Source organism: Amblyomma maculatum, chromosome 11 (genome assembly GCF_055883805.1).
Source record: "Amblyomma maculatum isolate TAMU_Amacu chromosome 11, ASM5588380v1, whole genome shotgun sequence".
NCBI lineage: Eukaryota > Metazoa > Arthropoda > Arachnida > Ixodida > Ixodidae > Amblyomma > Amblyomma maculatum.
In genome coordinates this window covers 84,357,707-84,646,064 of record NC_139354.1, presented here as the reverse complement: position 1 = coordinate 84,646,064, position 288,358 = coordinate 84,357,707, and the positions used below count along the sequence as shown (strand labels likewise).

The following is a 288,358-nucleotide window of genomic DNA, read 5'->3' as shown; positions in this document are numbered from 1 at the left end:
TGCGCTATCTCCGTCCGTAGGGGGGGGGGGGGTAGCCCAGCAATTCTTCTGCTTCGGCGGTGTAGGAGAGGTTCCGTGGTGATCTTTAGCCCGCAAACTCCAATGCATGGGCGCCATATGCATGTGGCTAGTAACGGCTACGGAAATGATATAGGCGTTTTGGGGAGAAAAGCTTGGGAAGCAATAAAATATTTAAGCAATTATGCATTCAATAAAGGACCAAGAAGAGACGAAAACGAAAGCAAAACACATGAGGTTGTCTTGACTTAACCAACTGGGCAGCTAGAAAATAGTTTTTGTAAAGGCACATTTACAGATGTATACTCATGCTATTTTTAGGTTTATGCTTGCAGTGAGGTAAACGATTCAAGTATTTTTCAGTCTTGTCGACACTTAGCATTTCCGGCTTCTGTAGCAGTATTTACAGAACAGAAGCCGGCGCAATCCTACGCAGGAAAGTGGAACTACCGAATAGCGCTAGTAAGGCGCACTTTGTTACGTAAAGGCCAGCAGTATTCGCAGCACTTTTTAGTTTAGCTTGTGCGAGACTGCGCTTTGCTTGGAAAATAAGAAATAGCAGTGCCAATTTGCGTAGGTAATGAAATGCTGAAGTAGGCGTGCTTGCACTGGTTATTCTTGTTATACGTGGAGAGAAGGACAGAGATGCGGGGAGAATGCATAAAATGAGCAGGGCGCATGCTGTAGAGCTTCACCATCACCACATCTGCAGGAGTGAAAGAAGGTACCCAGGGCGAAGGCGAGCTCACTTTAAGGCGTGGAGATGAGCACAGTTTGTTTCACGATGTGGCAACTTGCACGAAGCAGAGATCTAGGGAGCACCACGCGCGCACGCCGGTAGTCCGCGAAGACTGATGGTGGGTTTCGCTAGGAGAGCTCAGAGAGTGCGAGCGACACGTGACTGATCAGCCGTCACCACCGAGATGTTGACATTCTAGAGTTGAAGGCTGAATGCGGAGTAACTCAAGCTTGTACACAGCGCTGCAAACCCTGGTCGACTGAAAGTCTCTAGAATGACCACAGAAAAATCCCTAGATTTTGAAGAAATTCCTACCGTTTAAAATCTTAATGAGAAAGTAGCCTAATAGCATTAAACAATTTGATCGTGGAATGAGACAAAACGTTGTTGATTGCTAGACATGCAATAAGTCCAATTTATAGCTGTTTGACACGTTGTGATTGCTCACTGAGTGTGTGAACATTGTATGTTAGCTTGCTGAGGTAAACTGGTCACTAACCGTAGTAAGGAAAAATGATGTTTCGGGAGGGCTACGGCTCCATTGTTCACAGTGAGCAAAGGTATGACAAAACAACGGACACTTACAGTAAAATTTTACAGAAAGCGACTTTGCCAAAAACACCTAATTTCTTTGTATCTAAAAGGTACTTTCTGAGATTCGCGTGACGCATGACCCAGTAATGATGAGCTATGGAATCCGTGCAGTAGCAATTAGGCACCAAAAAGCTATTGCGTAGTGCATTAATTAGAGTAGAAAAATAAAATATATCGGTAGCAATATTTTTACAGATTTATTTAGATATACTGTCGGTCCCTATCGGAATTTTTACAGAAATGACAAAAACATAGCAAGCTTATACCAAAGTTTAGAACCTACAGTAATTTCCGCCAGGGGGCGCCGAGGAGTGAAGACGCTGCCACGTCGAGCTCTGCTGTTAATGGCCTTTTTCGGCGGCTTTTGGGTGCACCCAGCAACATCTCACTTCGGACCGATTTTCGGAAGTCCCGAGGGTCAAGTGGAACCAACTCTCTAAAAGGTGGGACCACCAATTTGGTCTTTACGATACTTTGAAGTTCGGAGCAACAACGCCGCCAAGTTAAGCCTAGCGTCCGAGCCTAGCGTCCGGCCTAGCCGCCCTCGAGGGAAGACCCTCGGAGCGTGGACGGCATGGACTGGCAGAGCGAGAAAAATCAGAGCTACCAGCCTAACTCTGACACTAGTAAGGACGGAAATATGGAGGCGGTTGAGGCCTTAGAAGAAAATTCATGGTTCCGCCGACAAGGAGGCAGATATGTGAAGGAATGCGACGCAGCGTCCCAAGCGAAGAAGGAGGCACCCGTGAAGGGGAGCGAAGGGACCGAGGCCGCCAAATCGCGGCAAAAAGCGATAGGAAGGTCACTCGCCGAGAGATCCGTAGGCACGGTCAGATCGAAAATACCGAAGGAGATGTTCCGCGTAGTGCTGCGACCGCACGGCGGCGCCGATCAGCTGACAAGGAAAGCGGGACCGAAGTTGCGCCAGGTCCTGGTTACGGCTGCAGGCCTCAACCTGAACGGGGAAGACAGATTCATCGCGAACCCGAAGAATCAGTCCCTACTAATTATGACCCCGGAGCTCGGCAGGGCAAAGCGGTACGAGCAAATTACGACCATAAAAATCGGGCCAGTTGAGATAGACGCAACTGCTCACGCGGCCACGCCGGAGGGCGGCAAGGGCGTCATATACGACGTTCCGCTGGACGTCACGGAGGAGGAAATTCGGCAGGGACTCAGAGATAACCCTGGCTACATTGGAGCGAGGAGGCTCGGGAAAAAGTCTAAAACCGTGCTCATCATTTTCGAAGACCAAGAAGTCCCGCGAGAGGTGTGGTTCAACGGATTGCTATACCGGTGCAACCTCTACAAAAAGAAATTCGATGTGTGCTACGCATGCGGCAACCTAGGACATCGGTCGGACGTCTGCCCGGACCCCACCAGCCCTCGATGCCGAGGGTGCAGAATGCTTAATCCACCGGAGGGGCACGAACAAAATTGCGAGCCACAATTCCTACTGTGCGGCGGCTGCCACCCCCTGGGGCACAACCGCTGCAGAAGCATGTACCGGACCCCGCACATTCTCAAAGTCCGACAAGCAGAGAAAAAAGCCACCCAGGCTCAAAACAAGCAGCAAGAGCCAACGAAAACCCGGGGCAGATCGAGAGGAAGAGGCGACGCCGCGGGCACAACGGGCCGTGCGAGAGACTCCAGCGCATCCGTCACCAGAGATGAGCCCAGATCCAAGAGCAAGAACAGGTGGCCGCCACAACCACCGCCACCCAAGGAAGACAAGAACCACTGGCCGAAGCCCGGGGAGACGCCGGCCGGACAAGCAAAGACGAATGAAGAAGTTAACGCAGGCGGTAAATCAGTCAGCTTCGCTAGTGGGGTCTCCAAAGCAAAAAACTTGGAACTTTCGGAATTACAACAGACTCAAGCCGAGCATAGCAAAGAAATCAGAATCATTAAAGAAGACATCAAAGAGATTAAAGAAACCCTCAAATCCCTAGTCGAGGTAATTAAAGAGTTAAAAGAGGCAAAAGCTACACCTGCACCGGCACCTCCGATGCTCAGGCCGCCCGTCATACGGGGCCCCGGTGGGGCAAGCGAGAGCAATTGTGGCAGGGACAGTGACGACTCAGATGAAATGAATATCGATCAGGCTAGACCTGCGAAACGTAAATCAGACGACACTAGTGTAATTGGACAAGCCAGAAAGCACGTGGCTTTTAGAAAATTAGTCAAGGATGAAATCATAGACTTCGAATTGAACCTGAATAAGAAACTTGAGGCGAGATTTGGAGTGCTAGAAAAGATGCTTCAAGCCCTTTGCAACGCATCGGGTATACAATATCAAAATCATAATGGATCCCAAAACGTCTAAAATTTGGCAATGGAATTGCCGGTCGTTGTCAATGAAGCGATGGCTCTTGCAACAGTACGTAGCTAGCCAGAACACACAGCCTTTGGCAATGGCTCTGCAGGAAACGCGAGGTGTATGGAAGCTTTCGGGGTACAAAAGCTACGATAGCGGGAAGGGAAGTAAAACACAGGTCGTGACGTACGTCAAAAACAACGTCGCCGTCGTCCAGCACGAAGTAGGTAACAGGGAGACCGAAACGGTCTTTGTGGAAATCCTGACCGGTAAAAAGAACAGAGGCAGCATATTTCTACTCAATGTGTACAGCTCCCCGAAGTGCACGAAGGCGAGGTTTGGCCCGATATTTAAGAGAGCGATTAGCCTGGCAGGTAAGAACCCACTAATAATAGCCGGCGATTTTAATGCCAGACATCGAGAATGGGGTTACACGACCAGCAGCCCGAAGGGTTAAACGCTGTTGGAAGATATCACTGAGTCAAACCTCTACATCGCTAACGACATTAGATGCCCGACGAGGGTGGGCAACAGTGTGTCAGCGGACACAAACCCAGACTTGACTCTCTGCCATAGAACTGGCATAGTCAAGTGGACGAACAAGCATCAGGATCTAGGTAGCGACTACTACGTGCTAGAGGGAGAACTAAGTAGGAAAGTGAGCGTTAAGCGCGCTGTGTGTCGGACAGAAACCCAAGTGGATTGGGATAAATTCAGACAGATCAGAGAACGGGAAGAAATTGGAGATATAGAGTGCATTCAAAATTGGGCCGCCCAATTAATTACCCATGTCAACGAGGCCACCGAAGAAATTAAAGGCGAAGCTCTGCCTGAGGCGATGGATAGCAGGCTATTCGGCATGTTCAAAAAGAAAGAAGAGCTAACGAAGAAGCTCAAAAAGCAAAAGTGGAACCGCAATCTCAGGAGAGAGATAGCCAGACACAACGTCGAAATAGAAAAATACGCCTGGAAACTCGAGTCGCAACGTTGGGATAACAAATGCGACGAGATGGAGGGCACCATGAATGGGGCCAAGACGTGGCAACTGCTCAGGTTCCTGATAGACCCGACTAAGTCCAAAACGGTCGCCAATATAGAACAGGTCAAGGCGAGGTATAACTTTAAGGGTACGGACAAACAGCTCACTGACAAGCTCAAGTCCATGTACGTAGCTCCCCCCGCCACAGCGCATTACAGAGATTACAACGGACCGGCGAACAGCGAGCTTGACGCGTCCATAACAGTGGCAAAAGTCAAAGCGGAGCTGCACGGCCTAAAAAGACGCTCGGCCCCCGGGCCGGACCTCGTTAATAACAAGATGCTCGCAAATCTGGACGACGAATCGATCAATGCCCTAACCAAATATTTAAATCAGGTGTGGGAGAGTGGTCAAGTACCCCAAGAGTGGAAGAGGGCTAAGATCACCCTAATCCACAAGCAGGGAAAACCACCGGGCTTGGAGAATCTCCGCCCAATATCACTAACATCCTGCGTAGGCAAACTACTTGAGAAAGTTATTCAGAGGAGGCTAACCAAATACACCGAAGAGAATGATGCGTGGCCGGCTGAATTGGTCGTATTCAGGCCCGGCCTTTGTACGCAAGATACCATGCTCAGACTACATAACGATGTTGTCAGAGACTTCAGGAAAAAAAAATACGAAAGCTATTCTAGGCTTAGACCTTAAGAAAGCTTTTGACAACGTCAGTCACGACGCCATTCTCGACGGGCTCGCTGAGCTTAGAGTAGGCGAAAGAACCTACAACTATATTAGATCATTCCTGCGAGACAGGACGGCGATCATCAGCTTTCAGGGCTTATGTTCGGAGGAGTTCCCGCTGGGTAACAGAGGCACTCCGCAGGGGGCTGTGCTCTCACCTTTCCTTTTTAACATCGTAATGAGGAAGCTCCCCAGTAAGCTTGGCCATCTCGATGACTTAAAACTAAGCATCTACGCGGACGATGTGACCGTCTGGATGTGCGAAGGGAACGACTCGTACATCACATCCAGGCTCCAAGAGGCAGCAAATATAATCAGCTATCACGCAGAGGACGTAGGTCTATGCTGTTCGCCAGAAAAATCGGAGCTCCTGGTAATGACCAGCAGTAGTGGGAAGATAACTCCAGATATCAAAATTAAAGTCAACGGAAACGAAGTCCGGAAAGTAGATGAAATTAGAATATTAGGTATGATTATCAACCGCAGGGGTAGTAACAAAAGCCTGATGAAGAAATTAAAAGATCAGGTGGAGCTCGTAGTCAGAGTATTTAAGAAGACGTCCAACAGAAGGAGTGGTCTCACGGAGGCTAGTAGACTCAGACTCGTACAAGCTTTTGTCACGAGCAGAATGTGCTACGCGACTCCATTCCTAAATATCAACAAGACCGAAGAACACAAATTAAACACCATAATTAGGAGATGCACGAAGTGCGCTCTAGGACTCCCCATAACTACTTCTAACGACATTCTAGAGAAAATGGGGTTGCATAATGAGTGGAAAGAGCTGGCTGCGGCGGTCAGGCTGTCCCAGAGAGAGCGACTCGCAGGAACGGCGGCGGGTAGGCAAATCCTCGATTGGGTAAACCTACTAGCGCCCAGGGAAGGCGAAAGTGTCAGAGAAAGCATAGATCGAGAAATCAGAAAGCATCTATACGTCTCGCCCATACCGAAGATTATGCACCCCGTACACGACGAGGGGAGGAGAAAAAGCAGAGCTAAACACCTCGCTAACAAATTGGACAAACTCCCGCCGGGATCGGTCGCCTACACCGATGCAGCGATCGGGAAAGAAGGCGACGTAACCTCGGTCGCCCTATTGGACACTGGGATCGCCATAGGAATAGAAAGAAATCGAGATCTACCGCCGGTAGAGGCGGAGGAGATTGCAATAGCCATTGCCATTGCACGACCAGGCGTGAAACACGTCATCAGCGATAGCAAAGCGGCGGTTAGAAATTTTAGCAAGGGTAGAGTCAGCAATCGTGCTGCAAAACTTCTGAACGAGTCGTCTCTCGCCGAAAGCGTGACCATAATCTGGACCCCAGCACACGCCGGTCTCGCCGGCAACGAGGCTGCCCACATGCTCGCCCGCTCCTCGCTACCTCGGGGTGCTGCGGACGCCTCCACAACATCTAAAACCAAAGAATGTATAGGTACCTTTAGGGATGTAACCGACAACTTGAAGAAAGACCGGAGGATATATCCGCCACCGGTTAGATCCCTGAGTAAAAAGGAATCGTACGACTGGAGAAGACTCCAAGCTCGAAATTTCTTTTCGCCCCTGTGGAGGAGTTGGACGGGTGCCAGAGGGCGGAAGAGGGACGGTGCAGAAACCGAAATTTGTAAATTTTGCGGCCAGGTGGCAACATTAGATCATATAATATGGAGATGCGTTCGTGCCCCAGGCGCAACGCGATGAAAACTAGCGATGAACGGGAGACCACGCTAAGAAGCTCCGACGAAAAAACACAGCGATTCGCCGTCCGCCTGGCGGCCGAGGCTGAAGACCTCTTCTCCTAGACGAGGCCGGGTGTCCTCTGGCCGCGGTGTGACAGACTGCCTCCCCGGACGCCTGCGTGCGGACTCGTAGGTAGCTGCTGCACCATATTCGGCGGAAATAAATGTTCTTCCTCCTCCTCCTCAGAACCTACATCGGTGCAACATAATTTGATTTACTTAATCGCATTGATGATAACGGGTTACAAATAGCAGCAGATTACTGCTGTGCTGTGCTGTGCGATGTCAGCGCACGTTAAAGATCCCCAGGTGGTCGAAATTACTCCGTAGCCCTCCACTACGGCCCCCATTTCTCTCTATCCACTTTCACTCCCACCTTCATCCCTTTCCTTACGGCGCGGTTCAGGTGTCCACATAGCAAGTGTGACAGATACTGCGCCTTTCCCTTCCCTATGAGCCAACCAACCAACCAACCAACCAACCAACCAACCAACCAACCAACCAACCAACCAACCAACCAACCAACCAACCAACCAACCAACCAACCAACCAACCAACCAACCAACCAACCAACCAACCAACCAACCAACCAACCAACCAACCAACCAACCAACCAACCAACCAACCAACCAACCAACCAACCAACCAACCAACCAACCAACCAACCAACCAACCAACCAACCAACCAACCAACCAACCAACCAACCAACCAACCAACCAACCAACCAACCAACCAACCAACCAACCAACCAACCAACCAACCAACCAACCAACCAACCAACCAACCAACCAACCAACCAACCAACCAACCAACCAACCAACCAACCAACCAACCAACCAACCAACCAACCAACCAACCAACCAACCAACCAACCAACCAACCAACCAACCAACCAACCAACCAACCAACCAACCAACCAACCAACCAACCAACCAACCAACCAACCAACCAACCAACCAACCAACCAACCAACCAACCAACCAACCAACCAACCAACCAACCAACCAACCAACCAACCAACCAACCAACCAACCAACCAACCAACCAACCAACCAACCAACCAACCAACCAACCAACCAACCAACCAACCAACCAACCAACCAACCAACCAACCAACCAACCAACCAACCAACCAACCAACCAACCAACCAACCAACCAACCAACCAACCAACCAACCAACCAACCAACCAACCAACCAACCAACCAACCAACCAACCAACCAACCAACCAACCAACCAACCAACCAACCAACCAACCAACCAACCAACCAACCAACCAACCAACCAACCAACCAACCAACCAACCAACCAACCAACCAACCAACCAACCAACCAACCAACCAACCAACCAACCAACCAACCAACCAACCAACCAACCAACCAACCAACCAACCAACCAACCAACCAACCAACCAACCAACCAACCAACCAACCAACCAACCAACCAACCAACCAACCAACCAACCAACCAACCAACCAACCAACCAACCAACCAACCAACCAACCAACCAACCAACCAACCAACCAACCAACCAACCAACCAACCAACCAACCAACCAACCAACCAACCAACCAACCAACCAACCAACCAACCAACCAACCAACCAACCAACCAACCAACCAACCAACCAACCAACCAACCAACCAACCAACCAACCAACCAACCAACCAACCAACCAACCAACCAACCAACCAACCAACCAACCAACCAACCAACCAACCAACCAACCAACCAACCAACCAACCAACCAACCAACCAACCAACCAACCAACCAACCAACCAACCAACCAACCAACCAACCAACCAACCAACCAACCAACCAACCAACAACAGCTCAATTTTTACATATCACGAGCTGCCGAAAGATTTTCCAGCGGGTTGTCTGATTGTTTTCGAAAAAAGAATTTGTAGATCTGTAACATTTTTTTTCAGTAGCTATAAAGAGTAAGATACCTGCTTTCAGCTACGTCAAGCAATGTCTTTTATATCAGCAGGTTTATAAGACGCGCATTAGCAATAGGTATCCAAACAATCATCTCTGCAAGGTAAACATTTTTAAGCTAGCTTCATTAGCATTAAACCTATGGGCGATAGAAAAAAGTACTTTTCCGCTCCCCTCTTAACTCTTGGGGGTAACGAGAATTCAAACGCCATGAAGGATCACAGACACGGCATACAGCGACGAGCGGTAGACATGGCGTAGTATTGCTTACGCAATATTTGAATGGCGCCCAGCCACGCCCAGTGCAAGTTTTGGGAGAATCCAATAAATGGGCGCGCCTAGCAGCCCCGCTGACGTCAGTAGGGAGGACAGTACGCGGCGATGTATCGCCCAGGTTGGCTGCGAGCGATCTAAAAATTAACAGGTGCGTAATTATGAACACGTTTGTATTAACAAGTAAACATTAAGGTTCGTGACTATTAACAGAAAGAACCAGCACTACATAAAGCTAAAATCTAGTTTAGAGCTTTTGTGCACTAGCAAATTAATAGCCGTAGGTTTCTACTATGTCTACCCTAAACACCACAATCAATTCTATACGGACTCATCCAACAATAAACGTGAGTTCGAATGGCCGATTGAGCATATTCAGCGAGCAATGTCGGCTGTATGATAGGAATTGAGTACCAGGCTAAAATGTAAATAATTGTCCTCATAATTTTGACAGACTTTGATACCCCGCCAGTCAGTGTAGCACCCTGAGAAAGCGTCCACATGGTGACTCTCCATCCGCATTCAATAATTTCCCGAACTACGATCCATGTTTGCGGCACAAATTGTCAGGGATAATCTGCCTATTTTGGGGGATGAGTGAGTGAGTGAACTTTATTAATTGCTCGGAGATCTTTTTCTTCGCCTCTTCAACCGAGGCTGACGAACGGTTGGCGCCCCCAGTCCAGGGCACCACTGGCTTTCGCCAGTTTGCGAGCTCTTGTGACCAGGTAGAGCTGAGCCTCCGGGTCAGAGCTGGCCAGCAAAGCCTCCCACTGTCTTTCATTTGGGTTTTCAATTTTTTGCAGTTGATATGAGCTGCATTCCCATGTTATGTGGTACAGAGTAGGGGTCTTCCCGCACCACGGGCACTCGTCTCTGAATGTTGTGGGATGCATCATGTGTAATATGTGTAAATTAATGAAGGTGCCCGTCTGTAGCCGCCTCAGATCTATGGCCTCCTCGTAGCTGAGCTTTTTATGCGGCTGCGGATATACTTTCCTCAAGCCTCTGTAGTGTTGTAGTATTGTGGTGTAGTCGGGGTCAAGCGGAATCAGGTCCTCTGTCCCGAGACTGTTGGGCGCACGGTAGGTTGCATGTCCTCGTGCTACCCTGTTTGCGTACAAATTCCCCGTGATCCCTGCATGTCCCGGAATCCACACTAGTGTTTGAGTGTATTGTTTTGTTGGCTCGCTTGTGGAAGAAAGGATTTGGTGCGCTACCTTAGATAATTTACCCCGTTGAAAATTTCTGCATGCGGATTGAGAGTCTGACAGTATCGTCAGACTCTCTCCCGTTTCTCTTCCTTGCCTAATGGCCAGTGCGATAGCCACTTCCTCTGCCTCCGTGACTGTACAGTTTTGGATCGAGGCGCTAACTACCTACCGGCCTTCGCAGTCTGTGACCGTGGCTATCGCCCTCTTTGCGTTGGTTTCGTATAAGGAACCTTGATGTGTCTTGTTGGCCGAATGTTTTTTCATAATACTCTGCCCTTGCCTGCCTTCTTCCAGGGTGTAGGCGGGGGTCCATGTTTCTTGGTATGGGCCGAACTCGGTACCAATTTCTGACTTCCCGCGATACCTCTCTTGTCTTGTTATAAGCCTGTAGGTGTGTGCTATATCCCAGTCTTTCCAACACCCGTCTTCCCGTCCTCGTTTGTAGAAGTCTGTTTAGCTGTGACTTGATTTGGGCTTCTGCTAATTCTTGTATTGTATTGTGCAGACCCAGAGCTGCTAGTTTGTGGTTCGATGTGTTCTTGGGGAGCTTGAGTGCGGTCTTGATAGCCATTTTGATGATGGCGTCCTCTCTGTCTTCCTCTCCTTTGGTCATATTGAAGTAGGGTAGAGCATACGCTACTCTGCTAATAACGAGGCTCCGGACCAGTTTGAGTGTGTCGGGCTCCTTCATCCCTATCTTTTTGCTAGTCACCCGTGCTAGCATTCGGGCGACCTGCTGGGTCGAGGTCTTAAGCAGATTAAGTGTGTGTTGACACCTTTGATTCGATTGGAGCCACATTCCCAGGATCCTCACGGTTGTCTTTTCGGGTACTGTCTCCCCTTGCAGCCGGATCTCGAGCTTGTGGCCTTGATCTGTGGGAGCAGAGCGGTTGCCCTTCCCTCGCCAGAATCTTATCAGTTCTGATTTTCTTGATGAGCACTCCAAGCCCCTCTGCTTTAGATATTCTTCGATGACAGATGCTGCTTCTTGCAATTTCGCTTCCTTCTCCCCGAGTGATCCTCTGGTCGTCCAGATGGTGACGTCATCAGCATACATAGCGTGCTGTATGCCCTCCACCTTCTCGAGGCGCCTGGCCAGGCCAATCATTGCCACGTTGAACAGCGTGGGCGAAATGACTGCTCCTTGAGGTGTCCCTTTGTTGGGCGGGGAGAAGGTCTCTGTTTCTATATTGCCAATCTTGATTTCGGTCGTCCGGTTACTCAGAAAGTTCCTAATGTACTCGTAGACTCTGGTTCCACAATTCGTGTCTGCCAGACCATCTAAGATCGCCTTGTGACTAACATCAAATGCACCTTTAATGTCCACTGCCAAAACTACGTGTTCTGCCGAGCGTGGGATACCTGTCAAGACCTCTTCTTTGATCTGCAGGAGAACGTCCTGGGCTGATAGCTTTTCTCTGAAGCCACACATGGTGTCCGGCATCTGAGCACTATCCTCTAAGTAATTTTTCAGTCTATTATTGACAACCCTCTCGAAAATCTTTCCCAGGCACGAAGTTAAAGAAATGGGCCGCAAATTCTCTATTGCCAATTTTTTCCCGGGTTTCTGGATCATGATGACCACCGAGTGTTTCCACTGCGCTGGCACCGTTCCTGCTTCCCAATGCTTGTTCATAAAATGCGCCAGTGCCTTGATATTGCTGTTGCTTATGTTCCGAATTATGCCATTAGTGATCTTGTCGTCACCAGCCGCTGTGTTTCGAGTGGCACTTGCTATTGCCGTCCGGACTTCTTCCTCTGTGATCGGCTCGTCCAATCTCGGATTTGGGTCTCCTTTGTAATCTTCTGCGTATGGATATGGATCCTCTAGGTCTACTCCGTAGCATTTGTCGTGGACGGCCTTGATCACATCTTCCTTCGTGCCTGGGAATGTGTGTAGCAACCGCTCCAGCGACTTCTGCCCCTCTCGCTTGGTTTTGGTGGGGTCCATGATGGCTTTTAGAATTCGCCATGTCTTGGAAGTGCTGAGTGTCCCCTGCAGAGAGTCGCAGAATTTGCCCCAGTTGGCTCTCGTCAGTTGTTCAGCGTACTCCGCCGCCTTCTTTGTGATCTCCACGATTTTCATCCTACGCTTTCGATTGTGCCCGTGTTTCTTCCATCTTCTTAACAGTCCCCTCCTCGCTTCCCACAGGTGGAGTAGATGGGAGTCTATTTCTGGTGTCTCATTTGTGCGTGTCAGTTCTTGCGTAAATCTCTGCTTGTTTTTCCGCAGCGCCCCGCACCAGCTATCAAGATTCTCAATCTCGCATTAGTCCTCCTCCTGCGCTTCTCTGAACTTGTGCCAGTTGGTAATCCTGGCTGCGCCAACCTGACGCCTGATTTTGTAGGTGTGGATGGTCGTGCTCACTATATAGTGACACTGCCCAGATCGTTAAGCGTGTTTATCCACTCAACATCGCCACAGTTCTTGACCATCGTAAGGTCCGGGGTAGTGTCCTTGCTCACACTGTTGCCCGTTCTCGTGGGCACTCCCAGGTCCGTTACCAGTGTTAATTCATGTCTGTCTATTAGCTCTCTAATAATGCGGCCTCTCTTGTCCTGTCGCGTGTATCGCCAGGCCAGGTCTTTTGCATTAAAGTCGCCTAATATAATTAGCTGATTTCATCCTACCAAGTTTATTGTTTCTCCGAGAAGCCTGTCGAAGTCGATCTTTCGTTGGGAGGGGGAGGCTGTATACATTTAGGATAAAAGTGCCCTGTTTTTTGTCACTCTTTTGGACCACCTCCACAAGGATATGGGGTGTTTCAATCCCTTTAAATTGGTCATCCCGAATTGTTGTAATCGTCTTCTCCACCATTGTCGCCACCTTCCAGCTCTCGTCATCGGCAGCAAAGACCTCGTACCCGCTAATTGAAGGGGAACTGCCAACCTCCTGTAGGGCTATCACAGCCGGTAGTTCCGCTTGTGAGGCCAGCAGCTCTGACAGCATCCCTTTCTTGCGTCTGATGCTTCTGCAATTCCACTGCCAAATCTCTAGGCGGTTTTGCTTCGCCTTTTGGTGTCCAGTCATGATCGGTCAGATTGCAAGCTGGCCAGTCCGGGCCTGTGATATGGCTTCTCAGCCCTTTCTCTTACTGTGGTGGCTGTTGTTTGCTTCCTAATCAGTTTGGTCATCTCGATTTGCATCGCCTGAAACTTTTGCTCTATATAGCCTGTGACTTGTTCCATGGCTTTCTTTGTGATTTGCTCAATGAGGTGTGGGAGCAGCTGTGCTAGCTTTTCCTCTATTATTCTTCCTACGTCTTCGGCACTCAAAGGGGGTGTCTGATTTACCGATGGTGTGGATTTTTCGAACTTGTTTTGTGTAATGTTAATTTGGTTCTGCATCTGATCTAATCGTTGCTTAACCATTGCGTTCTCCTTTCTTATTCCTTTTAGCGCGGCTAGAATTTCTGTTCTTTCCTCATCTAGCTGTTTTTGGGAGGCAATGCTGGCCAGCTCACCTGATCAAGGTCTTTTTTCTTCTCTTCTTTCTTCTTCTCCCAGGCGCCTGGCTTGTTTTTCTTCGCTGGCTTCTTGAGTTCCGCGTTGGCCTCCGACCTGGACTGGGACCTGGACCGCTCACGCGATGTTTTCTCCTCCCCGTCCGAACTGAACCACCTCTGATGCTTCTTCATGATGCCACTCGTTTCTGGGCGGCTCTGACGTGACTTTGGATGCCCCTTTGTCTTCTTTGTGATCTCCTTGAGCTTGCTTCGGCAGCCGGTGGCTCCAGTCTCATGTGCTCCTCCACAGAGAGCGCATTGGGGTTCGCACTCGTGACTTTCCTCCGGATCTTGCTTGTTGCATCTTCTGCATGCCCTGATAGACGGGTTCGGGCATACGTCTGTTCGGTGTCCTGGCTTTCGGCAGGTGTAGCAAAATTGCTTCGTTGGCTTGTACGGATCGCATGGGATCTCTCCCCCATAGTAGTACACCCACTTCGGTACGATTGGCCCCTCAAAGACAATGAGGGCTGACTTGGACTTGCCCATTGCTCTGGCCGCGATAATTTTCACGCCCTGGGTCCTGACGAACAGGTTCTCCATTAATTCCTTCTCCGTTGCCCCGGGGTTGATGCCGTGGGCCACCCCTTTGAGGTACTCTTCCGGTGTAATCATAAAAGCGTTGACCGGATGGTCTTTTCCCTCGAAATTCAAGCTTCGGATGCTCATCATGCGCTCCGCCATCTGTATGTCTGGGGTGCTGGTGACGATGATGTTGGATCCCGGTCGGAAGCGGACCAACAAGTCTTTCAGACGAAAATTCTGTGGATCTCCGCAGGCTTGCGCTATAGCCTTGGCTGCTTGGGGTGTTGTCAAGTTCTTCACCACCAGACCCTGATGGGGTCTGAAGATCACCTTAGCGTCATTCATCGGCAGTGGTTTCGCGCGCCTGAGTCGCCACTCCGCCTTTAAAACGGTTCGAATTTCGCCCTCCCTCCTCCGCGCCGAACTGGCGTCCTCTCGGAACAGGCGCGTCAGCTACGTCGTGACGTTGGCTGGAATCTTGCACGGTGGCGCTGCCTCCGCGGCCTCCCTAAAGTCCCTTGATAATTTGAAAGTAGCGACACTCTCCTCCGCGCCGCGCTTTCCTCCTCGATTCTCCTCGCGCGGCGGCGGCGAGCGCTGCGCACGACACGCTTTTTCTCCTTGACGCCCGCCGGCCGGCCGCAGCAGTGAGTGAAGCGCGAGCTTTTGGGCCAGGTCTGCGCTCCAGGAGTGCACAAAATTTTTGAAAAATTGCGAGAAAAGCATTGAGAATGCCGAAAGTAAAGTTCATGAATTGATTGGTTTCTTCTTAGAACTGTTTGAATGGGGAATACTGATAAACAAAGTTTTCAGGCGAGTTCTGGGCTACAGACACTTTTTAAGTCTCATGATATGGTTTTACTTTGTGCACTTAATCTAGTACTGCCTCTGACTTTGTGTTTTTTTAGAGCGTGAAAACTGTCACCGCGGTAAAACTTCGGAAAACGATCCAGGCTGGTGCTTTGAACTTCAAGATCAGAGAAGGTTAAAGCAGGACTTGTCGATTTCGCTACTGCCAAGCTATCTTTAAGCATAGTATATGTCACGTGATCAACCATGAGCTTGGATTATTGGTTATTTGTACATGTACATCGATCAATTACTGGGCCAAATTAATTGATATTTAGTAAATTGCAATTAAAATCTAAATTTTAGCTGCAACATCGAACCGTACACCGTCGGAAAGCTTAGGCCAAGTGTAATGGCACTGTGCTAGTTAGCGATCCGCGATAATCTGCGTTCACTAGTTAATTTTGTATAAAACCAAATTTTGAGCTGTTCCTTGCTGCTTCGAGGCAAGGAACAGGTTTGCCACGGCAGTCTTGATATGATGCTGATGGAGGAATTAAATAATTTTATGAGTACGCGGCCCCCCACTGACTTCGCGTGTGGTTAAAAGACAGCAGGGTACACTGGGAGAAGTGGTGGGCCCTATTTCCGATACACTGAAGTTCTGGGGCAAGCATGCTGTGGTCTCATGCGCTATGTAAAAGAGCTTGATTTCATTGAACGCAACAATCAAATAAAAAATTACAAGGTGCACATAGGTCTTCAACGTGCGGAAATGAGAAAGCATATAACTGCCAATTCATTAACTATCGCTATCCTATATATCACTATATCTACTAATGCCAGAGACCTATCGTAACTGTCACTATCCGCAACGAACACTATCACCTTACTATCCGGGCCTATTACTGTAATTTACTATTATTTAATCCGTAACAGTCACCATCATTACCTATCACTATTCATAACCATCACTATTTAATCTGATGCAGTCCCATGACCAATTGATATACTTCAATTTTCATTGACTTACGTTGTCAGTCATATCTCTATCATCTCATAATATATGACGAGACAACTATACATTGGCTTTTAATTCTTATACTTTCTTGTTTTCTCATAAATGGAGGTGGGAAAAGAGCAAGCCACAGAAATAACTGACTACTATCAGCGCGAGGTTCATGTCTCTGTCGAGGAGGCTTCCTTTACTTCAGGACAGGTCGGTGAGAGAAAGTTGATGGAACTGCGTTTGGCCTGTTTTTTTTTTCGAGTTCGTGTAATATTGGCTGCTCAAACTGGTCTTCAGTGAAATGTAGCTAGAACATAGAGCGATGAGTTAATTACTCAGGCTAGGTGAAAAAAAGTCTTCTTGCATACAATTGAAATGAGTAATATTTACAGTGTTAAGAATTGTTGCTCGCAAAATGTTCCCCTATTTTTGCATCATAGCTATAATCATTATTGATTGTTTAAGTTTCGTAAATACATAAAATTGATGCAATGATTCCGGCTGATTTGACATCGATAAGATAACTTTTCTCGCAATAAATGAATACGCGGAATCGCGGTTTTAGAGCTCCAGCTTTCAAAGCGAAGGTAACCTGCCAACGCATAGTAGTCATGGTCAAAGTGAAGCGTGTGTGATCATATCAACACCTCCTGCACATTGGCCGTATCCCTGATAATACGAACGCATATTTTTTAACCCACGCGTGCATCGAAGCATGGCAAGACACATTCAAGAATTGAAAAAAAAAATGCCGTACGACCTAACTAGTGCAGATTACCCTCAATACCTCGGGTTTACTTCGCAATACCTCGGGTTTACCTGCCAGAGTTTTTTAAGGCCAGCATTCATTGCTCCCGAGTAACCGACGCACACTACTAGTACAAGCTGGAAAGGCTAGCTCCTCTACAAGCCCGAATTTTGATTTTTAGTGAAGGAAGCCAGGGATCCTAGCATAATCGCGACAAATGCAATCGAGAGACTGTAATTTTCCAGTTATCTCTGACAGCAAAAAGCAGATTATAGCGCCCTGTTTCTGACTGTACAGAAGTCGAAGCGTGTTAAATGATGGAGCCTTGTAGCCTCGCAGAATATTCAGCATGCTGCAGAGGACAACCTTATTTTTATAGAATGAACATGCTGCCGCCGCAAAAATATTGAGGAGCAAGCAGGAATGAAAAACGCAGCCTCAGGTGACGCGTTATTACGGGGAGTGAGAAAGCCGCCATACATCGCGTACAACTTCGTTCTTTCTAGGTATAAACTTCTTTCGACTAATCTTGTGAATCCATTGAGCAAGCCGTCAAGCTTGCCTAGAGGTATCATGAATACCGCATAACCATCTTCAGGCCGCTTGCTGCAGCTGTACGCGCAACAGCATGGCATAGAGCTTGCACGCTGCAATAAAAGCACAGCGCGCAATATTCGCTCGCCGAGACTAGGAGAAAAATGGCGCGAAGGAAAAAGAAAACGCAAGGAAAATGCCGGACGCGCGTCGGTTTCCAGGGGCGACGGCAGGGAGACCAATCGTCGCTCAGGAAATCGGGCGGAGAGCCGGCCTTCAGCGAAGGGGCGCGCAAGGGGCGAGGAGGAGGCGAGGAGGTAGCGCGGCGGCGGCAAAGTTCAATCGTTGGCGTAACTTTCAAAGTATCAAGGGGTTTTAGGCTTCCCCGGCTGCTCTCCGCGCCGCTCGCCATCTTAGATTCATGTACCGCCGCAGCGGCCATCTTGGCTGGTGGCGCCGTCGTCGCCGTCTCGCCCACTTGTGTGTTTGCTGTCGTATTCTCGGTAATCTTGGCCTGACGCTCCCGTTTTTTCGCTTTTTTCTGCCATGGTCTCGAAACTACGCTTGTCCACTCGCCTTGAAAGGCGTTTTCCGTGGTATTCGTATCGGTGGTCTCGATGGTGTTGGCAGCCGGCGTTCCGCCTGTTTCCCCGTCGGGTGGAGGCAAGTTCGGGCACGGTGTGGTGTCCATCGATAGATCTTGGCCTTGGGTGCCGTCTATTCTCGAGCGAAATGTTGGCCCGGGTGGACTTCCTTTGTCTAGATCCTCGCCCCCGCGGTGGCTGCCGCCAGCCGCAGGGCGCTCTCGGTCCCACTCGCTCCTCCGCTGCCGCGCTAAGCCTAACGCCGGCGTAGTCGATGGAAGTGCTGCGATAAACGAAAAATCGGTGGTCCGCTCACCAAAAAGTTGGTACTGTCAGACTCCTGTCATCTTCCGATCTTCGATTGATAATTTGAAGGTGGTCCGATGAAAGTTGGCACCGCAATAGACTATTTTGTCGGGAGCCGACCAATTCGCTTTTGAATAGGCATAAAATAGGAGGACGCTTACGCCTCAAATGTAGACTCTAAGTGCCTTTACCTGCGTCCTTTCATTTCGTGAATTGTTTAAAATTGTTAAAAATATTATTTGGTTCACAGGAAAGGAAAGGCGCAGCATTTGTCACACTTGTTTCTGCAACTACCTGAACCACGCGGTACTGGAAGGGAGGAAGGCGAATGAAAGTGGAAATAAAGAGGAGCGTAGTGGCGGGCTACGGAGCAGTGTCGACCACTTGGGGTAATTTAGACCCCCAACCCATACACATACGCACGCATGCGCGCGCGCGCACACACACACACACACACACACACACACACACACACACACACACACACACACACACACACACACACACACACACACACACACACACACACACACACACACACACACACACACACACACACGCACGCACGCACACGCACACGCTCGCACGCACACGCACACGCTCGCACATACACACACACACACACACAAACACGCACACACGCACACGCACACGCTCGCACATACACACACACGCACGCACACACATGCACAACACACACACACACACACACACACACACACACACACACACACACACACACACACACACACACACACACACACACACACACACACACACACACACACACACACACACACACACACACACACACACACACACACACACACACACACACACACACACACGCGCGCGCGCGCGCGTGCGCGTGGGGATGGAACAAGTCGTAAACGTCGGCCAGAGAAGAGGTTGGGTGCTGGTCGTGCCGCGTTGAAATGCCTCGAAATTTTCCATCGGTCTCTGACCGATTATTTCGAATCAACAGCCGCCGTGTCAGCGGTCGCACATAGTGTAGGTGAAAGTGTAATACAATAAATACGTGTAAGGTTATATACGATGTGACGAAAAATACAGGACAAGCTTAATTGTTTTCAGGCTGGACACTACATCTCCACAGTTTTACAAAAGAGACCGATAGATATGATAAAACATCGCCTGCAGTTTTTATCCGAGCAAATCCCATGCATGCCTAAACTGGTGCCAAGAATATGCGATTGGAAACAGGAGCTCTAAATGTGGCGAGTTCATCAAGATGACCTTAGCAGCCATAAACAGAAACTTGCCGAGCAGCTTCATGCAGTCGCTCATGGGGAGTCTGAGCAATATACTTAGAGTATATTGCTCAGACTCTTTTAAGTACCTTTTTTAAGCGGGGAAGTAATGTTTCCCCTTAGAGTCCGTTACACATCCACAAAAGGGACCCTTATTTTCTTATGCGCCCATAAAACCAACACCCCCCCTCCGCGACACCCATTATTGATTCTCTCTCTAAAGGGGGCAAACAGCGGTGGCCCTCAGAAAGGAATTCGATGTGCTTTACGGGCAAACTAATAATACTTCCGTGCGTCGACCACATTATATTGTATGTATGCTAGTTCATAAACTGCGAGATTTGTGTTACGAGATGACTTTTATTGCATGAGTACGGTGCTGACGCGAAATATGCTGCTTCTCAAAGAACTTTAACCTTGAACCCAATGTCCCTTCAGCGTGTGCTACGGACTTACATTCCATTTTCTAGTTTTTAATTACACCCCCCCCCCCCAAGTAATTCCACTGGTTGCAAGCAAGTACTTAAACCTCCTCTTTCTTTTTTTTTCAGGTGGAGCCACAGTATATCTCCGTTGCCGATGACTAGCCGCACGTGGTTGGAGAAATTATTTTATACGTTTATTGTAATAAAATAGCGATATATCTGCCCAAATCACTCTTACAGCCGACCTGTCTCAGTAGTCACGCAGAAAGCCTAATTACGACATAAGAAAGCCTTTAACGTGTGCTTTCGAAGTGCAAATTATATACCGTAAAAGCAGGCTGTCTGCTCAGATTGCAAGAGGTGGTAGTTTCGTGGCGAGCGAACTGTGCAATCTCCGGGATTGTTCTCGTGTCAGTTTAACTGGAGATTGCTTTAGGTTGAGCTAAGTGTGGAAAGCCGCAAGGAAGATTTATTACCATGTTAGGGCGAATAGTCTGGCCTTTCGTGAATTGTAATATTCGTACCTGTTGCAGTGGAAATGGAAGGGTGTTATAAAAGTGAAGGGGCAGGTAACGCTGCCTCCTGTTGACAAAGGATTTCCTGGAGGCATGTAGCTAAGTAGAGGCTGCGTGCCTCTCGTGGGCTTTGAAAAGCCTATCGCCGACCAGCGGCACATCCGAGTCTTTGGTGATCACGAGGAGTGCCATCAGAGCTCGATGGCACAATTTCAAGATGAGATATTGAGCAGGCCCATGTTCAGAGAGATGTCCATCACCTCCGTCTAATGGTGGTCACAGCTCAAAGAAGAGGTGAGATGTAAAGAGAGCATTTTTATAGCATGGTACCAGTGCGCTGTTTTCCCTTCGGCTCAGGAGATCACCGCTTTTCACGACCCGTATCCTTACTGCTGCTCACCTTGCTATCTCCCAGTCTCCATTCATAATACGACCACAGTATAAACTGTGGTACACACAGGAATGTAATGAAGCAAAAAAAAAAACAATAAAATAAGGCCCGGGGTGTCTTTCGCAGTTACCCAAAGCACGAAAACCTAGTAAACTTTAAGAAAGCAAGAGCAAAAGCAAGACATATTCGTCGCAGTGCGGAAAAAACATCTCGGAGAAACTATGTTTCATCTATAAACAGTTTCATCACATCTAAAAAGGTATGAGAACAGGTTCGCAGACTGGATGGTACCTACTTCCCCTACACAGTCCCTCTTCTAACACCTCCAGGTGCGCAAAATAGCTTTGAGGAGCAGGATGATATACTACACTACACAGAATCATTCCTAAGATATAAAATCACAGCTGAAAACAAACACTTGAATAGCGGTGGCAGCAATGAACTGATTAACAGTTTAATCACAATACAAGAAATTTATGACATAGAGCTCTACCTATTGGAAAAACGACTGCCCCAGGCCCCGACGAGATACATTACGAAATGCTGTCTCACCTCTCTGAGCCATCTATAGAAGCGCTTCTAAAGGTTTCAACAGGATATGGGTAATATGACGTACCGGAGGCGTGGAAAAACGCTCATGTACCATTGAAGCCTGGCAAGCCGCCAACTTCGGCCAGCAGTTATAGGCCAGTATCATTAACTAGCTGTCTGGCTAAATTATGTGAGAGTATTCCTAATATTAGATTAATGTTTATCCTAGAATCCCAAGAGCTTCTTGACATTCACCAGTGTGGTTTTAAAAAGGCATGTTGTACAGCTGACCATCTTGTTTGTCTGGAAAATACCGTCAGAGAAGCATTCGTACACAGACAGCACCGTCTAGCGGTCTCCTTCGACCTCGAAAAGGCGTACGACACAACTTGGAGGTTCGGAATATTGCGTCACCTTGCAGACTTAGCATCCGTGGGAGGATGCTAAACATGTTGAGTGACTTCCTCTCTAACCGCTCATTTAATGTTCGTCTAGGCACAACTCGCGTACTACAGGGATGTGTTTTAAGTACTACATTGTTTGTTGCAAAAATGAATAGTGTTAGTAAAGCAATCCCAAAGTCTGTTATGTATTCACTTTACATTGATCACTTGCAAATTACCTTTACATCATTCAGCATATCATCCTGTGAAAGGCAAATACAGAAAACATTGAATAAGTTACCTACATGGGCAGACAGGATTGAATTTAAATTCTCCCCTAAAAAATAGTGGCTGTTCTTTTTTCACTTGAGAGGCCTACAGACGGATCCAACTTTATACCTAAATGAAAGTGAAATGCCAGTGGAACAAGAGCACAAAGGTTTTAGTATACCATTTGACAGAAAGCTTACATTCTTTCCACGCATAAACCAGGTAAAGAAAAAGGCCTCTCAAGCCTTTAAAATTCTAAAGATACCCTTAAGAAAACGCTGGGGCTCTGATAGGACTTGCCTTTTGTTTATATACAGCTTTGTAGTGCGCTCCTGTTTAGATTATGGATTTTATTTTTTATTTATTTATTTATTCAATACTGATGGCCTTTACGGCCCAAGCAGGAGGGGCATACAAATAGCATCAGTATACATAATGAAGATAGCAAATAATTTCAAAACACTTGTTCTTTGGGCAAAAGAATATGAGAAAAACAAGGACTAAACGAAAGGCAAACCGAGTTCTTCATTAGGGAAAGTCATGAGCATAAACAGATGTAAGCCAATTAATCAAATATCCAAAATTGAAATGTCAAACATGCAGCAAGGGGGAAAACCCGATCAGTTGGGGCAATTAAAAAGCACACAAGAAAAACATTTGAGATCAGCAATTCAAGGTTTCAATTGAATTATTGTTGGTTAGAAGAGGCAGATTTAAGTTGTTCCAATCTGTTGTGTGAGGAAAAAAGAAATACTTAAAAACATTAGTTCTGGTGCTGTATGGCGTAGAAAGTCGTCTTGTCGATGTCGTGTTCGGCGTGCTGTAAGTGGTGTTATGTACGGATCAGGAGTTAGAGCAAGAAAGTTATTTTTAAGAAAGAACATGAACTTTAAGTGCTGACCTATTCTTCTTAGTTCCAGTGTCGGTATTCCATGTTGTTTTGTTAGTGCTGTCGGAGAATCAGTTGTACGGTACTTAGAAAAAATAAACCTGACTGCTTTAAGCTGGATTTTTTCGAGAGCGTCAATGTTAGTTTTGGTATAAGGGTCCCATACTACGCATGCATATTCAAGCTTCGGCCTTATTAATGATGTATATGCTAAATGTTTAGTTTCGGCGGGGGCGTGCTTCAATTTATGACGGAGAAGGCAAAGTTTCCGAAAGGCCGTGTGACATATGTTAGTTATGTGAGTGTTCCAGTTTAGGCTATTTGTTAGTGTGATGCCGAGATATTTATACTCCCTCACTTCGGGTAATGGTTCTGTCCTGAGGGCGTAGGGAAAAGAAAGGTTATTAAGTTTCTTGGTTATTTTCATATACACTGTTTTGTTAGCGTTCAATTGCATATCCTAACAGTGACATCAGGAAAAAAATATTTTGAAGATTATTATTAAGAATTATCTGGTCATCCTCGCTTGATACTTCCCTGAATAGCACACAATCGTCCGCAAACAATCGTATTTGAACAGGTTCGGTAATTACGCTCACAATGTCATTATTTATTGTTACTGAGCGATATACGCTGGTCGTGCTGACGAAAAAGTGCGACAGACTCCCAGAAGAAGAAGACGCAGACGAGTGCTGTGCTGTGCGAGTGCTGTGCTGTGACCATCCTGAGTGTTCAGTTCAGTTCAGTTCAGTTTTATTCCTTAAAGGCCCCCATCAGGGGGTGTTACATAAGGGGTGGGATTACATTTGTAGTGAGGAAAACAAACAGCGATGGTAATTTAACATTGAAGGTGATCTGTTACGCGTTCTTGAAAAGCAGATGTTGAAGCGATGGCGACGATGTCATGGGGTAGGCCGTTCCAGTCCGTGGCTGCTCGAAGAAACAACGAAGCTGAAAACGTAGCAGTGCGTGATAGTGGGCGGGCAACTTGAAGGGGTGTGGACAACTGCCGTACTGTGAATATTTCCCGTAACATCTCTTGGTGGAGGTGAATCTTTCGACCCTGTCCCAAGCTGGATCTGCGCAGCGGCCTACGCATCGTTACCACCACTATGACTACTGACGCCGCTACATCTACTGGCGCCGCACTTGCTGTCATTATGGCCCACACCCGTGACCCCGGAACCTTCTGTGGGACCGACGACGTTGATGTCGACGACTGGCTGGCCCTATACGAACGAGTCAGCAAGCACAACAGGTGGGATCCCACACTTATGCTCACTAATATCATCTTTTACTTGACTGGGACAGCGCGGGTGTGGTTTGAGACCCATGAAGAGGACCTCACATCTTGGTATATTTGTAAGCAGAAGCTCTACGACCTCTTCAGAAAGCCCATTGGCCGTCACCTTGCCGCCAAAAAGGCGCTGGCTTCTCGCGCGCAAACGACTACAGAGTCTTACATCACTTGTATACAGGACGTCCTATCCTTGTGCCGCAAAGTCCGCCACGCCATGCCTGAGGAGGATAAAGTCGGCCACATAGTAAAAGGCATTGCCGACGATGTTTTCAACCTCCTTTTATGCAGGGATTGTACCACCGTGGACTCTGTACTACAAGTGTGCCGACGTTTCGAACAAGCGAAACAGAGGCGCATATCTCATCGTTTCGACCGGCTACCGAACACGGCTGCCAGCTCTTCCTGTGTCGATCTTCCGCCTCCTCGACAGCGAACTAATGACACTACTTTGACCCGCATCGTCCGCCAAAAGCTTGAGGCAATGACTCTTGCAGCTTCACTCTCGCATACCCCCGACAACACCTTGGCTACAATATCACTCATTCAGGCTGTTGTTCGCCAAGAGGTTGCCAATATGGGTCTCCCTGCTACCTGCCGCACCGACACCGTGGATTCAGGACCTGCCCCTCCAGTGGTTGCAGCTGCCTCATTCACCACCAGGTTCTCGCTCCGATATCGGTACCGCAATCCGAATGAGTGGCGTACCCATGACAATCGCCCCATCTGCTTTACTTGTTCCCGCGTTGGCCACATTTCCCGTCACTGCCATAGCCGTTGGTACACGCCATCTCGTCAATTCACCTACGTCGACCGCCGCGGAGACTATGCCACTCGCTATACCTCACCTCGCCCCGACCAGACCACTGTTGACCCCGATGTCCGTGCTCGTGCTGCCACCGTTCGCCATCCCCGCAGACCAGACGCTCGCGTTCTCCTTTTCCTCGTCGCAGTTTGTCATCGTCCTATTCCAGCCACATACCGGAAACTAGCCGATGCAGCTCCCGGAGGTGACGCTGCATTTGTGACCCGAACGAAAAAACTTCTGCTGATCCCTGCCCTACAAAATAATCGCATCGACGTCCTTGTGGATGGTGTTCCCGTTTCTGCTTTCATTGATACCAGCGCCCAACTGTCCGTTCTCAGATCCTCATTTCGCCGTCGCCTCAAAAAAGTCCTTACTCCAGCCGTCTCGCCCACAGTTCGCGTCGCCAATAGAAGCACTGCTGCCGTGGTTGGCATGTGCACATCGCGGGTTAGCATTGGTGGTCGTCATGCTCCAGTGTTGTTCACCGTCCTCCAAGAATGGCCGACGACGTTATCCTTGGCATTGACTTTTTAACAGCCCACTCTGCCCTCATTGACTGCTCTACCGGCCTACTTCGCTTGGACCTTCCGCTCTGCTCTGAAGACTCCTCCTGCTCACCCCGCCTTCGATCAGCACAGTTCTGCCGCCTTCCTCCTGAAGCTGCCGTCTACATCCCTATGTCGCCATTCTCACCCGTCCCAGACAGCGACTATCTCGCGTGTCCCATTACTGATGTCATCTTGCAGCGGCACGTCACCCTTCCTCATCTGATTGTGCATATCTCCCAGAACCGTACCACTCTCTCGGTCCTTAACTTCAGCTTATCAACTCAAGTTCTGCCCGAGGGAATTTCATTAGCAGAGTTGTCGCCGATGACCGATTGTGCCATTTCAGCTCTGAGTACCGATAATCCAAATGCCGTCCCTGCAACCCCTCCCTCGTCCTCTGCATCGCACCCTGATCTTGTTAAAAGCGTGATTGCAGCTGTTCTCCAGCCTGAATTCGCCGCACTGTTACAACAGCTTTTGCTCACCTACAGTGACCTTTTTGACTTCGGTACCCTCCCATTGGGTCAAACCACAGTTGTCAGTCACCGCACTGACACCGGTGACGCCAGTCCTATTCACAGGCGGCCCTATCGTGTTTCGCTTGCCGAGCGACACGTCGTCCAAATAGAGGTCAACAAAATGTTGGGGAACGACATAATTGAGCCTTCCAGTATCCCCTGAGCATCCCCTGTTGTGCTGGTCAAAAAGAAAGATAACAGTTGGAGATTCTGTGTTGACTATCGTCATCTAAATAAGATAACCAGAAAAGATGTGTATCCTCTTCCGCGTATTGACGACGCGCTTGATACTCCATCGACCTTCATTCCTGCTACTGGCAGATCTCTGTCGACGAAAGAGACCCTGAAAAAAAAACAGCGTTCATCACCCCTGACGGCCTTTATCAATTCAAAGTCATGCCTTTTGGCCTCTGCAATGCCCCAGCAACCTTCGAACGCATGATGGACTCTTTGCTCCGAGGCTTCAAGTGGACCACATGTCTGTGTTATCTTGACGATGTAATAGTTTTCTCGTCTACATTTGAAAGCTATCTACGTCACCTTTCTACAATCCTAGCACTTTTTCGCCGAGCGGGACTGCAACTAAACCCCAAAAAGTGCAACTTTGGTCACCGACAAATCAAAGTCCTTGGTCACTTAGTTAATGCTGCTGGCGTTTAGCCTGACCCCGACAAGATTCGTGCTGTCAGATTTTCCCACTCCACGTTCATCCAGCGATGTTCGAAGCTTTATTGGCCTATGCTCTTATTTCCGACGATTCGTCCCGAATTTCGCAGCGCTAGCTCGTCCTCTCACCAATCTCCTAAGGAAAGACGTTTCATTCTCCTGGGGGCCTGAACAAGTTGCAGCTTTTTCGGAACTTATTGCTGCTCTCACAACTCCACCCGTTTTGGCCCATTTCAACCCATCTGCCAATACTGAACTCCGCACCGACGCAAGTGGCCATGGCATTGGAGCTGTACTTGCCCGGCGACAACACGGCCGCACAAGGGTGATTGCGTATGCCAGCCGCCTCTTATCTACGTTCGAACAAAATTACTCTACCACAGAGCGAGAGTGCCTGGCACTTGTTTGGGCTATTACAAAAATTCCGCCCTTGTTTGTTTGGCCGGAATTTTACTGTTATAACAGACCATCATGCCTTGTGTTGGCTTTCCTCCCTCAAAGATCCTACAGGCCGTTTGGGGCGCTCGGCGCTTCGATTACAAGAGTATACATTTTCCGTCGTGTACAAGTCCGGCCGGCTTCACCAAGATACAGCCTGCTTGTCCCGTCATCCTGTCGACTCCCCTAGTTCTACCGACTCTGACGATGACGCATGTGTCTTGTCTGTGTCGGCCTTTTCTATCATTGCTGACGAACAACACTTAGATCCTTTGCTTCATTCCATTATCTTCCGTCTGACCTGCGACCGACCTGATCCATCTCTTGCCTTATATGTACTCCACGAGAACACCCTATACCGACGCAATATGCGACCAGACGGCGCAGACCTTTTGCTCGTCGTTCCTCAACATCTGCGTCCCATCATCCTTGACCAGTTTCATGAGGCACCTACGGCTGGTCACCTGGGTGTCTCTCGCACATACAACAGTCTGCGCCGACGCTTCTACTGGCCGGGGCTCTACCGCTCCGTCCAGCAATACATTGCCGCATGTGCATTGTGTCAGCGTCGAAAGAAGCCTACAATTTTGCCTTCAGGTCATTTGCAGCCGATCCCCATACCCACTGACCCGTTTTCCCGTGTAGGTGTTGACCTTCTTAGGCCCTTTCCAGTTTCCGCATCAGGGAACAAATGGATCGCCGTCGCCACCAATTATGCTACGCTGTATTCCATTACCACTGCCATCCCGACCAGCTGCGCTACAGACGTCGCTGACTTCCTCCTAGAAAACGTGATTCAACATCATGATGCCCCTCGTGAACTACTAACTGACCGTGGCCGCTGCTTTCTGTCGCGAGTGGTTGACGAAATTCTCCATTCGTGCTCCGTCCGCCACAAATTCACCACAGCATATCACCCCCAGACCAACGGCCTCACGGAACGCCTAAAGTGTACCCTCACAGACATGCTGTCCATGTATGTGTCTGAGGACCACCGGGATTGGGGCGTTCATCTACCCTTTGTGACATCCGCCTACAATTCATCTGTCCATTCTACCGCTGGATACTCCCCATTTTATCTGTTATTTGGCCTACACCCGTTACTGCCCTTCGACACCTCACTACCCGCGGCAGACGCCACCAGTACTTACGCCAGTGATGCCGTAGCCCGCGTTCATGATGCCCGCCGGATAGCTCATGCCAGGCTCTCTGTATCCCAAGACTCTCAAAAGTTCCGGTACGACAGTCGCCACCTTGATGTCCACTACACTCCTGGGTCACTCGTCTTGCTGTGGCTCCCATGCCGTCGCGTGGGCTTGTGTGAAAAACGTTTGCCCCATTACACAGGCCCTTACCGAGTTTTGCGCCCCGTGACATACGTCACCTATGAAGTTGAATCTGTGCCTCCGATATCCTCGTCCAGAGCGCCATCCTCTGAAATAGTGCATGTGTCCCGCCTGAAGCCCTATTATGCACGTTTTGTTTCACATACGTAGAACGCACCGTGATTGTGCCTTTCCCGAGGGGGGGGGGGGGTAGCGTTACTGAGCGGTATTCGCTGGTCGTGCTGACGAAACAGAAGTGCGACAGACTCCTAGAAGAAGAAGACGCAGACGAGTGCTGGGCTGTGCGAGTGCTGTGCTGTGATCATCCTCAGTGGTGTGGACAACTGCCGTACTGTGAATATTTCCCGTAACAATATATAATAAAAACAAAAATGGTCCTAGCACACTGCCCTGCATTGTCGATGACTCCGCTAGACCATCATATTTAAAAAGACTGAACCCAGTACATTATTTAGGTCTTCAACTGTCAGCCGGGGCATAAAAAACGTCCCCCGTAAGTAGTCTATATGTAGAAATTGATGAACCGCTCCTTGAAGATAGGATGCTACCTGCGCGTAAGTATTAAAAATAAGTTCCCTCCCGAAACACCCCTGTTACAGTGTCGTTACAACAGTACCATCCAGAACACTATTCAGCAACAAACCTCATGCTATTAGACCAATTATCCTTCGCTTTGAAGAAATATGCAGAGTTTTGAACTTACTGAATGCTCTTCTTAATGTTGCGCAGACACCTAACCCACTTCCGCCATTGTACAGCTTTCCCGATGTATGCAACTTCATGCTAACACGCTTTCATAAAAAGCAAACCCCACGTGAATACACATTACAGGAGTTTTTCACAGTAGATGAAACATGCAAGCAATATACAGCATTTATATTGATGGTTCTAAAACAAAAAAGGCTGTTGAAAGTGCAGTAGTTCACGACAAATGGGAACAAACAGTGCGACTACCTTAATGTTCATCAATGTTCACTGCGGAATGTTATGCAGTCTCTGTAGCGGTTGAAAAGATTATGAATGAAAACATAAAAAACAGTGTTATTTACTCTGACTCTATAAGTATAATTACAGCACTGCACCACAAAAATGCAACGGAGCCATTAATTGGAGATATCATCCACAATGTCGTAAAAGCCAATAAAATAGGACAGATTATAAAAATGTGCTGTGTCCCCAGCCACGTGGGTATCAGGGGATATGAAAAAGCGGACGAATGTGTATCACACGGACATAACACTGAAATCACGTCAACACACCTCGTAAAGATTGCACAAAGTTTATAATGACTAAACTAAGAGCTAAATGGCAGGTTTCAAGGGATGATGAAACAAATAACAAGCTACACTTAGTAAAGCTTATAGTTCAAGAATGGAAGTCATCGAGTAATAAAGAGCGCTTTTTTGAACTGATCTTGTGTCGCCTCCGCATTGGACATACATATCTCCCACACAACTTTATACTCCTCGGACAAGAAAAACCTACATGTGAGACATGCAACGAACTGACAGTAAACCACATTTTAATATCATGCACGAAATATGAGGAAATCAGGAGGAAACATTTTATGTGTTTCTATAATAAACACATTCTATTTCATCCAAGTCTTGTGCTAGGAGAGAATGCCACTGTCGAAATTTCTTCTATTTTTTATTTTTTAAAAGAAGTAAAGCCAATAAACAGAGTTATTTTTAACAAAAACGGCATCACCCTGAGTTTGGCGTATGATGGCCTTAGTTGCCAATGTACCAGAAAACCCAACCCAACATAACACACAACACTTTCAGCGTGGAGCACGGGGGAGGTTTGCAACCGCTAACTCGGGACACTGGGCATGAACTGCGCCGTTGCCTTCCCCATAAGGTAGCACGTCGAGAAGCAACGTTGCTGCGCCGTTTAAAGCTCAAGGATGCTTTCACGAACAAATATGGTTTCCAGATTAGAACAGCCGATCACCCTGCCTGTGAAAATTGCGGCTGTGAAGAGACAGTTGAACATAACCTGTACAAATTCTGTGCATTTGTGAATGAAAGACATGTTTGCTTGTGCGCTGGACCACCTCGATCTCTGCCCTTTAACTGCGGATAAGATCACTAGTCCATGTCCACTGTGTGCCTTCAAGGCATACAGGGCATTGTTTAGTTACCTGACAGCCACCGCCTTGAATAGCTAATTGTGACTGTACACCACGCCCCTTTGCTATTTCTCTCTTCAAATCCCTTATTCCTTTTCTGCATTGTAGGGTAGCCAGGCGGATACCTTTCTGGTAAACATCCCTTCATTCTATCCTGCTCGCATAGAAGGTGATTCTGATCCGCACGGGAGTTGTACATGAAGCAGGTGCTAGGTACAGACGGCATACCTAGCATGCCTACGATGCGCTGCTACTGCTGCTCGTCTATGTAGGGCTTTTTGCCAGCAGCAAAGCGCTTCATTGCCCTGGAGGGACGCCTAGCTGATTTTTTTACAACACCCAAACCTGTTAAAGTTCTATTTTATGAATGCTGTGCTCTACTACGAATATTTTGCTTACTTGTAGCATACCAACGAAAATGTTTTCGTACAATGAAGCTCAATCGAGTGGACTATTTCAATCACCCTGAAATTAAGATTTGAAGGAAGTTTGTTGAAAAGTATTGACCTAAGCATCTCAGTACCATGACTTGCCACCTCCTTATAAGCTGGTTGTATATGAAGTTTACATTTTCTCTCATAAAGGCCAGTTGTATATCCGCACCATCAGCACCATTCTATCTGCTAGATTAGTCGTTTGTTGGCCCGATTCATTAGGCGCTTGTTTCTTTCTCACAGTTTAGTTTCTTGAGTATATTTTATTGGCCAAGAAAATTCGGTAAAACACATTTCTCTATGCAACCTGTTATGAGAACCCGAAAATGTTTGAAAGAAGTCTCCAGTCAGTTTACACGTGGGTGTTTTCGCTCCATGCACAGTATTTGTTAAAAAAAAAAAGACTATCTTCCCCGCACACACCTGCAACTATTCCACTACATAGAGAATAAATAAGATTTGATGCCGAATCAGGCTTAATTGTAAAAGAACGATTGCTTTCTTTTATTTTTGAACTCCACAGTTATTCCTTCTTGCCTTATTTAGCGCAAGCATTGTATTGCAGGGAACAACGATGCAATCGCGAAATTGGGCGAGTGAAGAAAAGAGGAGGAAAGAGACAGACTTCTTTTTTGGCAATTCTGAAAACAAAAGAAACCAGGAATTCTAAAATTATGCTACTCATGCACTTGGCATGCCGTAGAATCAAATGTTGTTCTGCTAAGCCGACGTTCTTGGACTGGCTGCTGCACGAAGCTCTTTTGTGTTCATAATAAATTCAGTGTGACAATGCCCAACATGGGATATATTTCGCGTTTCAAGTTCTTGTGAAATGTGGAAGCCGGCCCGTTGCCGTGTCGCGGGATACTATAGCCGCTCTGCGATCATTTTTGCCACTACAGTAATTCGAATATTCGTGGCTTGTTTAGCAAATAGCTGGCGTACTCATTTGCCGAATGATTGTTTCAAGATAATCATAGAGCATTTGCAGTACCGTATGTGTGCGATATTCCATCAGGGATTAATGCGCCATGGTCATTGCAGTCGTGCTTTTGGTTATACACGTATGGGATGGTCTACTCGCTTGCAAAGCCTAAGACGTAAGTTACGCGACCTATACTTATGTGAAATAGGTATATGAAAGAAATAGCGTCTTTAAATACAGTGGTTGACGGTTTGCGCCGTAAATTCCCGCCTGGGCGGCGGCCGTGTGCACCTAAACCCCGAAAACCCCACCTGCAGAGCGCATCCCCTCAGCAAGTCGACGCCGCTGGTTCTGGAACCGTGCCATCCACGTCATCTTACTTTGTAATTTTTCAATGGACCTAGTAAGCATCAAACAGAGCGCCCATATTTCGGCACGAGTGAGTGCGATTACTGGACTGGAACAGAAGTGCGCGGTGCGTCGTTAACAACAGCGGACGCTTGAGAAAAGAATGTGCGAACGAGTGCGATGAAGAAAAGTGAAACTGTAACCCAGTTCTCTTCTTTCAGCATAACCTTATTATTATTCATACTGTGATTGTACGTAAAGTGTTTTCTCTCCATTTTTACACTACTTAGAGCGACAACGAAGCAGGAGGCATCGATACAATTTGCCATATGTGAGAACCTCCATGTGCGTCCCGACGTTTACCGCTTTAATTTAGATCACCAATGCTAAATCATTTAGGCGAATGCATATGCTGCGACGCTTCGTATCGTATATAGCTTGAACGGCCTAGTTTATTTCTTCTATGGAAGCGCGCTCGCCATAGTCGATCTGGGTCACATGCGAGTATTAATAGGGTGACGCTTATCGCTCATTAATTTCATTGCAATGCATGCGCGTCTTGCGCTAATCGTCTGTTTAGAGCCACTGTTATTAAGACTAATACACTCGGTTGCAAACAAATTCGCTAAAACATTTTGAATTCTCTTTACGTAGAGCAGCAGAATCATCACGGGAGCATCCACGGAAGAACCTAGACCATCACCGAATAGAACAAAAAAAAAAAAGCAACCATTGCCGATGCACGATATATAACAGGTCATTTTGATTATTTCTTATCTCCCGCTCGCGCGAAGATAGCGTCACCGCCGACCTGGCGGAGCGGCGACTGATGGCGAACTCGATATTTGAGTAGCGTGGTTTTTTGAGCTTGTTGGTACATGATTCCAATACACTATAGCGCAGCAAAAGACGAGGACACAAGAGCGAGAGACGAGAGTTAGCGAGAGTTAGCGCTCGTGGTGTTCGTCTCTCGCTCTTGTGTCCTCGTCTTTTGCTGCCCTATAGTGTATTGGAATCGATATTTGACGCCATCAACCGATCGTCGGTCTCATCCAAATTGATGACAGTACAAATGTGGATAGATTACAGAGCTAGCTTAAGTCAATGGAGATCTAGTGTGAAAGAAGACATTGTCATCCCAAGCAACATCAATAGCTAGGTGGGATTAAAGCAAACACGACGGCAACCAGCCCCGCGGAACTATGATTTACTGGATACAATATTTCCGAAGCATTTAAAATTGAAGATAACTTAAAAACATTGATTTAACAGCACAGTTAACGAATCCAAATAATTAAATGAGCCGGCTAGCCACCAAAGCACTTTATTGTGGCTGCCCACAGAATAATTCCAGCCACATGCTTATTTATATGTAATATTGACCAGTAGCCGAAATAGACGAGAGAATGCTGACTGAAGTGCACTCCAATGCATCTGGAGTTGGCAGGACATGGTAACAGAGCTGACAGTATTGTCCAGTATATGCCATATATTGACCAACGTCAGTGGAGTGAAGGCTAACGCTTTTAGATACAGCCATCCCAAGTAGCACAACAGCATCCCACCAATACCGGCACAGCATTGAAAACAACTGGCACAAATGTCGTACCTGTATTGGCATTCGGCCCAAATGGAAGCCGAGCCAATATGTAACCGAGCTAATAACTGATGTAGGACCTAAATTTAGCTATTGAAAAAACCGGAATACCTACGATGCTGGTTTTCCTGTATTGAGCAGTCAGTCAATTAGAATATATATATAAATATTGGTTTTCCAGTTTCAAACCAATATTTATATATATTCTTATTGACTGGCTGTTCTATATTGGCAACGCAACCGTATTTCTCGGATATCGTAATATTTGCTATGGGATGTTCTTCACTGGCTTCTAAATATTTTTTCCTCTCAAATTCATTGGCACTGCAATATTTGTAAGCCAGGGCTACATACTGGCATGCATAATGTTAGTATCTGAATTGATATGTTGGTTTCGTGTTTTTCTGCCAATTAGTTGCTTGTAGTCATTCACATGCATAGAGATGTTTGTGCAACTCATTGGAAACAATCCATTGAAGCAAAACCACAAATATGTGTTGTGAGTGGGATTGCTTTATTTAGTAATAAAAGAGAGCGCATGTTTTCCAGAGGTTTGTTGGAACTCACGGGAAAGCCCAATGGCAGCATTTGTATTTAGGTGGCTAGTTTCCGAAAGACGGCGCCGGTGTTGTCCAAGTGCAGGGCAACAGGCTAATTGATGGGCAGTTCCAGATGCCATGTGAGAAACTCAACCGGGTGTCTCGTTCAGCCTTTCCTGCGGTCGATTGCTCTGGAAATCCATCTGATGATTAACATCTGTATTTCAGCGATATCTATGTCCGTCCTTGCAATAGATATACAATCTGCGGAAACAGAGAAAATCGAAACAAATATACTATTAGCGCTGCTCCCCACGCGCAGTTATCGTGTGTCACAACTTTGTCAGGGAGATCTCAGCAGCACCTGTCACAACATTGCAGGACGGGCAATATATGCTTAGTCATTTTCTTTTGCAGCGAAGTTTCTAAGTTTATAGTCACGAGATTTTTTTGCGTTGTGGCATTATAAGCCAGCACTGCATGGAAACAATGATCGAGATTTGGGAAGCTCGTAGTAAAGTAAGCATCAAGGAAAGCTCATTTCCTGCAAAAACAAAAAAGGGTTCTTGTATAGTGGGTGGAACAGCGCGAAAAGACGAAACAAAAGAAGAGACGCACAACAGACGAGCGCTGACTCGCAACTAATTTTTTATTAAGAAGAAAGCGGATTCTTAAGCAAGAAATATATTTCACATGATGTTACAAAAAACGAAACCCTTGACCAGGCAAAATTTAAGATATATCTTCTTCCTTCAACAGCCACGTGGAAAACCCTATCAAGCAAGACCAAACGTACAAGCCCCCCCCCCCCCCCCCCCTTCCCCCTCCTCCCCAATGGCCCGTTTTACAAATTATAAATTATCACCAAAAATTATCCAGAAAAAAACTTCTTTTTCGATAAGCACTAATGAAGGCTGGCTGACACACTGCGACTGCTTCTTGCTGATGTAATATGCCTCAGTAATTTCTCTCGTAGTTTTGTCCCTATGGCGAAACAAAACCTTTGTTTTTGAAACCAAGGGGCGATAACTTTTGTTATTCTGTTTTCCTTCTTTCCCACAAGCCCTACAATGATCTTTCAAGTGAGAATATCGTGTGTCCGACAGCGAATTGAGGTGTTCACGCAGACGAATATTTATGCACCGACTCGTTTGACCTATGCATACCTTATTGCATGACAGTGGAATTTCGTAGACGACAGCGCAGGCGCAATCTACTAATCTCGACCTATGCGAAACCTGGCATTCAAACGGGTTACTCTTCTTTATCTTTTCCTGGCAGTTCCCGATAGCGCAGCAGAGCCCGCCCAACTTATGCGGCGCCGAAAAAACAACATTAACTTCGAATCACCCAGCTACATTTTTTAGGTTATGTGCAATCATATGCATGTAGGGAATCACTGCTAGTTTTTTCTCTTCTGTGCGCTGTCCCTTATGCTAACCGGAAAATCCTTCCTAACCATCCGCGAAAGCTTTTCACATGTTGCTGAAATAACCCAATGGGAATCCTGCAGTTTTTAGCCTACGAACCTGTAGCAATACACACTCATGAATGCAATTATGACATGAGCTCAGCAAGCTTGAGCGAATGCAACTACTAGTAATTCCATTTTTTACAATTTTTGAGAGTCCGGAAGAATAGCTTGACACCTGCTTTTGGGACCTCTGGGAGTACATGAAACATAAGTGGTCACGTTTGAAAAACAGTTTTATGCTCAGAAACTGGAGGGTATCGTTCGACGGTACTTCAAAAGTAAAAGACAACCCACTATGCAATTGTACCAACTCGCCCAACTGTCCATCCTACTTCAATGGCTCTTGTACTACACACGAAAGTCATGCGCTTGCAAATTTAGGAAGCATGTGGCAGGTTACATTCCTCTTTTATTTCCGCTAATGCGAAAAGCGGAGTGCTTCCGACTGGAGGCCAAGCCATATCGAACGTCGCGTAACCGCAGACGATTAGCGGGAACAAAATTCAGGACATGTAGGCGTAACTTCTTTCAGACGCATGGCAAAGTTCGTGTGCAGCAACGGAAGTTACGGCCAAAAACACGTGAAGAGGTCCACGGAGGAATAATTATTGATTAAGGTCATGGTTTTCCATGACCTTACCATGAGATAGACTGAGACAGCTTGACTTCTAAGAGGCTTTGGATACCTGTTATGCGTTAAAGAAAAGAAAAAGTAGTAATGAATGGTACTAAGCGCTGGCCAATAAAAAAAGCAAGACTGTTCTAAGCTGAAGTGCAGTATGACTAGCTTACATAAAGCATCACCTGCTACCGCTCCACACAGCTTCCAAGTGCCTAAATGCTTGTTTCGTTCTTCTCCGTGCTTCATTACGACATCGATGCTGATGATACTCAAGGTATTGTGCTGCAGTCGCAGAAGGGATGGACGACATAACAGAAAATGGTGCTGACCCTTAAATCAGAATTTAAGATCAAATGGACATTGCAAGCAAAAGGAAATGAAACCTTCATGCAGAAACGAATCAGACTAAATATTTCTAATCATAAGATATATGGGAGCTAACAGCATTCTATGCGTACAACAAATACTGATTCATCAAGAGTGCGAAGCAGTAACATATCACCGTTTATTTATGCGCTTCGTGTCTGATCAGAACAGTAGGAGTTATTGTCTTTTGCAAAGCAGACGTGAAAACAAAGGTCGTACAAAACAGCATTGAGGCTGAGAAATTCTCGACACACTACAGCATTTTATTCCAGAAAATCATAATGATCGGCCAACAACAACTGCGCATTTTTACAACAAATAATTAATACAACAAACAGTACATTTTTGTAGAGCGAATGGAGCCCTAATTTTGGGAAATACTCCTAACTTAAGTAGGCTGAGGCAAAGCAAAAAGCAACTCTTTCGACCATCGTTAGCTACGAACTGTACGGTACTGGCGTTAAAAAGAGAAACGACTCCATGTTAACTTAGGTATCACTTGCTTTTGTATGCGGCCCCTCAGGCATGATGTACAAGAGCGTGGATCCCAAACAAAGGAAATATATATGATCGTCTACCCTGGGAAAATTTCAGCTGTTTCAGCTTAAGAGCATATCTACGCATACATACAAAAAAGATAGGCTCAGAATCTAAAAAAAACCTGTTCCAATCACGCAAGCAGAACTAAACAATTAGAAACAAGAGTTTCATCTGCTGAAATAATACGCGGACTTTTGGGTAACCTTGGTGACTAAGCAGCGATAAATTGCTATTTTTGTTTTGCATTCTGCAGCTCGCAAAACTTTAGGCTACAAATGTGCGTACAAAATACAAATTTTAAAATAGAACCAAGAAATATACTCACTCATTTGGCTGCTAGTGCTGATAAGCGTATTGATGGAATGTAATAATTTGGTTGCGCTGAGTTGGGCCGAAAAGGCACATCCGTGTTCCACCGTCCATTTTTTCAGTCGGCCGCGGTGTGCACGAGTGCTGGCGCAGGGCACAGAGAGAGCGCGCAGCGTGGGGATCGTTCGTAGAGGTTTAGAGGGTTGAAAGGAGCAAAGAATGCAGCAAGGGTCAGCAAATCATCGAACGAGGCAAGCGCGTTCCGTGAACATGGACAAAGCAGGGGGTAGTAGAGCCAGTACTGCTGTCAGGTGTCTTCATTGCTTCAACATACAACTCGAGGTTATACTTTGTCTCACAAGATATTTGCAGCACTACGAAATGCAGAGACACCCGGTCCAAACAGGATCAAGCGCACTACAATAAGCAATTGTGCTCTAAAGCACCTCTCGCCCCCCAAATCGGCGGGGGTGACAGTAGGAGCACAATTCTTTATTATATTGCCCATGGGCGAGAGGAACTTAGGAGCACCATTTCAAGAGCTCCTCTTTCACAATTCTGCAGATATCTTGTGAGACGAAGCATAGGTGAGGGGGGCGGGGAGAAAAGAAGGAGTTGGCCATCGCGTGTTGGAGGCGAGTGTATTGTTTGCATCCAGTCCTTTCTAAGAATTCGTGACAAGATTTTCGTGTTGCTTTCAAGTGCTTGCGTCTTGGCAGATATCTTCTGCTGGAGATGACTAGCACAGAACGCCCGGAACCGGGCAAGCTTTTTGGTAACTGTGCTTGTGAATAGAAAAAATCGTTATGTTGCGGCTGTAGAGCGCATTCAGTTAACTTAGAAAAATTTCCGCTCAGATATAACTTCCGCGAACTTGTGAAGATTAAGTTTAAAGGACTGGGAAAAAACATTTCAGCTCAGATATAACGTCTGCTAACTTGTGAGGCTTAAATATATAGGAGCGGGCTAGGGAACTGCGTAGTGTATTTTGTCTTTTCATTACACATACATCTATCTGCTAACGAGCAACGAGAATAAAATTTTCTCACATAATTCTCGCGAATGGGCTCATTGTTATCGACGCTCTTGGCTAAGGCGGTGAGCAATAAATATAAAATGCCTATGAATAAAAACACATTTGCTGTATTTTGATAAGGTGTCTTGCCCAGGTATATGGATATAGCTAGCAATATTCGTAATCTGCATTTCATGTAAGCTAAAGAAAAAAGATAGCGCGCAGCGAAATGTGCCCAGAGAAAACCGGGGCGTCGCTTCTCTATGAAATGCAGCTGAAATACTACACTGGTAAATTTCATCAGAGTTAAGTCTAGTGTGAGCTTGTTCGATACGGAACTGACTGCGCTAATCACAAAAACGTATTTTCTTTTTACATAAAGCAGGGAGATAGCGATATTTTCTCCCCTTCATGGATCACTGCCTTGTCGTGGCGGAGGGGCTTGCGAAACTCGATGAAGTCGTGAGCTCTGCTGTGTAGGGCCACCCAAGATAGACAGGTCACGGCAGAGAGTTCTGACAAAATGTGATCAACTGGAGAAGGCAATGGCAACCCACTCCAGTTATTCCTGCCAAGAAAACCCTATGGCCAGTCACGATACCATTAATGATATGGCGCTGGAAGATGAGCCCCCCAGGTTGGAAGGCATCCCACATGTTACTGGGGATGAACAAAGGGCGATTCCTAGTAGCTCCAGGACGAATGAAGCGGCTGGGCTAAAGCCAAAAGGACGCTCAGTTGTGGATGTGTCGGGAAGTGACCGGAAAGTCCGATGTTGCAAGGAGATGTATCACATAGCAACATGGAATGTAAGATCTATGACTCAAGGTAAACTGGATGTCGTCAAACGAGAAGTGGACAGATTGAACATTGATATCTTGGGTATCAGTGAGCTCAAGTGGACCGGAATGGGAGAATTTAACTCCGGCGACCATTATGTCTTTTATTGTGGGCACGAATCCAAGAGAAGGAATGGGGTCGCTCTCATAGTAAACAGAAGAATGGGCAAAGCAGTGCTAGGGTACAGCCCCAAAACGACCCAATGATTTCACTTCGGATCCAAGGTCACCCTTTCAACATAACAGTTATCCAAGTCTATGCAGCGACCACTACTGCTGAAGAAGCTGACGTTGAGAGAGTTTATGCGGACTTACAATGCCTTTTAGACCGCACCCCATCATCAGACGTCGTTTTTCTGACAGGAGACTGGAATGCTAAGGTCGGGAGTGAAGAAATATCAGGAATTATAGGCAAGTTCGGTCTTGGCGAGCCAAATGAAGCTGCGCAGAGGCTAGCAGAGTTTTGTAAAGAAAACAACCTGACCATAGCGAATACTCATTTTCAACAGCACAAGAGGCGCCTGTACACATGGACTTCACCGGACGGTCTGTACAGGAATCAGATCGATTGTATTCTTTGCCGGCAGAGATGGAGAAGCGCTATACAAGTAATAAAAACAAAGCCTGGGGCCGATTGTGGCACCGATCATCAGCTTCTTGTTGCCAAAATTAAGCTTCGATTGAGGAAAACGCAGAAAACTAGAAGGCCTTTCAGGTATGATCTGAATCAAATTCCATTAGAATATGCTGTGGAAGTGAGGAATCGATTTCAAGAATTAGATCTAGAAGACAGAGAGCCCGAAGAGATGTGAACTGATGTTCGTGATATAGTACAGGTTGCTACTAAGGTAGTTCCAAGGCAAAAGAAATGCAAGAAAGCAAACTGGTTTTCTGAAGAGGCTTTGCAAATAGCTGAGGAAAGGAGGATGGCAAAAGTTATGGGGGAAAGAGAAAGATACAAGGTACTCAATGCGGATTTTCAGTAAATAGCAAGGCGAGATAAGAATGCCTCCCTGAACATACAGTGCCAAGCAGTTGAGGACAACAGCCAATTAAGGAACACAAGAGCTCATTATAAGACGATCAAAGATATCAAAGGGAGCTTCTGTGCTAAGCTGGGCGTGATAAAGGACAAATTAGGCAAGGACCTCACTGAGGCCTCAGAGATAAAGAAGAGGTGGCAGGAATACACAGAAGAACTGTACAAGAAGGACCCGAATGTGCAAACCCAACATAAGACGGTTGTGATTACTGATCTCGAGCCAGGCATCCCGAAGAGTGAAGTTGAATGGGCTTTAGCCAGCCTTGCTAAGAACAAAGCTAGAGGAATTGATGTCATTCCAGCTGAGTTGCTTCAAAACCTCAACCATGACGCTGTTAACATTCTGCATACATTATGTCAGAAGATTTGGACAACCCTGCAGTGGCCACAGGATTGGAGGAGGTCAGTTTACATCCCCATTCCAAAGAAAGGCAGTGCCAAAGATTGTTCCAACTACCGCACGATCGCGCTTATCTTGCATGCTAGCAAGGTGATGTTGAAAATCCTCCAAGGTAGGCTGCAGCAGTATGTGGATCGGGAGCTTCCGGACGTGCAAGCTGGGTTTCGCAAGGGCAGAGGAACTAGAGACCAAATTGCCAATCTTCGCTGGATCATGGAAAAAGCGAGAGAGTTCCAGAAACCCATCTACTTCTGCTTTATTGATTATGCGAAAGCGTTTGACTGCGTAGATCACAGCAGATTGTGGCAAGCTCTCCAAGAGATGGGAGTTCCACTTCACCTCTCTGTCTCCTCAGGAACCTGTATGAAGGACAAGAGCCCACAGTCAGAACTGGGCATGGTCTTACTGATTGGTTTCCAATCGAGAAAGGAGTGAGGCAAGGCTGCATACTGTCGCCCTGCCTATTTAACCTATATACAGAGTGCATCATGAGGAAGGCCGGTCTGGACGAGTCTTCAGCTGGAGTGAAGATTGCTGGAAAACGTATCAAGAACCTTGAAGTTATGGGATGTTAGGAAGATAGTGAGAGACCGGAAAGCGTGGCGTGACATGGTCCATAGGGTCACGAAGAGTCGGACACGACTGAACGACTGAACTGAACTGAGCGATATTTTCTACCTAATATGTTGTCACAAATTTTCGATTGTGTGCAATGATGCTTGTCTCAATCTTTATTAATGCCGGTTTCCTATTGTCATCCTTCCTTCTGTTTTAAACTATGTTCATTGTGTTATTGTTTCTGTGTGTAGTCCAGCGTCATTCCTGTAAAGTGCGTCGTCAAATGAATGCTGCTGTGGTATGTCGGCATGGAAAAATATGCATATCGATCAGTAAAACAGTTTGGCGTAGCTCATCTACACAGTTTTTAGATTTTTAACAATATATAATCACAAGTAAATCAAAGCTGTTTCGTAAGTACGCTATGCGGACAGGCGGACGGAAAAAAAAACTAATTGCTGTTATACGCTCCCTATTTAAATACGATGCAGTAACAAAATATTTAGCCTCTTATATTCTTACTTTGTCAACTTGGAGACGGTCACATTTCTAGGCAGCTCCAATTTGTAGATTATTTCTAGAGCGCGTGTGTTACTAGAAGTTCAGCTTTATATAAAAAAATAAATATTCAATTTCAGTTCTCATATTCATGAGTAAACGTCACGATGGCCGCCTAAGCAGCTTCAGCTACGGCGAGGTGTTTCATAACACTCCATGTGACATTGGCATACTAGGTATGTCTCTACCTTTTGCTTTTGAATGCCGAACTGGAGGAGACGTTCGGAATAAAAGCTAACCATGTCAAGGATGTTTTTCATGGACTGTCTGTCTCACGTGCGTATTCGCATGAATATAATGGTAAAAATTGGGGTGTATCTCGAAAACCGCACGTTCACTGAGAATGCAGTCGAATGGAGTAGCCTAGGGACGCGACTGCCTCTAGGTTTTTAATATAACAATTTCCGGTAGCTAATATAGCCTGAATGTTCATGAACCTCTATCAGATAAGGGATAAGGTAGACAAGAATTATTTCTGCAATTTGTGTACACCTCGTTCAATGTGCTCCTTATTGCGCACCTAAAAGCTGTAAATACAAATTTTAAACACCGAGGATTGTAGAGGAATGTCTCATCCTTAAAAGCCATATCTTAACCCAGCGAAACAGTGTTCTCAAGAAGTGCATGCCAAAATACATGAGAGGCTATGAGTGGGGGAAAATGTTGACCAATGCTCGCTAGCAGTCTAGCTAAATAACCAGGTAATGATGATCAATATTTGGCAAAATGTAGTACCTCATTTTTTCAGCAGGATCCTAATGAGCGAACAATACTTGTCGGCATATATAAACGTATATCAGATGTTGGCAGTCATACCTAAATGAGTGAACAATATTTGCAAACGTACATGAATGCATGTCAAATGTTCGCATTCTAATCTAAACGAGCGGCCAATATTTGCCAATGCACACGAACGTATATGAATTGTTGGAAGATTGATCGCACTGATGGACACTGTTGCCAAGCTCACACCAGCATATGCGAAATATTGGCGAGCAACATGCAAGCAGGACAATGCTTATCCCTTGTTTCCAGACAGTACCAATGTCAGCAAGCAATGACATACCTGGCCTGTTGTAACCAGCCTATAGTATGGCATGATCAATATCAGAAACACAGTGGCAACAATGTGCCGCCCTTGGGCTGTATTTTGCCAGCACATTTCCAATGTCGGGCCGGTTAACTGTGCAACCTGTGATTCTTATGAAATAGCAATGCCAATACCGGTGATAAGGTATGCCAATGTATATCTGACATTAGCGCGCCATCGTAACAAAGCTGAGAGTATTGTCCAACATATAGGCAACCTGCAGTGGCCAGGCGGCGCTAGTGGAGTGCAGCGTTCAGCGCCGCCAATGGCGGCGCCGACTAATCAGAAGCGGCCGGCGCGGCCGGGTTGCGTTCGCCGTTGTACGGCGGGAAGCATCTCGGCACTCATTTTCTGCGGTTTTAAGGCAATCGAATGCCTTCAGAGCTACTTCCGAAAAACAATACTGACAAAATGACACCGCCTATTCGAGAATGGTTATGTTTAGAATGTGAATGATGTCGACGGCATCGCGAAGTGTGCGCCGCTCGCGACGGAACACCCGCGCGCACAACTTAGAATTTCGTGTGAGTAGACGGAGCTTTTTTGTAATGAAATTTCTTGCCTTAAGGCATCAGTCGGATATGTGATAATGAATTAAGAAATGAATAAATGATTGAAAACCTTGAAAGTGCAGAGAGAACCTGAGAAGAGATTGATCGCCGTTTCTTTTTTTTGTTCTTGCTGTCTGATTACAGCAGCATAAGAATTTTCTCGCGGTTGCTCTTTACAATTTAATACCATGACGAACACGTTTGCTCATGGTGCACCTTTAGACAGTGCCGCGGAGGTTACAGGAGGCATGGTGCTGTACCCGCTACGGATGTCGTGGCGATTGCAAGCACTGTGTGGTTGTAGCGTGCGTCATCAACGAAAACTGGCATTTGGTCACGGAGGCCCCGGCCTCCGTACCATAGGCCTGCGTGTCGGGGGAGAGAAGTAGGGGGCCTCCTACTTCAGTGAAAAAAGAAAGTTCTTAACAACAACAATAACTGGCATGCAATTTATACCTCCGTACCACAAGCTTGGGGAAAGCCGGCGCGAAATGCAGGTACTCAATGGCAAAGCTTCCGTAAATGAGGTCGTTAGAGTTAGGATTATTTACTTTTGCTACTAATGGTGGAATTGTCTATCGTCTGGGACAAGAAACTCTTCAGCAGCTTGAGCAGTCTGTGCAAGAAATGTTGGCGCTTTGCGCGGAACGATAGAATGAAGTTCCATGCTCCGCGTACACAGTATCACGGGCCTCCACACTCCACCACTTCGACTTTTTCAGCACCTTAAGAACTATTTTACAGATAAATGTGCTTATCCAAATCTGTAATTGGAAGTTTTGAAAATATTTTGGTTTTGAGGTTCCTAATAGACACCGCATTAGAAATCCGGTTCACAGACCCACGAGCATTTTTTTTTTAAACTCGCCTCCGATAAAACGCGGCTGGAATTAAATGCTGCGACTGCGCGACTTTGTTGCTTTTCTGGAAGTTATGTCCTTTAAAATGACAATGCCATTCGATCCTGCACAGTATATACTAGTACACGGCAGATTTTACAGCGCGGAGCGCGCACTGAGGAGAGTGCCCCAACCAGCGTGCGACTCCCCAGTCAGCGAGTCAGAAGCTTATAGCGTTTCTTCCGCTCAACGGGCAATCGTCTTATTTTAGCTCCTTGGCGTCCGTACGCCATTGGCCCCATAACAAAAGAATTTCAGTTACATTACTCTCTCACAGCCACTATCCCCTTCTCTCATCATTCTCTCCAGGTTCTCCCAGCAAGCGGTACGCTTGGGTTTTCTTCGTGATTGTGGCAGTCTTTCTCGTCGCCCCTGCGCTTATTTTTATTCTTGTTCACATCTGTAGTAGTCGAAATCTCGCACGAGACCCCTGAAGTCACTAAATGAGTAAATCACACTCTTTGGGATAACAAAACGCGAACGCAGAGGGAACACAGCAGCCGCAACATACACGGCGCCAGCTTCTGCGCCGCCTCAGTATTAGCTCCCGTCGGCCGCCAGGTGTCGCCACATGTCTCAGTAAACTCCATTGCAGGTTGCCTATGGCATATATTGGCCGACATTAGTGGACTGATGGTTAGCATTGTTCGTTATAATCATCCTTATAAAATGGCAACGCCAACACTGGTGATACGGCGGATATGCAGGCCCATCATAGCCAGCCTAGTATAATGGCAACACCGATATTGTGAGAACATCGGATATGATGGGTCAATGTTATCATTAAAAACAGGCACTGTAAACATTGTTTACTAATGTAATCCCCAGGGCCAGTGCTACCGTGTAAATTAATGTCACAACCAATATCAGCGGTAGGATGGCAGCACTGGACCTACATAGGGCTTATCTTCGCCGGTTTACTGATAATATTTGCCCCCGCTCTTGTGCTGCTTGGGGTGGTGCAACATGTGTATTATACACATGCTCTTGCTCACCATCAAACTCGTAAGTCAATCACAATGTCGATCTTTTATGGGGTCCTCATATATGGAATCACTGCATTTCATCATTCCTCCATAACGTGGCGCTAGAAAGTAAACACAATTAAATACATCGCCAGAACGAAACGAAACACATCGTCCGCTCGGTAGTTTACAATTTAGATATTCCACAGGATAGTAAATTTTCTATTTTGATAATCCCCTCATTTGATGCTCTGTTTCTTCAATGTAGTATGTGTACCCCTTTTGGTATAGTTACTTTTTGACTAGAAATGTCCCAGTGCGTTCGTTTTGCTTTCAGCCTGCATATAGGGTTCCTCACTGCAGCACTCATTACGACCCTTTTGAAGGAAACTGCTATGCACCCTCAGTCTTCAACACACTGCTGCCTGACATTGTATTTTCCTTTTCTACCATTGTCATCATTAAAGAACTATTAAACAGCTAACATGTAATTTGTAACTTGTGCTAGTAAATATTTGTTATGTTCAACGCAATTTTTCATCTGCATTGTCACACTGATTTAAGTCCTTTTTTGTTATGTAGCTACACGTAGTCCCTCTACCCCTTTTGTGTCGGGTACAGCCCGACTATCTTTTCTTGAATTGGACCGACCTGTTTATTATTAATATTATTATTATTATTATTTTGAAAGGCCCCCCGGGATAGATGTCGCTGCTGCTCCTCTATCAATGTACGATTTCCCAATGTTTGCGGCAGCGACTTTTGTTTCAGCTCCAGTTCATACGCCAATGTTGGCCTGAAGAATAAAAGGGAAGTACTCTATAACCATTTGTGTCGAAACGAAAATATTGACGGCGCTGTAGCCACTTTGGAAAAACTAAATTTTGCATGCTAAAGGTACCACCTGCAAACCATATCTACAGGCCAGCTGCGATGCTGAGTCCAGCTTCATTGTGTGTATGCTTGCCCAGCTGATGAACTATTTGAACGGAAGAATTTGCTATTTATTTTTCTAGTTTTCGTTCGTTTTATTTACACGGCATGCCTTTGTTTTCAAGCACATTTCATGTGCACAGCGCAGGTTTCATTCCGTGTGTCACTCAGCCTCATAAGCCAGACATCTGCAAACATCGACTTTTTATATATTGCTTCATCGGCCGAATTCGCAAGGCTTTTTTTTTCAATGTTGTTAAAGATCCCGTTTCTCAGAAAATTCGGCATCGAAACCTCTCGATGCAAGATTAAAATTCAGGAAGCAGCGGAAATGTTCAGATGAAGGTTAAATTTCTCATAATAGTTCTTAATGGTATTCACAAGAAAGTAATTTAACGGGAGCGAAAGTTGAATTAGTTTTTAAAGGGTGGAAGCAGACCCCAGGACTTGCGAGTTCCATGAAAGACGCTGTTTTTTATCATCACGGATCATCATTATTCCATGATGATGATCCGTGATAATAAAATACATTCCCATGATTCATCAGCATGGTTTTATGATGAATCGGCCTACTCAGTAAACGTAGGCCTACATAATGCACGATTGCTTGGAATGGGTCCCGACAAATCAGTAGTGTTCACATATTAAGAGCAAAGGATAATTAGGCGCCTCCATGTTTAAAGCATCCACCCATGAAATTTGCCAAGACGATGGACTAGATCGACGATAATAGATTTTATAGCATATACAGTCATAAATAGGTAAAACATGATCAGCTGAGTGCTGAAAGCCTTCGCTAACCTCTGCACTTAGCTAAGCTTGATCTCTTCGGCACAAGCCGAAAAATACTTACAGATGCGACTTCAACAAGTACCGAATATTGGCTAATAAACGTATGCATCATCAGGATCTCTTCGGCACAAGCCGAAAAATACTTACAGATGCGACTTCAACAAGTACCGAATATTGGCTAATAGACGTATGCATCATCAGTATACTGATGATGCATACGTTTATTAGCCAATATTCGGTACTATTTGAAGTCGCATATGTAAGTATTTTTCGGCTTGTGCCGAAGAGATCAAGCTTAGCTAAGTGCAGAGGTATGTTCTGCACTGATAGTAACGTCATTTTTAAATTAGATGTTGTAACTCATGTTCACAACATCGCTCTTTTCTTTGCACTGGAAACCCATAAAAAAATGAGCTCTAGAAAAATATCCATAACGGCACTAAATAAAACAATTCTTGCTAAATTATGGTAACCAATATATTGTCTTGCCTATACTTACATAAACGCGAATGGCAGCGAATGTCAAACAATTTGCCCGCCGCCTCTATTCGTTGTTATTTCTGATAGAGCGTTGACCTTGGGCTATTCATAGGCTATTTCGAACGAATTGTTTAAGTAAAGACAAGGTTTTATAAGTAGGCAGATGCTTGCTGAAGGTTGCTTTCAAGAAGACCGAAAAATGTGATTGCAAGCGATGATTCGAGTTTAACGATTTGAGTCATGGTAAGTGCCTGGCAGGAATAAAATAAACATGGCTGTGACGTGTATTTCAGTCAAATGAGTTGGTTTGCGATCGCGTAAGGGTCCTGCGTCACACGAAATCTAGTCAGCGTCTTAGTTGTCGTCTTTGGACTTTGCTGGAAGATCCTAATTGGTCAGCACGGTCATGGCGTCGCAGCCATGGGATCTCACGCAGAAATTTCAGACACCTAAAACGCTCACATCAAACTTGACGACACGCGTAGCGTGTTAGCGAATATCACATGGCAATAAAGGCAGCCAAATGTATCAAATGCTTTAACCATTTTGTAGTTCCGAGTTTCTCCAACAGATATGGTTAAAATTCGCAAAAAGGATTGCTTTAAACCCATTCGGGAATCTTTCTCTCCGCTGCTTAATGTACACCTGCGTGCTAGACAGGAAAATCAGAACGGTAGGATTGAAAACTAACAAGCAGAAAACTAAGGTAACGTTCAACAGCCTCGGGAAGGAACAGCGGTTTACATTAGATAGCGAAGCACTGGAAGTAGTAGGCGAATCTGTTTATTTAGGGAATGTGGTAACCGCAGATCCAGACCATAAAAGATAAATAAAAGGGGAATAAGATTGTGATGGAGCGCATATGCAAGTACTCACAGATTATGACTAGCAGCATACCAGTATCGCGAAAGAGGAAAGTATTCAGGAGTTGCATCGTACCTGCGTTATCTATGGGGCTGAAGACTAACGAAGATGGTTTTACTTAAGTTGAGGACAACGCAAAAGGCTATGAAACGAAGAATGTTAGAGGTAATGTTAAAATATAGGAAGAATGCAGAGTGGGCCAGAGAACTAACTCAAGTTACTGACATTCTAGTGGGAATCCACAAGACATTGGCATGAGCAGGACATGTAGTGCAGCAGAGGCAATTCGAGATGGTCGCCCAGGGAATCTGGATTCTAATGGAAGGAAAGCGCTGCATGTGGGTTATGTGAGTAGATGAGGTTAAGTAGTAACCAGCGATTGCAACCAGCGCCGGCGACGTCGTCTGAGCTGACAAACGCCAGAAAAGTGAGTTCGCGCGCGAACGGATGTAAGGAAAGGCAGTCTTTACGCGAAGTTATAGAGCGGAAGGTAGGTGAAGTCGCCGAATATCAACCGCAAGGGCACGAGATGTCTTTTGCGAAGTTATCCGGCGCGTGTCGATATACAAGATGACGACGTTCCTTTACGCGAAGCCTGTGCTAAGCGCGTTCAGGCGGATCGAGCATGACGACTGGCCTTATTTATACGACACCGGCACTCCAGGCGCACGTAGGGGCACGCCGTTTGCTCTCAGATGGTGAGTGCGGCGAAGGTGATGTTTACACGGGGCGCCCCCATGGCTGTGCCAGCGTACAAAAGTTCTTGGAGCAGCTCGCATTCGAGCTCGACTGAACAACTAATGAGTGGGAGGGTGAGGAGATACTATTGCACTCTGACCTCTCCCGCCGCCGTCTGGGATTTCCTGGGCTCGAGCACGCCGGTTCGGCCCTGGATGGAAAAAAAAGGAGGAGGAAATGAGGAGGTAAGGCAGGGAGGTTAACCCGTAAAAGAACCGGTTTTCAACCCTGCACTGGGGGGGGGGGGGGTGGAGGGGAGGGAGGGGTGAGCGCATATAAACGTTGTAAGACAGGGATGGGTGAAGTTAGTACAGTCACATCACAGACATGTCACATCACATCACGTCACAGATATATCACGTAACGTAACAGCAAAACCATAGCCTTTCGATTATGCCTGTGCTTTTCATAAAGCGGAGCGGTGCCTGGGAGGCATTTACCGCAGACGATCGCCGTGGCCATGGACTTAAAATCTTAAATTCACTCAATGGGCGCCCATCTAGACGCTCCAGCGCATGGCATAGACACTGTCTTTCCTCACTGTACAAGGGGAACTCACAAAGAATGTGGCCTATAGTCTCGACGCACCCACGGTTTGTACATGCAGGGCTGTTTGCCATTCCTATCACAAAATTCTGTACATCGCCATGACGGCTCCATTATTAGAAAACTCCCTTAAATGTGACAGCTGTCGTTTTCAATTTCTGGTGAAAGCTTTTGGGAATAGAGCCACCCATTGCCGAGCAGGTCGATTACGGGCTGGGCATCTGTTGCAAATTTTATGAATTGTGAACCAGTTCTGCTTAACGCATGCAAGGGCGATACAAATTAAATTTAATAAATAATTATAAAAACATATCTTTGTAGCAATCCACAAGGGCCATCAGAACTTAGCCGACTCCCGCTAAAACCATTTGTTTTCGTTGAAGCCAAGATCAAGCCATTTGACATTTGAAGTAAATTTGAGGGAGTATTTTTTCTGTATAAACAAAGAAGAGCTGCAGTTCTTAGCACTAAGCAGCAAGACAAGGCGGTAATGATTTCCTAAAATTGTTTTGCTACTTAGAATTTCAGAAGAAGGACAATGTTTCTGAGGATAAATTGGCTGCCGGTTTATTTCACCAGTTGCGTTTTTACGTGTCCTCCTGTTCTCGTTTATTCACATATGAATATTTTTCTGCTTTCAACTAACAAATCACGCCAGCTAAAAAGCCTGCTGAGGGCAGCTTTTGGTGGGGCTAATTTTGTTAAGTACTTGCTTTGTGGAGATTCCGGCGCTTTAGCACTTTTACCTTGCCGGAGAGCGATCCTGTTCGCTATTATCAATGCATTCCTCAAATCTCTCATGACATCGTGGTTCAGGCGGCTGCCCTGTTGTAACAACTATTTACATTATTGTTATTATTCGATTGTAACGACATCCATTCCTACCATGAAAACGAGTCGGTCAAGCATGTGTGGAAAAGCCTGATTCTACGGCTACAAATGTTTATATCTTTAGTGGCAAACATTCTGCTTTCCCAGCTGCCTGAGAGGTGAAACAAAAATGTTTTCTGAATTAAACGCATCTGTATCATGAAGAAAGCGGTTTACTCTGCCTCATTGATTGACGATATTTCCCCTGGGAGCTGGAACTCCATACTTTGGTATGAACAATGAATTGACACTGGCTGAGCAGTCCGAGTACGGGGCGAAACACATTCTTGCTTTCTTGTGACACACTGATTTCCTACTATTGCGAAGCACCGGACCAATGTGGTTAATTTTTTAGCCTTGCTTGAGAGAGAAGAGTTACCACATTCTACAAGCTGCGCCGCGTATGTACTCTGGTTTTATTCAAGTAGCTTAGTGTTCGTTGGAGTCATTTTCACCTGCCAGCCCCCCCCCCCCCCCCCCCCGATCGAGCTTTAGCAACCCTAGGTGAACTGACCACAATACTCTTCTATGGTACGGGACCAGAATGTCCAAGGCACATGGCACAGAACACAAGCACAGAGAGAGATATGCGCAAGCTTATTTGCAAGCACACGATTAAGAACATCTTCGTGCTCATCGCTGGCCTTCTCTGTAACAATATCGTCTGAATGGGTTATCCCCATTCGTTGGAGGTGCTAAGTTGAGCGGAATACGCAGCATTACTTTCGTGGTGGGATCGACTTTAACAACTGTAAATTAGGCCACCAAGAAAGGAAACGGTTCTGCGCAGATCAGTCTTAGAATAGAGAAAGCTTAGGGTTGATAGCCTATGCCTTTTTTGTTGATTATTTGAAACGTTGAAAAGGAGAATTTGTTTTTTAATACAAGTCGGAGACTGAGGGAATGCTCCTGCGCTGATCATCTCTGTGAATTATCAATCTAGTTTGTATATTGTTACATTGTGGTCTTTTCCTGGTATTTCATGAGTGATAACGTTTTTAAAGACAGGAGGTTTTAGAGCTCACAGCAGTTGCCTTATGGATTTGCTCTGTCAACAAAATTCAAGGAAGAGAAATGCTCGCATCGCCCATTGTAGATAGGTGATATATCTGGCCGGAATAATTATGTTCTCTTCACAGAGTAGTCTTCTTCCACACACCTGTTGCGCATCTGGAGAAACTTCATAAGCTTTTTCGTGCACACTTTATTTCGTTATCTGCCAGCTGGTATACGAGGGAACAAGCTTACGCGGAGGTAAGAGAAAATTTTTTACAATTTAGTCGATAGCTACATCTTCACATCAAAAGTCGTCCTGCGCCCGTTTCGTAGTACGGGATATTATTTTCCTTCACTTTCCACTTTGCCAACTTGACCACCACTGGATAAGCAATTTAACTAAAGTTTGCTCGCATTCACATTGTTAGCGAAACATTTCGTTTGGGATGTGAGAGGGTCGGGCTGCCTAACTATCTAAGTGTACACAATATAACGTAAGGACATCGATAGGGGTTTGAAGCGTTGAGGACAAACAAGTCGACTGAAATTCTCGACATTGCACTGGAAGGCCTTTCATACTTTCGTTACATAGTTGGCTTAAGGCGTTTTACCAAAATGAGGAGGCCGAGCGGGTACTTTCCAGTGTGTCTATTGGGATTGGTTTATAAAACGTCCAGGAACATCTGATATTTCCTGAGATCCTTCTTATCAGGTTTAAAACAGTTTATTTTTATTTATTTGTTTGCACATACTGCAGTCTCGATGAAGCAATGGTACGAGTGGGCAAAAAAAGTGTATAAAAATAGAAACATATAAAATCAGATGAAATAAAACATAAACTAGGAAGCAATGGCCGTCAAACATTCTTCAATGGATAGGCTGCGGACGTTTTCACACGCAGCGAATTCCAGAGTTCAATGGTCAGAGGAAAGAAGCTGTGTTTGAATGTCCCAGTGCGGGAAAGAAAAGGGGTGAGATTTAGGCTATGGGAACTTCTAGTTATGGAAGGCTTCAGTTTACTTCAGATCAGTCGTTTAGTCGTGTCCGACTCTTCGTGACCCTATGGACCATGTCACGCCACGCTTTCCGGTCTCTCACTATCTTCCTAACAGCATATAACTTCATCTGCAGCGCCAGAAGGATGCCATCTAACCATCGCGTTCGCTGCCTACCCCTTTTCCGGCGACCCTCAACCTTTCCCAACATCAAATCTTTCCCCAGAGACTCCTCTCTTCTCATCAAATGACCAAAGTAGCTGAGCTTTAACACTAGAATTTGACCCTCCACTGAGGAGTCGGGGTTTATGACCGACAATATCGACTGATTTGATTTTCTGGCAGTCCAAGAAATTCTCAAGAGTCCCCGCCAGCACCACAATTCAAACGTGTCCATTCTTCGGCGGTCAGCCTTATTCACAGTCCAACTATCGCATGCATACATCACAATATGGAAGGCTTGCTAATGTTCTAATAATTATTTAGTGATGGAAGACGCTGAGAATGAACCACTATGTGAGAAAACTTCATTGTATTTGTCGTCGAGATGACAAGGCTGCGAGACCTAGATCTGTATAATGGATAGAAGGGGAAATATCTCGGCCGTAGTTATAAAAGATTAAGTGTACTGATTTGTTTTGAACTGATTCTAATTGTCTGATATCGAATTTCATATAAGGGTTCGATAAGATAAAGCCGTAATCAAAAATGGGACGGATGGGGTGGAAGGGAAATCAGTTCAGTTCAGTCGTTAAGTCGTGCCCGACTCTTCGTGACCCTATGGATCATGTCACGCCACGCTTTCCGGTCTGTCACCATGTTCCTAACATCACATAACTTCATCTGCAGCGCATCGAGGATGTCATCTAATTATCGCGTTCGCTGCCTACCCCTTCTCCGGCGACTCTCAACCCTTCCCAACATCAAATCTTGCTCCAGCGACTCCTCACTTCTCATCAGATGATCAAAGTAGCTGAGCTTTAAATTTAGAATTTTACCCACCAATGAGCAGTCAGGGTTTATGGTCGACAATATCGACTGATTTGATCTTCTGGCAGTCCAAGGAACTCTCAAGAGTCTCCGCCAGCACCACAATTCAAACGCGTCAATTCTTCGGCGGTCAGCCTTCTTCACAGTCCAACTCTCGCATCCATACATCACAACTGGAAAGACCATATCACGAGTTATACGGATCTTGGTTGGCAGACTAAGGTCTCTGCTCTTTACTAGGCGGTCAAGGTTAACCATGGCTCTCTTTCCCAGAAGCAGACGTCTCCTAGTTTCATGGCTGCAGTCTGCTTCCGGGGTAATCTTGGAGCGCAAGAAGAGAAAATCTGTCACAGCTTCCACTTCTTCTCCCTTGATGCTCCAGGACTTGATAGGGCAAGACGCCAAAATCTTTGTCTTTTTAATGTTCAGTTTAAGCCCAAACTTCTCACTCTCTTCTTGTACGCGCAACAGAAGTCTCTTGAGTACCACTTCACTTTCTGCCATTAAAGTGGTATCAGCATATCTAAGGTTGTTAATACGTTTTCCAGCAATCTTCACTCCAGCTGAAGACTCGTCCAGATCGGCCTTCCTCATGATGCACGTCTGCATATAGGTTAAATAGGCTGGGCGACTGTATGCAGCCTTGCCTGACTCCTTTCTCAATAGGAAACCAATCAGTAAGACCATGCCCAGTTCTGACTGTGGCCTCTTGCCCTTCATACAGTTTCCTGAGGAGACAGATGAGGTGAATTGGAATTCCCATTTCCTGGAGAGCTTGCCACAATCTGCAGTGATCTACGCAGTCAAACGCTTTCGCATAATCAATAAAACAGAAGTAGATAGGTTTCTGGAACTCTAGCTTTTTCCATGATCCAGCGAAGGTTGGCAATTTGGTCTCTAGTTCCTCTGCCCTTGCGAAACCCAGCTTGTACTCCCGGAAGCTCCCGATCCACATACTGCTGCAGCCTACCTTGGAGGATTTTCAACATCACCTTGCTAGCATGCGAAATAAGCGCGATCGTGCGGTAGATGGGAAAGGAAATAATTACGGGAGATGCAATTACTAATTCTTGATACTGATATGGGGATCAAGTGAGGTCGGCTTTTGTTGTAGTGCTGATAGCCTGTTGATGGTAGCCCTAACTTCTTTCAACCACGGTAAATGAAATTTATCAAGTAGGAATGGTGATAAGTACGTTGAAAAATATATTTGCGTCTTGACAGCATACCAGGCTTCATTCATTCGCTCCTTTTTCAGCTCAAATTTCACGACTGGGTGGCAATGCGGTAGGTGACAAACGAAAATACTAAAGTTGCGCTGAAATAAATTCTTTATTGCTGTGAAATGCGCCCAAAATAGAATTAAGCAACACGGTAGTGTTGTTAGCGAAAGTGTTGGTCACGGGTCATCGCACTATAAATGTCCGCAGCACTCGGCGATACCCAATTTAAAAATGGCAGGTAAGCATATACCAGCGAAAGAGCCCAGGACATTGTGCGAGCAGTCTAGCCAGGCTTCAGTCATTCGACATAAATCTTGACACGTTTTCCGCTATAATGAAATTGATGATGCCGCGCATGGGCGGTACTGATCATTGACAAACACAGAACAAAATATATTGAGCGTATTACAAGAAAAGTGAGAACGCCGCTTTCCGTCTGTTCTTGGAAGCAAAAAACAAACATTACACTAGATGATGGCATTTCTCATTGAAAAGCATCGCCTCGATGCTTCGTAAATTAACAGGAAAGGCTAAGCAAAAGGAAGTTTAAACATCAAGGGTTTTAAGCGCGCCTAGTAAAGCTTAAGGCAGACAACATATAAATTTTCCGGTTGTGCGCGGCGTCGCTGCGAAGCAGTTGCACTGTCGGGAATGTGTTTGTAGTCTATTTGACGGACGCGGCAAAGGATTGTGCATGAGCTACAGTATCGAATTAAGGCCTTTTCATTTTGTCCGCGACGGCGAGTGGGCGTCCAAAATTACTCTGCCATCTTGTAAACCGCCTAGCGCCGTCGTAAGTTGTAAGATCAGGCATTGGTGCATTGTTGAATTGGTGTTTAATGAATAGCAGGGAAGTTGTAGAGCTGACTCTGGACGCTGAACTTAGGTGGCGGCGTCGAGGTTTTCCTCATCTGTCATGTGCGCTACCATTGAGCCGAGCATTGTCGGGGGTTCTTTGCCGTACACACGTTGGAACGGAGTCCACTTGGTTGCTTCCTGAAATGCGATGTTAAAAATCAAGCTCAAGTGGGGCAGGATGACTCCCCAGGTTTTGGGGTCGGCGTCGCGCATTGCATGAATAGCATGACAGGAATAGTTGTGTTCGGTCGTTCTGTAAGGCCGTTGCTGTGTAGATGGTAGGCTCTCGTCCCACGATGGCTTTCCGCGCTCTAGATCAGGGTGGCTTGTGTGTATTCCACCCTAAATTATTCTCACCAGTTCGTCATGAGCACTGTGTTGCGTGCATAGGGGGAATATCTTAAGGCGAACGACGAGAAATGACGCCTGAGCACAACTGGAGCTGAAGCGGCTTTCCTTCTGTGTAATCTGCTAGGTCTTTAAACTCAGAGTCCGAGCGCTGCTGCTGTGCGAAATTGCTATGTTTTGCCAATCCCAAGAAGGCGTCGTCTTCATCGCCTGCTCTCGGTGGCGCGTCAACCGGCCCTCGTGACGTGCAGTCTGCGTCAGAATTTCCGAGGCAAGACTTAGACACCACTGTTATATTCGATTAGGGGCGGGTTTTATTGAGCAAGACGACTGGAGGAATCGTTTAAATTGGCGAGCCAGCAGGGTGAATGGTGATCGCTTACTACCATAAACGGTCAACCGATAGGTACAGACGGATCATTAAAGTGGTCCCGACAATCCCTACACACTCCTCCGTCATTGAGGAACTGGTTATCGCTTTTGAGAGTGACCTACTAACCTGCGCGGTAGATTTCTCCTGTTTCCGCTTACAACTGGTTAGTGCAAAACATGGCCCTCCCCCCCCCCCCCCCTCCTCCCATTCCCGCAGTGGCGTCATCGGGAGTAGTCTGGTGCCCCCCCCCCCTCATCGCACGCTCGGATGGGATGTCGGCAAATGCTAATGAAGCTAAGTTAAAACGTTTTGAGTTGCGGATATAGGAATAATAGGATAGGTATCGATTGTGCTTGTTTTCTAGATTTAATAATGCCTTTTCGTGTACCTTTTCAGTACTGTTTTTTTATAAATGTGATAAAAGCGAAAAGTAGGAGTGATGACATCTATAAGTGCTTTTCATTGCTTTGCAGAACCTCGAAAAGCAAAATGTCGAACCTGGTTACATTCGTGGTTGTGACCACTGTCTTCGAGTTGCTGCTCTCTGTTGATCGCGGATATTGTGCGCCATATGGTGAGAACATTTTAGTCTCCCTCGTGTTTTACGTTCAGATTCATTGACAAATGTTCTCCGTAAGATGGGAGTGGTATGACACAGGGTCGGAAAAGAGGTGTATCGCATACAACTACACTACTCTAGTGCTGCACCATGCCTGCGTACTGAAAGAAATCCTCGGCAGACCTCCTAGCTTTCAAGGACAATATAATACATTCATTCATTAAAGCCAAAAATGGGTCCGCTCTTCCACTCTCCCAAATATGTAAATGCTCAGAAGTGCCATAATGTCCCCTGTATAGCGCTGGGGAGCGAAAATAGTGCATGGAACACATCCGGTAAGGGGATGGTTAGTTTTGGCCCAAACACGATGTTTATATAGAGAGGAACACGAAACCATGGGACAAAGTGGGTAATTATGGGGCACTCTTGAGCACTCGCTTCTCTAAGTGTGAGTCATTTGAAGAGGCTGACATTTGATAGAGCCTTCTGAAAGCTAGAAATCCGAGTGTTAAAGAAGGCGCCTGTTCGTCACTTACGTCTTACAGTTGCATTTCTTTCCAAACAAAAAGTGCTCGTGCGCAAAAATGAAAAGTAATTACCACGTCAGATACCAATGAGCTTACACAAATGCTGCTGTTTATAATTCAAATGTGTGGAAAATAAGAGCACGGAACAGTAAGCTTTTATAACGAAATTGCGCACGGAAGGCTCGAATACGTCCCTGCTCCAGGAACTAATCATAGAAATAAGGGATATAATTACAGTGTCTTTTTATAAGTTTTGATTTGAAGAAATTATTGTTTCTAGCGAAATCGTTCCAATTGGATTGAAGTCTTACTGAGAACAATTATATCGAGAAGGAAAATGGCGCCGCCTTTAAGTTGTTTTCTTCCATAATGTTTTAATGACAGCATTTAGGAAACCAACAATAACTTATTTTTGCGTGTCGGAAATGAACACAAGTTATTATGAGTAGACGTGGGGTAGGATCAAGAGGATACTTTGAATAATGAGCATAAACAAGGGTAGGGAGAAAAAAATTAGAGGATCTCTTAGATATCTCTTCAGAGGAGAATGGCGAAAGCCTGCCTTTTCTATCCTCTAATTCGCCTCCCATTGTTAGCCTCTTTCTATATTCGTTGCAGTGCTAAATATAATTATAATTGGTATACGGAAAAGAAGAGGCGCAGTATCTATCACACTTTCTCCGGCAAGTGTGAGTTTGGACGGTACACCATCGCTCCTGTCGCGTGGCGTTCCTTGGCGCGCGTTCAAGTGTGGCATTGCAGATGGCAGGGACGCATCGCGCCTCGGCCAATCAGAACGCCGCAGAAGCGGGACACACTATCTCCACGACAGCATGAGCCAATAAAGGCTTTCGCCTTAGTACGCAGTCCACAAGCAGTTTCCACGAGACTTGTTTCCGTATACCGCCTTTTTCACCGTTTATTACTTTCTGCTGTTGGCGTTGATACAAACAAAAGCAAGAAATAAAAGAAAACTAATAATAACGCAGACCTAGTTTTTAAGGGCATTCAGGCAAACTTGGAAACGATTCTTGCCTGACAGTGTTACAGCCTGTCACGTGAAAAGCACTTGTGAACCGTAGAAATATGTTTGATAAAGTAAAATATTGGTTCCTTTTTTTTTTCTTCTCCACTATTCCAGAGACGACGAAAAACTACGAGGTTTGTTTTATGGATGTATGCAAAGAAAGAGGTAAATACTGAAATACTTTGTTATTGTTTTGACGCCATCACTTGAATGTTTACTTTATCTTTTCCTTTCTTCTACCCTTACTACAAAATAACTCAAAAATATTTGTAGTGCCGCCATGACCTTAGGATTTTTTTTTCGCTTTCGTATACGGAGGGTAGGAAAGTATTAAGACAACGCAGTTACGTCACGTTTTTCGAAGCCGGATGCTGCAGAAACCGCTCGCTCACATCGTCACGCATCGGCGGCGTCTTCACGGTTTTAGCACATCAGTACATCTGCAGATAAGACGAGAGCTAGCCGGTCGCAGGATTCCAGAACCTCTCCTACTCCTAACGACATGTTGAATGATCGAAACGAGCAAAAGGGAGGACAAATGTGCACTGTTGTTGGTCTCACAACCATTGCGCCATCCGTGATACGCTAAGATTGTATAAAATTGGGAATTTCAAATCTATCCGACTCCCTCTGTCAACAACACCGTCGATATATGTGATGCAGACGATGCGTGAGACGACCTCTGGTGGAACAATCCAAGTAGTTTCTGTGAAGGCACGAGTTTTCGACCATAGTTTTTGCTGTGCAGCTTGGATTGCGATGCTCTCTCCTAAGCTGTCTTTCCTCCGTGCATTGGGCTGCGGCGAGTAAGAAAATATTATGGCCTTGTTTTCAGTCTTTGTAGTCTTGAATCGACTGCCATTCTGGTTACTTATTTCCAGTCGAGCATTTCATGTCTACAATTTGCTACCTGAAGTAGTGCGGTTTATGTTTGCACCATGAGGTAAAAAAATGCGTCTAAGAAAACGCCTTAAAGAAAAGCTTGAAGTACTCGCTTGTTTGGAAGCGAGACATTATGAAAAACTAATGGAAGCGGTGACACAAAAAATCCAGAAACACTTAGGCGCTAAAGAATGCGTGTTTATTTGCTATTCCCCGCTTGAATCTCAATTAATTTGTAAAAACAGAGAATGCCTCTTCCAATGCAATATATGATTTCTATGAAGTGTAAATTATCTAAAAATCTATACAGTAGACTTAAAGAAAGAATCATCGCTAAAACTTTAACCAGGGCTGAAGAAAACATATACGACGATTGACAAGCGCTTGTCAATCGTTGTGTGTATTTTTTTCCGTCCTCCTCCAAATGTTTGCGCTAATTTCTTTTTTAATATGCAAAAACAACTAGCCTGACAACATGCACTCCTTAGCTAGATATAAAATCTACTTGTAAACTTTGCAATGTTGACTAAAATAATAGCACAATTTCAAAACAGAAAAAGCAGGCAGTGTGGGCATTGATTTGTAAACAAGATACCAAATGAAACGCAATGCAAACGGTAGAAAACTATAAGAAGGAGAAGAGCGTTTATGTCCTTGGAATCTCTACAAAGCCGGAGCGGTTTCGGAGAGAAAAATGTTGGCAAAGATTAAAATTAAGGTCTAGGTTAATGTGGTTTAACACCCCAAAATGACTCCTGCCTTGGTAAGAGACACCCTAAAGGTGTGCTCCAGAACTTTCGGCCACCTGGGGTTCTTTAACGTGCACTGACACCACACAGCACACGGGCGCCTCATGTTTGTGGCGAAAGCAACACTCCAACAGCCAAAGCGAAACCTCGTATGGCCGCGGCTACATCGTGAAGAGGCGTATCTATACGGTGCCCTAAAAAAAAAATCAGCCTGCCATGACATTCGAATTCACGTTACCCATAAGCTACGGGCTGGCTGCCATCACGGGTCGCTCCTTACATATGGGAGGGTGATATCAGAATTAGCCTGCCAGAACCGTTTGTATTCTCGTTACCCCTACGACACGCATGCAGGCACGTCCATACGGTTTGGTTGAAGCATCACTTTATATCTGGGCTGGTAGCTTACGCTCGCGCGTCATACCCTTAAAGGATGAGCTTAAGAGTCCCCAATAATGTAGCACCTTACACTGATAGGGCATGATAGGAGAACAATGTAGCAGGGAAAAGACGCCGTAGCTTTCGCAATTCAACGAGAGTTAACAAGAGCTAAACCACAACTATTTTGTTTCTTTTCATAATATTCTGTACCCATTCCAGCTGCTTTACTCAAGGCCAGCATCAATGAAAGTGTGGAGCCATGTGATGATTTTTACAGCTTCGTGTGCGACGGATGGATTGCTAACCATACCATCCCACCGGATGCGGAATCGTACGGACAATTTGAAGACACCAACGAACGCGTGCTATATGAATTAAAAGGTAATTTGTTCGTAAATTTAGGAGGTACTTCCGTAGTAATTTCTACTCAAGCAGTACTCAAAAGCTTACAAGCTTTGGCTTGTTCTGTCGAATTAACAATACATGGGAGAAACATAGAGCCAAGAATGCTCGGACAGAGTAAAAGAGACACACAGACCTAACTTCCAACATGTACTTCTTTCAGAAACGAAGGGTGGTTGTTGTAAAATGGCATCACACTTTCTCTATCAGAACGCGCACTGACAAAGAACATAGATTGGCATATACGCGTGCTTCTTCGGTAAGAGCGCGACCGAAGGAGAATTGTCCTTTAAAATTCAACTCCATTGCTGTTTCATTAATTTATGTTTTAACTTATTTTTGTGGAGCCTTAAAAACAACATTTTTTGTTTCGAGCGGAGTACACACTTCTAAACGTGGCAGTGAGCTGAAAGTACTTTCCCACGCATGTTCTTGACGTCCCTCGGATGCGCCCGAAGCATATCATCCATGCTATTGGCCCGCTTGTCTTATATCATGCTTCCGACAGTAAATAGGTATTGGACGCACGAAATGTGCGATGCAAATAACAAAATTTTCCCCATGCTTCTTTGTGTAGCCGACAAATTTTTTACTTCTGAGGAATGTTTGGCCCACATGTGACTCAACTTACAAGAACTAGAAAAAGCCTCTCTGGCCCAAAATCACTGCGCAGACGTTTTCGGATAATAGCGCTGCCTATGAATGTATAGGTTGCCGGTAACATTACCTTCCTTTCCCGGATAAGTCTTGACTGCCGGTTACCTTTTTTAGCATGCTTTGCAAGCCTTACAGTCGCTACAAAATGCAAAGGGAACCCGCGATTCCTGCCGCTTGCATTGCTGTGAGAAACTTTCATGAATGAGGTAAGGCTTGCACGTCTTGGGAGAATTAGGAAATGAAAGGCGAGATATTAACCATTTCACTAGTTCAGAGTTCGCTGAATAAAGATGCGATACCGGTTGCCACGAGGTTTTAACATGCGGTGGGTCCAATCATAATGTAATATGATGCTTCGTAGCACCAGTTTAAGGAAGTTCGAATGTTACATCTAGATATTTGAAGTGGTCACAAAACACCGTGAGGATATTAAACGGGTCAACTACGAAGGATAATAAGAAATAATAACTGGTTCGCAGGAAGGGAAAGAAGCAGTATCTGTCACACGTGTTTCTGTGGACAACTGAACCGCTACGTAAGGGAAGGGAGCAAGCTGTGAAAGTGGAAAGAAAGAAAATAGGAGTCATAGTGGAGGGCTACAGAGTAATTTCGACCACCTGGGGATCTTTAACGTGCGCTTACATATCGCTCAGCGCCCCGCCGGGTTGGTGCAGTGGTAAGACACCCGACTATTTTGCCGGAGTACCCGGGTTCGAACCCGACCTCGGCGGCTGCATTTCGATGGAGGCGAAACGAAGAGGCGTCCGTGTGCTGTGCGATGTCAGCGCACGTTAAAGATCCCCAGGTGGTCGAAATTACTCCGTAGCCCCCCCACTACGGCTCCTCTGTTTCCCTTTCCACTATCACTCCCACCTTCCTCCCTTCCATTACGGCACGGTTGAGGTGTACACAGAAAACAAGTGAGACAGTTACCGCGCCTATCCCTTCCTATAAAGTAAAGAAAAGCAATATCGCTCAGCACACGGACGCCTCTTCGCTTCGCTTCCATCGAAACGCAGCCGCCGCGGTCGAGTTCGAACTCGGGTACTCCGGCAGAGTATTCGGACGTCTTACCAGTCCACCACCGCGGCTGGGACGGGTCAACTACGAAAGAATTGGCATTTCTGCTAAGTGTAATGACAAAGTCTTCAATGTACTTAAATATCTTTAAATGTTGGTAACAGTTAGTGCATCAACAGACGACCAGTCGAACAGGATTTAAAACAAGTTATTAAGAATGGGAGCTATGCGCGGCCCAATACCCATGCCTTGTTTTTGAATGTATGGTTTTTCATCCCATATTACGAAAGTGAACATGAGGTAAACTCCTTGTAGACCTAAAATAAATTAACTCATACATCTAGAAGCATTTTTAAAGGCCCGTATTGATGGATATATTGTTCAACAATCCTTGCCTCAGCGTTCACTTTTCGAAGAAGGCAAAAAAAGCAAATGAAGAAAAGAAGCCAACAGTCGGCGAGGCCAAGGAAAGCATTGGGGATTGTAATTTATGGCTTTTTTAAATTTTTACTTCGATAATTACATAAATTAGTAATGTAATCTGTTCAGAGGAAAGATTATTAAACTCAAAATAGAAGAAAAAAAAAACTTGCCGATGGTGGGAACCGAACCCAGTTGAAACAGCACCGGATGCGATATTCGGAGGTCGTGGGTTCGGTTCCCACCATCGGCATGTTGTTTTTCTTCTTCTTTGCATTTAGTAATATTTCCCCTGAACAGATTAGATTATAATTTATGTGATTATCGAAGTAACAAATTAAAAAAAAGTCAAATTACAATCCTCAATGCTTTTTTTGGCCTCGCCGACTGTTGGCGTCTTTTCTTCATGTATTATAACGAGCACCTTACCCTCATTTCCCCGTCATTTATCTGCTTGTAGCCTACGGGGGTCTCGGTTCTGGCAGTCTTGAAGCCATAGGTAGCAGAAGAGGGTTCTAGCGCAGCTTTCGCCCTCGCTCTTGATCACGTTCTACGTGACGCTGACGGTAACACAGGACGTTCCACGTCCGCCGCTATGGCTGAGTGTGGCGCTGGTGAATACTCTCAAGGTTCGTATACAGACAACAATAATACCCGAGAAAGTAGCAGGGGGGACAGCGGCCGATGTAGCTCAGTTGGAAGAGCACCGGACGCGATATTCGGAGGTCGTGGGTTCGGTTCCCACCATCGGCACGTTGTTTTTTCTTCTACTTTGCGTTTAATAATCTTTCCCCTGAACAGATTACATAACTAATTTATGTGATTATCGAAGTAAAAATAAAAAAACAAAACAAATTACTATCCCCAATGCTTTCCTTGGCCTCGCCGAATGTTGGCTTCTTTTCTTAATTTATTATAACGAGCACTCTGATCTCCCCTTCATTTATCTGCAAAAAAAAGCAAGGCACTCGTATTATGTGCGATATGCGAGCCCTCCACAATGACGTCTCTCATAGTCTGAGTCACTATTTCGCGCTAAATCACATAAATTTACCTAACCGAAACCAAACCAATCTTCAACAAAGGATAACAAAGTGTCATGCGCAATAGAAAAGGGGCAAACTTTACGTCAACAAAAATGCAAATACACCATTTTCCGCCTGCACCCAACACAACTTCAAGCTTGCTCACAGTCACCAATCAGGAAGGGACCATGAACAGAAAGCAGTTACAGGGTTTATTGTGGCCACTTAAAGGACCACAGATGTTTTCCATGCGCGATTTTCAAGTAAAATAGCTCGGAACGCTACATCAGTTTTATTGGCTATCGCACTGAAGAAAACTGAAGGAAGCTTTTTTTTACAATAACTAATTCATTTGGGAACAGACCTAGTTGAGAAGGTTTGCTTTGCTTCCTCAGTCCAGATTCTATATTAGACGTTTTTACTTTTGCGTGTGAGGTAAAAGCGAAGCAGAATGCTTCAGACATTTCTGCGAAAGAGGAAAGCATTCTTATCGGTCTTTGGGAAGCAGGCACAAAGAATGCTGCTCAGAATAAGGCTTAACTCGATTTACAAGAAAGCTAGGAGGCTGCAGCTTACATCGCAGTGAGATGTCGACTCCCACGGGTGTGCAAGATTTCTTTTTTTTTAATGATCTATGACGATCAAATATCAAAAATAACAGGTGGAGCTCATAAACTATGTAAATAGTCTGAACTAAGGTATGTTCGCAAATAGATTATCAAAGCGAAGCGAGATCTAGTTCTCGCCCAAGCTGCGTAGACGGCACAACCTCCGGCAGTGGCCCACGGGAAGATTCCTTTAACCTTGCGCCAGCCACATCTAATGCAGCCCTCAGCAACTACATTGTGGTTTGCTGGGTACCGGAGGCAAAATTGTGGTAAATATGTTGTTATTGTTGTAATAGAGCACTTTTCGCGTCATTTTCTTCAAATATTTTTTTTTTCGCCAACATTCATACGAAATGTTTTAGTAAATATTTTCCAGGCTGTCAAAATTCTATCGCTGTATCCGATATTTCGTCGAAAAGCGTATCGTTATATGTGGTTTATTTTTACATAGGGGCAATGAAAAAATTGATAAATATAAATAATTTGATTGTTATAACCATTATATCGTTATACCTGGTATGTTATAAGTGGATTCCACTATATATATATATATATATATATATATATATATATATATATATATATATATATATATATATATGCGTGTGTGTGTGTTTGTGTGTGTGTGGCTATCATTCCTCCGTTATTATTATAAAGCGCGGTTAGCTGTGCTTTTTGTTTCGATGTGAAAGAAATCAAGCCTGAAAATAAGCAAGGTGTAGCATGCAGCCAGAGAGCCGCCCTCCGTAGTGGTCGCCCTCGGCCCAGTATCCGCATCGTTGTGATAATCTTGTAGAATCCGAATCTATAATCATTTTCAACTTATTTACTTTCCTGATCTGACTCGGTCTAGCCTTGGTTTGACTCTCTGCTCAACAACACACCGCGAAAATGCCTGAAGAGACAGGGCTGATGATGGTGTAGTACATGGTCGCTGGGCCGTAAGGCGGTACTTAAGATAAAAGTGCCGTTGAGCGGCGCTCTAAACGCGACACATTTATGCATTGGTCTTGAAACGTGATTTAGAGCGCAGTGTGTACGTTAATGGAGTGGGCCAGCTCATACGCTTTCCCTACTCATGAGGAGACACACACCAGTTCCCATCTTCTCATTAGCGGCCATTTCGCAGGCTGATGACGCTAACCGATGTCGCTAAGCTCGGTGTGTGATAACCGCAGAAAGTTGAATAGCAGGGGTTTGATTCGCCACATGGTGTAACCGCAAATTCACGTAATCGCGGTTAAGCAAACGCTGGTTAACGCTGCCTGTTCACAAATCATGAGGTAACGAAGCAGCGTGGAGGAAGTTGGTTCATCACGCCAGCTACTCCACCAGTTTCCAGAGCAGGAAGGTTTATTGAATAAATTTAAAAGTGCATTTTAAAGCTATCTACAGCATCGATCAAGCAGAAACTTTGAGTTTTTACAGTCTGACACATTGCGAATGTGGCTCAATAACAGCTCCTAAACTGGTGTCATGCCCATTTAAATGTGCAGCTTAAGGATACCCGAGATTCTTCAATTACGCACTCTCAAGAAAATGGTGAAGAACAAAATAGTGCGAAAAGTGCAACGTATGATCCATCCTTTTTTGCAGATCTCATTGAGAACATAACAAATGTAACTGAGCCTTACAGTCTTACGGAGAAGGCAGCAATTGTATACCAGACATGCATGGAAGACAGTAAGTATGATATTCATTTTTTGGGCGCACACGAGTGCATAAAAGATGAATGATGGATGAAAAAGGAAACCACATGAACTGACGCTGACATGCATCTACATTTTTTATTCACAAAAAAAATTTTTTCTATAGAAAAATATACTTGCGACTTAGCACTCGTCTGAGTTTTTCCTTGTTCATCTGCTATTCGTCCTTTTTGCCGCTGTTTTCCACCCACATAAAGTTATAAAAGGCACTTTGGACCACTAAAGTGCGAGGAGCCGAAAGCCATTATAGCGCGATGGGTCATAACCCTCCGCTAGGGCACCTCAATCTCTCTCTCTACTTTCGCTCCTACCATCCTCCTTTCCTTTACGGCATGGCACGTGTTTCGGCTGCGTTTCGACGGAGGCGAAACGAAGAGGCGTCCGTGTGCTGTGCGATGTCAGGGCACGTTAAAGATCTCCATGTGGTCAAAATTACTCCGTAGCCCTCAACTACGGCTCCTCTTTCTCTCTTTCCACTTTCACTCCCACCGTCCTCCCTTCCCTTACGGCGCGGTTTAGGTGTCCACAAAAAAACAAGTGAGCCAGTTACCGCCCCTTTCCCTTCCTATCAATCAATCAGTCCACGGAGAATTGTGTCAGATACTGTGCCTTTTCTATCCTGTAAACCAATTTCAAATGCCGTTGATGGCACCGCCGTGGTGCAGTGGTAAGATGCCTGACTACTACCCGGAGTTCCCGGTTTTGAACCCGACCATGTCGGCTGCGTTTCGATAGAGGTGAAACAAAGTGGCGTCCGTGTGCTGTGCGATGTCAGAGCAGGTTAAAGATCCCCAAGTCGTCGAAATTACTCTGTAGCCCTCCACTACGGCTCTCTTTTATCTCTTTCCACTTCACACCTACCTTATAATAATAATTAATAATTGGTTCATAGGAAGGCAAAGGCGCAGTATCTGTCACACTTGCTCTGTGGACACCTGAACCGCGCCGTAAGGGAAGGGAGGAAGGTGGGAGTGAAAGTGGAAAGAGAGAAAGAGGAGCTGTAGTGGAGGGCTACGGAGTAATTTCGACCACCTGGGGATCCTTAACGTGCGCTGACATCGCACAGCACACGGACGCCTCTTCGTTTCGCCTCCATCGAAACGCAGCCGCCGAGGTCGGTTTCTAACCCGGGAACTCCGGCACAGCAGTCGGGCGTCTTACCACTGCACCACCCCAGTGGGGCCCATTCCTACCTTCGTCCCTCCCGTTAAGGCGCGATTCAGGTGTCCGCAGTGCAAGTGTGACAGATACTGCAGCTTTCCCTTCCTGCGAACCAATTATTATAATTATTATTGACTTAGTGGAAGAAACCACCTCCCGTAGTTTTCGTACTTTTCTGCTATCTAGCTAAATATGCTTTTTTTATTGATAAGAAATGCTTGATAAGAAATCACACATGCTATTGTTTTCCTCTTTTTTGCGTTTATATCACACGTTCCCAAATTATGTTCCGTTCATATTGACGCCATCCAGTATTTCTGCGTGTGCTATATTTGTATTACATAACAGTTCCAGTTTTCACCCGCTGTTGTTTGGTTGGTTGGTTGGTTCACAGGAAGGGAAAGGCACAGTATCTGTCACACTTGCTCTGTGAACACCTGAACCGCGCGTAAGGGAAGGTGGGAGTGAAAGTAGAAAGAGAGAAAGGGGAGCCGTAGTGGTGGACTACGGAGTAATTTCGACCACCTGGGGATCTTTAACGTGCGCTGACATCGCACAGCACACGAACGCCACTTCGTTTCGCCTCCATCGTAACGCAGCCACCGAGGTCGGGTTCGAACCTCGGAACTCCGGCACAGTAGTCGCAGTTGTTTGCTGTTGTTTGTATGTAATCATTTTTGTTTTGCATGCTTGTAACAGCAGGTCTCCTCTGCAGCCATTGGCTTTGGGATCTTCTTCTTGTATTTACAAAAATCTTTTTATTCAGTCATTGCTCGTTGCATAAATTCTGATTCTGGTTCTGGTTACCTTATATCGGGTCTTGGTTTACCGCTGAAAGCCGATTCTATATTTTGTTTTTGTTTTTTTTTCAGATTTTACAGAATTTCAGAAGGTCGCACTGTGGGGAGATATGCTTGCGGAAGAAGGATTTAAGAGATGGCCTATCGCTGATTCAAAAAATGTTTTATACAAGACTTATCGGGAGCTTCTTGTGAATACTTCGTTGTGGCCTATATACTACATTGCTGTTGAGAAAGATCTGGTCGACAAATCAAAATATATTATTGAGGTATGCATTTAGAGCTAGCAGGGCCAGATTCTAAACTTGTTCAATGACTCACTCAGCATTTCGAAGAAAGCAGAAACTTTCTTCACCGCGAAAGTGTATTCATGAATTTAGTCCGAGTTATGTGAGATCGCATCACTGGCGGCACGCTACTCGTAACAGGGTGGTACGTAAAGCACTCTTGCAGCTTCAGTTTTAAAGACAAACGCCTTCACACCGTCTGCGCTCGTTTATTCATGTGTTAGACCGAAATTTTGCCCCCGCCGCAGTGGCGCAGTGGTTATACGGCACTCGACTACTGTTACCAAAGATGCGGCATCGAATCCCGGTCTCGGCGGCCGCTTTTCGGGGGAGGTGAAAAGCAAGGCGCCCGTGTGCTGTGTGATGTCAGTGCACTGTAAACAACCACAGGTGGTTGAAATTTCTGGAGTCCTCCACCCCGGCATCTCCTATAGCCTGAGTCAATTTGGGACTCAGGTTAAAAGTGCAAGTAATCAAGTCATCAAGTTAAAGTGCAAGTCATCTCAAGTTGTCAACTTAAAAGTGCAACAGCCTCGTTCTGTGCATTGAAGATTGTTGACGTCACGAAGCTCCATCTTAGCTGCTCCTTCGTTTAACCTAGGTAAATACGTCATGTACCGTCTTTGCCAAACGTAACCAGGCTGCGTGTTCCTATTTTCAGTCAAGTAGCAGATAATTGGCACTACTTCTGAAGCTGTAAACCTGTGATTAATATAGGCGAGCTCCAGTGTTTACTTCTTAGCAAGTTGTGATCATCTGGTAATCCATGATGGCTTTAGAACACAAGCGAGAGGCAAAATATGCAGCCTGGTTACTTTTGGCAAGGACTTTACATAAACCATCTGGTTGAAGACAGAGACTGCAGCCTTACCATTTAACAAAAAGTTGTATTAGAACATGGCTGAGATCCTTACCAAGCGCAGAAGCGAGCAAGCCAAGAAGGAAGTGGCAGCAGCGATTGCGGCTACGGCTGATAGCTAAGGCTCGTGAAACTCGATTCAAGGACAATTGAACCTTTGCATTTTTATTGTAAAAGCAATACTACTCTAGGTTTCGAGTCCAGCGTGGCACGGTGGATAGCCACGTACGTCTTACCCACGTGACACTGTGACGCAACACCCCACGTGACACTATAGTGTGAGAGCTGGGCTACCAACTCAAGCGGTGGGCGTAGCGCGGCGGTATCCACGTCTTACCCACGTGAGGCTGTGACGTCACACCCCACGTGACACAAAAGCGAAAGATGGGCTCCCAACTCAAGCGGTCAGCGTGGCGCGGTTGGAGCCGCGGTTCAGTTGGCAGGACCGGCCAGCTTGGGTCTCTCGTTTCACGTGGGACGGTTATGTCAGAACCAGCCTGCTAGGACCTTGGCATTCACGTTGCCCCTATAGGTCACTAAGGCACGTTGATATGGATTGGTTAAAGTGGGGCTTTCTATGTGGGCTGAGGAAGAAGTAAAAGAGAAGAACAACGCTCGGTAACCCGCAGCTAATGCTTTCGCTCAGTATTTAGTTCAGCAGCTTTGAACTCTTGTAATTTTATTTTTATTTGTGGTTCCACAATATGGCCTTCTTCAGCGCTTTTTTGTTATCGTCGTTATTAAGCATAAATTATACCTTTTTCTACCTTGGAATAGTAACAATATTGTCACGACTCAAGTCACAGGGAGCCGTGAAGCTACACGTAGCCGAGGACCCGAGAATAAGGTCGGCTTGCAGTTCCGATCACAGAGTCCAGCACCAGTGCGCCACTCGTGCCCACAACCGCTTCGTCGTCGTCGGCACCAAGCACGGCTGTCGCGCGGCGCTAGGCACGTGGCATTATTCCCCCCCGTGAAAGAAAACATCGTCCCGATGACAAGGTGAGAGGAGAAAAAAAATTAGTCGTGAGATGAACTGTACAATAACGCAAGGTTTCACTTGCAGAAAGCGCTCAGTAACGCGAAAAGTACGGCTTTAAGCGTACCACATGCACAATTTCAGGCCGCTGGCGTCGAACACTAACGGTCCCAGTTCCATCTGGAATGACTTCGTAATTAACGCTGTTTAAGCGGCGCAGGACTTTATAGGGTCCGAAGTAGCGATGGAGTAGTTTCTCGCTAAAACCTTTGTGGCGCACGGGGGTCCACACCCAAACTTGGTCCCCTGGTTCATAGTGGACTTCCCTGTGCCGAAGGTTATAGTGTCGAGCGTCGGTGGCATGCTGCTCTTTGATGTGCAAGCGGGCCAGCTGACGGGCTTGCTCGGCCTGTTCTGCGAAATGGGCGGCATCGGGTTCGACCGCTTCTTCCCCGCACGGGATCATCGCGTCCAACATCGTGCGGGCCTCCCTGTCATATACGAGACGGAATGGCGTAAACTTCGTGGTTTCCTGCGGCGCCGTATTGTAGGCGAAGGTGACATACGGCAGGATCTCGTCCAACATTTTATGTTCTACGACGATGTACATTGAGACCATGTCCGCCAAAGTTTTGTTTAGTCGTTCCGTTATTCCATTTGTCTGAGGGTGATACGCTGTTGTTGTGCGATGCTCGGTATGGCGGAGAGCTGGTGTCCCGCAGTAGCCGAGCTGTAAACGCCTTTCCGCGGTCAGTAATGATGGTCGACGTTGCACCGTATCTGAGCACATTGTCGTTCATAAAGAATCGAGCAACTTCGCCGGCAGTACCTCGGGCAAGGGCCTTCGTTTTAAGCGTGTTAAGTAGTCTGTGGCGACTACGATCCAATTGTGCCCGTTCGAGGATAAAGGAAATGGGCCTAAAAGGTCCATGCCCACTTGCTCGAAGGGTGTGAGGGGTGGTTCAATAGATTGTAACATGCCGGATGGCTTGAGCGTGGGTTTTTTTCGCCGCTGGCATTGACGACAAGTCTGTACGTAACGTCTAACGCTCGGAGAAAGATGTGGCCAGTAATAGTTCTGCCGGACTCGGTTTAGGGTGCGTGTAAAGCCAAGATGCCCTGGAGTTGGTTCGTCGGCAGGCCAGGAGGATTTCGTGCCTTAGATCAGCCGGTATAACTAGCAGGTATGTTTTTGCACTCGACGTAGAATTCTTCTTATAAAGCACCCCATTGCGGAGGCAATACGACGACAACCCCCGAGCAAGATACCGGGGTACTGTAGGATGCCCGCCTTCAAGATGGCCAATAATCAGTCACAGCTCGTCGTCGGCACGCTGTTTGGAAACGAGATTGGACGTAGTGACTGCTCCGAGGAAGCTATTGTCGTAGGTGGCATCTGACGAAGGAGGGCCGACGGGCGCGCGGGACATAAAATATGGTGAGGCTTCCCCCCAAAAAAACATAAAATGGCTATTAGCATCGGTGTGCTTCCGGTCAGACTTATAAATAACATCAAATCGAACTCCTGCAGGCGCAATGCCCAACGTGCTAAGCGGCCACACGGATCCTTTAATTTTTTCAGCCAGCACAATGAGTGATGGTCAGTGATGACACGAAACGGTCGGCCATAAAGGTGCGGGCGGAACTTGGCAGCGGCCCATACTACCTCTAAACATTCTTTTTCAATGGTGGAATAGTTACGCTCAGCACGGGAAAGTGCACGGCTGGCGTAGGCAATTACTTTCTCGACCCCGTCTTGGTGCTGAACTAGAACGGCACAAAGGCCGACGTTGCTCGGATCCGTGTGTAACTCTGTGTCGGCATTATCGTAGAAATGTGCCAGGATCGAGGGTGACTGGAGCCGGCGTCGTAACTCGTCAAAAGCCATCTGCTGCTTGGTGCCCCAGGAAAATGATGCGTCATCTCGAGTCAGGAGAGTCAGAGGGCTGGCCATCTGTGCAAAGTTTTTGATAAAGCGAGGATAATAGGAGCACAGCACCAAAAACCGTCGCACTGCTTTTTTGTGGGCGGGGACGAGAAAGGCAGCAACGGCAGCAAGTTTCTCAGGGTCAGCTTGGATGCCATCATCACTCACGATGTGCCCAAGAAACTTCAATTCGGTGAACCCGAAGTGGCACTTTTGAGGCTTGAGAGAAAGGTTGGCAGACCGGAGAGCTTCGAGAACAGTTCTCAGGCGGTGCAGGTGTTCCGTGAACGTCGGTGAAAAAATTATCACATCATCGAAATAAACAAAACATGTCTGCCACTTAAGACCTGTGAGCAAAGTGTCCATCATCCGCTGGAAGGTTGGCAGGAGCACAGAAGAGCCCGAATGGGAGGACGCGGAATTCATAGAGCCGATCTGGTGTTACGAAGGCAGTTTTTTCACGCTCCTTCTCATAAACTTCAATTTGCCAATAACCATTCCTGAGATCAATGCAGGAGAAGTACTTGGCTCGGCGAAGTCGGTCGAGAAAGTCGTCAATCCGTGGCAGTGGATAGACGTCCTTCTTTGTCATACTGTTAAGTTTCCGATAGTCAACGACGAAACGAAGAGTTCCGTCTTTCTTTTTAACGAGGACTACAGGCGACGACCATGGGCTGCTTGAAGGTTGAATGACGCCATCGGCGAGCATCTCCTTGACTTGCTGTTGGATAGCGTCTCTCTCCCGAGGAGACACACGATAGGGCTGCTGATGGATGGGTCGAGTGCCTTCATGCGTGATAATCTGGTCTTTAATGACCGATGTTTGCTGCACTTTAGATGAAGACGTGACACACACACGAAACTCCAGCAATAGATTTTGGAGTTGCCTCATTTCAACGGAGGAAAGGCTAGAATGGATGTCGACAGCATGTACGGCATCATCCCGTTCAGTGCTAGGCGCAGCTTCCTCTGAAGCAAAACATTCGGTGACTTCGTGCAGATGGTCGACGTAAGCAATGACAGTGCCACGGAACAGATGTCGATGTTCATTGGGGAAGTTGGTGACAAGCACCTCCGTCTCTCTTCCACGAAGGAAACAAAGACCTCTTGCCACAGAAACTGCCAAGGCGAGTGAGAGGGAGACATTAGGCTCAACAACCCGGAGGCCGTGATGTGGCTCGTCACAGGTAACTCTGGCGAGGATGCTGGCGCGTGGTGGCAGTGTGAGTCCATCATCGGCGACTCGCAGCGTGGAGTGGGACCCATGGTACTCATGCTTTTCAGTGGCCAGTTTTGCGGAAAACGTCACCAAGTGGTTCGGTAGATCTATAGTGGCACCGTGCTCACGAAGGAAGTCGATGCCCAGAATAACATCACGAGAGCATTCGCGTAGAAGAAGAAAAGTCTCAACAAATGTGCAGCCTCGCACCGTAACCCAGGCTGTACACATACCCAGTGGTGCAACCACATGTCCGCCTGCCGTCCGTATGCCTGGTCCGTTCCATGGCGTCATCACCTTTTTCAGTGTCCTCGTAAGCCGCCCGCTAAGGATAGAATAATCGGCTCCCGTATCAACTAAAGCGCTGACCTCCTTCGTGTCGACGATTACAGGGATGTCCAGGGAGACCCGGAAAAGACCAGGGCCTGTCGACATCGGTTCGGATTGAAGTGAGCGGTGTGGCGGCGGAAGCTGGACGGCAGTTGGGTGGTCGGCGTCGGGACAAATCAATGTCGACGGCAGGTCGCAGTGAAGCAAGCGGTGCGGCGGTGAAAGCTGGGCGGCAGTTGTGTGGCCTGTGTAGGGGCGATTTAAGCGACACGGTGGTGATAACTGGTCCGCGATGCGTATGAAGTCGGGGCGATCTGGTCTGTGCGGCGAAAACTGGACAGGAATTCGGCGTTCGACGTCGGGGCGAATCGAGCGGTGCGGCGGTGGAAGCTTTGCGGCGAATCGGTGTGCGGCGGCCACGCCCCCAAAGGTCGCCGCAGCCAGTTTTCCCGATGAGGGCTCGAGGAACCATCGCGTCCAGCGGTTTACCGCGGCCCAGAGGGCGAAGAGCGACGAGGCGAAGGAGAGCGCGACTCGCGACGAGGAGAATGTGGCAGACTACGCTGGCGAGTGACGTACTCGGCGATGTCCTGAGACCGCTGACCAGGCCGTCGACGAGGGCTGTCGGGGGAAAATCCTCTAAGGCCCATCTGACGATAAGGGCACTGCCGGTAGAGGTGACCTGCCTCGCCACAGTGGTAGCAGAGACGGCGGGTATCTGGAGCGCGCCAGAGATCGGTCTTCCGGGGTGCCTGGCGCCGATCTGCCCAAAGGAGTAGCGGTTCCGCAGCGTGCACAGCGACCTGAGGTGGCGTGTAAGGAGAAGGGGTAGGTAGCAGGGCTGGGCGGCGTGTGACATCAGCATAAATCATCCGCTGGGTGAGGCCGGGGGGTGGTGGTGGAACGACTGTACTTGTCGGTGGTGTGAGTGCGTTCTGAACCTCCTCAAGGATGATGCTGGCCAGGGAAGCCGCGCCAGGAGTAAATGATCCATAAAGTGGCTGGAGCTCCTCGCGAACCACGGTGCGATTGAGGTTGCGAAGGGAGCTCATATCTGCCCCGGGATTGTAGTCGGTTCGGTCAGACGGCGGTAGTGTGGAGATAAAATTCAGCGGCTGAGCGTACTGGCTGCATCGCTGCTGTAGCAATTTCTCCATGATCGCAGCTTCAGCCAGAAACACCGCGACGGTAGTGGGCGGGTTCCACACGAGGCCGGAAAAAAGCTGGTCTTTGACGCCGTGCATCAGGTGCCGCACCTTCTTCTCCTTACTCATGGACGGGCCGGCGCGATGGCAAAGGCGCATGACGTCTTCAACGTACATTGCGACCCCTTCGTTCTGACGCTGAACTCGAGAGGTCAGGGCACGCTCGGCGTTCTCTCGGCGGTCACTGTTGGCGTACGTACCGAGGAGCTGGCTTCGGAAGGCCGACCACGTAGAGAATGTGGCATCGTGGTTCTCGAACCATGTCCGAGCAGCGTCTTCAAGGCTTAAGTAGACGTTCCGCATTTTCGCAGCGTCGTCCCAGCCGTTAAACGTCGCGACCCTTCCGTAGTGAGCTAGCCAGTCCTCGGCGTCTTGAAACTGCTCACCGTGAAATGGTTTAGGGGTACGTGGGGTCTGAAGGATGAGATAGGACGAAGGAGTGGAAGGGACAGTTATGGTACGGGCGGGCGGTGTCGTTGCCACAGCTAGAGTCTCTTCGTCAAGAAGGAAGGACTCGGGGGGCGAGCCTCGGAGCCGTCGGCTGGTACGATGAACAGGAGTTGTTACGAGAGGCGGCCGCGTAGGGTCGTCCGCAGGAGAAGGGATCATCGATGGCACCTCCACCAGTGTCACGACTCAAGTCACAGGGAGCCGTGAAGGTACACGTAGCCGAGGACCCGAGAATAAGGTCGGCTTGTAGTTCCGATCACAGAGTCCAGCACCAGTTCGCCGCTCGTGCCAACAACCGCTTCGTCGTCGTCGGCACCAAGCACGGCTGTCGCGCGGCGCTAGGCACGTGGTAATATTGTAACTTTGGTAACAATAGCATCGTTACTTATAGAGACCAAAAATGTCCGGCTCACCTCACCAATGGTAAGGTTATGAAAAGAATGAAGGACAAGTTAACCCGAGAGATTTATGAAGCATATGCAATCTGTGACTTGCGAGACCAATGTGTCAGCATGCCATCAGTGGTTTTGTTGAAGAAAGAAGAATTTTTGCGCAAACCGACAAGATGTTACGACAAGAAAGAAGTTGGCTGCAGACCTGAAGGAGGAGGAGGAGGAGGAGACGTGAAGTGAAGGAAGAAGATGTGCGGTTTCCAGTTAATATTGTTGGCAGTGCAGCGTTGTCCTTGTGTGCGTGTGTGTGCCTCTTGCGCTTTATGTTGTTATCTGCTCTGCTGCCTTCTTCCAAGAGAAGAAATAGCATCGTTATGTCCTTGTAAGCTGTTCTTTATAGTATATACAACTTATTTCGCTTATCAACATTTGATGTTTTGAATTATTTCCATGCGGAAAAAATGGCTATTGTAAATGCAAACTTTAAATTTATAAATATATCCGTGAAAATGTATTGTTAAAAGGACACATACACGGTCAGGCTGCGTCTTCTTCAGTTTTTGTCTTTATTCCTTATCTTTGTAATGATGTGCGTATGAGTTCTTTCGCGTTATTATTGCGACGGGGTCCAAACTGCCTAAAAGCGTTGCCCACATGCACTGTAGCACTGGTAGAGGAGAAGAATCTGCCTGAGGCTTGGCACAGCAATAGGGCCTCGTCTATTTCTTCCTCGAGACAGCTTTATTTTCTTTCCGCTAAAACCCGCGGGCTGCTGGAAAAGTTCATTGTCTCGAAGTACATTTTAGCGCTTATTAGGGTCCATGCGAACGCACTCGACAGAAAAAAAACAGTGACTGTCCCTTAGTCCTTTTTCATTGATCATCTGTGCTCATATTCGAAAAAAAAAGTTAATTTTACCTAATCTCCTCTGATATTCCAATCGAATGTGCAGATGGGTTTCCAACCGAAAAGCCATTGCTGTCTTCAGCTGTTCGCTTTTTTGCGCTGCATGCCTTGAGGAAATTTTGAGGCGGAAGGTTTTCTGGGCTTGTGGTAAAAATCTCGCGTTCGCGAGATGTGTTCGCGAGATTCCACGAGATCGGCCCGCGAAACGCGGCAATCGGACGTCGCCATAATTTTTACGGTCAGGACGTCGCATTAGATTTTTATGTCATGTTTTCCCCGTTCGGCTAGTTAAACATAAATCCTTTAAAGTGCCCCTTAGGGTAACGTGTATGTAGGTTCAGTCTCGCGTGTCAAGTAAAGGTGACCTGACATTCAGACGCCGCCGAGTACGAAAGAAAAGAAAAAGAAATTAAATTATTACAAGTACACGAACACGCAAGGAAGGGGTAGAACAAAAGAAACAGGAAATGTTTTCGCCATTAAGCTGCTAAGAGAGGCTAAGTGCGACCTTGCAATATTTGCCTAAAATCTTCTTTGCAGTCTTTATGAGCTTGGGGCGCTTCGGATAATATTTACACTTCCTTCTGGTGTGAGTTAAACTCTATTTCCTCGAAGGTAGAGAGCAGCGATGAGTGGCACTGTTGCAGTGTCGACGGCAACAGAGTGGCAATAAAGCTTTAGCTACCACGATTATTGGGCCGTACAAAAGGATGCCCAAGAGCACATTGCAATCACTTCCTCTAAACATAGCGTGCGCAGTTCTGGGGCAACCCTACGTTGTGCTGAGGTTTGAATCCAAGCCTTGTTTTCTGAGCCGTAATTTCGAAATGTTTCCATATCGTGGCCGCATTCATTCCTTGCTTGAGCTTATATATTAGGATTTGTTTCTGAGCGAGTTGGTGGAACATGATTTCAAGAAACCACAGCCAACAAAAAACGCCTCGCAGAACGCCTTTTGTTCGTGCGTTCCTTTCTGTGCGGCGTTTTTCGTTCGATGTGGCTTCTTATAAGCATAATAAAAACCATAACATCTAAGCTCGGACATGATACCTCCAAGCGCTATAGTTTTCATACTTATAACAGGGCACCGACCGCAGCCGGTTTGAGATTCGGACGATCCGAGGCACCCACTGGCCGTAACCACATACACATTGGGCCCCCAAAGCGTACACCCGACCTCCGCAGGGAAGCTAGCGATACGCTGCAATGAAACAAGCCTCATAGTTCCCAAATGAGACTTTGATTCATGCTGGGTCGTGTGTCGTGCCGTGTACACAGTATGTCTCTCCGTTCTGGGGGCGCGCGAGAAGCAAGTGTCCGCTACGCGCACAAAGCAAGTACAAAAATGTTCTCAGCTTGCACGGAAATGGGAACGACTGTGATTTCTTTTGAGGCGAACGCAAGACCGCTTTATGAGAAAGTGAGCAGTTAACACAAGGCATAGATGTCGGGGAACGCTGAACGCTTTGGTGCACCAGCGTTTAGGAAGCTATCCTTGAGTTGGCGAGCTAAAGTGTGCATTGGTCTGCACGGGCAGTTGGCTAGTGGGCTACAACAATGGCGTACGCACCTTGCAATGTGCAATGTTTGAGAAGGGTCTCTCTCTCAGCTCATTTCGGACAGTAACGTGATAAGGCTCGTAGAAGCCAGTTCATGATTTCTGTCAAATTGTAACAATGCGAGACGGGAAAGAGGAATATGAGAACACAGTGTGACGCCTCTCAGGGGTAATAGCAGGATGCCCGAATCTTCAATACGATCTGCCATATATCTGTTGGTTATTTTCATGTGGCCAGTATGAAGAGACGCACATGAAGTGCCGTGTAGGAGAAGGTAAAAAATAAATATTTAAAAGGTAATAATATGATAGGGGATAAATCTGCCATCTTGTTTCTATAAGTATGAGATCATTGAAGGCACGAAGAAGAATAATTAGGACATTGCTTGGGGGAGAAGTATCCAGATGACGGAACAGGACATATTTTCAGACAAAGCGCAGCAGAGGAAACGATGGCCGACAAATGTCCACCAAAAGGGGTCATTTGTGAAACACTGGAATAGCATTGCTTTTCACATCCACTCCGCGCTCTCGTCGTCTACCGCGTTATCGTTCAGCCTACGAATTTGTTCCCGTAGCCATGCTTAGTATAACCGTTATGGTGTCGCGTGTGCACGGCCGTTCAAATTAATTTTGAAACATATTTTGTTCTGATATAGCTTTTATGACATTACCGGATCTGACTGATTTTAAAAATAATGTTTTTAAAAGTACTAAGCATACAGCAGAGTGTGGTAATATTTTTCCTGACTGGAACAATCTAATCCAGTAGTGACTGCTTTAAATGATTGGAGGGTAGAAACAGTACCCGAAAAAATTCGAAGAGAAAAATAGCTGCACTTTAGTTATGCAGAAAAAAGGAGGGCAACCAATGCCAGAAAAAGGTCATGAATTTTGCAAGACGATGGTATTCGACAATGATGTGCTTTTGGTAGCATTGGGCAGGGCATTCAATTAATGTTTGTGCTGCTGTGGCTCATATTTTTCAGCTGGATCAAATGCCATTCGTAGTTTTGGGAAGGGAGCAACTGGTTAATCACAACGCTTCGCGTTATTCTCGGGAGGTGGCTGAAAGATACACTTACCTCATTGCGACCGCTATACTTACCTTGAACCCCGTCGCCACAATAACGGAATCTATGGCTGCCGCTAAGCAGATCTTCTCGTTTGAGTCAGAGCTGGCCAAGGTAAGTATTCTACAAAATTTCAGAGAACATGTTTTGGGGTCACTATGGAGGGAAGATAAAATTCATGATATTGCAAAAAACGGCGAACTGCAGCTGGTGCTAACAAATTCAATTAATTTTATTTTGTAATAAGGAAGTAATTACTCATTGCATCCACCCAAGGTGCCGGGTTCTATTCCCGGATCAGGACGAATTTTTCTTTAACTACGATGTTTCTGAGAAAGCTGTATAGCTTTCCTTTGTAGCCGTATGGCTGCGCTTGGGTGGATGCAATGAGTAACTACTTCCTTATTACAAATCTATTCCACCTTGGGGGATTCCCCTAAATATTTGACCAATATTTTTTTGGTTTGGATATCATGTTTTGTTGCGCTTTCCACCTACAGAGAAGAATAGAATGTGCCCGCAACGCATGATAAATCAGTACCTGAGGGTAATGCTTGCTTTAAAGTCGTTTATATTATTGCATTAGTCCTGGCCTGATAGAATAAATCTTTATAAAAGGACTGCATAAGTGGGTTGTATGGGCCACATGGCTTCTGTAGCGTCGGCGAAAAATGCTGTAGGCTTCAATTCAGTCGTTAAGCAGAAAAAAAGCAGCGAAAAGAACCGTTGTCATTTTCATGCTATGTGTGACAATGCTTCATATAGGCGACCTTAGGAATCGCATATAGAATGCAGTGTCGTAGTTAAAAATAGGTATAGTGGACCTTGAAATACGCTAAGTATGAAGGAGTCCAGCCGAAATTAGCACCTCATTCCCTTACAGCTGCCTGCTCAATCTTCTTGGTACTTCAGTTTGAAGAGATATTTTGGTAATAACGCCGAAAAGCACTCGGAAAATAAGCTTTTCCTACTGAGCAGATTCCCAAATTTAAAAAGTAATGACGAAACGAAGAAATTTAGAGAAACGGTTGGAGGAAATTAATTTTCAGACAGAATCAACATAATAATATAATTTTTTAAAATTATAATACCGTTTCAACGTTAGCATTTCTAGTCTGAATAAAATATCGCGCACCTAGTTAGTACGTTTTATGATGAGCGGTTGCTGATAGTTTGACGTTTATATATTGCCTGAAAATGAACTGTAGTTATAGCGGGAGATGAATTTGGGCTTTCATATTTCGTCACATTTGAGATTGAATAACAACTCACAGCTGATAATTATTGCAGCTTTATTTGTTTTTATGTGAAATAAAAATTGTAATAGTTCCTGTATTTTTCAGTTGACAGCACCATCTTATCGAACAAAGAATATTAGGGATCGTTACAATAAGACTACGTTTGCCAACCTAGAAAAGGAATTACCCGACGTAAGTGTGCTTAAAATGTCTGCACTTTTGCAACACGCCTTTTTTTTTCCACCACTACCTACTGGGATATATGCGGAATAAGATAGCCTACCTGTTCACATAACAATACCTAGTTCCGCAATATTGGCTGAATTGCGTTAAAGATGAATTGTCAACGCAGTGCTGCGCTACGCATGTACTTTTCTACCGTGATTGCGAGAAACTTGGAACTTTGAAGCTTTCCGTCCTCTATATGCACTTTAGTTGCAAGCTGCACGCCAAACACATTACACTGAAAGTGTTGAGAGGAGACCTATTGCTCATCTAAGCTTCAGCAGTCATGCAACAATGCATAATTAGAGTGCGGATGAGGTATATGGGAAAGTACTATCACTGCTGCTTAGCGAGCAGAGTACACCACAAAAATTAATAAAATTCCCATAAGAAAAAGGTTTTCGGCAAGGAGACCCGATCTTGATATTCATTGCTTGCTTAGAGGACTGCTTTGGGATATGAAATGAGAGAAGTTATGAGCAACGGCTGATGAATATCTCAGTAATGCGCGATTAGCTGATGACGTATTGCCCTGATAACACAAGGGACGAATTGCAAAGAATAATTGATTACCTATACAGGAAAAGAATGAACGTAGGTCTAAAACGTTTATGTAGAAGACTAATCTAATGTTCAACAGCCTAGGAAAGAAAAGCAAATTGCAATAATGGAAGAAGCACTAGAAATCGTAGGCGAACGTGTCTGCTTAGGACAGGTAGCAATATAAGATCGTGAACATGAAAGAAAAAAACTAGGACAATAAGATTGGTATGGAGCACATTTGGCAAATACTCGCAGATTATGACTGGTAGCTTATTGGTATCGCTAAAGAGGAAAGTATATGATAGTTGCATCGTACCTGTACTCACCTACAGAGCTGAAACATGAATGCTAATGAAAATGGTTCTACTTGATCACGGGCCGCTCGGAGATCTATGCAACGAAGCATGGTAGGCGAAACGTCCAAGGATAGAAAGCGTGCCGAATAGGTAAGGGAAGAGACGCAAGTTAATGGCATTTTGACGAACCTCAAGAAGAAGAAATGGTTCCCTTACAGCCGTGAGGTTTTACTGCGCATTATTGGTGATTTGCGTATATATAAGACTATGCTTAGGCATATAGGCATGTACTAGATCGAGGAAATCGATGAGGCAGAAGTTTTCAGCCAGCGTACAGAGCTGCGGTTTCACCTTACAATGCGGTCCCACAGAAATATTTTCATAATTTTTTCGGCGAATCAGGCCCATGAGTGCTTTGGCCGCTGCATCTATACGAACCTCGATTGGTCAGCCAAAATATACAACAGCGATATCAAAGAATCATATACCGAAAAATGTTTAGTTTATCCTGCTCACATTTGAGCTTTTCAGTGCTGAGTTGAATTAGAAGCGCTACACCATGACACTTGAGTCGGTTCATTTGTACAAAGTACTAGTGAAGTTGGAATGTAGCTGTTTCCCTTTACTGTAGCGCAATTTCACTGACATAATATGCATGGTAACGTGTTGCTGTGGTTAGCAAGATACTTTGTTGGGCGAGTTGGTTAACATCCAGTGTTAATTTAAACAGCGCGAACAGGAAGACACAGGACAAGATAAAATGCTTCATCATCTATTGTTAACTTAAACAGCTCGAACAGGAAGACACAGGACAAGATAAAATACTTCCTTTTATCGTGTCCTGTGTCTTCCTGTTCGCGCTGTTTAACGTAACAATTGCTGTGATTAGATATGCACCGTGCCACATATCAAACTCTCACAAACGAAAAGAAGTGAATTTAAAATAGCACTTATACAAACACGCAATTACAGCACCCTGAAGCTGAGGTAGCACAGGTGGCTTGAATAAAGAGTGATGTAGAAGTTTATGTATCAATCCTATTTCAGTAAGAACACTATTTTGTAGAAACTTGTTGTAGACCGAAGTTAAATAGAGAGTGAACATGATTAAAAATGTACTAGCAATCATATAGGCTGTATTCTTGTAGCGGAGGCCACATAATTCAAATTTGCTCCTCGCATCAAAATTTCTCATAGAGGGGGAAATGGTGGCATCAGTAATATGTCGGAAAAAGGCGTTGGGCTACTTTTTGTCACGCCTTTAGAAGCTCAACAAGATTTGAATTTTTAAAACTTAAACGAAATTTGCAAATCTAGGGTCGTCCAACTTGGTTGCGAATTTTCACCACCGTTTTCCAAGATTCGGTAGCAAAAAACATTATGTAGATTTTTCCCGCTTGTAGAAACAATGGGGAGATGCGGTAATTTAATCAGTTAGCAAAGTTTTTTAACTCAGGGGTTTATTGTGCTGAGACACTGTTCAAAAAGCTCGATACGCTGTTACCGGTCACAGAAGTGAACTGTGGGACGACCAGTATTTTTTTCAGCTGATAGGATGGACAAATTTTGTACGTTTAAGACAGCTTCTATTTGCAATTGGAAGCGTAAGGAAGAGAAAGTCTACCCGTCACTAGACCTTCCGCACCGCTGAATACGCAAGCCTTATCTGTGCTCTCTGGAGAAAGCTTAGAAACCTGTCGTGTTACTGCTCGTATTTGGGTTCTTTTTTTTTCTCTGCAAGCCTATGCTGAATACTTGATTGTCAAGCATGAAAACGCTGGATATAAGCATAAAAATGGAAGAGAATTCGTTGACTTAATTATAGGCCTTGTCTACGGAGTACATCAGCTTGCGGAAAAGGTAAATAATTGGATCACTGAGAGCTCAATATCTCTATACCTTGAGAGTATACTCTCAAAGCATAGAGGTATTGAGCTCAATAATCTGCGTCTTTGTGAGGATTATGGGCCGAAGTTTAACAGCGCAGAAGCTTGTATTCACACAGGGATCAGCAGATGAACAACGTCGTTAAAGAGCGGGAGACTTACCAGTACTGCCCCATGTGCGCAAGCATTTCTCGGCATGTTGCTTAATGGAGGTCCTGTGTGATTATACTGCAGTGTACGCAAATACCATCGCCGGCGGTTACGAAAGTTCATATGCGAAACATCGAAAAATAAGCGTGCATCACCCTATAGGCACTGTGCAGGAGTAACTCGCGGTGCGACGCGCGCGCCCCTCGCGCCGGGAAGAACAGTTTGGTAGGGAAACGTGTGCCCGGCCGTGCAGCGGAGACGCGGCAGATCTGCTGTGCGTGGGGCGCATTCGCCGTTCGTTCTTTCGATTCGCAGCATTCTATGGTCACAAATGAATTGCTAGGTTGGCGACCTTGTATTGTTGCTGTTGCACACATTCTCACTGGCCTGATAAAATATTTTTCGCGTCACCGAATAAGCTTTACGAAGCGAAGCGACGCTAAGGCGAATCGCTGCCTTCCAACGAGCAGTGAGCTGGCAATCATGCCCGGGTATTGCCGCCCACGAAGCATTTTTCCCGAAAGAGGACAGACTATACCTTCACCTGCATTAGCATCCTTTCTCAACCCGCAAAAAAACAACGACATATTTAAAGAAATTGGGCAGCTCATAGGCATCAGCGCTACTAAGACCGCCGCGCGCGCTTGTGGGCGGCGCTCGTGGATGCAGTTGTTCATTGCATAATTTTTATTTATGCTGTCCTGTGGTCTATATTTCCCTGTCTACGATAGCTTGCATAAGCACCAGTACAATGCAGAGAGTAATCAACAGGAATGGAGTGTTTAAATGGCGCATTTACTATGTCTTGCGCATTAGTTTCGCGAATTTGCCTTGACTTTTTTTTTGCTTGCTTGCTTTCATTATTTTTTCCTCCTCTCAGCTCGCTCCTTTTCTTCTTTCCACACCCTTTCCTTCCACGCTTATGCCGCTACTTTCCTTCCCCACTTGGGTGGCTTCCTTTGTCCGTCCCCCAGCCTGATATTTTATTTTTCCTCGCCATCCTTCGCTGCACACTTCGCCCTCCTCTGTAGATGTGATTCAGGAGGTGCCATTCCATACGCTTTATTCATTTAGTTGTGTTAATGACATTTCGATGTCTACTGAGTTGTTGAACCTCGAATGATAAGCTATTTCTCATGCGATACTGCTCAATCGAGACTATAATAAAAAATAAGTAAAAGAAATGTTTTTTTTTTTTACTTATTCGTGGACACTCTGAAAAGATCTTGCATTCATTTCATGCCATACTGCTCCAAACAAGTTGTCGAGCGGCTGGCTGCCACCTGTTACCTTCCCCTGTCAAAACTTAATTTTGTGGCAGAGGACTTGAAAGTACCGTTGTAGAGGCATTAAGGATCGTTAAAAAAAAAAAAAAAAACGAAAGAAAACTAGCATTCAGGTCGGGATGAGGCAGGATGTTCTTTCAACGAAAAAGAAAATTAAGCATGGTACAACTCTGACATGTGACAGAGAGGAAGACATGAATGTGTATTAGAAACTGTAGATCGTTTGTGCGGTGCTGTAAGGCAGTTTCCATTCTCATAGCTGTGTAGCTGTATCAGCGACCGCGTGCCATCTGCCATCCTTTCCTTTATCGTCGAGAAAAGTGGCAACCGCCTCACCAGAAAACAGGTTAAGCTCTTCAAAATCCGTCTGCGTAATATCAGTGCCTGCGGCATCTTCAGGCCCCGGTAATCGCGTTCTCGAGGTTTCAGGCTTGTCCCTTTTTTAGGCTTTTTTCTCTTCTTCGACTACAGCTTCATTCATTCCTGTTCTCCATACTCGTTCCACCCTTCTCGGCCGCTCGGTTTCCCGCAGCTTTCTTTTTTTTTTTCTCTCTTTCTCACCCACCCCAGCTTGAGGCGTTCGAGCTGGCCTTTGTGAAGCTGTACCACACTTGGGAGGAGGGGCGTTCGCCACAAATATTTTTTGTATTTTTCTACATTTTTACCGTTTTTTACGCCCCCACCCTCCCACCCCTTTGTTTTTTTGCTCGGCCTTTTCCAACTGCGCGCGCTTCTCCTGTCGTCTTCCGTTTCGCGTGTTTCCAGCCTAGAAATAAACGCCCAGCGGGCGGCCAGGGCTCGTCTCTGTCTCTGCGTCTTGTGCCGTGTGGCTCTCGCGTCGTTTCTGCTTCGCTACGTCGCTCGAGCTGGCTAAAACTGCTACCATTTCGATGCGCAGGTCGCCTTTTCAAGCGCGCGCCCTGCCTAGGCGGCCGCGCGTCTCCCTATCAAACTGTTCCGGCGCTCACTCGTGGCGCTGCCTGTTCGCCGCGAGTGCTGCCCCCTGGGTTTCTGCACGGTGCCTATAAGGCTGAATTTAGCCGATCTGAATGCCTAGAAGGTAACGCCGGTAGCTGGAACCAATGCGCATATACTCGCATTTCAGCGACAAAGGCACAGAGTTTGGCTTTCGAGTGCATCTTCTAGTGGCGCTGGTTGCCATCGTAAGAGCCAAATTTCAAGTTAAAAAAAAAAGAAAATGTTATAACCGGGACAGGCCTACGTATCATATAAGACGATCAGCGCGAGCAGCATAGTGACGGAAGCTTGGCTTTTGAACTTATGCCAACAAGATTATATGGAAGCTTGGTGATAAGAAGAAACTGCCAAAGCAAGCGCAGCGCGTACCCGACTGCACCAAAATCGTAACCGGAAGCTACGGGGGTGTTGTTTCAGGGATTTTAATTGCCTATTTATTTATTTACGTGAGGTTCAAAAGCATTAAAGAGAGGAGTGGGGTTAAAACAAAAGAGGGGGCAAAGACAAGACAGCAAAATAACAAATTCTAAATGGTCATTGTACAATAAACATTGTCAAGCCCACATCAAGATATCAATGTGAAATGTGGATTTAATAGATGGTTTGAAGGTCTAGCGCTGGCAGTAAATCGGGCACAGCAGGATCGGATACCAGCCGCAGGGCACTGCTTCAGCGCGAGAGAGAGATGGGCGCCCGAGCCCAGCGATGGTGATGGCGATGCCGCAGCGTTTTCAGTTCTTTGTCTTCTTTACATTTTCCCCGCGTGAAGAAGTCGCCATCCTGGCGACTCGTGGAGAAGAGACGACCAGAGGGTTGTAATATGGCTTGAGGCGGCTAACGTGGACAACCTCGCGGCCGCGACGGCGGTGGTCGGAAGAAGGGGTGACTGGCTCGATGACGTAGTTCACAGGGGATGTGCGTTCCAAGACGCGATAAGGTCCATGGTATTTGGTGTCTAGTTTGTTGGTGGCAGGAACGCATAGCCAAACGAAGCTGTCGGCCAGGAACGTGGGAGCAGGGGTATCGGTATCATGCTGATCTTTGCGATAGCCTTGAGTGTTGCAGGTAAACGTGCGAGCTAGCTGACGGCATTCTTCGGCCTTCTGTGCAATATCTGACAAAGCACTGTACTCAGAGGCATCTGGATGGTATGGCAAAATTGTGTCCAGAGTACAAGATGGTTCACGGCCATATAAGAGAAAGAAGGGCGAAAACCCAGTTGTTGCTTGGGTGGCAGTGTTGTACGCGAACGTTACGAATGGCAGTACCTGGTCCCAGTTGGAGCTTCCCGATTCAGATGTAACATACATTGTGAGCATGTCCCCAAGCGTACGGTTGAAGCGCTCCGTGAGGCCGTTTGTTTGTGGGTGGTACGTAGTTGTAGCCCGATGTATCGATTTACAAGACGACAGGAGCTCTTGAACTACTTCGGAAGAAAGACACGACCTCTATCACTGAGTAGCTCGCGAGGGGCGCCGTGTCGAAGAATGAAGTGGTGCAGAAGAAAATGGGCTACCTCTCGGGCTGTCGCCGCGGGAAGTGCAGCAGTCTCGGCGAAACGGGTTAGATGATCGACGGCGACGATCACCCATCGATTACCAGCGGCACTGCATGGTAGCGGACCATAAAGGTCGATTCCCACGCGTTCAAACGGGCGAGCTGGACACGGTAAAGGCTGGAGAGGGCCAGCGGGGTGGCGAAAAGTCTTGCGTTGTTGACAGGCGGTACAAGAGCGAATGTAGCGCCGTACGAAATTGTACATTCCCCGCCAGTAGTACCTCTGACGAATTCGATCATAGGTTTTCAGCACGCCGGCATGAGCGCTTTGCGGGTCATTGTGATGGTGGGCACAAACCTCGGAGCGTAGGTGGCGCGGAATGACAAGAAGCCACGTTCTGCCGTCTGAGTTGTAGTTCCTTCGGTAGAGAAGGCCGTCCCGAATGGTGAAATGGGAGGCCTGTCGGCGGAGTGCCCGAGGATGCGTAGCCGCGGAAGTAGTGCCAAGGATATCTAGCAGGTTAGAGACCCAAGGATCTTGTCGTTGCTCGAAAGGCATATCCTCAATGGTGAGTGCTGACAAGGATGCTTGAGGAGGGGCGATGAGTTAGGCGAGTGCACCGGTGACCGAGAAAGAGCGTCGGCGTCAGAGTGCTTGCGGCCAGAGCGGTACACAACACGGATGTCGTATTCCTGAAGCCTGAGAGCCCAGCGCCCGAGTCGGCCAGACGGATTCTTGAGAGACGCGAGCCAGCAGAGAGCGTGATGATCTGTAACTACCTCGAAGGAGTGGCCGTATAAGTAAGGGCTGAACTTCGTTATAGCCCACACGATTGCTAAGCACTCCTTTTCGGTAACGGAGTAGTTGGACTCGGCTTTGGTAAGAGCACGGCTTGCGTAGGCGACAACGTATTCGGAGAAGCCAGGCTTGCGCTGGGCGAGGACGGCGCCGAGGCCGACACCACTGGCATCGGTGTGAAGTTCTGTAGGTGGAGTAGAGTCGTAATGGCGAAGGATTGGCGGTGACGTCAGAACATTGCGCTGTGTCGTGAATGCATCATCGCAGGCTGGCGACCAAGAGGATAGGTTAGGGGTGCCTTTCAAGAGCTGTGTAAGGGGGGCTATGATGGTTGCGAAATTGCGAATAAAACGACGAAAGTACGAGCAGAGGCCCACGAAGCTTCGCAGTTGTTTCAAAGTGGTCGGTTTCGGAAAGTCAGCAACGGCGCGGAGCTTCTCAGGATCAGGCAGAATTCCATCTTTGCACACAACATGTCCGAGTATTGTGAGCTGGCGGGCACCGAAGCGGCACTTTTTGAGGTTCAGTTGAAGACCGGCGCGGGTTAGGCAGGTGAAGACCTGGCGAAGTCGAGTCAGGTGGGTCGGGAAGTCGGTTGAAAAGGCGACGATATCATCGAGGTAGCATAAACAGATGTTCCATTTTAGACCGCGCAGTACAGTGTCCATCATTCTTTCAAATGTGGCTGGGGCGTTACAGAGTCCGAATGGCATAACATTAAATTCGTATAGTCCGTCTGGAGTAATAAAGGCGGTCTTAGCGCGATGCTCCTCTGCCATGGGCACCTGTCAATATCCAGAGCGCAAATCGAGTGAGGAAAAGAATTCTGCGCCTTGCAAGCAGTCTAGGGCATCGTCGATTCGCGGGAGGGGATACACATCACGACGAGTAATTTTGTTGAGGCGGCGATAATCAACACAAAATCTTATGGAGCCATCCTTCTTTTTAACTAGGACCACAGGAGAAGACCATGGGCTACAGGATTCTCTAATTACTCCGCGTTGCAGCATGTCATCGACTTGTTGGGCAATAACACGGCGCTCAGTCGGGGACACACGATATGGCCGCTGATGGAGAGGTGGATGAGCGCCAGTGTCGATGAGGTGGGAAACGGTCGTCGTGCGACCCAATTAAGACTGCGGGATGTCGAAGGAGGAGCGGAATTGGCGTAGAAGATCAAGAAGTTGCTCGCGGTGGCGCGGCTCTAGAGCGCTGTCTACAGAATGGTCAAAAAGGTCCCGTTGTAGCGGATCGGAAGCCACACGAGTTGGGGTCAAGGCGTCAACTTGGCAAACAGGGAACGACTCATCATCAAAGACGAACAGAAGGTCCACGGGCTCGATGTGGCCAAGGCACTCCCCTTCGATCAACATAGCGGGAGACGCAAGAGGATTGGCTACCAGGAGTGTGCTAGCGCCGTTGTTCATGTCAAGGACGGCAAACGGCAGCGGTAAGTGGCGGCGGCGGCAGACAACGTTAGAGGGCACAAAGAGGACTGTCGCGGCGGTAGTAAAAGAGGCGGTGAGGGGAACCAGAAAAGCGCTAACGGGTGGGATGGTTGTGTCATGAGCTACGAGGAGTTTGGCCGCAAAACGAGGACGCGGCTCGTGGAGCAGGGCATCAGACGGTGCATCACTCGATTCAATGAGCTCTACTTGAGGACTGGTGCAGTCAATGATAGCATGATGCTTGGACAGGAAATCCCAGCCGAGAATGACGTCATGAGAACATGTGGGGAGGACGACGAATTCGATGATGTACAAGGCTGCAGCAATGACGACGCGAGCAGTGCAGACAGCTGTCGGCTGTATACTGTGAGCGGATGCGGTACGAAGCGATAGTCCCTCGAGGGGCGTAGTCACTTTTCGCAGGGAGCGGCAGAGTTTGTGGCTGATAACTGATACAGCGGCACCGGTGTCGACGAGCGCAAGAGTATAAACACCTTCAACGATGACAGCAGTAACATTCGCGGGATTAAGACGAGGACTTTGAAATTCTGTCGAATACGCAGTTCGTGCCTCGCGAACTGCGGCGGTTAGTTTTCCGGCTGGGTAGCGGGTCGTCGTCGCATTGGCGAAATGGAGCGGCGACGTGGTGATGGCGAACGACGAGGCAGGAAGTCCGGAGGATCGGGGGATGCTGTTGGAGGACCCGATGGAACGGGGAACTGGGGGGCCAAATAAGGTGGCGCAGGCCGTGCAGCAAAGGCCATATTTATTCGGCGCAGGCAGTAGCGTGTAGTGTGTCCAGGGATGACGCAGTGATAGCAAATAGGCCTGTTGTCTGCAGTGCGCCATGGAGATGGTGTCTGACGCAAGGGGGGAGCAAAAGCTGTTGGTGCGGACCGCATGGGGGGCGAAGCATAGGCATATGCTGGCTCAGGCGGTGGACTTGAAGTGACTTCGGCATACGTGCGACGCAATACTTGAGGAGGAGCCGGTGCGAATGCTGGAGCGTAGCTCAGTGGCGCAACACCGGACGATGACATTGTGGGCGTGGGGTGCGATATTGAGGGTGCGACCGGAGCTGATTGAGGAACAGGATTAGGGACGACTTCAGACACATGCTGCTGGATTGCACGGCGAAGCTCCGGAACAAGGCCAGTTGGTGTCGACTCCTTAATATATGGCTGCAGAGAAAGCTGCCGCGCGACCTCCTGCCGTACAAAAGCCTTGATGTCTACAGAGAGGCTAGATGACTCCCTCTCCGCGGCAAGTTCAGCAAGTGATGCTTGAGACTGGCGAATCAAAACACGCTCCTTGCGGAGTTCGTCGTAGCTTTGACAGAGGTCGTATATTTCTTTGACCGTAGTGGGGCCTTTGGCGACGAGCATGTTGAAAGCACCGTCATTAACTCCTGTGAGGACATGACGTATTTTAACGGCCTCGGTCATGGTCGGGTCAACGCGGCGACACAAATCAACAATGTCCTCAATGTAACTGGTGAACGATTCACCGGGCAGCTGTAGTCGCGATCGAAGACGCTGTTCCGCGCGGAGTTTTCGGACGGGGGGGCGGCCAAAGACATCAGAAAATTTGGTCTTGAAATGCGCCCAGGTGGTAAAGTCGGACTCGTGGTTCCGAAACCACAGATTAGCGACGTCGCTCAAGTAAAAGATGACATTATTAAGCTTACGATTGTCGTCCCAGTTATTGTGGCGGCTGACCCGTTCGTAAGTGGACAGCCAATCGTCGACGTCGTCATCGCTGCTTCCACTGAAGGTAGCGGGGTCCCGTTGGCGAAGGGAACCTGTGCAGGTGACTGGCGGATGTAGGTGCGATGAAGTAGGCTCCGTCATTGGGGTAGTCAACGTTCTGCTTCGAAGTTCTAGGGCGAGATGGGTACAGGGAACCTCAGCTTGACCTCCACCAAGTGAAATGTGGATTTAATAGATGGTTTGAAGGTCTAGCGATGGCAGTAAATCGGGCACAGCAGGATCGGATACCAGCCGCAGGGCACAGCTTCAGCGCGAGAGAGAGATGGGCGCCCGAGCCCAGCGATGGTGATGGCGATGCCGCAGCGTTTTCAGTTCTTTGTCTTCTTTACAAATGTGCAAAATCAGCAACATGACAGCAAATCAATACATTGCTGAGAAAAAGAAAACACCAACCGCGGGAAAAACGATAGCAGAGATAGATTGTTCAAGATTGGAGCAAAACAGTTTGGTGACCGCGCCACGAAAAGAACTGATATTCGCAAATAGAATAGTGGCACGAGGAAGATGATTCCACTGTTAAGCAATCTCGAAAGCAGGGCTAGAACGTTTGGTTTGGTTTGGTTTGTGGTGTTTAACGCACCAAAGCAACTCAGGCTATGAGAGATGACGTAGTGGAGGACTCCGCAAATTTATACCACCTGCTAGAACGTGTTAGAAAGAGCGCTGCTGCACAAACGCGATCGAGGAAAAGAAGAGACATAGAGCTCACATGCTAGTCTGCGCTCTTTCATGTTCAAGCAGTTTCGCTGATTGTTTATTGCTCTCTTTTGGGTGAGACCTACAACGTTTGCATTGCTTAGAATGCAAGGATTTGGAAGCCTAGCTTTTATAGCATAGAGGAATATTCAAGGTGGCTTAATCAAAAATGTATTAGCGTGATATAGCGTGTAGTTTCCAGCATGCCGAATAAATATATACTTATGTGAATTGGCTACAACTGGAAATAATCAATAAGAATCGTATTGGCTTCTAAGTGGGCCGAGGTTATATTAGGCGTGGTATAATTTCTCTTCTTCAAGCTGGTAGAGATATACCAAGGATGACTTAAAGGCAAATGCTGGTAAAGTGGTTCAAAAATGGGAGCAGCACAGAAGTGCGGCAGTTCTATGCAAAAATTACTGATCGTATGATTCTTACGAAGAGGCACTAGGATATACTTAAGAGATTACTTCTTCATAGAACATAAAAAAAAAGCTCTTATCGGTCATCAAGCTCCATGGCGCCACGTCGTGTGCACATAAATGTCCCTAGGTGCTCACATATCCGCTATACCCCGTTTTCCTGTAAGAAAAAAAAAATTGAATGATTTTTGATAAGGGCTCCCGTAATTCTTGGTATATGCTAATAGAGTGTAGACAATGCGCACGCGCAGAAACCTGAGTTGAAAGGGTTTGGGTTGGGGTAATCATTCTGAGCATTCACAGACCTGCCCTGCTATTAGCCTATTCCCCTAACCCACTGTATTCTAAAGCTCTCTATCTGCAGCGATCATTCGACCGCAGAAGAGGAGACCTGCATGTATTGGTGCAAGGCCCATAGATGTCTCTGCTCTGACCTGCTGCACTTTACCCTATTTGCGCTCAAAGAACGCCCTTCGAAAGTCTTAGCTCTGGTGGCATTTACTGCCCCCAGGATTTCGTTGCTATTTTATAGAACGCGTATAACACAGAAGGCGTTTTATATGTGATCAAGCTTGGTCAATCACACTTAATCATCACCGCTCTATAAATTCCGATAGGCTTTCTGGTGGCTTAAATCTCAGATGAATACCAGGCTGAATGTCGGCGCGTGGCGCGCGCAGATTTGGGTTTACCATGAATACCTGTTCGTACTTTACTGAGACATGTGTTTTACGAGAACGACCATTCGAAGCCTTCAAGGAGACACTGGAGGATTAAATGTGATCTAGGTTTATATCTGAGAAAAGAGTAGAACAGAAAAACGGAAAGGGGGGCAAACAAGCAGGCGCGCCTAAAACTTGTCAAGGTCCTGTGCGCATGGTCAAGTAAGGGATAGTTTTATTGATAACAGGAGTAGTTTGGTGCCTTAGGTCTTCCTGTTAAAGTAACATGGGCCACGCAGACGTTGTAATAGAGGAAACCAGAATAATGTAGACCGCCTTGGGTTCTTTAACCTGCATGGAAACCAAAAAAATACACTCGCGCTTTGCATTTTCAGGGCATCGAAGTCCAACCTCTACGCCGGGATAGTTCCGTGATCTCGGCTCCAGCCGTCTATATTTAGTTAGCTGGCCGCTATGTAAAGCAGGCTTTGTTGAATTCACTCTTTCCACGTTTTCTGTACAGTACGCTAATCTATACGCTCTGTCATTACGAATAATCCAGACCCAAAAGTGGCTGCACTACAGTTACTAGGCCGTAGATTATGCGCGAAATCATGGCGGTAGTGTTCAAACTCACGAAGAAGCAAAATGTCTCATATTTCATTTTCGATAATATATTTTTTGAGGAAGAAGTGGGAGTAAAAGGCCGCATTATGCACCTTCACAAAGTTTTTTATATCCTCTGAATATTCGAGAGGGTAATGCAGGTGGCAAAAGTGGCAAGCATTACAGTAGTAGTACCAGGAAGCTAACAAATACATAAATATCAGGCACATCGTTTAAAACTTCGCCTTCAAAGACGGCTGCACGTTGTTTAAGTTATAGAGCAGCTGATGTAACATACACGAACTTCTGTTTCACTCTAGTTTCCGAAGCGTTGTTAAGATGAGCTGATGATCTGCAAGACCAAACACTCTCATCCTCCCAATGACTGGGACTAAGATAGTACACGTAACTAAATATAGCATCCGGCGTCAGGACTTCCACAGATGAACGTCCCTTGCTCGTAGTGAAAGTAGTTTACATGTATTTGTACTCTACTCTTGCTAGTTGTATATGCCCTTTTCGAAAATTCTTCTAGTTTGTAAAGCACGTATAATAAATAATTAAATATAAATAAATAAATAAATAAATAAATAAATAAATAAATAAATAAATAAATAAATAAATAAATAAATAAATAAATAAATAAATAAATAAATAAATAAATAAATAAATAAATAAAGTGTTCTTAAGTGATACTTTGACAAAATGTTTTTGTTTCGCTTTAGCTCCCTATCTTGGATAGCCTCAACCGTGAGTTCTCTGTAGCAAACATAACTATCGCCAAGAGCGAAGAACTTGTTATGTTTGCAATGGAATATTTTAAAGCCACGGTACAATTTCTGAACAATCAAAGCCTGTAAGTGACTTCTTTATTTTACAATTATAAGTGTTCTTCAATAATTGCTTTCTTCACAGAGGTGTGTATTGACTTTCCAGGGCAGCCATCTACAACTTTGTCGCATGGCGACGAGCGTGCGATTTAGGGCTGCTTACGTCAAGACGATTTGGCAGAGCCTATCAAGAACTATTGGCGATTGCACTCGGTGTGCAGAGGCCAAAGCCAAGATGGCGGTATTGTCTCGGAAAAGTGTCTGGACGGATGCCATTTGTGGTCGGTAAATTGTACGTCCAGAAGAACTTCGACATTGAAGCTAAGAAGGACGTAAGAATTACTGTTATTCGATATGTTTCTTTGAAAATTGCTTAAAGCGACAGGATAAGAAAAAAATCAAGGCAATTTCTACTTACAAATGAAAGACCTTTGCTTTTAATTTTCTTTTTCCAGTTTGATGTAGCTTCGACTTGTGCCTGTCGCTATGCTACTTATATTTCATCAATCTGTCAATGTAGAGAGCCAGAAAACAGAGTGTGCCATCGGCTTTTAAATGAGCTAAAGCATGGCTTTATGTGATAAAGCAGTGCTTTTAGCCTTTACTTGCCTACATTTTACATGACATGCGGACCTAAATTCATAGGGGAGAACACCCCTATACAACCCCAATGAAATGCACTTTCAGAAATGCAAATGCTAAACACGTAGGGCAATCAGCTTGAGACAGTCTTTGATTAGAAATCTTTTGTGATGCACTAACTCTCTTTTCAGGTGGAAGTGATGGTGACAAACATCACAAATACCTTCACACAATCACTTTGTTTTGATACATGGATGGACAACACAACAAGGGATGCGGCGCTGTTAAAGGTAAAAGATTGAGTCATTCATGCACACAGTCGTGAGCGATGTGTTTTTTCTCCTTTAGCGTGGTTCATCAGTCTCTCGCTTTTAAAGACATCGCTCAGGATGAGTTGGCCTAAATCAGTGTTTGTCGTTGTCTTCTATAGTTTACAGTTGCAAGAACACCTAATGTGGCCAGGAAAGGGCCTACGGAGTCCTCGAACCTGCTGAAATAGGCTCATCGACCTTTACCCTTCATTTATTCGCACATACAAAAGGTCGACCTCGTCCTCCGTGTGTTGCTGAGACAGCACGTTTAGCAGTTTCTCAGACACCTATATCTTCAATCCCTTCTTTGCACAAAACTGGCGAACTGAAAACTTAACTACTGCGTTAAAAAATCATTTCAACGCTTTATAAGTTGCATTGCTTCTATCCTTTCTTCAAAGCATTCAGCACTTGAACTGCGACATAGTCAAAGGTTGAGCTGGTGGTTCTGCACACATGACAAAAAGGCAGCTTAACAGGCAACAATGCACAGAGAGACACACACACACTTGGATAAAGACAACGCTATGTGCCTTTGTTTCTGTCTATGTGCCTCTCACCTAGACATTTTTCATCACGTATTCAACACTTTAACCAGTGGAGAATCTGGGCTTTTTTTGGTGCGTCGTGGCTATGTTTGTGGAAACAAAACAGCCTTAGCCGGCATAGTTCATCCTGCCCCCATCACTGTTTAGCAGTAGTCTTCAGAACCGATTTGCGTCTCGACCTTTTGACCATAGTTTTAACACAAATGAGCAATTTACTTTTAAGGCGGAGTCACACTGCAGAAACAGTTGGTCAACTCTGTCCGTCAACAGTGTGTTCGCGCAGTTTTGGCGGCTCTGTCACATCGCGCCAACATGAATTATTGGGAAACATGCCGTTCTCGACCGTCAACAGCTGCCGCGAACTTGTTCTCCGACAGTTGGTTGACACTGTATCACACCGTGGAAACTTGCTGCTCGTCGAGGCGCTGATCTCAGGAGCCGCCGATTTTGCTACTATTTCGCCTAAATTCATGCGCTATACACGAGCCTGTGAAAAATTCAATAGACAAAGAGGCTGCCCCAATTATTCTGAGCTTGCTTTAATGATGAACGAGGGCACTGTTAGATGTGGGACCCTCGGTTCGGCTCTCACTCTGGTCGATCTCCTCAGGTCCCGCCCCGAGAAATGAGCAGTTTGGAGGAATGGGCAGATGCTTACGGCAGAGAAGACATTACATGAGGTTTATTTATACACTTACAGGAGTACAGGAAAGTCACATGAGAGGCACCTGTGAGGCCTCGGACGTGAGAACGCGAATCCGACAGACCACCACCTTGGCTAGCAACACAAAACGAGTGGAATTCCTCGTCCGGACGTCGAGTCGGCATTCTGACCGCACAATTATACAGCTCGCCCACGCGAGCTTCGCTGATCCAATCACGTCACACGTCTTATTAATAATTAACCACTCGATTACAAATACACTTCTTCATTTCACATACGCACGTTATCACACAGTTTTCAAATGTCCGCTCTCCGTGCTGACGCACCACTCACTCCTTCGCACATTTCTTCATGTGCCCGCTCTCATTGTCGACGCACCACGCACTGCTTCTCGGTGTCCCGCGATCGCACTGTCTTGCATGAAAACATGGACGCTGTATTCGCTGCGCACTAGGCCCATTCCAAAAAGGAAACACCACAACCAAAACAAGGTAAACACGGATGGCACAGCGGCAGCCACCGCGGCACCGAATCGTCGGAGAAAAACTGCAGATGGGGGTTGTCAGTTTACATGTTCCCAGGCACACACACGGGACGCTCACGTATGGTTCAAGGCTCACACAGCCGCCGCCAAGGCGGGAATTCCCGGCGCAATAAGTCAGCCGACGACTTTAAAGCTGGCAGGCAGCAGCGCATATCATCGCCACCCGCGGGAGGCGCCGTTGCCAAAGCTCCGTGTCCTTACCAACGGGTGAATGCGCTGCCTGCAAGATGCCACAACGTGAGAAATAGTTTGCATGGAAACTTTCAGCAAAAAAGAAAAACCGTATCTGCAAGTAGGAAATTCGCAGGAATGAGTCAATCAGCTCAAATATGAGTACTTTGGTTGGTCTGTTGTCGCCCTGTAATTCGCCCGGCGAGCGAACAGGCCGAACAGCGTTGACGGACACTGTTTTCTGCTTGTTTTGGTTGCCGAACACTGTCACACTGAGGTAACACTGCAGCAACCAGTTTTGCTTCCCGACTGTTCGTGCGGTGTGACATGCTGTTGGGGAACAAGTTGGTTCGGAAACTTGTTGACGGCTTGTTTGGCAAACTTGTTCGGTTGAACACTGTCACACCGAGGCAACACTGCAGCAACCTGTACGGCTTCCCTGCTGTTTGTGCGGTGTGACATGCTGTTGGGCAACAAGTTGGTTCGGAAACTTGTTGGCGGCTTGTTTGGCGAACTTGTTCGGTTGATGTCGCTGTTGTGTTTCCGCAGTGCGACTCCGCCTTTAGTGTCCATATTGCGAAACATCCGCTGCTGGCTTAGGAATCCATATTCTATGTTCCAAAGGGCTGTGACACTGCTTATGATACATCACATGACTAGCCTTCTGAAAGCTGAAAATAGAACTGCTTCAATTTAAATGTCATAACAAATATTCAATCTACCCCGCCGGGGTGGTGCAGTGGTAAGACGCCCGACTACTGTGCCAGAGTAACCGGGTTCGAACCTGGCCTCGGCGGCAGCCTTTCGATGGAGCCGAAACGGAGTGGTGTCCGTGTGCTGTACGATGTCAGTGCACGTTAAAGAACCCCAGGTGGTCGAAATTTCCGGCGTCCTCCACTACGCCATCTCTCATAGCCTTAGTCGCTTTGGGACGTTAAACACCACAAACCACAACACCACGAACCACAAATATTCAGTTTTAAACGAATTACAACCTTTCATGTTCCTAGTTTGCGTATATGACGCTGAAGGCACCGATAATGTTATCCTATCTTCTGAAATGGGAGTAAAAAGCAGTGATGTCACCATATACTTCAGTGCCACAGGTTACATGTAACTATACTTCACAATCACTATGGGCAGGTACGTTCGATGAATTAAGAAACTCTTCCATTATCTTAAATGCGTCATCCCTCTTATCCCTGGGACATTTCGTATCACGAGAAAACAACTCGCCCAGAGGTACAGCATTTTGCGGAAAACGCTTCAATATATTCATAACCTGGATGTCTTTCCAATGATTTTCCATGCAGTTGCAAAAGATGGAGAACAAGATAGGGTTTCCTGATTGGATATATGAAGAGGAATACATTGAATCACGCTTCAGATTCGTAAGTGTTTTATCTATTGGTTATCATCACTCTTACTTCTAAAAGCTAAGTTATATCAACCTATTTTGTCGCTCTTTTTGTTCACTGAAGCTGGAAGCGATCAGTCCTAGCGAACCGTTCGCTTCAATAATGAAGAAGTACTCGATCAATTCAGCAATACTGAAAATGCTGAACCTTCGTAGTGCTCCCAGCAAAAACACCACGTAAGTACAATATAGGTTTGTGTTGCCACAGTTAACATCAAGTGACCGACTAGTACGCGCTGCATGCATGCTATTCCGTTTCTATTTTCCCGGGAGCTATTCTCTGCATTCAGACAATGAATCCCTAAATGAGTTCTTGGGTTCAAATTAAAATAAATTACCCGACCAAAAGCGAGGCCGTGCTGTGCTAGCTCATTGTTTGTGGGCACGGAAGTCCCAAAGGAGAAATAGGAAAGGAACTAAATACTCCCTTTGTCCAACATCTCTTAGATGTCTTTGATGATGAAGGAAAATTTGAACATGCTTGTGGCGAGCGTTCGTGCCACGCCAAAGCAGAGGGTCTCACATCAGAAGCATCGAGTTGACCAGATATTAGTTTCGTTGTTCCATCCATCCTTACGAACATTAATGATAATTGGCTAGGCATGTTTGTAGCTTGAGAAGGACAAACTCTATTTAAAGGCGCGTAGGCCGTGCTGCAGAGTGCATGATAAAGAAAAGGGACACGATAATTTCACAATTATTGCTCAATGTCACGTTTTCTGTAGTAGCTTTGTGTGAGCTCAGTGCATTATTGTAGGCTCTTTTAGCTAGAGATCCCTAGGGTTTTTCTTCAAGGTAAAAGCCGCTGGCACCTGCGACCATATAGAGCAAATCTTGATATAGCCCTAGATAATGAATGAAAATGTTTGATGTTCCACATCGAAAACCGAGACTGACAAATTATTTAAAGACTCATATTTACGGCAAAAAGGCCATGGAATTATATGAAGGAAATGAATTTGGTCGTACTGAAATTAAAAGGCGAGCTGGGTATCGAAAGCTGCTCGCTAGATTCCTGAGTCCCACACGCCACACGTAGGCAAGAAAGACACGCTCGTGCGCCTTAGTTAATTTAGGGATTGCTTTTATATACAATCTGTTTGTGGCCTTTGGTAAAACGTGGTGGTTCTCGAATGTATCTGATATTAATAAGACATTCATTAAAAAAATTATAGATAAGCCAGTAGCAGAGTATATCTCGCGTAGAGGTCCGGCCAGTACGTGAAAAAAAATGTGCAAAGAGAACCGCTGAGAAAAGCCAACCACGCTGCTGCCTCAAGCCCTTAAAGGCGGAGCCTAATACATCCCCAATTTTGCTTTGTTTCTTCCGTGCCAATATCTTAATAATAAGGGAGTGCATTCTGCAGGTGTTCAGTTCCCGGAGCGGAGTGCAGAAAGCCCACGCCCAATACCCCTTCCTCCTCCCCCTCCCCCCTTTAAATTTTTTTTGCGTTGTTTCCAACTATGTCTTCAGCAAAGCGCCTTGATCAATTATGACATACCGCTGTCACACGGGCACTTCGGATCGCGACCGGTAACGAACGTGACTGAATATTCAAGCGCGGTCGAGATGGACAGTGCTACACGCAACCACGCGACTCTAAGCGACCGGCTAGATCACTTTATAATATATATATATTAAATTCCATGCTCCTGTGTGTGGTCATGTGGGTCTAGTAGCCCCATACCCTCACCGCCTGGTATCGACAATCCTGGTGTCCTTACTGTCCAGTCTGCTATTACTACGGAATCCGCGGTCACATCTCCCGCGTCTGCGCCGGCGCCAGAAAGACGAACAGCGTGGATATGCTCTAGTAGAGAATGCCCGTCTGCACCAGCCTGAAATTTCTACGATCCCATACTCCGATTCCTTCTGTCATTCTCTTTCGCCACAAGATTCTCAGGATGATTCCCGACCCTCTCGTTCTACCCGATGCCGCTCCCCATCGCCTTTACGCCGCCTGTCGCCACTTCAACCGCTCTCCCAATCGCTCCTTCATAGAGCGGAAAACTAACAGAATCAATTTTTGGAGGGAAAGCTGCTTCACAAACGAAGTCTAGAATTCCTCCCGGACACCCGTCTAATATGCTTAAAGTACTGATCGAAGGAGTATACGTTGAAGCTCTCATCGATACGGGTGCCGCTTATTCCGTCATTAATAGCAACTTGTGTTATCGTCACCGCAAAGTAATAACTCCCTACATCGGTCCCCCTCTCCGTGGAGCCAACGGTACCACCATCACACCCTTAGGGCAATGCACAACGCGCGTTCTCATCGATGACCAGCGGCATCATATTGAGTTTGTGGTGATTCCGCCATGCGTTCATAAACTAATTTTAGGCTGGGACATTTTATCGTCCGTTACTGCCCTCATCTCCAGCCGTGACCGCGTCATTCACATTGCGGATGCAGAGTTCGAACCAGAATCTGCCTCCTCTCCCCTACGTGGGCTCGCTGCCCTTGACTACGTTTTGAGCCCTGTCCGTGAGCACCTCGTCGTTGTTAGCCTGGATTATGCACTTGATGGGGATGCCTTTAGTGATGCCAACACTACGGTGGACCTCTGATGATATAGCGCTTGCCTCCTGCCTCATCTGTTTCAACCACGGTTGCGCGGTTGTAGCGGCGATGAACACTCATACCCAGCCTTTATTTTTACCGAAAGGAGGAACTGTTGGCTTTCGTTTAGAAGAAGATCATGTTCCCCTCGCCATGCTTCCCTGTGCTTCTCCACCATCTGATGCTCTACCTGAGCGACCTTCCTCAGTACTCGCGGCTATCATCAGCCCTGATCTAAATTCTGAAGAGTCAGCGGCATTGCTCGCAGTCCTTTTGAAACACAAAGGCTCTTTTGATGTGTGTACGTCAAACTTAGGTCAAACATTTGTCACCTCCCATCGCACAGACTGAGGAATCAACCATTGTTCGTCGCCGCCCATATCGCGTTTCCTCATCAGAACGCAAAATCATTGGGGACCAAGTTGCCAATATGCTTCCATGAAACATCATCCGGCTATCAAGCAGCCCCTGGTCCTTTCCTGTTGTTCTCGTGAAGAAAAAAAGATGGTTTTGTGCGTTTCTGCGTGGGATACCGGGCCCTTAATAAGATAACCTGCAAAGATGTTTACCCGCTATCACGCATCGATGACGCACTGGACTGCCTTCAGGGAGGACAGTATTCTTCAAGTCTCGACTTGCGCTCGGGAGGTTGGCAAATTCCCATGTATGAATCCGACAATGACAAGACTGCATTTGGTGCTCCCGATGGTCTTTATGAATTCAATATGATGTCTTTCGGTTTATGGAATGCTCTAGCCACTTTCGAGCGCATGGTCGACACAGTGATTCCTGGAATGAAATGGAAGACCTGCTTGTGTTATCGAGACGATATTGTTACTGAGTGGTATTCGCTGGCCGTGCTGACGAAAAAGAAGTGCGACAGACTCCCAGAAGAAGACGCAGACGAATGCTTTGCTGTGCGAGTGCTGTGCTGTGATCATCTTCAGTGGTGTGGACAACTGCCGTACTGTGAATATTTCCCGTAACATCTCTTGGTGGAGGTGAATCTTTCGATCCCCGTCCCAAGCTGGATCTCCGCAGTGGCCGACGCATCATTACCACCACTATGGCTACTGACGCCGCTACATCTACTGCCGCCGCACCTACTGTCATCATGGCACATCCCCTGGGGGCCTTCACATTCATGGCACATGACATATTCACATGGCACACTTATTCTCCTGGGGGCCTGAACAAGTTGCAGCTTTCTCGGAACTTATTGCTGCTCTCACAAGTCCACCCGTCTTGGCCCATTTCAACCCATCTGCCAATACTGAACTCCGCACCGACGCAAGTGGCCATGGCATTGGAGCTATACTTGCCCAGCGACAACACGGCCACACAAGGGTGATTGCGTATGCCAGCGCCTCTTATCTACATCCGAACAAAATTACTCTATCACAGAGCGAGAGTGCCTGGCACTCGTTTGGGCTGTTATAAAATTCCGCCCTTATTTGTTTGGCCGGCATCTTACTGTTATAACAGACCATCATGCCTTGTGTTGGCTTTCCTCCCTCAAAGATCCTACAGGCCGTTTGGGGCGCTGGGCGCTTCGATTACAAGAGTATACATTTTCCGTCGTGTACAAGTCCGGCCGGCTTCACCAAGAAGCAGACTGCTTGTCCCGTCATCCCGTCGACTACCTTAGTCCTACCGACTCTGACGATGACGCATGTGTCTTGTCTGTGTCGGCATTTTCTAACATATTCCAACGGATAACACTTAGATCCTTTGCTCCATTCCATTATCCTACGTCTGACCTGCGACCGACCTGATCCATCTCTTGCCTTATATGTCCTCCACGAGAACACCCTATACTGACGCGATATGCGACCAGACGGCGCAGACCTTTTGCTCGTCGTTCCTCAGCATCTGCGTTCCACCATTCTTGACCAGTTTCATGATGCTCCAACGGCTGGCCACCTGGGTGTCTCTCGCACATACGACAGCCTGCGCTGACGCTTCCAGTTCTACCGCTCCGTCCAGCAATACATTGCCGCATGTGAATTGTATCAGCGTCGAAAGAAGCCCACAATTTTGCCTTCAGGCCATTTGCAGCCAATCCCCATACCCACTGGCCCATTCTTCCTTGTAGGTGTTGACCTTCTTGGGTCATTTCCAGTTTCTGCCTCAGGGAAGAAATGGATCGCCGTCGCCATCGATTATGCTACGCGGTATGCTATTACCAGAGCCATCCAGACTAGCTGCGCCACAGACGTCGCTGTCTTCCTCCTAGAAAACGTGATTCTACATCATGGTGCCCTTCGTGAACTACTAACTGACCGTGGCCGCTGCTTTCTGTCGCGAGTGGTTAACGAAATTCTCCGTTTGTGCTCCGTCCGTCACAAGGCCGCCACTTCACAATCGTGGCCGACCATCAAGCGCTCTGTTGGTTGTCGTCGTTAAAGAACTTACCAGGTCGGCTTAGCCGCTGTGTGCTACGTTTACAAGAGTATACCTTCACCATCACGTCAAATCCGGCAGAACACATCTCGATGCTGACGCCCTCTCTCGTTGCCTTCAGTCTTCTACTCCAACCAACTCACATGCGGCCACTACACTCTGCCCCTCACGTCAGCCTTCTGGTGGTCGTCTAGATGTTGAACCTATCGAGGTCTTTCCGCTGGACCTGAGCAGTAACTTTCCGGCATTGCAGCAGACTGATGCTTACTGTGGCACAATTATCGCTCGCCTCCGCGGTCAATCACCAGCAGCCAACTCCGCCTTTTACGGAACCTAGAGGGAACGCTTTACTACTGCTCTGTATACTACACGACTGGCCACCGCTGGGTTCCCGTTGTTCCTCGCTCTCTCCATCATCGAGTGTTGGAGGCTTTCCTTGACGATGTCACTGTCGGTACTTTAGGAAACCACAAGGCGTACGACCGTATAAATAGCCGCTACTCTTGGTCTGGGCTTTCTATCAGCGTCACCAAATACATATAATGTGCGCCTTGCCAACATTGTAAGCGGCCAACATCTCTTCCTGCCGGCCTCTTGCAACCTCTTCCTTGCCCATCCGTGCCTTTTGATTCTGTCGCCATAGACTTATTCGGCCCCCTGCCTCTCAAGGCCGCCGGTCATCGATGAGTTGTAACCGCCATCGACCATCTGGCGCGCTACACTGAAACAGCCCCTCTTTGCTCTGGTGCCGCTTATGAAGTTGCGGAGCTTTCCCTGCGAGCGATCGCCTTGCGTCATGGCGCTCCCCGTGTCTTGATTAGCGACCGTTGGAAGACAATTCTTTCCCAAGTCCTGGCGGAAGAACTCCACGCTGACAACACCGTCCACAAGACATATTCTAGTTATCATCCTGAGACCAGTGGCCTCATCGAACGCTTTCACCGCACCTTGTCCGACATGATATCTATGTATGTCAGCCCGGACAATAAGAACTGGGACACAATTTTGCCTTTCGTTACTTATGCACATAATTCCGCCATTTATCGCACCACTGACTATAGCCCATTATTGTTAGTTTATGTCCTTCAACCAACAACTCTATTCGACACCACCTTCTTCTTTGATTCTGCCTCCCCATCTGCCACGTTTGACGACCATTTTTCTACACGTATGGCCTATTACCGGCAAATTGCTCGTCGCAACACTGAAGCCGCCCAACAAGAACAAAAGCGCCGCTACGACCAGCGCCACAACACAACCTCCTTCTCCACCGGTGATTAAGTGCTATTCTGAACCCCGATGGGCACGCCTGGATTGTGCGAGAAGTTCCTCCATCGTTATATCGGTCTATACACCGTGCTCCTGCAAACTCCCGCGAACTACCGCGTCGTCCCATCGCATATCGTCGCCGATCGGCGTCGGCGCTCAGAAGTTGTTCATGTTTCGCGCATGAAGCCGTGCACATGCCGACCCGCTTCCATCTAAACAGTGACCAGGGTGGCCGCTTCCTTGCTGGGGAGGTTTGTGTGAGCGCGGCGCCAGAACTTACACCTCTTTCACCTGTACATACTCAACATCGTCGTCATTCAGTGGTGTTCGCAAGATCACGCGCAGCGTTCCAGATTGTGGCTGGAATAAAGACGTTTGTTCGAGCGGTGGCAATATATATATATACATATATATACATATATATATATATATATATATATATATATATATATATATATATATATATATATATATATATATATATATATATATATATATATATATATATATATATATATAATCAGAATAACAGTGAGTTTGATGGCTTAAATATCAAGGAGGATGTTGTATTTGTGTGAGGAAGAGGAAGTTTGGGTTCCTTTGAATATATTAAAGTGGGCAGTGTGCAGCTGTGTTGTGCTTTCTATCTGCGTGTTGTCCTCGTTGCTCCACTGCCCGAATATATAAACACAGGCTTGATTAAAGCGTCTTGGGAAATTTTTAATTATGAACAAAAAAAAAGCACGGTAATGACTACAGTTGCATAATTCACGTTAATGTACGTACAAACTGCAGTGATGGCCTAAGCCCTGCGACAGCCGGCGGTAGCTCTGCCAGGTCAGTGCATATTCTCGTGACTCGTTTCTGTGCTCTGACTGTGCAGCATCAGCCAATTTTGAGGCGAAACCATTTCTAGGGTCAGGGAACAAAATCTCGTGCGCAAGAGATGTGAGCGAGATCCGTGCGCGAGATCTGTCCCAATCCGCAAGATTTCGCGAGATTAGATCGTCTCTAGTGTTTATGCCATCTGCAATCCCATACTTGAACACGCGCCAAGGAACGCCACGCGACCGGACCGATGGTTTCCCGTACAAATTAACACTTGCCGGAGTAAGTTCGACCGATTCTGCGCCTTGCGTTCCTGCAAACCAATATAATTATATGTTGCACTGCAATGAACGGCGATAGGAGGCAAACAATTAGAGGCAGATTATAGGAGAGGAAGGGCACGCTTTCGCTATTCCTTTTTAAGAGACATATAAGGGACCATCAAATCTTTTTACTTTTGTGCACTTTTTTTGATTTTGCACTTATTTCTATTGTTGTACCGCTCGCTAGGGACGCTGAGTCGCCTCGCGCAAGCAGTCAAGGCACCAGGCGACTAGCACAACTGGGAACGTGGAAGCCTGTTCGAACCCACCTGTTTGTTTACCACTGCCAAAACAAGCATGTGGTTTTGAGAATTGGAATGTATCTGTACAGTTCAAATCCAAAATTTAAATACAAATTTGACATTTTAATATTGTATAGTTTTTGTGTGAGTGATGTCCCTTTTAGTCGGTATATTTCATTAATGTCTGTGAACGAGGATGGCAAAGACAGCTCGACCGCGGTAGAGGCGGTACTGCAGGATTGTGAGCGGTCGCGATTGAATTCGCTGTGTAGCAAAGCTGGAACCTCATCGAACTCAATTTGGATTGACTTGATCGCAATCGAATGTTCCCGTGTGACAGGGGTATAATGCAAACAAAAATGAGTAGCTTTGAATACTTCGCAGTTTCTTCGGTACAGGAAGGAAATAATTGCCAGCACTGGCTAGAAGCTGAGGCAATGACCATCAGTTGCCCATTATGCGCAGTCTATCATTTTTGGCAATACAGGATTTTGTTTACCGTTAAGAGACTAGCACTTTACGAACTATCAGAGATACTTGGATGCAGTCTGCGTAGATGAGTCCTACTGCCGTTGAAAAGTCTTATAACAGTGCCCCAAAACAAAACGGAGCACGGGCCTGTAGAAAACGTGCTCTCCTCCGTCTGGGTTGCTGATAAGAAGAAAACAAAGAGTGTTCAGATGAACGTCCGGGGGACCCCACGCACCTTAGACATACACACGTGCATTCACTTACAGCGCGCACTGCGAAACAAAATATTTGCCTTCGTTTGCTCGGTTTATTTTTGGGACACTGGCACGCTGTAGAGCTCGATGATTAGACAAATATTAAAGTAAAAGCAACTATTCAGCTTTGTATGCTGGCAATTGAAAGGATAATACTTTACGTCAATAGTAGAGGCTGTCAGCATCCCATGAAAGCCCCCTTTCTAAATTTTCAATCCTGTAAATGCGGCTGGAAATATGTAACTTCAGAATACAGACCAGAAGGTTTTCTGAGTTGATTTTTACACAATAAGCATTATACAATGACGTTGTTTGTATGACTGCTCAGTGAAAAATAGAGACGTTCTTTAATTATTTGATGCTGTAGGAGACGTTATCATGTGTCTGACAAAAATACTACGCGGAGCAACGCATAATGGTCTATCATTATATCTTCAATAAATTTAATGTCCACCTTGCTGTGAAACATACCTGGAAATGCGGCATATAATTATCTCTCCTAATTTCTGAAATCTAAATCTATAAACAGGAAGAAATCTCCCAGTATAATGATGCTTCGAAAGCAGGGACACGTAAGTTTCGTTTTTGGAGCTTAGATTACTCCGCTGATGTTACTATTGGCTCGTGCTGATTTGCTCTTGGCAAAATTTTGTGCTCGATTTGCGAACGTTTCGAGATAAGCATGAATGACAAAATGAATAATAATAGAAGGTTTACGAAAGTAAGTCTGGCAACCATGATCCCGCGCTGGCAGCCATATTTTGATCGCTCCATCCGTTCGCTTCGTGTCCGTCCGTCAGCGCCCGCCTATCTGTCCACGCTTTTCACGTTTTAACCTAGTGTGTTGTGCTTGGAACTATCTTCTGTCCCTGGCGATTTCTGTAAGCGACGCCTAGAAGCGTATTTTGACAGCCGAGGAGTGGCGGGGCCCACCGGTTGCGCTGCCGAGCGCAGTTGCCAATTGCTCGACGAGTTGTGCATGGGCCCTTCTTCAATCCGTGTAGCGTCATCTCTATTCAGGTACAATATCCAGAGTTTTGTAATGTGGATTTTTTTTGTCTGTGTGCCTTTCCTGTTTACCTGAACGCCTATGAGAGATTATCGCGATTTTGTTTGCTTGGTTTGCGCATCACCATCTCTCATCCCACGGGTAAATACTTTGTTATTGAAATGAGGAAGGATGCATCTCATTTTATGATGAAAGAATCTTGGTGTAATTTGACGTAAGTTGGAATTGCGCTTATTACTTACCTGCCTATGCCGTCGACGCAGTAGTTAGCGCGGGTCTCGGAAAAAATCGGGGGGAGTAAAAAAAAATGTGCCCTGGTAATTGGTGCTTCCAGTGATTGAAGACTTATTGGTTTGCGATAGGCGATGACGAGTTAATAAAATATTTGTAATTAAATGATCAAATAAAGAAATAAAGAAACAAAAAAAGGAAAATTTGGAAATTGAGGGTTTAAAGGTGTCAAAATTCTCAGAAGAAAAAATGAGTGCTTGGTGATGCTAATGAAGAAAATTTAAAATGTGTAATTGAGTAATTGAAATAATGGCACAATGTGTTCAACAGTGTCAAATTGCTCAGAATGGAAAGCCGATTGTTGCTAAGGCATGAGTATTGGTGTATAAAAATATACAACATCAAATAAAATAAAAATAAAGGAAGAAATGAGGAAATATTGTTACGGTGCGCAATATCGAGATGACGACTACGCACTGGTGTGGTGTTGTGAAGAAGACGACGCTCAGGCTAAGCTGGGTTCGTTCTGGTGGTGTGTGCTTCGGACAGTTAACTGGCGTTTACCGCTGCGTACGTTTCCCTTAACATTTGGTGGAGGTGCTGGGTGCTGCTAGCATGCAAGGATAGCTAGAGGGTCTTGAAAAATGGTCTTGGCAGCATCTTGGCACTCTGCCAAGCTTGCTTTGCAGAGTGCCAAGTTTGCTTTAACAATATAAAATAAATCAGAGAGCTAAAAAATAAAACGTGAAGAAAACATTGTGCGTGTGTGTGAGAAAGAGATGCTATCGCGTCATAACCTTAACGGCGGAGCTTAAGTGTCCCCTTAATTTTTTATAACAATATGATATAATACAAATATGCCTTTATTAACACAGCCAGTTGAACCAAGCACAAACACTTCGCAGTAATGTGTGTTGGCTTTTCAAATTCTCTTCGTTTCAGCCGATTTACTTTTCCTCTGAGTTCCTCGAAGCTTCTCATCTCACCGTTTTCATATGAGGTTAAGGTTTCAAATATCCTCTATCTGACAGAGGGAATAAACTAGAACTCGGAATATTTAATAATCAACTGAATTTTAGGTAGCTGTCAATCAGCGAACCGTCGCGTAACTCGACAACACGCATTAAAGTGAAGCGCACGCTTCTTCATTTTATCGGCTACGCTGGCAGGTATAAAGGCGCAGAATGCAAACCTGAGCTTCGCTTTCTGGATGCGGACCGATAGAAACGAGCTGGACTTGAGCATATTAACAAAATACTGTGGGATGTCATCATTTCCTGCTTTACTAGACGCCGCGGGTTTGGCAACCGTTTTTACAGCGTGAAACACGCACCTCGGGCGCACTAGACAACCATATTGCTCTCTGCACCAAGCACTACCATTTCGTAAGACTGTGAAAAGTGGTTTTGGCAGTTATGCCCTCGTCTTAAATCAAATACACAATGGTATATGCAACCTACGTACAAAAGGTTTCAAAGAACGTATTAGCACTATAGCGTTCATTATACGCGCATTGTTCCTTCTTCCGTGACCTCCATCGCAGCATAACCTTATCTTTCAAGTTCACAAGGCTCCATAGGACACAAAAAAGCCTTGCTATTTTAGGAGATAGCACCTTCTGTGAGATAGCTCCCACTCAGAGAGGGTGCAGTACTGCTTTACTTGACGCAAGAGACACTTGTAAAGCCAATTAGGATTGGAAACGAGCTGTTGCATACATGCGTATACCTTGTTTCCGTGCGCGTCTACGACGGTGCGCTGGCTGCAGAAGGGCACGCAGCAACATGCTGGCATCATTCCGAATAGAGCTTGGAGCTAACAGCGACTGCTGTGATGTTAAAAAAATGAAACAATCGCTTGTGAGCATTCCAATGCACCTTTCGGTGCATGCACGGGTTCTACGAAGGCGCACGTTGACAGCGTACTCGATGGGAGACGCGGGCGGACTGAACAAAACATGGCCGCCGCGCAAAGTTTCTGTTTCTTTCACTAGATAGCACTGACTTTTGTAAAGCCTCTATTGCACGTTTGAAAACGAGTGCTTCGATGTTTATTCTATCAAACCGAGACCTACAGGTTATAGTCTGTATATACCATGTGTGGAGGATCACTCTCATGCAAACGCACCTTTATCCATTTGAAATCTGCAGGTGGCTAAACCCGACAATAGTAAATGCGTTCTACAGCCCTGCAGACAACCAAATGGGTGAATATTTTTTCTCTTTTCTCTTTTTTCATACAACAACAAAGATTGTGTTGGAAAGATCTATATCTATGCCAATAAAAATTAAAATAAAGAATATTAGGATATAGTTAATTGATATGGCGACGAGAAGCGAATCATTCTTTTAGGGTCTACAGGTTAAGTATTACCGTATACAAGGTAATGGCTATTTATCATAGCATTTTGTAAAGTAGAAAACATTTACCCTACAGTAGTTTGGCAGCAAGTAGTAAATATTGATACAATAAAACCGCGGAAAATATCCTTGTAAAGCATAGCCACAATTTTACAAGATGTAGATATAAATAATATTTTGGCCGGCAACAGCAGCTTCTCAAATAAAGGACGCACAAGACGCATCTAAGGACAACAAAGCAATAACACTTCATATCCTGTTTTCTAGAATTTCCAGCTGGAATACTTCGAGACGTCTTCTATAGGCGGGGGCTACCAGCGTAAGTGCAACGATGTCTTTCAAACAATAAGTGGACATATATGCTCTGTTATATCTGTTTTTACAGTCTGAGATATATGGAGCAAACGTTTACTTGGTTATTCATTGGTGAACGTTTATAGCAATTTATGAAACACAGTGCATTACTTGGTGGAGCACCACTACGTGGCTATAGTCTGATAAAGCTTGATTTAAAGTAGGAACAAGGAGTTGAGGTAGAAACGTTGCAAAATAAGAGGCATAAATTGCTGTGCATCAAGGCACATAAAATATATTTCGGTCGTTGTTAAAAAAATTATTTTGTTACAAGCAGTGAATATTGCTTGGTTTGTGGGGTTTTAACCTCCCAAAGCGGCTCTGACTATGAGAGACGCCGTAGTGGAGGACTCCGGAAATTTCAACCACCTGGGATTCTTTAACGTGCACTGACATCGCACAGCACACGGGCGTCTTGCTTTTCGTTTTCATCGAACAGCGGCCGCTGAGGCCTGGATTTGATCCCGCGTCCTTGGGAACAGTAGTCGAGCGCCGTAACCACTGCGCCACCCCGGTGGGGCCGGTGAATATTGATATGGCTAGATATTATAAGCGAAAACGTATCAGAAGTGCTTTATCTATGAATTATAAACAAAAGGCCTGCTGAATATACTCAAAGGCGGCATCAAAGACTGCCTCAAGAGTTTTGAAAGTCCTCTTCACAAACATATAACATTCCTCAGCCGACCAAAGAGCCTTTTCATAGCTTCAAACTTCATCTAGTGATCATGTTTCCAGTGTTCAGAATCGGCCCATTCGGGGGATGAAACAGTAAAAGGCGAGATATTCAGATGAAGCGGATGCCAGTCCTTCGCTAACGGAAATGACAAAAAACTAAGCTCCTTCGCAAATATGTTTAATTACTCTTCTCTTTCTTTTGGTCAGTTCCGTGAACTATGGAAGCATCGGCTCTGTAATTGGACACGAAATGATTCACGGTTTCGACGACGAAGGTAGGAACCCTTCTTGATTACAGATGTTTATGTATGTGCGTAGTTACTGCCACTGATACGAATGCAGGACACGACACTTCATTTTCTGTGAAATGTTTAAGCACTGCGCTTAAAGAAGATCATCGGATATTTGTTTCCTTAACTTGCAGCCGATCCCCAAAATATGATTTGCAATGTTTAGTATGGAACTTGAGTTTTCATGAATAATGGTTTCAGGCTGCATCAATTTTAGGAATATAAAATCAGTAAATATCCCATCTGTAATAACCTTACATTCGCAATGCCATGCCCTGCATTGAAATATTAAGCACAAGAAGCTTATTGAATGAAGAGCAAATACGGATAGTCTAAAGTAAGGTTATTATCCATATGTTATGGCCAATATCAATCTTTGCTTGCCAGTACACTCCGTGTTCTTCCTATATTTTGAATACTCCTTTCTGCGAGTTTGCTTGCCGCAAAGTAGAATAAAACGACATGGTTAACTTTGCAAAAAAAGGAGACGTTGGGATAGGTGCCAGTTGTAAAAACTTACAGTGACGTCATTAAAAATACACTTCGACATAAGATACGTAAAACCTATATTAAGAGTCCCCACACGTCAATCGATATTTACGTTACTGGTTAGAATTACCCGACATTTTGTGTGATTTCATGAAGGCTTGCGCGATGGTGCATTGAGGACTTTTTAGCGCGATAACATTAGGAGCCCTTCCTTCTCAAAATGACGTTGCAGTCTTCGTACCAGTCCTCCGGCGTCATCATCGTCATCAGCCTGACTGTACCCACTGCAGGGAGAAAGCCTCTCCAATATTTCTCCAATTAACCCGGTTCTGTGCTAGCTGCATCCACTTGACCCCTGCGAACGTCTTAACCTCATTCGTCCACCTATCTTTCTGCCGCCCACTGCTACGCTTTCCTTCCTTGGAATCCAGTTTGTTACCCTAAGCGACCATCGGTTATCCTCTCTTCGCACTACATGTCCTGCCCATGCCCATTTCTTCTTCTTAATTTCCACTAGAATGTCGGTAACCTGAGTTATTTCTCTGACCCACTCTGCACGCTTCCTATCTCTTAATGTTACCCCTACCATTTTTCGTTCCATAGCCCTTTGCGTTGTGCTCGACTTAAGAAGACCTCTCTTGGTTAGCCTCCACGTTTCAGCCCCATAGGTGCGTACAGGTAAGATGCAACTGTTGTATACTTTCCTCTTGAGCGATACCGGTAAGCTGCAAGTCATATCTGCAGAGCTTGCCAAATGCGCTCCATTCCAATCTTATTCTTCTTGCTATCTTATTCTTATTCTTGTGTCTAAGTAGACATATTCGGCTACTACTTCCAGTGCTTTGCTACCTAACGTAAACTGCTTCTTCCCGAGGCTGTTGAACATTACCTTAGTCTTCTGCATATTGATTTTTAAGCCTACCTTTTAACGTTTTCTGTCTAGGTCGTCAATCATTCTTTGTAGTTCATCTCCTGAGTTACTAAGCAAGGCAGTGTCCTCAGAAAACCGGAGAATACTGAGGTATTCTCCATCTACCCTTATCCCTAACTGCTCCCATTCGAAGTTTCTGAATACTTCCTCTTATCAAGTTATGAATAGTACTGGGGAGATCGTGTCTCCTTGCCTAATAACATTCTTTATGGGAATTTTATTACTTTTTTTATGCAGAAATATGGTTGTTGTGCAGCCACTATATATATCTTCCAGCACTTTCACGTAGGGCTCGTCTATCCCCTGATTTCTCAATGTCTGCATCAGCGCCGAGGTTTCTACTGAGTCAAATGCTTTTCGTCATCAATGAATGCTATGTATTAGGGCTGGTTATATTGCGAAAAATTTTCTATCACCTGGTTGATGGTATGGATATGATCAATAGTTGAGTACCGTTACCGAAACCCTGCTTGATCCTGCTGCGTATGTTGGTCTAAATTCGAAGTCTAAATTCGAAAAGCTTCAAGTAAAGCTAAAGAATTGAGGAGGGTAGAAATCAGGATAAAATTATTAGGAAGCTTTCTTTTTTGAGGCAATTAAAAGCGGAAGTATTTAATTTGCTTAAATTTGTCGCTACTGAGTTTGCAACACAAGCCCTCTGCATGCCAGGCTAGCAAGCACCACATACGACTCGAAGGTGGTTTTCGTTTCATGGCTTCGGTACCAGGCGAGTTAGAAGGGCACTTGGCGACCAAGCTGGGGTGCTCATGACTTACAAGATGCTGTTGGAGATGTATTTTAAGAACAACAAATCGAGAAATATTGTGAATTTTGAGAAATATATTTCAAAACATCCGACAGTGGTAAAGGTGATGTGAATGACACTATCACGCTTACTCTTATAAGTGGTGCGGAACGTTGGTGCGGTTAACTGTGGAAGAAACTGACGAAGCACGGTGTTATTTTATGCGCGTTGAGTGAGCACAGACGCCACTAAAAAGAAGTATGTATGATACATTTAAAATGTGTAGCAGCTTAAAGCAAATATTCCCTTCGTTTTAACCTCAATATGCGCGCATAAAGCAACATCTGAAATATTGGTTTGTGGAGAATAGTATAGAAATATTGTTTGAACTTTATCAAGAAAGTTACCTGACTTAGTTTCTTTGCTTAGAACTGCTAAAATTGAGAATAGCCAATAGGCTCTTGGATATTATTCAGCTTGCAAAGAAATAATCATAGATGTCTTCATTACTATACGCATGGCGAGATTTTCTTTTGTTTTGTTAAAGGAAGCCAGTATGATGAAGAGGGCCGCCTAATGAATTGGTGGACCACTCGGACGCGAGAAATGTTTGAAGATAGAGCGAAGTGCTTCGTTGACCAGTACAGCTCCGAATTCAGCTACCTTGCCAACAGAACGGTAAGATTGAAACATTAGACTGTTCAACTCCGTATCCTCTGTTTTTCTTGCTAGTGGGCAGCATAAACGAAGGAACGCTATCTTCACTTCATGAAGGCATTTTGTCTTGATTCCTCTTTATAAACTTGTGCTATTTTGTGTGGCTCCCTTCGCCAGGTGGTAATTCCATTAGCGTGCATTTTTAATTTCTTTAGTCACATGTGAACGTGGGACGCGTAAATTCATAGATTTACGTTTTTAGGGCTCCACAGAGGTGTCTCAACTAACACAAAAAGCAAAGTTCATTAAAACTAAATGCTTCCCTAAACTAAAAAAAAACAAGTTTGGCACTCATCGAAATTAAAGTACCAATAGAACTCGTGTAATCTTAGGGTCAGAACCTTGCCGCGAAGCAATGTGATATTTATTTGTTGCTGCTAGAGGCAGCAGGTATAAGGCGATATCACTGTGCTTGTAATGCGCACAGCCGCCTAGGCGATTCCGCAAAAGTTTTGTACTCTTTGTTAACTGTTGTTGTGGCTTGACAGTGCTTTATCCCATTATCTGTAATTCGAGATGCGCCAGAATTTACCTCGAATGATCGCTGTCACACCCAATAACTTGCACATTGTTCTAGATCATTCTAGTCGCCTTTGAGAGCTTCAGCTACATTTTCTTAGCCGACTCCAAATGAAAGGGTTTGAATTACCGGAGCTTTCTCTAATTGAATCCCTATCAGCCGAAGCGTTTTGGGGATTGATATCACATTAGCAATGCACCAGCGTACACCGTCCCACTAATTAGTACGTTCCTCATGCCTGCAACATATAAAAGTGCATTCCTACTCGTTGCAACGGTGATACCGGCGTCAAAGCGCTCCGTACATAACGCAGCATCCAGACTATTCTGCCACCCACGAAGTACGCAAAATATAGATTGTGTCGAAACCACCAAGTCATTGCCAACCCCAAGAAAAGAAAACGTAAACCACGGGCCTCCCAATTCGCGAACAAAATCATTCAGAACGCCGCAATCTAAAGAAAAAACAATAAGCAAGAAGCAAGAAGCGTTTTTGTTCATGTATGCTCCCAAATGTTCAACATTTTTGGTGCCGAAGGACGGTCGTGATGAAAAAAAAATCAGCCGACGGTGAGGTTGGGTTTGATTTTCGAGAATTAGCTCTAGAAATATACTTCATTATTCAATGTTGCATAAAGTGATTTAGCAATCATGTAATGAGTTGTGCATTGCGTGCTTCTAAATGTACGCGAAACACCATTTGTTGGAATATAAGCAGCGCCATCTAGTGAATAGATTCTGTACTTATCTGGCAAACCACCTTTGTTTATATCTGGATGACATTGGTTATATACTCCTTTGTTATATCCAAAAGTTAGCTACGAGCCGAATTTAGATAAGCGTGTCTATACTGCCCAAAACGACTAATCATTTGAAACTTCTCCAATTCTCCCGCGACAAATGGTTCGATCGTGATGGCCGATGGAAGATCTCCAGGGCCATGGTTTGGAAGAGCAAAGGTCGCCTGTGCCAATCCCCCGCTTGGACTAAGCTCTGATACAGTTGGCAGTTTAGTGCTCAATGGCCCGCAGAAACATTTGACACCACCCTGCATATTCTGCGCAAAACGAGAAGCCGACAAATCGTATACAAATGGTGGTATTAAGGGGTCCAATCTCGATGCCCACGATGCTGGGCTATATATAGCGAAACGAAATTACAGCGCTCAATTGCGGCCATCAAGCACCCTCGCTACGACACTGTCGTTGCTGGGTGATTGTCGTGTATTGGCGTGCTATGGTGACCTTGGCCTAGAGAAACACATGACCTTGAAAAAGCTGACTAGTAGAGCCTACGCTCTCAATGGGCCCAGGTAAAGTGAGTTAACAGTTGTGCTCCCGCAGGGATGCCAACGTGCGAATAATTAGTCCAGTTGAAGGACAGTAATACACCGGCGATCAACATAACCTTTAGTGTTCTCATCAAGGTTGTCCCTTTCGTCCATTGACGCCATGTGGAAACAAAAATGCTTGTTTTCCACTTTTGCCTGTTTGTCCCGCGAGACATGGCCCTGCCCTCTTTTTGTGCATTTTGATTAACAGTGGGGGGGGGGGGGGGGGTCAGAAGTAATGATATTGCGGTAGTAGAACAAATAATAAATCTAACAGAAAAAGCCTAAAGGCCAAGTCAGTTCAATAAGAAATGTCAGGGCGTGCTATTTACTTATTAACACAGAAATATCTAGAAGAGGCTTTCCGCCCGCTATGTGTTTGTTGGCTTAAAACTCACCCGTTTTTCTGCAGAAAAATCATATATCATCATCATCATTATCGTCAGCCGGACTATACCCACTGCAGGGCGAAGGCCTCTACCATATTTCTCCACTTAACCCGGTTCTGTGCTAGCTGCATCCACTTGACCCCTGCGAACTTCTTAATCTCATCCGCCCACCTATCTTTTTGCCGCCCCCTGCTGCACTTTCCTTCCCTTGGAATCCAGTTTGTTACCCTAAGCGACCATCGGTTATCCTCTCTTCGCACTACATGTCCTGCCCATGTTCATTTCTTCTTCTTAATTTCCACTAGAATGTCGGTAACTTGAGTTATTTCTCTGACCCACTCTTCACGCTTCGAATCTCTTAATGTTACCCCTACCATTTTTCATTCCATAGCCCTCTGGGTTGTCCTCAACTTAAGTAGAACTCTCTTGATTAGCCTCCACGTTTCAGCGCCATACGTTAGTACAGGTAAGATGCAACTGTTATATACTTTCCTCTTCAGCGATACCCGTAAGCTGCTAGAAAATCATATATGGTAAGAGCCAGATACAGGAGGTGCAAACATGAGGAATGTTAGAATTTATCTTTGCCACTAATCAAAGCTTTCAGTCTAGAAACCATCAATCGACCAGATGACAGCCCTCCTCACGGCGTACAAAATGCAATTGATAAAAACCTGAAAGCTGACCCACCAATGAATTGTGTTTCAAGGCAGCAAGCCATGCCTGGCGGTAAATGTAGCAGCCCGACCCTTTATTCCAGACAACATTGTGACGAGTGTGTGGTCGGAAGATGGACATAACTGTTCACCTGCTAAAGAGCCGGTACTAAGACCTAAAACATTCGAGATTATTGAGCAGTGTACCAGGATGGCCGTACTTTAAGGAGAAAGCCTTTGATGCCTCATACTGTCGTCCGCAATTGTGTCCGCTTTTCGGGTGCATTCCTTATATGGGCATATGCCAATTATCATTGAGTTGGTGGTTAATCAATAGCAATCGGATGATGTCGGAACATAATTTAGGGCATTTTGGAGATAATTTTATGATACTTTACGACTAATAATGAACTAGTTAAGCAGACACCCTTAGGATCCTATGCATTTGGAGGCCATCGTAACTATCACTAACCATCACTTACTAGTTAATGGGTGTTTAAAACACTAAACAGACATTAAGTAGTACTCAGAAAGTGCAAGTCATGGTTAACTATCACAAACCAATAGTAATGATTACACGTTTCGAGATGTCCTTAGCCGTCGCATGGTGTCGTCAGAACTGGATGTGACATCATCATAACATCACATCCGGTCGCGTCTAATATTCGGAAGTAGTAATGACGTCGCATCTTTTCATGACGTTATGACTGGTGATGAAGTCACTAAGAGATTCACGCATAACGAAGGCAACCCCGCCGGGCGTTCCATCCCGGCAACTGTGCGGCGCCTTTCATGCGCAGGTTGCAACAAACACCGACGGGCAGAGAACTCCTGAAGAAGCTGGGATGGTAAGACGAAATTAAAGAAATACAGAGAACCGCTGACATTCCGGCCGAATATCGCAAAACAATATCGCAAACACCAATCCCAAAGAACATGGACCCAAACCTACATACGTGCCGCAGAAAGGCAAGAGCAGCATACCTGCAGAAGGTAATAGCCCCAGAAGAAACGACGGTATATTTGGATGCAGCCACATACGTCAGGACGAGTGGGCAGGAACACACAAACGCGGTAGCGACGCTTGTTGACTCGAATCTACGAGAAGTGACCAGCGCATCGCTGAAAGACTGCTCGGTCGTCGAGGCCGAGGAGGTAGCCGTAGCTATGGCCCTGGCGGAAGGCTGCAATAAGAAGCAGTCACTGACATTTTTGACAGACTCGCAAGCAACGTGCCGCAACTATCTGCTGGGCAGAATCAGTCATCGAGCGATCCGCATGGCTGGTGGCCATCCGAGTGGCCACCCAATGAAACAACCTGAGGAAAAAGACCTAATCAGACACACGATCGTGTGGACACCGGGACACACCGGGGTAAGGGGAAACCAGAGGGCGGAAGAGATAGCTCGAGGTTAAGTTCAATACCGGGCATCTAACACGTACGACACTCTGGACAACGACCCCGTACCCCAAGAGTACTCGGCAATCCTGAACTACTACAAAGGCTGCAGAATGCGGTATCCACCCCCTTACAGATCTCTCAGCAAGGAGGACTCCGTCACGTGGAGGACGCTACAGACAGGTTCCTTCCCGAACCTACACACAAAATGTACCCCACACAATACACACATAAATGCCCATGGTGCTTAGAGACACTCACGCTATATCACACGACGTGGGAATGTCAGGGAATTCCAGTAGCGCCTATCATAACAAACTCGAGTGTGGAGCAGTGGGAGGGAATGCTCTCCAGCGACCGGCGGGAAGACCAAGAAGGTCTGATCCGACGGGGCCCAGCTGGCGGCGGCATCCTGTGGGGCCCTGAAATAAGGGCGGACGACCACCGATACTGAAGATGGTAGACATCTGACCACCACAAACTCTCTAGATGAAATAAATGTTTTTTTTTTCTCTCTCTCTCTCTCTCATTCGGCGCTTCCTTGAACGCCGCACTACAGAGCATATATAGAAATAGACGCAGTACAGCAGGCAGCGGCGGCGTTTAAAATTGGTTGACAGCAAAGAAAAGGCGCAGTATCGGTGACTATTCTAGTAAATCGCAAACAGTCTGGTCAATGCCTAAGCAGCGCGTTGGAGAAGGCTTCCACCTTGAAGCACTTCAGGCAGCCAAAGTGCCTCTGAATTTTTTTTTATCCTCGCATTGTTCGAAGGATGTAATCTTGAGCTTTTGACGCCCCTAAGCATCATGACTTCGCTCAAAAAAGAACAGAAAATAGAGGGCCAGTGGTATTGCTAAAAGATACGAATGAAGACGCTATAATCGGTTATTGAGAGAAATGTATGACTTGTCAAAAGGGGAGTTACAACGTTGCTTGAATTTCGTCTACTATATTTTTTTAGCCAACACTCAGTAAACTATACTACATTAGGACAAGAAGTCTAACTTTACCTTTTTGAATACTTTTTAATTGTTTATTTCTAGAACGAGGTTTCTTTTCTCGGCGAGTATTACCTTGCGCGGGCAAACTACAGTTGTTATTTCAGGGTGTTATGTTACTGTTTGAGGGCTACCCTTTAAATTGTTATTCATATACAGAAGCGCTGCAAAAAAGTAGCGGTAATGAAATAAATTATTTAAATGACGACAACATATGCGGAAGATTGCACCTAAACCCCTTTGTTGTAATGTTACTGTTGGGTTCGTTGCCTGGGTTTAGTGAGAAGGGGCCCTACGTGGCCTATGTGCTAACGGAAGCAATGAAACGGCCGCTAAACCTTTATGTGGTAGTTTGCGGTGCAAACAGCGTTTCTGTAGCAGGCGAACAGGAGTTCCGCACCCCAGTCTCCAGTTACAATGCATGAGAATACATAAGTGCATCGATGATCCGCACCGCCATTTAGACTGATTACTTTTGCTCATTTTGTTTTTTTGAAAAAGGTTACACCTAATCAATTGTCACATATCCGGGCGCAGCTTTTTTCAACAGTGCGCGCCTTCATCTTGTTTGGCGAGGTGTTTCACGAGCACGAATGCGTAGCCCAGCCACTAAAACAAAACAGAGGCCGCACTGGAATGCCTCAAGTTTTGCATTCTCTTGGTCGATATCAGAAAATTGCACATTAACGGCGGCTACAAAAGTCGAAATACGGCGGGAATAAAGGGTGCTAACGTTTTTAAAGCTACTTAGTGGAAGCACCGTTCAAATAGTACCTCATCGACGACGGTTGATTGTGAAGACATGCGACGGTCGGTGGTAAGGGAGGCATGTCTACTCGCACAGAGCAATTCGGTTTCGTTGGTCTTCAGCTGTAGGTGGCACGCAGCACTGTGGTCACTTTGGTAGCATGCACCACTTACTTTTAGCACTTGTACAGCTGCCGTCTAATGTTAACAGATCATTGGATTTTGTTCAAACAATATCGTATGCTTCGTGTAGCTACGCAGAGGCCTCAACCCTCGAAGGGGCGAGAGCGACGATTTCTCTTGCTTTCAAAATATTTGAAGTACTGGCGATACAAACCTAACCAAGCACCTGGGCTCACGAACAAAATTTAGAATATATATCTTTCAGAAAGATTTTATGCCTGAGAGGCAATAGTGTCGGGTTTAAATAAATAGAGCCATATTCGAATTCATTGAGAAAGGTGATTTATTTGAAGGTGTGTTCTGAACCATAAACGTCACTGATCAACGAATGAAGATATTTACCGAAGCGGCTTTCTCGACGACTTATCGTCTTTATTTGAGTGTTACATGTATTTGCCCGCTCTCATTGATCTCTCCCCATTACTTACTCTGTATGAATGCTAGCTGTTTGTGAGATAGCATGCCTTTTTGCTCGTAAATATTTGTCATAAACGAGTGTTATCGTGTCTCATTGTGTTCAGCTGAACGGAGTCAACACTCTAGGCGAGAACATTGCAGACAACGGGGGATTCCGAATGGCGTTCAGGGTGAGTACTTAAAGGAAGCACATAAAGCTAGTTTTTTTCATAAACGTGAAAACGATCAAAATGAATAGGAAATCAGTCAGTACTTTAGTAAGGCAAAGGTTTATAAGAAAACGTTCATCACCACTAAACATATCGGTGGTCGGAACTGATGCTCTTTTATTCCTTTTCAATTCAGCGCACGCCAGAGTGCAAGAAAAAATCAAAGAAAAGAGCGACGACGCTTACCCACTTTCTTCATGCCCATGTGGCTTCGGCTAGCCAATGAGAGAGCGCGACTAGAAGGCCCAGCTGACTTCAGCGGAAAGCGATAGCCTACAAACACTCGATGGGCTTCCTAACAGCCTTGACAGCAGACTCCAATACTCACAAAGGGCTGCTGTGCGGACTTGTTGCGTTAAAATATTACCATAAATTTTATGGTTTCTCTAAAGTTTCTGTTATCAGTGGTTGCGTGTGCTCTCAAACTTAACGGTCTTGATCCTGGTGATGTAGCAACACCAGATGTGCTTCAGGCTAACATTTTCTGCGCTCATGAGTGGACTAAGTGCAAGATTTATGTGCGCCGTAGGCATATATCCGCGAAGGAGCGTTTTCCTCCTACGTACAGAGTGAAACTGGGCGCACAACCTGCCGGGACAACTTTTTTCTGCCCACGGGTCGATGAACGACACCACTCTTTTTGTGGCAGAATATGATATAACCCGGGAACGTTTTTATTATAACCTCGGCTGTTAATGTAATACCAAAGAGAATGCCCAATTTATATCATGATTAATACCGTTGGTGAATTTACATTGTTCTCTGCAAGTGTTGCAGAGAGAATAAAGTTTTTTTATAAAGTCTAGAACTTCCTTGAGAGAGCTACTCTGCCCGCCAGCGTTGCGGTGCTCTTCACTCTTACACCCCATGCAAATCAGTCAAAGGAGGCGCCGTCATTAATTACCGCTCTTGACGTTGCAATTAGACAGTTGTTTTTGAAACCGCGTTAATTTTTTTCCCGAGATAGAGAAATTTAGTTGAGCCGCGGAGCTGAGGAAAGCCGTGTTCTCGAAGTTTAAAAAGTTAAATTGCAATTGCTTACTGCTGACTATAGTGTCTAAATGCTATCCGGTGCCTGTAATATTACAGGAGAATTAACGGCGATCAGTTTAGCATCGCGGTAATTAACGTCACAGACGTTTTTCTGATGTCCGCAAACAGCGGAGTTATGGGATTGGAAAAGGAATCTTTTGACCTCAAAACGCGTATTTTAAAGATCAGTTGCCGGATTCTCTCAAACTAACACACCATCGTTCGGATCCCGCCAACGCTGTGTGATTACTTTTAGGCCGAAACCTTTACTGGAGCTGTTACGCCAAGTTATGACTAGCTTTGTAGTCAACAATTGACTGTACTTTCGTGTAGATGGCGTCGCAATTGTCACTACCTCTCCGCCGAAGCTGGCGAGTGGAACGGCGGCATGTAGAGCTGGTACCGTTGTTCCCATGACCCCATGGCCTCTGGCTCGTTTTTGGCTCCAACGACATTACTAATAAACCTTCATGTTGCGTCACATCCTCGTGTCTAGTATCAAATTTGCTACGCGACCGTTCATTGTGTAGCATTTTGTGTGGTGTCATGTCATTTCGCTTTCCATTTAGCATGCATCTGCTGTAGAAGTTGGAGTGTAGATGAAATTTAGCTCCACTTTTATATAAGGGAAATAAATAGGGGACATATGTGCCTCAATTGTAAGGCTTAATAATCTTTCCAAGCCAAGGGAGCTAGCGTAGCAGCGCCGTCAGAGAAGCAGAACGAGTACAGAGGGCATTGCGGTACTGGTCACGGGGTGGCGCGAGCCACAGGACGAAGTGTGGGGAGTGGGCATTGCGACAGAGCTTCACCGGAACCAGCTTTCCTGTCTGTACAATGCGTCTCTGTAATCGTTTCCTGCTATTTATTTAATTATCTCTAAAATAAATTATTATTCCACATTGATCAACGCCCAAGAAATTCCTCATTGCTTTCCCTTGTGTCAATGGCCGTTTTTGCCTTTTTAATGTATCGCTATCTACCTATATGCTTCCGCAAGATAGAACGAAAAACGAATCTTATTTTTTGACATGAAGGACTCAATATTTAAATGAAACAAACACGGACTGGAAAGGCAGAACATGATTTTAAGAAAAGCGGCGAATTCGCGTTTTGCATGGCTGTGCCATAGCGTTTCCCAGTGTTTCTTGTCTTCTCAAAAAACAAGCTCTAGGCACTGCGCTTGCACACCTTGCTGCTTCAAAATTTGTCTGCAGTGTAAAAACAGCCTGTGCTTGTCATCCAGATGTAAATGACTACGTGAATCTAAGAGAGTTACGTACCTTACTACAAGGAGTGTTACTGTAAAGCCCGTTTCGTCCCCTTGGAGGCTTGTTTCGTTGAGGACCGTTTATCTACAAATATCATATAATGAATCCAGGAAGAATTTCTTTATCTTATCTCTTCGCGACGTTTTTCCGGCGTGCCACTGCTAGATTGCAATGGCCACACTGTTGTTTCAGTGTACAATGGTCTAATGGTTTTAGGCCCCAGTATTTAGCTCAATCTGACAATATAAAGATGTACCACTGAAAGCCCTTAATTTACAGCATTTTTATGATGTGGCAGCTCGTTCAGTTTTGTGAGTGATCAACGAGAAAGACGCTGTAACGAACGAGTTGGAGCTGCCTTTGCGACTTCGCTTCGGACCAGCTCTTCAGATATTTTAAAAGTGTCACAAGTGTATTTGCTTACAAACTGACAATAATGTAGCGTTAGATGGCTTCTTTGAATGAAACCATGAGCGCAACATGAGATCAAAAGAGACGGAGCATGGTGCAAGACATAAGGCCCATTTGAAGAACTAAACTTCCATAGACGTGTCATTTCGCTAAATAAACCGTCGACACATGATATGAGTTATGAGATAAGTTTGGGTTACGCTTTCGTGTTTTGAGCAAAGTGATGGTTATACTTAACTGATTGGAACAAAGAGCGTTCAGAGGCTCCGTTTTGATCTAGGCTTATTATGAGCTGGAGGGTAAAAGGGATTGCTTTAGAATAAAAATACCAGTCGACCAGTAGGCACAGCTCAAGTTCTGGAAGACTACCTTAGAAACAACCGATATAACAGTTTGGAAGACAAAACACGTCGTATAAGCACCAAGACGAGAATGAGCTGCGAACAAGAGGTGGAATTAGTTTGGAACAGTTGACTGAAAAAAACTGCTCACAAGGATTACAATCACTCCAGATATAAAGTATTCTTAGCTTTTTTGGCTGTTGGAGATAAAGTGTTCACCATATAATTTGTTGCTCCATCACATTCGAATGGAAAGCATTGGATTGATTCGAAAACGTCCTTCTCTTTTTCTTCGCTGGCTTTACTTAGTTCCGTATTCATGTTTACCTAGCTCAGTGTGCCAGGATTTGGAAGCGAATGCACTCTATGCTTAGAAGTAGGCGTACCTATGTTTCTGCGAACAACTTCAGAAGATTGACATGGTGGTTTCGGTTCTTTGATGAGTAGTTTTACAGGAAGGATGCCGCCAGAATAACAGGACCTTCAAAGAATAAAAGAAAGCTAAAGTTAACAGGCCTACCATAATAGAGCATTCTGGAACATAACTGTGACTTTTGATGTCAGCTTTTTAAAGAAGTGGCCATTTCTTATGCTGTCTTTTAATAACATTATTCGTTGCAATGCATATAACAAACACAGAATGAAAGACACAGGACTCTAGCCAAGTGTCCTCCTGATTGTTATATGTGCTAAAATGACTGCTTAAAACACGAACCATATGCCGGTCTTCAAGTTTTTCAAACATTATGAAATAGAAGTGACCAGAAAGTGTCTTGTCGTTTTTGTGGCTGCATGACAAACTATAATTCGAGTTTTTGTTTGGAACTACAAACTACAGATGACATTCGTCACACAAGTACCATCTTTGCCAAAAGTAACCAGGCTGCGTGTTTTGCTTCTTGCTTGTACTCTAAAGCCAACATGAATCCCCAGAGGATCCCAACTTATTAAGGAGTGAGGTCAGGAGCTTAACTTTACTTTGCAGATTATTGCAGCGTTAGAAGGGTACCAGTTTTCTTCTACCCGGCCGAGAAGCGGAACACGCTGCCTAGGTACTTTTGGCAAAGACTGTACATGTGCGCTGCATTATACCGCCTATGAAATAGCCAGAATATAGCCGCATAGTACTGCGCAAGATGATGCAGGCTAGTTGAAGAAACCACTGTGACTTTGCTTCCTAATGGTAAAGTAAACATACGAAACACATTGGGAAGGAAAGGGCACTGCTTTGACTCGAATCATGATGCCGACATAATCAGGTCTACCTTACTTTTGGCTGGTTACTTCCTATACATTGGTTCCTATCTTGTTGTTCTGTCTGCAGTGGGCTTGATGGAACTGCGAACAACTTAATAAACTACAATAAATAGTCGATAGTATTTTATATTTTCTTTAGTTTAAAGAAAGGAATCTATGATCTATGCCAAGAGTGCAACCGAAATACCTCGAATGTAATCCTGTTTAATTTCTTTCAGACGCTGAGCGCGCAACTCAAGGAATCAATCACGCCTGACATTAGACTTCCTGGACTGGAGAAGTACACACCTAGGCAACTGTTCTTCATCTCCAATGCAATGGTAAGACGCATCGTTTGAGCTTCACAATGCTGAGGATAGCTGCCACGGGCGCCATAGAGGTTTTGTGCGCATAATTTACTAACGGAAATGAATCTCCTAGCTGCTTTGAGCCCAAATGTCCAGGACATATTTAACTTATTTCTGAACCATTGCTGCTAACCAAAATAAAGGGAAAGCTCGGAGTGTAGTATAGCGCTTGTTAATCAAATATCGCTGCAAGCGTCTACTCTGGGGCTCCTAAGAAGCACAATAAATTGCACAGCCGACATCAATCGGTCCTAGCATACACGGGTTACTTCTCATCATCAAACTCCGGTCTATACAGGAGCAGCACTAACTGGACGCGACTTGGGAAATATTTAAAATATTAATCGAATAGGGTAAGCTCTCTACATGTAGATTCTTTGCAGGTGAATGTACAAGTTTCACTCATAGTTTTATAACACAGATTGTTAAAGGCAGTCGTAATGCAGTCAAAGATTGCTTTAAAGGAATGCTTGGATTAATGTAATGGACATAACAATGATATAGCCGATTCTCTCAGAACCTCCGACAGAATCTTAGAAATTTCATATGCAGTTTTGAAGCAGCATTTTCTTACGAAGGTTATAACCCGCCCCAAATGAACCGTAGCCAATATTTCACACAGAGAAATTGTGACACGACATTTTGCCAGTAGAGCGAGAGTAGCCGCTTTCTTTAAAGCTGTACTATACATACTTCGTGGCGGCTCCTTCGAAATATAATGACGAAGAAGAATTGAGAGACTGTGCAGGGAGACGCCGGCGAGTTTGGTTAACTGGGAGCTACTCTAATTCCCGCTCTGCTAACTGTGCTGTGCTGTCTTAAATGGCTATATCAAGACCCTCAGTAAGATCTTGGTGGTACGTGGTAACAGTATTTATGCTGCCAAATATGAGAATGCAATTGAACCTTGGAAAGCCACACCTTTTACGACCACCTTCAATTGGTGTTACATTGCCAGGTGGGAGTGAGTCCAGCTAGCACTCCACACACGAAGTGTGGGATTGTGTAGAAAGACGGTCATCAACCAGAAACGCCGTCCATTTTTATTCCACACACGCGGCAAGAATTTCATTTACCACAAGCCTAACACAATTGCAAGGGGTCTCCGTTCAAGTGAACAAATTTACATTTCAGTTGAATGATTCAGGACGACCTTCAGGGGGGTTGAATGAACACAACAAAATCGTGTCGATTCTGCCTGTTGGGCTGCCGGACTCATGTAGGCGTTATGGTGTCGAGCTGAATGACCTTCGAGCCCGGTTGAGTCAGGTCGACTGTGGGCAGTTGATTGGCTCAGCCCGACTTGTTGGCCATGGAGCATGTAACGCTGACGCGCTCGGTCATCGTCTCCTATCTTGCCTCCTTGCTGGTTGAGAGGCAGCAGGAGACGAAACCACGGGCTGCTTCGTCAGCGAACTGCATAATTGTTGTTGTGCCCTCGATCTCTCAATGTAGACTCCCGGAACTTCTTCCTTATTACTTGTTGTGTGTCAGTGAGGTAAACGATGACTGCGGCTCAGAAGTGTCTTTGAACGCAACCTGAAGGTTACACACGTCCACTGAAGTTGGGAAATATTTGCCGCAGTAATTGGGGACATAAATATCGCCAGCATGGCTATACCACAGACTTTGATGTTGCCTCCGGCTCATACACGACTTCTCATAGGTACTTAAACGAAAAACACACCACAATACATTCTAAAAGGTAACACACCTCTATGAAATATTCTAGTGATATATTTTATTCTCAATTGAAAAAAATGTGCGCAAAAAAATGCCGCAAAAAGTGGATTAGAACTGGTGTTCCGAGGTTTTGGAACGCAGTTTTAAATCATTGTGCAACAGAATGTTTTTTTTTCTCGGTATCTGAGAATATCTGTCCAACCACTTCATTTCTGAAAACGTGAGGAGGGCCCGACTGGGCCAAGTTGTCTAGACAAGCTCAGGCTGGTGTCTCGCTGGCGCAAGGCGAACCAAGCTGTTCTTTGGGGACGCGGTGTCCTTCTTTTGAACATTAAGCTGTCGGCTAGGCCGCCCGCGGCTTGTCAGATATTTTAGACGTTATAAATAGGCTGCGTAAATTGTTGTATACAGCCTATCATCTTCGCCCAGAAGAGTCTCTGGCCTTCTTTCCTATACGACCCCCAGCCACCCAAATAACTTTAGTGCACTCAAGACAACTAGTAACTATAAACGAGCCATGGTGGCTTAGCTATCCTGATTTTGCCCTCGCTCTCACACCACGTCCTTGGCATGGTCAGTTATTTACGTACGAAGAGGATGACGCTTTCGCCGCTTCTCGACTTCAAAACGTAAACGTAATTGTCTACTGCGGATACTGTGAAAGCGAATGACGTCATATGATGACACTAAATATTATACCCTTATCGATAGCCTGTATCGTGAGGGGAATTTATTTTGCACCGCGCTGTGCAGCTTTTTGTACCGATAGATTTCCAAATTTTCTGAAGATGAGAGGAACGAAGGTCCTAACTTCCAAGGAAGGTATAGTTTCCTCAGGTATAAGAACGCTACTGTGGTGCTTGGAGACCAACCCGACGGCCTTATTAATTTTGACGAATACTGTAATAAACCAGTATGGTTCATAACATAGCCACATCAATGCTTATGACTTCAAAATGCAACAAACATATTTAAAGAACAGCTTTTGGTTCTATGTAGTTGAATATCAAGATGACACATCTTTGATCAAGATGACACATCAAGACATTTGATCAAGATGACACATCTGTTCGCACAATATTTTGCCACATATGTCCTTCTCTCCTGCGCATATAAATATTTTGTTAACCGTCCTGGCGACTACAAGCTAGCACTGCCGACAGGTAGGATTCTGGATGTGTCACTGCAGTCAACGTCTTAGCGCTACAAACCTCACATAGCACGCTTGCATTACAGATATGGTGCGGTAGTGTCCGGAAGGAAGCACTAGAACTGTATATTGAGTACGACCCTCACGCTCCGAGAAGACATAGGTAAGCTGCATGTCCTTTTCCCATAGTGGCGATCGGCTCACCTACACATCCTCCACTTATTTGTCCGTGATGAGGAGGGAGATGATGATAGAGGGAACGTAGGTACAGTGACTAGAATACTTAAGTGTGATTACCACCAAAGGGCGCATGCATCCGCTAGATGGCGCGCCCTCGCGCTTACACGTCAGGTCGGTGCATGAAAAGCGTGCTTGAGCCCTGGAGTGCCACGTGATGCGGGAGTCTTGCGTTGTGTTTGGTGCAAATTAGGCCTCACGGTGCATGATGAGCTGGAGACAGAGTGATTGTTTTGTATCTCGTTAGAAAAGCGGGTAGAAATCTTACCACGAAGAGTTGTTCTTTGTGCCGAAATTTTCTAAATGGACAATGCTGTCATTTGCCAGCTGCTTTGAAAAATACTTACTGTAACGTCAGCTTTGGCACGTTATTTAAGGCGCAACTGCTAATGTTAGTTGGTAGACCGATCGTAGGCGGTCCATCTGTACGGCGCGTTCTGGGCCATTTTTCTGACTCAGCCTTGAAATAGATGTGTCAAAACCCGTTTCAAGGAAAATAATCATATGGTGAGGCCATGCCCATCGTGCCAGCACTGCCATAATGGCGACGACGCATGACGATGAAGAGGCTGCGGCCACTGCCACCTGAGGAGTCTGATGCATGACGGCCAGTCTTGAGCATAAGTTTGAATGCACGCATGGACTTTTCTGTCACGTCATAAAGGTTTGTGAGATCAGTGGGGTGTCGCTGAACGTAGCGTTCAGTGTGCGCCTTACTGCTGATCTGGATCTCCTGGGGACCGAGTGAGAAACGCGTTCGCTATGTAACAGCTGGACACGGCAAATGTTTCGGGCGGTCGAGTTAAACTATTGATGAACTCTGCGACGGCATTCTGAAGTAGTTAATAAATATCAGCTGCATTCAGCGCCAGACGTTTTCATGAAGTGTTCACATGATGTCTAGCTCTAGGGTATCAAGCGTGAAAGTGAAAGGAGCGACGCTTTAGAATTTCATTTAGGCATTTCCTGCAAGAAATTTGATTTCCGCGGTTTTCATTAATTTTTAATTACATAATGCCGCGGAAGATATGAAACAAAATAAAAAACAAATAGCAGTAATTAAAAAAATTGCTTAATGCCACACGGCATGCTAATCAATTATGGAATGAATTTGTCTTCTGGAGCAGAGGTGTCTTCTTTCTTGGCTCACAGAAGAAAAACAGCGAGATTAAACCACCCAGGCAAAATGCCCAGCGAGCAAGACAGTAATTTTGAAAACAAAATTACAGCTATCCCCAAGTTGTAATTTTTAAGCTGTACATCTAGCTATTCGGCGAGAAAAAATTCACGGGGAAAAAAATTGAGCGGTGGTTTACCTTGGCTAACTACTGATGCATGCAGTGATTATAGCCCATGCCTAGAAAAGTATTGCTTCCTGCAGCTTTGGTCCACCATGCCTTGCCTTGTTTAGCTATAACTGAAATGGTTACTTGGCCTTTAATTAGGATCAAGGAGGCATAAGTGTCGTCTTTGGTGCCGCTGTGCATATCAGGTGAAGTCAACGAACTGCAAAGAGCAGCTTGAAAAGCTGGCAGCTTAGCACGTGCAAAAAAATGGCTGCGGTTTAACTCTGATTAGGCTAACGACTTGCGAAAGACGTACTATGGGTGGCTCTTTCTTGGTGTAGCTCGGTTATGCTTGATTTATCAATGAAGACAGAGGCTTAGTTCAATATCTCTGTTACACGAACACTTCCGGTCTGTGTTGAACTCGATCTGCATTGAGGTGTTCAAAAAGGATTGAAGCATCTGGTGCTACACGGCCGTTTTGAATGACCATTGAGAAGTTTTCTTTGTTTCTGGTAACCTGGAGGGTAGCGACGCCCGCTCTCAAATGTCCTTGAAAACTCAAGAGCTCTTGAGGAAGCAGCTTCGAGCCAAGCAGGCTTGGGCATATTTGCACTGTAAATTTGCCGTGTAAAAACCTCGATGTGCTCTGAGTTAAATGCAGATAGTGTTCAATGAGGATTGAAAGTGTTAGTGTGACAGAGATATAACTTATGAAATCACAGTACACTGCAGAGTGGAATCTTCTGCTCTCTCAAGCTAGAGTTACACGTGCTATACACCACGGCATTTTCTGTAGTTATCTGAGTCCAATATGGGAAGGCCTCGCGAAGAGTCACATACATGTTCCCACTCACCGTTTGCAAATCCCGCTTGTGCCACAGTCGATCGCATCCCAGCACACACTTCCAAATGGGTTCTCAGTGAAGTGTCAATGGTAATCACGCGTAGCTGATGATACATGAACACTTTTTCGACGTAGTCGCTTCTGAGTTCAGGTTCCTCATTTTCGCCCGCCCAATCTGTTCAATGTAGTTTTCCTTCTTCGCTTCTCCAGGCGCTCAAACCGCTGTTCTTCTGTCTCCTGTACACGCTGTCGTCTCCTGGCTTCATTGCGTCTAGCTTGGCTAGACTGCCTCCAAACTCGCAGCAGCTCGCCGAGCTGCTTTGGCGGCTCTTCGTTTCTGTAACCGTTCTTTGCATTCTTCTGTCTCTTGTGCATGTTGTCGTCTCCTGAGCTCACTGCATCTACTTGGCTAGACTCCACCTCCTAATTCGAAGCGGCTCGCCTAGCTTCTTCGGACACTTCACCTCTGTAATCGTTCTTCTCGTTTTTCTGTTTCATAGGCCATGCGCTGTCGTCTTGTTACGTTTCAGAGTTCTCGTATGCCTATAGGCACCGGGGACCACTAGAACCTGAGCAACTGGCTTCAGGGTCACATAGCATAGGCTCTTTGTCGGTGGCATTCATGATGTGACAGATCAGCCTACACGTAGCGCAGCGCTATATAGCCCCCCCCCCCCCCCCCCCCGCGGAACCGCCTAACAACGAGTGCAAGGGCGAGATAGGAATGAGCGAGCGAACGCGATCGCGTTGCCACGGCAACAGCGTTTCCATGGCGATGGCACGCTATCTGTTAAGTGCTGCGGTGGCTCAAGGTCAAGCGGCGCGCGGCGCTACGGGGCCACGGGGTACCCTGGAGAACGGTTCTACGTAATGTAGTTTTGCTTTCGCAATAAAACTGGCTACCAAAATTGCCCACTGGTCTAGCGCTGTGGCCAGGAAACCTAACCTTTTTCCTTGGCCCATGTTGGTAACTTGCTCACCGCAGGTTTTTCTTGGAGTCGTTGCTCAAAGAGGCTTCAAAGCCACCGAGGCGAAATTCCGCTTGTAATGCGGGTTCTAATTCTTCCGCTTAGGAAAGACCGTTGTGCAGAATTACAAATTTACACAGGCATGACTTGGATAGTTGACAAATACATAAATGTGCCGTGCAAGAGTGCAGTCGCAGTAAGTGCGGAAAGTATGCATCCGATCTTGAAGAGGTGTCTCAAACGAGGCCGATTAACTGCGTAGCGTGAAGGCGACACGCACTGAGCAGACGTGTAAGCTGCCGTCAGCGCAACCCTGGATCCCCGCGCTCCTGAGCATCACGGAAGGCCTTCAGAGTCGGCAATGCGGACCACACACTTCCCCTATTCTAGCCGCTATAACTTAGGCAAAAAAAAAAGGTGCAGCATAATAGCAATGAAGAGGAGACGAAAAATTCGTAAGGGACGTGCTGGCACAACGTGGGGATCAGGAGTGCTACTTACTACTACGGTGATGCTTCTCCGCAGTTAAGTGTCTAGTCAAAATGCATTTGACTATAACAGCAACATAGAGCGAAAATCTTTGTGACACCAGTTTTGCAAAGGTTTTAAAATCCTGTTTTGTACATTTTTGGCAGATCTTATGGACTAACGGGCACTAAATTTGGATTTAAACCGAATTCTTCCACTGAAATGAATTTACTAACGGAAATAAATATCGACAAATGAAAGTATATACGGTAAAATTGGTAACAAGCGTCCCCCAGCCCGGCGCCCGGCTCTCTCAGGGGTGTGCGTTTGGAAGAGGCTCTGCTAACCCTACATTGCTCCTTTGAGGGCTTAACGTTTCGAACAACTAATGGCCTGCAAAGGCCGGGCTGACAAAAAAAGGGCCACATAATGGGCTTCTGCCTTATTGTTGTCCGATGGCGGAACTGATACTGCCACATCGGAGCAACTATGTGAGACCTATGACCCCTTTCCCAAACATTTCACCCCAAAGAGCTGAGCACCAGGCCGGGGGAAAGCTTGTACCCATTGAAAAGCCGGTGGGTACCCGGCTGCAACAGGGATCGAACCTGAGACATCCCGAACACGAGGCAAACGGCTATTCAAGACTTTTCGAAGGTCTTAAAAAAAGTTGTTTATGTCCATCCTGCTTAAAAATCTCACTTTATTGAACCAGCTGGAAAGAATTTGCCAATAATGTTCCGACATGGCAGAACATTGAAGTATTTTGATATATTATTCATGATTTGATATTATGAATATCAACATGAAATAACATATTTTCTTATGAACATGTCACTTGCACCTTTGTATCAGGAACTGTTATGTGTTGTATGATGAAGGGAAATAAACTTCAGAATAAATGTGAAAATGGAATGGTCGTACTACTTATTTATACTGATAAATCAAAGGCAGTAAGAACGGAAACCGAGCAAGGTTTGAGGGTAAGCCTTTGTCTGCAAGCCAAGCCAACGTGCACGAGTGTAAAGTCATTTAGCTATACAAAGGCCTCCACTCCAAAGTCAACGTCAAGAACAGTCGCACCCCAGCAATGTCCAGTGGTGTCCTGGCAAGGCATCGAACCTATAAGAGAAATAAAGCTAACGTTTGTTGCCAAATTACACAATTTCCACTAAACGTTTTGTATGTACGTACGATGCACTTGCAAGAACGATACGGCTCGTTCACTGAGAGATGCTTTAGTAAGAACGCTGGATAGAGTTAGGTTCCCTAGGTGTGTTAAACGTGCACTACGTTTGCACAGTGCACGGGTGTCTTCTTGCCTTTCGGCTCCACTGCAACGTGGTCTCTGTTTAGGGGTGCTATAGATCGTGGTATGTCTTTAGAGAAGTTGGTTTGTTTGCAGGATATGAATATATGGTTCGCTGCAGTTATTGGCTTAGCATACCAAAGTGACTTAGTACATGAGAGATGCTGTTGTTGATGACTTATTCAAATTATGCTAACCACCCGGTGTATTAAAGATCATAGACGCCTTGCATTTCTCTTTTATCAAAATGAAGCCGTAGCGGCCAGCATCCAATCCAGCAGCCCGCTCAGAAAGCTGATCTACCTCACCCATTGAGGCATCATTACGGCATATGCACCTATATCCAATGTAATCTCTTGCCAGCCCCTATGGTTTGCGTTGATTTTTTATTTGTTTGACGCCGAAAGTGACTCACACCGTGAAAGGCGCCGTAGTAGAGGGGTCGAGAAGTTTTGTTTGATTTGATTTGTGGGGTTTAACGTCCCAAAGCAACTCAGGCTATGGGAGACGCCGTAGTGGAGGACTCTGGTAATTTACACCACCTGGGGTTCTTTAACGTGCACTGACATCGCAAAGCACACATGCGCCTCGCTTTTCGCGTCCATCGAAAAGCTGAGAAGTTTCGGCTACCAGGGTTTATTAACCTTTAACCCCAGCGTGTCACCTTTCGCCTGCATCGAAGAGCGGTCACCGCGGGCAGAACTTGATCCCGCATCCTTGGGGTCAGCAGTCAAGTGCCGTAGAGCCATGTGCCATGTACCCCTGCGAGTTAAATCTTTAAGCTGAAGTGTGAAAATGAGAACATTTGTGTGACTACAAAGTTATGGCTACATATGCAACGACTGCTCTTCTTAGTCTTTTAACTTTTCCCTCGAAGCAAGAAGGTTCTATGATTCGGGCTTTACTACTGGTGCCATCAACAGATCATTTTTCTCGCCTCCAACCTCGCAAAAAACAGCGCTGTATGTAAGAAGGTGTGCGTTGGGAGGTAAAGAAAAGTGAAAAGCCAACAGAACACATCTACTGATAGCACGATAAGTTCCAATTCGATGACGCTTAGTTAGAAAATAAAGGGACCCGAAAGACTATGGGGAGGAGAAATAAGCACAATTTAGGAATGATGATCACGGTTGCTTTTTGCATCTTGCATGGTCGCTTACCTAGGTGCTTGCTCAGGGAACATTCGTTGGGTAAGCGCCGCCACATAAAGACTTCCCAACTTATTCTCAGTTCCCCTTCACTCTTCTTAGTTTCGATATAGATGTCGAGCTGCTAATATCTGATTTTTTTTTTTCAGAGTAAATGTGTCGTTAAAGAACATGAAGTCATTCTCGAAGGCATTCAAATGTAGAGAAGACCAGCGCATGCACTACAAGAAGAACGAAACCTGTATAATGTGGTAAAATAATGACACGAATATTAAAATAAATTATTATTTCAAACCTCAAAGATCCAGTCATCTATTTACGTTGCGTAAAATGCTTTTCCCTCGGTGTCAGCAAATTATTGTTCGAATAAACGTTTTATGGATGCTGATACAACTTTGAGAAAAAAACATCCGAAGGTGCTGTACTGAAAAACTAAAAGTTCTACCTGGCAATAACCTCGTAGAATCTCATCTAATCGCATATACTCTCATACGGCGCTCATCATTATCATAAAATCTCGTGCATAATTTATGATAATGTACGCCAAACTACGAGACCTTATGCAATTATATACGACTTGTATGTGATTTGTTATGTGAACTGAGTGAGATTGTGTGAGAAAATGTGAGGTTTTTGCCTCCTACAATTTTTGCAGTAGGGTGGTAATGCGACTATTGCGCGAAAGGGAAGGTGTGCTGCCACTTTGTACAGATCTGAGTTTGTTCGAACCAGTAACATTGGAAATTCTTCGTTATCGTTCTGCCGTTCCGTTTAATTTCCGCGTGGTAAAGCATTATATTCGTCGCAAAAACCTGCTGCTGCTGCCTCCACTACAGCCTCAACAGTCATTGCTTAGAGCGTCAAGTTACTAGCTTTATGATAGTTGACATCCTAAGAAAGCCTATTTGTCACCCCTCCCTAATTCCGGCCTAACATTAACAGGAACAAAAGTTTTTATAGCCGCTAAACTGTTTCTATGGATTGCAATCGGTAGCTTCAGAGCAATTTCCTTCTTATGGACAGCTAAAGATACTGTGTGAGTATTGGTCTTTAGCGCCAGGAACATATTGTTTTCTATAGTATAGGGAAAGAGATTTGTATGGTTCAGAAGATATCTGCAAACCGGCCTACAGATGTATATATATCAAAGCATATAGATATTTCAATAGTACTTTTTGGTTTACTATAAAATTAGAGAAAAAGATATAGCTGACACAAACGGTTAAATAGAATCACATCAACATAGAGTCGAGATAATACGCACGCGTATAAAACATACTTCACAGTAGCCGCAATATCACAAGTGAATGAGTAGTCTACCTGTACAGGTGAATCTAAGTACTTGTGTGCCAATGAAAGCGGATATTAAGCACGGTCTTCGGAGCAGAACCCATGAAGACGTGGACTTCTACAGAAAACGACTTGGTCTGATCTAGTCTTGTAAGACGGATCATTCGTACGTCTTGCAGACTCTGGAAGCCAACCGTCGAACGCTTTATAGATATTTAAAGGCACGTTGTATACAGTCTTGAAAAAGGCACACCTGTTCGGAGGCCCCTAACGAGGGTCTGCTTCAGCTTCAACCTTCTCGATGTGACAACCTAAGTTATCCCCGCAGCTAGCACGCAGAGGGCCACAATTCGTTATTTGTTTGCTCGCAAGTATAATTATCCCTAGCCTGGGCAACAATGCTGCCATGTCGGAGCTTTCAGCATTACCATATCTGGCTACGTTATTTCTGGCGGGTATGTACAATTGCGTCCTCAAGTGCGTCCCCTCATGCAGCCCCTATCAACGTCATGACTCGTCCCCCTCCCTTAAAACACTATCACAAACACACATCGTTCTATGGAGAGACGGCCTTTCGACCGCGTCAGCAATAATTTTTACGAGCTGCAATCCACTGCCGCCGGCAACCGCTGGCCCATTGCCACTGTTGATCACCTTACCAGCAGAAAGTTTTCGCGTTTTAGTTGGTTCACTCCAGATAAGGGTACAACAGCGCGAAATACGGAACTAAAGGCATAGGAAGATAGACAAGATACAAAGACTTATGGAACGATACTGTACTCGTGGTGTCGTTTTATTTTCCCATTTCTTGCCGCATCGTTTTCGCCCAGGTATACCCTATCCACTAAGGTAAGCAGAAACCACCAGGCTTTCATTTGTCACAGCGTCAGAAGTAGCCTCCCTCATTTTACAGCGGCGTCATTCATAGCTGACATCCTAAAATGCCTGCTGAGTGCGTGCGACATAATTCATTGCACTCTTCCCGCCCATCGAAAGCAGTCTGACGACTCCAGAGTAGTGTTTACTGTGCCTTAGGCTACATGCTATCTATATGTGCTCATCATTTACCCTCTAAAATTTGGATCTCTTCCGTAGGCGCAAAGTAGTACTACGCTATCGGCTACTAGTTCCTTTCCTTTCCATATTCTTTGCCACGGTCCACCTTCTGCTTCAATCTATACCATTCTACACTGGGAACCTGAGGCATCTGAGTATACTCCTTTTTAAAAACAGGTATACACGCTGAATACTGCCGCTTAGTAGCCCGCTCTCTCGCCACTGATACCATATATCCTAAACAACCGCACCTAACATATGACAGCTTTGTGCTTCTCTGATCACTGCAGCATCTCCTCAAAAATTATTTCTAAGTTTCATGAACCTTTCTTGTCCTGAAGTCTATTTCTCCTATAAATTAGATCGGGAGACCTGTAGCGATGTTTTCAAATCCCCGTTGGTGTGGACAGGAGATTGTTCATGTTCACAATTCCCTTGTGGCCGAAGAACGTGTGCAGTGTATCGGAGCATGGCTCTGCTGGTTGGCTTGTTATGCGTCTTAGCATCGCCTCGGGCATTACACAACATTTTGCCCCCATGTCAATCTTGAACCTTACGTACATGTTTGCGATAACGACCCCTGACTACCAGCGGCTATCCTGATCGAGAGCGTTGATACCGAGCGTTTGAAGAAATTGTTCTTCGTTTTGTGTTATCTGAAGGTTTGGGCGCTGCGTTCTTTGTTGCGCGTTTGTGACAGGGGCCTTTGACATGCGCGAGCGAAATGGTTGCGGCCTCCGCAATTGTGGCATGGCTTAACTTGGGCGGGACAGCTTCCACTCTTGTGTTCATCGCAACCACATCTAAACCAAGCGTTTGCTTTAGATTTCACTGCATCTTTTCTAGCAGGACATGCGTCTTGTATTTCAATGAAACGCTTATTGCCTTGTTCGCTAGCATGGCAGGTTTTGACGATTTTTGCTATAAGACGGATTTTCCAGTACAAGCCTCTGCTACAAAACTTTGTCCCCGACTCCAAGAATAATTCAGCTGCGCAGCATTCTCTCTTAATAATTGGTTCACAGGAGGGGAATGGCGCAGTATCTGTCACACTTGCTCTGTGGACACCTGAACAGCATTCTCTCTTCTGATTGATTTATATAGGAAGGCAACGCCGCGGTATCTGTCTCACCTGTTTTCTGTGGACACCTCAACCGCGCCGTAAGGGAAGAGATGAAGGTGGGGTTGAAAGTAGAAAGAGAGAAATAGGAGCCGTAGTTGAGGGCTACGGAGTAATTTCGACCACCTGGGGATCTTTAACGTGCGCTGACATCGCACAGCACACGGAGAAAGCGCCAAACTCGCATTCCTGTGCAAGCGTCTGAAATTCTGTGAGCCAATAGTTGAACGACTAACCCTCTCGTCGGTTCCTAGAGCCAAAGCGAAATTCGTTGAATGTCAGGTTGGTTGTTGGCTTAAAGTGGTCCTCGAACTTTTATCTGATAATCTTGATGTCGCGCTTATCGTTATCACTTCCAAACGTGAAAGTGTAGAACAGTCGCCTTGCTTCTTTGCGATTGCCATAAAGGAAAGCGACAGCTTGAACCTCCTTTGGTTGCTCTCTCAGCTTCGTTGCTGTTGCATACAGCTCGAACTCTTTCTTCCAGACGGTCAAGCTGTGAAAGGCGTCTTCCTTTATGTCCAGCGGCTTCGACGGGGCAAGCATCGATGATGCCATGTTTCGTGTACCCTGCTGGGGCGATTTCAATCTGCAAGGCTAAGCTGTTGACACGGGCGACGGACCCACTTCTGGCACCAAGTAACACGCAAGCATGTAGGAAAGAAGAAAGGCACTTTATTACTGAATGTGTCAGTATTTATACCGGCTGTGAGGCATGCGCACTGAGCGTCTCGTGTGCACGTGTTGCTGGGGGCGTACACGGCCACAGTAAATTTCCAAGGACGTGGCAGGTGATAACTGACTCACTTACGTGAAAAACTGGATTTGTTTAGTTGAAGAAGGCATTTGACATTTGAAGTAAATTTCAGAGTGATGTTTATATGAACAGACAGAAGCTACTGCGCTTCAGCAGTTTATAACAGGAAGAAATGCACACTGGCAATGTAGTACTAGTTATGGTAAATTGTGTTGTTACTGAAGATTTCCACTGAAGCGTCAGGTTTCTTAAGTATCTGTCTTCGTTTTCTCCCTTTGCTGGGTATGTATTTTTTTACGTCTACCAGTTTTCTCATTTATTCACATGCTTGTATTGCGTGGTCGAGCGGCAAAACATTCGGCTAGCAGATATAGTGAGAACTCCTTCCAGCAGGTCATGATGTCGTTTCATATTTGCATTATGAAGACGGCGCCGTTTCGGAACTTTCAGCTTACTGGAATACGATCCTCTTCCCTGATATCATTGCCTCCCTGATTGCTTCTCTCACATCGAAGATAAGGCGGCTGCTCTGGTGTATTAGATTTATGTTAATTTGCTGCTATAGCTCAAATACCTGTTCCTACCAACGAAACAAGCCTTTCAGGCATGTGTGGAATGCGGTTACACCCAACCTTACTTGATCCAATTATTCTTCTACAAAACCTCGGATACTACGGCTATAAATAATAATCTCTCGAGGCTTCGCTTCCTAGCTGCTAGCAAGATGAAATACTGAATTTATATCCTAAACTAAACGCATCCGCAACCTCTAGAGAGTGGCCTGGTCTGTCTGATTGATTTGCGAGGGATCCCCTGAGAGCTTGCGGGCCAGAACCTGCTGTGAGCAATGATTACGCAGGTTGATAGTGCGCATACATGACTAAACATACTCTTGCTCACCTGTAACAAACTTCTTTTCTGCTATTTCCACGGCCCTAGACTAGTCTCGTCAATTTTGCGTGTCTGGCTAAAGAAGAGTACTCGCATGGCATGTACTCTGGTTGTATACAGTCCAACAGGTACCCAGTCGGCAGCCACTTTTTGAAACTAGACTAATCTGTTCAATTTAGCGTTGATGGCTAGAGAAGAGTTACCAGTATCTGCAAGCGGCGCATGGCATGTACTCTGGTTGTATACAGTCCACCGAGTACCTGGGGAGGAAACACTTCTTGGAAACATGCAAGCGCCTTGCGATGGAACGCTGCCAAATGAAAGTGGACTGCCCACAATACCATGGCAATGGACGAGCGCAATTTTGTGGACGGTGTGCGTAGAACAATTAAAGCTTCCCGTTTTGTAAGGTTTGACTTTAACCTCTGTAGCCTACAAAGGAAATGGTTGTGTGCAGAGCCGCCAATGAGCGCACAAATAGAGATTAAGGAATAATATGTTATGACAATTTCGTTGATAATTTTAAAGCTTTAAATGAAGTGAATTATTCCTTCTACAGAGGAATAGTGGGGGAATGCTCACGCACTGCCCTTAAGTTTTAATCATTATAGGCAACCTGCAATGGCTGGAGGGCGCTAATGGAGCGCAGCCGTTGATCGCCCGAACCTCCCTGCCATAAACGTGGCGAAATGGCGTGAAACGTGTCGTCTCCGACTGCCGTATTGTACGCGAATGCCACATGTAGTAGGATTGCATCTCAAGTCTTGTGCTGGACGTCTAAATACGTCGCCAGCTTCTCCGCGATGGTCTTTTTAAGCTTTTCCGTCAGCCCGTTGGTCTGCAGGTGGTAAGGAGTAGCTTAGCTTTTCGATGCGCCGTACCACTGAGATGAAAAACTTCGGCCATCACTTGCGAAGTAAAGGAAGTCCCTCTATCAGTAATAACACAGGTAGGGGCACCGTGCTGCAGTATGATCTGGTGTACCAAGAAATGGGCAACTTTAGGTGCTGTACCACTACGTGATGCTTTGGTCTCGGCATAGCTAGTCAGATAGTTTGAGGCGATTATTATCCAACGGTTGCCATCAGATGACCGAGGGGAAGGACCGAGAAGATTCATGCCGACTTGATTAAACGGTGCACGGGATGATACTATGGGCATGAGGAGGCATGCAGGCTATGACTGCAGAACCTTCTGACGCTGAAATTGCCGACAGGTCTTGACATAGCGCTTAACAAACGTGGGAAGGTTGGGCCAGTAGAATGTCTGTCGTATTTTAGCAAGTGTGCGAGAATAGTCCTAGTGGCTAGAAGTTGGTTCATCGTTGCACGCGGAAGGAATTTTCTCTCGCAGAGCTATGGGTACTAAAGGAGGTAGGTTCTCGACTCGGATCTAGAATTGTGCTTATAGAGCACAAAACTTCTCATGCAGAAAGTTGAGAGGCTCCGAGAAAAGCACTTAGGTATGATTGCTGGCTGACCTTCTCAATAACCAATCAGTGCTCGTAACTCTGGGTCCGAACGCTGCTGATGAGACATATCTGAAGCTTCAACAGCTCCGAGGAAACTACCAGCGTCATCTGTGTCTGGTGAAGCGAGCTCGACAGACGCACTGGAGAGCGTGTCAGCATCTTCATGCTTATGTCCGGACTTATAGACAATAATCAGATCGAACTCCTGTAGGCGAAGGCTCCATCGCGCCAGGCGGCCGCATGGGTCACGCAGGTTGGCTAGCCAACACAAACAATGGTGGTCAGTGACCACTTTAAATTTGCGACCATAAAGGTAGGGGCGAAATTTTGCAGCAGCCCAAATGGTGGCGAGGCATTCATTTTAGTCCCTGAATAGTTCATTACGGCGCGCGACAAAGGCTGGCATAGGTGATGACTCGGTCAACACCATCTTGACATTGCACGAGAACCGCCCTAAGACCAATGTTACTGGCGTCGGTGTTTCCGGCTTACCCTGGTCATCGAAATGGGCTAGAGCAGGCGGCGATTGGAGACGGAGACGCAGCTCGAAAAAAGCAGCTTCTTCTCGTGCGCCCAAACAAAAGGAGTGTCTCCCTGTGGAGCCGAGTCAGCGGTTCAGCGAGATCAGCGAAGTTATCGATAAAATGGCGGTAGTAACTGCACAATCCGAGAAATCGGCGAACAGTTTTCTTGTCACGTAGAATCGAAAATTCCACAACAGCAGCAAGCTTGTCAGAGTAGGGATTCACGCCGGCAGCGCTGACAACATGGCCGCGAAATTTAAATTATCGGTAGCCAAAGTAGCATTTCTGTGGCTTGAATGTCAGGTTAGCGGATCGAAGGGTTTCGAGTACTGACCGCAGGTGCTTAAGATGTTGTGCAAACGATTCTGCGAAGACCACCACGTCATTTAGGTAGACTAGTCAACACTGCCGTTTAAGGCCTGCGAGGACAGTGTCTATCATTGGCTTAAATGTGGCCGGCGGGGAACAAAGTCCGCAAGATAGAATTTTAAATTCGTAAAGACCATCGGCTGGGACAAAGGCAGTTTTCTCACGATCTCGCTCGTCTACCTCAATCTGCCAGTGGCGACTTTTTAAATGGATGAAAGAAAAATACTTTGCCTCACAGCCTGCGGCTGGTGCGGTGAACAGGCCTTTCCTCGAATATATGATCCTAGCACTCCTACTTACCCGGAGGGGTACGGGACACTAGACCTCCCCTCCACCAGATTTGTCATGGTATTGGTTACTGGGGCTAGCTTAGCAGAGCCGTTACAGGTGAAATTCCGGGGTCCGAGTTTTAGGTACGTCCTGGGAGTGCGGATGAGATTCACTTCAACGTCGTTCGGTCCGAGCGCCCCTGGCACAATATCGTTTCCTCCGCTCAAAGAGCAACAGTCTTATTTTACCACCTTGGCGTCTGCACGCCATTGACCCCGTAAAAAACGATTTTCAGTTACATTATACTCTCAGAACCAATATCTTCTCTCATCATTTTGCCCAGGTCCTCATCAGCAAGCAGTGCGCTCGGGTCGTCTTCGCGAATGTGGCAGTCCTTCTCGCCGCCCCTGTGCTTATTTTTATTCTTGCTCGCATTCGTAGTAGTCGAAGCACCACACGAGACCACAGAAGTCAGTAAATGAGCAAATCACACTCAATGTGATAAAAAAAAGCGTACGCAAAAGGAACGCAGCGGCCGCAAGATACATATCTGCTTCTGGGCTGTCTCATTGTTAGCTCCCATTGGTCGTTAGGTGGCGCCACATGTCTCAGTAAACTCCATTGCAAGTTGCCTATAAAGAGATACATATAGAGGTACTTCGAAAATTAGATATTCCCACTCTAAAAGTTATCGAAACGTGATTGGACGTATTCCAGTGGCGTAATAAGTAATTTTTCAAACTTAAATTGTTGGGATAAGTTTCAATGAAAAATTTACAAACTGCATATGTACCACAGTGGCGACAAAGGTAATTGTGACACTGTGTCTTTCATGAGGCACACAGCAAGTTCCTGCTGCATTAGTAATGGTGGTGAGGAAAAACTATGTCCGCTCATGCGTACCTATAAACATCAGAAGCTCTCCTTTGTTCAGCTGGAGTGTTTAGCCGTTACTTTGCACATCACGCATTTTCAACCTCGTCGGCATTGATTTATAGAAACCGCTTGCCTACACTGCCGCCGGCAGCTGTTCTTTTATTGGCACGGTTGACCAGCTGATAAGATTTTCAGAAATCGCCACCCTTCCATCTGCCACCTGTTTAGACGTAGCCTCTTTCATTTTTCAGCGGCGTCATCTTAGATGACATTTTAGAGCACGGCACAGAGACTGCAACAAAATTCACTTAACCAGGTCCGCCAATCATCTGGAAAGTAGCGGCTTTGCGGGAATATTTAAATATGGCCTTGATAAAATGCTCTCTATGTGTGCGTCTCATCCAGCAGCTTAGTTTGGGATCTCGTTTTTCTGCAGGTAAGGTACGCGTGAATTATCATTGCGCAATTGACTAGTTTCTCTTTTCTCACCTTTTTACAAGCGTCACACTTCTACTCCAGTGTATGACCTTCTACCTAATCAGTTTGCCGCATTTAAGTATATTCATTTTGTCGAAGGAGTGCTACATAACCGTGACGTCAAATCTCCCACTCACCCACAACATATACCCTGCAGAGCCAGAAATGTGGCCGTGCCAAAATGACATTTCACCGCCGTTCATCATTGGTAGCTTTATGCGGAAGTGGATTCTATAAAGTACTAGGGCGCATTTTCTAAATTTCTTCGAAAGTAACATGTCACGTTTCATATCCTAGCGCGCATCTCAACTGTTACTACATTATGGAACTTGTGATGCCTTCCCCTGTATCCGTCATACGACGATGCTGTGATCTCTGCTGCTTCATAATTACTAAAACAATTCCTATTCTTCTCTGTGGCAATTCGAAGGTAAATGTTTCGTTTGATGTATACGTTTTAACGTCCCAAAGCGACTAAGGCTATCACAGACGCCTTAGTAGAGAGCTCCGGATATTTCGACAACCCGGTGTTAGAGAACGTGCACTGAGATCGCAAAGCACACAGGAGCCTAGCTTTTCACCTCCACTGAAAAGCGGCCACCGCGGCCGACATTTCACTCCCGCCTGCCTGGGCAGTGCAGTCAAGCACCTTAAGACTAAACCACCGCTGCGGGGTCGAAGAAGAGAAAGAACATTCTGTGGTTGTTGTTGTGCTCTAAATATTTTTCCGTTCTGAATCGTTGCAACTTTTGTGTTTCCGCTTGGCGCTCATTTTGTTTGTGAAAATCCTTTTTGTACCTACGCAATCACACATAGCCCAGTCACCCTATGGGTACACACCGCATTTTAAAAGGCCAACAACAACATAATTTTCTGTATTATCATATTTACGCTTCGTGCGCTCGGTGTCCCACATCCCTGACAACGAACTGCGGCCGTCGCTACTCTCGTGGTCCCACTACACGTCAGTAAAACCCATTTCACATTCTTTGTTTTTTATGCTGCAAACACAACTAGAATCTATCTTACTTTTAGGTCGACCACGTTTTGGCGGCTGAGAAATACATCATCTCAAATGAAGGTTGTTTGTTATCGGTATATATGCTAGCATTTAGGCAGCTGCGTGTATATTTGTTCATAGTATTGACGGCGTGTTTTCTGGAAGAGCAGTTGTCTTTAAATAGCGAAATTTATAGCTTTCTTCTGAAGTAAAATTAAATAAACGTAAAGCGATAACACGTGTGGGCATGTTTTTTTCTTTAGTAAGAAAAAGGAGGAAAAACAAAAAATACCTGGGCAGAGAAACTGGAATTTGTATCATATTAAATTTATTTTAGCCACTGTTGCTTCGTCTTTTGATCTTTACGATATTAACAGCTAGCAATGATTGATAGGGGGTAGACAATATTTCATTGTGAGTCATAAAACTCGTTTGAGAACAACGGTATCTTAACGACATTTCTTTGCATATCTCAACACCATAAAAACAATTTGATAAAACTGGCTTAACGACAATGTTTACACTTTGCTTTTGAAAGAAAGTAAAAATTCATTTGGTTTTTTTTTTATTTTAGCAAAGAAAAGGAAGAGAAACAAAGAAACTGGGCAGAGAAACTAGGGTTAGCATCAGGTCACGTTCGCTTAAGCGCTATTGGTTCTCCTTACAATACTTAATATATTAACAGCTAGCAATCAATCATAGATGGTGGCCGGCGTTTAAATGTGAGTCATAAAACATGTTTGAGAACAGCGGTGCGTCAACCACATTTCGAGCACATTTACAAAGCACGAAAAATGACTGACTTATATTCAATGTCGCTATTTAAATATAATAATAACAATATCAATCATGAAAACAAAATATAATATCAACAACACAATTTCAAGGAGAACCCTTAAGCCAATAATAGGAACTCACTAATTAATAATTAATTAATTAAGAGCCTCACTACTGAGTGACCGACCGCAAAACAGAATTTCAACGTAATTTGCTTTAAATGATCAATAGTATATTGCTGATGCTTGATAGAAACTTACGCAATGCTGTTGGCAGATATTTTCTGTTATGCACAGGCGTTTGGTGCGTTAAGCTATGTCGGGCCTAAATGTTCCATGTTTCGTCATACCGTCCTAATCATCCTAGCGTGCTATGTGTCATAGACTTTCGCCATGATTAAGCAAATTTGTTGTTGTATTCAAATTACAGTTGTGGAGTGGGTGAGACCAGCTACCAGCTTCTGTATTCTTCCTTACTACGCTATTTAGGCATTTCATCAGTCATCTGAAACGTTTTAAGTGGTGCCCAGGCGCAGCATCCTGTAAGGGGATTTTAATTTTCTACGTCTAAAGCATTTTGAGATTAGTGGTAGAGTATAGCGTGAGAGAGTAACGCTCAACATTGTCCTTTTACATATCAAAGAAGTTTAACCAGAAACAGTACTTTTTGAAAGAAAAGAAGTATACGATAAAGTCATGTTCTTGAGTAGCAGTTCTGCATTTCAATAAAGGCTCTAGGAAAAGCTCGCTTATTGCTCTGCAAGAATATGACAAAAGTGTGGCTTTGCCGATGCTCTTATAGAGTTTGCAGATGTCGTAAACTACCTGAGAAGAGAGCCATCAGTTCAACTTTACAATCTTTCGTTTACAAAGGTGTCCCTCTTGAACAAAGGTAGGCTGCACAGTGTAAGTAGTCTACCTAAAGAATAATATTAAAACTGGATAAAAATGTGTTATTCGCGTATTTTACAGGAACAAGCTCGATATAACGAATGGATTAATGGTTATTTATCCGACATTGCCCACCTTCTGACACGAGGATGTATGAGGTGCAGAAAAAACGCTTCGCCTAACTACTTTATTTTGCTCGAAGACAAAGTTCTTATGCGAGACCCTTTGACATCAGCTTAGTTACGTTAGCGCACTCGGAGAGAGTCACTAGCGGATAGTATATGGCATTCGGACTATATTCGGAGCAATTACAAAATTTATAGGTCAATGATTTCGTCGAGAATGTCTTCGCGCTACACAACTTGCAGAGCGGAGCCATATATGCCTTCGTTCAAACCGCTGATAAACAAATCATTGAAATCATAATGACCTATTACTAACAGCTTATTAGGACAGTATACTAAGCATGGCTTATACTAAGCAGAACCTGCAGGGAAAATAGATATTGAGATTATGGCAATATATGGATCAGAGCTACTCACTTAGCGAAAGAAGGACGACAAGGGCATGACACCTTGATAATGCGATACAATTAGACTGTAAACTTCATTAGGCCTGCTTCACCCTGTTTGCCATTGTTTCTGATGGTATACGCTGCACCTAGGATCAGCGACATACTTCTCTGCTTGACCGGCTAGCGTGAGTGTATTTTTCACATGGTGGGCAAATGTGGCTTTGATTCTGGATGTACAGCAACCCGATACACGGAGCTTAAGTTATACACTTTTAACCTGCCAGAATGTGATCCTCTTCACTTATATCAGTGCATCCCTCAAATCTCTCCTGACATCGTGGTTGAGGCGGCTGCCCTGTTGTAACAACTATTATATTAGTTTTATTTTTCGATTGTAACGACACCTATCCTTACCAAGAAAACGAGCCGGTCAAGCCCGCGTGAAGAACGGTGATACCGAACATCACTTTATCCCTCTGATTACTACGACAAACCTGATTAAACGGCTACGAATATTTATCTGTTTAGTGAAGAACATTCTGCTTTTCCAGCTTCCTGAGAGGTGAAATAAAAATGAATATTTCCAAATTAAACCCGCTTGTATTATGCAGAAAGAGGCTTACTTTGCTTGAATGATCGACGAGAGGTCCCGGGAGCTTGGGGTCCTGACTTTGGTGTGAGCAATGATTTTACACAGGCTGAGCAGTCAGAGTACAGGGCAAAACACATTCCTGCTTTCCTGTCACACACAGCTTTCCTACTAGTTCGAAGCATCAGACCAATCTGTTCAATTTAGCCTCGCTCGAGAGAGCAGAGTTACCATAATCTGCAAGCGGCGGCGCGTGTGTACGCTTGGTTTATCCAATCACCTTAGTGCTTGTTGAAGCTACTTTTACCTGCCAGCGCCCTGCGGTGGAACTTTAGCAACTCTAAGTGAACTGACCAAAATATCCTTTCTATGGTACGGGACAAGAAGGTCCAAGACACATGGCACAGCATACAAGTACAGCACATCGAGAGAAACGAGCAAGAGCAATTGCAAGCACACAATGCAGAAAATCTTCGTGCTGGCCTTCTCCGTAACAATATTATGGCAATGATTTGGCCCCATTCGCTGGAGGCGCTATATTGAGCGGAACGCGCAGCATTATTTTCGTGATGGGTTCGAATTTAACAACTGTAAATTGGGCAACTCAGAAAGGAAAAGGTTCTGCGCAGGTCAGCCTGAGAGAATAGAGAGAGCTTAGGGAATGATAGCCTATGCCATGTTTGTGGATTATTTGAAACGTTGAAAAGGGGAATTCGTTTTTTAATAGAGGGCGGGGACTGAGGGAAGCCTCCCACGCTGATAATCACTGTGAATTATCAAGTACCAAGTCCATAGATTGTTACATTGCTGTTTTTTCCTCATGCTTTATGAGGGATAACTTTGTTTAAAGACATGAGGCTTTAGAGCTCACAGCAGTTGCCATATGGATTTGCTCTGTCAGCAAACTCTAGGAAGCAAAGTGCTCGCATCGCCCATTGTTGATAGGTGATATATTAGGTCGATGTTAGCAAGTTATCTTGACAGGGTAGTCTTCCACCACACACCTGTGACGCATCTGGCGAGACAAGATTTGTCGTGCACACTTTATTTCTCTTTCTGCCAGCAGGCATAAGTGAGCACAAGCTTTCGCGGAGGTAAGCGCACATTTTCTACAATTTAGTCGATTGCTTCTTCTTGACATAAAAAGCCGTCCTCTGCACGTTTGGCAGTAAGGGAAATTATTTTCCTTCACTTCTTACTTTGTCAACTTGACCACCACTGATGAAGTAATAGAACTGCAGTTTGCTCGCATTCACTTTGTTAGCAGAAATGTTTTTTTTAGGATGTGGGAGAGTCGGGCTACTTAATTCTATCTATGCGCACAAAGAATAAGGTCAGGAGATTGATAGAGATTTGGAGCCTTGAGGCCAAACAAGCTGACTAAAATACCTGACATTGCACTTGAAGGACTTAACGTTCCACTTGAAAGGATGTATTCAGGTCGCCAAGGAGTGTCTAGTAATCATACTTGGAAATAAGGATGGGCGTTGCGATAATCATCGCATAGTTTCGCAATTTTTTATCAAACGTCTCCTTTTCATAGTTCGCTTAAGTTATGCTTACCAAAATGAGCAGGCCGACTGGGTACTTACCTGTGTGTCTATTGGGTAATGTCTATAAAACGTTCTGGAACTCGAGATATTTCATGGGCTCCTTCTGCACAGGCTTAAAACAAAGTGGACTATTACATCTTATTACGGAAGATGCAATTACTAAAGCTTAATATTTATATGGTTCCCAAGGGATATTGACTTTTGGTGTGGTGCTAACAGCCTATTGATGTTTGCCAGATTTTTTTATTGAAATTTATCAGATATGAATTGTGGTAAGTACGTTGAAAAATATAATTGCATCTTGCCACCATACCAGGCTTATTTCATTCGCTCATTTTATCGCTGATATTGTCACGAATGGGTGGCAATGCTGTAGGCGACAAAGGAAGAGACTACAATTACGCTGACATTGACTCTCTATTGCTGTGAGATGCGCCCACAATAGAATAAGGCAACAGGGTGGCGTCGATAGCGAAAGTTGTGCACATGGGCCATCGCACTATAATTGTCCGCCACACTCGGCGGTGCCCAATTTAAAAACGGCCGGTAAGCATCGAAATAAACTAGCAAAACAGCCTAAGACATTGTGCGAGCAGTCCCGCCTGGCATCAGTCATTCGAGATAAATATTGACACGTTTTCGGCTGCAATAAAATTGAAGATGCTGAGTTTTGGCGCCACTAATCATCAACAAACGCTGAGCAAAACATATTGTGCGTATTACAAGAAAAGCGATAACGCCGTTTGCCAGCTGTTCTTGGTAGCAAGAAAGAAAGATTACAATAAATCGTGACATTTCTCATTGAAACGCATCGCCTTCATGCTTCGTAAATTAGCAGAAAATGCTAAGCAAAAACAAGTGCGAACATCGAGGGATATTAGCGCGCCTAATAAAGCTTAAGGAGCGCTACACGTGCAGTACAATTTCCGGGCGTGCACGGTGGTGGCGACAAACAATTATTCCTTTGTACAAGGAGGTGTTTGGACCGTGGTCCTATTGGCCCAAGCCCTACAAATCAAGGTGAAGCTCCTATTCCGGAGTCTCAATGGCGTCTAACGCCGCTCGCACCCTGGCGACCAAGGTCCGCTGGGACTGTAGGCCATGGCAGTTGAGCAGAGCAGCCTCCCAGGCCTTCCTGGAACGGTGGGCAATGAAGGATAGGGAAAGGTGGGGATTGGATGAATGAGTTCAGACAATGTAGAAAACGTCCGAGAAGGTTACTGCACACAGGCGGCAGCCCCCAGCAAAGTCTGTATTGAAATGATTCAGGACTGCCGGGCACAGCATTGTGTTCGTAAAAATTTTAAGGAGAAGCCTTTCGTCCGCTCTCGGGAGATCTAGGTTCCGGAAAACGGTGGTGGCTGTCCTTATAATATGTAGTAATTCCTTTGAGCGTGGCGTTGTTGCGAAGCCGTTTTGCCGTCAGGAATGTCTTTGTAGTCTATTTGCCCGACGCGGCGATTGCAAGGTTTGTATCGGTCAAAGTACCGATGTTAGACATTTTCATTTTCTCCGTGACGGCTAGTGGGCGCCCAAAACACCTGTCTCCCGTTTCGTACACTGCCTAGCGTCGTCGTAAGTTATAACATCAGGTATCGGTGCATTGTTGGCGTTTAAGGCACAGCGGGGAAGTACTCGAGCTCGCTCCGCACGCTGAAGGTAGGTGGCAACGTCGACGTTGTCCTCATCTGTCATGTGCGGTACCGCGTATTGCCGTTCCTAGAAAACTGCAGCAACCGAAGTACCGGGTGCCTCACTCAAAAATAAAAAAAAACCTTAGGTTCTGTCCAACATGAAGCGCAGTACGGTAATCGAAATGAAATGTTAATAAAATAATTTTATGGATTAACATTACTTACTGTAAACAGCGGGGGCGTAAGTCGCGCCATCTTTGCAACGTTGAATAGGTTAACAAAGAGCTTAAAACTTGTTAAAATGGAACTGTCACTCAGAGCTGTCTGTGAACACAACCTAAATTTAACATACACTCACTAAACTCCGGAATTTATTACGGTGAAGCGAATTGTATAGAGTAATCGTTTTCATACCGTCACATTCTGGCTGCGTTCGTGGCTGGTATTGCTGCTGTTAAGAACAAAAAAACATGGTATTATACAACCTAAAGAGAACATACCCGATGAAATATGGTCGTAATTTATATTATATTGTGAATTTAAAATAAAGCTTGTACCTTGAATATAGAGCTCATGTCTTACAATCAGGTGCGTGATGTTATTCCATTGCGCCACAGAAGCGACTGGTAGTGGAGTCTTTAAATGCGCTCTTATTCGTTTTATTCAATGCAATAAAGATGGCGCGACAGACGCAACTGGAATGATCAGAGAATGGCTGCAAGTCATTTTCATTCAGAAAAGCATTTTATTGCGTATGCCTTTTAGTTTATGCGCTTCAATGTATACTCACACAAGATATGTAGCGTTTATTGCGTAAGCAATACTACTCCAGGTCTCAGCCCCTTCGTGTAGCCGCTGTCGGTAGCCACGCTGACCTTTAGAGCAGCTTCAGAGCTCCCAGCTGACGCCGTCGGATGGTCGCGGCCGGTAGCCACGGTGCGCCTTAGATGGAGGAGGCGGATGAGAAGAAAGAGGAGAAGAAGAAGAAACATTACCAAGCGGCCAATTTGGTCAGAAGTGCTATGTGCTTAGGCTCACCAGCTGGTTGTGTATGCAAAAGGAGCTGAGAATAAAATGCACTGTGTGGTAGGCATTTTGCCAGTTCTGCGCCGTTGGTGCTGGCGCCCTCAAGCGCACGTTTAGACACCATGATTAAAACTGCGTCTTCGTGTGCCCATTCCTAAACTGGCAGAGGTTGAGGTATAGCTAAGTGCAAATTGTAGGCTACAAAACTAAACTTGCATTCGGAATAATAGGCTTGGCTAGACCTGTTAGGCTTTTTAGCCTTATCACGCCGATTTGTGCCAAGGAATGTGTAGTTACTGTCAAATAGTTCTCTGAGAGCAATATATTACCGCAGTGTGACCTCACAGGCCTTACTCTTATCTAGGCCTAACGTATTTTATTAGGATTAAGGAGCCTTAATTACGCTACTGACTCTTCTGAAACGTTCAAACCTAATTTCGTATTATGTGCTTAACCCTGCTTTAAATAGTTCAGTGATTAAGGTAATCCTCTACATGTGAGTAGCTTTATAATAAGGGAGTTTTCCTGCCAACCATCCAAGAAGGCATTGGGACAGCAAGATTTCCATTCCGCTGTTGATCCATTATCTCCAGCTTCGGAGAAAAGCCATTCCCACCTCGAGACATGATCAAATTGCCCTCGTATTACCACATAATATGCTGGCCATCCTGATCAACTTAGTCAACAGGCGAGTACCACGGACGTGCAGTGGCCTTGGGCTTGAACCCGGATATGGCGAAGTTTTTATTAAGATGAGAAATTCTTGAGATAGTTGCATAGATTTCTTTCTTGTTACATGCCTACCCTATGGTGGATGCTAATGAGTAAGTACTTCTCTACCACGATGTTATTTCCTGTGAGGTGTGAATAGCTTCGACCTCGACATTGACCTTCTTCGTGATAAGTATTGTAGTCTATGAGAATTGTAGCAAGTCGTAATATAACCATGGGTATTTTGCCAGTTCTGCGCCGTTGTTGCCGGCGCTCTCAAGCGCACTTTTAGACACCATGATTAAAACTGCACCTTCGCGTGCCCAATCCTAAACTGACCGTGGTTGACAGCAGACATGGTTGTTGCGGAAGTGATATTCGGCTATAGCGACGGCACCCGGAAATCATGACAGCCATCGTTAAAAACAGAAGTGGTTTCGTACTAAAATTTCCTTTCAGTGTGCGTTAACAGCACCTGCTGCCCCTCCCAGTATTTCATGAATGGGAGGCGGATATAACAACAGGGTAACGGTGGTGATTGCCTAGTGGTTACAGCATCAATTTTAATACATGGTGATGGCAGCGCCCTCTGCAGCGGCGCCACTCCCTCTGCGGCGCGCCGTGGGCACGATGATCGGGGCTTCCGGCCTCGTCCACGCGACTACTTGATCTGGGAGCCCAGCAGTAGCCGCTCCTGTTGCCATGGCGATGGTAGCAGCGCCACTCCATCTAAGGCGCACCGTGGCTACCGGCCGCGGACACCCGACGGCTTGAGCTGAGAGCCCACCTGCACCTGCTCTAAAGGTCACCGTGGATACCGGCCGCCGCTACGCGAAGGGGCTCAGACCTGGAGTAGTAGTACTCCTCCGCCGCTGGGCTCCCAGCGGCGGAGGAGGCACAGCGGGGAAGGGTGGCCACGGTGCGCCTTAGATGGAGGAGGAGGAGGAGGAGGAGGAGGATAAGGAGAAGAAGACGAGGAAGCATTACTTCGCTGCCAAATTAGGTCAGTAGTGCTATGTGCTTAGGCTCACCAGCTGGCTGCGTGTGCAAAAGGAGCTGAGGATAAAATTTATTGTGTTGTAGGTATTGTGCCAGTTCTGCGCCGTTGGTTCCGGCACCCTCAAGCGCACGTTTAGACACCATGATTAAAACTGCGTCTTTCTGAGCCCAATCCTAAACTGATAGTGGTTCAGCTATAGCTGAGCGCAAATTGTAGACTACAAAGCTAAACATGCCTTCGCAATAATAGGGTTGGTTAGACCTGCTAGGCTTTTTAGCCTTGTCACGGCGATTTAGCCCAAGGAATGTGTAGTTACTGCCAATAGACCTCTCAGAGCAGTATATTACGGTACGGTAACCTCACAGGCCTTATTCTCAGCTAGGCCTAACGCATTTTCGTTATTACAGGAGCGATATATCTGAATCATGAGCTGTACAGACCAGTAACCGTTTTCTTGAACTGATGTATTTTATTCGAGATGTTTTCCAATTAGAATAATAACCAAAGGAAGGGATGGTTGGAGAGAGTTTAATATTGGGAAAACTGAACGCGATCTTTAGTGTTGATTTGCGATAGTGGCATTCAAGGTACTTGCGAGAGCTAAGAGGTGACAGCTCGACAGCAAACATTTGGCAGCAGGCAGAATAACAATGTAGTCTGAAAGAGCCAGGGGCAGTTCGGCGTTTTTCTTGAAAATACTTTTTGCTCGCACCGCAGCTAAAGATGAAGCATTTATGGTGAAAGCGCGGAGCTATTTTGAGAACTATATAATTGAGCCAGACTTTATTTTCAAAATTTAAAATCTGCCTTCCTTTTCACTGCGAAATGTAACCACCAAAAATGTTCATGATTGGCATCTCTACATTTTGTTCTTCTCTCTCTCTCTACAGAAGAACGTTACCATCCAATAACCTTCCTTTTCCTGCAATTCACTGTTTTTATCTGTGCATGATAATTCATTTGATGCATCTTAGATGAACAAAAACGCAGTTTTTCCAGGGTTCAAAAATAAAATGCACTTTGAGGCGAGATAAGAATTTCGAGATCCTCCCTTAACGGGAAAAAGTGGCAAAAACTATTTCTTTAAATACATTTAATTCCTTGTATATTCAGCAGCATATATCGGTTATTTTTTTTTTTTTTCAGAATTGAATGGTTGAATGGCTTTTGAATGCATCGGCACCGATTAGTCATTTTAAAATATCTTTACGATAGCATCATATTTCGTTTCGGCGTTATTGAAAGACATTCCCGTTTAAAATACACGAAGTAAACTTTGCGAAGAAAAACCTCCACAAGCTGAAATCAGTGTTTGAAAGATTAGTCTTTGTTGGCCTTGTGCTGTAATCATTCGTCTTGTTTCACTTGTCTGTTCGGAGCTTAGATACCTGCATTCCCCATGGCAGCGTTGTTCGTCTATTAGAGAAACTTTGGGGCTTAAGCAGTAATAACATAGACAGTATGCCATGGCTGACACAAGCATGGCTGCATATCTAGCGACAGGCGTATCAAAAATTGGAAAGAAGATCCGATGAATTAGGAATCGGCATATGACGGGAACCTATACACAGCGGTACCAACCGCTACCTACTACTCGTCGTTGTTGGGGACGAATTTTAGCCTGCGGTTCCAAGCCCCGCGAGTTCTATGGATTGAAGTATTATATTATAGTTTTTCTCTGCACGCCTGTATATTCTTTTCTTCACTGCCTAGTATGTTACCTGCTAATCTTATCCATTCTGTCATAGGAGGTCCCCCGGACAGACTTCGGGACCTCCTTCCGTAATACTGATAATCCATGTACATGTACCTCGCAGTGAAAATAAAGATGATGATGACGATGATGATGATGATGATGGTTAGATGTCTGCGCTGAAGCATGCGGGATTAAATCCCGGCCACGGCGGCACTTTCGGTGGAGGCGAAAAGCAAGACGTCTGTGGGCTTGGGATGTCAGGGCAGGTTAGTCTAAATGTTTTACGGAGTCTTCCACTACGAAGTCGCTGATAGGCTGCGTTGCTTTGGGATGTTAAGCCTCACAAAGCGGTTCTATGGACTGTAGCTGCCCCTCTGCACCATCAGTGCCAGTTTTTCAGCTATAGCGAAGAGGCGTGGTCCGAAAGAAGCGAGATCGCCGCCACCATAAACATGATAATTCTGGCGCGAATTGTTGAATTTGGCATATGAAAAACGCTATGATTAAAGCCAGTAATAGGCGTTTTCTCATTTTTGAAATATTTTGATTCTTTTCATTATGGTACAAGCAGTGCTATGACATACAGTAGAACAAGGAAGAGGACAAGTGCAAAGTTTAGTGAGCGCTATGTCCGCCTGTTCCTCTACCTTGCTGTCATTTTTTACATGGCAATGCTCATTTTAAGGCGTTTCAGAACCAAGTAGTTCAGAACCAAGTAGGCATCAAAATGTCTTAGCGTAGTCACATTTTTTAACCATATCAGAAAGCGCAGAAGCTTTCTGATATTGAGGTATATAAATAGAAATGGATAAATAATGTCGCCTTGCTGATCGCCACGCACTGATTCAGTTATGGTAATTTGAGCGTGTGACACGGAACAGAACTTACCTAGGCTCTCATTGGCAAGGTCATTCGTAGTTCTTTCTAGCGCTTATCTTTCCTGCCAATAGCAGGGATAAGATTCAGCACGTATGTGGAATTCTATGAGAAGCTCCTCTGCCAAGTCAAGTTCAGAAGCCTCATGTTGCATTTCAGTTCAGTTCAGGCGTTCAGTCGTGTCCGACTCTTCGTGACCCTATGGACCATGTCACGCCACGCTTTCCGGTCTCTCACTATCTTCTTAACATCACATATCTTCATATGCAATGCCTCGAGAATGCCATCTAACCATCGCGTTCGCTGCCTACCCCTTCTCCGGCGACCCTCAACCTTTCCCAACATCAAATCTTTCTCCAGCGACTCCTCTCTTCTCATCAGATGACCAAAGTAGCTGAGCTTTAACTTTAGAATTTGACCTTCCAATGAGCAGTCAGGGTTTATGGTCGACAATATCGACTGATTTGATCTTCTGGCAGTCCAAGGAACTCTTAAGAGTCTTCGCCAGCACCACAATTCAAACGCGTCAATTCTTCGGCGGTCAGCCTTTTTCACAGTCCAACTCTCGCATCCATACATCACAACTGGAAAGACCATAGCACGGGTTATACGGATCTTGGTTGGCAGACTAATGTCTCTGCTCTTTACTAGGCGGTCAAGGCTAACCATTGCTCTCTTTCCCAGAAGCAGGCGTCTCCTAATTTCATGGCTGCAGTCTCCTTCCGAGGTAATCTTGGCGCCCAAGAACAGAAAATCTGTCACAGCTTCCACTTCTTGTCCATTGATGCTCCAGGACTTGATAGGGCAAGACGCCATGATCTTCGTCTTTTTAATGTTCAGTTTAAGCCCAAACTTCTCACTCTCTTCTTGTACGCGCATCAGAAGTCTCTTGAGTTCCACTTCACTTTGCATTTCATGTTGCATTTAGCCCTCCATAGTACACGTACCCATTAGTAACTTGTATCATGAAAAAGATGACAGTTTTGGCAAGCATGCATCATGGCTGGTTGCAGACGACCGGAAGTCCTACCAAACGCTTTAAACTCATAGGACTTGATGATGCTGGAAAATGGGTCATTGCAAGCATATTATAGGCATCGTTTTTTTCAAAGTGTCTATTGTGTTAAAAAAGGCCGACCGGAAATATATCGATTAATTGTTGCATTTCGGTACATTGTAAACACAAAAACACCCCTTTGGCAATGCCGTTATTCACAACACTTTAACACCCTCACTCTTGGGTGTTCGTGCCATTGGAAACCATTTCTTGCATACCAAAAGGGCCTTTGGGTTTTATGAGTGGGGATATGACGTAACTGCTGGTTGTAAGGCTGCGCGACTTCATAGCCTTTCATACATTAGCGGCGCTTTTCAGCGCTACCGAAATTGGCAAAGCTAATTTCTTTCGCTCAGATGAAGGTTTAGAGCATTGAGATCGTGATTCACTATGCATATTTTCAGATTTTTTGTATATCGTGACCTTTCTTCCAAGGTTATGGGACTACAACACACAGGTTTAAAATTGTCTGTATTCGCAGAATTATAAGGAAAGTATTATCTTATACCAGTTCGAACACAACAATTTCGGAACTGGCTCTTTCTTTGTTCAAACAACAAAGAATCAGTAGGTGCAAATTTTATCAGCGACGTCTAATATCTTTCTCGATATCATGGATACATCATTGTTCAACATCGTACTCTCTACACACATAGAGAAGAACACGACAGTGCACAATGTACAATGGAATCCGTACCCGCATTTCAACGTGCCGCCTCATCGGTTGGGCTGCCGATAAAGAAATTGAAGGAGCAGCATTATCACGTGTTAGGAAAGATGTTCCTCGACCGTTTTCAAGTGCACTTCACTCGGCTTGCTGATCAATCACTACATAAATTGAAAACCGCATCAAGGCTGCCATCAGGACTTACACGTGCAGTTTTAAAACACAGTACGAAGCACCAGGTTGTTTATACATTGTGTCCGACTGACAGTTTCCTGGCTATCACATCGATTATTACCGCTGCCAATTGCAGTAGGTGGTTATTTATTAAAAATAATGCAAACCGGAAGTAAAACAATGTTTGCAAGCTACGGTATCTGCTATCTGAATAGCTGATGCCCCTGAACACTGGCAGTGGAAAGAAAAAGATAGCGAGGAACAGGAGGCGAAATTAAATTGGTTACCTACTCGGAGAAAGGACAGGGCAGTTCAATGTGAAATAAAGATATGCTATAGTACAATTCAAAGTAGGTTGTCTGAGTCCCCCCTCCCCCCTAACGGCTTAGTCCACTGAAGCACTAGGTACTGCTGGAGTACCACCATGCTGGTCGCTGCGCGCCGGAATCTGTCAGTCGGCGCTCGTGCTATTATTTCCGCGCCCGCTTCCCTGGTATCCCGCACTGTGCAGTTGCGGACTAGTGACTTGGGCGTCCGTTTCGGCTGCGGAAGGTGGTCGGTGCGAATCCTGCCGCTGGAAGCACACTGTAAGAATGAGTGCAAGCGTACCCCGGCATGACGCCCGGTTTCCTCAGTGAACCATTTCGAAGAGGTTTCGCTAACTTCGCTGAGTCCTCCGGGCCAAAATCAGTTTCTAACTTCAGACGCCAATATGACCAACTACCTATATAAAGCACACGAATAGGACCAAAATTAGAAATGCACAAGTGCTTTCTAAAAATGAAACTGAAACAAACACAAAGTTTTGCCGCCATGGGTCGCCGGTACCTACCCAGCCTACCTTGCTTTCCACATTTCTCAATAGACGAACGCCGATTTTTTGACGTACGCAATATGCGGTGGAGCTGTCGCTAGGCAGAGCCGACTGGAGATGAAAGGATGCTTAGTGCCCATACGAATGAATGGAGCCAAAAGATTTCAACGCAGTTTTCTGATTTCACAGTGAAGTCGTCATTCAATGCATAGTAACAATGAACATCGTAAAACAAAGTGCGAAATTATTACACCTCATCACAAAAGCTGAACAATATTATTATACAGTGCCACGTTGAAACGCGGGTAGATATTTCATTCTACATATGGGCATAAAAGCCAGCGCATGGCTCATAAAAACACATGCAAGAAAACTTTACTAAAACAATTTTCCATTTTCGGAGACCACCAACTAACACAGCAGAAGGTAAAAGTTAGCGAATATTTGAAGTAAGGCGGATATTTGGGCTAGTTGGTATGCCATTGATTAGAGCACCAGTAAATACCAGGAAATCAGCGCTTGTCCCTCTTCTTGTGTGTGTTTCCTGGTGCGCTGCATCATATTAATGAATATTTGAAGCAAAAGTGTGGTAAATTATGCTACAGCGCTTCAAAGCCAATCAAAATTTACAGTGCCTCGATAAATTGGCGTTGTTAAGACAAACAGACCCCTAAAATAGTTGTTATCGGCTGAGTGCTTCTCGCAATCGCGGCTGCTTCTGGTGTTGTACGACATGTTACCCCGTAGGTTAAATTCCCTCTTAAATAGTACAAAATGAAGAGGAGTTTATTGGGGTTGTTCGGAGGACTGGACAGAGTGACCGGTGACGCAAGGGGATCGTACTGCGAAGAAAATTCTCGTCCGATCAAGACAGCCCGAGCTTTCCGCGCACGCGACAGTTGATCGGCTAGGAACACAGCAGCCTTCATAGTCGTTTGTGCCAGCGCTGTATCATATTCTTCTTTACAATTGCTCCGGCGGAAAGAGGGAGCCATCCTAGCGTCTAAAGGCGAGGCCACGACAAGGGGATCGTAGTATGGCTTTAGTCGATTGACGTGAACAATTTCTCGCCCGCGGCGACGGTGGTCCGAAGAAGGCGTTGCCGGGTCCATGGCGTAGTTAACTGGAGATGCACGCTGCAATACACGGTATGGGCCATTATACTTTGCTGATAATTTTCGAATCCGTCGGAGCACACGAGCGTTGGTAGAAAATTCAGAACCAGGCTTACCGTGATCGGTCTCATGCAGGCGAAGGTCTTCAATGTCGGACGTGAATGAGCGAGCCAGCTGGCGGTACTGCTCAGCATTACAGGCAACAGCAGAAAGAGACGTATACTCTGAACTCTCGGGGTGTTAAGGAAGTAGGTGCCTCGCAGAAAGGAAGGCTGACGACAGTATAGCAGAAAGAATGTGTAAATTCCTGTCGTTGCCTGAGACGCAGTGTTATAGGCATAGGTGACGTACGAAAGTACCTGATCCCAATTAGAAGCGTCAGAAGAAACATACATGGCCAGCATGTCACTAAGAGCTCGGCTAAATCTTTCTGTGAGGCCGTTGGTTTGAGGACGGTAAGCTGTGGTGGTTCGATGTAGTGTTTGCCAAGATTCCAAAAGCTCGTGGGTCACTCATAATAGGAAGCCGTAGCCACTGTCGCTAAGAAGTTCACAAGGAGCCCCGTGAGGTAGAACGAAGTGGCGCAGGTTGAAGGAGACGACGTTCCGAGCACTAGCCATATACAGGGCTGCAGTCTCCGCGTAGCGAGTTAGGTGATCCACGGCTATTATTATCTAGTGGTTGCCTGATGTCGAAGATGGAAGGGGGCCATACACGTCGATGCTTACACCATTGAAGGGTCGAGCTAGACAAGCAATGGCTCTAATAAACTAGCGGAGGGGCGCGGCGACAACTTCTGCTGTTGACAAGTAGTACAGGGGCGAATATAGCGGCGAACAATGTTGTATAGCCCACGCCAGTAGTACCGCTGGCAAAGAGGCTCGTAGGCCTTGAACAGGCCAGCATGTGCGCTTTGCAGGTCGGCATGATGATGGGCACAAATTTCTGTGCGAAGATGGCTAGCAATGACCAGGAGCCATTTGCACCCATCCGAGCAATAGTTTTTGCGATACAACAGACCACCCCAGATCTTAAATTCGGACGCTTGACGACGAAGGGCTCGCGGAAACGACGACATTGAGGATGTTCTGATGACGTCTAGGGGCGAAGATATCCCGGCATCCCGTCGTTGTTCAAAATTAAGGTCCTCGAAAGTAAGGGCTGCAACGGAGGGTTCGGATTTCGGGTTCGAGGATGCAAAAGGCAGCGGCGAGCACGTCAAGGCGTCAGCGTCGAAATGTTTGCGTCCTGATCGATAAATGGCGTCAAAGTCGAAGTCTTGAAGGAGCCCAGCGACCGAGGCATCTAGAAGGGTTCTTCAGAGGGCATGGTTGTCGGTGATTACGTTGAAGCAGAGGCCATGCAAGTAGGGGGAAATCTTGTGAAGGCCCACACGATTGCAAGACACTCATTTACCGTGACGGTGTAGTTAGATTCGGCTATCGTTAGCAATCGGCTAGCGTAAGCAACTCAATATTTAAAATCGGGGATTGCGTTAAGTGAGGACAGCACCGAGGCCGATTCCACTGGTGTCAATGTGCACCTCTTTAGGAGCGGTTAGGTCGTAATGGCGGAGAATGGGCGGCGAAGTGGTGTAGACGTCGGAGCGTAGTGAAGGCATCATAGCAAATCAGGATCCAGATAAACAAGTCGGCGGGACCATACAGCAATGGTAGCGAGATTGCGCACAAAACGATGAAAATATGAGCTCAGACCGATGAAGCTGCGCAGCTCTTTAACAGAAGTCGGGTTCGTCAATTCAGTCACCAGACTAAGTTTATCCGGATCAGGTAGGACGCCGTTTTTGGACACGACGACCCATTATTATCAGCTTGCAGGCGCCAAAACAACATTTTTTTAGGTTTAGTGGGATACCGAGGCCAGTGAGGTACCTCGGTACTTAGTGCAAGCACAAGAAGTGCGTCAAGAAATCAGGAGAGAAAACGACGATATCATCCGAATAACAAAGCCAAATGTTCTACTTGAGGCCACGTAAGATGTTGTCCATCATTCGCTCAAGCGTAGCAAGACCGTTGCAAAGACTAAACGGCATCACACTGAACTCGTATAGTCCATCAGGTGTAACAACGGCTGTCTTGGGTCGGTCAGGCTCAGCCATAGGAACTTGCCAATAGCCAGAACGCAGGTTCAGGGACGGAAAGAAGTAGACTCCTCGTAAACCGTCCATTTTATTTTTTCAAAGTATCGTGTAACTGACTTACCAACGACCCTCATGAGAACTCACGGTATTGGAACTTTACAGCTGCGCCGGAAAATTCAAAGACTGAAACTACTTTTCTCACTAAAAAACCATAAACTGTCTATGAATGCAGACCCCTTTTTTAAACCTAACACTACGCGCCAAACCCGAAATCATTATGCACAATCATTAACCCCTTACAGTGCTAGGATTAACGCCTTTAAATACTCATTTTCTCCACGCCCCATTGAGGAGTGGAACAGGTGTCCGCCAGATCTTTTAACTAGAGCTGATTCTATTGACTCAATGTTTTCTTCACAGCATTTAAATTGAGAGCCATTTATTTCTACGTTTAGTTTTTGTATTTTGCATCTGAGCCTTGTATTTATTGTTATATCTTGTGTTACAACTTGTATTTAACATTTTTCAATTTTTGCATATATTATGTATTCGCCCCTCATGCTTGGATCTACTGTAGACCTGCAGTATGTTCTAAATAAATAAATAAAAATAAATAAACATTCGATGGCGTCGTCAATGCAAGGTAGTGGCTCCGACGACCTCTGGCGCTACATGGTTATACACAAACACAATACACACACAAGAGAATTAAACCAAGACGTTCACACAGATGACGCGCTCGCAACCAACTGCTTGTTTTTGTGATACGAAGAAGAAGAATAATGCATCACAAAAAACGTGGGGTTACTATAAGAAGTAAACAAAGGATTAAAAAAAATGCGAAGAAATTCAGAATAAAAATAAATAAAAATAAAACGATAATAATGACAAATTACACCTACCTTCTTGTCAAATTATCTAAACAGAGCAGTATCACCTCCTTGATGTTGAGCGCCACCGACAACACACTCGCGCATTCCCCTTCTTCCCCCGAAATCATCTTGAATGCTTCGATAATCTGTCTTTTAAAACTGTCGTTTGCAAGAAGGTGATACTTGTCAATGTGACAAGAAGTTAGATGTAATTTGTCATTATTTTCGTTTTATTTTCATTTAATTTTTTCATCCTGAATTTCTTCGAATTTTTTCTGAATCTTCTGTTTACTTCTTCTTATAGTAACTGCGCTTTTTGTGATGCATCCTTCTTCTTCGTACCACAAAACAGGAAGTTGGTTGCGAGCGCATCATCTGTGTGAACGTCTTGGTTTAGTTCTCTTGTGTGTGTATTGTGCTTGTGTATAACCATGCAGCGCCAGAGGTCGTCGGAGTCATATAGCCAATTAGCCCGCTCGCAAGTACTACCGAGGTAGTGGGTATACGTCTTTACGGGTGATTTTGCTAACACGGCGGTAGTCAACGCAATATCTTATGGAGCCACTCACAAGTATCACAGGAGACAGCCGTAGACAAGACGAAAGATGAATTACACCACGTTGCAGCATGTCGTCGCCCTGCTCAGCAATGACACGGCGCTCCGTAAGGTAACCCCGGTAAGGTTGCTGGCAAAGAGGGGCATGACTGTCGGTGTCGATGTGGTGAACAACCGCAGTCGCACGGCCAAGGAAGTCGTCTAAACCTCAAACGAAGAACGACACTCGTTGAGGAGAGCAAACAGTCGCTCGCGTGATTTGGGTCGAGGTCAGTTACCACAGATGATTTAAAAAGGTCCCACCTCGGTATATCTGAAGAAGGAGTAACCGGCATTAGGGAGGCTACCTCGGCGCTATGTGGTAAATATGCATCACAATCAATAGGCGAGATGAGGAAAGCAACTTCAATATGACCAAGGCATTCGCCACGAAATAGGGGGACCATAGCGCTTGAGGCATTCGCAACAACAATGTCGACGACACCGCGGTTAATATCGAGGATAGCAAAAGGAAGAAGGAGGTGGCGGCGAGCAGCCAACACGGAGAAGGTGCAAAAAGAACAGTGGCGTCAAAAGAAAAGGGCAAACACACGGGGACAATAGAGCACAGTTGGGCGGCATGTCGGTGTAGTCGGCGAACAAGTTTGACCCTATAAAAAGATGGCGCCTCGTCAGGAACTATATCACAGAGCATAGAGAAGGCGACGTGGGCACGGGCGCAGTTAATAACAGCATTGTGATGGGAAAGAAAACCCATGCTAAGAATTAGGTCATGCCATCATGAGGCAAGCATTAAAAACTCGACGATGTATAAGATGTCCGCGATAATGACACGCGATGTGCAAAAAGCAGACGGACGAACGGAATCTGCGGTGCCGGTGCGAAGAAAGTCTAGAAAGTGGGGTGGTGAATTTATGAAGCGAGCGGCAAAAACTTTCACTAATGGCGGAGAGAGTGGCCCCTGTTTCGACAAGGGCTAGCGCACGAACACCGTCAACAAAAACCTTCCAGAACTTTCGGCCGAGACAGACGAGGACTTGTGGCGGAGAAATGTGCGCAGGTCGTGCCCCAGGAACTGCGGCTGCTAATTTTCCTAGTCTTGTGTCAAGCTGCGACGCCGCATTGGCGAGAAAGACCGACTGCTAGGGGATGGCGAGCGGTGCAATGAAATGTGTTGGCGGCCCGACGAGTTGTGCGGTTGCCCTACGGAAATGACTGTGGCGACCGAGGACGGGCGGTAATTTCTGCATACATGGGAGGCATCTGTACCGGCACAGGTAGTGGTGGCACTGTGGCACTACAACAGAGGGTTTGTAACGGAAGGGTGCAGCACGAGGTTAGGGCTGCGGTGGAACAGGGTTGACGAGGTGTTAGGCGCTGACTGGCCAAAATTGGGAAGAGCATTGGCAACCTCCTGCGTAATGGTGCGCCGAATAGTAGGGGTAAGCAGCTAGGCTGTAGACGACGGGCGTGGGCCAGATAAGAGCCCAAGCTGTCGGGTGACCTCATCCTGAGCGAAATCTTTGATCTGAGCTGAAAAGGCGCTGTTCACAGCCAGGCCAGAGATGGACGCAACAGGTACGGGAGGGCGATGAGTGCAGAGGCGTTGCTTGAGCAAATCGTCAAAATTTTGACAAACATTATAGACTTATGCCATCTTGGTGGGGCTCTTTGCCCACAGCATGTGAAATGTTTTGGCATAGATGCCCTCAACTATGTTCTTTATCTTGTTAGCCTCCTGCATAGATGGGCCGACACGCTTGCATAAATCGACGACGTCTTCAATAGAGCTTGTAAAGATTTCGTCCTTCATCCTGAGCTCGTACACGCAATGCTTCTTCAGCGCGTATTTTCCGCATTGTAGGATGACCGAAAGCGTCCGTGAACTTTGCATTGAAGGTTGCCCAAGATGGCATGTCGGCCTCATGATTTCGATATCATAGGTTAGAAACGTCACTGCATACCGTATAAAGGTCAACACCGTCATCTTCTACCGACATGTTAATCTTCATATGGTCATCCCAAGGGTTATGACGACCCACCCCCTCGTACGAGGCCAACCAATCTTAAACGTCTTGGTCGCCCTGCCCGCTGAAGACGGCGGGGTCTCGAATGGCAACGGAGCATGATTTTGACTGCGAAGAGGCTTCCACTGGCTGTAGGTCTACCTCGTTTGTCGCCATTGGTATCGTACGGCTTCAGAGCTCCACGGTCGTGTACGAGTCGCACACCGGCACGTTCCACCCAATAAACAGGGTTTATTGGGGTTGTATGGAGCACTGGAGATGGCAACAGGTGACACAGGACGATCGTATTGCGAAGCACAATCTCGTCAAGTCAAAACAGCTCGAGCTTTCAGTGTGCGCGACAGCTGATCGGCCAGGAACTCAGCAGCCTTCATTGTCGTTTGTGTCAGCGCTGTATTATTTTCTCTACAAAACCTTTAAACTTAAGACAAACCTCACACCGCACGATAAATGAAGTGCGCGCAGCAGCAGACGAAACACAATCACCGCCTGCACACACAAGCCGCGTTCGGGGATGCCGGCGTGTACCAGCTGGAAGAGAGCGTCGTCTGCGCAGCCGTCTGTTACTCTGGGCCATTGTCGTTCGTCCACTTGTCAGGACGTTCGAAAAGGGCTTTTTAATTGTGTATATTTTTCTAATCTGCACACCTGAGACGACCATTATTCAATCATATTAATGTGGCAGTTCATCAGGCTACAAGGGAAGCTCGAGAGATTCGGAAAAATAGCTACCGGATAACCAGCCGGTGGCGGCAGGCACATTGTCATATTTACCGGGGTGTTAATATTATATTGCCTCAGGAATGTCGTAGCTTACTGTGTAATACAATTATTCAAAGCTCTCGCGAACGTCTAATGAGCGGACATCTCTTGTGCAATCCTGCAAGCCGAGAAAAGTGATGCCATAAGTTGTGTTTATATGTGTTTGTAGGGTCGCCCTCCCGACTGGCACCCCCATAAGTTTCGCGGTGTTTTAAGAATACTGCGCCTCAGAAAAAGGATTTCCCGCTTCACAACCGATTTTAAGAGATTTATGGTTACCCTGTAACAAAGAGCGACTTCATAGCTGTTTCGTGAAATTACAAAGCGTCTTTGAAAGCTTTCGCTTCCATGTTTTCCTAAGAAAGCTAAGCCCACTTTTCACCCCCAGTCTGCTGGGGCATCGCGAGTGAACCCTTTTTTTTGTAGACTCGATGCTCTTCTAAATGACCGTTTCCACGCCGATGTGCGTTTCGACCACCTTGCTAGCAGTGCTTCTTAGATTATGCATGTCGTGAAGTGTGTTGCGTTTCGCGCGCATATCTGTTACGGAATCGCATACGCTCGTGAAGTGCCGTCGGCAGGTGGTGTTTAACACGAACGGAAATTTGTCGTCTCGTCAAGATTGCAGTGTCCGTGTTTCTTTGGGCTTTGCTCAACGAAAGGGTTGCTGTACGGTGTCATGTTTGAGAGGGTCGAAGAGAGACGGCATGAAAAAGTTTTTTTCTGCGTAACTAAGAGGTGTATGCCTCAACTACTCGCGCTTAACTCGCACTCGTTGGTTCGACGCCGGTGGTAAGAAAACGGACAGCGTACTGCACGGCTTACGTAATCGTCTGGAACGGTAAGAAACTCTTATGCATATTGAGCATTGTGCATTGTGGGAACAGTGTTCTACCAGATTACTGCATTCTCTGTTTGTGCTGGAACCCTCTGCAGCGTGATGAAATGGAAAAGTGCGAAACGCGCTGCCAAAGTGATATCGCAAGTAAGACGAGATGTTGGGCTAGTCTCTTCATGGTTATAACAAAACAGAACTGCGCGAAGGCAGCGGGACAAGAATCACCTCTGTCAATCTCATTGCTCTGTCAACATGCCAGTCAAGAGTCTGCCCTTTGTGTGTGTGTATTCGTGCCTTCTTGTCCCGTTGCCTTCGCGCAGTCCTGTTTTGTTTTGACATTGCACATGTGGGTGGAGGTCCCAGCGAGTTGTCACAGCGACAGGTCCGAACTTAATTTAATGTGAATAAATTACGTGTTACGTTTTTCGTGCATTTGCAGTACGCGCAGAAGGTTCGCGAAATTAGTTTCGCAGGAGCGTGATACTTTCACTAACTTCGCAACGTCTCAACCTTGTTCTACGCGTTTGCCTTCATTCTAGTTCACGTTACAGGGACAGAGAAGAAAAGGTACTGTGTTGGTGTATGAATATACGGTTGACTATGAGATAACGTTAGCACCGTAGGGGCGTAGGTTATCAAACCACTTACCATTGGTCACCGTAGCCACTCTGCTCGGCTGGTGATACCAAGGGGGCAGGTTAGATAAGGTGAATTGGAGGAGCGCATCTAAAGAGCTTTACTGACAGCAAGCAGAAGAGGAGGAAAATATTCTCTAACTAGATTCACTGTGCCGGACCATTGCTGCCAGCACCTAGTGGGCTGCGCATTCGCACGCTTCATGCATAGCAGAGCGGCCTTGCATCTCGCTATATTGTCGTTTTAGAGACCTAAATCAGTTTATTAGTGCCCCTTTTAGTTGTAATGTGATCGGGACAGCAATGCGCATTCGTTGAATGCATGCACTATCAAATAAATAGCATGATTGCCGAGAGCCTATGCGGGAAGCATGCAACGACAGTCCGACTGCGGCTGTAATAGACGTTTCTGCTTCACCGCTTTCCAGTCCACCCTGATTTAATTTGCCCAATGAACGATTTATGTTAAACAGACAGACAGTACCAATGACACACTCACGAAAATCATTCCCACTTTACTTCATCCGTCGTAGTAAACACGCCGGACGGGCAGGCGCCATACCTCTTGCAAGCCCCCCTCTCAATGATAGGGTGGATTTCTGCCGCCAGCGCCAGAAGAGTGTGCTAAAATGTGTTCTTCACTTAAACAATAAGCCGACTGCAAAAATATAAATCCTTATTGTGGATTTCTGATCCTTACCGTGTTGATGACTGCAGTACAAACAAGTTTCTCAATACAGCCAGCTGCCGCTGGTGTGACGCGCGGCTCATCGTGTGTACGCTGACTCCGCTATTAAGGCATCACCAAAATTTACATCTTTCGTTTACTGACGCAAGGCAGTGCGACAGTTTCATGAGAGACCATTTACTGTAGCGCTGAGCAATTCCAAAGCGCCATAGGATGTGCCTTCGATGCGAAACAACTTAGACCTAGCGACGTTAGGGAGTACCGCTCGACGAGAGTGCCATCGTTCGCCGCGCCAGCGGGCGGCCCCGCTTTCGTAAGCGCTGCTGTATGTGCCGCGAATTTGTTGCCTTTTTTTTTCTCGTAAAGTTTGACACAAGGCATAAGTTGAGAAAGGGGGAATGGGATGCAGGAGATATAAAGTTAAAAGAAGAAGTGAAGTGCAGTTGCACTTAGGTATTCGCAGAGGTTGGCGGTTTAGTGGTTGTCCATTGTCCACTTCTCATAATCACTATCGCGGTTCCGAATTCGTTCATGGAGCAGCTGAGGGCGCGCGTATTTCGACGTTTTGCTTTACAATACGTCGTGCAAACGATGCTGCTACTACGGGATGGGGATACGATGTTGCTGTGACACCGGACGTACACCAAGGCTGCATGAAAACGTTGACGGATGGCATTTTAGACACTGCTACTTTCATGTTCTGTTCCTGCACCGTGGTGATAGCTTGAAAGTATATATTCTTGAAGAAGCTCAGCTCGATCGTATGCTTTTCGTACTTGGTTGCCAGTGCACCACAGACGCGCATGCATTCGCCAAGCTCGGTACGCGATAACAGCGGTTAGCGGCGTAACCGCAGTGAACGCTGCTCGTGCATTTAATGCGAAATGAAATCAGCACATCGAATATAAATGTGCACTGTCAAGAAGAAATACGCCACATAAAATGGCTCGCACTTCACGTTAAATCAATGCAGCGATGACTGGAAAGCATGTCTCGTAGTATCTGTATTCTGCATACGGTAGCTGCCTGTATGGTTCATTTGCTGTGTGTTTGTGTGTACAGTTCAGTCGTTCAGTCGTGTCCGACTCTTCGTGACCCTATGGATCATGTCACGCCACACTTTCTGGTCTCTCAATATCTTCCTAACATCACATAACTTCATCTGCAGTGCCTCTAGGATGTCATCTAACCATCGCGTCCGCTGCCTACCCCTTCTCCGGCGACCCTCAACCTTTCCGAACATCAAATCTTTCTCCAGCGACTCGCATTCGTCCCGGCAGCCAGTGCTGTTTTCAACAGCTGCCACCTGCCAACCGGTTGGTATACGGTTTGCTGGCGCGCTCATACAAAACACAAAAGAGCACCAAGGCGTCGTATAGTTTTGACGAACACCGCGAAACAGCACTTTTAAATTGCCGCATTACAGAACAGCCCGCATAGCGCAGACCAAGACGGCATTGAGAGGAAGTTGAGCGGACTTTCCCAGTTTGACGCCTATGGGGCGCACCATCAAACTAAGATGGCGGCGCCCTGGCATCGAAACTAAAATCCTCTATAAAATTCATTGAGGTCTAAAAGCGTCATTGGGCAACGTTCATGCTCATTTGCTTGTTAGTAACGTCAAACCACCAAGCATTATTTTGATTTGCTATCACTAACCTTTTGTCGGCTCAGGATTTCCGTTTTTAATCACAATGGGGGAATTCCTCTAATCACACCGATCATATATCACGGTGGAGCGTTAACTTGCATTGTGATTGTTGTGCTTTTGATTTCGAAGAATGATTTACCGATCTGTTTTATTCACAAGACACGTTAAGGCATGTGCTAAGTGAGCTGACTGATTTAAACCATCCAATTGTTTTTATTTTTGCGGTGAAATGTCAGCATAACTGCTCAACCGCTATTCTTGGTTTTTGTAGTGTCATCAGTCGTGATGATTAGAATAAATGGACATATGCTAGTGATTCGTCTGCAGTGAAATAGAAGATTATGTGGCCAAAAGGTGTACCGGAAGCTGCTATTACAGAGTTTCTATGGGCCTGTTGTTCTGACGAGATGTTTTTTCTGTTCTCTTACTTAAATGTGGAACACGGAGCTGTTATAGTAGATTAGCCGCAAATGTTCACCTACTTTGCTGATTACAGTGGTCATATTACACACAAGTGTTCAGTCTCAGTGTTCGTTAAAAATTTGCACTGCATAAATAATGTGTCATACTTGTACAGCCGCTCTAATCTTTAACTGCCTGCATGATAGCCGCATTTTCTTTGCTCCTCAGCATTCGGGTTGATAAACTTACCGACAAGTCAACATTAAGCAAGGTTTTCGTGAGCCTTTCCAACTTGAATTTTCACAGATTAACTGTTTTGTAGCGCTCAGGATCACAGAAAAATTGGTCGTCTCGCACGCCAGGTAAAGATTTGCGTTAACTCGCGTGACACTGCTTTGGTTCAAATAATAAGCCTGTTATATATGTCTGTTACCTTGTTTTGTTCAAACACTAAAAGTTGGGATTTGATTCCTGTCTTACAGCTTAGAGAGGGAAAATTTTACACTGTCCTTATTTTTAGTGAAGTAGAAGGTAGGGAAAATTTTACACTGTCCTTATTTTTAGTGAAGTAGAAGGTCCTCGCTGTTTCCTGAGTCTGTGTCATGATTATAGAAGCAGAATGGCAGCTCTTGTACGGAGATATTTAACTGCGTGAAATAAAACCTATTGGTGTTGAATTCTTTTAGGCTGCAGCAGACAGTGTTTTCAATAGCAACAAATTACGATTTTCGGAAAATTTTATTTTTCATTGCAAGATACACTGGACAAGTTGTTGGTATTTTGTATACAGTGCAAGAGACAAACAAGAAAGAGGCAATATTGTATTATACTTCTTGTCATTTATGCAACTTTCAAATAAGCAGAAATATTTTTTTAGGGTTTGCTGCAGTTGAGCACATTCATATGTACACAAGCAGGGCCCTTATTATTAGTAAAAGACCAACCCTGAGGCACAGGTACCATGCTTGAGTTTTCTCTTTGTGTAGCTAAACTGTACTTGGCCGTGTATTCTACTTTGCTTAATTCCGATAGCTAAATGTCTTATTACCTGACTAAACTGATAGGCAGTGCATGTTTTTTCGGACGGTGTGTTGCGTTTCAGAGAGGTGTTAAAGTAATGTCGGATCTGATCTGAAATCATTGTTATCATTGACAATTGGTTCACGATACTGAGGAATACTGAAATTCTGGCCCATTTGCCAATTCTTAATTACATGGTAAAGGTGTGGCATAGGCAGGAGCACAGAGCTTAAACAGAGTTTTTGTCATCTTTTGTGAGCGTAGTATTCCGGTAGTTCAGATTGTTCTCATAGATGCTAAAATACGGCAAGCAAAAATCATTTCATGCCTCATGTAAAGGGTGTCATGGATTGAATAGTTTTATTTTTCTTCGTTTGGGATATAAGAAAAATGCCGATGTCGTCCTGAAATTAACTCTGCCTAAGCTTTACTCAATTCTCTTTTGTTTTGCCACCTGTTTCTTTATTTGATATTTTTACTGCTGATCCAGACTTGAAAAAGACACTGTTCTTAAGAAAAATGTTCTGAGAAGGTGGCATTTCATTATATAACAAAAAATTATGTTTTGAGCCACAGGCATGATTCACCACTTTTTATACAAGGAATATGTGCATGAAAGAACACACGACACAGGGTATCAGACAAGCACTCGGTCGTACCATGGCTTGTGGGAGTGTTCTTTCATGCAAATTTCTAAACCTTGATGAATTATAGCTCGACATGTCCTTAATAAACTTCATCACACCTCTGAACACCAAATGTGCAGCCTGCTAGATGTCATTCAAATGCGTTGAAGAATTTGTTCATATTTACATTTTTAGCTGCCATTCTGCTGGCAGCAGAAGTTTCTGCTGGCGTGAAGAGCAGACGCTTTCCACGCCGGCTGCCCTCAGTCGATGTCCGCTCGCCTGTCCGTGACTTCGCATCTTCTAAACACTGTTTGCCTCGAGTGCAATAAGACACCAGGAAGCACTATTATACAACAGATGACCAGATGGGCCAATTTTTGGCTGATCTATCGCACTCTCCTTCGTGAATAGGTGCGCCGGGCTGAAGCGAAATGCTTAGCACCAGTGCCGAGCCTCTGATGCGGCACTCATCGCAGACGCCATGGCTCAAGCACGGGGGTACGACCCGAACAGCATAAAAATTGTGGGGATTTTGACAGCGAACAGAGCATCGTGCAACAAATCTATGCTATGTCATTCAGCAACAACAGGGGGCATTGCGCCGTAGCAGTCACAGGGACGGCCACGTCATCACAATGGCGTTGAGCGAGTAGTGCCAGCCGAAGCTCTGGAAACCCTAGGTTTTACAAAATTCAGCAACGGAGACGCCGTCGTCAGGGTAAAGCCCAAAAGCACGCTCAACCTATCAAACTTCAAGGGAAGCCATCACTTCGGGCAAGCTCTTTATTCCGTCAATGGCATTCCAATCTAGTCGCAGGCACTCACTGGCCGGCGTGCGATCAAAGCATCGTTATTATCGAAATTCCAGAGGCTCAACTCATCATGAAAGTCCATTTAATGAACACCTTGCGCATCGTTGGGCATAACCACTCTTTTCAAGTTTACTTCAAGATAGAAAACGTGTGTCGTGGAGTAATTCCACTCGCCCTTACAACATCCGAAGCCAACATCATCGAGGCTCCGTACTCAGCTGATGCGCCTATGGCTGCTGTACGGAAATTTGGCGAGTCAAATAAGGCGGCAATTAGATTTGAAGGCCGAAGAGTACCATTTGCAGTGTTCTATTATAGTAACGCGGTTCAAGTTAGCCTCTACCGCAAGGCTACGCCAGCCTGCACGCGATGCGGAACAGTGGTGCACGGTGCAGATGTATGCCCTGATCCAAAGACCACCCGCTGCCGAGCGTGCAGAACTACAAAAGAAGGACACGAGGCCAATCCCCAATACCTCGTATGTGAAGGAGACCACCTGACGGGCTCCGCAGTGCACGTAGAAATAGAGTGACAAAAGTAAAAACAACCACGAAGTAAGTGGGCCACTTGTCTTCAACCAACACTAGCCTAGAGGAGGATGAAGAGACCTGAACTCTAGATCGAAACCAAGCCGCCGGTCAGCCACCCCGCACAGTACGGCGCCCGCTGCGAGGCACAGGACACCGAACGGCAGTCGTATTTAGCACCACAGTGTTAATCTAGGAGCTACCCGAGATAACAGAAACAAGGCGAGCTGGGCAAGTATTGTCGCTTCGATACCTCGCACGTAGGCTAAACACACACTTAGAGAAGGGAATGCACGACCTAAAGCAGTACTAGCGAAATATACCCAATATTCCGCTGAGTTGCATGCTGGCAAGCCGATAATAGATACACCTAGTACCAACACCACCACAACCTCGAACCTTACAGTGCAGTCTCGCTTACTCGCGTAAGCCCCTACACTCATGCAGGCAGACCAAAAAAAGGATTCCAAAGCCAATGCACCACCCTCAAATGATGGTAGCATGTTGCTATCTCAGTGATTAGAAAAAAAAAACACCGCCAACCACGCCAGCGAGTCGCTGAACACACCACAGGCCTCCGCCAGTTCAATACAGAACATTTCACATCAGGACATGTAAAAACGGGTGGAAGATAACGTTCACGAAACATTAAAGACCAACCTCAGTTCCCTCGTAGACAACAAAGCACAACTTCTAGAGGCCGTTTTCGCTAGACTTCGCGACATAGAAATAAAGTTGAACAAAATTAAGCCTGCCTCTTATTTCAAAGCTTAAAGCCACTGGGATAAGGCTCGCAGCAAACTTTCAGAAATCAAGACTCGGGGTCGCATGACACTGCCCAAAGCAATAAGCCATGCCAATGACCGGTGGGGTGTAGTGAAAACCATAAAGATGTTACCACCGCTTGATTTGACGTCACCAACCTCCACCCCCAATAGATCCAGAACATAGAGTCCAGATCCTACAGTGGAACTGTAGCAATACATTGATACCTTGAACCTCAAACCTTAAGTCGTAGCCTTTCAAGACGTTAACATCAAGGCAAAACTAATTTTCTATAGTACACACAAAATTAACCCTTCTTCATCTATCTTGGTTCACAAGTACTGCACAGCACTTGCAAATGATTTAGAACCCACGAATGAGACAGAATATGCCTTTATTCAACTAGTACCAAGTGTGCGTGCGTGTCAAAGTACATATGTACCAAACATCTGTAGTCTACTGCAGCACCGAATAGCGACCTTTGACGAGATCTCTCAAAAGGCCGCAATGATGGCGAAAGCAGATACTAGAACTGCGGCGAAACGTAAACAAACGCGTCCATAGAAACACTACACAGCCGCACGTGCTGTACGTTGCATCGAATCACCCCTCAAGTTTTTAAAGCAGGTCCCCATGTTATAGTCGGGTATTTCAACACACATAGCTGCACGTGGAGCTAGAGTAAAGATAATGTTAAATGTCGTAAATTAGCAACGACGACTTCTGACGTCGTCCTCGCGGTACTAACGAAAACACAGCATCCCACGTGAAGTGTAAACAGCGTCTCCAGATATGCCCTACCTGACTTTCGTTAGTAGAAAATGTCAAAGCTTTCGAATGGAAAAGCATGTAGAAAACTGTAGGTAGCGATCATTACGTACTCTACTTAAGCTTTGTATTTAGCACCGCACACACCGGGGAAAAGCTCGCATCACAGACGCGGTTCCGTGCCGAGGAGGCCTAGATCGCCTACGTAAAAATTGACCAGCATGAAACTTGGCCCGAACCCTCATCAACACCAAGGAAAAATTTACACAATACGGAAAACATGTCAAAACACCCCAGTGATTGATAATTATCTCCTACATTTCTCGGAAATCAGGCAAAGCCCCACACGGCTGTGGAAAACGAAACGCCACAACCGCAAACCTAAACTAAAAATAGCATGACTCACGCAGCAAGCCCATGATTTGCTCAGTCTCTAAATAAAAGCAATTGGCTCACCAAATGCGAAACGCTGAATTGAATCCTCTGCACGAAATGAGCCTGAAGCCTTTTCAAAGTCTTGTTAGATTCTCCCAAATCTTAAAAGTGAAGCACAACCTCAGAAATTGCCAGCACGGGTTCAAAGTGCGGATGAGCAGTTAATTGACATCCTTGAAGAAACCTACCTCGGTACTGCCCAATGCTCCGGCCCTCCAACACAATGCGGAGGCAACGACAATCCAGGTATCCACCGCGACTTTGACGTCACCGAAATACAAGCCGCAATCATGAGAATGCGTCGTGAAACTGCCCTAAGCCACGACATAATCAGCTAGCCTGCTTGCGAACATCAATTGAGAAGCACTCGAGGACGTCACGCATTGTATCAACTAGTGCTGGTGTTCTGGGATGCTACAACAAAATGGAATGCAGCAGGCCTAATTATCATACCGAAACCCGGGAAGGAAATCAGCATCGCTTATCTCCGCACGATATGCTGCGGATCTTGCACCGGCAAGCTCAAGGAGAAAACAGCACAGCTCCAACTCTCTCGCTATATTGAAGACAAATATCTGGTGTTCCGCAGTGTGTTGGCTTCCGAAGCCCCCTATCGACATAAGATGTTGTCCGACAACTGAAACATGAGGTCATCACCTCCGCCCGTTAATGAGGCTTACCCGCCATATTAGCACTCGACCTAAATTGAGCATTCAATAATGTCAAGCGCTCCAAAACCTTGGACAACATTCAAAGCATGCACTGCGGAGCCCGCACTTATAACTACATCAAGGAATGCCTGCAAAATTGTCAAGTATACATCACAGTGGGCAACAAAAGATCCAACCTCAGCTACATTGGCACGAGGGCAACACCACAAGAAACAATGCTCTCTCCGCTTCTTTTTGCCCTGGCCCTTTTGCCCCTACCCTACTGACTCAATGTCATAGAAGGGATACTCCATGCCCTGTATGTAGTCCACACCACCATCTGGGCAACAAGAGGTAACGCAGGATATATTGAGAATGCACTCCAGGAAGCCGCCAAAATTTTGCGGAACTATGTCATCAGCTGAGGAATCATCTGTTCTTCTGCCAAGTCAGAAATTCTAGTCATACGCCCTCGCGGTAGTAAAGAACCGATCCAAATTAAGATCCGATCCAAATTAAGATTAAGAACACATCCCCGAAGCAGACACCATTCGCATCTTTGGCCTGTACATTGCGAATAAATGGGTCAACGAGACAACTATTGCTAAGCTTCACACAGCCTGTGAACAATCAGCAGAATGATCTCATGTATTACGAACAAGAAGAATGGTATGAGAGAGAGCGACCAGCTGCGACTAATCCAGGAATTTATCGTCATCCATCTAACCTACGTAACCCCGCATCTTAAGCTACGAAAGAACGACCTCAAGCAACTAGATAACATTCTTCGCATTGCCCAAAAGCGGGCGCTAGGACTACCCAATACGTCTACCGACCGGCTCTATCAACTTAGCATCCAAAATACCATTGACTAACTCGACTCACTTTGAAATACAACCTTTCCGCCTTTTTAGTACCGCCACTGGAGGGTAAGTACTTGAGCAGGTCGGCATTGGCCTTCCTAACACCACGCAGAAGAGGCAGGACATACCATGTGAGGGAGGGTCAACTCCACACCATGCCCCTACCACGCAATATGCATCCCGAATATCAGGGGGCATAACGCAAAGCACGAGCCAGGACGATGGATAAGAACTACTCCAAGAAAAAAACAGTCTTCTTTGAGGATGCTGCGGGTGATTGCGAAGGCATCACAACAGGAGTGGTACTTCGCCTAGGCCATACGGCAGCGGGGCTGACGGCTAGAAATATTAGTCGCAGCAGATATCGATTCCATATACATCGTCTCCGATTCCCAAGCAGCCCACAGAAGCTACATGCGAGGCCGGGTTTATCCCTTGGCCTGTAAAATCCTATCTAAAGCAAGACACCGGGCCCAAGACATGGACTAATATGGGCACCTGGTCATCGAGGGGTAGATGAAAACGAGTGAGCACACTCCGCAGCCCGAGTCCTCTCCCGGGCTCGCTCGTTACTCCTTTCACATGTGTACCCTGAGCCCCTAACTACAGGTCGCGAGATACAGCAACACGTCCGCTTAGGGAGACAAATATTCCATGAGCCTAATAAAGGACTCAATAAATCAGAGGAGTGTCACCTCAGGCGTTTACGAAAATTGCCTTACAGTAGCTCAACTAGATTGCACATGTTTTTCCTGGTACTTGGTCACCTGAATGCATATTCTGTGGCCAGCAAACAGATCTTTACTGTTTTGTATGGGCTTCCCAAGCAAACCAAGCCATACAGAAAACCCAACGTGGGTGGATTGGGAGGTGGTTCTCTCCAGCTCCGACTTTGCGGTACAAAGGGCCTTGCTGGCGAAAGCTCGAGCAGCGGCATCAGCCAACGGAGTTGCGAACTGAGGACCCGACCAACTCCGCCCGTAACGCATAACTCATGTAATCCAAATAAATATTATATACTACTACTATTACTGCTGCCATATTTCGTTTTTTAAGTAAACGAATGGCATCTCATAGGTTGTTTCTCAAGTAAGATCACTCCCAAGATCATTAAAACAGCTGCTCTCTTATACACAAATATTTATTTAATCAGCACATTTCAGTCATTGTGAGTGCCAGTGCACTAAGATGTGCATATTTTTGAACTTCAGAAATGTCTATTTCATCCGTAGTGCCACTCGCTGTAAGTGCAAAGTGCCTGCCTAAATGTTGCATATAGAATATTTCGCCAGCAACCTTTCTGATTTTTTTTAGACACCTTGAATAAGAATTCAGTCATACTGTAGCATCGTGCAGAATGCTGCGTCAATATTTCTATAATGTGCTTCAATGTCTTTTCACATCCTCGCGGGCTAATATCTGATTGGTCTGCGAATGACATTTCCAAGTGTTGGTACAACATTTTTCAAAAAGCTCTTATTATCAAATTATTTGCACTTTATTTGTATATTAGCACATGTAAGTGTAAGTGCATGTATGGCATGTAACTGCCGTAATTTGTTTGGTTGGTGTCGGTTACAAGCAAAGGCTTACCTTATTTACCTGGAGCTACTTTGAAATGCTCTTTGCTGTCACCACTCATCGCTGACCAGAACAAGCTGGCTGAAGCTGCAGTGAATTCTGTGAATTCAGCTTCAGGCCCATCCATACTAGTCAACTACCTGATGCAGGACTCCCTATGCCTCGATATATTTATTCAATATATCACCTTTTTGGGACAGTGTGGGTTATGCATGGCTCACCGTTTATAATCCAGGTTAGTTACCAGACTGGTAATAATTCTGTTACTGTATATTGTTCACTTTCGCGACGAATTTGATATGTCGGGTGTAATACTTTGTGCTTCAGAATTTCCTGAATGGCCTGTAGGCATTGAACTAAACTCCAATCACACCTAGCACAACTTCATCTGAAAGGCATCACTCCAGCTGTAATTTACACATTGCACCATCATGGCTTAACTCACTATTATGGGCTGCTCCAAGGAACATTGAGCACATGTTTGGTTGTTTGTCTATCTCTGCTGATGATATAGAAAAGGCCGGTCAGACTGAACATGTTTTATTTTCTCAAGCTTGGATAAAATAATGTAGAATGTCTATGGCAAATATGACAACACTGAGAAGTGCCTGCGCTAATCGAAGTTCTTTTTATTACAGATAGTACTGATAATTTTTGTTGTAGATTTGCCTATTTATGCTTAAAGCTACATAAGATGTCTGATACTAATGCTGCCGCTATACAGATTTTCATCATTGTAGTAGATTCATATCTGTTAATGCGCCTTAAATTTTTGTTGAAAACATTTCTTTGCCAAAGAGATGAAACACTTTGGGCGGAATCCGTATTTCAGAATTTATTGGCCACTGCTGTAGCTCTGGCCTCGGACACAATGTATCTCTGTGTCTACAAATCTGACATGATCGACCTAGTCTCCCGCTATGCCTAGGAATGTGTGTGTAGGCTTGGGGGTTTGGCACAAGAGCATTCCCAATAATGTGGCATGTGGTGGGAGTCTTGCCACACTAAGAGCATACACCATCGTATTTATCCAGGAAGATAATATTTTGCCATTGTAGGTTGGGGAAAGTATTGGTTTGTAGTTTGCGCCGATTTCTGGCCTATCCCGCAGTTAACTGGCTTTGCGGGAGTCAGGGAACTTAACAGTAATCTGAAAAATAACCTTTCACCATCGGTAGGAAGAAGAGGGGTGATGTCGAGGAGGTTGCCAGCTCATTTCATATATCCTCGAGCTAGGACATCAGGAGCCACGTTACCCAAAGCCTCTCGCGACCGGTAGTTTAAGTTTGTTTTGGTTTGGGAGAACTAACTTCCCAAAGCAACTCAGGTTATGAGAGACGCTGTAGTGAGGACTCCGGAAATTTTGACCACATAGGCTTCTTTAACTGGCACTAAAATCGCAGCACACGGGCGCCTCGCTGTTCGCGGAGAGCGAAAAGCGGCCGCCAAGGCCACGAGTCGATTCCGTATCCTTGTGAGCAGTATTCGAGCGACCTAACCACTGCGCCACCCCGGCAAGGCCGGGGGAGTCCAAGTGATGTGGTGAATTTCGAGTGTACTGAGTGCTGAGTACAGGTGCTATAAGTTTCGGGATTCCTCCTAAGTGAAAGAGCTAACTAGCCAGCTTTAGAGTCTATTATAATCTTCAAGCCCTGATTTGAAGCCTTCATTTTGTATGGACAATGCTATTCCAGTTACACGGCCGCTTGATGGAAGCGCACTGGGCGCGGCCTGCTGCGTCGCGACGCCATCAATGGGCAAGCGCGTCCTTGGGGAGTTTACAGTTTCGCCCGCTATTTCTGCTGAGGGCGCCACTGTTCGGGGACACGTCGCCGTCGCGGTCGCCGGCTCTGAGCGCGCGGTTTGCTTCCTTTCTGGGCGCGTCCGCCTCGCGTCTGCATGGTAAACGCCAACTTTTTTGCGTGCGCGTGTGCAAGCATGTTAACGTTGAGACTGGATGCGTTTGTTTTTTAAGGCGAAGGTCATTCTAGGCTCATGGAGCGAAAATCTATGCGCAGAAGCTGTGCCTGTTATCTGTGCGTCGCATCAGTGCACTGGTGTGCCAGTCGCAAAAGCGGATGTGCAAGGAGGGAGATTAGGAATGAAAATGATTGATGGTGAAAGGAAATCAATAAACGTTATAGACATTGATAGAGATAATGACTAATGCTAACGACTAAAAATGGTTAATAATCACTAAAATGATTTGTAATGACCAGTATATCAAACTGCGGCATGTATTGACCGCAATTGATTAGAAATGAGTAAAAGTGCCTAGCGATGTGTGGTAAAGAGTATAGCTAGGCATGACTCATCATTACTGTTAATGACTACAAAATGACCAATATGTGAAACGACGGCATGTAATGACCACTGCTGATTCTAAATGAGTAACGTGCTTAGTTATGAGTGATAAGGGCTACAAGACTACGCAGGCAGACTTATCATGACTGAGAAACGACTAATATATCAAACGACGACTTGAAATGACGAACTGTGGCAAACGATGAGAGGCAAATGATAAGAGAAGGGTAGGCTTTCGCCGTCCTCCGCTTAAGAGACATCTAAGAGACCCTCTAATTTTATCTGCTGAGCTCGCTTCTCGCGAACACAGCAGCGAGGAGTGGAAATGCACTCGCTTCCTCTGAAATGAAAGCGGCGATGAGGTAAAAAATTCCAGATGCTGAAGCATAATGCCCTATCAGCTGCCATTTAATTTGCTACAAGGGACCGCAGATTAGACTTGTTGGTGATTAATTATAGCTTAACCGTGCAAAAAACATGACGGGAACACGGGAGAAGAAGACGGCACAACCGCGCTAGTCGTGTTGTCCTCTTTTCCTGTGTTCCCGTCACGTTATTTAACCAGTTATCAGGGAGCTGGCCATTGAACTAGGATTTTTAACGATGTGTTGTGAAGCAGATGAACACGACGAGGTAGCACCAAAAGCTTTTCTCGCAGGTTATGTTGCAAGGACATATCAGAAAAAGCTACCAAGGGTATTTTTATATAAGCATGAAATTTGTTTTAAATTTTGCCGCGCTAGTCTGAGTGGTCTTGCAAGTAAAGGAGCCTGTGCATACAATATTTGTTTATACTATTGAGACTGGTTGACCTGATGCGATAAAATGAAAAGCCACGTTCCACAGAAAATCCGGCGCCCGCTCTGTCAGCGGAAAGTCGGAAAAAAAAACCTCTCTGGTAAGAGGCACTTTAGTTGCTGATATGGCCAGTTGGCGCAATGAGAACACATGACATGTTCAATGTGGCAGGAGCTGCCAAACCAGAGAGAATCAATAAGATGTAAGGGTGAAGTGGGAATTATTGAAAGCGGGACCATTAGATCACAAGTCAGGCACACTATACTCCTATAGGGCACGTTCGTACGGCTTCGGTAAAGAGGGGCTTTATATAGCTATGTGTAGGGTGCTATTTCATATAATGCGGTGGCTTAAGGCTGCATTCTAATGATATGCGTCAGAGGCAGCAATTACTGAATACGGTGAATAAGCAGGTAGCAAAGTGCGGACACTCTAACGAAGCTCCTCAAGAAGACTTAAGAACTCCAAGTTTTGTTTATCACTACCAGGTTGTTGCTTAATTTATGCGATATTTGGTAATAGTTTTGAGGCGACATGTCAGTCGTGCAAGAGCATGTTGCAGGAATTATGAGTCAACTGGACCAGTTACAGGTTAATGAAAACCAAGGACAATGGAGGCTTGATGTACCCCCCAAAGGAAGAAATCAAGCTTTGTCAGCTTACGAGCACCTTCATTAACAGGACGATGAAGTCTGAAGAGGTCCAGCGAAGTAGCAAGCTGTGTAAACTTTTCGTTTCATCATTGTTTTCGCACTGTACACTGTGCCTGCAGCTAATCTATAAAGAACAATGATCGTGCCCATGCTGAGGCGCTATGCAAGACATCGTTAAGTTGCTGCCCCCACTGATAGCGAGCTGGGCTGGAAATGTCAACTCAACAGTGGAGCGACTTTATGGCATAAACCTCCCTCAAGAAAGGTTTTCCGTCCGCGATTGGTCATTTTCTTCCCTTTTTTGTGTGGCCATTAAACAAGCGTACTCGGCTGCTCGCTGAATCTCAGCTGCAGTTGCGCACTGACGCATGAACCTTCTTGTGATCACAGCTAAGAGTTTCACAACAGCAACACTCGATGCGCGTTCTTCCATTGAAAATTATGAACCAGCAAAATTGTATGGGTTTACGAGCAGCCAATGAAAATAGTAATAAAAACTTTCGGCGCATTACGTAGCACCTTGAGGCAGACCGGCTCTATCAAGCGCGCTTACTTTGTCCGGTCATGCAAAATCTAGATTTACCTTAATAAACATCTTCATACTTCCACCGTAAAATTTGTCCCAAGAAGATAGGAAGGTTGGTTACATGTCACATTTTCACAGAGGTTGCTCATAGTGGGACATTTTTTATTGGATAGCGCTGGCAGCTTAGAACAGGTTGATATCAATTTGTGTATAAAAGCTCTATGCAGGAATGAGTAAATGGTATGAAAATGACACACAGAATTCGCGACATAATTAAGTGGTTATGCATTAGGCTACAATGGCAGCTGAACAGCTTCGAATTGTTCACAGCCGGGTCACAATTTAATGTGACGAACAACTGGATTCGAATCGTAAAACATCGCGAACAACGGTGTAGACAAGAACGAGAAAGACCCGGGAACGTCTAGCAACTTGCCCAATTGAACATTCTGGATTCGAATGCAACATCACGGTAATGAGCGCTCTCCAATCGATTGACCTGGAACCACCGTCACTATAAGTTTTTCGGGGTACACCCCAGTATACATCCTTGCCGAGCAAGCGCTAAGTGCTGACACGGTCACACTAGACCTGACAGTATATACTAATTCTTGGTGCCAAACTGTGTGAAGTGGGGCCCTTATATCCTTAAGATAATAGGCTTCTACCACGCCGACGCCTCCCGCAAAGCGCAGTGAGGCGCATCTCTCCGCGCGCGGCTGTCCCCGAACGGTGGCGCCGCGGCGGTGGCGACTGGAAGTAGGCGCCTCCGCCGGTTTCGGGCGATGTAGCAGGCCGCACCTAGTGCGCTTCCATCGAGCGGCCGTGTCAGTTATTTCGGCTGTATCTGGCATACTTGTTGGGAGGGAGTTGTCTAGGAGCACTACCAAGATTCTAGGTGTATATTTTACGACTACTTTGCCCGCTGTTCTGAAAGTTACCGCCAGCTCTTTTTGTTCCATCCCTGTCAAGCAGTCTTGAATTTATTGCATGCCATCTCGATTCAGATTGCTTACTATAGACGTTGAATAGAAATTTCTTTAGTGGTGCTTATTTCATAATCAAACATATGTTTTGCACAATTTGTAACATAATGCTACCGCGCTGACTCTGAAGGTCTTGCCAGCTGTCATAAGAAATTATTTTTCTGCTATTCACTACTGCAGCACACTTCCATTATATGCTCCCCTTGTTTGGCCTTTGTTGGTATCATATATTGCACCTGCATGAAAATATTTCTTTCATTTCATTCTTGTGACTGCTATTTTAGGGCATACTAGTTATTTTTAGTTACTGATCCGAATAGCCAAACTGCTCCACTAGTGTCACTCTTAATGTTATCTCTATAATGTTCATTTTATAATACCAAACTAGAGGCCCATAAGGAGTATGAAATGATGATGCGTCATTCTATTTTCCTGTATCTATACTAATCGTTTCAAACAATACCGAGCAAGTGCGGAGGGTGACATTCAGTCAATAAACAAATGTTGAAACAAAACGCCTTATCTTCGTCTTGACAGTGACGTCCTCTCTGGTGGGGTTTTTAATTCTTTTGTTTTTGAAAGAGAAAAGAGAGCAACAGACGACAGTAGAGAAAGGGATGAACCAGTGCTTGCTTGGATATGACTTTCTTTTGCACTGCGAACCCATAGTCCTATGGAATAAAAACTTAAATTTAAGGTAGCAGCAGCAGCAGTAGGAAAATGTACAAGGCTAGATACAAGAAGGAGGGTCAAGAGATCTCAGGCCACTCCAAATGGAATGGGAGCGGCTGCTCTCCTCTATATCGGCACTACTATCAGATGTGTACCTCGCAGGAAGCCGGCGCTTAGGGTATTCGCTGAGAGTGTACCTGGCTCCTTCTTTCTCCCTCTCTTGCTTTACAAATCAGTTAAAAAGATAGTGCGGCATAAAGCTTCACATTATAATCTTCGGATTCTACTGCAGTGTGTGGCAGAGCACGACGACCATTCGGCGGAGTGAATCATAATTGTGGAGTCCATTATGCCTTTCTTCTCCGTACATTTTTTTCCTGTACCGGTATCATTTGTTTAGCTTGAAATTAGCAGCTTCACAACTTGCGGAATGCTCACTGTGACTTCTTGTTTGCTGAACATTTACTGTACAAATCAGGGTAGAGCATGCATGTTTGCACATGCTTCGAAAGTGGTCCGTTGCGCAATTATTGCACTCTTTTGAGCCTTCAAATAATGAATGTTTTCACGCAGTCAAATAAAATTACGGCGTTCAATTGTTGGGAAATTAGCCCATGTTGCTCATGCTTTTTAAAAGTGTTTCATGCAGTTTAGGGCATTTGAGGGGCACAGTGGTGCAGGTAGCGCAGCTGCCAGATTTATTGTCATGGGAGGCAGGCAATGAACGAAGGCGATGAGCCAAGCACCACGGAGCAGATTATGGCTGCCGTTTGAGCTGGCTGCCTTATTTGCTCTAATTGCTCAATTTATATTAGTGTTGACCTCTACATCTGTTCAGATGGGCTTTTGCTATTGAGTATGAACTACGGGGGTTATTGCCTCAGTGTTTGTGCTCGCCTTTTTTTCTTTCGGTTTTGAAATGTGCAAATACTCTAGAATTTTCTAGTAGAGTATTTGTTGAGCACGTATGTGAAGTTATTTTTCCGATAATGCGTAAAACACCTGCGCAATGACCGACTGAAAGCGCGAGCATGGAGGGCTATAGAGCTGGGCGGTCGCTAACGATATCACGGCCTCTCAAACAGCCTGTCGAAATTTCATGAATGGTAGGATTGGTCGTCACGCGCTTCGTATACTCCTCGAAGCGAGCGACAGATTTAAAAACCACGAAGAAAACAAGACCAGACACAAAAGTATATGGGTACCGGGGCACATGGGGGTGGCAGGGAACCAAGAGGCGGACAGGATAGCTCGAGCATACACTACTTTCCGAGCATCCGACGGGTCCGCGGAACTTTTGCCAGCACCCAAGGCATACTCGGCCATACTAGAAAACTATAGAGGAAGAAGAATGCGATATCCCCCACCGCACAGTTCTCTCACCAGAGAGGAAACTGTCATATGGAGACAATTACAGACGGGTTCATACCGAAACCTACACATACTAAACAAAATGCACCCTACCATATACGCTGACAGATGTCCGTGGTGCTATGAAAAACCAACACTATATCACATCACATGGGCATGTCAAAACATAGATGTGGTCCCCAAAATTCGAAACCCGAGTGCGGAGCAATGGGAGACTCTGCTGTCCAGCGACCGCTGCGAAGACCAGAAAGGTCTGGTACAGCGAGCCCAACGGGCGGCAGCAGCCAGCGGAGCCCTGGACTGAGGGCAACCGACCATTGTAAAAAGTGGACGAAGTCGACGGAGAAGGCTCTTGTGGATGCAACAAGCAGACATCTCTGAAGACGTCCAAAAACCGCCAAATAATATAGGGCTAAATAAAGTTTTTCCTCCTCCTCCTCCTCCCGCATCCAGTGTGCACGCATTGGGAGGAGCAAAGCAGAGTGAAAAACCTCGCTTCGCTGTCCTTTGTGACGTCACTTTGAGGAGCCGGAGGCATTCCGAACCACACGTGGGAGCTTTCGGCGTGCGCTGTTTCTCGTCTTGCGTGCGTTGCTAGGTAGAAAACTTGAGAAACATAGTGATGTCCTCCCGACAAATCAAAGCTCTGCATGTGTTGGATTGCACGAAGTGCTGTCAGCACGTCAGTGTAGTCTTCCATCTTTTCTCGCAATGCCAAAAGCTTGCGGTGCAATGGTAGCTGCTAAGAAGAGAAATAAATTCAAGCCAACCAAAGGAAACAATCTACTCGAAGCATTTTCTTGACTGTGATTACGTACAGTTCGTTCCTGATGCGAGTTCTACAGGGTTTTATAAAAAAAATGAGGGGCTCTGAAGATGTCTCGTAAGAAAGGAATGGTGAAAGGCTACCCTTCCTCTCCCATCATGCCTCTCATCATGTGCCTCTCATCGGCGTTAGTTGCAGTGGTACATATTATTATATTTTGTTTATCGAAGGAAAAGGCGCAGTATCTGTTACACTTTCTCCGCCAAGTTTGAGCTTCTAAGGCACACCATCCATTCTATCAGGTGGCGTTCCTTGGCGAGCATTCAAGTGGAAGATTGCAAATGGCAGGAAAGCAAGATAAGAACACATCTCGCGGAATATGATAGATTGCCTTCTGTGCCTTCCCGTTCTTCGGCGCCTAAATTGGGCAACCAGTTTAGGCGCAGAAGAACGGGACCCACGGAACAATCTAGATAAGCCAAGGTCCTTTCTGTGTCCCGTTGTTCCGCGCTTAAATCTTACTTGAAGAAACAGTGTTTGGCAGTTTTTCTTCTTTCTTTCTTTTGTGCGGACATGCTCTGCCTACATTTTCTGCCACAGTTTCTGTACATGCCACTCCACAAGACATGCTACCGCATTTATATAAATACGGCGAAAATAGGTGAGCGTATTTATTCTTGCTTAAGAAACGTTACCACTCGCGCAACCTCCTTTCCTTAGACAGTGCACTTACAGGCAGAATTTCGCAGTAATCCAAAGCTTTAACCTCCCCAAATGTTGTCAATAAATGCACCAAATAGACTGCAATAACTTCCTTGCAACAAACACTGCTCCGACAGCGTTTCGAACTCTTGGCAGAACTGACGAATCAGCATCTCTGGCTCACCTACGAGAGAAATATACTATCCCCGAAGCCAACCAAGCCTTGTTTAAAACTGCAACACACTCCTCCGCTGTGTAGTAAACATCGTCGTATTCGTCAACTTTCAACTGCGACTGACTCTCACTCAGTACATTAAGCGTCGTCGTCTTCATTTAGTTCCATCAGCGTCACACATTTAACCTATGTAAGTACTCCATAGGCATATGCCATGTAGGAAAGGGAAGGCGAGATTCTCGAGCGTAGTGTCAGACGAGTTCACCAGGCTGCGTGACAAAACCCGCAATGGTATCGCATTCTCGTGCAGCCTGTGACAAAAGTGTAGAGTCCAAGGGGTCTGTTTCTGATCTATGTAGTGGCGCTGATTTATCATTAGGGGAGGTACCTAACCTTGAAGAGAGAGGGTAGGCAAAAAGTTTCTTGCCATTAAGAGATCTGGAGCACTGTAAGTGTATTACAATTCGCGCGGAGTGGCTCAGAAGCAGACCCCCTGTTCTGTACAATCTTGACAAAGACTGTAGGTATGAAGACTTCAGTGCACATCTATAATTTTTAATGCACTTTTCGGAAAGGAGTTAAAGATCTACATGCTTGAATCTCGTTACTCTACAACAAAGCTCTGGCTATGATTTTAAATTTTGTTTTAGGAGGAGCCAGTCAACAGATAGAGCCTTCGTATAACAAGAATATTGACTATTAAAACAATTTAAAACCACTAAATTATCAGTAGCATCCGAATTGTCTGCGTTGAAATTATTAATATTTCATTATTTTGCATACGCTACAAGCGAAAAGTCAACACCGGCCATAATTGTTTAAAATAATATTTAGAAAATAATTATTAGCCTATTTAGTTAAGGGCCAGTAAATCTACCACTCTGATTGCATCTACTATCGCTTCCTAAGGAGCTACTCTTGGACCGCTGCTGTTCATTATTTAGAAGGTTGAGGGTCGACAAATTAAAAGGCCCATTTTTTACGCCATTCGCTGAAAGGAAATCATAGAAGAAAATGAATAAAAGAGTACACCTTATCTCTTTTTTCACATATGACTAGGCGGGCCCTGAAAGAAAGAAGGTGGACCCTGCACACGTATGGCTGATTCTGTAATAATTGCTGGAGCTAACTGTTTAAAACATTCAACCTGCCGAAAGTGGGTCGAGCCTCACCAGTTAGGAGCACCTGCCGGAGATGGCATTAGTACGAGATTGTGAAAACCTTCGTCAAACGTATTATTGTTTTTTTGCTATACAAAAGTGCAATCCTCTCATCGATGTATGTTAAGTGCTGAAAATAAACATGCCGCGAGGTTACTCTTGTATGTGAAGAAACTGTGGTATGTCGTCAGATAGGTAGGGCGTTGTGAAATAGTGTAATGCATGTATTGATGGAAATGGTCTAATCTTCCAATGTGTAGTGAAATCTTCCTTTCAAGTTTTGTCCTGTGTTGGCATGCAGTAGTAAAGTTTGCCACATAAAACAAATCAGCGCGCTTTGCGCAAGAGTTTTGAGACAGTTGCGGAGTATATATAGGAAGATGTGTTATGTACATAATTGTGACAGCGGTATAAATTTAAGATACCTTTCGTGGGGTCTCCCCAACAAGTTAAGGCTGCCACAGAAAAACAAACCGCGTCCGTTTTGGTTACTCAATAGCAAGAAGCAAAAGCTTTCTGGCATACGATCTGTCAATATATTTACTGCTAGGGAGATATTTTAGGCCATGCCAAGAAATTGCATTCATAAATAGCATGTTGATGAAAACGGGCTTATTCAGAATGTCTAGCGTATTATAAGCCCACGTACCATGCTGCTGATATAAATACATAGGCAATAACATCGATCGGGCAAAGTTCTTTTTTCGCGTGTTACTGCAATTTGTGTAATATTGAAAGGTATAATTAATTGCCTGCCGTTTGATATTTAGTTATCCCGAGTCGTTTGCTTGAAAGCAGGCTGGTTAATTTAATTTTTTGAACTAATGTAGTTTTGGTTATTACCGGGACTACCACTTTCTGCCTAACATAATCTTTATTATTTCAACTCATAAGGAAAAATACAATTTTGTGTTTTGAGAATAACTTGTAATTACCTATAACATCATGATTCATGAAATCTTTATACATGACAGGTATAATGAGTTGTATAAGGTTTAAAGTGTCTTTAAGGCCTGTGCTTTTGCAATCGGCTGTTTGATGCGATGAAAACATCTTCAGCAATACCAAGGAAAACACATCCGAAGTTATTGTTTTTATCATTTATGGGAGAGTGAGTGGTACTGCAATTGTAGTCTGCTTTTTCTTCTTTCTTGAGGCGGAATGTAATACAGTAAGAATAATAGTTTACAATAATTTTGGTTATTTTTGTTACATCTCTGAATTACATTGTAGGTCCTTTGTATCTTTACCTGTCCCCTACTGCGCGATCATTTAGCACAATTTCTGACATGTCCAATTCTACTTGCTACCTAACTCATTTTGGAATTTGTTACGTATGTAATTTCACATGAGCATGATAATGAGCTTCCTTCTCGTTGAAATAACTGCACATAGCCATGTTGTGATTGCCAGGTCCTGCCTCGAGCCAGCGGCTCGGGACAAGTCATTTTGGCTCAGTTCACATTGCGCCACGGTTTCTGATCCGGCCGTCCTGGGCTCCGGGCTGTGAGAATGACTGTCGGAAGGAGAAGGACGCCACGATGGTACTGTGGAATGAGTTGAAGAGCAGTTGGGGTTGAGAATTTGTAGGCGGATGGCGTGCATGCTAGGTGCGTGTGCGTTTGTGTGTGTGTGGGGGGGGGGAGGGGGGTGTCTGGGAGTATTCGGCTCGTCGAAACGTGTTCGGTGAAGCGAGCAAACACTTCAGGAATCTGGCTTTGACATTCGACGCTCTTAATGAAATGAAACGCTACCACCCCGAACCACCAAGCACTCGTCACTCTACAGTCTTGCAAACTTACTCCTTAATACCATCGTTCCAGGGTGCATTATCGTTCAATATTTTTCTCGGCGGCAAGTTGGAGGTCATGTGCGAATGATACAACTTTTGGCTATATCCGGTGCTACCTGCTGTGCTGTTACCAAGTGAAATGCAACAGTTTTAACAGAACTGACTGTGGTGAGTAACTACGTCCTCATATCTGACATTCTCCATTCCTGCGTAGTGCCTGTGGCGAGCGGCTGGCGAGGCCTCTATCTAATGCAGATTAACCAGTCGGCCCTACATAAGAACTGGCACTCAGGCACATATTTTTGCCTTCCTTCGCGCTCAAGCTGACGACAGAGAGGGCGGGGAATATTGTAGCGCAATAGAAGACCTTGTATACGGCACCACGCCGTGAGCAGTGAATAGAACGTACTGCGATCAATGGTAGAACTTGCGTCAGCACACGCGCGAGCGTCGGAGCGACCGTTGTCGTCGTTATCTTCCATGAACATCAGGTGCTGAACATGGGTGTCGTCGTTCTCTTTTTTGAGCATGAGGCGCCGAATACCTGTCTTACAACTTCTTCCGGGAGAAAAGGTGCCATCCTAGAAGCTCGTGCCGATGTGACGATGTCAGCATCATTGTAACGTTTCAGATCGTTGCTTTGTACTATTTCACGGTTGCGGTGACGATTGTCAGTAGATAGCGTAAGGGTTTCAATGAGATAGTTGACGGGGGATGTTTGCTTGAGAATATGATAGCGGCCGTGGTACTTGCTAAGAAGCTTTGAGGAAAGGTCGGGACTGGAGGAAGGTGCCCATAGCCAGACCAATGAGTCTGGATGGTAAGCAGAAGTGGAGATTGATTTGGGGTGATTTTCTGCTACTGCTGGGGGTGAGAAGCGAAGGACAGGGACAGCTGACGGCATTCTGCAGCATAAGATGCAGCTTTGGAAACAGTCGTGAATTCGGAAAAGGCGTGAACTTGGAAGAATCCGGTCGGTATAAAAAATTGTGTCTATTGTACAAGAGGACTCATGGCCGTACAGTAGGAAGCATGGCGAGAACCCGGTGGTTGGTCGAGTGGCAGATTTATAAGCAAAGGTAACGAATGGAAGAACGCAGTCCAAGTTGGAGTGGTTGGAATCAATATACATTGCCACCATGTCGGCCAAAGTGCGGTTGGAACGGTCAACCATTTCATTTGTTTGCGGATGGTAGGCGAAGGTGGCATAGTGAACGATTTTGCATTCTCGAAGGGCAGCTTTCACAACTTCAGTAATTCTTTGGGAGCTCCGGGACGAAGAATTATATCATGAAGGATGAAGGAGGCGATGTGTGGGTTGTAGCAGATGGCAAAGGCGACGTTCTGGCGCAGTGTGTAAGATGATTAATTGCAACGATGATCGAGCGACTGCCTGTTGATGTGCTAGGAAGACGGCCGCACAGGTCAATTCTAACACGCTCAAAGAGCTGGGTTGGCCAGGTCAGCGGCGGCTGAGAGGAGTGTCGTGCTGCCAAGGTAAGTTTTTGCGGCACTGAAATTCGAGGCAGGACTGGCCGAACCGGTGAACATAACGGTACATCTCGCGCCAGTAGTACCGCGGTCGCAGGCGAGTGAAGGTTTTCAATAGCACTGGGGATCGTCGTGGTAGCGGGAGGAAATCGAAGAGCGTAGGTGGGTCGGAATAACAAGCAGTCACCCTGGAGCATCCGAGAGGTAATTACTACGGTAAGGCGGAACGGTGAGATTGGCGATGGAGAGCGCGGCAAGGAGGGCGGGTCGATCAGCCAGGTAAGAAATTCAGGAGAGAAACGACCGGTGCGTCTTTGCATTTCTCGGAAGTGATGTCGGTGGGCATGTCGGTGGTATGTAGAATAGATTTAGTAGGAATGGCTTCAAACAGCAGGGAAGAACGTGAGAGGGCAACAGCATTGGCATGTTTACGGCCAGAACGATAGACGACATTAATGTCGTATTCTTTGAGCTTCATAGCCGAACTGGGCAGTCAACCGGAAAGGTCTTTCAAAGACCGCCGGCAGAGAGAGTGATGATCAGTGACGACGTCAAAAGAGCCGCTATAAGAGTAGGGGTTAATTTTGGCTACTGCCCATAGGATCACTAGGCACTAATTCTCCGTGACCGAATAGTTTGTTCTCAGCATTTGTCAAGGTCCGCGGGTGTAAAAGTCAATTTTCTTATCAAAGCCAGTTTTCTACTGAGCAAGTACTGCGCCGAGGCTGACTCCGCTATCATCACTGTGGATGTCCTTGCAAGAAGGGTCGAAATGACGCAGGATTGGCGGAGTTGTCAGAAGACGGCAGAGTGTCGCGAAGGCTTCATCACAGTGTGGACCCTAAGTTGAAAGATCGTGGCTGGACAGAAGCTTCCTTAGAATTTCGGTGATTGGGGCGAAATTGCGAACGACGTGGTGGAAGGAGCTGTGGACGACGAAGCTGGGAGTTCTTTCACAGTAATGGGCTTGGGAAATTTTGCCACTGCGCGCGATTTTGTCGGAAAGAGAAGAACGCCATCCTTGCAGACGAAATGCCCGAGAATTGTTAGCTGCCGTGCTCTAAAACAACATCTTTTTTAAATTTAGTTGGAGGGCGGCGTCGGGCAGGCATCGCAGAACGGCATCAAGGCGTTGGAGGGGAGATGAACAATACGGCAAAAAGGGGACACCGTGGTCCAGGTAACAAAGACGCTGTGCCACTGAGCCCCCTTACTAGGTTTTCCATCATGCGCTAGAATGTGGTGAGGGCATTGCCCAGTCCAAATGGCGTCACGTCGAATTCATTGCGCCCATCTGGTGGGACGAAAGCGGTCTTTGGGAGATCGGCCTCTGCAATCGGCATTTGGCAGTTACCCGAACACAGCTTCAATGAAGAAAAGACCTCAGCTCCCTGCAGGCAGTCAAGGGCGCCGTCGATACGAGGGGAAGGGTAAACATTCTTGCGTGAGATCTTGTTCAGTCGGCGGCAGACTATACAGAATCAGATGAAACCGCCTTTTTTCTTGATCAGGGCGACAGGAGACGCCCAAGGGCTGTGGATAACGCTGCGCTGGAGCATGTTGGTTACCTGTTCTTCAATGATGCGGCGCTCAGCGGTTGATACGCGGTACGGACGCTGGCGCAAAGGGGCATAGGTGCCTGTATCAATGCGGTGGGTAACGGTAGTTGTGCGTCCCAATGAAGGTTGCCGAGAGTAGAACGAAGTCGAGAAACGTTGCAGTATGGTGACAAGTTTTGCTTGTTCTAAGGCCGCTAGGCCAGCGTCGATGGATCGGTGAAAAACGTAGAGGGAAAATGGAGTTTCGACAGAAAGAGGCGTTATGGCGCTGATGCAATTGCTGGTGGTGGTATCGACGAAAGGATAAGCGGTAGTAGAATTGAGCAAGGCAATGCTACCCAGTGACTGGCGACGGCGCAAATTGGTAAGCCAGGGGCACAGGTTACAATCATAAATAGCTTTGAGCTACGAAAAATTGTCCGCACAGCATGGGGCAGCAACACTAATTTTTGGTCAGCGCATCGTAACGAGGATATATGGATTGCAGTGGCGTCGGAAAGAGAAGCACAAGGAAGAGGCACAAGCCCTGAGGAGAAAGGCGGAACGTCGGTGTCCTCTGCGATGTGCATGATAGCGGTAGGTAGCAGCACCAGATATGTCGAAAGGAGTGTCACTTAGGGATGATAACTCAAGTTGTGCTTGGGAACAGTTTATTATGGAGGAAGTCCAAACAAGGATGACGTCGTGTGACAAGCGGGAAGGGACGATGAATAGAGATGTCAGTTTCATGGCTTCGAAACCATAGAATTGGCAACGTCGCTCAAATAAAAGATAATGTTTGTCAGCTTTACGGTGTCGTCCCGCTTGTATGCACCAACTCGTTTATATGGCGCCAACCAGTTTTCCACATCTGTGTCATCGGTGTCGCTGAAGGTGGTTGGGTCACGCTGCTGTGCTGCGCCTGAACGGATGACAGGGGATAGAGGGTGTGGCATTGGTGGTCTCAGGCATAGCGGAAGTGGTCGGCAAGGCTGGGCTGCGAAGCTGCAGGTTGAGGAGATCGCTGTCACGTCCACCACTAGTAATCGAAAACCTTGCACAGGGCGCTATGCCGTGAACAGTGAATAGAACGTCTTGCGATCAGTCGCAGAACTGCTATTAGCACACGCGCGAGCGTCGGAGTGAGCGTTGTCGTCGTTTTCTTTCTTGAGCGTCAGGCGCTGAGCATGGTTGTCGTCGTTCTCTTTCTTTAGATCAGGAGCAGAACATTTCAGAGCCGAATACCTGTCTTACAGTAGCATCGTTTCCTCCTCTAAGCACATTTCTCGTTAATGACAGCAGTTCAACGAACATTCGTGACAAGCACGCTATTTCTTGATGAGAACAACAATTACAACAGACTATCTAGCGGATATTCTGCTCAACTAGTTTTGATGACCGTGTATTTTAATTCGAGAAATCCGAAGAGGTTGTCTTCGTGAGTATTCTAGTGAAACTTTAAAGGGTGTGTGTGGAGCCTAGAATTTACAAACAAATATTAAATAGTTTTCATGGCGGCTGCTCTCTACCGACTCGGGCGACACAACCCCGATTATCCCCTCTCGCCTTCTGCAGTCTCTCCCTTGTTGCGTTATCTGGGTGCGCCCACTCATTGCACGCTGGAGTGGAACGTATGTTGCAAATCTGCTGAACAAGCTGGCTTAAACATTTTTGCGTTGCGGTTTTAGAACTAATGGGATAGATATCGATTGAGCTTGGTTTCAAGTTTTAGTAAATAAATGTCAAAGGAGCCTTTAGGCGTTACAACATTCTAGAGGGCTGAACCAGAAAAGAGTTGTGACATCTTTATGTGCTTTTTATTCCTTTGCAGGACGTCGAAAAGCAAAATGGCGAACTTCATTACATTTGTGCTTGTGACCACTGTCTCTGAATTGCTGCTCTCTCTTGATCGCGGATATTGCGCTCCACATGGTGAGAACGTTTTTGTCTCCCACCTATTTTACGTTCAGATTCCTTGACAAATCTCCGTAAGATGGCAGTGGTAAGACACAGGCTCGGAAAAGAGGTGCACCGCATACAGCTACAGTAATTCTAGTGCTGTACCAGGCGTGCGGACTGAAAGAATGCCTTAGCTTTCAAAGACGACATATAACATTGAAAGCCGAAAAATAGTGCGCTCTGCCCCTCCTCCAATATGTAAATGATCAAAAGTGTCAGAATGTCCCCTGTACACAGCAGTGGAGAGCAAAACAAGTGCATGAAACACCTCCAGTAAAAGGATGGTTATAATTAGTGCAAATGCGGGGTTGAATTAGCGAGGATTACGAAACCATGGGGACGAAGCATGTTATGGGGCACTTTTCAGTGTCTGCTTTTCTGAGGTCGAGTTGTTTAAAGAGTGTGCGACATTTGACAGAGCCTTCAGAAAGCTAGAAAGCGCTGTGATATGGGAGCCTCCTGTTCGTCACTTACGCCTGAGAGTTGCATTTTTTCCCAACGGGCCTCTTCGGGGTGGCGCAGTGGTTACGGCGCTCGACTACTCTGCCGAAGGAAGCGGGATCGAATCCCGGCTGCGTTTCGTTGGAGGCGAAACGGAGTGGTGCCCGTGTGCTGTGCGATGGCAGCGCACGTTAAAGACCCCCAGGTGGTCGAAATTTCCGGAGTCCTCCACTACGGCATCTCTCATAGCCTAGCTGAGTCGCTTTGGGACGTTAAATCCCAAAAACCAAACCAATCAACCAATCTTTCCCAACGCAAAAGGCGCGTGCGGTACAATGAAAAGTAAATACGAAAGCACCTCAAAGTCCGATGATATTACACAGGTGTTACTGCTTAAAGTTCTCATGTGTGGAAACTGACACGCGGAATACTAAGTGCAGATAACGAAAACGCTGACAGAACTCTCGAATATGCTCCTTGTCGAGGAAATAATAAAATCAAATAAGGTATGTTACTGTGTCTCTTTATAAACTTTAATTTGTAGAAATAGTTGGTCGCGAAATTGGTTTCTATAATTTTGAAGTATTATTAGGTACAAGCATACCAAAGTATTAAAACAAGCTAGAAAATGGCGCTGCCTGAATGTTGTTTCCTATGCCACCACATTTTAATCACAGTATTTAAGAAAGCAAAATAAATATTTTTTGTGCGACGGAAATGAACACAATTTTTAAAATAGAGGTGGGTTAGGAAAAACAGGATACTTTGCATAATCAACATAACCAAGTGCAGGGAAGAAGCATGCCGTCCACTACCAGTTTCCTTGAGATCTGTCTCCGTATTATGCGTTTCGTGCCTTTTGCTTCTGAGTACTGTTGGCTTTAAGAATGGCCACAAACAAAACTAACTGGCGCTTATAAGACCACTATAGTGAGCGTTTAAGTATGAGGTATCAATAATAACGCAGACCTAGTTTTGAAGGGCAGTCAGTCAAAACTAGAAACGATTCTTACCTGGCAAAGTTATAGCCTAAGACGTGAAGAGCTCGTGAGAATCGTAACAATATGTGTGGAAACGTAAAATATTGGTTCTTGTTCTTTTTCTCCCCCATTCCAGAGAAAGCGAAAGACTACGAGCTTTGTTGCACGGATGTGTGCGTAGAGAGAGGTAAGTGCTGAAATATTGTTCTATGGCTTGATATATTAACCTGAAAGCTTACCTCAGTCGTTCATTGGTCCATCCTTTGCTACGAAATAATGAACTCTAAAATTGTTTTTGTGACGTCGTGACATTGGCATATTCATTTTCGGTTTGGAGCACGGAGGAAGGATATAATTAATCAGAGGCCGTAACGTCACATTTTCTAAAGCCTGGCGGGAAAGCTCACCCTCCTCGACATCGTTAAACGGTCGTGTCGTCTTCACGCTTTTAGCCTGTCTGTACATGTGCAGAGAAAACGCGAGCTAGTTGACGATCTCGCATTGTACCAGGACGCTGCTACATATTGCAAGCAGGCTTCCAAAAGCTATTCTGGCGGCATGTTGAGTGAACAAAGCGCGCAATACTCACTATAGGCCTCCAAACAAACGCGCAATCCTTAATACGCAAAGAATGTATAAAATTGTGAATTCTCAAATCTATCTGACAGCCTCTGTCTACAGCACCCTCAAAATATGTGATGCAAACGACTCATGAGATGACCTATGGTCGAGCAATATCAGTAGTTCGTGTGATAACAAGTGTCTTCGGTGATATTTTTTGCTATGCAGCTTAAATTGCGAGGTTCTCTCCTAATTGCTGTCCTTCATCTAGTCGTTAAATGCTTTCCTACAATCTTTTTAGCCTGGAATCGACTCTCATCATGCTTACTTATATCCAGTCGAGCATTTCGTGCCTACAATTTGTTATGCGGAGTAATGCGGTTTGTGGTTTTGCTATGATTTAAAAGAATGCATCTATGAAAACACCTTGAATCAAAGTCTGACGTACTTGCGTGTTGTTTGGAAGCGAATCATTGCGAAAAACAGATGAAAAGCGGAAGCACAAATGATGAAGGAACATTTGAGCGTTAAACAGTGTGTGTTGATTTATTTCCCGGCTTCTTTCTCAATTGTCTTGTAAAAACAGGGGGCGCCTCTTTCAAAGCACTTTATGATATCTACGAATTGTAATTTATCTAGAAAGGGATACACTAGAAACAAAATCTTCTATGTTCCGCGATTCTGACTGAAATAAAATGACATAATTTAACTTGAGAAAAAGCAGACAGTGTGGACGCTGATTTGTAAATAAGAGACCTCAAGAAACGACACGCAATACAATAGGAAGTTAAACCAGCTAGAAGAAGAGAGCTATACCTGGAATTGTAAGAAGGAGAAGCAGTTTTGTAGAGAAGAATATTAGAAGACATTAAAATTAAAGTTTAGCTTTATGCGGTTTAACGCCAAAGAGCGGTTCATGCTATAACGAGAGACGCGGTTCATGCTATAACGAGAGACGCCCTTGAGAGGGCTTCAGACAATTCGACCACCTGAGGTTCTTGAACGCGCACTGAGATCACGCAACAGACGGATGCCTACTTTCAGGCTCTATTGAAAGGGACTGCATTCGGGATTCGATCCCGCATTCTTGGGTACCATAGTTTAGTGCCCTAAGCACCACGCCACTAAAATGTGTCCCGCAATACTTTCTCAACGAGAATGAGTTTAGCAAATGCCAAGAAAAGACGAATATACCGAAAAAGTCATATGAGTTCTTCGAATTAACCTTTCGGCTTGCCAGAAAATTGGTTTTGCAAGAAAATATTACAAATATGTGTACATGCAATGTTCAGTTATTTTTGCAAGTATTCTCCATTCTGGGTACACTTAGTATGGCCGCCTGACTGACTGTCTATGCGGAACAGATGAGGGCACAATGCTTAATGTACGTAAGCAGGTGCAACTCCAAAATAACGTTGAGAACCTAATACGTTAACTTAGCAGTTATCGCAGCACTTTTTCATTCCGCCTGTTCGAGAGTGCAAGTAAAACTTTACAGCCAATTTTCGTAGCTAATGGAATGTTGAAGGATGTGTGTTAGCTTCGTTATACGGGGAGAAAGAGGCAGATATGAGGAAGTACGCGTTTGTAAGTTGTTCAGCACTGCCCAGTGACGGCGGCGGATTGTGATCGTCTCCGCATTCGTTTTCTCTTTTTCGTGCTTGACGTTCGCACAGAGAGAGAGAGAGAGGAAGAAACCACTCCCAAACAGTTGTGCTACGCGTTGAAGATATATTTCTAATGATATAAGAACACTTGGTTCAAAAATGCATTAAAGCGCGAGCTTCGACCATGGTTAATGCTGCGAAAACGGATAGAATATGTGCTTGCTGTGGAGAAGCCATAATTTTGGCAATTGTTAAATTACTGAATATTTATTGAAAAGGATACTTTTACGAGAGAAGGAAATGGCTCCATGGCGCGTAAAAGCCGGTGGTGTCATTGTACCACGCGAATGCACAATGTATGAAAGAGAAAAAAGTGGAAAACATCCCCCGTGCGTGTGGGACGCTATTTTGTAATTAACGATGGACTGCCACCGCAGTTGCTTCGAGCGCGAACAGCGTGTTCCGCTGAACCTGCACTGACGCGCATCAAGTTTAAAGAAGCGGCGTTCGAGCTTACTGCTGGCCTACTCGCTCAGCAGCCACCCCCCCCCCCCCCCCAAAACCAAAAAATATCTAAAAAATAAAGCTGAAAACCAAGAAAAGTAATTTCATGGGTGTGAAGCGCTTCTCCCCTTATCCTCAGGGTGCGGCGCTTAAGTGTCCCTTAAAATTTATTTTTATGGAAAACAATCGAAAGCTTTGGAGAAGTAAAATTAGTCAATTTGCTTTCCGTGATCAATTTTCGGTGAAATTTCGTGCATCATTTCGGGTTGTTGAGTGATTGTAGATAGTTGCGAAATTCATCCTGAAACGGTGATATGAATTGCTGATCTTCGAGGAAGGTCGTTAACTGTTTCAGCATTCTGTTTTGCTGTAATGTACATGCCGCACTGTGTTTGTGATATGGGGCTACATTTAAATACTTGCCCTTGGTAAACAGATACATGAATAGAAATATTTCCAGCCATTTCCAAATCTGTTGGAAAGAGAAAAGAGGCTAACGATTTCTGTTTGTTAAAAATAAGCTTAAGTATTTCCCTATGTAATCAGTGTATCTCGTTATATATGCGTTCGATATATTTTCTGGTCGGGGGTTGATTTTGGAAGCCAATTTTAACATGAGATTTAGTCCGGCAGTCTCGTCGACTGTTGGGAGCTCGAGGCATATATGTTGGGTGTTTTACGTGTGGTAAATGACCATAATCAGTAATGAAGATTAGGTGAAAGTAATTATTCAGTGAGTTGGCACTGGCTTTGCTTCCGTGAGGGCTGACTATGCCGGTATTTTGTTCCTTAAGGTTCATGTAGCGCCAAAAGCATCGCTTACAGCCTGAGGAAGCAATTGAAATTGTAAAAAAAAAAACTGTTCTGGCTAGTTTAATTTTTTTTATTATTTCCGATTGCAGTAGAAAGATCAGTTGTTGACTTGATGTTGGATTTTAATTTCAAACACATTCTCAGCCGCCTGCAAAAGTGCTTGAAGGCCGCTATTCACCTATGGGCAGTGTTTATTTGCTTTCAGTTCCAAGTAGCATATAATTGCGTAGACAAAACCATGTATTAAGCTTCAATCGTAGCAGTATTGTTTCAATGTCAGGACTACGGTCATTCATGAGATAGGTGATCGAGTATGCTGATGTCATATGTAATGCTAAAATAAAGGCACGTCACAATGTTGAGGGTATAGATATGATCAACAGCAGAGTACTCTTTACGAAACCCTGCTTGATCTTTTCCTCGATTGAATTGTAAGGTTCTCAAGATTCTGTTATCCATTACCTTAGTAAATACTTTATAAGTAGTATATAGTAAGCTGATTGGTCTGTAATGTATCATGTCTCTAGAAGCCCCTCACTAAGATAATGTGAGCGTTTTTTTTATGATTCCGGGACCGTCGATGACAGAATGCATTGCGTTAATTGGCTGGCCAGTTTTTTCTAGCAAGGAATCCCCTCCGTCATTCAACAAATCTGTAGTTCCCTAACTGTCCCCAGCTGCTTACCCCATTTTCATGGTTTTTAAAGTTTTCTTAATCTCGTCCTTCGTCACTGGTGCAAGGTCTGACTGCTTTTCGGTAATGGAAACGACATTATTGTACTGTCTACCTCAGCTACTGTGTAGATCAGTATAGAACTCTTCGGCTACTTTACTATGTTTTGTCTGTATTCTTGATAACATTGCTCGCCTTTTCTCTTAAAGCATATATCTGATTTTCCCTATCCGCAATTCCCTGTTTATGGCTTTGAGGCTGCCCCCGTTCGTTAGAGCATGCTCAATTTTCCTGATGTTATATTCCTAATGCCGGCCACTTTACGCTTATTGAATAGCTTTCATATTTATGCTAGATCTATCCTGCCTGTTTCGTAGGAAGCTTTCATACTCTGTCGTTTACTGATAAAACCTTTTGTCTCCATAGACAGTTTACCGGTACAATCTGTAATGTCTAACCGCCTACTTCTATCACATACTCAGTAATAAAATCTCTGAGGTTATTGTTCATTGCTTCTCGAGAACGGCCTCCATTCTTGGTTAAATCTGATTGCCTATTCTGAAGAAAGATCCTGAATTGTTCTGGTCTGCCCCTCTTCGCTAGTTCGTTGCCTCACTTCTTTCTTACTAAATTGTTTTGGTTGCCTCTTCAGGTCTGGACTAATTAAAGATAAACAGTGCAGAGACCTATCATGGAAGCAGTTGCGATGTTTCTAACTGCTTGTTGATTGAAAAAAAAATTGCTTTTGTGGTTGCTTTATGCATCCGATGGAAAAGCGCAGTATTTTTCAAGAATATATAGCCCAAAAGATTTGATTCAAAGCTTCGTTACTCTGCCCGTTGCTCCTCTAAGGAGTGCGGATTCTCGCTGATTGTGAGAAATCCTCACCTTTCTCTCGCTCAGGTATTCTTGGAATAGTTCCTTGATACCCGTTGAGGGCTTTCAAGCAAAACAATCGTGCTGCATACCTTTTGACAAAATCTTCACGTATAATTACATAAGAGTGCGGCTAGCACATAATAATTCACCGTATGTCCTACCGGCATCTTTCTGTTAATTAGTAGCAACGCTAACAACGTCCCGCTGAAATGATGTGAGTTTAAATACTCACTGAAGATATTCCAACCATAGTTTCCCAGAGAACAAAAGGTAGGCAGATACTAAAACAATACTGAAACAGTAGACGTAGGTAAATCATGCACTAGTAAAAATGATCTCAGTGAATGCAAGAGAAAAGTCGGATTCGGTTTAGTTACTTGATGTGCCTTATTGTGCCTGTACATCTGACAAAAATATAATCATAAAAACACACTGACCCTACTGCACGAAAGCAAGTCAGTCGCGATGTTTGTCTTTTTTGTTAGTCTGAATTAAGAAAACGTTTTTAACTATTTTTTCAGCACATTACGCAGGTAATCGTTTAGTAGGAAGTGGTGAGCAGGCCAGTTCGTTCTTCCTGAAGTCGTAACAATGACAAATGAAATATTTTTGCTCAGAAAGCAAACTAAAAACCTAAATTTTGAACTCATCCTTCAATGGCCTGATTTGTACCGGAATCGGAACTGATAAACACGCAGGAATTTTAAAGTAAAATCAGAGAAATACATTATAAAACAAAGTTCTTTATGTACTCGGCAGTTCTGTCTTCTGCTATATTTCTTCAAATTGTTAGTGGGCCTACATAACTAAAAGGCGCCCTAATGGCTTAGCATAATAACAGTGCCAGTGTCAAATCCGTTTTGGTACTCAGATTCGGAAGCACGACCGATACTGAGATGTGCAACCTCCTCTCAATAAGATTGAATGTGGCGGTGGAACATGAGGATCATCATATGAGGGGTGAAGTCCTCAACAAGCGTGTCCCTTAAGTGTGGTGGGCATGCATGTCCTTGCAGGATAAGTGCTTCAGGTAATGTTGAGCCCTCGAATTTACTTGAAGAGTCGTAGCTCCATGTTGCCTCCTGCCTTCATCTTTCAAGCTCCTTGTACTCTTCCTCGTTTTACTGCAAACTCGCGTTCGCTTATAAATTGTCTAACAATGCGTGATATTGTTCAACAAGTTTGCTCCATCTTACCGCGTGCCGCAAGAAGGCTTTGCCTGTATTTTCACGTTTTGCATGCTTTTTTGCCGCTCATTCAACGATGCTGCTCTCGATTAGGTCTCTAATTTGATATACGCGCGTAACCTACAGTTGTTAGGCTAGAAGATAACGACGGGTGCGGACGAATTCACCACGTTTTTGCTACGTGAACTGTCTGAGACTTCGAAGCCAAATGAGTTATGATTCTTTGATGTCGACGTCCTATCGAGCCGAAAGTTTCAAGCATCTGGAGAGTTTCCCATGGCTGCAGAGTACAGTTGCTGATACAGTTTCGGAAGAGGAGGGATCCCGACGCCAGGACACCTGACTGAGCTGCAGGTCCTGTCCGCAATGTAGATTTGTTCGCGCGAAATCGCGCTCCCTGCTACTTTCTGTCTATAAAGTTCAGAGTCAATTAGCTGTAGCTCGGGTATGAAATAGACCCCGCCTAACTCCATGTAACTTTTGTTATTTACTTCAGTTTGATTAAACTGGGTGAATGTATGAAATTTTACATGTTCGCCTGCCGGAGGCGCAACTATTTAACGATGCCGCAAAAAAAAAAGAACCTAAGAAAGCGTGCGATGCAAGTGCTGCTTTCAAACAGCCTTTTTTTTACCTGTCATGCATCTGTTCAGTTGACGATAGTGAGCGATTCTGATTGACGAGGTGCAAATTCACTTTTTTAATCGGTAACTTGTCGCTGGATTACTGCACAAGCAAGCAGGGAGCTCTTCGTACCGATCCGACTAAGTAATCTATACCGAACACTAACCAGCGTACGACCCACGTTGCGCCTTTCTCAAGCACAATGATAATTTCAGATTATACTTCAGCGCTTCACACTTTATCAGCTGTTTCGTCATAAAAGGGTGAATAAAGATTTCCAGCTGACCACGTCTCTTTGGTATTCTTGTCAAACTAGCACTGAATGTTTCAAACTGATCATAGCACCAAAAGACTGCGCCAATTTCTTAACAATGAATGCTCAAGCCAAATGTGTCGTTATTATACAAGCTACGAAATAGAAACGAAATTGCCAGTGGTATAATGCGGCCCCTTTTATGTACTCTTTATAACATGCTTGACCCATTGCAGCTGCTTTACTCAAGGCCAGCATCAATGAAAGCGTGCAGCCGTGCGACGATTTCTTCAGCTTCGTGTGTGACGGATGGATTGCTAACCATACTATCCCACAGGATGAGGAATCGTATGGGCTCTTCGAAGAGACCGAAGAACGCGTGCAGTATGAATTAAAAGGTAATTTTTCCATAATTTAGAAGGTACTATCTTGGTGTCGTGTAGCAATACCTTCTCAAGCAGTCCTCAAAAACATTAAGGCCAGAACTTGTTCGTTGGAAGTCATGATACAAGGGAGAAATCGTGCAATCAATAAGGTTTCGGCAGAAAAAAAAGAGAGACACAATTGGGGGTTAGGTATGCAGGCCAGTTGGTAACACACTTGGAAAATTAAAAACCCCAGCCGACACGGGACAGACTGGAGACAACGACACAAGGCGGTGTCGTCGCCTCCGATCTGTCCTGTGTCTGCTGTGGTTTTTATATTTTTCAAAAAGGACACACAAACTGTTCTTCCAACAAATATCTAAGAAACGAGGGCTGGTTGTTTTATTATCGTAACACAACTGTATCATCACACAACTGTATCATCAGAACATGCACTAGCAAAGCGTTTCTGCCAGAAGGGCTACATGTGCAATCAACTTTCAGACTTAAAATCTATTGCGTTTCATTTGTTTCTAACTTTTTGTTTAGATAAAAAAACATTTTTTTACATTTAAGAAGGGGACTGCATTTGCAAACTAATCAGTAGGCCGACAGTACTTTCCTACGCATGTTGTTACCGTCCCGCTCATGTGTCGGAAGCATATCATTAAGATATCTGCCCGTTTGTCCTACATATTGCTTACCACAGCAGATTGATATATGATATAAGACATTTGCGATGCAGTTATCAAAAATTTCCCCATGCTTCTCTCTGCAGCCGGTCACCTTTTCGGCTTCTAAGAAATATTTGGGGCACTGGCCACTCGATTTATTAGAAGCCCGTAAAACCTCTCTAGCGCAAAGTCGCTGAGCTGATTTTTTCATAATATATTAGAGCCTATGATTGCATGAGATGATGACAAAAGTATCTTCCTTACACGAAAAGTCTTATTAGCTTCTTTTTTTTCTATTGTGCTTTCTTTAGGAGACATTACGCGATATACTGAAGAAAATGGGAAGGGTACCCAAGCTCAAAGTAGCTTGCACTGCTGCATTACACTTTCATGCATGGATCATGGGAACCACTTCTTGAGAGAATTAAGGAATGAAATCCCAACTAAGAGTCATTTAAAAGTTTACAATGTTTGCTAAATTAAAAAAAAATAATAGCTTTTCGTCGCAAGGTTGGAAATTCGAGCGCGTCCAATCATAATGTAGTATGATGTTAATATCTAGAAATTTCATAACACCGGCATAAGGTCGTTCAAGCAAAACATCTAGAGATGTAAGGTTCACTGACATCACAAGGGTCATTTATGAAGGAAGCGGCATTTCTTTAAAGCGCAATGAGCAACATACCAAAAAATCTTAATAACTTCAATATAAATTACTGCATCAAAAGTATTAAAACCAAATTGCTAAGGATGGGAGCTATGTACGGTATGCCCTTTCGTCTCACATAATTAAAGTGGAAGTTAGGAAACTTATAACAGTTTTAAATAGTAGTTCACGGAAATTCCAAAAGATTTTCAAATGGCCCTATTGACCGACATATTTATAAATAATCATGTACGCAGCGGCCACTTTTCGATGGAGGCGAAAAGCAAGGCACCCGTGAGCTGTGCGATACCATTGGACAATAAAGAACCCCAGGGGTCGAAATGTTGTGGCCCTTATTTAGGCGGCTCTCATAGCCTGAGTCACGTTCGCACGTTCAAACCCATAAATCAAACAAAACCAATCTTCAAAAGAAGAAAACCAAATGCGATGCACAATAGAAAAGGAAGAGTCATTTTGTCAACAAAAAATACAGATACGCCATGTTAAGCTTGGGACTCGACAAAATCTGAAACTTGCACCGAGCAATCGATAAGTAACCGATCTTGATCAGAAAGGAGTTGAGTTGTTTTTGTAACCACGTAACAAGTCAACAGATTTGCAGAACAGCACTTAATAAAGCTAACAAATCTTTTTTTGCAATGACTATATTGAGACACACCCTAACTTAAAATTTTCGCATAGCTTCTTCCAGCTTCAATGTTTGCTATTTTTCTTTTGCATGTCAGTTAAAAGTGGAGCATACACTTTCACATCCTTTTTTATGAAACAGCAAACCATTCTTAGTCAGCGGAAAGGAGGTCAAACGAATACTGCTCTGAATAAGCCCTAACTCGGTTTGCAAGAATTCTAGGAGGCAGCAACTTACATTGCAGTGAGGTGTCGATGATGCGGGTGCACAACAGCTGTTTTCAAAGATATGCGAGAGTTAGGATACCAAAAACAAAAGATTGATCTTATAAACTAAGCGCAGAGTGTGAACATAGGTCTGTTCGAAAATAATTTCTGTGAAGGGCGGTCTTGTTCTTGCCTTGCCTACATAGTCAGCACAACCTCTGACAGTTGCTCACGGACTACTCGCCCCCCCCCCCCCCCCCCCCCCCTCCGCTGCCGTGGCGGTTGAGCCTTTTAATGCAGTCTGCAGCAACGATACGGCGGCTCGCTGGGCGCCAGCGTCAAATTAGTGTTAAACATTTTATTTTAAAACACAGGCTTTTATTAGATGTGTGTTTGCGTGTATTTACGGTTTACGAGGTTTAACTTGACTAAGTGACTGAGGCTATGGGCGCCGCTGTAAAGGGCTCTGGAAATTTCGACCATCTGGGGTTCTTTAACGTGCACTGACATCACACAGCGCATGAACGTGCGCTTATCGCCTCTATGAGAAGCGGCCGCCGTAGCCCGGTCTTCATCCCGTATGCTTGGGAACAGTAGTCTAGTGCCGTAACCACAGCACCACCGCGGCTGTTAGTGTATATGTGTGTGCGTGTGCCGGCGTGTGCGCGGTGTGTATGTGTGAAGTACAAGCATCGCTGGCTCAGTGATAACCGCTTTCCATCCAAGTTTCTGTTGAAAGCTCCTTAGAAGCTAATGCCAGTGGGGGGTCGGCTCATACGTTTTCGTAGGCGAGATCCTCTCCTAGGCTTCGCCGATATTAACTACATTTTACACTGCGGGACAGATGACTTGACCGTAAGGAAGCGTCATGATTAGACAATTTATTATATGGCTGATCATTTGTAAAGCCAGCTACTTAGTTATATGGGGCTTATGGTGCATACGCCACTGTTGCTATATCATGCTTCTAATATTATAAAGCTCTGTGCGCTGTGGCTTCGATGTGCAAGACATCAGGCCTAGAAATGAGCAAGGTGTAGCATGTGGCTAGGCAGCCACCATCCTTAGCGCTCGATGGCAGCCCGTGAGTCGCACCGTTTCGGTAATCTCGGGGAATCAAGAGCTATTAAGAGTTGTTGAACTTGGTTTATGTTCGTGCTGTGGCTCGGTCAATACTTTTTTTATACTCTTTCCCCAAAAACATGCCACTCTGAGAATGCTGTAAATAAGGAATAAGGTTGATGATGGTGCAGCACCCTGTTCCTGCGCCGTCAGGAGGTAGTTGAGGGCTGCAGAAAGCGCAGTTGTGCAGCGCTATGAACGCGACATATTTGTGCTTTGCTCTTGAAATGGCATTTAGTGCACAGTGTTTGCGTTAAAGGAGTAGGCTAGCTCATACGCTTTTCCTACTCAGGCGGTGACGTTCACAATTCACCGCTTCCGCATTAGTGGCCATTTCGCAGGTTAATGACGCTAATCGATGTCGCTAAGCTCAGATTGTGATAATCGCGAAAAGAGGCAGAGCAAGGGTTTGATCGACCACATGGGGTAACCACGAATTCCCGTAACCGTGGTAAGAACGCTGGTTAACGCTTCCTGCCCAGAAATATTGAGCTGACGACCAGGCGTGCAGAGAGTTCGTTTATGTCGCCAGCTATAGCATCAATTTTTAGAGCAGGAAGCCTTTCACAAAAAAATTTAGAAGTGAATTCTAACGCTAAATACAAAATTGATCAAGCACAAGGTACGTTTTTTCAGTGTGACGCATTACGAATTGGGCTCAATAACAGCCAATGTTCCTATATTATTGTCATGCCCGATTTAAGTGTGGCGCTCAAGTGCGTCCGATAATTTTCAATTTAGCACTCTTATGCTAATGATGACGAACAAGGTAGGAAGGAAGAAAGAGGAGGAAGAGGAAAGGCAGGGAGGTTAACCAGTAGAAGAAACCTGTTTGCTACCGTGCACTGGGGGAAGCGGGTGAGCAGATATAAAGTGATGGCAGCGCGTAAAGTACAACGTGTGATCGATCCTTTTTTGCAGATCTGATTGAGAACATAACAAATATAACCGAGCCTTACAGCCTTAATGAGAAGGCGGCAATTGTGTACCAGACATGCATGAAAAACAGTAAGTATGGTAATCTGTTTTTTGACGCACAGCAGCGCAGAAAAGGCGAAGGATAGATGAAAAAAAAAAAAAAACGTGTGAATCGACACACACTCGCATATGCATTTTCTCATTCACAAGGAAGGCTTCTTTCTGGACGAAAATCTAGTTGTGAGTCAGTGCTTGTCTGTGGTGTTTCTATGTTCGTCTGTACTTTGTCCTCCTTGCGCTGTTTTACACCTACAATTAAATGGTTACCAACTCTCAGAACTGTTCATTTTAATAAAGAATATTAAATGTACATACGCAGATGTTATCGTCTGAATTGTTTGAGTTAATGTTGGCGAATACTGTTTTATTTATTACCTTTAAATCATCAATAATCTATTTAGAGGCGGCATGATTTACTGACTGCAACACGTGCTTCAACATCGCATGATCGCATTTCATAAAGGTGTACAGAAACCAAGCTTTCATTTCATTTGTGTTTTTTTAAATGATTTCTAAGTCGTTAGTCTACAGGGATCCCCACCTTGTTCCCACCTGCGAGCACTGAATACCATACACCTCAGTTACGTTTTTTTTTTCAAGTATCGGTTTCCGCTTCAACCGCTGACCGATGGCTATGAAGTTAAACTGAATTCAAATTAACGAGTTCAAAAATCCTTAATATAATTGCTGCTTCTTAATTTCTTGCACTTCCCTTGACTGAGACAGGCTGCTTTTAGCGCGGGACTTCATGACAATCACCCTACTATTGGAACCAAAACCAAAACTGAGAAAAAAAATTCGATCGTTAGTTGCTTAGCTGTCGTAGTCAAATAGCTCATGGTTAGTTGTGCATAGCAATATCTCACGCTTCAGTTCAAAGCCTAAAGCACGCCAGCAGAAGATAGGTTTTATGCTTCTTTAACCATCTTCAGCCTTGTTTACGTTGAGAAATAAATTGAGAAATAGACTGTCCAGCAACCGAAACTACCATTACCAATTAGTCAACTCTTCCGACACCTATTTCTTTCCAACTGCCCTTCACGCAGCCAAGACGTGAAAATGACATTTTAAGCCGACCTTGTTTCTTCCTCAGGACATTGTCGTTCACCTCAGAGATCATCACATATATCAGTCCTAAAATAGTCATAGGGCGATATTCTAGGTTTTGTACGCGCGGCGAAGACAGGACATGAACAGATGTCAATAAAATTTTGCGAATGATTACTATGTTATGGAAAGCTTCAAGAACGACCATTCTAGAATAATATCTAACATGCATTGAATGTAATTTGGCAGTATGCAGTATTTACTATAAAATCAATTACTTTGCAATATACTATTTCATACCTACTTGGCGAGGTAAGAAATGATTTCTAGTAACCCGAACATAAAACATTACTTTTACAGATATAAATATCCGCATGAAAATGAGCACTCAGATAAAGAAAGAGAGATGAAATATTTGTGAGGATCTGCATTACCAAGTACCGTGAGGAAATGTAATTTTTACTTGCCACTTTTAAAGTAGGTTAGTAGTGCTCCTGATGGTCAGTTTTTAATATTTTAATCAATATCGTATTCTACGCTAATGAGTCAATTATCCCTGAGGACGTTAAATGTTTGTGAGCAAAATGAGATCGGTATTGCGTAATGATATGCTTCACCTTTGGAGTAAATCAAATTGGTTGCGGGTGCAGATGTGCCCCGTGGTATGAAACCAGCTAGAAAACGGACACAGTCGGCTTTCACTGCTTGGTACGAATCAGAACTGATCTTTTATAGAGCATGACGTGATGCGCACACAAGGAAAGCATGGACTAAACTCGCGGATGCCATTGTAGGGATAAATATTCCCGCAAGCTGATCGAACTGAATGCGCGATCCAGATATATCCAGTGTCGAGGGGTTAGGAACCATATGGTCTGGCATGACGCTCTTGAAGATTAGAACAAATAATATATAAAACTTAACCACATTAAACAAAATTTACTCTCATTCTGTTTCTGCATGTCACTTTTACTTCCTGCTTTAAATTTTTCACGCTGTGTATATAAACGTCTCGGAACGTACATTTGCATGTCAGATATATAGCCTGAACACGGGAGAACATTTTAGGGCGCACTCATAGGGCCCGTTTCCCTTCGTATTGCTCCCGCCTATATTGGCGGTGAGAGCATTGAACAATTTCGTGTTACGTCATGCGAAGACGATGGTGACATAGAAGGGAATGATATTCTGTCTATTGAGGTAGGCTCGTAGTGAATGCAAACTGCCGTTTTCTCCTTATCGGCAGATAAAGTAAAAAGCGGGTGTCGTGGCCACACCACACCTGCTTGAGAGGTAAGACAGCTTATCTCAGAGGAGGAAACCCCCTCAGTTTCATCAAGTTTTAGTTTAGAATTTTTCTTTGGAAGTGGATCCTGTACTTAGTGATTTTTACAGATTTCACAGAAGTTCAAATGATCGCACTCTGGGGCGATATGCTCGCAAAAGAAGGATTCAACAGATGGCCTATTGTTGACTCCAAAAATGTTTCGTACAAGGATTACCGAGAGCTCCTTGTGAATACTACACTGTGGCCCATATACTCAACTGGAATTGGTCAAGACCTGGACAACAAGTCACTATATATTATTGAGGTATGCTTACAGAACTAGAAGGACCCGTTTGGGGGTTCACTTTGTCGAGGACTTATTGGTACTTTAGAAGAAAGCAGTAAACATTATCCGCGGAGGTGCATGCACGTGTTTAGTCCAAGTATATATGCGATTATATTTTATCAGATCACTACGAGCCCCAGAAGAGCAAGTAATCGTTTTAATGTTGTTTCTAAATCACAAGGCGTCGTGTGGACCATGGTACTCACGGTAAGTTCTCAGTACTGGTACCACGCTACACGTGGCAGGGAAAGCTGTATAGCCGCTTCACGTTTAAGGGAAAACGCATGCACACTGTCTGCACACATTTACTAAATCATTGCAACCAGAATCTAGCAGTTGCAGAGGCCACTATTTTAACAAGAAGCACGGTCCCCTGACAACTGCGACCGCTGCTGGGATATGACAATTAGTCCTGAGAATAGGGCTCAATTTGTCTTCTTTCCAGTTGTCATTTTAGTTTTCATGTTTTTATAGCGTTATGTTTCTTTCCTTTTCGGTAACTTGGAGAAGTAGTAATACTACTAGTAGTAGTGTAAAGACATTTATTCCGCCAAAAATTATGGGCCCAGAATGTATGATATCTGGGCGACTGGTTGCCACTGTTCTTCGCCCCTTTCAGTGCCCTCAGTCGATTCAGGTGGTGATGCAAAAGAAGGGATCGGATCCCGACTGCTGGGCAGCTGGGAAGTCAAAGAGGTAATGTGATAGGTCAGTACAGGAGATTGGGACAGGAAGGGCAGATCGATAGCAACAATGGGAGAGGCTGAAGCTGGTAATGTGCGCATTCATTCGAATTTGGCAGAGCGTAATTGGAGATGTGTTCAAATTAAGCTCAATCCTAAATGCCTAAACTCTGAGTATAGGCAAACATCGTGTTTACAAACAAAGGAGTCACTCGCGATGCCGCAGCAGACTAAGGGTGAAACGTAGGCTTAGCGCTGAAAACAATACATGGAAGCGAAACTTTTCAAATCTGTTTCTTAATTTCCCGGGGTACCTATGACGTTTTGACACCGAGCAACAATGAATATCGTAGAACAGCTTACAAAAGCGTCAAAGGCTATTTCAGAAGCGCAGTGAGTTCAAACACCGCGAAACGTAAGATGGAGCTAATTGGGGAGGCGACCCATAGAAACGCATGTAAACAGAACTAACCAAAACACTTTGCTCGCTTACAGCAGTAACAGAGGAGGCGGCCTGTCGGTAAACTTTAGCGAGAGTTTTGAAGAAATGTGTGACAAGAGCTATGCGATCATTATTAAGTCAGTCTATACATAGCGCCGACAGGCTAGTTATCCGCTGTGTGTTTCTCCGAATCCCGCTAGCTCCTCTTAAAGTCTGGTATGATGCCATATGCACTTAATTTTCTTACTAATAACAGTCGTTCAAGGTGTGCAGACTAGGAAAAATTACATTAACGAAGCACTTTTCAGAGGTCATTAGAAGGACAAAAAAGAAAAGGGTCCACTCTAGCGGATGGCAGCGCATACGACACTCAGTCGAGAGCGAATGGCGCCGGCGTCCGCGAAAGCAACTGGCGTGAGCAGGCGGGGAATTTCGGTATTTTGGTAGTCTGGGCGCGGTACGTTATCATGCTCTGAGTACTGTTTTCATCTTAAACGTTTGTATCATTTGAGCGGCAGTATTGAAAAGGGAATGTAACCTGCGCATCACCATGGCGGACAACACGAAAAGCTGTCGGGATTGCCAAAAGCACCCACCAGTTGACTACTTTTTCAGTGGTATGTCGGTCTTTATAATGGCCATTTAACGATGCACCATAAAATTGTTTGGCTTCAAAATAAGGTAGGATACCTTATCACACTTTTTATTAAAACATTCGCTAACTGTACTGTAGCTAAATACAGTATTTGTAGTTCTCCAACGCGGGAAAATTATTTTGGTAAGTTTTCTTTCCCCGTATATCTATAAGCCGTGCTCCTGAGTTGTATTCCCATATGTATCGGGTTTCGGGGTGTTTTATACTTCGCTTCTCTAACTAGGTTTCACAGTTTCACAATTTATTCTACGATGCTCATAGTTACTCTCCACGGAATGATGGCATCATGGGTGCAATGTGAAATCAAGAACTACTTCGAAGTCTTTTGAATCCATGTATTTATATGGGCGTTGTACTATTTTCCACTCCAGATGGCTTAGCTTGCGACCACAACCCCAACGTATCTTGCTTATATCACATATCTGTGTTGGTCTTTATGACAGTATGTATACTCCATCGCAACTTCAACTTTTTGAAATTCAAGGAACACGTACAGCGTAAAAACTGAGAAGATTCATCAAAAGCAAGAGATGATATGAATCATAACTGGATTCATGTTCCGAGTTTGCGTCTTTATCGAATGTGCCGCTATCTTCCTGACCTCGAGTCCCCTGATTGGTGGAGAGGCAGGTATCGGTTGTTAATATGGTTGCCACTACTCAGGGTTCCGGATGCCACCAGTCTGATGAATCTATGTTGGGGTGATTGCGACACTTTCAATAACGACGCAAAGTCGAAATACAGGCCAGAAGACAATGTTCGAGGTTCAACCTGAAGTACACTGGAGAGCTATTATAAGGGGCACTATTCACGATGCCGTGAGTTCGGTGGTGGTAGGGATCTCTCCGAGCTGTGGATACGCCTAGGGATAAATTAAATTAAATAATCTTTAAAGAAATGAAAGTTTACCTTCTGCACGCATTTCAATTTCATCATTTTTACTACAATCACCCTTTAGTTGTCATAAACTGGGCGTCACTGTTGGGCTTTGTAGGCTGTCGTCAAGGTAAAACGTTTGTCGCACTCTCGGTGCCTTCTTTCATTTTTTTTATCGTTCAACCACTCGGACCTTCATACAGTGTTTCAGGTGGGAGTTATCGTAATTCTGCTCGGCTGTGGTACCAGTCAGTGAGAGTAAGAGAGCTGCTTCCGGAAGTAAGCCACATGAGCCCGAAAGTCACCCTTTGGCAGTACACGCCACCAGTGATATTTTTGTTTGGAGGTTCAATATTATGCTTCGCAGTTTATCGATTCGTACTTATATTTTTCCACTGCAACGTCTATTTATTGTGCCCGAGTTGTATGAGAATGAGAGTAAAGCATTCAGGAAAGGGGTCTGCGATAAACGGACTCTGCGCATTTAATTTAAATGGTACCAGCAGATACTAGGATGAGGCTGCAGACGCACGTGGGCGCCACGTCTGCTCCGCTCTACTTCGTCCCATTGTACCAGAGTTCTCAATGCCTGGCTTCATAGTGATGAGCACTGTGGCGCTCTAAGCACAAGTTACATTGTCTGTGAGCAAGTGGAAACTTCTCCATGTAGGTTCATGTTGCATCCAGCTGTTCTTTTTTTTTGCGATTCAGCCGGAGCGAGGACACCTCCATCGAAAACGGCATCCGCCGCGGAGAATTAGGGATCGTACACCGGCCCCGGAGGCAACTTTTTCATAGAGTCAAAAAGCAAGGAGGCCGCGTACTGTAAAATTTTAGGGCGCGTAAAATATACCCAGGTGGTCACAACTTTCTAGGCCCTTCGCTACGGTGTCTCTCATAGCCTGACTCGCTTTGGGACGTTAGAGGCCACAAACCAAACCAAAACGTCCTGGCCTGACAAGTGGTCATGACAGTGTGAGCGACCGCAAGCTCCTTCAGGTTACATAGTAAATGGCCCGTTTAGCTGAAGCATACTTCAATATTGTGGCAGCTTGAGCCTGTTGGCTCTCACCTTTAGGCGCAGTAGTAACGAAACCCAATCGGAAAAACTACAGAATATTGTCTGTTGATGGGATAGAATTTCTGTCCAGATTTTGAGAGAAAATCTGTTTTGTTCTAACATAAAACATTTATGTAGCTACATCAGAAAAGTACTACAAAACAACACAAATATGCTACACAAAAACCAACAGAGCTACAGAAAGGTACTGCACAATAGAAATATCTGGTGTTTAAGACAGAACTAGAAATTATTTTTTCGTATTTTGACACGGTTCTGCAGATTTTCCGACTGGTAACAAAACGGCCAGTATAGAAAACAATAGGAAATAAAAACCTACACATAACACTAACGCCAACACCTCCCGAGATAACGCTCGTGCTCATCTGTCGGTGCGCGTCCCGACACGCAATGTACGACTGAAATAATCTACGCCTGTTTGCGTTGAGTATGAAATGCAAACTTTGGCCCGAGGAATAGGACTCGAGTCACAACAGAAGGCAGGTCAAAAAGCACTTTGTTGTGGTTGGAAATTTCTCCTGGCTGTTGTCTCCCGAAATGGGGTAACGCAAGCGCTAGTCATCTAGTTCTCTTTCTGTCATTGGTAAAAGTACTCAATATATAAAGTTCGCAAGAAACAAGCCTAAATTTGCACAATATTGAACCATATTTATAATTCAACCAGCGTTTGTCACTGTGCTTCCAAGGATTCCTTTCCAATGGTTCCGCTCATTTCGGTGAGCAGTTGCTGGGCCAGAATCCTTTCTTTCCTTATTCGAAACCGCAACCTCTTGAAGAATGTCAGAATGCTTGATGATTCAATTATATTATTTTTCTACACTGATAAAACTAGCATATTTTAAGCTGACCTATGATGCAAGGTTATTGGAGCGCAAAAAACAACACGACATTTAGTTTACGCCAGTGGAGCTGTGCAAATTTCTTCAGAATCAAGAATAATTGCGATGTTGTTATGTGCCCAGGCCCGTTCACGAGCTCTGGACAGGTATGAGATTAAAGTCTAGCCGAAGGTCTAATTGGGCATGTCCACAAAAGGTCCTACTATGTCTTGGTCAAATACCTGAGCAGGCGCCTCCGACAGTGCCCTGCAGTCCGGTTGAGGCGATGGCCGGCCAACGGTAGACGTCTGCTCTTATGGAACGCTGTGCAGGAACCAGCTCGTGGATCTGGTTCGCAGAGACCAGCGACCGGGTTATGCGCCGGCCCTGCTCACACCAGGCATCCAAGTACCAGGTACTGGGACACGGCACGTCCAGGTGTCTCATTGCTGCAGTACCGATATTGCTCGGTACTGCAGCAAATTAGACCCAGGTGTCCCAGTGCCAGGTACACGTACTGCAGTGGATCATGCCAAGATACTGCGGTTAGTCACGCCCTGGTACTGTAGCAGGCCACGCCCGGGTACTGCGGCGGCACAAGTGCGGTAGTCAGGCGCGATGGTGCAGGTGAGCTGCCTCCGGGAGTTGTCCACAGGTTGGCGAAGCGCTGAACGGCACGAGACATCGGACCTGGTTTCCTGCAGGTGCTGGGGAATCGGCCTTTGACACCGGATTTGGAACGGTGAACTTCCGGCATGCTTTCCTGCCTCGAGCGAACTCACGCGCACTGGCTTGCCCCGCACGCTGCCGCACTTACCTTCTTTTTCGCGGGCTACCCGCGCACTCGCACTCGCGATCGCCGTCAGCACAAGCTCGCGATCATCATTATCACATTAACAAAGCAAATGTCATTCTCTTTAAACCTAAAACTCAAAACGTGTCTGTTAGCGCTAATATCACCATCGGGGACTACGCCATTAAGATAATGAATTGTTCAAAAGTGTTGGATAAAGGGACCATTTGTCCTGGAGTTGGCATGTCGGCAGGCAGACTCATTCAGTTGCAACGGTATTCGGAACAACAACAAAATTATGCTGCTGTCTGGCGACCATCATAGATTTTCTAATATATAACTGCAATTCTTTCATATCCTGGCTCTGGTAACTCAATTTTGGGTACCATCATTGCCTCCATCATGAATAAGCTTCTGGTATTGGATAGAAGGCAATAAGTATATGCTTTCTTTCTGGATAATCACGTGATGCTCACACTGCATCACATTTGATAAACTTAACACCCGCCTGGATTAGTTTTTATATACTGACAAAATAATAAAGAAATAATTTAAAAGCAAACTAATTGGGAATAATCTTATTGCGATGTTATCTAACCCTACAAGGGGCACAGTTAATATCTATGAAACTTGGCTCCATGAAACTCGGCACGGGCTAAGTGCTCGTACAAACTAAAGCACTCACTCCCTTCGTACCACACCACCACTACCGCTAAAGACAAAAAAAAATATTTTGAAAGTAGTGTGAGGGGAAGCAAGGGCGAGAACTGGCTCCTACTCTCTTTCTTTAGAGCGTTTGTTCTACTGCGTTCATTTGCAAATGTGACGTTATTCCACGTTATTTCGGCGCCTGGTACATCATACCTGTTAATACTTTTATTTTCTGCTTCGGAAGTGAGTCGGCAGTAAAGAAAAGAACTCCTGCGTTCCATAGCTGATGTCAGGTACTGGTTTGCCACATGTTGTTTCATCTCACGCTGCGCAGCAAATATCGGTGTCGTCATCGTCATGCGGCACGAGAACATTATGTTATCGTCGCAGCCAACTGCTCGTGGTACTTTGCCGTGAACAACGTAGTCTTCATGAAGTTACCAACTGCACCGTTCTTTCAGTTAGCCTAGAAAAAAAAAGCTGTACATGTACGTCATCTCGCTAAAGACTGAGATCGCAGCTGTTCCAGACAGGCTAAAGAGACCAACCACCAAAGACAAGCCAGACCAGCCTTTTGCCGATAAGCTTAACCGATAAGCTTTTGCCGATAAGCAAGGAAGCCAGCCAATATGGAAGTGACAGAAGCGATGGCGGCTGTGCCGGTGGTTAAAACTCGTAAAACTTGGATCAAAGATAGTGTAACCTCTGCATGTTTGTCTGTTTCTACTATCTTGCTTTCATCAGCGCTTCTTTGTGGTAGTAGTTATCCCTCATTCATGTTATTACTCCTTTGTTTACCTTGTATTAATATCAAAATTACATTCCTTCTAATAGCATTGTTATTTGCGTGTCTACTGTTTAGAATATTACAATTTTATTGTTTATGATCTCTTTATGACCTGTCATAATCCGGTTGCTAAAATATTTGCTACTGTTATGCCAAACTTGCATTTACGCGTGTATGTATAAAATGTTTTTTTAAAGAGACACATGCCCGATCTTGCTTCGTCATCTTTAGATTTTGCCTTTGCTCCCAACGCTTGCAATGATGTCGAGAGTAGGGGTACTTTCTCATTAATATCGTAACGAAGTCCACATGTGCAACAAGCACTGGCAAGCATGCACAGTACCACGGGTTCAGATGATGGTTGGGTTTGAGACTTGGCACTTCCAAAGGGCCTTGTGTTGAAAGGTTATCAATTGAAAGGTCATAGTTCTCTTGAGCGTGTCTTTCTAGTTGAGCTGTATGCCTTGAGGAGATTTACTATATGGGATTTTGCCCGAGCCTTCTTCAGAGCTGTTGTGGATTTGGGGCACCTTGGAAATTAGTTACAATTGTTTCTGGGGCCAATAAACTCTTATCTCCATGAAGTTAGGGAGCAGCGGCGGATGGCATTGCTGCAGTGTGGACAGCGGCAAAATGATATTGCCGCTTTAGTAAGCATGAACGTTGGGCATTACAAGGACGTCCAAGAACACTTTGCAACCGCTTCTACCGTTCGATACAAAGTGTGCGCATCTCTGAGGCCAACCCTACAGTGTGCTAAAGCTCAAATTCAGTCCTTGTATTGGGGGCCGTAATTTCGAGGTATTTTTTGTATAGGGATCGCAACCAACTTGTTTACAGGATTTGATGTTGCGGACGAAAAATCAGCAAGTCCTAAAGCAGGCATGATAGTTTCCATGGTGGGAATAGGACACCAACCATAGCAGGTTCCAACCAAAGGCCTCCACTGGCCTTTAAAACATACACACTGGGTCAACACTGCGCACGCGCAACCTCTGCAGGAATCCGAACGATACGCTTCCGTGAACCAAGGCTCGCAGCTAACACAGAAGACATTTATTCACTCCGTCTTAGAGCCATACGCACACTTATTCTCGGGGCGCATCCTGGGGCGGGCAAAGAGCATGGCTGCGCGCAGTTTTGCAATCCTTTTGTGCACAAATGCGCAAAAAACGATTACAGAAATGCACGCAGCTTGCACGCAAAGCGGACTGCTGTGATTTCTCCTGAGCCGACCGCAAGTCCGCTATGTGAAAGAGTGAGCAGCGGCCCAAGGCGCTCCTGCAGAGGAATGCTGAACGCTAGGCTGGACCTTCTGTAAGTCACAAGACCCCAATTTCTCGGGCTCATGTGCAATGATCAGCGCAGGCAATAGGACCAGCGACTACAACAATATCATATGCGCGGTTGCGAAGTTTTAGCGTGGTCTCACTAATAGCGCCCGTATAGTCGCGTGAGCACATTCGTCAAAGCGAGTCCCAGATTCCTGCCAAATCGCGACAATGCGAAAACGCCACTGAGACACTAGGCGGGGAGGGGGGGGGGGGGGGCAAGAAAGAGGAAGCGAACACAGCGTGACGTAGGAAGAGGCCTCTTACAGGGCACGGCAGGGTGCCCGAATCCTCAGTATGAGCTGTTATAGATACTGCTTATTTGCAGCAAGGTCGATATGAAGAGGTACACATGAAGTGCCGAGCGGACAAATGTAAACAATGAAAAGTCGAAGAGAACTGTTTTGAAATAATATTACAGGGAGAAAGTCCGCTATTTCGGCTTCTTAAGGCGAATGTCATTGCAGGCGCAGCAGGCAACTATTGCGACGCTGTCTGGGTGGTGGCAAAGAAGTGGCAAATTGCCCGTTGGCAGCAAAGCACACATTTCCGGATAAAAGTGGAGAGGAAGACGTCCATGGCCGAGAAATGTCTAGAAAAGAGAGATAATTTGTGCAACACTCAAATAACATCACTCCTTGAATCCATCCTGCGCTCCCTTCGTCAAGCGTGGTTTTTAAGAGCCATTATCGCTCAGCCTTCGAAACTGTTTCCTTTGCCATGCGTAATGAAACCCCATTGTGTCGCATGAACACGGCCGTCTGCAGTGTTTTTGAAATATATTTTTATATTATCAAACACATTATGTCATAGCAGGATTAGCGGAATGTATAAAATGCTTTTGAGAACGATTATGTTAGTGGCTGAGCATGTTAATAATTTTCTGGATTGGAATAATGTATTTCAGTAAGAGTTATTTTAAATGAATCCAAGTAACAAATCTATTGGAATCTGTAGATGAAAATAAGTGAACTTTATTTCTCCCAGAAAAAGGGGGAGACGACATGCATAAGTGGAATCTTGAGCTTCGAATATGATGGTATTCGAATTTGATGCGCGCTTTTGCGATAGAACGGAGTATTACACTAATGTTTGCGCTGCTATACTTTCCATTTTTCAGCTGGATCAAATGCCGTTCGCAGTTTTAGGAAGAGAGCAACTGGTCAATCCGAACGCTTCGGATTATACTCGGGAGGTGGTCAAAAGCTACATTAACCTCATTGCGACCGCTATACTTATCTTGAACCCCCTCGCCACAATAACGGAATCTTTTTCTGCCGCCAAGCAGATCTTCTCGTTTGAGTCAGAGCTGGCCAATGTAAGCATCTACCAAATGTCTGCATGCTTTCGGTTTGCAATAGAGAGAAGATAGGGTTTACAACATTAAACAAAAGGCGAACTGGCGAAGTGTGGCTCTCACCCACAAATCTTGTTTGTTTTTTTTGGTTGAGTAGCATGTATTGTTGTATTGTCCACCTCCAGAGAAGAACAGAATGTGTACCTACCACAGGATATTCTGGTAATTGGGGTTAATGCTTGTTTTAAAGTTGTGTATTTATAAAACGACTGAATGTAGTAGGTTATCTGGGCCCCATGGCTTCTGCGACGTTGACGGGAAATGCTAAAGACTTCAGTTCAGCCATTAAGCAGGGCCACAGCTGCAAAACTAACCGGTGTCACATTTCCGCGATGTAGGATAAAACGTCCAGCAGGTGACCTCTCGTATTGCATATTCAACGCAGTGTCGTAGTAGGCAACATATATAGTGAGGGCGTGAGATGCTCTGAAAATTGAAGGAAGCCAAGAGTCACCAAAACGAGTGCCTCCTTTCCGTACAGCTGTATGCTAAATCTTTAATGCACTTCAATTTGAAGAGATGCTTAGTCATAACATAGACTAGCATTCGGAAACACAGCTTTGCCTAGTCAGCGTATTCGCGAATGTAAAAAGCAAGCAATGACGGAGCGAAGCAATTGAAATAACCGGTAGGAGGAAATTGCAGTTTTTGGATTTAATGAAGATAAAAATACCATTTTGTTTTCCGCATATGATCTAAGCATTCCATCACATTTAGTTCTGGTTGGAATGGAAGCTAACGTAACTAGATAGCACATCTTATGATAGGAAGTTGCTGACGGTTGACGTTTTTATTGCCTGAAAACCAATTTTAGATGCAGAGCTTGGTGAAATTGTGGTTCTGTTTTCCCTCACCTGTGAAACGAAATTATAGTTAACAAGATATAAAGCTTGCAGCATCCTTTGTTTCCAAGTGAAAATGAAAATTTTTGTAAGCCCTCTCTTTTCCAGTTGACAGCACCGCATGATCAACGGTTAGACATTCAATCTCTTTACAAAAAGACTACGTTTGCAGACCTTGAAAAGGAATTACCTGACGTAAGTGTGCCTAAAAGTTCTGCACTTTCACAATATTCCTCTTTGCTTTATTACTACAAACCAGACAATAGGCGAAACACGCTGACAGTCCTGTGCACACTCCATGAACTAGGACCGCCGTGTTGGCCGAATTGTGTTAACAGCCAATGCACTGCTGTGCTAAGCCATGCTCTCGCTAAGGTGATTACGGAAGATCTGGGCCGGCTTGCACGATAAAGTCCGAGCTAAGTCCAGACTTAAATGGTGTCTTTAGAAAGACCAAGCTTATTTAAGAGGGCTCGTGTTCCGAACGTCGAACGCTTCGGGTTCATTTTCACCAGAGTGGCTTCCCAGAACGGCCTCAGCAACCACTTGGGGCAGTTTTCCTCGTAACACAATTTTAGGCCGCAAAACGCAATGGAATGGATTTTACAGAACGCAAAATTGACGGAAAGTGTACATCTCACAGCAGGGACAGTGCCAGAGCATCCCTGTATTTATCTACTTAGACACCTTGCGTCCTTGTGTCTTAACCAAGACAGCACTACAGTCGTAGTCATACAAGCGACTTATTCAAGTCAGGACATGAAGCCCAGTCTTGACTCCAGTCTTAAGCGGCCATGCTAGTGGCCTATTCTTTAGACTCCAGTTAAGTCTGGACTTAGCTAAGACAGTCTTAAGATTCTTTTGTGCAAGCGAGCCCTGGTAGTTTTAAGCTTTTCGCTTTCTATGCGTATTTTGATTGCGGGCTGTATGCGAAATACACTTATACTAAAATCATTGTGAGGAAGTATTTTAATCCAAGAAGTCAAGCAGCGATTGCGTAATCACAGTGTAGATGAGCCATGCGTGAAGGCACTATAATTGATGCTTAGCGACGATATTCATAAAGTAATAAAATATCTGCAAAGAAAGGTGTTAGGCAAGCAGACATGATCTCACCATCGTTATTCACTGCTTGCTTTGAGGAAGTACTCTGAGACCTGGAATTGGAGCAATTAAGGACAACGGCTGATAAAGCATGCTTGAATAATATGCGATTCGACGATGGCATGCCTTGCTAAATAGCTCACGGGGCGAGTAGCAATTTATGACTAACGATCATGACAGGCAAAGCAGAATGGTAGGCATTCATTATATTTCAGAACACGGAGGTAATGTACAACATCCTAGGTTGAAACATGAATATGGAATTTGTAGGTAGGCGCGGGAACGGGTAATGGAATTCACCTACTTATGACAGGTAGTAATCGCGGATTGGGGGTATGCAAGGGAAAAACTAGGAGATGCAGATTGGGCTGGAGTGCATTCTGAAATTACTATCAGTTCATAAATGGCAGGTTATCAATGTCCCTCTCGAGGAAATTATATAACAGCTGTGTGTAACCGGTATTCACCTGTGGCGAGTAACGTCGAATCTAACAAAAAGAATTCACCTTACTTAAGAGCTATTCAGAGACGTATGGAACCAAAAATGATAGGTTTAACGTTCGGTGTCAGGAAGCCTGCAGAGTGCATCAGGGAACAGACGGAAATGAATTACATCCTAATGAAAATTAAGAGGGGGAAGAGGGTGGTGCAGCGGTGGCGTAGCGGTAGAACATCCGCCTCGCATGCAAGAGGACAGGGGCTCAAATCCCGGTGCCGCGCAATTCTCCACCGGATGAAAAAAATAAAAAATCCGCGTGTCGATGGAATTGCATAAACAGGTTTGGGGTGCGACCTGATGCCGGTGAACACCTCCGGCAACGCACTCCCTCACCAGAACAGGAGTTGGCCACCCTGGTGCAGTAATTGGCCGCAACCTCCTATGATAAGCTCCATAAAACCCCGGCCCTCAGTCACCAGCGGCTGCGGAACAACTGACCACGGCGGCGGTCAGACCTGTGACGCAGCAGGGGGTGCTAAGAAAGCCTGGCTCCACTGGACAGGCCGCCATTGGAAACTGACCCTGGCAACGTTTAATGCTAGAACCCTAGCTAGTGAAGCTGGCTTAGCAGTGCTGTTAGAGGAACTAGAGGGCATGAAATGGGATGTCATAGGGCTTAGTGAGGTTAGGAGGCCGAATGAGGCATATACTGTACTGAAGGATGGGCATGTACTGTGTTATCGAGGCTTACCAGAGAGGCGACAACTAGGAGTAGGTCTCCTTGTCAATAAGTATACAGCGGGTAATATAGATGAATTCTATAGTATTAATGAGAGGGTTGCAGGCATCGTAATTAGGCTTAATAAGCGGTATAAACTGAAGGTTGTACAGGCCTATGCACCTACATGTAGTTATGATGACCAGGCAGTTGAAAGCTTCTATGAAGATGTAGAATCGGCAATGCGAAAAGTAAAGACGCAGTATACTGTACTAATGGGCGATTTCAATGCCAAGGTAGGGAAAAAACAGGCAGGAGACAAGGCAGTAGTTGACTATGGCATTAACTTGAGGAACAGCAGGGGGGAGTTACTAGTTGAGTTTGCAGAGCGCAAAATCTTAAGAATCATGAATACCTTCTTCAGCAAACGGAAGAACCGGACAAAGAAAAGTCCTAACGGGGATACTAAAAATGAATTTGACTTCATACTGTATTCAACCCCCGCCATTGTGCAGGATGTAGAGGTAATCGGGAAAGTGCGATGCAGTGACCACAGGATGGCGAGGTCCGAATTAGCCTAAATCTGACGAAGGAACGCAACAGATTAGTAAGAAAGAAACCCATCAACGAATTAGAGGTGAGGGGGAGGGCAGAAGAGTTCAGGATCTCGCCACAGAATAGGTTTTCAGCTCTAACTGAGGATGGCGACATTACACTAGAGGCAACGAACAATAATTTCAGAGATATCATTACTTAGTGCGCGGTAGAAGTAGGCGGTAGGATAGTCACGGAGGATACCGGCAAGATGTCTAAGGAGACGAAAGATTTGATTAAGAAACGCCAGAGTATGAAAGCTTCCAATCCAACAGACCAGATCGAATTGGCCGAGATATCAAAGCTAATCAATAAGCGCAAAGTGGCCGATATAAGGAAGTATAACATGGAGAAAATTGAGCATGCTGTGAAGAACGGGGGAATCCTTAAAGCGGTAAAGAAGAAATTGGGCATAGGCAAAAACCAGATGTATGCGATAAGGGACAAGGCGGGCAACGTCATCACTAATATGGAAAAGATAGTCAAAGTAGCTGAGGAGTTCTATACCGATCTCTACAGTAGGCAAAGTAGTAAGGACCGTAATGAGATTGGCGGTAGGGAAAAACAGTCAGACGTTCCACCAGTGACGAAGGACGAGGTCAAGAAAGCACTAGAAACTATGAAAAGGGGGAAATCAGCTGGAGAGGATCAGATAACTAGAGATTTGCTGAAGGACGGGGGGGATATCGTGCTAGAAAAACTGGCCACCCTGTATACGCAGTGCCTGGTGTCATCGACTGTACCGGAACCATGGAAGAATGCAAACATTATCCTCATTCACAAGAAAGGGGACTCTAAGGACCTTAAAAATTACAGACCAATCAGCTTACGGTCTGTTACGTATAAGGTATTTACTAAGGTAATCGCTAATAGAATCAGGACAACCTTAGACTGCAATCAAGCAAAAGATCAAGCAGGGTATCGGAAACGGTACTCTACTATCGATCATATCCATACCATCAATCAGGTGATAGAAAAATGCTCGGAATATAACCAGCCCTTATACATAGCATTCATTGATTACGAAAAAGCATTTGACTCAGTTGAAACCTCGGCGGTGATGCAGGCATTGCGAAATCAGGGGGTAGACGAGCCGTACGTGAAAGTGCTGGAAGATATATATAGTGGCTGCACAGCAACCATAGTTCTGCATAAAGAAAGTAACAAAATTCCCATAAAGAAAGGTGTTAGGCAAGGAGACACAATCTCCCCAGTACTATTCACAGCTTGCTTAGAGGAAGTATTCAGAGACTTGGAATGGGAGCAGTTAGGGATAAGGGTAGATGGAGAATACCTCAGTAATCTGCGATTTGCTGATGACATTGCCTTGCTAAGCAACTCGGGGGATGAACTGCAAATAATGATTGATGACTTAGACGGGAAAAGTAGAAAGGTAGGCTTGAAAATCAATATGCAGAAGACTAAGGTAATGATCAACATCCTCGGGAAGGAACAGCAGTTTACATTAGGTAGCGAAATATTGGAAGTAGTAGGCGAATATGTCTACTTACGACAGGTAGTAACCGCAGATCCGGACCACGAAAAGGAAATAACAAGAAGAATAAGATTGGGATGGAGCGCATTTGGCAAGCACTCGCAGATTATGACTAGCAGCTTACCGGTATCGCTCAAGAGGAAAGTATACAACAGTTGCATCTTGCCTGTACTCACCTATGGGGCTGAAACGTGGAGGCTAACCAAGAGAGTTCTACTTAAGTTGAGGACAACCCAGAGGGCTATGGAACGAAAAATGGTAGGGGTAACATTAGGAGATAGAAAGCGTGCAGAGTGGGTCAGAGAAATAACTCAAGTTACCGACATTCTAGTAGAAATTAAGAAGAAGAAATGGACATGGGCAGGACATGTAGTGCGAAGAGAGGATAACCGATGGTCGCTGAGGGTAACAAACTGGATTCCAAAGGAAGGAAAGCGTAGCAGGGGGCGGCAGAAAGTTAGGTGGGCGGATGAGATTAAGAAGTTCGCAGGGGTCAAGTGGATGCAGCTAGCACAGAACCGGGTTAAGTGGAGAAATATGGGAGAGGCCTTCGCCCTGCAGTGGGTATAATCAGGCTGATGATGATGATGATGATGATGATGATGATGATGAAAATTAAGAAGGGATGGTCATTATCAGTTCACTTAATGCGAGGTCAATGTAACGGTGGTTTCTAGTGGATAGAAACTGGAGCTCAAGGCAAGGCAAACGTAGCAGGAGCGATAGAAAGGTGGGCGGGGATAGAATTGATGCAGTTGGCACAGGACGACCCCACAATGCTGCCCCACCGATTAGTTTTTGTGAATTTCGCTGCGAGTTGTGCTGATGTACGCTCAGGGCGCTGAATTTGTGAACCTCGATTGGTCGAGTTATAATGTAGAATAGCGAGCCCAAAGAACCATGTGCTCAAAATTATTGATTATTAACGCTAACATTTAAGTTTTTCAGTGTTGAGTACTAATTAGAAACGCTGTCATTAGGTTTCCGTCTGTCTAATTGGATATGGTAGCAGTGCAGTAGGAAATAAGTAACAGTTCATCTGTATTGTACTGCCATCGCACTCGCAGAGCATGCGTGGTAACGTGTTGCTGTGAATAGATATGCAAGATGTCACATGATGCAATGTCACAAACAAAAAGAAACGCATTAAAAATAACACATATGAGAAGCAGTGTAGATGCTTATACATGTTCCCTGTTTTTGCAGTCCATATTCTTGCCGAAGTTAAATGCAGGGTGAACCTCAGCAACGACGCATTGTAATTTACAAATGAAGTATCGAAAAAAGTCGAAAAAGTCGTCGAAAAAAGAATGCTAGTCGCACACGCCAACGCTCAATTTAAAGGCGGCAAGGAAACATCAAGCCAAAGCCAAGGACCGTGACTAGCGTAATATGAAACATTGCAGAAACACACGCGAGTGGCAGGAATCTTCTCGATGTCCCTCCAAGCATTTTGCGCAACAAAAAAAAATGCAGAGCTATGTCTCGCGACAACGAGCATGAACAAACAAAGAATACACAATTGATACCCGTGGCAGAATCAGAGGTAAGGCCGTTTGCCGACGGCTGTTTAAAAACAACAAATGGAGCTTTGAATGTTTCGCGGCATTACTACCCCCTTAAAAAACATTGCCTCGATGTTCCAAAATAAACAAAGCAACTTAAACATAAACATTACAAATTTTAAACTACACGTATGTTTTTACGCGCGTAATATGGCTTCGGACGAAAAACATGCGTAATTTTTGGGCGTGTGTGTCGCTGTTGTGATGCTGTTGAACCGTCAGTAGTGAGTGCATTGTCGAGTTGTTCGATGTGGCGAAGGAGTTTGTATGGCCCAAAGTATGGACGCAATAGTTTTTCACTTAATCTGCGACAGCGAACTGGAGTCCTTACCCAGACTTGGTCTCTGGGCTTGGACTCTGCGGGCGATGTCGCACGCTGTATCGTCGACCGTCGAGCGTCGATGCGTTGTTGGGCCTTAGTGCGGAGGCATGGAAGTCATCGAGCTTCCTCTGCACGCTGAAGGTGGGCGATGACGTCCAGGTTCTCCTCCTCTGTTACGTGTGGCAGCATTGCATCGAGCGTGGTCGTTGGATCCCTGCCATAAACAAGCTGGAACGTTGTCGCCCTGGTCGTTTCCTGGATGGCAGTGTTATATACGAAGATCACGTACGACGAGATGGCGTCCCAGGTCTTGTACGAATTTAACGTGTACATGGCGAGCATGTCCGCTATCGTTATTATTCAGAAGTTTCGTTAGTCCATTTGTCTGCTGGTGGTAGGCAGTCGTCCTCCGGTGTCTTCTGTGGCAGCACTTCAAGATGGCTTGAGTGAGCTCTGCTGTAAATGCTGTTCCCCTGTCCGTAATGACCCCTTCGGGGGCGCCGTGTCGCAGGCGAATGCGCTCAAAGAAGAACTTGGCAACTTCTCCTGCGGTGCCATTAGGGAGAGCGTTTTCTTCAGAGTAGCGGATTAGATAATCGGTGGCCACAAGGACTCAGTTGTTACTCGCAGATGAATTCGGAAAGAGGCCGAGCAGATATATCCCAATTTGTTGAAATTGTTTTGTTGGTGGCGGTATGAGATTCAGTAGACCATCTGTTCTGATCGTAGGTATCTTGTGCTGCTGGCACTCACATAATGGGCAACGTCGGCAGGTAACCGTGATCAGTAATACCTCTCTTGGATGCGATGCAACATGCGTGCCATCCCAAGGTGCCCTGCTCTCGGCTCATTGTGGAAAGCCTGCAAAATTTTTTTCGTACTTCTTTCGGCATGACAAGGAGGTCTGTGGTATTTTTGGGTGCGAAGTTCATCTTCCCTAGGACGCCGTTGTGCAACGTGAAGGATGACAACTGACGCCTGAACGCAGTCGGACGAGAAACAATCTTGTCGTCTAGGCCATGCGCTAGGTATCTCAACTCAAGGTCTGACCGTTGCCGCTGTGGAAATGTATCCGTGCCCCCAGTCCTAAGAAGTGATCATCGTCATCATCTTTCGGGGCGAGTCAAAAGGGGCGCGTGACAAGCAATCTGCGTCCGAATATTTGGGGCCAGATTTGTAGACCACCATAATGTCAAATTCTTGTAGGCATATAGAAGCTCCATCTTGCAAGACGACCGGATGGGGTCTTTCATGTTGGCGAGCTAGCAGATCGCGTGGTGATCCCTTACCACTTTGAATGGTCGTCCCTATAGGTACGGGCGAAACTGAAGTGGCCCAGATGATCGCGAGGCACTCCTTCTCGGTCGTCGAGTAATTGGCTTCGGCTTCTGAGAAGGACTTGCTAGCATACGCGATAACTTTCTCCTGTCCGGCACTCTTCTTGACGAGAACGGCACCTAGGCCCACACTGCTTGCGCCGGTGTGGACGTCGGCGCATCTTATATAAAAGATACATCGGTCTTTGTGAGCTGCGTCAACGGTTTGGCAATGCGTGATAGGTTCCTCAAAAATCGTCGATAACAAGCGCATAGCCCAATGAATCTGCGTTTAGCTTTCTTGTCGGCGGGTGGTGGAGACTGTGCGATAGCAGCTGTTTTCTCTGCCTCTGAGCGAACACAATCCTTGCTAACTATGTGACCTATAAAATGCAGTTCCTCGTATGCTGAGTGACATTTCTCTGGTTTCAATTTTAGCCCTGATAACTTGATTGCGTCGAGCGCTGTCCGAAGCCTTTTCAGGTGGTCTTGAAGGCTTGAGGAGAAGAAAACGAGATTTTCTAAGTACACCAGATACATGTGCCACTTCAGCCAGTCAACAGGGTATCCATTACTCGTTGAAACGTAGCTGGGGCAGAACAGAGGCCGAAGGGCATTACTTTACACTCGAAGAGGCCGTCAGGTGTTATGAACGCCGTCGTCTCGCGGTATCTTTCGCCGACCTCAGTTTACCAGTATCCGCTCTTTAGGTCCATCGAAGAAAAGTACTTAGCATTGCAAAGCCAATCCTGTGTGTCGTCGATACGGAGGAGCAGGCAAACATCCTTCTTCGTTACGCTATTTGAGCGGCGGTAATCAAAGCAGAAACGAAGTGTTCCGCCTTCACTAGAACAACTGGCGCCGCCCAGTGAGTCTTCTATGGCTGGATAACGCAATCGTGAAGCATTTCCTTACCTTAATCGCGGATGGCTCAGTGTTCCGGCAGTAACAAACGATAGGGAATTTGGCGAAGAGGTCGTGCGTGCTCGTCAGTGACAATACGGTGCTTGGTTGATCGAGGCTTATGGACTTCCAATCCTGACGAAAAGCATTGACTGTAGCTTCGAAGAAAGATGCGTATCTGGTCTTGCTTGGCTCGGGGTAGCGCTGGATTGACGTCGAACGTGGGCTGGTAGTCATAGACGTCCGGATGTCTGCTACTTCATTTTGAAAAGCAATCTTTGCTCCCTTGATGAGATGCCGGTATTTTTCGGTGAAGTTCGTTACCAACACGTGAACTTGTCCAGGCCGGAAATGATTAACACCTCTTAAGATGCCGAGCCTTCGTTCCAAGACCAACTGGGCGCTTCCTTCGGCGAGTCCATCGGCAGTTTTGATGTCTGCGTTTCCTACGCACGCGATGACACTTCATTGGGCGGCACGGTTGCGTTTCCGTCGAGGACGTTTAGAGTGATGAGAGTGTAGATGTCGCTGTAGCAGGTATGTCGTTTTTCGATGAGAGCCTAATGAGCTTTGAGCGGAGATCGATGATGCCCGATGCTCACTCAGAAATTCCGTACCCAAAAACATGTTACGGGAGCACTGCTGCAGGACTAAAAAGCTGGTAAGGTAAGTGCATCCATTCACTATTACTCTTGTGATGCAACGTGCCGACTGAGTAGTGAGGCTACCGCGAGCGGTGCGAACCAGCGGGTCATTCCAAGCGGTCGTTACGTTCTCGAGATGTGAGGCAAACGGTCTACTAATGGCTGAATAGAGTGCTCCGGTGTCTCACTAGGGCGGTGATTGCACGATCATCGTCAGCAACTTCAAGGTTGCTTGTTCGCGTCCTAGCATTGCACGTGGACCTTAATTTTCGATCTCGGCTCCGTCTTTTATTAAGGTGAGGGACGAGGTACACCGTTGTATTCAGTGCGTGGCGGTGTCAGCTTGGAGTCTGGTCGCGTCGCCGTGAGCAGCAGCGGTGTCACTTTGAGTATGGGCGTGGTGAGGGCGCTTCATAAGGAGTGTCGCGTACTAGTGGCGTCGTCGTTACTCGTCGGCGGCGGCGGAGGATCTACGTTAGTTCGCTGTAAAGCAACCTCACCTGCAAAAATTGCTACCTTTAGTTTCTCCTACGGGGCTAGGAGACCTTCCTAGGATGTAGCTTCGGATCAGCGACGCAAATCGGGCTCAGTACAATGATGGAGAGCGGTACTGAAGACTTGGTGACTTTGCCCTGCGCAAATAGTGCTCAAGTTCTTCTGGTCGTTCGCCAGGACGGGGTCGTGCGGCATCGTTGGCGAAGCCGCGCAGGCCGATGCGTCTGTACTGGCAGTGGCGTAAAATGTGGCAGGCCTTACCACAGTGGAATCAGAGATAACGGTTGTTCGCAGTCCTCCAGGCGTCGCACTTCCTCAGGCTTGAGGGTGTTTCGTAAGCTTGGCGGTTGGGGTCAAGGGGCGGCGTTCAGGAATAGCTTGGTCGTGTCGAGGGTGGCGGTTTGGGTTGTCATGTCAGAGTGCATTTCTGCGTAAGGCAGCAGCGTAGTTCATTGCTGTTGCTTACGTGGGAGATGACGTAGCCGTCCCTTGAGGAACGCCTATTGCCTTCTGGACTTCTTTGCAGATGACGTCCGCTAGCGGCACAAACTGCGGCTACGATTGCGATTGAATTGGCTTAGCTCTTCTCTAACTACCTCGCGGAGAAACTCACGAAGGTTATCCCTACTTGTAGCTGCGGAATCGCAGCAGTTTTGTGATAATATTTGATGAGGCGGATTGTAGTGTCGGGTCCGGGCCTCTAAGGTTTGTTCTACTGAGATTGCTTCTCGTTCTAATTAGGCCTCGGGTAGGGTTAGGATTCTGGCAAGGCAAGAAAAAAGGAATTCTTTGATACCTCGCATTAAAGTTCTGTTTCTTTTCCTCACTCATATCGGGGTCTAGGCGGCGAAATAGGCGCTTCATGTCTTCTGCGTAAATGAAGACAGATTCAATAGGAAGATGGATTTTCGACTGGATGAGTGATTAGGCTCTTTATTATCTGATGGCACTTATAAAAATATTCAATAGCTCTGTCTGGAAAGTGGCTCAATCCTTCAAAAGAGCCTCGCGGCTCTCAAATCAGATTCGGGCTGATCCCTGAAGAACAAAATACACTTGCCTGAGTTTCGTTTCGGCATCCCAGGTGTTGTGCATTGACACGCATTCGAACCGCTCTATCCAGGCTACCGCGTCCTCAATGGGTAGACCTTGGAAGGTCGGCGGCTCCCGGGCTCCACGAAAACAACTGGTGCTGTGTACTGGCCTATTGTTTATGTTGGGTCGTTCTTCCGGGGTCGAACGGTGTCCGGCAGCAGACCGTGTTCAGTTTGGAGCCCTTGAAGTCGATGGCTGGCTCGGTGACCTGCAGGCTGGTCCGCAGTGTGACAAAAATATTGCTGAAGTCTTCGATTGTAGGTAGGCCAGATCACAAAAGACAGCCACTCCACGAGATGTCACGTAGTGATGACAATGTCGTAGGCACCAAAAGAAGGGACAGGCGTAATTGCACTGGAACAACTCATTATTGGGCTGACGTACACCCGCAAAAGGACCAAGGAAACTCAGCTGCGGCGATAACAGCAAATGTACTCGTCGATCGTCGAACAAAGAATGTTAGTTGCACGCGCCAGCGCTCAATTTAAAGGCGGCAAAGAAACATCGAGACAAAGCCGCGGACAGTGACTAGTGTAATCGGAAACATTGCAGAAACACACGCAAGTGGCAGAAATCTTCTCGATACCTCTCGATGCATTTTGCTCGAAAAAGAAACTGATAAAGCTACGTATCGCGACAACGAGCATGAATAAAAAATACACAATTGAGACGCGTGCTAGAATCTGAGTGGAAAGACAGCAAGCATGCCGGCGGCTGCTAAAAACAAAAAATAAAGCTTTGAATGGTTTGCGCTGATATCAGCACAGAGTTTGTACTAAGCAGTTTATTTTTAGTAAACTGCTCACCTAGCTAATGACACCGTTCACCGAATGGACTGTGGCTGAAAAAGGTGGTGGCCACACATAACAATAAGTTATCCAAACAGCGCAGAGGACAGAACAAAGAGCAGGAGAGACAAACAGCACCGCGTTTGTCTCTTCGGCTCCTTGTCTAATCTCTGGATAACTTCATGTCTTGGGAAATCATCATCTTTGTCAGCTGATAAGAGGAGAAAGTGCTTGTTCTTTTAGCCGCTTTTCAAATTGAAAGTGTCTGAAAATGAGTTACTCATCCTCAGAACCTGTGCACCACGTTACCCACAGCCGTCACTTGCGTTCTCTGAATAAATCTTAGAATCCTGCCTGGCTAGTGCATCTCCGGGGTGTTTCTCACGGAAAGCGCATGCAGAAAGCGTGCCGACCAAGCACGAAAGTGCTTGACACTAAAGAAAATTTAGTTAAATCGTAGATATTCAAAATTGTGCCTGCTGATGAGTCCACCTCAAGGTATCTGCATATGAAGCGATTGCTACACTGGTGGAACTAACCAATGCACAGCCAACGGACAAGCACTTAAGATATACGTGCATACTCTCAATATATACTCATCTATTGTGCTTGGATTCATACGCTTGCCGGGTAGCTTCTATCTCATAAAAGAAGTGGGCGTAATTGTAAGTAGTTTACCGCAACATAGTGAGTACATTTCGTAATGGCAATTCATCATGAAGAAGATGATGATTAGCTGATCGGCTGTCTGAGACCGCTCTCTAATTTTTAGTGTTTTTTCGAAGTTTTAGAGTATTAAGTGTCCCTGTGATTTGTGTCCTCAAAGTGCGACGATCTGAGGGTCCCTGGCCACCGGCGGAAGCACGTCAAGCGACCTCCTAGGCGCTCTGCGCCGTATGTACTCCGACATCAAACACCACCTCCAGCCGCACTCCATGCTGCACTAATGGCAGCAGAGCCATCGGCTAGTCAAGCGGCCCCTGTAGTGGCGGCAACAGATCAGGGCCCTGCGAAAAAAAGACCACGCGAAGAAAAAGCCAGTGATGCGGCTTTGGGCGACCACGCAGAGGGCATGGACCACGCATCCTTCCCGGTTGTGTCCTACAAGAAAAAGAGAGCTGCTGGTGTTCCGGTTGTCTTCGGACCCACCAGGTAGAAGGCAATCTATGGAAAGCCAACCCTAACATCGTGGCTTCGGCAGTTGTAGCGTCGGCACAAGAAAAAGTTCTCAGCCATCGTCTCGATAAGGATGGGACCTTAATGGTTACAGTATCAACATTGCCGGCTGCAAACCGTTTGCTCACAGTAACTAAGCTGGCTGGAGTGGCTGTAGAGGCCCGGGTACCGTATTCTTACACAGCCAGCTACGGGAAAATCCAAGACGTACCTGTCATCTACTCAAACGAAGGTTTGCAGGAGTATCTACGTGACTGAGGTGTCCTCGCAGCAAGGAGGCAAACAACATGCATTCCTGAGGACGGTGCCAAGTTCAAAGAGGTACGCCGTCGTTCTGTTATATTAGAATTCTCAAAAGATGCACCACTGCCTAAAAGAGTCACGCTTGGCTTCTGTAGTTACCCTGTAACTGAGCACGTCGGAGCAGCGACACAATGCTACAAATCCCAAAGGCATGGCCACATATCGAGACATTGCACCGGCCCCGTGCGATGCAAAATGTGTGCTGGCCCCCATTCGCAAAAAGATTGCACCTCGAGAGCGTAACCTAAATGTGCAAACTGCGATGGCCCACACCCTGCTTCATATGGAGGTTGTAATAAAAAGAAAGCTGCTACACTTGCATGCTCAGTGGAGCAAGCACGAGGGAGACCGCCCAAGCGTCATGATCCACCACATAACCCTGACGTGGTTTCTACAAAAACGTTAGATATATCCCAAAATCAGTCACCGCAGCACGGAAAATCACATGATGGAAAAACGTGTGATGACACGTACGCGGCTGCAGCCAAAAAGAAACGTGGAAAGTCCGCTGGCTTTTCTTCTCCAACAAAGCAGCAGCGACGCTCAGCACAAGACCCGACAAACAACCTTTCTAAATCTCAGCCTACTGCAACGCAATGTAACAAGAAGATCAGCGAAAGGCAGCAAAGCGGAAGCACCGAACAAAAAATCACAAGCCTGCTGATTCCGATGCTGTTTGCCGCCATCAAGGCACTTGTCCGCTCTAGTCCTTCGTCACAAGGACTCCCAGAAGTAGAAGCTGTTCTAGCAATGGAGCCGCTGCTGTCGGGCTCTTACGCTCCGCGGGGGCATAATATCACACATCTGTAATCATGGCTTCGACAGGAAGAGCTTCACCACAGCTAACCATCCACAACATCCATCGCACATGCACCATTTTCCAGTGGAACGCTCGTGGTTTACGCTCTACAAATCTACGAAATCTACAGACTGGGATATGTACAAAGATACTGCAAGCAGAGGAATTATTGCAGCAACCCGAAATGAGGAACTAATATTGACAATTGCTTATTGCCTGAGAGAAAGCACTCAAATCACAACTAAAAGCGGTAGCTTACCCAAAAATGATGAGACATTCCAAAGGCTGTGCGCTATTCGCAGACGAGCTGAAAGGAGAGCTATATGCACAAAAAAGCATTGAAGACCTTCGTGCCTGCCGACGCACACAACGTCACATTCGACGCTATCTGGACAAGCTTAGTCTGCAAAGATGGCTTGACTTTTGTTCTACACTGGACGTGAGCAAAGATGGCTTCACTTCTGTTCTACACTGGACGTGAGCCAATCAGTGGCTAAAACTTGGCGGATAGTTTGCGGTATGCGCACGCCCCTCCAGCAGCTTTACTCTTTAACAGCACGATCTCTGCATGAACGAAAATCCATTAGTCTCAGAAGAATACTGCAGACGACTGTCCGCAGGGTCAGTGACTTCCACACATTCCACAGATGGTCTGTCAAACATCCCCCCGGCGGCAGTGTCAGCGATTGACATACTTTTCACAATTGAGGCGTTAACCACAGCTATCGCAGAATTAAACAGACGGACGTCTCCGGGCCATGATGAAGTGACCTATGACGCAATCGCAAAGCTACCTCACAATTCCCGCCTTCGACTCCTGGAATACTACAACTCTTCCTGGATGTCTGGTGACGTCCCAACGGAATGGAAGTTGGCGAAAATTGTGCCCGTTTTGAAACCTTCTAAACAGCAACAAGTTATACATCCTTCCGACCCATCGTCCTCCTGAGCCGCGCCGGTAAGCTTATGGAGCGAATGATCTCCAAAACGCGTCACCTGGCTCCTCGAGAACAGAAATGAATATCCTGAAGACATGAACGGGTTTCGCCAGAATAGGTCTGCGACTGATAATGTTATTACCCTTGTCTCATCACTTAAAGAGTACCTTCACGCTGGATACATCCCGACAGCCGTTTTCCTTGACACCAAGGCTGCTTTTGATTCTGTATTTCATCATGAAATTATCGCAGCCTTGGCCTCGGAGGAAAGGTTTACAACTGGATTGGACACTGTTTACAAGAGCGGCAAATTTTTATGAGCACTCCACGTGGTCAAACTGCCTTTTATGCAGTGAAGAGGGGCGTACCTCAGGAAGCTGTGCTCAGCCCTCTCCTGTTCAATATTGCCCTTATACATATAACAAGAAACATTCCCCGTGGAGTACGCATTACAACTTTTGCAGATGATATCTGCATTTGGAGTGCATCACGTTCGCGTTATACAACGCAGCAACGAATTCAGAGAGCGTTAACGCACATCTCAATGCACCTGGCTCCCCGGGGTCTTCGGCTCTCATCAGAAAAGAGTGTTGCTATGGCTTTTACAAAGAAAAGAATGGCTCGATACCCGCTCCTTCTGGGTGGACGGTCACTCTCCTATGTATGATCACACCGGTTCCTAGGGGTTATAATTGACAGTAACCTGTCTGGGGCCCCTCAGATTAAAACACTCCATGAGATAATCACTGCAGCATCACAGGTTTTCAGATTCACGGTGGGAACACGATGGGGAAGTTACTGCCGATAGACGGTTCTGCTTGAAAAGGCCTACGTTAAAGGAGCGCTACGCTACTATTTACCGGTACTTCATCTTCCAACAAGAAAGAAGATTCTTGAGGCTCCACGGAACAACTGCTTGCGGATATGCCTTGGACTCCCAAAGAGATCCTCTGCATCAGGAACACTTGAAGAAGCAGGATGCCTCCCGCTAGATGTGACTGCCGCTCAAGAAACTATGCGCACCCATCTCCGACATGTCCTTCAAGTGAAGAAGCATTTCTTGCATCGTGTCCACCAAACTCACAGCAATTGGCTTTGGTCAAGCAGTACAGTTTCTGCCCCTCCCTAATATTATTCAGCCACGTAGTTTATTACCAGTCACCTTTCCTCCATAGACACAATCGTCTATAAAGGTGGATATGTCTGTTTCTGGCGTGGATGCGTAAAGGCGCATGCCACAGGCAGCATTTCTGCAAGCCGCTCTCGTCTACATAGTCAAGGAATATACGCAGACACCCACATATTCACCGACGATTCAACTGCTCAAGAGACTTCATCCTGTGGCCTTTATGTACCCTCAACAGACAATGTCCTGTCTTACCGGCTGCAGCGGAAGACATCATCTACGACAGCCGAGCTCCATGGCATTAAAGAAGCTCTCTCCTATATCCTGCGCCGCACTCCCGGAAGATGGGTTATCTTCACTGATTCCAAAGCATCTCTGCAAATCTTGAGTAACCTGCTGAAGAAAAACAATCATCATCCTGTTTCCCTTGACATCGGGTATCTTCATCATTTGGCTATTGCCGCAGGCCACTGCATAACATTTCAGTGGATACCAGCTCACTGTGGCATTAAAGCCAATGAAAAGGAGATGAAGCTGCTCGCAAAGGCCACCAACATCAAGGATAAATTAGGACCTTCTTCACGAAATTTGATGCATCCCAACTGGCTAAAAGATTTGCTTCCGAAAAAAAGTACCGACTTTGGAGCTTGCCGACGCACCACTACCAATTTCTATATTCTATTGACCCACATCTAAAATCAAGACTTCCTCCGAAATATCCTCGCCAACTAAAAACTCTTTACCACCGACTTCGTCTAAACTGTGCATACACAAATGGATTGCGCTACCGTTTCGGTGAAATGAACAGCCCGTATTGTGAAAATTGTGGCTCGGTTGAAACTGTGGAACATATCCTACTTGAGTGCACTGCGTACGCTGACGAACGTGCAAACTATGAACAAAGCATGGAGAAGCTCTCCCCAATGCCTTTATCAATGAACAGTGTTTTAGGTCCCTTAGCCTGCCCTAGGCAACAGAGACTCGCGATGAACTTTTTATTTACATATTTGAAAGACATTGGACTCCTTGACAAACTCTAAATTCACCTGGCATATTTCCCTCAGGCAAGCTGTGAACTCTATTTGTCGGATAATGTATTTCATTATTTAATTGTATATCATTACTCCATGAAGCACCTTAACACGCATTTAATGGCCGTGTTTTATCTCCCCCTTCAATTCTATTATTTCCCTCACCATTATTTTTTTTCAATATTTACCTCCCGAATTCCCTTACCCACACACAGTAGCATGCGAGCAAAATCTAAACGCCGGCGAAATTCTCTGTTTTTCCAATAAAGAGTCTCTCTCTCCCATAACAGTTCATAGGTGACCTAAGTGACTTCTTGGAATTGGCCAGAACACAAGTACAATTACACTCTTATTGAAGTAGAAGTGGGTTCACTTGAAATTAGCTACCTACAAAAAATAAAAATTAATCAATAATATCTGTCTTTTAGCGGGACTATGACACCATATTTTTCTTTCGTTTTAGCTGCCGATCTTGGATAGCCTCAATCGCGAGTTATCTCTCGCAAATATTACTATCGCCAAGGAAGAACAACTTGTTATGGTGGCGAAGGAATATTTTGAAGCAACAACGCAATTTCTGAAGAATCAAAGTCTGTGAGTGATTTCACTGTGTTCAATTTAAAAGTGTGATTCATGGAGTTGTTTAATCAGGGAGTTTGTACAACGCTTTCCAGGGCGGCCATCTACAACTTTGTCGGGTGGAGACGAGCGTGCAATTTGGGGCTGCTTACGTCAGGACGATTTGCCAGAGCCTATCAAGAGCTAGTAGCGATTGCAATCGGTGTGCAGAGGCCAAGGCCAAGGTGGCGGTACTGCCTCGGAAAAGTGTCTGGTCTGATGCCATTTGTGGTCGGTAAATTCTATGTCCAGAAGAACTTCGACATGGAAGCTAAGAAAGATGTAAGAGTTACTTTTGCCCCATTTGTCTCTTTGGAAATTACTTAAAACGACAGCCTAAATCGAAATCAAGAAAAGTTCATTTTGCACATGAAAATCTTGTTCTTTTCATTTTCTTTTTCCAGTAAAATGTAGCGCTCTGGTATTCTCTTCGCCTTGTGTGTCTGCAGCTGTGCTACTTATATTTCATCAAACTATCAATGTATGAACAGTGAATATGTGACATCGGCCTTTGAACGAGTTAAAGCATGCTTTGATGTGGTATGCAGAACTACATGCTGAGAGGAGAAGGCCCCTCTGCAACGCCAATCAATTACGCTTTCAGCAGTCGCGCAGTCAGCTTGAGACAGTGTCTGACTAGAAATATTTTGTGATGCACTCTCTTTTCAGGTCGAAGTGATGCTCAAGAATATCACGAATACTTTCACACAATCAATTTGTTTCGATACATGGATGGACAACACAACGAGGGATGGGGCTCTGTTGAAGGTAAATAGTTGAATCTTTTATGCACACAGTCGTGAGGGATGGTGTTTCTGTCATCAGCGTGGTTATTCAGCTCCACGCTTGCACAGACTTCGCTCAGAATGAGTTGGCTTAGATCAGTGTTTGTAGTTTCCTTGTGTCGTTTACAGCTGCAAGAACACCTATAGAGTCAAGGAGAAGGCCCAAGGAGCCCATGAGCACGCTAAAATAGGCTCACCTACTGTCACTCCTCATTTATCAGCACATACAGCACGTCAAGCTCGTCCTCTCTGTAATACTGTAATACTCCTCTGTAAGGACGACCGCTACGTGCCTTCGTCTGTGTTTGTGTGTCTCTCTGCTGGGCATTTTTCATCAGGTATTCACCACTCGGGCTAGTGGAGAATCATGGCTTTTTTGGTGCGTCGTGGCCATGTTTGCGCAAGCAAAAAGGCTTAACGTGCGTAGTTCATTGTGATGCTGTCATTGTATAGCAGTAGTCTTCGGAATCGATTTTCGTCTCGATTTCCTTATGATGGCTTTAAAGTAAATAAGCAATTTACGTTTGGTATCCATATTGCTAAATTTCCTCTGCTGGCGTAGGAATCCGTGTTCTCGATTTCAAAGTGCTGTGACACGACTTATCATATGTCACATGAGAAAGCTTCTGAAAGGTGAAAATAGAACTGCTTCAATTTAAACGTTAAAACAAATATTCACTCTCAAACAAACTAATACCTTTAACTTGCCTTTTTTGCGTCTATAATGCTGAATTAGCCGGTAATTTATTCCGGTCTGAAATTGGATAAAAAGCTCAATCACATCATATGCCCAGGCGGCACAGGTTACGTGTAACTAAGCTTCACAATCGCTATGGGCAGGTACATTCGATGAATCAAGAAACTGTTTCATTGCCTTTAATGTCTCCTTCCTCTTATACCGAGCCATTTCTCATGATGCGGAGACAAATCGCATAGAGATACAGCCTGTTACGGAAAACGTTTCACTAGGTAACCTGGATGCCTTTCTAACGATATTCGATGCAGTTGCAAAAGATGGAGAACAAGATAGGTTTTCCTGATTGGATACATGAAGAGGAATACATGAAATCGCGCTTCAGATTCGTAAGTGTTTCATCAATTTGCTTTAATCCCTCTTCTAAAACCTAAGTTATATCAATCCAATTTGTCGTCTCTTTGTTCATTGAAGCTGGAAGAGATCAGTCCTAGCGAGCCGTTCGCATTAATAATGAAGAAGTACTCGATAAATTCAGAAATACTGGAAATGCTGAAGCTTCGTAGCACTCCCAGCAAGAATACCACGTAAGTACGATATAGGTTTCTGTTGCCTCAGGTAACAGCAAGTGACTGACGACTAGACACTGCATGCATGCTATTACTTTTCTATATTCCCCAGCGCTATTTTCTGCCCTCAGATAGTTGCCAATGAATGCTTAATGAGTATTGGGGTTCAAATACAAATTAAATTATCCGACCAAAAGTAATGTCGTGCTGTAGTAGCACATTGCTTATGGGCACAGGAGTCCAAAAGGGGAAATAATAAATGAATAAAATACTCCTGTTATCCAATATCTGTTAGATGTTTTCGATGATGAAGGAAAAAGACACGTTCATGGTCAGCGTTCGTGCCTCACCAAAGATGAGGGTCTCACATTAGAAGCCTTGAGTTAACCAAAATATTAGTTCCATTGTTTCCTCTAGCCGCACCAATATTAATGATAATTGGCTACGCATGTTTGTAGCATGCGAAGGACAAACTCTCTTCAAAGGCGCGTAGGCGGCGCTGCAGAATGCATCTGATAAGAAAGGGGCATGATAATTTCAAAAGAATTTCCCGATCTCATGTTTTCTATAGGTAGCTTAGTGTGAGCTCGGTACATTATTCTAGGCACTTTTAGCTTGATACCATTAGGGTTCTTCTTCTAGGTCAAACACGATGGTATCGGCCACATATAGAGCAAATCCTGATATACCCCTATATATATGGAATTTAAAGGTTTGAAATTCCACACCGAGAAGTAAAACTGAAAAATTATTTATAAGCTCACATAAATGGTAAAAAGGATGTGGAAGTACATGAAGGAAAATAATTGCGGCGTAGTGATAACACAGGGCGAGCTGGGTATCGAAAGCTGCTCGCTAGGATACTGAGTCTCACAGGCCACAGGTAGGCAAGGCAGGCATGCTCGTATGCCTTGCTTTTATATATCATCTGCCCATGGCCTTTATTAAATCGTGATTGTTCTCGATTTATCTTTGGTAATAAAGACACATAAATTAAAAGGGGGATAGGTAAGCCAGAGCTGAGTGCATCTCGCTGAGAGGTCCAGTACGGGAAAGAAAATCTGCGAGGTTAACCGCTGAGAAAAGCGAATCACGCTGCCGCCTCAAGCCCTTAAAGGCGGAACTTAAAAAATTCCGGGGTACTTTTGCTCACTAAAGTGCTTCAAGGCGGAAGCCGTCTCCACCGCGCTGCTTAGGCACTGACTGCGAGGAGGAGGAGGAGGATAAACAGTTATTATTTGAGGAAGTCAGGCAGGCAGGAGCTTCCGCGCTTGATGGCCAAGAGCCCTTGAGCTCTGGAGACCTGGGTTGCCCGCTCGATGGCTCGCACTTGGATTACCGGGTCCGAGCTAAGCATAGCGGCTTCCCATTGCTCGCAGCTGGAGAGCTGCAGATCCCGTGGAGGCGGGTCTCGGGGGTATGCCCATAGTATGTGGTGTAAGTCGGCCCTCTGGTGGCATAAGTTACAGTAAAGGAGTGTATAATGCAGGGTATGCATGGGCGTAGGTTACTGGATTTGAAAGGAATGCGTCTGTAATTTTCGCCGGGTGATCTCTTATGCCTTTGTAAGAGATTTGTATCCCGGAGGATATATGGTATGTGTTTGACCGAAGTGTAGGTGCAATTCCTTGATAGGAAACCATGCGGTTCCTCGCCGACCTTATGAGTGGTCCCGTCGCCCGGCTGACTAGTCCTCGGGCGAAATTGTGGGCAGCCTCATACCAAGAAGGGAGGAATATGCTGATGTCCAGAATAGTTGTATTGAACGATGAGTCGTTTGAGTGGCAAGCGGCAACTTTAGTGCTATAGGGATATCCTGTCTTTTCTTTAATTTCCTATAGCGGTTTTAGAGTCGCTAATTATATGAAGGGCAAAAGTTGAGTTTATCGCAAGGGCGATCGCAGCCTCCTCCGCTTGTTCTGCGTCGCTGGCAATGACCGAACCGGCCGTTAGTTGTTTTTCCTGATAATTTGCAGTCACAATCATGAATGAATTAGGGTCCGCGTGTTAGGCTGCATCGAAATAGACCACGTTTTCTTCGAACTGGTATTGCTTGTATAGGGCGTTGGCTCTTTCTACTCGCATATCTGAATGAAATTCAAGGTGCATATTCTTCGGGAGAGGTAGGAGTTTCAAGTGAGTTCGCAGGCTCATTGAAAGTGACACTTTGTCCTGCTTTGTTGCGGGGTAACCGATTGAGAGATCATCAAGGATAAATCGTCCGGTCGATGTGTGGGTTAGCCGTTCGTGTTGAGAGGTGAGGTGGGCCTCTACCAGCTCGCTAAGAGTGTTGTGGACCCCGATGGCACTGAAGTGCTCCGCGGAGGTGTTTATATGGAGAGCAAGTGCGGACTGCAGTTTTACAAGTGCACTCCGCTGCCATCAGTCGCAAGTACCGAGAGGATATGCCCTCCCATATCTTCCCGCCAAACCACCATGGACAATGGATAAACCTTTGGTGCATCTTCGTATTCCCGGGATACCAAAAAATCAATGGTGACAATTAGTGGACTCAAACAACTTACTCTGGCGCACATCTGGTCAGAATATCCTAATGATATTCACGTATACGCCGATGGATCTATGTCAGCACAGGCATCCGCTGCAGCCGTGGTCATAACATCTCAGAAAACGAATCTGCATTTCCTATTGGGACATACCTCTACAACAACCGCTGCTGAACTTGTAGCCATTCGGGACTCCATTCGCTAAATATGTGGGGAGCCACCTCAAAAATGATGTATATTCACAGACTCAAACACTGCATTACAAATTTTGGAAACCTTCTTACGCCACACTGCTTATCCGTGTCTGCAAATAAACATTATGGAGCTCCTGACATCTGCACAGCGGCAAGGCCACATGATAATATTTCAATGGATCCCTCTCCACTGTGGGCTCCATGGGAATGAACAGACCAATGTTGAAGCGAAAATCGCACTTATCAATGGCCTCCAAACAGGTGTGTCTTCTTTAAGAGCAGATACGATGTGCCTACTTATGAGTTGTGTGAATAATGCTACAGCAGCTTACTGGGCCCAGCCAGACACCTGACCCATTCGTCTAAGAAGGCTCGATCGAACATTGAAATTTTTGTGTTCCGCGTGATATTCCGCGTCATCAGGCATGCTTGCAACATAGACTTCATTTAAACGTGGCTTTCACGTGCAACTACTTACATTTAATTGGACAAATGGACTCGCCGGATTGTCCAACTTGTGGCATCCCAGAGACTGTGGACCATGTATTATTGGTGTACCCAGCGTATGCGCGCGAAAGAAGTGTGTCAGCCGCTTCCTTGAAGCGTTTGGACAAGAGGCCTCTGTCTGCTGGGTGCTTGGCAGAACAAGGGGAAGGGTGTGCAGGCAGTGCGTGCTCTTTGCCGTTTTTTGTGCACCTGCGGACTTGATTCGCGCTTGTAAAGCAAGCTATTATGTCTGTATATGTATTTCATATGCCTTCTTCCACATCGTCCCCCATCATGACCTTCTTTCTTCTCTCCATCCCCTTCCCCAGTGCAGAGTAGCAGGCCAGATTTGAATTATACCGGCCAACCTCTCTGCCTTTTCCTTTCAATAAATCCATCTATCTATCTTGAACGGCAGTCTGATTAGGCAATCAACACGTTGTGTTTCTGCTACGTTAAGGTTGAGGTAGGGTAACGCGTAGGTAATTCTACTAATGACAAATGCCTGGACCAGGCGGACGAGATCAGTTCCCTTCATACCCGAATACCGGTTAGTGATTCGACGTATGAGACCCACTGTCTCAGATACACTAGTCTTGAGGCGATCGAGGGACTCCGCGTTTCAGCCGTTTTTCTGGATGTAAATTCCAAGAACCCGTATGACGGACACCTCTGGTATAAGTTGTCCCTTAACGTGTACCCGAATTTGGGTATGGCCTCCTGTGCCTGGTTTTCCACGCATGAGCAGACATTCTGATTTTCTTGGAGAGCAGGATAGACCCGCCCTCTTTTTGCATTTGGTAATGGTGTCCACTGCCAGTTGTAGGGTTTCTTCTGTTTCTGCGTCATTTCCTGATTTGAGCCACAGTGCTATGTCGTCGGTGTATAAAGTATGGGAGACACTGGGTATACGGTTGAATTCGTCCGGGAGTGATAAGAGGGACAAGTTAAAGAGAAAGGGGGACAGCACGGACCCCTGTGGGGGGCCGCGGCTGCCAAGTAATATTGTGTCAGATTTGGGAGCACCAAAATTTAGTTGACTGCGAGACCGTTTGTGATTGACTAGAATTGTGACAGATATTGCGCCTTTCTTTTGCTCTCAAATCATTTTAAACGCCGCTGATGCCTGCTGTGCTGCCTCTATTTGTATATATGATCTGTGGTGGGGCGTTCGAGGAAGTGCCAAATGAAAGGCGCCGCACGGACGCCTGGATCGACCGCCCGGGGGGGTCAGCTACGTTCATGTGTGAATCTCCTGGAGACGTCATTACCAGTCATGACGTAATGACTGGGTGTGACGTCGTTGTCACTTCCGTTTAATACACATGACCAGATGTGATGTCATGATGAAGTCACGGCCGATGACGTCACCATGTGACGGCTATTGTCTCGAAACATCAAACCATTACTATTCATTATTGATATAGTTAACCATTACTATTGGTTATTGATATAGTTAACCATTACTTGCGCTTTCTGAGTACTAGTTAATGTTTGGTTAGTGTTAGGTAAACACCCCTTAACTACTTACGTGATGCTTAATGATAGTTATGATGACGTCCAAATGCATGGGTTCCTATGGATATCTGCTTAACTATTTTATTATTAGCGGTGAATTATCATGAAATATTATTGCAAATGCCCTAAATCATGTTTCGGTATCAGTTGGCAGTGTGCGCCTGGGTTGTGTTTTCTCTCTGCCTCTAGTCCGGTTGCGCGGCACTCTGGGTGTATAAGCACAAGCTTGATTGACATCATTGGGATACTTCAAATTATGAACAGAAAAAAGCTGAATAATGACTTCGGCTGCATAATTCACATGGTCATTGCAGTGATGGCCTAAACCCTGCGATAGCCGGAGGTAGCACTGCCATGTCCGTGCTCAGTCGCGTGACTCGTTTCTGTACTCTAACTGTGCAATATCAGCGAATTTTAAGGGGAATATCTGTTTAGTGTCACGGAACGAAATCTCATGGGCGACAGTTGTGCGCGAAATCCGTGCGCGAGATCTTATTCCGCAGGATTAGTTCTTGTCTAGGGTTCCTGCCATCTGGAACTCTTGAACGGGCACCAAGGAACGCCACGTGACAGGACCGATCGTTTGCTGTCCAACCTCACACTTACCGGAGAAAGTGTGACAGATACTGCGCCTTCCGTTCCTGCAACCCAATTAAAATTATATGTAGCACTGCAACGAATGCCGATAAGAGGCAGACAATGAGAGGCAAATGATAGGAGTGGAAGGGTAGGCTTTCGCTATTCTGCTTTTAATGGGCATCTAAGGGAACCCCTAATAATTTAGCTACATGTGCACTTTTAAGGAGAAAGCCTTTAATGCCTTATCGTTGTCGACAGACGGTTGTCAGCATAGGTGTAACGCTTCTGCGAGCGAGAGTAAAATATTAATTATCATTGTCTTGCTCGGAAATCGAACCTCCACTCTTCGGTCCCCAGCCCAGCACTTCACTAACTGCGCCATGCCCTGGATCGAGAAACGCTCTTTATAATTCCTCTTTGCTATCGGGAGGATGATAGCGGGGCTCTGCGAGTGGCAGATACTGCACCTTTCTTTTTCTGTAAACGTATTATAGAACGCCGGGGAACATTGATGCGTCTCAATGAAATGCTGGTGGTTTTCGACAAGAGGCGCGTGATGTACTATTACTGCAGGTCATGACGACACCAGACAATGCATGCATATTGACCAATGTTGTTGTTGTTACGAACTTTATTTTTCCACCGATGTAGGGGGCCCTCTACTCCCCGCCCCCGGCACGCAGGCCTAAGGGACGGAGGCCGGGGCCTCCGCGACTAAAGACAGGCGAAGTGACAGTGTTTCTTCGCGGCTTCAGCCGCCAGGCGGACAGCTTGCTGCTGGTTGGCGGGGGACTCGCTCCGCAGTAGCAGTTCCCAGGCTTCTCTACTGTTTATGTTTTCCTTGGCGCCAAGCAGAACTGAGGAAAGTGGAAAACTTGGAATTCAGCATGTACGCGGACGATGTGGGTTACCCAGAAGCATATAGACCAACACCGATCTGTGACGTAAGCACGAAGCGGTGGCGCTTCTATCGCCAGCGTGGTCCGACTGGGGGTGAAAAATAGGCTTAGCGCCCATAGGAATACATGGAAGCGAAATATTCCAAAGCCGTTTTCTAATTTCATGGGTCATATGTGATGTCGTTATTCGGTACAGAGCAACCATGAACGCCCTGGAATAGATTGTGGAAGTGTGAAACCTCATTACTGAGGCGAAGTATTTTTTAAACAACGCGAAACGTATTGGGGTGCGAGTTGAGAGGGCGACCCATAGAAATATATGTAAACACAACTAACCGCAACATTTTGCTCGGTTCAGCAGCGTTGAACCCTTCTCATTTTTTGGTGAGCGTCTTGTACGACGCCCCGACGTCATGTTGCATGACACACTACATTCTCTTGCATGTAATGTAAGTCTGGCGACTTGCAGGACCGTTCACAGCGCGACAAACGGACCGCGCACCAACGTTTATAGATATACTTCTATAAACGTTGCCGCGCACAGTTGCAGACGACCATGCACTACCAGCTGTCGCTAGCAGACGCTCCGGAGTTGAAGGCGGCCGCGGTGGGTATCGCCAGCTACGCTGTCGTCTGCTGCAATGCGCGAATCTCGTTCGGTTCATATTGTCGTATGGCGTTTGACAACTGCTTTTTAAGTGTAATTCTGTCTAGCACGTATCACACGAGCGACAGTATTATCAAGCTTATTTACCCTATGCGGCAGCATATCAGAACGCGATTCGCTACACCCAGCTTGCCTTTTGGCGGTGTCTGGATTCATAACACAGGTTATTCGGGGAGTTTTAAAAGTAGACTGCCTCCGTAATGACGCACCATACTTTACCACACACTTCTTCAAAGGGCTGGTCAACGTTTAACGACCGGCCACCACTTCTGATGCTCTGCGAAATGAGAGAAATGCTCTGGTAAGTTGTGTTTACATGTATTTCTACGGGTCGCCCTCCCAACTCGCACCCCGACATGTTTTGCGGTGTTTTAAAAATACTTTGTCTCCCTAATGAGATTTCGTATTTTGATGATCTGTTCTAGGATGTTCATAGTTGCTTTGTATCGAATAACGACATCACAGGTATCCCGTGAATTGAGAAAACTGCTCTGGAATATTTCTGTTCCATGTATTCCTATGGACGCTAACCCTATTTTTCACCCCCAGTCGGCTCTGGCGCCGCGAGCGTCCCCTTTGTTTGTAAACACGGTGTTGGTCTATACGAAGTTGACCCCACCGGGCGTCCGATCTAGGCGTCCGTGCGGCACCTTTCATTTGCCGCTAACTGGAACGCCGCACCAAACAGCACACAGAAGCAGACGCAGATGTCTAGGAGGCGTTAGTACTGCCACGGCCGCTCAATGGAGGCGCCTCCATTGAGCGGCCGTGGTACTGCAGGCATCAGCGAAGTTTGAAACTAATGTAGAGATTTGAAAAGGCACAGTATCTGTCACAATGCTCCGCGGCCACATGTACCCCGTCGTAAAGGAAGGAAGGAAGGTGGGAGTGAAAGAGACGGAGATAGGGGTGCCGTAGTGGAGGGCTACGATCCACTGCGCTATAATGGCTTTCGCCTCTTCGCACTTTAGCGGTCCACAGTGTCCTTTAGAACTTTTTCTATTGTTGTGCCGTCCCACCTAGAGCGATCACCAATAAAGAAAAAAAAAAGATAAGTGTTCTTGATCACGCAGGCAAGACACCAGGCGACTAGCACATGTGGGAACTGGGAAGCCTGTTCGAACCCACCTGTTTACCACTGCCAAAATGCGCATGAGGTTTCGAGAATTTGAAAGTAGCTTTACAATTCAAGTCCCAAATTTAAATACAAAATTGGTATTTTATTAGTATGTAGGTTTTTTTCTGAGTGATGTTCCTTTTAGTTATATTTTATTGCTTCTGTGAACGAGGGTGGCAACGACAGCTCGACAGCTCGACCCGGTAGAGGCGATCGCGATCGAAAGTGCCCGCATGACAAGGGTATAAAGCATACAGTATTAAGTAGCTCCGAATACTTCGCAGTTTTCTCGATAAAAGTAACAATATCGAAGGAAATATTTGCCAGCAGTAGTTGGAAGTTGAGGCATTGGCAATGAGTTGACCATGCTGCACAGTACATTGTTTTAGGAAATACTGAATTTGCTTCTACTGTTTAGAGACTAGGACTTAAGAAATTGTCACGGATACTTGGATGCGGTCTGACCAGATGGGTCCTACTTCCGTCGGAAATTTTTATAACAGTGCCCCCCCCAAAAAACAGAGCACGTACCTGTGGATTACGTACTGTGATACGTCTGGGTTGCTTATAAGGAGAAAACTAAGAATCCCCAGATGAACGTCCGGGTGACCCACATGCACCCAAGCTATACACACGCGTATGCGCTTACAGGGTGCCGTGCGAAAAAGAATTTTTTCGTTAGTGTGCTGTGTTTATTTTTGGGACACTAGTACGCTGTAGAGCTTGATGATTAGACAAATATTAAAGTAAAAGTAAGTATTCAGCTTTTTATGCTTCCAATTAGAAGGAAAATATTTTACGTCATTAATAGAGGTGGTCAGCATCACATGAAAGCCCCGCTTCTAAATTTTCAGATCTCTCAATGCGGCTGGGAATATGTAAGGTCAAAATACACACCTGAAGGTTTTCTGACTTGCTTTCACACATTAATTATTATAGAATGGCTTCGTTTGCAGGACTGCTCAGTTAAAAATACAGACACTCTTTATTTATTTGATTATGTAGGAGATGTTGCCATGCGTCTGACAAGAATGCTACGCTGAGCAATACATAAAGGTTTATCATTACATCTGCAATGAAATTCATGTCCACCTTGCTGAGTAACACACTTGAAAAGGCGCCATCTAATTATCTCTCCTGATTTCCAAAATCTAAATCTATAAATTGGAAGAAATCTCCCAGTATTATGACGCTTCGAACGCAGACACACATATGCTTCGTTCTTGGAGCTTAGGTTACTGCGCTGGTGTGAATATTGGACCGGTGCTGATTTGCTCTTCAACTTTGTGTGCTGGATTTATGAACGTTTCAAAATAAGCGTGAAGGATAAAATGAATAATAATTGCACGTTTGAAGACAAGTGCTTTGATGTTTATTCTATCAAACCGAGACCTACAGGTTATAGTTTGTATCTACCATGTGTGAAGGATCTCTGTAATGCAAACGCACCTTTATTCAATTGGAATGTGCAGGTGGCCAGCACCGACAATAGTAAATGCGTTTTACAGCCCTGGAGACAACGAAATGGGTGAATATGTTTGCAATTTTTTTCATGCAGCAACAAAGGTGATGCTTACAATATGTGTATCTATACCATCAGCATAATTAAAATGAAGATTATTATAATATAATAATTGATATGACAACAAGAAGCTCATCATTCGTTTAGAGTCTACAGGTTAAATTTTAGCATATAACGTAATGGCTATTTATCATAACATTCTTCAAACTAGAAAACATTTCCCTTACATTAGTTTGGCAGCAAGCATTAAGTAATGATGCAATAAAACCGCGGAAAATATCCTCGTAAAGCCTAGCCACAATTCTACAAGATGTAAAAATAAATATTATTTTGGCCGCCAAACGCAGCTTCTCAAATAAAGGACGCACTAGACGCATCTAAGGGATATAAAGCAATAACACTTCATATCCTGTTTTCTAGATTTTCCAGCTGGAATACTTCGAGACGCCTTCTATAGGCGAGGGCTACCAGAGTAAGTGCACGGATACCTTTAAAACATTAGGTGGACATGTATGCGTTCTAATATCCGTTTTCACAGTCTCAAATATATGGAGCAAACGTTTCCTTTGGGGAATCATTGGTGAACGTTTATAGCAATGTATGAAACACACAGTGCATTACTTGCTTGAGCACCACTAGGACGCTATACACTGACACGCTCAATTTAGACATGTAAGAAGAAGTGGAGGTGGAAACGTTTCAAAATAGCTATACAAAAATGCACATAAAACATATTTCCGGGGTTGTTGATAAAAATAAATAATTTTTTTACAAGCAGTGAATATTGATAATGCTGGATATATGAGTAAAAACTTCTCAGAAGCGCTTTATCTATGAATAATAAACAGAAGGCTTGCTGAATATACTCAAAGGTTACATCAAAGACTGTCTCAAGTGTTATAAAGGTCTTCGTCATAAAGCTATAACATTCCTTCGCTGACCAAATGGACTTTGCATAGCTTCAAACTTCATCTAGTGATCATGTTAACCGGTGTTCAGAATGGGCCTGGGGATGAAACAGCAAAGCGCGCGATATTCAGATGAAGCGGATGCCACTCCTTCGCTGACGGAAATGACATAAAAACTCTAAGCCCAATTTCAGATATGTTTAATTACTATTCTCTTTCTTTTGATTAGTTCCGTGAACTACGGAGGCATCGGCTCTGTAATTGGACACGAAATGATTCACGGTTTCGACGACCAAGGTAGGAACCTATCTTGATTAGAGATGTTTATGTATGCGCGTAGTTACTGCCACTGATACGAATATAGGACACGGCACTTCATTTTCTGTGAAACGTTTAGGCACTGCGTGTAACGAAGGTCATCGGATATTAATCTCCACAGTTTGCAGTCAATCCCCAAAATTCGACTAGCAATGTTCAGCATGGAACTTGAGTTTTCGCGAAAAAATGGCTTCAGGCTGCATCAATTTTAGGCATATAAAATCAGTAAATATTCCATCTGTAATAACCTTTGATTCGCAATTTCTCTTGCCTTGAATTCCATGCAGTAATTTGAAATGTTAGGCACAAGAAGCTTACTGCGCGAATAGCAAATAGGGAGAGAGTAAAGTGAGTTACGACACTGTCAAATGCTGATCCACATGTTATGGCCAATACCAATCTTTGCTTGTTCGTGCAGTCCGTGTTCTTCTTGTACCTTGATTATTTCTTTCCGTGGGTTTACTTGCCGCACAATAGAATAAAACGACTCGGTAAGCTTTACAAAAAAAAAAAAAATGTTCGAACAGGTGCCAATTGTAAATACTTACGGTGACGTCATTATTATTACACTTTGTCATAAGATACGTCAACTTGTATCAATACTCCCTGCGCCAATCGATATTTACGTTTCTGTTTAGAATTACCCGACATTTCGCGTGATTTCGTGGCTGCTTGCGCGATGGAGCATTGAAGTATTTAGCGCGATACCATAAGGAGGCCTTTCCTCTTTAAACCGGTTTTGCAGTCTTCGTAGCAGTCATCCTGCGTGTGTTGGTCAAAATTCGAAAAGCTTCAAGTAAAACTATAAAATTGGGAAGGCACAAGTCAAGTCAGAATTACCGAGAAGCATTTTTGAGCTAAATAAAAATGGAGGTATTTAATTAACAGAAATTTGTCGCATTTAGTTTCCAACGCAAGCCCTATGCATGCAAGGCTAGCAAGAAACGCATATGGCACGAAGGCGGTTTTCGTTTCATGGCTTCGGTACCAAGCGCGTTAGAAGGGCACTTGGAGACCACGCTGGGGTGCTCACGACCTACAAACTCCAGTTTCAGATGTGTTAAAACAACAATAAATAAAAAATATAATTAATTTAGAGAAACATATTTCAAAACATTCGACGAATGATAAAGGTGATGGGAATGGCAATATCGCGCTTACTCGTATGCACGGTGCGGAACGGTGGTGCAGTTAACAGTTGAACAAAGCTGAAGGAGCACATTGATATTTTATGAGCGCCGATTAAGCACAGATGCCATCCAAAAGAGCTATATTTTATACATTAAAATGTGTAGCCTGCTAAAGTAACATTCCCCACGTTTTAGCCTAAATATGGGCGCATAAATCAACATCTTAAATATTGGTTTGTGGAGCATAGTATAGAAAAATTGATTACAATTTATCCAGAAAGCTACCCGACTTATTTTCTTTGCTTAGAACTGCCAAGGCTTAGAATAGCCAACAGGCTCTGGATATTGTTCGGCTTTCAAAGAAATACTCATAGATATTGTCTTCATAACTATACTCACAGCGAGGTTTTCTTTTTTTTTTTTTTGGTAAAGGAAGCCAGTTTGATGAAGAGGGCCGCCTAAGGAATTGGTGGACTACTCGGACGCGAGAAATGTTTGAAGATAGAGCGAAGTGCTTCGTTGACCAGTACAGCTCCGAATTCAGCTACCTTGCAAACAGGACGGTAAGAATAAAACAGTTGACTGATCAATTCCGTATCCTCTGTTTTTCTTGCTGGTGGGCAGCATAAAAGAAGGGACGCTATCTTCACTTCATGAAGGTATTTTTGTCTGGATTCCTCTATATAACCTTGTGCTATTTTGTGTGGCTCCCTTCGCCAGGTGATATCCATTAGCGTGCATTTTTAATTTCATGAGTCACATGTAAACGTGGAACGTGTAAATTCATAGATTTACGTTTTTAGGGCTTCACAGAAGTTTCTAAACTAATAAAAAGGTTATGACCACTAAAACCAAATCCTTCGCTAAACGTAAAATAAAGCCAGTTTGTAACTTATCGAAGTTATAAAAAAAAAAATAGAACTCGTGTAATGTTATGGTCAAAACATTGCCGCGAAGTAATGTAATATTTATTTGTTGCTACTACCGGCACCCAGCATATGGCGATATCGCCGTGCTTGTAATGCGCAGAGCCATCTAGACAATTCCGTAAAGATTTTGTACTCTTTGTTCACTGTTGTTGTGGCTTGACAAGGGCTTTATTCCATTCCCTATAATGCGAGTTGCGCTAGTTCTTATCTTCAGTTACCGGAGTCACACTCAACAGCTCGCGCATTGTTCCGGATCGTTTTAGTCGCCTTTCGCAGCTTGATTTATATTTCCTTGGTTGACTTTAAATTTTGGGATTTAAATTATCCGTTCTTTCCCCAATGGTATCCTGCTCAGCCTAAGCGTTTTGGGGATTAATATCTCATTATCTATAAAAACACTGTACACCGTCTCAGTAATGAGTACGTTCCTCATGCCTCAAACATATGCAAGTGTGTGTCTACTAATTTCAACGATGATACCGGCGTCACAACGCTCGATACATAACACAGCAGTCCAGAACATTCGCCACCCACGCGTCAGGTGAAATGTATATTATGTCAAAACCACCGAGTCATTGCCAACACCAAGAAAAAAAACGTAAATTGCGGGCCTCCGAATTCATGTTCAAAGTCATTCGAAACGGACCTAAAGAAAAATGAATGTGCAGAAAGCAAGAATCAGTTTTGTTCGCATATGGTCCTAAATGATCACCATCTTAGGGCGAAAAGACGGTTGTGAATAAAATGAATCAGCCGACGCTGAGGTTGCGATCGATTTTCCAGCGTTAGCTCTAGAAATCTACTTTTTATTGTTGTTGCATAAACTGATTTAGCAATCACGTAATGAGTTCTGTACTGTATACTTGTAAATGTACTCGAAACGCCATCTTTAGGAATGAAACCAGCGCCATCTAGTGAATACATTCTGTACTAATCTGGAAAATAAACTTTGTTATTATCCGGATCACATTGCTTATACACTCCTTCACTATATACAAAAAGTAAGCTTAAAACAGCGTAAAACGCTTAAGCTTAAAACAGCTTAAAACGACGAATCATTTGAAATCCTTCCCAATCTTCTGCAATGAATAACTCAGTCGTGATGGCCGACGGAAGATCTCCAGGGGGCTTAGTTTGGAAGAGAAGATATCCCCTGTGCCAATCCCCTGCTTACACTAAGCTCTGATCTAACTGGCAGTTTAGGGCTGCGTGACCCGCAGAAGTATTTGACACCACCCTGAATATTCTGCGGAAAGCGAGTAGCCTTCAAAGTTTATACAAATGCTTCTACTAAGGGGTCCAACCTCGATGCCCACGATACAGGGCTATATATATATATAAATATATATATATATATAGATATATATATATATATATATATATATATATATATATATATATATATATATATATATATATATATATATATATATATATATATAACTATATATATATATATATATATATATATATATATATATATATATATATATATATATATATATATATATATATATATATATATATATATATATATATATATATAAATATATATATAAATATATATATATATACCGAAACGAAAGTACAGCGCTCGATTGCGGCCCTCGAGCACCCTCGCTATGCCACGTTGTTGCTGGGAGACTGTTGTGTTAGTGGCTTGGCATGGGACGTTGGCCTTAAGAAACCTAACTAGTACAGCCTGCGCTTTAAAGCGGCCAAGATAAAGAAAGTTAACGGTTGTGCTCTTTCTGGTAGGGGTGCCCACATGCGATGCAAATAGTGATAATAGCGAACATCAAAACGCTGCTTTATGACTCTTGCTAACAAGAGAATATTTAGTGTTTTAAAGACGGGTTATCAATCCTCTCGTCTTTTGACGCGATGTGCAAACAAAAATGTTTATTTTTCACATTTTTGTTTGCCCTCGGGACATTTTAAACACCACTGTTTCTGTGAATTTGGAATTACGGCAGAGGTGGGGCGGGTTGCGACTAGGATTACGACGTTAGTATACATACAATAAAACAAACTAAAAAAGCCCAAATGCCACTTCAGCCGAACACAAAGGCTCAGTGCGTGCTATTACTTATTAATTCAGAAGTATCCAAAAGAGGCTTTCCACCCACTATGTGTTCGTTGGCTTAAAATTCCTGTTGTCCCACCAAATAACGATATAAAGAAAACGGCAGATACAGCTGGTGCATACTAGAGGCATGCAAAAATTTACCTTTGCCACTAGGCAAGGCTTTCATAAGGCCTGTTTCTGGGAAAGAGAGCAATGGTTAGCCTTGACCGCCTAGTAAAGAGCAGAGCCATTACACTGCCAACCAAGATCCGTAACTCGTTCTATGGTCTTTCCAGTTGTGATGTATGGATGCCAGAGTTAGACTGTGAAGAAGGCTGACCGCCGAAGAATTGACGCGTTTGAATTGTGGTGCTGGCGGAGACTCTTGAGAGTTACTTGGACGGCCAGAAGATCAAATCAGTCGATGTATTGTCGACCATAAACCCTGACTGCTCATTGGAGGGTCAAATTGTAAAGTTAAAGCTAAGCTACTTTGGTCATCTGATGAGAAGAGAGAAGTCGCTGGAGAAAGAAATAGCACCGTTCAAATAGTACCTCAGCGACGACAAGGGTAGAGTGGGAAGCCATGTGTTGGTGGCTGTATAAAGGAGTCATGCCTACGCGCCCAGAGCAATTCAATTTCGTTGGTCTTCAGCTATAGGTGGCACTCAGCAGTGTGGTAACTTTGGCAGCGGGCATCGTTTACTTTTTTAGCATTTGTTCAGCAGCCATCTAAAGTTAACAGCTCAATGGATTTGATGTAGCAGTATCGCCACCCTCATGTAGCATACGTAGAAGCCTCCAATTCTGAAGGTGCGAGAGCAAAGGTTTCTCTTTCAAAACGTTTAAAGTGCTGGCAATACAAAAACTAGCCATTCATATTGAAAACAGCGTGAAAAAAAGAGACAAACGAAGAAGCACACAACAGTGATGTGTGTTTCTTCGTTCGTCTCGTTTTCTCGCGCTGTTTTCTCCATGAATCAGTACCAACTCGCCCAAATCACAGCCACAATAAATACAAACCATGGACAAAGCCTCACGAGCTAAAATTATGGTCTATATATTTGATAAATATTTTATGCCTCAGGGGTAATTGCTTGGTGTTAAAATAAATACTGCCATATTTGGATTTTATGAGAAGGGTTTATAGTTTTTTTAAAGGCGTGTTCTAAGCATAAATTTCACCGACTAAAGAATGAAGGCATTTGTACAAAATGTACACGTCTTAGTGAAATTTAGTTGTGTGTTACTTGTATTTCTCCGCCTATTGATGTCTTCATATTACTTACTCCGCATAATTGCTAGCTGTATAATATAGCATGCCTTTTAGTTCGTAAATATTTGTCATAAATGAGTGCTGTCGTGTTTCATTGCATGCAGCTGAATGGTGTCAACACTCTAGGCGAGAACATTGCAGACAACGGTGGACTCCGAATGGCGTTCAGGGTGAGTACTTAAGGGAAACAAATAAAGCTAGATTTTTAGAACGAGAAAACGATCATAACCTATAGGTATTCAGTCAGTAATTTAGTAAGGCCGAAGTCTTTAATATAGCTTCGTCATCACGAAAAATATCGGCGATTGGGACGGATGCTGCTTTCTTTCCCCCTTCTATTCAGCCCACGCCAACGTGCAAGAAAAGCAAAATGAAACAAAGTTGTTACCCTCCTTCATTATGCCCACCTCACTTGGGCTAGTCCAATTGATTTCAGAGGAAAGAGGGAGCCTACAAACGCTCAGTTAGGTGTTGTCCTAATTGGCTGCGAGCTGTCGGCGGAATCACTTTTGTAGTAATTAGTTTTAAATGATAGGTTCCCGAACTGTCTTGGAAGCAGACTCGAAGAATCACAAAGAGCTCCTATGGGGCTGTAAAAGCCGTACTTTGAGCTCAAAAAGGGTATTTTTAAAAATTACTTGCTGTATACTCTCTCACTAGCCCACCTTGGTTCGGATCCCACTAAAGGCGTGTGGTTGCTTTTGGGGCGAAATCTTTTCTGGCACCTTTACTCAAAACTATATATGGCGATTTAGTTGCCGACAATCATTGGTACTCTTAAAGATCGCGTCGCAACAGCTGCTGCTATAGTGGCGATTGGGACGATGGAATCTAGAACAGATACCCTTATGCCGTGGCATGCACCCCCCCTCTATCTCCTCCCCTCCCCCCCCCCCCCCCCGCGCCCGGACACTATGGCCTCTGATGGACCTTCACGTGGCGTCAGGTTTCACTATTAAGTAGCAAAAATGTTACGCAATCGTTCGTTATGCAGCATTTTGAATGGTGCATATCATTTCGCTTCCCAGTCGGTATGCTTCTGCTGATGAATTTGAAGTCAGGTTGAGATGTAGCCCAACCGAAATTTAGGGAAGGGATTCGAACAGGCGACATATGTGCTTTATACTACATGCCTTAATCACCTCAGAAAACCACGTGATATAGCGTAGGAAACGCCGTCAGAGAAGCAGAACGAGTACAGAGGGAATCGTGGTACCCGTCACGGGATGGCGCGCGCTACAGCTCGAAGTTTGGATAGTGGGCATCGCTGTAGTTGGTCACGGAAACCAGCCTTCCTGCCTATACTATGCGTATATGTTATTTTTTTCCTACTGTTTATTAGATTATATCCATGATACATTATTATTCCACTTTGATCAACGCCGAAAAACTTCCTCTATGCTCTCTATTGTGTCAATTACTGTTTTTGCCCTTCTAATGTTTCGCTATGTATCATATGCTGCGTCCGCTAGATGGTATTCAAAACCAATATTATTTTTTCTTTTGACGAGAAGGGCTAGAGATTTGCTTGGAACAAATAAGGACTGGAAAAGCAAAGCAAGATTTTAAGAAACGCGGTGAATTCGCTTTTAGCACGGTTGTGCCCATAGCGTTTCTTAGTGTTGCACTTGTCTTTCCTCTAAAAAACAAGATTTAGGTACTACGGTTACACTCCTTGCTGGCACTAATTTCACCTGCAGTGTAAAACTGGCCTGTGCCTGTCATCCAGATGCAAATGACGGCGTCAATCTGAGAGAGTTACGTAGCGGGGTATATGGTGTATTAGTGCAAAGCACACTTCGTCAACTTAGAGACTCGTTTTGTTGAGGACAGCTGATCAACAAATATCACACTTTTAATCCAGAAAAACTTCTTTCCTTTATTTATCGCTTTGCGAATTCTTTACCGCGTACCGTTGTTGTATTGTGATGGCCTCGGTGCTATTTAGCGTCGGATTAGTCTAGTGAGTTCAGTCGACAAAATTTAAATCAACCGGATGGTAGACAGATGTATGACTGAAGGAAACAATAACTTACAGCATTTCTATGATGTGACAGCTCATTCAGTTTGGTGAGCGATGAACTAGGCAAGACGCTGCAACGAACGAGCAGGAGCGACCGTTACGAGTGGCCTTCAGACCCACTCTTCACATTTTTAGGGGCTCGCAAATTCATTTTCGTGCATGCAGAAAAGGGCCTAGTGCTAGGTGATTTCGTTGAATGAAACCATGAGCGCAACACGAGAACGAAGGAGACGGACCATGGTGAAAGACACAAGGCCGAGCTGAAGAACTGGACTTCCGTAGTCGTGTCATTTCGCAAAATAGGCCGTCGAAGCATGATATGAGTTTTGAGTTTGGTTTCGCTTACGCTTTCGTGTGTTGAGCAAAGTTATGGTTGTATCTAATTGCTTGGGACAAAGATCGCTCACAGGCTTCGTTCTCAGCTGCGCTGATCATCATGACCATGAGAAAAAAAGCGGTTACTTTAGTATAAAAATACCAGTCGACCATCACGCACAGCTCCAGTTCTGGAAACCTTGCTGTGTGACAACCAATAGCAAAGTGTGGAAGACTAAACGCGTCGCTAAGCCCCAAGAACAAAAGAAGAAGTGGAAATAGTTTGGAACAGTTGACTGAAAATAATTCCACACAGTTATTACAATGACTCCAGATATATAGTATTTGCCGCGATTTTTGTCGGTCGGAGCTTAAGTCTTCACCATGCATTTCGCTGCTCCATGACATTCGAATGAACATTTTCGGATTGAATCGGGTCCTTCTTTATGTTTGGTCGCTGGCTCTACTTAGTTCCGTGCTGTGGTTATTTGCTTAGAAGTTGGTGTAGTAATGTGTTTGCAAAAAACTTGAAAATATTTACCTGTTCAGTTGGATAGGTAAGTAGTTTCACAAGACAGATTACCGTCAGAATAACCGCACGTTGAAAGAATAAAGCAAGCTAAAGTTAACAGCAGAATGGTGAATTTTTATGCCATCTGGTCAAAAAAGTGGCAATTTCTTGTTTGCAAATTATTCATTGTAGCGCCCATAACAAACACAGAAAGACAAGCACATGACTTTCGCCAAGTTTCATTCCTTCTATGTGTGTTATACGTGCTATATTCACTGCTGAAAACGCGAACCATCAATTGGTATTTAGTTTGCACAAGAAGTATCTAACAGAAGTGGCCAAAAGGCTTCAGCAGCTGTCTCTTTTTGGTTGCATTGAAAAGTGCTATTCGAGTTTTGTTTCGAGCTATAGGTAAACTACAGATGACGTCCGCCAAACAAACACATGACCACTGCATCACACCTGCAATGAAATAGGGAGACCATAACCGTAGAATATTTCACAAGATATTGGAGACTAGTTGAAGAAAACAAAGTGATTTCTTTATTATCTCTAAACTAAACAAAGGAGACACATTACGACAGAAAGGGTACGGCTTTGGCCTGAGTCATGATGCCGACCAAACCAAGTCTAACGTACTATTTGCCGGTTTCTTCCTATATGTTGGTTCCTATGTGTTGGTCTGTCTGCAGGGCCTTGATGTAATGGCGAATAACTTAAGGACAACAAATAGTCGACATAATTTAATATGTACCTCAGTTTATAGAAAGAAATCTATTATTTATGTCTTAAAAGAATGCTTTTGACTTCCCTCGAATCTGAGAGTGCTTTATTTCTTTCAGACGCTGAGCGCTCAACTCAACGAATCAATCACGCCTGACATTAGACTTCCTGGACTGGAGAAGTACAGTCCTAGGCAACTGTTCTTCCTCTCCAATGCAATGGTAAGACCCAGCGGTTAAGCTTTACAACGCAGAGAATAGACCTTATGGGCGTCATGGTGATTTCCTTTGCATAATTTTTAAATGGAATAAATCTTCTAGCTGCCATGGACAGATGCCCAGAACATATTTAAGTTATTTCAAATTTTTCAGCCAACCAACATAAAAGGAAAACACATAGTGTAATATAACTATTCTTACTTGAGATCGCCACAAGCGTCTTATCTGGGCGTTTTATAAAGCAGATAAAAGCCGACAGTTGAAATTTGATCATCCGCAGCTTTGCACCGCTTACTTGTCATCAGCCAACTCTGGTCTTTGGAGACATCACAGTATAGTTCAAGAGGACTGGCGAATTGCTTAAAACAGTGATAGAATAAGGTACTTTTGTTATGCAGGTATTTAAGCTCTCTACACGAAGGCTCTTAGCAGGTACGTGTACACGTTTAACTCATAGCTCTGTAATAGAGACTGTTAAAGGCGGCGGAATGATGTCAAAGATCGCTTTAAGCAAATGGTTTCTAATGAGGTAATGGACATATCATTGAGACAGCCATTTCTTTCACAGACGCTGACAGAATGTTATGAATTTCATACCTAGTTATTTAGGCAAACTTTACTCACGAAGGATACACCCGGTCGCAAATGAATCACGCTGAATATTTCACGCAGATAAATTATGACACGAAGTTGTGCTAGTGGAACGTGAGTAGCCGCATTCTGTAAAATTGTGCTCCTTCGTGGCGGCGCCTTTAAAACATTCATGGGCCGGAACAGTTGACAGTGTAGTTAAAACCTCTAAGGCCACACCTTGTAAGACCATCTTTAAGTGGGTTTACCTTTCTAGGCGGCAGTGAGTCTATTTAGCACTCCGCGTAGAAAGCGTGGGATTGCGTCGAAGGATGGTCATCAACCTGTGCCGCCGTCCATTGTTTTCCGATCTACGCTCCCCCACACACGCAAACAGCGCATGCGTTTCATATACCTCAAGCCTAACACAATCCAAGATTTCGTCGAAGAGGTGAACAATTTTCCTTTTAGTTAAGTAACTCATACAGAATTACAGGGGCTTGCATGAACACGTTCACGTCGGGTCGATTCAACCTGTTGGGCTGAACACTGGCTGTCGGGCTCATGTAAACGCAATAGTATCGAGCTAAATGACCATCGAGCCCGGTTGAGTCAGGTCGGCTGCGGGCAGAAGATTGACTCAACTCGACACGTTGGACGAGGAACATGCAACGTGAAGCGCTCGATCAGCGCCGCCTCTATTGCCTCCTTGTTGGTTGAGCAGCAGGGACGCGACTGCAAGCTGTTCATATGGACATTCCTTCTCTCCTTCTCCTGCTTGTGGATGGCTTGCTTGCTGAACCGAAGTTGCAGCAGCGATATCATCATCGTCATCATCAATGATTATACTCTAAAAGGCCTCAGGTGGTGTATTACATAAAGGGGCGGTAACACATACAAGTAGCGATTGTTCGTGGTCTAAACATAGGCACAGAAAGTCCAAGGGCTCAAATATAACAAATCCAATGAAGGAGGCGCTGCACATAAAAAGGAAGAGGAAACAATAGGTTTTTGACAAGAAATGACATGTTAGGTGTTCTTCGAACCTAGTAGGTGATAGTCCAATGTACGAAACTGCGTTTCAAGGCAGCTAAATCGGAATACTGTATGACATAATGGAGACAGCTGCATCCTACTTCACAGATCATCGGGTAGTCTTCGTCTCTGTCAAGACAATTAATAAAATACGTGTATACCCAATGCCTGTTATTGCTAAACATATATGACCACAAGCTCAGCCAGGCAAATGTACCCCTCGCTACATGTGTCCTGGCATAGTTGAGGTAAGCCACTGCAAATAATAAATTTTTATTTTGCTTTTCACCTGAGTTAGCGCCATAATCAGCTTCGGGAAGAAAGACAAAAAATTAAAGTAGACGAAAAAATAATGCGCCGATGGTGGGAACCGAGGCCAAGACCTCCGAATATCGCGTTCGGTGTTCTCATCAACTCAGCTACATCGACTGGCTGTTCAACCTTCAAGTTTCTTGTGTATTATAGTCACCTATAAACGAAACTTGAGAGTATTCACCAGCGCCACCGATCCATAGCGGCGGATGCTTTGTTTCAAAAAGTTGTAGAGAATTTATGCTGTCGCAGCGGAACACCAGAACAAAACAACCAGCGTGGCAGGATTCTTGAACCGAATAGCTCTTGCCATGCGTGCCCAGCGTGCACGCTTAGTTCGAATTTATTTACTCTTCGCCGGCTGGGAACTCGATCGTGGCGTTTCCGCTTTACAGTGTCGCTGTGCGCTGCAGGGCCCCCGCCCAGACGGAACGGCGAAATATGCGCACTGGCGGGGAAGGGATTGGAGTGCCACGGCGGCAGGCAGGCTGGCAGATAAGCCAGCAACATCCGAGGGGAGGTCCTGGGGAGGTGTCTTCGTGTATGCGGGTTGGAGACGATCTAAGCAGACAATCTCTTCTCGACCATGCAGCAGGATAGTCGCCTAAATTGTCGTCTTGTTGAAGACACGGTGCGGACCATTGTATATGGGGAGGGGGTGTAAGAGGTGCTTTTACAGCGTCTCGCCTCACAGAACTATATGTCTAGGTTGCAAGGTCAGGGTGCATGAAGATCTGACGGTTGGATGATTGAGGCGGTACTGGTCACATGTGTTGAATGCCGTAGGATGAGAGACGCGACGAAAGGAACAAGTCTCCGGGGAGCCGTAGGGGTGCACTGAAAACGAGTTCAGTCGCCAAACAGCCAAGGTTGCTGCGTAGAACGGCGCGTAGGCCAAGAAGCACCGTAGGAAGGTAGTCAGCCCAGTGCTGACAATCAAGGCAAGCAGTTATGGCAGTCTTGAGCTGACGATGCCGGCGCTCAACCATAACGTTAGCGCAGGGATGATATACTGTGGTGCGGCAGTTCACTGCCAAGAAGACTGGTGAGTGAAGGGAAGAAGGCGCATTCCAACTGGCGGCCGCGACCCGTGCTAACAACGCCGGGGCAGCCGAAGCGATAAACCCATGCTGAAACGAAGGGTTGGGCAGCTGTTTCCGTAGTTATATCCAAAATGGGCACTGCTTTGGGCCAATGCTTGAAGCATTCGATCATCGTCAAATAGTACCAGCAGTCGTTAAAGGGAGGTAGCGGTCCAACCAAGTTCAGATGAACGCGGTCAATGCAACGCCCAAGTGGCAGGAAAGTCTAGGTTGGCGTCTTTGTGTGGCGGACTGGCAAGCAAGGCACGAACGGACCCACTGGCGATCGGTGGTGTTAATATTCGGCCAGACGTACAGTTTGTTAAGAAGGCGCTGTGTAGCACTTATGCTGGGATGGCAGATGTGAAGTGAAGGGAAAATGGCACGACGAAAGGCCTCCGGTATGAACGGACGCGGTAGAGTCTGTGACATTTCGCACCAAAGCAGTTTGGTCACAAGCAGATGAGGCAAGAGCTTCAGACGGAGAGCACGGGGGTAGTCATGCAGTGCTTTTTTTATCTCATAGCCTCCTAGCCGCGCCCCTGCTAGACATTCTCATTACATAGCAGATGTAGACACGCTGATGGAGGAAATGCGTGAGAGTGCATCAGCTGCCTCATTGTCGATGCATTTGATGTGCCGGATATCTTTTGTGACCTCGGACATGTAGGCCAGCTACGAACTTTGCGGTCGACATACTTGTAAGAGTTCGTACAGAACACATACACCAGAGGCTTATGTTCCGTAAACACGTAAAATGGCTGGGCCTCCAAGAAGTGGCGGTCATGCTAGATGGTGAGCAGCTCACGGTCAAATACGTGCAGAGAGTCTAGGCAGGCTGGAGCTTCCGAGAGAAGAAACCCAGTAGTTGCAACTGTGCAGTGGCTGCAATTTTCTGCTGGAGAGCAGAACCAATGGCCACGCTGGAAGCATCCACCATGATACAAGAGGCTGCGATGAGAGGGATACAAGGGTGGACGAGAGGGATCGAATCGCGAGGACTTGTTTTGTAGACATGAAAGCAGCCTAAGCTTTGGGAGACAAGGAAATTACGCAGAACGAGGGCTTGGTTGTGGGAGGGCGGTAGGTCAAAAGGTTAGAAACCCCGGCGCAGTGCCCGATAAAGCATAGGGATATATTCACTCACGGAGCTTGCGTATTGTAGTGGATACTGGGACGTCTTTAACAAATTGGACGTGCGAGGGCAATTGACGAGTTTCCTGCATTAAGGTGTGGTGGCCCTGGAACTCATGCTCAGAAGAGCCGAAAACATTTCTGGGCACTGATGACCAAGGCATATTCTTGGAGGTGGTGGAGGTGACTCTCCTGATTTTGTGAAATACGAATCGGGACGAGGATGTTGTCGATGTAGTCAAGCACAGCCGAGAGTCCGTCTGTGACTTTAGCAAATGATTCTCTGGAAAGACTGAGCTATGTTTCTTAGCCAAATGGGCATGCGCACCTACTCAAACATACCAAAGGGTGTAGTGATGTCCGTCTTCAGAATATCGACCGGTTCAACAGGGATTTGATGATGCGCTTTTACATAGTCCACTTCACTAAAAATCTTGTATGGTGTCCGGTGAAGTTTTGGATGTGTGGAAGGAGATAGCTGTCATGTACCATGTGTAAGAGCCCTATAGTCGCCACACGGATGCCAGTCACGCGTTTCTAGGCCCAAGTGCTGAACAAAGGGCGAATAATACTATGTCCAGCTGGAGCATGGGGTCGAATTCCCGTTTTGAAATCGCCATACGCTCACCAAAGAGGCGGCCCGGAAGAGCTGTAACGGGTGGACCACGTGTGACAATGTGGTGGGCTATACCATGCTTGCGTAGCTGGCGGAGATTACAAGGCCTAGTGCATTCTGGAAACTCTGCGAGGACTTGTGCTTACAGGCATAATGGGATCAGCGTGCAGATGCCAGTGGGAAAACAGTCGATATAACGCCAGTGATGAAAGGCGCGTCGTGCTATGAATGAGAAAATGGCTCGATGGCATGCTGCCATCGAGATCAAAGTGCGCCAGGAAGTCGGAACCGGAGATAGGTTAATGGACATCGGCAACAATTAAAGCCCATCGAAACGTGCGCCGCTGGCCAATGTCCAGAGTGAGGGACTGGAGGCATACGTGGCGATGGAGGTTGATTCGGCTGCAGGGATAGTAAGTCCAGGTGACTTGAAAGTACGCTCAGACTTGGTGGACAGCAGAACGCTGAGTCGGGACCAGTATCGACGAGGAAGCGCAGGCCAGAAATGTGGTTCATGACTTCAAAAAGGCGGCCAGGTTGAAGGTGGAGATCACGTGCTGCTGTCAGTGATCTGGCAGTGTGTTTACCGACCAGTTGTATGGTGGATGCATTGGAGGGTGCGATATTGAAAAGTGCGGTGATATCAGCATATACGCTGATTGCGTGGACTGAAAGTGCGCGCACCTCTCGGTGAAGACGAATGGCGGTGAGGACTTGGAGAACCCGTGCTGCGCATGAGAGGAAATCCGAAGGGCATCGAGAGAAGTTGGCAGCTGATCGATCCGTGTGTCTAATAACGAAAAGATGGCGGGCTCTGGGGGAGAGGAGAGGACAGCGACGGAAGTCGCGTCATGAACTCGATCAGGCAGCTGAGCGAGGCGGTCAAGGGTCAAGTCCCCCGCAGCAGCTGAGACGAGGCGTGTGGACTGCGGAAAGCACTGCAGGAAGAATTCTCTCAAAAAGAAAAAGACAGTGCGCCGTTCGAATAGGGGTTCATTTCACCCAGGAGCAGCTGCATGCTAGTGAGTAGCTTGGAGGGGCGGTAGTCTACGCTCTTCGCTCGTCAGCAACTGCTGGAGGCGCGCAGTCTCAGACGCCTTGTTTTGGTCCAGAATACACTGCTTTTGTCACTCGTACGGAGTATCCGCCATCTCATGGCCTCCTCAACAGGGAGGTTGGAAAGTCAGTGACGAAATAGAGATGCCTCCGAGGTGATGTGGTGCAGATGGAAGATGGCTTCCACCTGGGCAAGCCAGATCTGTGGCTGCTTGGGCCAGAATGTCGGCAGGTGGAGCTGGAGAGCTGCGCCGTCCCGTGGGCGTAAGGTAGCGTCAGGCGGAGGGCCGCCTGAAGGTGGTAGGTTGCTGGAGTCGGTCATCTCATAGCCTGGAGTCACCACTGTAGAGACTTTACGGTGTCGCAGCGGAGAACTAGAACAAAACAACTATCTTGGTAAGCTTCGGGAACCGCACAGCACGTGCAGTGCGTGTGCACTGTGCACGCGCCGTTAAACTTTATTTTCTTATTTCGCCGGCTGGGAACGTCCATCTTATATACAGTCACTGTGCGTTGCACATTGTCGTCTTTGTCACGTTCCAGCTGCAAAATACTCTCCCGCTGTGCAGTGAACTTCGTCGTCTTGTTTTGTTAAACCTTCGCTGTTGATATCCTGGACTGAAGAAATCCTCCAAGCAATTCCGTTAACCAATTAAAGTTTACTCTCCCTTTCCTTTATTTACCATAGGTAAATACACAATACACATGCGGCATCAGGGGGAGTGTGGTCGAGGTCCGCGATCATAGTGCAGTCTGAATCCACCAGAGGACGTGGCAAAGGTGTGGCTGAAGTCCCAGACTAAGGACCCCACCTGCACATCACCCCCACCCCCCCTCAGTTCACTCAATAAAGCCTTTCACTCACTCACTTAAAGGAAGCTACTCTCTCTAAAGAGCGAGATGTCAGCCATGGCAGAAAGGCCGCGGACACCGTCGAAGAACGTGAAGCCCGCCTAGCTCGTTAACGAGCCGCTGACCAACAGCGGAACTGCGTCAAGATCGAAGCGGCAGCAGAGACTGCGGGTGATAGCTTTGCTCGTGACACTTGGTTCAGGAATAATTGAAGCTTCATAAGTTTTAAATTGTTTTGTTATTGTTTTGTTATTCATGCACTGTCTTTGCGAAAAGTAACCAGGTTGCACGGCTTACTCCTTAGCCCTGTGCTGTCGCGTTTATGGGGCATCTCGAAATATTTATCACATGTATGGAAAGAAAGCCGCTCACCCTTATCTGTGAATATCATTTTGTACGTTGGTATAGATAAACGGCTCTAAACATGGCTGAGAAGAAAACCCTTCAGCCTCATAACTTTTGGCACAGATGGTACCTTTTTGAGTACAGCGCGCAAGCAAAAGTATTGCGCCATTTTATTTTAATTAAGCCTGTTAGTTTTGATTGGTCGGTCCTCTTAATGCAGGTGCATAATTTTGTGTCTCCGCGGACACTAAGTGTTACTGTCATCGGAGAATCGAGCTATGAAGTTAGAAAATTGTGACCGTTTTCATTTTGTTAGTGTACTTGAGGTTGCTGAAAGCTCAAGTATCCTTTTAAGGGGAACGTATAAGTCCACTGTATAAGTGTATCGATAAGGGACAAGGCGGGCAACGTCATCACTAATATGGACAAGATAGTCAAAGTAGCCGAGGAGTTCTATACAGATCTCTACAGTAGCCAATGTAGTCAGGACCGTAATGAGATTGGCGTCAGGGAAAAACAGTCAGACGTTCCACCAGTGACGAAGGACGAGGTCAAGAAAGCACTAGAAACTATGAAAAGGGGGAAATCAGCTGGAGAGGATCAGATAACCACAGATTTGCTGAAGGACGGGGGGGGGATATCGTGCTGGAAAAACTGGCCACCCTGTATACGCAGTGCCTGGTGTCATCGACGATACCGGAAGCATGGAAGAATGCAAACATTATCCTCATTCACAAGAAAGGGGACTCTAAGGACCTTAAAAATTACAGACCAATCAGCTTACTGTCTGTTACGTATAAGGTATTTACTAAGGTAATCGCTAATAGAATCAGGACAACCTTAGACTGCAATCAAGCAAAGGATCAAGCAGGGTTTCGGAAACGGTACCCTACTATCGATCATATCCATACCATCAATCAGGTGATAGAAAAATGCGCGGAATATAACCAGCCCTTATACATAGCATTCATTGATTACGAAAAAGCATTTGACTCAGTTGAAACCTCGGCGGTGATGCAGGCATTGCGAAATCAGGGGGTAGACGAGCCGTACGTGAAAGTGCTGGAAGTTATATATAGTGGCTGCACAGCAACCATAGTTCTGCATAAAGAAAGTAACAAAATTCCCATAAAGAAAGGTGTTAGGCAAGGAGACACAATCTCCCCAGTACTATTCACAGCTTGTTTAGAGGAAGTATTCAGAGACTTGGAATGGGAGCAGTTAGGGATAAGGGTAGATGGAGAATACCTCAGTAATCTGCGATTTGCTGATGACATTGCCTTGCTAAGCAACTCGGGAGATGAACTGCAAATAATGATTGATGACCTAGACAGGAAAAGTAGAAAGGTAGGCTTGAAAATCAATATGCAGAAGACTAAGGTAATGTTCAACAGCCTCGGGAAGGAACAGGAGTTTACATTAGGTAGCGAAATACTGGAAGTAGTAGGCGAATATATCTACTTAGGACAGGTAGTAACCGCAGATCCGGACAATGAAAAGGAAATAACAAGAAGAATAAGATTGGGATGGAGCGCATTTGGCAAGCACTCGCAGATTATGACTAGCAGCTTACCGGTATCGCTCAAGAGGAAAGTATACAACAGTTGCATCTTGCCTGTACTCACCTATGGGGCTGAAACGTGGAGGCTAACCAAGAGAGTTCTACTTAAGTTGAGGACAACCCAGAGGGCTATGGAACGAAAAATGGTAGGGGTAACATTAAGAGATAGAAAGCGTGTAGAGTGGGTCAGAGAAATAACTCAAGTTAACGACATTCTAGTGGAAATTAAGAAGAAGAAATGGACATGGGCAGGACATGTAGTGCGAAGAGAGGATAACCGATGGTCGCTGAGGGTAACAAACTGGATTCCAAGGGAAGGAAAGCGTAGCAGGGGGCGGCAGAAAGTTAGGTGGGCGGATGAGATTAAGAAGTTCGCAGGGGTCAAGTGGATGCAGCTAGCACAGAACCGGGTTAAGTGGAGAGATATGGGAGAGGCCTTCGCCCTGCAGTGGGTATAATCAGGCTGATGATGATGATGATGATAAGTCCACTTGTGTTATTTCTGCCGTAAATCGGAGCTACATTGTTAGGCTGGAGTTATTGCGGTTAGCGCTCTAATTATGGACAGTGGGCAACGGTTGTTAATTTGTGTCGCCGTAAATTTTTATACAGTGTCCAAACCGTACACTATTCACGCATGGCATTCAATTGTCGAAACACGGACACAACCTGAAGGTTCCGCCCGGGGCGAACAAATTTCCGCTTATGTTGTGTGACGCATGGCGACACTGCGCGTTTCTGTACTGTAATGCAAGTTGCCGTTTGTTCCGAGCCACCGGTTCCGTGCCACTGGCGTCACGGTGTCGGGGTATTTTGATTAGCCGAATGCAGAGCTCCTGGAGGTTCAAGTCGAGGCAATGGCTGTGACTGAATTATATTTGCTTAATAATGGCGACGCACTTTGGGACCGGCGGCAAGTCGGATCTGCGCAGGGAGTGGAAGAAAGTGGAGCCGCTGCGGAGAGAAAGAGAAACATTTGCAGGGAGGAGACTTCAACTTAAATATAGGTGTTTGTTTTTTGAAGCAGATTCAGGGTCTCTGGGAATAACTGCCCAACCTCTTCATTTCTAAAAACTTTGAAAAGCCAAGAAAAGCGAAGAGAGGAACGCCTCAATTGTACAAGCAGGTTAGGTTAGTGTCTCGCTGGCGCAAGTCACGCTAAGGTGTTCTTTTTGAACGCGGAGTCCTTCTTTTGAACATTAGGCGGTTGGCTGGGCTGCCCGCGGCTTGCCAGAGCTTTTCGATGTTATGAATTGACTGCGTAAACAGTTGTATAAAGCGTTGCATTTTCTTCCGGAAGAGTCTTGTGACTTCTTTTCACTACAACCCCCCACTCACCGGAACGACGTTATGGCACTCAAGACAGCTAGTACGTCTATAAATAAGCCAGGACGGTGGTTTTGCTATCCTGAATGTACCCTTGCTCTCACCCGTGCATGGCATTTCCAGTCATTTAGGTATTTCGAGGATGGCGTTCGCACCGCTTCTCGAACTTCAAAACGTAAACTTAATTATTGACTGTGGATACTGAGACAGTGAATGATGTGAGGTAGTGACGCTAAATATTATACACACCTCTATCGATAGCCTGCAGTGTAAGGGGTTTTATTTTGCACTGCGCTGTACTCCTCGCGCTGTGTCGCTGCTTTTAAAATTTCTTGAAGATGAGAGGAACGAAGATCTGACTCATAAGGAAGTTAGCATTTCCTCAGTTATAAGAACGCTGCCCCGTGCTCGAAAGCTAGACCAATGGCCTTCTTATTATTGAAGAATACTGTAGTAAATCACAATGGTTTATTATATAGCTTCGTCACAGCTTATTACATGAAACCGCAACAACAAAGGCCTTAAAAATTAGCTTTTGGTTGTATGCAGTTGATGATGAACATCTGCACAGTATGACATATACCTCCGTGATTTTGGTGGTGAGCAAGCCACGGTCTTTCTCCCCGATTCCTCTAATTTGTCGCAATATTACGAAGGAGTAATTCATTTTACTATAGTACCTTTTCATCCTAAATAGTTGTGAAGTTCATTACTAGAACACTCACGTATGTCAGATAACTTAAATGGATGCGCAAGTTATCATGAACGCAAAATAATTACAGGCTATTTTGTTTAGTTGGCCAAATGCAAAAAATGTTCGCAAGTGCCCTGTGCCATGGACTAGGCTTGCGGCGTACATAAAATCCCCGGGCTTCTGAGGGAGTCCTAATGCCGGCACCTCACGGCTGTGCCGTGTCAGAAACGTGTCAGCAAGGTCCTCGACAGTGGCACCGCCACGCGGTTTTCAAACGGCAGCTCTGCTATCGAGAGGGGTGGTGTTATCGAGACACAGCACTGGCGGAGCGTACGCACCGAGTCACAATGAATTCAGCTGCGTAGAACCTCGATGCGAGGCATTAAAATGATCTATATTCACTGTTTTACAGCAGTGACAGAGTTACGCTTTAGTACTCTTCATCATTGTTGTCATCAACATGTTCATCATCCATTTGATCGAACCCCCTACTGGATAAAGGCCTCTCTCATGTTCCTCTATATAACCCTACTCTTTGCTCACTGCAGCACTTATTCTCAAGACCTTCCTGACTCATTCACCCACCAGCGACCTTTCTTCCGCCCCCTGCTGCCCTTTCCCCCCTTGGAATCTACTGCGTCCCCCTATGAAACATTTACTCTTCAAAATTTAGCCGGAATCTCAAGTTAATTTTTCTCGTTTTTCGTATATATATATATATATATATATATATATATATATATATATATATATATATATATATATATATATATATATATATATATATATATATATATATTGTATTTTTCTCAATCATTGCTTTTTGTTTGCATTTTTCTAATCATAACCGATAAAGCTGTACTGATAGCGCTATAGGTATGAAGGTGTGAGAGCACGAAGCTTCGTGCTTTGAAGCCTAATGACTCATCACGGCAGCAAATTCGATCTTTTCACCCATTTTGCCACATACTGCCTTGTCTGCAGCGCCTAGAAATATTTCGTTAACGGCCCTGGCAACTACAAACTAGCACTGCCAACAGGCAGGTTCCTAGATGTGTCACTGCAGTTAACGTCTTAGCGCTACAACTCTCACATAGCAAGCTTGCATTACAGATGTGGTGTGGTAGTGTCCGGAAGGAAGCACTAGAACTGCAGATCGAGTACGACCCTCACGCTCCGAGAAGACATAGGTAAGCTGCCTGTCCTTTGCTATAAAACAGCCTTTTCCCATATTAGCGATCGGCTCAACAACACCCCCTCCACTTCTTTGTCGGCGATGAGGAGGAGGATGATGATAGAGGGAACATAGGTAAAAAAAGAATGAAGGTAGCAGTGAAGATGAGGCAATGCAAAATGCCTAAGGCACGTGTTGGCACGGGAAGATCTCATCATTGCTACTTACTGCTATGGTGACGCTTCTCCGCACTTTAGTGTCTTGTCAAATTGTTTTGTTTATAGTAGCAACCTGGAGCCAACATGCTTGTGATGCCAGTTTTTAATGGTTTTAAAAAGTAATGTTCTAAACAAAATTTGGCAGATCTTACGGATTAACCAGCATTGAATTTGGATTTAAATCAAATTCTTTCACTGAAATGAATTTACTGAAAGGAAATAAACACCGACAAAAGAAAGTGCGAATAACTTACGTTGGGTCTCCAAGACTTCTCGAAGGTCTTTGAAAATATTGGTCATGTTCGGGTCGACAATACAACTCACTTTATGGAACCAGCTGAAAAAATTCGACAATAAATCCGACAAGGTAGAACACTGAAGTATTTTCATGTATTATTCATGATGATCTATTAAAATTATGAACATGGAATAAATATTTATGGAGGTGGTACTTGCACCTTTGTATCAGAAACTGTTATATGGTAAAGAAGGGAACGAATCTTCAGATACAACATAAGAATGGAGTGGTCTTACGGCTGATTTATACTAATAAATCTAATGCGGTAGAAAGAAAACCGAACAAGGTTTAAGGGCAAGCCTATCTCCGCAAGCCAAACCAACGTTTAGGAGTATAATTTCTTTAGCTATATAAAGATCCCCACTCTATATTCTCCAACAAGAACAGTGGCTCACGGAAATGCTCAAGGGTGTACTGGGAAGACATCGACCCTATAAGAAAAAGAAACCAACGTTTGTGGCCAAATTACCCCATTTTCAACTAAACGTTTTGCATGTACGTAATGCTTCTGGATTGATTTAGGTTCCCTGGCTGTGTTTAACGTGCACTAACTTCCCACAGTGCATGGGCGTCGTATGCGTATCGCCTCCATTGAAACGTGGTATGTGTTAAAGGGGGACTATTGATCGTAGTATGCCTTTAGAGAGTCGGATTTGTTTGAAGTGTATGAATATATGGTTCGCTTGCAGTTATTGGCTCAGCATCCCTATTTTAAAAACCAGCGTCTCCCAGCATCTTTCAGTGCGAAACCAGTAAGATTTTCACGCTGGTTTTGCACTGGGTCTGGGGACGTTGGAGTTCAGCGATATTTACTGGAGCAGTGACGGGAAGACACTCGTTGCACGGCTGCGATTGGAAAAAATGCTGGCATTAGCTTTTTCACGCTGGGTGGGCTGCTGGATCCGCGATGCACTGGGAGAAGCGCTGTATGTGTGCTGAGCCGCACTGGTCCCGGTTAGCAGCCCTCAGGGGCCAACAAGGCAACAGCGCATTCGCAATCGACCATCGGGGCGCATATGAGAAATATGGTTCGAGTAAGCGCTTTTTGCTGCGAATTCATTACGGACCCGTGCGAAAACAAAGGCATTATCTTTTTCTAGAGTTTCCATGTTTCGATAGGTTGTTTCGAGCGCTTCGAGAAAGACCATGATAGCCGCTCCTCTGATATCTCATGACACAATGGCGATTAACATACAACTAAAACAGGAATTGAATAATGTGGACGACCATGCATAACAAACTTCACAGCTGACCTTAAGGGCGCTCTAACACAATGAATACTGCTAAAATATTCAATGCGGGCTCAATCGCAGGCGAGCATAGCCTGCACCACGACCCGGTATAAAAGCAGAAAGAAAAAATAAAACGATGAAGATAGTACTTTACCGAGCGATGGGCCCATGAGAGAAAAAAAAACAACACACAGCGCTTCTAATTCACATTATTTATCGTGTTGCTCAAGCTTTTGAGCTCCTTCTTGCTCTGCGTATAAAGCAACCGAGCACTGGGTCATGGAAATGCTTCACGAAATGTTTACATACAAATAATGTTTAGTTACACGCAAAATAGTGGCGTCGCTGCTGCGCTTGCCGGTATTTAAGCTTGGTCGCACTTTTTTCTTTGAGGGTTTGTACAAAATCTCCGTGATTAGCAAAAATTATGCCCACACTAGCAGAGCATCCCCGAAGAGCCGGCATTGGTATATTTAGCAGCGATGTCAAACTCTTTATGTTAAAATGATTCCAGTGCACAAAAGAGCGTGCATAGGTATCCAGAACATAATTTGCAAGTAATGAGAGCCGGCAGCAAGCTCCAACGATCAAGAAGTTGTAATTGTTAGAGCGGCAGGAATGGTCAATAGACTGCGAAACATGAAGTCTCAACCTTACAAATGCGGTGATGGCATAAAACGCAAAACGTTTCAAATGTTTTCACTACTCGGCGTCACCGAGTGGTAGCGTGGAGAGCTAGACATTGAAGAGGTGCCCAGGTACCGAGTTCGAAGCGCGCTAGGTGCAGCTTTTTTTTTCTTTCTTATACTTTTTTAGATATTTAGGGTTTTGTTTAATGTACTTGAGGTACCTCAAGTACATTAAACAAAACCCTAAAAATGTCACGAAGCACGTGCTTCGTGAAATTTTAGCTTTTAACTTTTATCCAAGGCATTTTGTTTTCTCCGGGCGACCAGTACCGCCAGTGCGGAGCGTGCCAGTATGACGCGTCCCAGTGCGCCCAGTCTCCAGCGTCATACTGGGATCACAATCATGTATGGCGCTGGGGCGCTGGGAGCCAGTGACGCTTGTTTTTGCAATAGGGCAGTGCGAAGCGTGCTAGTATGCCGCGTCCTAGAACGCGCAGTCTCAAGCGTCATACTGCGCCCATAATCAGGTATGGCGCTGGGGCGCTGGGACCCAGTGGCACTGGCTTTTGCAACAGGGATACCATATTGATTTGCGTTAAACCAAAGGAAATACAGCGCTAAGTTTTAGACGAACCACACAGAAAGACGGACGCGACAGGCGCTAACTCCAACTAACTTTCAATAAACTTAGTTGGAGTTAGCGCCTGTCCCGTCCGTCTTTCTGTGTGGTTCGTCTAAAACTTAGCGCTGTATTTCCTTTGGTTTAACGCAATGTCACACCAACTAGCCCAGCAAGAGATACTGTATACCATAGTGACTTAGGATATGAGAGATGCTTTTGTTCGGGACAGTCTCAAATTATATTAATCACCCGGTGTATAAACATCCTCGACGCCTTGCATTTCTCCATCAAAATAAAGCCACTGCGGCCAGCATCTAACCCGGTAGCTAGCTCTGAAAATCGACCGACCGTAACCAGTGAGGTAGCACTACGGGATATGCACCTATATTCACATTAATTTATTGTCAGCCAGTATGATTTGGATATATTTTTTTGTTTGACGTTCGAAAGTGACTCAGGCTATGAAAGGCGCCGTAGTGGAGGGGTAGAGAACGTATTAACAGTAGCGTCTCACTTTTACCTCCATCGAAAAGTGGTCACCACGGGTGGAAGTTGATCCCGCATCTTGTAGTTCAGCAGTCGGTGCCATAGCCACTGTGCCATCGCGGCGAGTCAAGTCGTTATTTGAAGTGTGAAAACGAGAATATTTGTGTGAATACGCAGTTATGACTAGAAATGAAACGACTGCTCTTCGTAGACTAGTTACTTTTCCCTCGAGGCAAGAAGGTTGCAGGATTTGACATTTATTACTGGGGCCCTCAACAAATCGATTTCTCTTCTCCAACCCCGCATAAAACAGTGCTGTAGGTAAGAAGACATGCGTGAGGAGGTGAAAAAATGTGAAAAGCCAGCGGAACAAAGCTACGAATAGCACTCTAGGTTGCTAATAAATAACGGTTGGTTAAGGAAAAATAGGAACCGAAAAGACTATGAGGAGGAGAAAGAAGGACAATATGGGAATGACGATCACTGCATTAGCTTTCTGCATAGATTGGTGTTTGTTCATGACATATTGGTTGGGTGAGAGCTGCCACAGAGGGACGTGCCCAACAGATTCCCAGTTCCCCATCACTCTTCTTAGTTTAGATATGTTCGTCAAGCTGCTAATATTTGATGTTGATTTTCTTTCAGAGTAAATGTGTCGTTAAAGAATATGAAGTCCTTCTCGGCGGCATTTGAATGTAAAGAAGACCAACGCATGCACTACAAGAGCAACGAAACCTGTTTAATGTGGTAAAATCATGGCATTAGAATGAAAATAAATTATTATTTAAAACCTTAGAGATCCATTCATCAATTTCACATGTGTAAAATGTTTTTCACTCAGTGTCAGCAAATTTATGTTCGCATAGACGTTTTATTGCTACTGATACCACTCTGAGAATAACGTTGAGTGTCAAAGGGAAGGCGTACGCTTCGACTTCGTCAGTACTTTGCATAGGTCTGAGTTTGTTCGAACCAGTAACACTGAAAATTATTATCATTCCGCCGCTCCGTCTAACTTCCACGTGGTAGAACGTAATATTTCTCGCAAAAACCTGTCGCTGCCCCCGCCATTACAGCCTCAACAGTCATTGCTCAGAAGAGTCAAGTTACTTGCTGTATGATAGTTGACTTCGTAAGAAAGCATATTCGTCACCCGTCCCGTATTCCGTCTTAACAGTTTGGTGGCCTTCCGATTAGCAGGCGCCGTAGATCATTCGCAAAGACCACTTATGTATATTGCGTTTTTCTGTCAACATGTTTTTATAGCCCTCAACATATGATTTTATAGCCGCTAAACTATTTTGTTGATTGTAGTCGATAGCTTGAGAGCAATTTCCATCTCTACAGACAGATAAAGAAGACTGTATGAGTATTGATTTCTAGCGTCAGGAACATATTGTTTTCTATAGCTTGGAAAAGAGGTTTTGCATGGTTCAGAAGTTATCGCCAAAGTGGTCTACAAGGTTATATATATGAAAGCCTATAGATATTTTAATAGCACTTTTTGGCTTACTATAGAAGTCCAGAGAAAGACAAAGGTGACACAAACGCTCAGATAGAATCACGTAGACTTAGAGTTGAGATACTAGGCACGCGAATAAAACATGTTCCACAGTAGCCGCAATAGCACATGTTAACATTGTTCTGAGTCTGGCTGTGCAGTTAAATCTAAGTGCTTGTGTTCCTATTAAAGCTGAGTTTAGGTACGGTCTTTGGAGCAGTATGCATGAAGACGTCGACTTCCACAGAAAACGACTTGGTCTGATTTAGAACTCTAATACGGATCTTTCGTACGCCTGACACGATCTGGAAGCCAACCGTCGAATTATGCATATTTAAAGGCCGGTTGTTTAGAGTCTTGAAAAAGGAACATCTGTTCAGAGGCTTCTAATGAGGGGTTGCTTCAGCATCAACCTTCTCAACGTGACAACCTGCGTTAACCCCGCAGGTAGGGAGCAGAGAGCTACAATTCTTTATTTGTGTGCTCACAAGTCTGTAATTATCTCCAGCCGGGACCACAATGCCGCCATGTGGGAGCGTTCAAGGCTACCATATTCAGCTACGTTATGGCTGGTGAGCATGTACAATTACATCCGCAAGTACGTCCTCTCATGCAGCACCTATCAACGTCGCAAACCTTCTTCCACTTACACACAAACTTACATACACGCCCGCGCACGCACACACACACACACACACACACACACACACACACACACACACACACACACACACACACACACACACACACACACACACACACACACACACACACACACACACACACACACACACACACACACACACACACACACACACACACACACACACACACACACACACACACACACACACACACACACACACACACACACACACACACACACACACACACACATCGTCCTACTTGAAAGTTGCAGCCGCTACCTCCCCTGACCCATCACGGCCTTTCGACCGCGTTGGCGTTGATTTTTATGTTTCCAATCACTGCCGCCGGCAACCACTGGCCCATTGCCGCGGTTGATGACCAGACCAACGGAAAGTTCTTGCGGGCTAGTTTCTTCGTTATAGATAAGAGTAGAAGAGTGCGAAAAAGACAACAAGGGCATAGGAAGATAGACAAGAGACATAGACACATAAACGACACTGTACCCGCGGTGTCGCTAGACATTCCTATTTCTTACCGCATCTTTTTCGCTCGGTAAACCCCTATCAATACAGAAACTACCACGCTTCCATGTGTGACAGCGTTAGACGTGGCTTCTCTCATTTTAGAGCGACGTATTTCATAGCTGACATTCTAAAAGGACTGCTGAGAGTGTGCTGCATAATCCATTGCTCCATTTCCGCTCATCGATAGCAGTCTGACGGCTTCAGAGGAGTATATAATATGCCCTTGGCTGCATGGTCGCTATATGGGCTTCTCATTTAACCACTCAAATTATGATCTCTTCTGTATGCAACGTACGTGCAAAGTATCGCTGCGCTATCGGCTACCAGTTCCTTTTTTTGACATCTTTATGACGGTCCACCTGTTTCACTCTATACGATTCTACCTTTTTCCACATGCCGCATCTGAGTACACTACTTTTTCGAAACAGGCATACACACTGAATACGTCCACCTAGCCGTCCGCTCGCTTACCACTGATACCAAGCACTGTCCGAAGCCAGGGCAAACATCATAAGACACCGCGCCTCACATTTAACAGCTTTTTGCGTCTCTTGGATTACTACAACGTCTCCTCAAAATTTATTTCTAAATGTCATGGACCTTTCCTGTCCTGGAGTTCATCTCTCCTATAAGTTACATCGTGAGACCTCTGGCGACGTTATCAAATCCTCACTGGCGCGGATAGCAGATTGTTAACGTTCACAGTCTGAAGCCATACTGCGACTCAGCCATCTTCTCTACATCGTTATGACCCAGGACGACTGCTCTTCTCCTGAAGGGCAATTGCAAAGACAAATCGATTCAGAATTCGCGAGACAACTGCTGCAAATTCACCACCGCGCTAGGCTATGTCATGCGAAAAGTGCGCCTTTGACCTTCATCACCTCACGAGGCTTTAAGATGTCACATACTCCATCGTGCAATAAACGTATTCTACAACGAACGAAGTCGTACGTATATATATATATATATATATATATATATATCTTGCGGAGGAAGGCCAGGTCGAAACGGCAAGGTGGAGAGGGCAAGACAAGGGATGCCGTGTGTGGCGTTTATTCCGATGGACAACCCAGGCGCGTGCCACCGGTGGCGCCGCTGGATGATGTAGATGATGATGATATGTACACTTGAAAGAAGAAGATCCTTAGAAGGCTCACACAATTCCCCCGGGGGATAGGAAGCGGCCAGCCTGGCCGCTCTCAAGCAACTACTGCATCGCGGTGCACAAATGGCTTCAAACGAGACACATGAACTATCTCAGTGCCAGGGTGACGTCGATCGGCTAGGGGAGGAATAGGTGTCACTTTGTAGTTCACCGGGGATGTTTGGGCGATGACGTGTATGGACTAAGGTAGCGGTGATGAAATTTATCACTAAGGCCAGGGGTGCAGAGAGGTGCATAAAGTAGTACTTCGTCACCAGGACGGAAGGAGACCTCACTATGAGTAGAATTGTAACGACTCTTGCGACCTTCCTGGCAGGCTTCTGTGGTGAGGAGAGCAAGGTGATGGCATCTGACCACATGGGATAATAACTGGGCAGGTACTGATGTGGCGGAACAGTCGGACGTAGAGAAGAATGAACTGTCGAGAATTGTGATGGGAGGGTGGCCATAAACGAGGAAAAATGGGGAGTAACCGGTAGTCCGCTGTACCGCTGTATTATAGGCGATCATTCTTTCAAGGCAAGGGATGTCGTGTCTGGCGTTTATTCCAATTTACAACCCAGGTGCGTGCCACCGGTGGCTCAGTGGGATGCTGAAGATGATGATGATATGTACACTTGAAAGAAGATCATTGGAAGGCTCACACAATATATATATATATATATATATATATATATATATATATATATATAATGATACGCGATGCCAAGCAAAGAGACGGCACATGGCGACAGGATGAACCAGAATTTACTGTCTGGCCTAGCGCGAGGGCTCCTCTCGCGCCACTGCCAATCTTCTTCGCAACACTTCCCGGGGCCACCGAGCGATCGTCCCGATCGTTTCGCTGAAGTCGATGGTGACGTGATGGTTTAGATGTTGAAGAAAATATTTCAGAGAAGGATGCGCGTGGCACCACGATGATGATGAACCTGTTTGGGTTATCCGCATCCCCTGGAGCAGTTAACCATCCGTCACCAGAGTCCAAGGGACCGGTGGCTCGAGGTCGCGACGAGCGACTGGGCGGGGGTTGCGTGCACATGCCCAGTGCCTTTGGGTCCTTCGGGACTTTCGGGTCCTTCGTCTCGGGTCTGGTTGGTCTGTCTGTTCTCCTCGTCTTCAGGTCCAGGTTGGGGGCTAGGCGGTGGTAGTTGGTCGGGTGTGTGCAGGAAGGGCTGGGGCGAAACTGCTCGGCGATGTTCCAGGGCTCTCGGCCAATGGTCCCGGCTTACAGATGGCGTCGATGCTCCAAGGTGAAGATGGGGATGACGTACGCCGCACCTCCAACCAAACTTTTACGTGGTGACAAGCAAAGAGAGGGCACAACATGGCACAACAAAATTGTCTGCCTAATAGCTTGCGAGGGTCTCGTTTCTGGCAGTCTTGAGGTCGAAAAGGAAGCGTAACAGTGTTCTCGCACAGCCGCCGCCCTCCCTAATGGTCACGTGCTACGTGACGCTCGCGGTATAACAGGATGTTTCACATCCGCCGCTAGGGATATGCGTGGCGCTGGTGAACAGGCTTCGGTTACAGTCAACATAAATACCTAAGAAGGCGGAAGGTTAGGTAGCCGTCATTTTAGCTCAATTGGAAGAGGTCGGGACGCAACATTCGGAGGTCGTGGGATCGACTCCCACCAACGGCGCGTTGTTTTTCCGTCTGCTTTTCATTTAGTATTCTTTCTCCCTAAAATCATCATAAGACTGTACTATTGTTAATAAGAAATCCCTAACGTTTACCTCCGCCTCGTGGACTGTTCGCTCCTTTAAATTGTATCACAACGAGGCCCTTATTTCCATATATATATATATAGACTACATTCCTTGACAAAGGCCGGACCCCGGCCGAAACGTCGGAATAAAGTGTTGTGTTTTCCACCGTGTGTCACCCACTTTAAGCTTATATATATATATATATATATATATATATATATATATATATATATATATATATATATATAATGTGAGTGTGTGGGTACATTGGGACATGTCCATTCTTTGAAATTTCCTTTAGATATGGGGGCTGCTGCTTTATAATTTTGGTAAGTGTGCATGGGACTGGGGCCCAGTTGCTGAGAAGCGCGATCAGACGCTGGTTATCTGCTTCAAGTTTTCGTCAGCTCTGAGACACCACTGCTCAATGCGGCACAGGCGACACTATTCTAAAATAAATAATTCTTTGTAGCGTTCTAAGGGACGCGGCAGATGACAAGTGACTCACGCGAAACACTGAATTCGTTTCCTTTGAAGAAAAGATCCAGGCATTTGACATTTGAAATAAAATTTCAGTGTTTTTTATACGAATGGAGAGATGCTAATGCTCTTCAGCAGTAGAAAACAGGAAATAATATAGGCTGATAACGCAGTAAGGGGTTCGTTAAATTATGTTCTTATTAAAGGATTTCTGATGAATGGTGAGGTTCCTTAGCTATCTTTCGCAATTTTCTCACTTCGCTGGTTATGTATTTTACGTCTTCCAGTTTTCTCGTTTATTCACTTGTTTGTATTGTTCTACGGTCGAGCGGAAAATACTGCCAGCTAGCAGATATAGTGAGATCTCCTTCCAGCAAGTCATGATTTTGTTTCATACTTGTCTTGTGAAGACTGGTGGGTTTAGGCACTTTCAGTTTACCAGAACCTAATATCGTCCTCTTCCTTGTAGATCAGGCGGCTGCCCTGGTGTAATAAATCTGTGTTATCTTCTGCTTCCATCGTACCAACACCCGCCTCTACCAACGAAACAAGTCTGTCAAGCATGTGTGGAATAAGGTCGCATCTAAGCTTACGTGATCACCCTTGTTATTCTATAAACCCTCAGATACTACGGCTATAAATGTTCACTTTTTAAGGCGAAAACGTTTTCACTTCGCAACTACCTGCAGTGTGAAATACAAAATATGTTTTCTGAAGTAAATGCATCCGCAACCTACTGAGAGTGGCCTGCTCTGTCTGCTTGATCGGTATGGGTTCTTGTGAAAGCTTGCAGGCCCGAATCCGCTGTGAGCAATGATTCCGCAGATTGATAGTGTGCGTATATGACTAAAAATATTCCTGCCTTCCTGTAACAAACTTCTTTCCTCCCGTTTCCACGACCCTAGACTAATCTGGTCAATTTTGTGTTGCTGGCTAGAGAAGAGTTACCAGTATCTGCAAGCGGCGCATGGCATGTACTCTGGTTGTATACAGTCCGCCGAGTGCCCGGTGGGGAGCAACTTCTTGGAAACCTGCCAGCGTCTTGGAACAGAGCACTGCCAAATGAAAGTGAAATGACCCTAATTCCATGGCAACGAACAGGCGCAATTTGGTGGATGGTGTGCGTAAAATATTTCCAGCTTCCTTTTTTTGTTAGGTTCGACTATAAGCTCTGTAGCCAACAAAGTAAATGGTACTGTGCAGAGTCGCCAATGAGCGAACAAATAAAAATTAGGGAATAATAGATTATTACAAGTTGGTTGATTATTTTAAAGCATTAAATGAAGTGAATTATTCCTTCTACAGAGGGAGAGTGAGGGAACTCTCACGTGCTGAACCCCAGTTTGAATCATTATGGTATCGAGTATTTAGGTTGTGTCATTGTTGTTTTGTCAACGTCTTTCATAATTGATAACATTATTTAAAGGGGCCATAAGAGGCCCGTTGAGGTATTGCCATTTTATACTTCTGTGAATAATATATAAGTCTGTGATTCCCCTCGCGAAGTTTCAGTGCCTAGCGTAACAATAAATGCGACAGAAATTGGTATCGATATACTGCTGCTACCGATGGCGAGCCAAGTAGCACACATTACGTGGCCCACCTGGCACCTGTATGGGAAAGTTGGGCTTGGGCAACCACAATAACACCCATGAGGGCCCCTTTAGGGATCAAGCGGAAAAGCCCAAATTGGGCTTGCCCCTGCTTTTTCCATCTGGGTATTACAGAAGTGTGGAAAGGGGTAAGTGATTATACTGATTTGTATATACCACGGAAGAGGACGACGATGGAAAAAACAGTGAGAGACGACGAAGCTGAAGCCACGGTTGGTGCTTGCAAGAAGATTTATGTCTGTCATCAGCTGTGGTGGTTTTCGCTGAACTGGCCTTCTGCCACGTATCATCTTAGTGGAGGTGAATCAAGATCCCCGCGCGCACAGATTAAACCATTTAGGCTGCCAAAAGCTGGATTTGCGCAGCGTCCGTCACCTACCTGGCATCACAACGACGTCACAAACAGCCACGATGACCTCCGAGACAGCCCCTACCACCGCGGGGACATCCCCTCAGGCAGTAGTACTCACGGAAGTTCGCCCTCCTCCCATCTGTAATGGTGACGACCACCCAGACGTGGACGACTGGCTAGATGAGTATGAACGTTGCAGCAGGAACAACCACTGGAAATCAACCATCATGCTCGCTAACATCATCTATTCGACGGGAACAACTCGAACATGGTTCCAAAATCACGAACAAGAGCTAGTTACTTGGGACATCTGCACGTAAACGTTTCAGGACTTATTTGGGAAGCCCATAGGCGGGCTCTGGCTGCCACAACGGAACTCTCTTCTCGTGTCCGATCCCCCACGGAGTCCTACTTTGCCTACATTCAGGACGTGTTTGCGTTGTGTCGCAAAGACAACAGCTCCATGCTGGAAATTGACAAGTTAGGGCATATCCTCAAGGGTATCGCGGATGATGCTTCCACATCCTGTTCTGCACGGACTGCTCCACTGTCATCTCGGTGCTTGACGTCTGCAGAAACTTCGAGCAGACAAAACAAAGACGTCTCGTGCATCGCTTTCAGCATCTTCCAAACACACCGGCTACTTCATCCTGCGATGACCTGGCCTCTTTGCACCAGCCCTGCCATCCCACGACCGTCACTCGGATCGTCCGGAGAGAACTCGAGGCCCTAACTCCTGCACCACTCCCGTCTCCACTGCCCGACACCGTGACCATGATACAAGCCGTTGTCCGTCCGGAACTTGCAAACGTCGCCCTCTCCACCAGCCCCGCGCCGCCCCCGCCACCATCGCATCCTGTTCCTTTAGTGGCTGCTGCAACCACCAGCCCAACCTCCCCACGTCGCTACGTTGGTCCCAATCCTGCAGAGTGGCGCACCTGAGACGACAGGCCAATCTGTTTTATTTGCTGTCGCGCTGGCCACATTTCGCGTTATCGCCGTAGCCGTACATTCCCCACCCCTCGTTCCTATTACAACGCTGACCGTCGGTATTATTATGGACCTCGACGTTTTCCTGCCCAACCAGCCGAGCCCCGCCCAGCCTATGATGGAGCTGGACACTTTCCTCCTCAACCGGATCAGCCTCGTACCGAAACTGTCACAACTGCTCGCCGATCCAGTCGATCTCCATCTCCCCGCGATCGTTGATCCCGTGCCGGCACCTACTCAGGAAACTAGCGGATGCAGCGCCCCGCAGTGACGCTGCATTACCGACCCGGACTACTAATTCGGTACTAACCCACGCACCTAGATGTAACCTCATTGATATTCATGTGGATGGAGTCCCAATTTCTGCACTTATTGAAACTGGCGCCCACATTTCTGTCCTCAGTTCCTCGCTGCGCCGACGCCTCAAGAAAGCCCTAACACCCGCTTCCTCCTCTACCATCCCCGTTGCGGATGGCAACACAGCTACTGGTATTGGTATGTGTACTGCACGAATTAGCATTGCCGGCCGCAACATCCCTGTGTTATTTAGAGTCCTCACCAGTTGCCCTCGAGATGTTATATTAGGCCTCGACTTTTTAACTGCCCACTCGGGTCTTATTGACTGTTCTTCTAGACTGCTTCATCTAGACCTGCCGCTCTCTCATGACGAATAAGCTCATGAAACTTCAGCGCTCCGTCTTCGCTCCACTGCATTTACTCGTCTGCCACCTGAAGCTGCTGTGTATGTGCTTATGTCGCCTTTCCCACCATTCCTGGTGGCGACTACGTGGTTACCCCGTAACCGACGTGTCTGCAGCGTAGCATAGCTCTCCCGCACAATATCGTCCACGTAGCGAATAACAAACTTATATTCCCGTCCTGAACTTCAGCTTTGCCGTGCAAGTTCTTCCTGAGGGCATTTGTCTCGCCGAACTGAACCCACTGTCTGACTTTATTGTGTCTGCACTTTTACCTGACACTCCTGCTGAAGTATCGACATGACCTGCACAGTCCACGCCTACGGAGGCCCGCATATCAGGAATGGTAGCTACTGACTTGTGTCCTGATCGTTCTCAAGCACTTACTCGCCTTCTGGCTTCGTACAATGACAGTTTTGACTTTGGTAACCGACCTATGAAACGTCCCTCGTTACTCATCGTACAGATACTGGAGACTCCAGACCAATTCACAGAAGACCTTACCGAGTCGCCATTTCTGAACGTCGCGTCATACAAGATGAAGTGCAAAAGATGTTGGCAAGAAACATTATAGAGCCTTCGAGCAGCCCTTGGGCGTCCCCTGTCGGGCTTGTTAATAAGAGGGACAATACCTGTAGGTTCTGCATTGATTACCGACACTTTAACAAAGTTACAAAGAAGGACGGATAGATGATG

At 45.5% G+C, this 288,358-nt stretch overlaps 2 protein-coding genes and 1 pseudogene across 2 annotated transcripts; all 3 read left to right on the top strand.

Annotated features, from left to right (window-relative positions):
• The first annotated feature begins 80,242 nt into the window (after positions 1–80,242).
• Positions 80,243–102,546, top strand: LOC146174294 (neprilysin-like; annotated as a pseudogene).
• An 8,958-nt stretch (positions 102,547–111,504) lies between these two features.
• On the top strand, positions 111,505–136,760 carry LOC146174293 (neprilysin-1-like). The gene is made up of 8 exons (XM_084584117.1): positions 111,505–111,544; positions 111,966–112,017; positions 112,938–113,005; positions 115,733–115,863; positions 122,646–122,711; positions 127,281–127,382; positions 130,329–130,405; positions 136,655–136,760. The coding sequence occupies exons 1-8, from the start codon at positions 111,541–111,543 to the stop codon at positions 136,758–136,760; spliced, it is 606 nt and encodes a 201-aa protein (XP_084440243.1). The 5' UTR covers positions 111,505–111,540.
• A 13,612-nt stretch (positions 136,761–150,372) lies between these two features.
• Positions 150,373–278,774, top strand: LOC146174292 (neprilysin-1-like). Its single transcript, XM_084584986.1, has 21 exons — positions 150,373–150,470; positions 197,047–197,147; positions 198,732–198,782; positions 205,933–206,094; positions 210,280–210,366; positions 212,779–212,975; positions 222,234–222,431; positions 223,421–223,507; positions 240,627–240,757; positions 240,838–241,063; positions 241,451–241,549; positions 242,572–242,649; positions 242,735–242,847; positions 252,269–252,324; positions 252,739–252,790; positions 253,456–253,523; positions 255,107–255,237; positions 259,052–259,117; positions 262,639–262,740; positions 274,434–274,510; positions 278,625–278,774. The coding sequence occupies exons 2-21, from the start codon at positions 197,063–197,065 to the stop codon at positions 278,728–278,730; spliced, it is 2,172 nt and encodes a 723-aa protein (XP_084441112.1). The 5' UTR covers positions 150,373–150,470; positions 197,047–197,062; the 3' UTR covers positions 278,731–278,774.
• Positions 278,775–288,358: the final 9,584 nt, after the last annotated feature.

Coding starts and splice junctions, on each gene's coding strand:
- LOC146174293 (XM_084584117.1), top strand. Junction 112,018..112,937: donor TATAGGCGGGGGCTACCAGC/GTAAGTGCAACG, acceptor TCTTTTGGTCAG/TTCCGTGAACTATGGAAGCA. Junction 113,006..115,732: donor TCACGGTTTCGACGACGAAG/GTAGGAACCCTT, acceptor GTTTTGTTAAAG/GAAGCCAGTATGATGAAGAG.
- LOC146174292 (XM_084584986.1), top strand. CDS start 197,063: ATGGCGAACTTCATTACATTTGTGCTTGTGACCACTGTCTCTGAATTG. Junction 206,095..210,279: donor CGTGCAGTATGAATTAAAAG/GTAATTTTTCCA, acceptor CCTTTTTTGCAG/ATCTGATTGAGAACATAACA. Junction 259,118..262,638: donor GACTCCGAATGGCGTTCAGG/GTGAGTACTTAA, acceptor TATTTCTTTCAG/ACGCTGAGCGCTCAACTCAA.